This window comes from Meles meles, chromosome 1 (genome assembly GCF_922984935.1).
Source record: "Meles meles chromosome 1, mMelMel3.1 paternal haplotype, whole genome shotgun sequence".
Taxonomy (NCBI): domain Eukaryota; kingdom Metazoa; phylum Chordata; class Mammalia; order Carnivora; family Mustelidae; genus Meles; species Meles meles.
Window position 1 is genome coordinate 145,014,281 of NC_060066.1, and position 288,358 is coordinate 145,302,638.

The following is a 288,358-nucleotide window of genomic DNA, read 5'->3' on the forward strand; positions in this document are numbered from 1 at the left end:
TAACTTTCAATTGGGTGAAAATTTCCTTAGTAACTGAAACAAAAAGAAACATGACATGTCGCATTCTACTTGATTCTGGAAACACCTGAAGTGCAGTTTAGAACAATGGTGCTTATTTGAAACCAGATCTTTTGTTTGGGCTTCCTCTACTCTCTGAATGTCACAAAGAATATAGGTTTGTGCCTTTAGTTAGAGGGTGGAAACAGTCTTTTTTTTCCCCTCTCCCCAGAGATGGCAAGTCCTGTGGTTGTTATAAGTAGCTGCAGCTCTCATGAAGAGGAAAATCGTGGGGCTTTTAACCAGCACACATCGCCCTCTGAGGAGCTTCTGTTAGAAGACCAGATGAGGCGAAAACTCAAATTCTTTTTCATGAATCCTTGTGAGAAGTTCTGGGCTCGAGGCAGAAAACCATGGAAGCTTGCCATACAAATTCTAAAAATTGCAATGGTGACTATACAGGTAAGCATCTCAAATCATGAATTTAATGAGGCCTCTTTTAGTAACAGGGGAGTAAGGAAAGTGGTTTTTTCTATCTTTGAACTGTATGTATAAGGGAGAACAATAAATAAGGAAACACACAATCTTAAACCTTTCTCTTTAATATTTGTGAATGAAGCCTTTGGGGTTTTTTTTCCCCTTACTTCCCCCCCTTCTCATCTCTCATTGAATTACAATTTTAGTCACATAATAGAATCAGTTTTTAGGAAAAGAAAATTTTAATATTTGGTCTTAATAGAGAAGCTGAAGGTTTCTAAATCAGCTGTGAAAACTTGCTGTTACCCAACCAGAAGATTCTTTTCCTTCCTAGTTTCCTGGGAATTTCTCTCTCTTCAGAAACTTCAAAGGTTCTCTGTTAAGGCAAGTGCTTGGATTCTCACAATGCTGCAGGGGAAAAAAGTGGAGTTAACTTAAAAAGAGTGGCATAGGTAGTGAAATATGAGATTTCATTTTAAGGGAATTTGAATCTCATTTCCTTGACTTCTGTGGTCATTTTTTAGGGAAACTATATTTTGTAATTCTTTATATATACTGATTATGATTTGCTCTTGTGAAGATATATTTTCCTAGAGAGTAATTATCCCCATTTCAAAGATGAGAATATTGAGGCTTAGTAAGTAAAAAAAAAATCTGTCATAGTCAGGAAACATAGGAGTGGAGCTGAAAATTAATTCAGATTTTACTCTAAGACCTGTGTTCTTAATTACTCCCACATTTTTTAGGGAGCTCGTCTAACCATCCTCTGTTTCCTAGGGTGATCAAGAGGAAAAGTGACCAATGGTTTAAGATGTTAAGCCTCTTAGTAATAAGCATATAAAAGGCATTTAGGTACATTCCTAAAAGGAACTGAGGGTTTTTTTTGTTTTGTTTTGGTTTGGTTTTTTAAGATTTAATTTTTAAGTAATCTCTACACCCAACGTGGGACTTGAACTCACAACTCTGAGATCGAGAGTCGTATGCTCTTTGGCTGAGCCAGCCAGGCACTGCATCTGAAGATTTTTCTTTTATTTTCTTCTTCTTCTTTTTTTAGATTCATTTTTTAATTTGAGAGGGCGTGTGATAGAGTGTTAATAGAGAGTGTGTGTGTGAGTGAGGGAAGAGTAGGAGAGAGAGAGAGAGAGAAAGAGACTCTCAAGCAGACTCACCGCCAAGCATGAAGCCTGACAGAGGGCTCAATCCCACAACCCTGGGATCATGACCTGAGATGAAACCAAGAGTCTGTCGCTCAACCAAGTGAGCCACCCAGGTTTCCCCAAGGGTTTTTCTTAATTGTGATGTTTCCTTCATCTGTATTAGAGCAACCAAGCAAATATGACATAAAGACTTTGTAACTGAGCAAAACAAGGAGATTGGGTGACAGCCTCCCTCTTTTCAGGAGAAAGAAGGTGGACTTTCTGTTCATTTGGATTTTATGTCTGCAGCTCAAATGAAAGATGTCTCCAGTGATAGGAACCCTGCTAAATGTCCCTTTCCCCAAGGCCTGGTGCAGTTTCTGAGTTACAGGGGGTTTCTCTCTGCCATGGGTACACCCTTGAGGGCAGGGACCGTTGTTTCTGCATTGTATCTGTGGGACCCAGCTCAGTGCCGTCACGTGGAGGGGAGGTACTCATTGGTAATTGGTCCTTAGGAATTCTCTGGAGACTTTTCGGTCATCAGCTTCATCAGATGTAAATATCAAGCTGTCTTCTTCTTGGGATTTAAAGAGGACACTTGGCTTACAGAGGCTCTTCAGAAATAGAAGTCCAGTTAGCTGGAGGATGCTGGCATGTGTGGGGTGCAAGGCGTACATCACAAGGAGAGGTGAGAAAAGACAAGATTTGCATGCTCAGTTTTTCCCCAGTCGGGTTCTGCACTACTTTGTGTAGCTTGATAGGGTGGCTAGAGCTTGCATTTAGTCTGTTAGACTTGGGTTCAGATTTTGACTACACACTTGGCAGTGACGTGACTTGAAAGAATTATTTAACTTCTCTAGGCCTTTTTGTACCCATCTTTAAAATGGGTATTTAAGGATCTGTACTGTGGGATTGGTATGGAGGAAATTCCTGGTATGGCATGTAGGTGCTCAGTGTCATTTCCCTTTTCCATATAAAATACACCCTGTTTCACTCTGAGATCCAAATTGGAGTGTATGTTCTAAACTTAACAGCGTGTGTGTGTGTGTGTGTGTGTGTGTGTGTGTGTGTGTGAGACAGAGAGAGAGAGAGAGAGAGAGGGAGCAAGAGAGAAAGAGAGAGTGGGGGAGGGAGCAAAAGGAGTAAAAGAGCAAGAGATTGAGACAGTTTTGGAGGGAGGAGGAGGTGAAAGAGATGCTGGGACTCAAGTCTCAGGTGTGACTGAAAGAGCTTGTGTTAATAAGACAGCAGTGCAGTTAAACAACTTTTTGTGCACTAATAACCGAGTTTCATGTAAAACTCTGAGGTCAGTCCTGCATGAATAGTAAGGCTATATTATGTTAATATTCTTTAATTTAGAAATCAGTTGAAAAGACGTTTTTATTTTTGATCTTATTGTCACAGTTTTGGCAATTAAACTGACAACTATAGTGGTTTGATTGGAGGTTTAGATTTATTTAAGACATTTTTTTTTTCCTGAAGATTTTATTTATTTGAGAGACAGAGATCACAAGTAGGCAGAGGGACAGGCAGGGGTGCGGGGAAGCAGGCTCCCTGCTGAGCAGAGCTGGGATTCCAGGACCCTGGGATGATGACCTGAGCTGAAGGCAGAGGCTTTAACCAGCTGAGCCTCCCAGGTGCTCCAAGGCACTTCTTATATTGCATTGTACACCTGCTTCAAAACCTTGGTGTCCTGCAAAATTCATTTAAAAATCTTGTGCTTGCCTTTTAAGCCCCTACACCATCTGTCTCCAGTTTTTCTGCTGACGTTTTTTTTTTCTTGCTGTTCCTTCAGATGGATTGTGATGGGATCCTTAGCCCCCCACTCCAAGTGCTAAGTTCAACTCTACCTTCTTAGCCTTTTAGCTGTGCTCCTCAAGTATCCCCACCCAAGTTATGCACATACTTCAGGGGTTTTCTATCATTATTTCTTTCTTAAGGAAACCTTCCCATTTCTTTAGCCAGAGCAACCTTGCTTCTCTGAACTCCTAATGGAGGACTTCCCTGAAAGTGTTGTTGGGGGTGGGGGGCAATGATGTAAGTGAGATCATGCTTGAAAATGTGCAAAGCCACTTTCTTTCATTTTAAAACTGGAAGCCCATTTTATCTTTAAAGCCAAATTAATTCACAGCTACAAAAAGTTTAATTTCTATTGAATTTTGTCAAGATCTTAACTTAGGATTAATTAATATTCAGACTTGAATTGCTAAATTGATTGTTAAATGGAGACCTTTTATTTCATTGCTTTTTCAACCCCTTTTCCTTTTCTTCTTTTAAGCTGGTCTTTTTTGGGCTAAGTAACCAGATGGTTGTAGCTTTCAAGGAAGAGAACACTATAGCATTCAAACATCTCTTCTTAAAAGGATATATGGACCGAATGGATGACACGTACGCAGTGTACACACAAAGTGACGTATACCATCAGATCATCTTTGCAGTGAACCAGGTAAATCAAGTATGTGTGTTCTTACATGGGAGAAAGAACAGACTGGAAAACTATTAGCAATGTACATAACAGAAACCAACATTCCACTGTAGAAGGGTGAACATTTCTGTGATGATATGTACAAAACCGTTTTAAAATTTTTTTTTTTTAAAAAACACCATCAAACTTCCATGAAGCTAGAAATTGAGAAAAGCTTTTGTTTAATAACAGAGAGACAGAAACTTTAAAGACTTAATTAAAAGAATCAGAGCTAGGGGTTGGCACGAGTTCCTCAAAGATTTAAAATTAACCAAATTAACCATGACCCTGGTTGTAAGTAGTCATTAAGTCTTCAGAGTTTATAGGCTCAGGAGCCCTTAACAAATAATGAGAATATTAACTCTGGAGAGCATATATAGCAACTAAAACCTGAACGTTCATTTAAAAAATAAGGAAGGCCTTTATGTCAGACATGACAATGATTGTATTGTAACCTTGATTAACTGTCCAAAAAAAGTACAAATTCTTATAGTGCAGTTATGGTTCTTCATTATCTAGAGATAATCTATGCACGGTGAGGTAGTAAATTGCTAAGATGACATATGTGTTTATGGCACCAAGGCTTTCTGTTAACACTTGGATTGTGAAATTGACCAGAAATTTACAGTGAAGGAAGTAAGCTGTGTAAGTTACTAAACAGAATCATGGATCTGTGTGAAGAATTCCTCTGTCAAGGTAGAGCTGCAGAGGCAAGTGAGGACAGAGGCCCAGCCTGATTAAAGCCCTCAGAGGCCACAGCCACTTGGGGGCCCCATTGGTCAGTTCCATAGGTCACCTGCCTTCCGGCCCTAGTCTCACACAACCCATTCTTGTCCCAGAGTCCTCTGACTCAAGTTCCAGGGCTGACCTTTAGTTGGACATAGTCCTACCACTTGCCCCTGACCATCCAGCTCTTACACAGACCTCCGCAGAGTCTTATTAAGACAGCAAGGAAGTTTGGCTGGAGCATTTCTCATAATGTTAGCAGGTTACCTGCAGCCCTGAACCTTGGATCTTCTATGTTTCAAGATCCTACTAAGTTCAAGACACACACGTTTCTGTTCATCAGGAGGCTCAGATCTTTAGCTAAGTCCTGTGAGGATTGCTTCACAAATAGTGGGCACTCAGAAGGGCTATAGAACCCCATACTTGTATGACTCTACCTCATGATCCCTGCCTGTCTTTCCAACTTTGCTTCCCTTCACACACCATTGCAGGCACACTGGTCTACTTGGGACCTTATCACACTCAAGATCTTTTCATTTAATGGACAGTTTACCTCTTACACCCTCCTACCTCCAATATTAATAATACTGTATTAGTAATTATATTTATATAATTACTTATATTTAATTGACTTTAATTTATATAACACAAATTAATAATAAGTGTATTAGCAAGGCTTAACACACTTATTTCCTTGAATAGAGAAGAAAAACCTCAAAGCCGAATATCTCCACTGTTATACAATTTGCCCCCTACATGTAGGACCTAATGCTACTTAACAACTTATACAGCTTCCTTTCATTACCATAGATTTCTGGCCCCTTTCCCCAGACCCAGTGCTAACAGAGAGCTTAGTGCTGTAACTACATATCCTATTCCAGCAGTTTAGCACCTCACTGTGAATAGATTAGCTCTAGTAATGAAGACCAATGATTGTATTTTAATTTTCTTACCTTATCTTAAATTTGAGAAATATTTGAGTACCTACTCTATGCCTACTACTGTTTTAACCCGCTGAGCCACCCAGGCGCCCCTTCTACTACTGTTTTAAGTACTGGGGTTAGAGCAGTGGCCTTGATAAATTCCTTGCCCTGTGGAATTTACATTCTAATAGAGGAGATGGATTTTAGTAAGTTTAACCAAAATCATTTGGTTTCAGATAGTGATGATTGCTGTGAAGTAAAGTTAAGTAGCCTGAGAGCATTAACAGTTGCCTCAGGGTGGTCAAAAAAGGTCTCTTTGAGGATTTGAAGTCTAGGGAAGAATATTCCAGGCTGAGAGAGTAACAACAACAAAGGCTCTTGAAGCCAGAAAACGTTCAGTATGTTTGAGGAAGTATGAAGGAGGTGAGTATGGCTGGGTTAGGTCTGGTCTCTCAGGGCTTTATAGGCCCTGGAAAGAAGCTTTGAAATTTATTCTGAGAGACACTGCAAGCCATGGGAGGGCTTTCATTAGGTGAGAGACTGTAATATAATGTAATTATATTACATTAATTGCTGATATACATTCACAACGGCTAATATTTATTCCCTCAAATAGTTAACATCTGTTGTGTATCAGATACTGATTTTTTTTCTTTTTAAGATTTATTTATTGGGGCGCCTGGGTGGCTCAGTGGGTTAAAGCCTCTGCCTTCAGCTCAGGTCATGATCCCAGGGTCCTGGGATCCAGCCCTGCATCGGGCTCTCTGCTTCCCTTCCTCTCTCTCTGCCTGCCTCTCTGCCTACTTGTGATCTCTGTCTGTCAAATAAATAAATAAAAATCTTAAAAAAAAGATTTATTTATTTATTTGAGAGAGAGAGAGAGGGAGAGAGAAAGTGTGAGCAGGGGGAGGGGCATAGGGAGAGGGAGACAAGCAGACTCCCTACCGAACAGGGAGCCTAAAGCAGGGCTTAGTTCCAGGACCCCTAGATCATGACCTGAGCCGAAATTAAGAGATAGATCCTCAACCAACTGAGTCACAGTAGTGCCCCTCAAATACTGCTTTTGGTGCCTGGATACTACAGTGAACAAATGGACAAAGTTGAGGAAGTCATATTCAAAAGGGAGAAATAAGCATTAAGTAAATAAGGATACTATTTGTCAGTTGGTTATAAGTATACATAAGTATACAAATGTACACAAAAATAAAAATAAAAGAAGAAGAAGCAACAGGCGAGTGAATGAATGGAATGAATGGAGGTGGTCAGGAGAAGCCTCTCTGATAAATGACAGGTGGACAGGGCAGACCGGAGTGTGGGGAGGCAGCCATCTCTGGGAGGAGCCCTTCAGGGAGAAGGGAGGGAATGAACAGAGCATAGAATGGTTCTTGTTTTGGGTATCACTGTCCTAAGGCATTACATGCAATAATTCACTTACTCCTGTAATAGTCCTGTGAGTTCCATATGGAGACCGGACTGCGGGATATAATTTGAAAGTAATGTATGACTTTCTGATGGACCAGAAGTGGAGTGTGAGAGAAAGAGGCTAAAGGGTCATCTCTAAGTTTTGGTCTGTGCGGCTGCGTGGCTTACGGAGTCACTGACTGAGAAGGGCATTTTCGTGGAAGGAGCTGGTTTTTCTGTTTGCACATTTGTGTTTGAGATACCTCTTAGACACCAGGGAGAGGTGTCGTGCAGGCAGATTGCTCCCCAGGTGTGGAATTCAGTGGAAAGTTCAGGAGCTATAAATTTAGAAGGCATCGGCTTACGGATAGTGTCTCAACATGGGGACTGGTTGAGATCACGTATGGAGGGAATGCAGCTGAAGAAGTCGAGGGCTGAATCCAAGGTTACTCTGAGATGTAGAGGTTGGCAAGGGCAGGATTCAACAAAGGAGACTGAGTTGGAGAGCCTATGTCTCAGAAGTCAGGTGAAGGAAGTTTCCTTGCAGCACTCGGCTGCATCAGACACCGTGGGCAGGCTATGTTAAATGAGAGCTGAGAACCGTGGATCAGATCTGGTAAAATGATGCTCTTGGCAGCCTGGACAAGGCCCAGCTCAGCATCCATGCCATAGGCTCAGATTATAAAAAATGTATTTAATTTAATTTAGCATGTTTCACATGTACTGTTTGGTAGAATTATCTATCTCTGTGTCCATCCCACTAAATCATTAATTCCAAGAGATGGATACCATAGCACTATCTTTGTTCTCTAATTGTGCCAAACAGCATTGTTCATGGTAAGCTCTGAAGGACTTTATTTTCTTCTACAGAGGTCCATGCAGAGTTTAAGTCAATGATTATTTCAATAGTCCCATAAGATCCTCATTTGTAAAGTTATATTTTATTTTATTTATAGGACTCCCTAGGATGAGGGAGTATTGCTGTGAAAGTGACTAAACTGTATTCTTGCAATGATAAAGATGAAACTTTTTTTTTTTTTAAGTTTTGCAAGTTAGCTTGGAAAAGTTGTATCCCCCTTCTATACTACAGCAGCAAAGAAGAACTCTGACCTTATTGGAAATTGTTCAGGCATAAAGTTTGTATTCACACTGAATGCAAAAATCAATTCCTGAATGTAGATCTTTAAAGAAGGAAAGGTCACAGAGTTGATGCGGTGTAAGCCTTTCGTTTTGTAGACAAGGAACTGGAAGCTCAGAAAATTTGTGACGTGTTCACACTCACAGAAATGAGACTGCAGCCCAGAACTCTAATTTGGGAGTGCTTTCTGCTGGCTATTGTCCTGGCGCCCAATAGCAGGTCCTGTGCTCTGCATATCAGTGTGAACGCGAATATCTCTGCCCAGAGAGCAGGTTGGAACCTCGCATTTCACAGGCAGGGTGGGCAGGGAACCATGGCTTCATTCCTGTCTGGCTGGTGTTCCCATTTTCTGTTTCTCTTTTTGGGTGAAGTACTTGCAGCTCCGCAATACCTCGGTTGGGAATCACGCTTACGAGAAGAAGGGTACGGAGCAGTCGGCTATGGCAATTTGTCAGCGCTTCTACAGGCAAGGAAACATCTGTCCTGGAAATGATACCTTTGACATTGATCCAGAAATTGAAACTGGTGAGGTTCTTCAAAAAAACTAGAGCTTCCATTTTTTTTAAACTCCTTGATTTATTCTTAAAATCAGTAATTTCATCTCTGAAAACATCCATTTGGTCTGTGCTCTTAGGTCATAGTAAGAATCTATGTAGGAGTTATTATTACGTGTCAGGTACTGTCCCAAGCCCTTCACTGTAACTCATGATTTTTAAAAAATAGCAAGAAAAAAAAACCAATAAGGAAAGATATATTGCTATCCTCACTTTATAGAAGACTAAAGTATGGCTCAGAGAGTTAAGTGATACGGTCCAGATGGTGCGGTCCAGACGGAGCTAGTAAGAAGCAATGCTGAACTTTGACCTAGGCTCTCTGCTCTGAGCCCTATGACATTGTTAGCCTCTGTATGCCAGTTCCTCTTGTGCTGGATAAGCCAGTTACATCAGCTTACACTATCCTTGCAAAATGTTGTACTTGCGAATTCATCATGTATATAAAACTCCCTCCCCTCAACTGCACTTCTCTACTTAGTATCTTTGATGGTGGATTCAGGGAAGAACCAGAACCAGGAGTTAGAATAGAATGCCTTTTTCTCCTCCTCCTCCCTATTATTATTATTATTATTATATTTTTATTTATTTTTTTAAGTAGTCTTCATGCCCAGAGTGGAGCCCAATGCAGGGCTTCAACTCACAACCCTGAGATCAAGATCTGAGATGAAATCAAGAGTCAACTTGAACCAACTAAACCACCCAGGTGCCCTTGAGTGGCTTTTTCTTATTAGCAAAGTTCTATTTACATTGTGTACTTAAACCTTAACTTAAATCTTTGAGTTAAAAATTAAGTGTCCAGATACTTTTAACAATAGTCACTGGGACGTTTTTTGGAGAGGGAGAGGGATAGTAAAAAGGATTACAATACAGATTAGTGGAATCTTTTAAAATGCTGTCTTCCTTTTTTCTTTTTTTTTAATTTTAAAATAAAATAGAATTAAAAAAATAGATCCTTTAAATTTAGAAAATTTTATCTGAGGTACTGCAAGCACTTCACACTTATGCTTAGGATACAGAAAAGGGAGAAGGGACTCAAAGTTTAGGCTCACAAAGGCAGGAAGATAGCATTCTATAGAAGGCTAATGAGACAGAGTTCAGGTCTCCTACCTTTCACCCACTTCACATACTCCAGAAATGTAGCCACGTGTGCCCTAAAAGCAAAGGACTCATTGTAACCAAGTGATATTGATGTTTAGCTTTTAAATCTTAATTCAGAAGAGCAGTAGTATCTGAATATCTAGTCTTAAATGTATTATCCTTTCAAGACGCAGTTCACTTATTTATTTTAGGCAATAGACATAATGTGTTTTGGTTTTTGTTTTCCTTTCTATGGCAGAATGTTTCTTTGTAGAGCCAGATGAACCTTTTCACATTGGAGCACTGGAAGAAAATAAACTCAACTTAACTCTGGACTTTCATAGGTGAGGAAGCAGATGGGCGTGTACCTTGTGTGTCTCTGTGTGTATGTTTTCACTGCGCTAAAGCCTCCTCTGTTCCCTAGACTCCTAACAGTGGAGCTGCAGTTTAAACTGAAGGCCATTAATTTGCAGACCATTCGTCATCATGAACTCCCTGACTGTTATGACTTTTCTCTGACTGTAAGTGTGGGCTGGGCTAAATTTGGTCCCAGGCTAAGGAAAAAATGTTTGCTTTAGTTACGTGTTTCACCTACCCATATTAAAGCATGATCAGCTATACAGGATGTTTCCATTTGCCTGTGCCTAGGGGAAGCATTGGCATAGCTGGCTCTGTTTTGTTATGATAACTTGTTTACTTGTTAATTATCTGTCCTCTATACCTCGGTGTAAGTCCTGTGAGGGCAGGGCCTGGTTCAGTGCAGGGTCTCTAGTGCTCAGACCAGTGCCTGGCACAGGGGAGGTGTTCACAAAGGCGGCAGAGGCTTGTAGGTCCTCTCTTGTTGGCTCTTACCAGTCTGTGGCTGTCTGCTTACAGTCATTGCCAAGGGTTTGGCTTGCTGAGGCTCTTCAGTGTAGATGTGTGCAGCTGGGTTATTGCTCACAGTGCCTTCCTTGGGCTGCCTCTGGATGCTCTGGTTCCTCCCCCTTCAGCCTACCCTGCCACATCTCTGTTCTCTTTATTCCAGTGGCAAATGGAGCTCTGAATGCTCTCTAGAGAGCACAAGATGCCTCCCATGTGAGCTCCTCACCCCATGAGGCTCAAATTTAGCAATCAGTGCTGCATGGGGGCATAGGTAGAACAGCATTTGATACAACTTGCCTTCACACAGTCCAGATTGCTGTTACTTAACACCAGAGCTCTGTCCATGATTCAACTAATTGGCTATGAGAAATCAAGTTTTCAGAGGTTGAAGTTCAAAAGATCAGAATAGAGTGTAATTAATAATTATGCATATCATTTAACAGGAAAAGGCACTAATACTATAAGACTATTTTGTATTAGGCTACAAATCTTGATCCTAACACTAACTGGGAAGTCATGAATTTTCAATATTACTTGATTTTTTAAAAATTGACTGATTATCCACAGTCTTGTCTCTTCTCCCTTCTCTCCCTTACCACCGCCTGCACCACTCTCAAACAAAGAAATGGCACTTTTCAGAAGTTCTATAATCCTCAGGGCTCAGCTCAACCAACACCATCTTCCCAGACCATCTCTGTGATGCTCCAGTTAGGAACACAGTCTTTGCTCTAAACTCCAGGGTTTTATTTTTGGTTTTGGTTTTATATTTTGTATGGACTCACCCACCTTCTCTTTGGTTTTAGGATTTTCTAGGCTTTTATTGTCAATTCTGCTAGACTGAAATCTCCTTGAAGGCAGGAATCAGTTTATTAATCTTTGCATCCATCAAAGAACATAGTAGGTGACCTCAATATTTGCATAATGAAACATTTATAAAATGTAGACTCTTTCCCATGACTCGATACAGTGGCGAGAGTAACTTGGACTGTTAGCCACATGTGGATGTTCTCTTTTTCCTGTCATTGCTGATTCGACCCAAGCTATGCCTGTGCCTTGTGGATTTAGTGGTGTGACTCGCAGAACTATAGTGCAAATGATGCCCTATAGGGTGGTTTAATAGTAAATATAATTAGTGCCACTCTATGGTTATAAGTAAGCATGAGCTGGGCCCGTATATGCCTGATTGAAAATGCAGGGATTTTGGAATCAGGTAAGCCTAGAATTTAACTCCAGCTCACCAGGTAGTATCTTATAACTTTAGGCAAATTACTTAATTGGTTTCAGTTCCAGTTTTCTCATCTGTAAAAGAGAATTAATGATCACCTACCTGACAAAGTTGTTGTCAAAACATCTGCTCTGTCTGTCTGTCTATCATACTTCATATGTACGCGATATTTAAAGACCTTCTTTGGGATCTGGTTTATAGCAGTTATTTGACTCATGTGACAGCTTTTTATGAAACCTGCCTGTGTGTGCCTATAATTTGGATTTATAATGTAAAAGTAGGGCATTAACATTCATTCATGGTAAGTTAATATATTCTTGCATCACGTACTTTGAAGTTTTTTTATTAGGTGTACAAACATCTAGGATTCTTGCGTTCATTTGAGGAACTGACTTTTATCTCATTATGAAATGGTACTTTTCACCCCAATAATATTCTTTTCTCTAAAATCTACTTTGTTTGATATTAATATAACCACTCCAGCTTTCTTCTAATTAGTGTTAGGGTGGTATCTCTTTTTCCATCCTTTTGATATTAACCTGCTTGTATCTCATGTTTAAAGTTGGTTTCTTATTAGGCAGCATAGAGTTAATTCTTGCTTTTTTACCCAGCCTCATAATATGTACCTTTTAAGTGGGGTGTAGACCATTTAAATGACATGTGGTTATTAATATAGTTTCTCTCTTTTCCTGCCTGGATTGAGTATTTTTGGGGTCCTAGTTTAGCTCCTGTGTTGGTTTGTTAGCTATAACTTTTTATTGTATTATTTTAGGGTTTCCAGTACACATATTTAAATTATTACCATCTGCCTTCAAGTGATATTATGCCACTGCATGTAGAGCACAGGAATCCTATAACAATCTATTTCTGTGTCTCCTATCTTGGCTTTTATGTTGTTGTCACACAGTTTATTTCCAGATGTGTTACAAACTGTACAATGCACGGTTAGTAGTTTTTGTTTAAATAATTATCTTTTAAGCAATTTAAATAATAAGAAAAAAAAAGTATATTGGTCCATGAGGTAACCATTTCCAGCACGCTTCATTCTTTAGTGCAGCTCCAGGCTTCCATCTGGGATCGTCTTCCTTCCATCCGAAGGGCTTCCTTTGACATTTTTTATAGTGCAGGTCAGCTGAAAGGTTTTTATATGCCTAAAAAAGTATTTATTCCACCTTCATTTTAAATTCTTTTTATAACGACTTTATTTATTCATTTGAGAGAGAGCGCCTGCAAGCAGGGAGAGTGGCAGGCAGAGGCAGAGGGAGAAGCAGGCTCCCTGCTGAGGAGGCGGGACTCAGTCCCAGGACCCTGGGATCATGACCTGAGCTGAAGGCAGACACTTAACTGATGGAGCCACCCAGGCACCCCTAGAGAGCAGGCTTTTGAAAGAATGTTTTTTCTTTAGAACTTAAGAGAGAAGGCACTAAAAACAAACCGAACAAAACCACAACTGATTTCCTCGCTTTCCCTGTCTCTGCTTAAGCAAAGTGGAGAGAGCTAGTAGGGAGACAGTAGGACTATGGAAGGTGTTCTGGTGGCTTTGTCCTGCTTGGTGCCTGGTGTCTGAAATAGTGATCCTTGAAGCAAAACATGGCTGTTAACTCCTTGTCTCCCCATCCTTGCTGATACATACGGTACTAGAGCAACCAAGAAATCTAGGCCCAGAATAAAAATCAGAGAAGCTTCCCCTGAAATGTTGTAAGCCTGAGATCATGAATCTCTGTGTTCGTAAGAAGTACAGCAGCACTAACTGTCCCCGGATGAGCCCCTGGGCTGAGGGAAAGCACATTTGTACCTGCTCTTGCTCATATCAAGAGGGCATCTGGAGATACTTAGAGTGGGAAGGAGAGAGATCTCTTGCTTTATAAGGTGTACAGGGCTGGAATACTGTCCTAGAAATACAGGGTTTTAGAGACTAAAAGGTCTTGACAGAAGATCTTGTCCAGCTTTCTCATTTCACAGACAAGTAAAGGGCACTTCCCAAAGTTGAAAAGAGTTAGCATCAACTCAAAGATGAGAGTCTGGGATGAGTATCTGGGTGGATATTCTGTTACCTTGAAAGATATGAGTCCTAATTAATGCATAGAGACATCTTGGTTTCAAGAACTGTAGGTATGTTTTTGACCCTTTTCCTGTTCTTCACAGATAACATTTGACAATAAGGCCCATAGTGGAAGAATTAAGATAAGTTTAGATAATGACATTTCCATCAGAGAATGTAAAGACTGGCATGTATCTGGATCAAGTAAGTGGTGAATTTTACTAGTTTTCAAAAAATGGTTATTACATAAAATAAAAAAAATTATTAAATTACTGGGATATGTGGAACATCAAATGAAAGAATCAGATCATTCCCAAGTTCCTAACTCTCTATAAATAGATTAGCTCATTGTGGGTGTCTGGTGTTCCAGGCAATGAGTAAGTTATTAGTAATCAAAATGACTTTTGCTGACCCCTATATGTTTTTACCAAAAAATGCACAGGACCCCCCAGGAAAAAAATCACATATGCCCAAACTAATACTTATTGAGTGCTTACTGCATAAGGACTTCCACCTACATTTTAATATTTTAAAAATATCCTTGAGATAGGCAGCACCCCTATTTACACAAATGAAGAAACTAAGGCTTAGAAGTGAATCTTGGGGCCTGTGGTCGTACAGCCAGGGAGGGTCAGGTGGGATTGGACCCTGAAGCATCCTGCACTAATATATTTATATTTAGGAATGAGGATAGGGTATGGACATGAAATATGGACATGAATTCAAGTATAGACTACGTACGCTTGGAAATTTGGGGGAAATTGACTGGAAAAGAATTGATCTGTCATTTTTAGCCTCTTTGTTATGTTGTGCTGGATTAGTTCAGGGGTTCTTGGATTCTAGTGAGCAGAAGAATCACTCCAGGTCCCGCTTAGATGTAGTTTCCCCAGCTCCCTGCAAGGCAGTCGGTAGGTCTGGGTTGGGGCCTAGGAACGTGCAGGAGGCTCGTGAATCACAAATTTTATTTCAATACAAAATTATTTATTTGAAACACAGGCCTGTCTTGTCATCTGTAAACCCTACAATACTTCTCCACAAACTTTGGAATAGAAAAAATGAGAGCATATGAAAGTACGTTGGCATGGAGGCTTTCTCTCAAATGTTTGTTTCTTAGTTTTTAAATTTTCCTAAAGTAGATGCAGACATTTTGGTAACCATTAGATGCCCCTTGGCCAGTATTAATGGGATGCTTCATTATAGAACTTTGAACTATATAACTGTAGTCTTAAGTGCTTATCTTTTTATCAGTGGGGAGCAGTCTACCTTGTCAAATAAAGACAGGCTCTGTAGCAGAGCATATGAGGGCTGAGACCTCTGCTTACCGCCCTTCACCCGGCTGCACTCATGCTGGCCACAACTTTGTACTTGCCGTTCTCCAGACCCTCTGCGTGGTGGCTCTGTCTTATCACTCAGGTCTCACCTACCAACTGCTGCCCCTTACTATGCCATATAAACAAGCCTCTTCACCCCATTCCCCCCACACCAGCCTCTCTCATTTAGGGCAGTGATTCTCAACTTCAGTGCCATCTAAGAGAGCTTGTGAAAATGCAGTTTCTGATTCAGTGGGTCTAGGGCAGGCCTAGAAAGTGTGCATTTCTAACAATTCCTAAGGGATCCCAAGAACCACTCATATAGAGTGACCGATGCTGGAGACAGACTGCAGAGGTTTGAATCCTGACTCGGCCATGTACTGGCTATGTCACCTTGGACAAGTTTCCCTGACCTCTTTGTGCTGCATTTTCTCACCTGCCAAGTGGGGATAACCACGCACCCCTGATTGGGGTTGGGCTGAGGATCAAATGACTTAATACACATAAAGTGCTTAGGACTGTGTGTGGCGCAGCAGCACGAGGTAGCTCTTATGCCTATTTTCTCCATACCACTCCCTCCTGTCTGGGAGCCTTCTGTTCATTTACTTGTGTACTCCCCTACATGCCTCACTGCAGGCGGTGGAAATTCCACCAGTCGGGGGCCTATCTTGGTCACCACTTGTATCCTCAACATCCAGAGAAACACCTGACACATAATGGGATCCTAATAAGTATTTTACATCCAGATAGTATATTTTAATAGGATGTCAGGAAGGCTAACTGCTTAAGTGCAAAAGACCACAGGCTGATAATTAAAGATCTGTTATCGACGGCTATAATAATTTTTAAAAGAAGGACTTTGAACTTTCTTGCAATACTCATGTGAAGAACACTTAACCAGGGCCTTTTCACTCTGTTGTCTTTGCAGAAAAAATGTCTAAATAATCTAAATTATTCTAAAAAGCAGTGTAAAGGGTTCAGATAAAGTTTGAAAATGCTGAATTCTGAAGTATGTAGAAAGACCTGAATCGGTGGAAAGGCACATCATATTTTTTGGACAAGTGATTTTACATTATGTATATGCCAATTCTGCCTAAATTAATTTATAAATTCAGCATGATTCCCCCCCCAAAAAATTACCAGTAGGATTTTTATTGGAATTTAACAATCTGATTCTAAAGTATGTATGGAAAAATAAACAGGCAAGAGTAGCCAACACAAATTCCAGAAAAGAGTGATGAGAGGTGTTTGCCTTAGGCATTAAAATACACAAAAACTTCAAAAGGGTAAGAGATGGTTCTCGAATACATACAGTAATTTGGCAGCTGATAGAGATGGTATTTCAAATCATTGGGAATAAGATTGGCTCTTTTGATTGACAAAAATAAAGTTATTAATTTCCAACGGTGGAGAAGATGTGGAGGTATGTAAATTGGTGTGATCTTTTTGGAGGGCAATTCCTTAGGATTTCTTTTCAGAACCATGTATTTGCCTTACCCCAACAATTCCAACTCGAGATATTCATTGTCTAAAGAATCACTTGCACCTGTGCTCCAGAGAGGACAGATTACAATCAGAGTGTCCTTATAAATCTTAGACATCTATCCTGTGGTATGCAAAGCAGCAGTTCAAATACATGAGGCTAAGAATGAAAAGCAGAAAGAAAGAAGTCGCGCTCACCATACTAATGTCCCATTGCATAAGCAGGGCCCACTCTTTCTTTCCAGTTCAGAAGAACACGCACTACATGATGATCTTTGATGCCTTGGTTATTCTGACCTGCCTGGCCTCACTAATCCTGTGCCTTCGATCTGTGGTTAGAGGACTTCAGCTTCAGCAGGTAGGCCTTGCTGCTTCCTAGAAATGCTACGGACACTGATTGACAGAGAAATTCATGGTGCCTCCCCTCTTTTCCCTAAAGGAATTTGTCAATTTCTTCCGCCTCCATTATAAGAAGGAAGTTTCTGTTTCTGATCGAATGGAATTTGTCAACGGATGGTACATTATGATTATTATTAGTGACATATTGACAATTATTGGATCAATTCTGAAAATGGAAATTCAAGCTAAGGTAAATTTTTTTTCCTACTTATGCCATTATTAGTATCAGATTTGCACTCACATTTTTCCAGAATGTGAACATTTGCAGAGTAAATGGTTTCTTTCAAACGTTGTGTCAGAGAAACTTAATATCCATAGCGGTAAGGTTCTTAGATCTCATCAGGAAATCTCTTGGGCAGAGCTCTCCAAAGGTGATACACAAGTTTTAACCCTGCGAGCCCTCCCTCTTTGTTGGTGCACTTTTTCATTAGGCTCTCACTTGCCTGGTTTCCACCCTAAATCACAGGCTGGTCTTCTGACTCCCTTTGCTAGATCCTTCCATCTCTAACCGACTAAAGGGCCACTGCCTGAAGGTGCAGTGCTTGAACATGTGGTCTTTTCTGCCACTGTCTTGGTGATCTCATCCTGTGCCATGGCTTTGAATAGCAGCTTTCTGCCAGTGATTTCCAAATCTTTATCTCCAGCTTGCAATCTTGTCTGAACTCTAGTCTCAAATATCCAACTGTCAATTTCACATTTTCATTTGGATGTCTACTTGGCCTCTCAAATTTAAGATACCTAAAAGAGAGCTCCCCAAATCTCCACCTCCACAGTCCAGACCTGCTTCTCCTTTCTGACTTCAGTTAACAGCAACTCTTCTCAGTTACTGGAGACAAAAGCCATGGATGCATCCTTGACTCTTCTCTTCCACTAATGCCCTCCCCCCTCCATCTAATCCAAGAGGAAATCCTATCCATCTATCTTCAAAAACCATCTCATCGGGGTGCCTGGGTGGTTCAGTGGATTAAGCTGCTGCCTTCGGCTCAGGTCATGATCTCAGGATCCTGGGATCGAGCCCCACATCGGGCTCTCGGCTCTGCAGGGAGCCTGCTTCCTCCTCTCTCTCTGCCTGTCTCTCTGCCTACTTGTGGTCTCTCTCTCTGTCAAATAAATAAATAAAATCTTAAAAAAAAAAACAAAACAAAAACAAAAAACCATCTCATCACCTCCACCATGACCGGCCTGGTCCCAGCCACCATCAGCTCCCACCTGTATTATTGCAATAGCCTCACTCTTACGACAGTCTGTCCTTTTTTTTTTTTTTTTTAAAGATTTTATTTATTTTACAGAGAGAGAGATCACAAGTAGGCAGAGGGACAGGCAGAGAAAGAAGGGGAAGCAGGCTCCCTGCTGAGCAGAGAGCATGATGCAGGACTCAATCCCAGGACTCCATCCCAGAACTCTGGGATCTTGACCTGAGCCCAAGGCAGAGTCTTAACCCACTGAGCCACCCAGGCACCCCTGACAGTCTGTTCTTAACAATAGCAACCCAAATGGGATCATATCACTCCTGCTCAGAGCTCTCAATGCCCCCCACCGCTAGCCTATCAGAACAAAATGCAAAGTTGTTAAATTACCAACAAGACCCTAAACTACCTATCTCCTTAGCTCTATGACTCTGTGTTCTCCCCATGGCTCCCTCCCTCTGGCTGACTCACTGTCTTGCCAGGCACACTCCTGCTGTGGGACCTTTGCCCCTGCTATTCTCTGTGCCTAGAACACTCCTCTCCTAGATTTTTCCTCAGCTTGCTCCCACACAGCCCTCAGTCTTTTTGTTCGAATACCACCTTTTCAGCGAGAGCTTCCTAATCACCCCATTGAAAATGCACCCCGGATAGCCATTCTTTCTCCCCTCCCCTGAATTTTCTCCTCAGCACCACCATCAGCTAATGTACTGAGGGTTTTGTCAATGTATTTCTGTTCTCTCTCCCCCCCACACACTAGAATGCAAGCTTCACAAGGGAAGAAAATTTTGTCTCTTGGTTCATTTCCTTGTTCTTAGTGCCTAGAACAGTGCCTGAGTCGTATCACCCAAAAAGCGTTTTTTGGCCCTGCTGAATTTCCGCTAAATAATCTGCTTCCCCCACCCCTCTGTTCTAGAGTCTAACAAGTTATGACGTCTGTAGCATACTTCTTGGGACTTCCACCATGCTCGTGTGGCTTGGAGTCATCCGATACCTTGGCTTCTTTCAGAAATACAATGTAAGGATTCCGTGGATCTCCGTGCTGCTGGTACTGCTGTCTTTCCTTGGCTGAGGGACAAGTGGATTCTAACGACCTCACTTCCTTTCCCAGCTCCTCATTCTGACCCTGCAGGCAGCGCTGCCCAACGTCATCAGGTTCTGTTGCTGCGCCGCTATGATTTACTTAGGCTACTGCTTCTGTGGATGGATTGTGCTGGGGCCGTACCATGATAAGGTACTGATAAACAACTTTTTTCCTGTTACTGTTAATTCCTAAAACAGTGCCAGTAGTTCATTACCCTTTTAAAATAAGCTTCTTCCATTCTGTGATATCAGCCTGAAAACGTTGAAGGGAGAGTTATATCTAGCGCCATGTTCATAAACTGGTACAGTGTGACCAACTGGAGAGAATAATTAATTCACTCAACTACTTCACCTTCTTTTGTGGAATATATCAGATAATTACATCTTTTTTTTTTCCCACCTATGAGGTCAAAATTAGTCCATTGGATTCATCAATATATATTAGAGTAAGCTATTTAGGCAAGACTTTTGGAAGTGTGACTTTATTAAAAAGGTAGTATAGAGAGAAAGTTGAAGAAATATTTGAAAATTTTGTTACCAGAGTTATAATCTTGATTATAATGCCATGAACCTTAGTGGAGTGAGCTTTAAAGTGAGAAGTATGAGCACACATGGTTAGGACTTGGGTATCTTTACAGAGGTGTTTCTAGGATCTCTTTCTATGTAGGTAAAGCGATGGTAAGACTTGACTCAGAAAAGCACCAAGAGTGCAGGCTGGCCCCTTCTGCTTCAGTTCAGGCTATCCCATTAAGGGGAGCATCAAGAAAGAGCTGCTTGTTCCCAGGAAAATAGTAGGCGTTATACAGGTTGTATATATCACACAGCAAATGCTTGCAGTTTCGTCAGATTAAGTACATTGTTTGCAGAGGTAACTTGGGATTTCTGGTCCCATTAGTTTTAATATGCTGTCATGAACAAAATCTCCACTGGGAAGGAACATGGAATAAAGTAAACTTTCTCTTTTCTTTTTCCAGTTCCGTTCTCTGAACATGGTCTCTGAGTGCCTTTTCTCTCTGATAAATGGAGACGATATGTTTGCCACATTTGCAAAAATGCAACAAAAAAGTTACTTGGTCTGGCTGTTTAGCAGAATTTACCTATACTCATTCATCAGCCTCTTTATATATATGATTTTAAGTCTTTTCATTGCACTGATCACTGATACATATGAAACAATTAAGGTAGGTTCATCAAGAGTGGTAAGTAGCAACATTTTTCCAGAACTTGTAGAATGGCAGTAAAATATGGTACCTAAGAGAGAGGAGATTTGATAGAATGTCAGTTTTTTCAGGGTAGAAAAAAAAAAGACTTTAAATTTAGATACTGAGACACAGAAAGGAAGAATTAGAATTTGTAGAATGTTCAAGGTTTTATCCCCAAATAAGCTTTTTCAAACAAGATTTCTAAACTTTTATTAGAATTATAAAGATCAGGGGTGCCTGACTGACTCAGTCAGAAAGCATGTGACTCTTGATCTCAGGGTCATGGATTCAAGCCCACGGTGGGTATAGAGAGATTATTTTTAAAAAAAACCCGGGGTGCCTGGGTGGCTCAGTGGTTTAGGCCTCTGCCTTCAGCTCAGGTCATGATCTCAGGGTCCTGGGATCGAGCCCCGCATTGGGCTCTCTGCTCAGTGGGGAGCCTGTTTCTCCCTCTTTCTCTGCCTGCCTCTCTGCCTACTTGTGATCTCTCTCTCTCTGTCAAATAAATAAATAAAATATTTTTTTAAAAAAATGAAAAAAAAACCCAAAAATCAAAAAACAAAAACCACCTTAAAAAATACTTCTAAAATTTTGTAGGTTTTAAGTGAGCAAAACATATGACATTTCAAAATTTTATGGGGAAGTTTTAAAATCCAATTTTCATAAAGAAAACATGACCTCTTAGTTCAGAATGTGCTGTGACTGGACCCATACGCTTTGCAAAGCCCTGCCTGGAAACATCCTAGAGGCCAGTCCCCAGAAGAATGAAGGGATTTGTGTATCAAGTACTAGCCATGTATGCTTTATACATGTCGGTAATATGATTTGAAAAGCTGTTATTTATATTGTCACTCACATGGGATAATTTAAAAATAAGTTTGAGCCCTTTGAAATATGGAAAAGCAGGGTAAATATCCATGTATATTTAAATTTCGAACAACTTTTACTATTAGGTATACCATTGACATAGGCACTTCCACTTGGGGACTTTCTTTTGGGTATGAGAAGCGTAATGAAAGATGATGTCATACAAATGGTTCCACAGATAGAGCAAAGGTTAGCGGGAGTCGATGGGTTATGAGCTGATAATTATACATACCTTGTTAATGAAACCAGGGCCATGACTTCATTTTTACGGAATCAGATTTCAGGAACTGAATGTCCTCAATACTTGTGTGGCAGACGTGTCCTTAGAGTCACCAAGAGTACTGGGAAAGAGTATAGTTGTACCGGTCCAAATCCCTCCCTCTGTGCTCTAAAAATTCACTGCCTTTAGCTTTGCATGCAGAGAATTATATGCTATTTAAGGATGATATCCCAGGTCTCAAAGAGTAATAATATGAGCTGACAACTCTTGATGACACAAGTCTGAGACTCACAGTTTTGATGTTTACCTCCTTCCATGAGCTCAGAGCACCTGTCAGGTGGGCAGGTGATGGCTGATCTTCTCTGGTCAGGGCATGTTCTAGAGACCTTAGACCCCAAACTGATGCTAATACAAGGCCGTTTAACAAACCTGTCTGTCTGGAAGGGAGACTCCAAAAGGGTGTGTAGGCTGAAGTCTCTCTAAAAAGACCACTCAGACTCGACATGCCCATTTTGTGTTGAACCAGATCCACAAAAGAGCCTATGAGGACACTGCAGAATTCTAGACTCACTTTTCCTTAGCTAGATTTAAGAATGGCTCTAGAGGCTTTATCTCCTTGAAAATACTTGGAAGTGACTGAACTATTCCTCTCGAAAGATCCCCCTCCCTTGCCAAATGATCCATTTTGAATTGGAATAAAGCTGTTTTCAAGGGACTTATTGATGAGAGGTTGTTTTTTTTTTTTTCTTTCCTAATTCTTCTGTGTAGCATTACCAACAAGATGGCTTTCCAGAGACTGAACTTCGTACATTTATATCAGAATGCAAAGATCTACCCAATTCTGGAAAATACAGATTAGAAGACGACACTCCAGTATCTATATTCTGCTGTTGTAAAAAGTAGCTATCAGGCTAATCTGTGCCCTGGAGGGAAATATTATGTGTAGTTGAGTTGGGAAACTGTATGGCTATTTTAAGATCAGGTGTTGTATGTTTAAAGACTATTACTTTGAGCAAACTGATAGCTATAATTCATCAAGAACTATTTTTATTTTTAAAAGAAATATTTAATGTCTTTTGCAGCTTTGTGTTGGGTTTGTGTTTTTTTTTTTAAACTAACTTTGATGAGAGAAGCTATTGGGTTCTTGTTATTTGTTTATTTTGCCATAGCTTTAAAATGTAGTCTCCATCCCCCTCTTTAGCTCTTAACCTCTTGCTTCCAGTTCTTCTGACTGGGTTGATTGTATCATCAGGGGAGAACAATGCCTGGTCCGACTTCACACAACTCTGACTCACCCTGGTCTTGACCACTCTCTTGAGGTTCATCTCTGAGAGAGGGAATATGTTTGCTGTATATCAGTAATAATTGCATTTTAAAATCTTGTCTTAAAGGACAGAGTAAGAAAGAGATAACTGTCACCAGCAAACAGTCTAAAATTCGGTTCTGAAGGACAACTGTTATGTGATGCTGTTTTTAGTTCTGGAAAGGATCAGGTTTTCTTAGTATTCATGTATAAGTTTTTTCTCCTTCAGTGTTAAAATGCGGAGTTGAAAGAGTATCCTCTACATATATAAAAATTAAAGTGCACACCACTTAAAGTGCCTCTTCAATCCTGCAAGATTAGTTTAGTGCTTGTGTGGGCTTGTGCAAACTCTGATGTACTGTGCCCTTCACGGGCACCTTCAGTCTCACGGAAGAGAGTGTTTTAGTGTCAGGAACTGCAGTTTCAGGGGAGAGGTTCTAAAACTGACGTTAAACATATTTTGAAAAACATCCTGAAAACATAAAAATAAGTGGGAAATGTATGCCTTAAAAAGACACAGAAACAAAGTCTCCACTCCTAGTATACTGCTGATTGGAATTTCGGGGATTTTTCCAATATGCATCTTTGTTTTGTGTGCTATTTATTCAAATAGAAATGAATTCAATGATGTGCAATAAAGGTTTTCTCAAAGCAACCTTTTTTTTTGGTAAAGGAAACTGATCTGTTAATTTTTTATTTTGTTTTAAGGGTTAAATGCATACTACCTTGATATACTGAAGTCTTACTATTTAACATAACGACGATCATAATAGTGACTCCAGGTGTTGAAATGTGAGGTTTTACAATGAGTATAAGCTATTCTTCCAGGACTTATGGTCTTTAAAAAATGGAAAATCTAGGTCTCTGGATCCCCTGGTGTTTCATTTGCACATTGAAATTTGAGATACTTGGAGTTACCCGCTGCAACTATTTCTCCCTCTACAGTGTTTGATAAGACTTTACTGTTTTTTTAAAAAAATAATACCTTTATAAAAATTAAAAACAATACCTTTATACCTATCAATACTGTATGTATCACCAATTACAGGTATTTAGGTCCATGTATCTCTTCTCCACTTGGTGAAACTAAGGAAACTTCTCCAGATCAGGAAAGCCATTCAAGGGCAGTAACTGTTAATTATGTCTCTATCAGTGTGGCAGTGTGGTGAGAATAAAGGTTTTGGAAACTCAAAGACCTGAATAGAAACCTTGGATCTACTACAAATTGTGTGGGTGACCTCAGGGCAGTAACTTAAGCCTCTCCGAACCCATTTTCCTCATTTCAAAAGGAGAGGACAGGGCACAGAGTGCTGAGTGTTCTGTGAGATAACATGTAAATCAAGCTTCATAACTGGTGGGCACTCAGGGTTACTCTGGTCCCTTGAAGCACACAGCCCTTGCACATGGTGAATGTTCATAATAAATGCACTGTTAGGGGTGCGTGGGTTGGCTAAGCCTCTGCCTTTGGCTCAGGTCATGGTCTCAGGGGCCAGGGGTCGAGCCCTACATCAGGCTCTCCGCTCAGCAGGGAATCTGCTTCCCCCCTCTCTCTGCCTGCCTCTCTGCCTGTTTGTGATCTCTCTCTCTGTCAAAAAAATAAAATCTTAAAAAAAAATGCACTATTAACAATGAATTTTCTTTTTAAATACCCAATCATGAGTTATTTAGTAGGAATATGAAGTTTTAGAAAATACCTGTAATGAGAAGTTGGCTGATATAAAAAGAAGTTATCCCAGTTTACAGTCCCCTTCTAAAGGGATTGTTGTCCTTAGTGGAGTCCTAGCGTTCTGAGATTAATAGGGTGGCTCTTCAAGGTGGCTTTTCTTTCAATTAAAAAGGCTTGAAAATTCCTTAGTGTAAAAACTGTGCATATACATATACTATATACATGATATGTAATATGTGTACATATTTACACTATATATATATAAACATAGTCTGTCTTACTTTCCATATGCTTCCTCCAACACTTTCCAATCAAGCCACAGTGTCTTTTTCATGGAGTCCATACCCTCCCCACAAAACCACACTGTACCATTTTCTCTCCTCTTCCAAAAAGGAACCTAACCAAACCACCCTTGGGCCCACCTGTAGGACCAGTACTACACAAACGGGATCTTCCAAGCCTGTCCGCACCCAGTGGGACCTTTGGTGAAAAGAACTCTAAAATAAGGCACTTTTGCCTTAATAGTGACTTTCAGAAGAGGGTCGGTTATGTGTATCTTTTTACCTCATTCTGTCCAATTATGTCTACCTGCAGATGCATTTTAAAATAATTACTTTTAAATTTAATTTAAAATAATTTATTTTTTTTTATTTTTTTTTTAAAGATTTTATTTATTTATTTATTTGACAGAGAGAGATCACAAGTAGGCAGAGAGGCAGGCAGAGAGAGAGGAGGAAGCAGGCTCCCTGTGGAGCAGAGAGCCCTATGCGGGGCTGGATCCCAGGACCCTGAGATCATGACCTGAGCCGAAGGCAGCGGCTTAATCCACTGAGCCACCCAGGCGCCCCAATTTAAAATAATTTAAAATAATTACTAAAATAATTACAAAATATTCTTTGCCCTAGCTAACCCCAGAAACCTTTCATGCCCTTGCCGATCCAAATCGCCTGAACTCAGGACTTTGCTACTGCTACTACCACGGGGAAGGAAGGAATAGGACTCCCCGGAAACGAGGCCGGGTCCAAACTGCTAAGTCAACATTACCCGCAGCTGAGCATGACATTTGAGCACGTGCCCGAGAACCTCATTTCCAAGATTCCTGCCCGGTTTCCAGCAGGCCGGTGTCCTTTCCTTTGAGCTCTGGGAGGGAAGAGTAGCGGCAGCAGCAGGCGGGGGTTCGGGCTGCTGCAGTCCCCCGCTCGGGTCCTGCACGTCTGCGCGATCCCTCTGTCCCGCCCAGGGCCACGCGGACACGCGCTCCCTGCCCAGAGGGTCCGCTCCAGCTTCCCCACGCCAGCGAAGGGCGGTTCGTTTCTCTTTTTCTCGTGCGTCCGTAGCGCTTAATATCTCCGGGACATGGCCCTTGCGCCGAGTTTTGTGATCGTGTACTTAAGAATACAAACACGGTCTAACGAATGAACTTACCCGAGTGAACTTGCCAGTGGTGCACAGCCCTAGAGGAGAGGACCGTCTCTTTCTTATCCCGGTGTCCACAGTGCCCAGCATTCGGCTTGGCACTGAGTCCCGAAACTATCAAAATAGAAATGACTACAGTAGCGCGCAGAATGGTGTAGAAAACCGGAGCACAGAAAAGCAGGAGGCCTCGGAGGGCAGGCAGTGCGCGCCCCCGCCACCCGGGGGCAGTGTGGAGCTCCACCACCCGGTTCCCTTTGGACGGCGCTTCTCCCCAGCCGGAGCTCGCGACAGACTCCCGGAACGTGCGGCCCGCCGGCCGCATCTCCCAGCATCACCCGAGACCAGAAGGCGGGGGCCTCGGGCCGATTCCTCGGGGCCTAGGCAGGTGCAGCCGTCCCACCCTCGGCCTCCGCCTCCTGACTCACGGGGGCCGCACCATGCCTCCCGGCGTGGAGGCTCTGGACCTGCCCGCGTGGAACGGAGCCTCAGGCGGGTCCTGGGGGCGCCGCGGCAGGTCAGTACCCTCGAGGCGCCCGGCTCCGCCCGGCTCTCCAGCATCCCAGGTCCCTCCCCGGGGGCCCCACCACGGCCCCCTCCCCGGGCTGCTTTCCTCCCGGGGTCTTCTGGCGGCCGCCCCTCCGCTCCACCTCCCACCGCCCCCGCCGGCCTCCGCTTCGCTGCCTCCTGCCCTCGGGGCTCCGAGAGGCCCGCCGGGTTCCACGTGGGAAGAGTGCCCCAGGGCCCGAGTTGAGAAGCTCTCCACCAGCTGCCCCGTCCGCCCTGCCCCGGCGGGAGGCGACGAGGTGGAGGAGGTGGCTCGGGGGCGGGGCGGGAACGCCAGGGCCACGCTCCCCTGGGCTCCCGGCGCGCACTCGAGCCCTGCGGTCCCGCCGCCCGCGCGGTCCCCGCGGCGGCCGCCGTCCTCACCCCCGGGCCCGGGTCTGCGCGCCCCGGCGGCTGCAAGAAGGGTAAGAGACGGGAGCCCGCCTGGAAGGGCTCCCACTTTGGGGCAGGCGTGCCCGGGAAGGCCGAGATGCGTGTGCACTGAGCGAGTTTTCCTGCTCGGAACCCCGAACGAAAGCTGTGGAAAGTTTGGAAGGCGGAGGCACTGTCCCCGCAGCCTTAATCAGTTTCCCTGGGCCGGGAAGCCCGAGACAGGATCAGGTGTTTTCAGGCCAACGATCAGGTGAGGTGCCTGAGCTGTGCCTTTCAGGATGTCAGATTCTGGAGGAACTCTCCTCAAGTGGATGCCTTTACCGTTCCAAACTAGAGCTTACTTGGGGCCTTGGGAGTGCTTACATTCACTGCTTGCAGTTGGTTAAATAAGACTGGGCTTTGCCTTCCGGAACAAACAGGCCTTTTCCTCAGGTGGGAGGGTTATAGTGCGGCTAACCCCCATTCCTCTGCTTTTATGAAAAGGCGTACAGTTCAGCGGGCTGATGCTGCCAAGGGGCCCCACCTCCGTGGTCAGAGCTGCAACCACCCAACTGCGCAGCTGAGCCCGGGGGTGGGGGGTGGGGGAGGTTGAGTACAAACAGGCCTTGGCTCCCCCACCTCTGCTCACAAAACAAATATAGAGGTGGGCCGTTCAATTTTCTTAAAATAGTGTAGAGACTCTCCTGCTTTTCCTGCGTGGCATTCTCAGTATTATACACGGACTTAATGCTAGCAAGGAAAGCCAGAATTCAGGAGAAGCACTTACTTGATCTCTGCTGGCTGTCCAGATAAGTAGTTCCAAGCAAGGGTGGCATATGCTTTTCTAGCGTATGTGGAACCCATGTTCCACTCTTCGCCTGACTGTTCCTATGCAGACGTCAACATAATGGTGCCAATTTGATTTAATTAACTGCCCTTAAAAATCGGTATATCCTGATGAAATAGATGAAATATTTGAGGAGGCCCTGTTCTTTTCTCGCACGGAGGAGCATATCAAAAGTGACGTTTTTGGGGCGCCTGGGTGGCTCAGTGGGTTAAAGCCTCTGCCTTCGGCTCAGGTCATGATCTCAGGGTCCTGGGATCGAGCCCCGCATCGGGCTCTCTGCTCAGCAGGGAGCCTGCTTCTTCCTCTCTCTGCCTGCCTCTGCCTACTTGTGATTTCTCTCTCTCTCTCTGTCAAATAAATAAAATCTAAAAAAAAAAAAAAAAGTGACGTTTTTAACAACAGAGTAATAAATATAAATCTCCTAATGAAGCAAGGAGGAAGACTAGGGAGACAAATTTTGCAAGGTCAGTTTTGAATGAGAAGACATAACTTTGGTACAACTTTTTTGACAACTGGATACTGGTTAGTGTTACACCAAAAAAAGACCATCTCTTTTAATACTAGGTGTCTATCTTAATGGGGCAGATGGGCAGAAATGATACATTTCTCCCATCTGCTTTAGCTCTGAACCCCTGTTCTAAAAGGGGGAACAAATGGACTCTGGCTTTATTTATGATGTTCTGCTTGGACTGATAAACAGGCTGGTGCTTATGGTGGGTGTGGTCTATAATCTTTCTCTTTTTTTAATCTTTATGCCAGTATTTTTCTCGGCCTATTTCCTCCAGGAGTTAACCATTTGCATCCACTCCAGAGAGTATCTCCAGAAGCTCTCATTCTTTTTTTTTTTTTTTTTTTTCAATTAACATATAATGTCTTTTTTGCCCCCGGGAGTACAGGTCTGTGAATCGTCAGGTTTACACACTTCACAGCACTCACCATTGCACATACCCTCCCCAATACCCATAACCCAATCACCCTCTCCCTACCTCCCCACCCCCACAACCCTCAGTTTGTTTTGTGAGATTAAGAGTCTCTTATGGTTTGTCTCCCTCCTGATCCCATCTTGTTTCATTTTTTCCTTCCCTACCAGAGGCTCCCATTCTTACAGTGCAGAACATGTACTCAACTATACCCAGAAATAGCTTTCGAAGGGATTCAGATTTGAAATATATACGTGCGTGTGTCTGGTTGTGCGGTGCTGGTGAGAAATCGGATTGTATCATTGAGAATGGAAGAAGGGGTCATTAAGAGACAGGTGGAGAAGTTGTCTAGAACATCAGGGTAGGAATTCTGATGTTTTATGTTGAAGGGACCAGCTACCTCGTTCTCTGCAGAGGTGGGATGTGGGCTTCACACTTTCAGGAACTGCTCACCACCTCTGTGATGTGCTAACCAAATAGCCCAAGTGTGGGGGAATCCAGTAGCTTCTTCCTTTTGAGTCAGCAGTCTCAAGATTCTAGCTCATCTTCCTCTTCATACTTTGAGTCAAACTCCCATGACTGTAAACTTAGTCTTCTGTAGCAAACCTCCCCTAAACCAGGTTCTGTGGCCTGGACCCATTAAAAACACCCATGTTCCATTCTTCACCTGACTGCTCCTATGCAGAGGTCAACACAATGGTGCCAATTTTATTTAATTTCCTGCCCTTAAAAATCGGTAAATCTTGATGAAGTATTTGAGGAGGCTGTGTTCTTTTCTTGCAAGGAGGAGCATATCAAAAGTGGTGTTTTTAACAACAGAATAATAAATATAAAATGTTTTCTAATGAAGCAAGGAGGAAATGTAGGGAGACAAATTTCGAACAGAGTGGCAGAGAATAGAGAACTGAAAGTCAGGAATGATCATATTCATAAGCTGAGCTCTTCAGGCTCGGTCTCTGTCAGTGAAGTGAAACCCAGGATAAGACAAACCTCAACGCTTAGTGGGAAAACAGGTGGCTTCTTGTGGCTACAACTTTCAAAGTAAAATCAGTGGCCGAAAGAAACCCTTTTGGCCAGAAACTTAGAAGAAGGATCTTCCCTGAGGCTGGGCTGTTCTAGTTTCCCTGTGTCATTTCTGAAGAGTGAGAGCTCCCTTTAGGGAGCTCTGATATCACGTGTTGTGACATTCATAGAGAAAAGAAATTTTATTTCCAGACTTCATTCTTTCTTACTCAGGCTGCAATATTCTTCTCAGGGGCAGATGTTTAAAGCCAAGTTTTGGTTGGTTGGTTGGTTTGCTTTGGCAATCATCTGGGGGTTTTCATCCCATTTTCCTTAGCCTACCCCTAGCTGAGCTCTACTCTGTTTTGATCTTGGGTCTCTGCCGCCTTCCCTCTCCCTCCCCCCAAGTCCCAGGGTGAGAAGACAGCTTTGAGGGGGGAGAGGGATGCCAATATTCCTGTCCCCTCTGTTGGGAGATGGCTTTCTTTCTTCTTTGAAGGTGATCTCCCCTTGAATACATCTGGTATTTCAGCCTAAAGCATCTGTCAGGCAATAACTAGTGACTAGTGAAGCTAAGGGTTTGGAAATACTGTCCTTGCTATAACTCCAGGACACCCATAATTTAAGTGATGGGCTTAAAAAAATCATGTCACCTATGGTGACTAGAGGGAATTGTTAGAGATAGGGTGAATCTGGGGATTCCTCAACCGACACGGAGGTGGGCTTGTCTAAAAATAAGGTAAACTCATTCAGTGGTTTGAGGAGAAAATGATTAATTATGGCTTTGTGGCTTTTAATTTTACTTTTCCTTAGGGATAGGCATCAGCATGACCATGTTAAATTGGGCACTTATTGATATGTTAGAGAAAGCAAAATGTAAGGAATGCCATAATTCTAGTCATTTTCTCAAGCTTCAAGCCTTTTTTCCCCTTAGGCTGGCTCCGTGCCCAGCGCAGAACCTATGTGGGGCTTGATCTCAGGACCTTGAGATCATGACTTGAGCAGAGATCAAGAGTCAGAGGCTTAACTGAGCCACCCAAGCGCTCCATCTTCTCTAGCTTTAAGTGCTTTGGGAATCCTGTATTGCTGAGAATGGAGATTTGCTTTACTTATCTCTGACCTAGAGAGCTGATTGGTCGGGATGTGTTTTCAAAAGGGGTGTGCCTTGTTCAGAACAAGCACTTTTTAAAATGTGCAGACTAGTTCTGCTTTTCTGCTGCTCAGAGACAGCAAAGTGGTGATGGGAGATGATTTTATAGGAACTTAGTGACATGGTTGGTCATGTCTAGGGAAATTCCTGAAAGTTGTAGCATGCACATTCTTTATGATGGAAAAATGATGAAAAAATTCAGTCTTTCTTCCCAGTGCTTCTCAGGATTAGAATGGGCACATCATTTATGTTCGGAGAGCTATGCTTAGAGGGTAACCAAGGTTTCTTTCTTTGACTTTCTTTCCTTTTCCTTTTTTTTTTTCCCCCTCCTTGACTTCCTTTAATTAGGGCCTAACTACCCCAGAGCCTTAGCTGTCTGGATCACTTTCTTTCTCTCTCCCTTTCTTCCTCCCATCCATTCCCTCCCTCTCCCTTCCTCTCTCTCTCTCTCAGCAACTCTTCAAATCATGACAAAATCAGTTCATTGCAAGAACTGGAGTAGAAGGGGCCTCTGGGTGGCTCAGTGGGTTAAAGTCTCTGCCTTCCGGCTCAGGTTATAATCTCAGGGTCCTGGGATTGAGTCCCACATCAGGCTCTCAGCTCAGTGGGGAGCCTCTCTGCCTTCTTCCCTTCCTCTCTCTCTGTCTGCCTCTCTGCCTACTTGTGATCTCTGTCTGTCAAATAAATACATAAAATCTTAAAAAAAAAATTGGAGTAGAAGAAAAAACCCAGTGTGGTTTGTTGGGATTTTTCTAAAGTCTTCCATCTGCCAGATTGCCCTGTGACACCCCCACCCCCAGAAACACCGCAGTTCAGCCTCTGCATGACTTCCCCACTTTCTCCCTCCCCCATGAATGTTGGGCAGGGAAATACTGGATTACATGTATTATTAGAACCTTTTTGACATAGCTTATTTTAACTCATAATGGTAACTCCAGAATCTGTATGTCAGTCACCAAAAATTAAGAAAATGTGGAAAATTTGAAGAAGAAAATTAAAATTACATATAACACGACTTCACCAGATTACCAAGACTTTTTTTCCTGGTTTATGCACTTCTAGACTTTTAAGATGCCTAATTACAGATATAAATGTCAACATTTTTGGAAAGATAGAATCTCAATATATTTGTTTTGTAACTTAAAATTAACAATATGCATAGACATCTTTAGGCCAATACAAAGTTGTCAGTAGGGTTACAGTGAACATTTTTTTAGCCATGATTCTGACTGGTGCTTGTTCTGAAAAACTCACACCCCCTTTGAAAACCCATCTTGTTTTTTGTTATGCCACATTTGTGGCATAAATCCATAGAAGTTCGATTCGTAGATCCCAGTTACTGTCCCAAGTGCCCTTCAGAAATTTACATTTCCATCAATAGAGTTTTGTTCTCGTTATGATAAATAAAACTTAGATAGATTTTCACCAATTTGTCTGTTAGTCCATTTTTGTTGTTGTTAAATGTTCACTGTCCTGTTCGGATCCTTGGCCTGTGATTACACTGGGTTGTCTTTTTCTTACTAATAGCTGAGAACTCTCTACTACAGATAATAGGTCATAAGCTTTTCTGCCTGTTCATATATATTGCAGACCTTTTCTCCATTCTGTCTTTTAACTTCTTGAAATCTTAGATGTTTGTGTAAAGATCTTTCAGTCTTCATTGGCATGTAAATTTCATCATCTTTAGAAAGGCCATGTCAAATCCTATTTTAAAGATCCTATTATCATATACTCCAACCAATTTTATTTTTTTAAATGTATCTAAGATTTACTTTTGCATTTAATTTCAAGGAGGACACTCCTTTTCTCTCTCCCCCAATGTATTGTGAGTTTTCATGATAACTCATGGACTCATTCATTCTTTAGAAAGACTTTAGGAATATTAAGTGAAACAAAATAGGGTTTCTGTCAGCAAACCAAGCAACTCAATTACCTAAAACTCTCTAATGTATCTTGGCTAAGCAAACATTTAGAGTATATTTTTAATTCAAATTTTCCTACCTGTGTTTTAGACTTTGCACTCTTGTTATTGTATTGCTTTCATTATATTTGTTTCTGTGGCTGGTATTATTGTTAGTTCACTTTATCAGGTGCTGGCCAAGAAATGTTCATGTTGTTGTCTCCTTCCTCGACCTATTTCTTCCCCAAACAAACATTCACTGAACACCTCTTATGTGTTAGGGTCTCTGCTCTATGCTAGGGCATATAGTGACTAGCAAGACCGGGCCTTCATGCAGTTCTCTTGTAGGGAAGACCAATGAAGAATGTGATCTTAGTTATAAAGGAAATTCATTGATGGGAGAGGCAGTGGGGAGCCAGGCATGCAGAGAGCTGGGCAGAGCAGAAGGACGGGTGAAGCAGCAAATGCATATGTCCAGATCAGGATGTTCCAGGGCTAGGAAGGAGGCCAGCGGGGTAGTGAGGAAGGGGAAGGGTGGGTGTGGGAAGGAGGGGGGCAGGAGACTTTTAGGCAATGACGTGGTTGGGAAGGGGGGGGCTTGGATTTTAGTCTGAGAGCTGGGGAAAGCCACTACAGAGTTTTCAGCAGGGAAATGATATCTGACTTGGGCTTTTAACATTACCCCTCTGGCTAACCTGTGGGAAAGTGGAAGGCTGTTGAAGTTATCAAGTGAGAAGTGACAGGGCATGGACCAGGAAGGCTGCATTGGATAGAGAGAGAGATGGAGACTAACCCATGATGAAGGAAGGAAGGAAGGAAGGAAGACTTGATCAATTGGATGTGAGGATTGATGAAAAGGAGGATCCATCATAGGGCTCTGGAGCACAAATTCCTACACTTTCCTGCCCATTAGAATCCACCTGAAAATCTTATCAGAAATCTTGATGTTCAGCTCATACTGGGCCCCAGTTAAATCAGAATGTCTAGGAGCTGGAAGCCAGGAACTCAAACATTTTAAAAGTCCGCAGGTGCTTCTACGCAGTAGCCAAGGTGGGGAACCACTGATAGGGGAAGTGATTACAGCTGAAACATCTGGATAGATGGGTGGAGCAGATGGGTGGAGAAAGGGGTGGGAGTTGATTGAGAAATCTCTTAGACAGGCGGGTGGAGTTTCAAGGAAGAGTTTGGATAAGGGAGTCTGTTCGAGAGAGAGACTTGCTGGAGTGGCAAATGTGAAAAGTCCACATCATGTGGGTAGTATTTAAAGCCACAAGACTGGGCAAAGTCTTCTAGAAGGGAGGACAGAGGGCGGGGGCTGGAGGAGCCCTGGGATGTGTCCTGAGGCACTCTGGCAACTGAATTCAGATGAGAGAGGAGCCAGCAAAGGAGACCGGGAAATGCCCAGTGAGGTAGGCAGAAAAACCAGGGCAGTGGGGTGACCTAGAAGCAGAGAGAAGAGGTTGTCCCAGGGCATGTAGTGGTCAGCTGTGTCAAATGCTGCCGAGCCCTTACGCTGCAGCCTGAGAAGTGGCAACTGGAGCCCGCGGGAGGAGAGGGCGCACCTCCAGCAGTTCCACTGGGGCAGAACAGACGGAAACCAAGGGTTTGCTCTAGACAGTCGGAAGCCCGGAGAGACCCTGAGCAAAGTAAATGTTGGATTTGTTCCATCAGATGGCTTCACCTGTTTTTTCTTTCTCATTTTGATAACATGACCGTGTAGAAGTCTCCTGATCTTAGGGACTAGGATCCTATTGTCGGCTAAATTCCACACGTTTCTAAATAGGAGAAAGTGTATTTGAAATACTAGTTTATTTGCACATAACTGTCGGGGTCAGCCACTTGGATTCTTTGGGGGCGGGTTGCAACGTTAGGGACCCTTAGTTGTCTCATTCATAAAATAACGAGACAGAAACTGTAATCTGTCAGGTAGAGGATTTCAAACTGGGTGCACAGTAGAATAACCTGGGGAGTTTTTAAGAGCTCCCCTCACCCAGATGCCCAGGCTGCACCCCCACCAATGAGGCCAGAATCTCTGGGGGTGGAAGTTGGGCTTCCGTGGTTCTCAAGTGCCCTCAGGTGACTCTGTGTGTGGCTGAGTTGGCAAACAGTGGCCTTGTGTGGCCTAGCTCTTCTATTGAATTACCCTATTCTTGGGTGTGAATATATTCCCTACCCTCAACAAAATCAGGAAGAAGGGAGGAATGGATACTGGGCAGGCAGTTAGCAATGTCTATCAAGGGAAGGCTCAAAATTTACCTTCCAGGTTTCCTTTCACAGGCAGGGATAGATGGATACTCGCCATAAAAATGAGGGAACAAAGGAAGTCCTGGAAATGCGGAATCCAATTTGGGAAGAAGGTGAATGGAATTCCCAAATGGATGGCTCTTACTAGGGATTAGGAGCAACCAATGTGTAGGTTGGAGCAAGAGGATGTATGGGGAATGATGAGTGGAAACGAACTGACAAGTTGCCCCACTTATTTGACTATATTGGAGCTGGCAGATTCAGCCAGTTTGGTGACAGAGCCCTTGTCGGTATGCTGAAAACTGAGCAAATGGGGAAAAAGGCACTTAAACACCCAAATCTTCTTTTTACAAGAAAGAATAAAAAATAGGGTGGGGGATTGCTTGGTTGGCTCAGTCAGTAGAGCATGCCACCCTTAATCTCAGGGTTGTGAGTTCAAGCCCCATGTTGGGCATGGAACCTACTTAAGAAAAATTATATAGATAGATAGATAATTTACATTTACTTATATAAATATAATTTATATATAAATATAATATATCGATATATAAATATAATGTATTTATATATAAATGTAATTTATATATATATAAAATTACAGTGTAGTACTGGCTCAACTATGAAAAATATTTGCATATTCACTTTGTAAATTTTGAATACTAATTTATCCAAATTTTTATTAAAATTTTATTGGGACAATGAGTGGGGAGGTAAATGTGTATGTTTGCTGGTGGGGAGCAGATAGAAGAGCTAAAATCATCTTTTCCATAGGAGGATATAAATTGATAATATCTGAAAGAGTAATAAATAGTGGAACATTACTGAGAAATACTAAATAACTGAAGAGAAACGTGAAAGAAATTTCATCTAAGTAGCGAAAATCAGGGGTGAGGTTTGTTACTGTTCTTTTGAAATTATGTGCACTCTTAAGTTTGGGGGGGGGGAAAGATGACATTGGGGGGTAGGTGGGACCAGATGAAACAGCGCTCCCCAGATGTGGGTTTCTGGAAGGCTGGTGGTACTTATTGGTCCCAATAGAGAAAGCATCGATTGGGGAAGTGGTTTCCCTGCTTCTGTTTTGTCATCCTGGGACGAGTAAGAGAGTTGTGAATCAGGAAAACCATCCTGTTATAGCACCACTGCGTTGATGTAAAATCCCCAAGCAGGGATGTCTGTCAGGAGCTAGGGGAACAAACCCCAACTCCCCCCAAGCTAAGGAGTTTATAATGTCAGCAGGGACAACAGAAGAACAGCCCCCGAGGTGTGGTTGGAGCCCTGAAACACTAGAGAAGTAGTCCCAAAGATTTTTGATAATTTACCCCATCAACTAAAAGAACATCCACCCTCTGTGAATGTGTATCTGTATATTGTAAGTAGAATCATATCTACTATAAAAAAGGTGAGCATTTTTTAGAGGTGGACAGAGGAAGAGGAGAGAGAGGATCTCAAGCAGGCTCATGCCTGGAGTGGAGCCTGATAGGGCAGACACTTAACCAAGAGAACCACCCAGGCACCCCCTAAAGAGTTTTCTTGATAAATCTTGATAAATCTGTTTCTTTTTTCCAGGTCAGATCGACTTTTCATCTTTTTTAAACTCATGGCAAGCAAAATTTGCAGTAGGAGAATATTTGAGTTTCCATTTTCTTGGTGTTAATGAATGTGGGCCCTCATTCATTTCCCAGTGAGTCTCGTTTTTTTTGCCAGAACCTTTATGTCCGTTGCCCACCTTGTGAGGGTTGACTAAACAGGAAAGTATACTTCAAAAGTGCTTAAAGGGGCCACATAAGCCTTTAGTGGTAGGGTCATGCTGAAAGTCAGTGAGGCCACCACCATCAAGCCCCTACTTTGGGAAATCGCTTTCTTCCCCAGGGTGTGCTGCCTACCTGTGTGAGGCACGGGCATCCACCGTTCTGACCAAGTGAGGGCAGCTTCTGGGTGATACGCGTGATCCCTGTATTAAACCTTGTAAATCTTCACTTCTGGCTTTGCTAGGTTAGTCCACTTAGAAGCCCTAACCCTTTCTTCCCACATACCAGTATTTGGCCTTAACTCCCACTTGTGTGCATACACCCCTCTTTGGATACCACTAGAGTAGAAAATAGTATTTTCTACCTCTTTCTATGTAGGGTAAGGGTCATGCAAGCTGAGAAACTAGCAGCCTGGGCTGGTTGGCTTATTTGCTGAGCTGATTACACGAATAGGAACAAGGTGCCATCATCGAAATTGGTGTGTGCATTTTTCTGAGGCAAAGGTCAAAAGCTTTCACTGGTTCTCACAGGGGGTTATGACCCCTGTGAGATTAAGAATTGCTGGTAACTTGTTTCCTTTTATGTTTTTTAAAACTTCAAGCTTCCATGGACTTTCTTAGTTATTGATTTGTTAAAGACGGAATTGTCCTTGGTCACACGATAGCCTTAAGTGTAGCTGACGTTGCACAGTCCTGATTATCAGAGGGAAGAGTAGGTTTTCTTAGTAATAGACAGTAGCTTTGACGCGACTTCTCCCCATACTACCCAGGCTCGGGCTTCTCTCTTTCCCAAGTGCTGTTTACTTTGCCATTTAGCATCTTTGGCTTTCATTTAGCCTATCGTGTGGGTGCATTTCCATCCTGTCCCAGATCTTGTTTTTATGCTCCTCAGTCCTGGGCTTTTCCCCTCCGATACTCTGGTCTTCAACAGTTCTCTTTATTAAGCTTATATAATCCAGATCATGCATTTCCTATAGTTTAGTAAGACATAAATAATTCATGAGTCATGACTGTTCTTATTTATTTTGTGCAATTTCAGCTTCACGACTATGCTGCAGTGGATGGGTCCAATTTAGATCTTCATCGATTTCTCTTCCTTAACTCTTTTTATGGTGCAGTTTCTCTTCCCCTGAATTGTGTTATGAGTTCTCTGCCCTTTCTCAACCTGTTGGTGCATTTTCATCACTGTGATCAAACTCGCAGTGTTTCTACCGCTGACTTAATTCTTGCTTCTAAAGTTGGGATCGCAGCTTCCAGCCTCTTGTACCCAACACCCCGCTTGGTGCGTGGTGCAGGAGGGTGTTGGATGTCAGTGGGTGTCAAATGCGGGGATGTTTTAGTCCAGTGATACTCTCTTGCCTCTTTTCTTTTTTTCGTTTTCCTTCTTTTTCACTTTGCACCATTTGTTTGTTTCGCACCACTGTTATTTTTGTTCTAGGATGTCCAGTTGTACGTGGGTGTGTGTTTAATACCCTTCGCCGACCAGGGAGCTAGGGCAGATCTACAAACTGGGAAGACCAGGGCAAGAAAGAACCCTTAGAAAAGTAACGATTGGAAACCTTAACCATTTACATTACCCTTGAGATTCCAGACCTCTTGAACCAAAATATCATTACCTTTTCCTCCAAACTTTAGATGTTATTTCTTTGGTAGAAATCGACTTATTGATTTTAGAGGGAGGGGCAGAGGAGGAGGGAGAGAGAACCTCAAACAGACTCCCCGCTGAGCACAGAGCCCACTCCGGGCTCCATTTCACAACCCTGAGATCACGACTGGAGCAGAAATTGAGTCGGAACGCTCAACCAACTGAGCTACCCGGCCCCCACCCCCCAGATGTTATTTCTAAACTTAAGTTGGACTTACTAAAAACAGCCATCTCATAACTTTATTATTCACATGAATTCTTTTTTTCTGTATTTCTATTGATTGCATTCAGCTAGTGTTGTCCTTTATTTCACCAGAGGGTTCCTGTGTGCTTGAGGGGAAAGTTTTTCATGCTGGCTTTTCTGTTTTTCTTTTTATCCTTCACCATGCCAGAAGTATTACAGCTGCTCTATAAGTGAAAAACTTCTGGGTGGATAGGGTTGTGTAAATAATTCAACACAATAAACCCTGATGTTTATGATCTCTTACTTTTTGTATGTGTGTGAATTATCTTTTTTTTTTTTTAAGATTTTATGTATTTATTTGACAGAAAGAGAGAGCACAAACAGGGGGAGCAGCAGGCAGAGGGGAAGCAGGATCCCTGCTGAGCAGGGATCCCAATTCGGGGCTCCTCCCAGGACCCAAGGATCATGACCTGAGCCGAAGGCAGACACTCAACCGACTGAGCAACCAGGTGCCCCTGTGAATTATCTTCTTAATTAGGTTTCTTAGGCTGATGTTAACATCAGTTACCATTTTTTGAACATTTAGTGACCAAGTAGTCAAAGAAACCAGCAGCTGAAATAATTCTCTGAAGCAACTTGAAGCATTTGGGACACTGTTGTCTGTGGCTGGGGTGCCCAATGCACATTTCATTTACAGCATGGAACACGTTTTATTGTACATTCATGTATTCATAGCTCTCCTTTCTACTGCACTGAGCTGGAAGACAGGGGAATGTCTCTGGCAGACCCGGGCTCACAAGGCGTTCACTAAGTGTTTGCCCTAATGCTCTGTGTTTCACTCCACTGTTTTCGAGAAAACCATCTCTGTCTTCAGTATGGTGTTTCTCACACTAGAGACCAAGGCAGGAGTTTCCATGCTGTGTTCTGAGGGTTTGATTACAACTTTTCTGATGTCTTCTTCCTTTTATTAAATGGAAAGAGTACTGTGAATCATCAGGATGACTATATTAGCCACACAGGTCTGCTAAAGCGATGGTGGTTAACTCTAAATTTGGTGCTGCTCAAACATGCCCATGAAGATTTCTTCTGGCATGTTCTCAGGGGTCTGAACTCTCACCTTCAAGGATGTTGCTGTCAGGCACAGTTAAGATACCATGTTTTTCTGGGAAATGCCCCCCTCCGTGCTCCTTGTCAGGTGCTCCCAACCCCCTGTGTGTTATGAGGGGATTTCCCCTTGGGCTCTGTGAACCCCTGTGTCAGAGTTAGGCCTGTTTCCACAGTGCTTTTCACACTGGGTACAGCCCTCATGGAGCTATGTGGTAACTTGGGACTCAGGGGACTCTCTCTCTCCTCCCGGAGCCGAGCATCTGCAGTCAGGGGCGCTCTCCAGCACTGAGTCCCGAGCACCCAGCTCAGTCTCAGCACCGTGCCCAGTAAGGCGGTCTGATCCGATCCAGAGCAGACCAGAGTGGACGCAGGCAAACACATTGCAAAGGTCTCCTCCTTCTCTTGAGATGAGACTCGTGTGGTCGTTGATTTTTCATTTCTGAAAGTAGTTTTTGTTTTTCCCAAATTGGTCTTAGAGATAATTTTACCTGTTCTTATCTTCCAATACACTGAACATGATGGTCTTTCCAACCCGTGTCTGATTCCTGTAGACTTGGTCCTGGTTCTGGTCTCTGTCTCTAAGTAGACTGCTCAAGGGACCTGGTTTCCTTGTGTGCTGGGTTATATCTTACGACCTGCTGATTAACGTGTATTTTAGGTTCTGTGGCAGAGCATTAGAGAGGCCACATCCTGGTATGAACCTCTGGAGAGTTCTGTGGGAGATTGCTAGGAGACAGGACAGGCTCAGTCTGGATCCCCTGAACCGAGCAAGCTCTCATGGTTTGAAGTTCTCTGACTCCTCGGGGTGTGAGGCTCAAAGGGCTGTGTCGTGAGCATCATTTCTCAGGATGGGCCTATTTTTTAAAATTTCCTGTCTCTTTTCTCACATTGAAACTACTCTGGCCTTTTCTGTAGCCCTCTAAGTTTGGGGACAGGTAGCTGTGAGGCAAGGTATTTTTCTGAGAGGGTGGCCCTTTTGGGATCTCTGTCTCAATTTGAGGAGGGTCTCCTGTCAGATCTTGGGTGAGCTTTGGGCCTTGAGTCCTGGCTCCCTCATTCTCCTTTCCTGGGGCTGCAGACAAAACCTAAGTGGGAATGAATGGCAGTGGGCTCCCACTTCTCCAGGATCCCCCCAAGCTAGACTGGGAGTTCCTTGCTCTTAAATTGTTCAGTGTTCTTAGAAACATCTTTATTATATGTTTTTTAAATTGAAATATATTTGACGTATAACATTGTACAAATTTAAGGTATATAACTGATTTGATACATTTATATATTGTAATACAATGGCTACTGTAGCAATAGTTAGCTCCTCTCTCACCTCACAGAATTCTCATTTCTTTTTTGCTGTTAGAATAATTAAGATCTAGTCTCTTAGCAAGTTTGATGTTTATAGTACAACATTATTGTCTAGATTCACTATATTGTGCATTAGATCTCTAGGACTTACTGGTCTACATTTCACTCCTCAGTCTTTTACAGGTACTTTCTCCATCTGCCCCCCAAAAGATGTATGCATTTTACCCAGCCTGTCTTTTCTCTTTTCTTTCTTTTTCTTTTCTGACCTTCTTTCTAACCTCCCTCTTCTTCCCCCTTCCTTTCTCTTTCCTTTCCCCCTTCCTCCTCCCGTCTTCCTTCCTTTTTCCTTCTTCCCTTCTTCCTTTCCTACCTCTCTCCCTCCCTCCTTCCTTCCCTTCCTCCCTTCCTTCCTTTTTCCTACCCAGCAGGAAAATTCTAAATAACCTAGCCTACTCATTATTCTGGAAATAGGATATCTAAAAATCAATTTAAAGATAGAAAATTATTAACTGAGTATAAGTCTTTTTTTTTTTTTTTTAAGATTTTACTTATTTATTTGACAGAGATCACCAGTAGGCAGAAAGGCAGGCAGAGAGAAAGGAGGAAGCAGGCTCCCTGTGGAGCAGAGAGCCTGATGCGGGGCTTGATCCCAGGACCCTGAGATCATGACCTGAGCTGAAGGCAGAGGCTTTAACCACTGAGCCACCCAGGGCCCCAAACTGAGTATAAGTCTTAAAATAATCTTAAAATAAGCCTTAAAAACTCTTTCCTTTTTAGTCGTATTATTTATTTATTTTTTTTTTAAATTTTTGAGTAGGCTCCACACCCAACATGGGGCTTGAACTCACGACTCTGAGATCAAGTGTTGCATGCTCTACTGATGAGCCAGCCAGGCAATGCCTCCCCCACCACTCCACCTTTTAGTTTTTAAAACTTGAGGTAGATAATGTAGATCTGAAGTCAGTATACAAATAGGTCATTTAGATATTTCAGGTGAAAAGATGCCCCCAAATGACCCCCAATTATAAAAACTTCCCTAGAAATGGCTACCTTGAATGATTGCGAACTTAGTAAAATTTAATCCTTAAATTTGCCATCAAGACACTTCCTGTTGTAAGAAGCCCAAGACTAACTCAAACTAGCATAAACCCCAAAGAGTATTCATTAGCTTACATTGCAGGTCTTGGGATGAATGGCTTGGGATGAATGGCAGGTCTTGGATGAATCCAGCACAGCCGGATCCAAGGACTCAAGTGTTATCATTTGGCTTAGTGTCTGTCTCTTGTCTGTTCTGTGTTAGCTCCAATCTCTGGCCTGCTCTTCTGTGATGGCAAGGTGTCTTCCACAAACTGCAGACTCACAGCCTTTCCTTTAAATCTGTGATCTCCAGGCTTTTTGATTATGTATCCAATGATAAAAGTCAAGCACCTGTTCTCAATGTGTGTATACCTACTTATAAATTGTATGTGATTATATACTACTGTTATCCTATATGTTATATGAGTTAGTAGAGTTCAGATTTCTTTTGTTTTTTTAGATAAAGAATAAAATAGGGGCAACTGGCTGGCCTAGTCAGTAGAGCATGTTACCCTTGATCTTGGGGTAGTGAGTTTCAGCCCCCTGTTGGGCATAGAGTTGACTTAGAATAAAAAATTAAAGTATAAAATTAATTTCTAAAAAAAAAAATAAAGAATAAAACAGAAGTACTAATACTTTCTACACTGCCAGTGGATTGTTTTGCACACACAATTTGGCAAAGGTTTAGTAGGCCTCTCTCCCATCAGATACAATCAGAGTTTTGAGACCACAACTCATTCGTTCTTTTGGGCCTAGCTTGAGTCACATGCCTGTTCCTGAGGTCAAACCCTCAAAATAGTAAAAGCAAACTTTACTAATGTAAAGTGACACAAATGCCTGACAGGCATAAATAGATACTATTTTAAGTTTTTAAAGGTATTTACATTTTTGAACCTTATTATCATTAGTATATTATCAAAAAAGGGACATAATCATTTCATACCACATTTTAGAACAAAGATTCTCTATTTTCACAGCAATTTATTTCTGTTAGTCCATACTCAGTTGCTGTGATTTCATACCTGGTGTATCATGAAAGTGTCCCTTCCAGTTTTTGTTAATATTCCAGTGACAGGTGAATGCTATATGTTAAGATACAGGAATTGAAGAGTCTTGCAAATAAAACCCTATTCTTATAAATTTTGACAGTGGCCATTTTGAACAAGGTGGGTAATTGTGTGGAAAGGCAAGTGATGGAGGGTCCTGAATAATTTTCAGATTTCCGAAGAGAAGAGGAAGTCACTGGTTGAAAGGAGAATTTTGCTTGTAAGGATGGGTAAAGAACATGAACAGAAAGTATTATTCAGAAACTTTCTTTTTTTAAAAAAATATTTGAGAGAGAGAAATATAAAGAGAATGAGTGAACTAGTGGGGGGAAGGGCATAGGGGAGAGAGAAAATCTCAAGCAGACCCCATGTTGAATGTGTAACCCAATGCAGGTCTCTATCCCAGGAGCCTGAAATCATGACCTGAACTGAAACCAAGAATCAGACATTTAACTGACTGAGCTGTCCAGGTGCCCCTCAGAAACTTTCTGATGAACAAGAGGTTCTTTTTATTTAAAAATTGATCTTCTGTGACAGAAATGCAATGGCTCATCTTGATTCTGAGGTGAAAGAAGAATGTCTGAGGGAAGACCTGAAGTTTTACTTCATGAACCCTTGCGAAAAATACCGAGCCAGACACCAGATTCCTTGGAAGCTGGGATTGCAGATTTTGAAGATAGTCATGGTCACCACACAGGTAATGCATATTATCAGTTTGTTTGTTGTTTTTTTCCCCCTTATCCCCAGATGAAAACTCTTTTCATGTGTTCCACCCTTGAATTTTGTTCTGAAAAGTCCACACTCGTGTTCGTAAAACTGTGAAATTATGTTGACTCTGGAAGGTTGAAGTTCAGTTTCAATAATGACCTTCTTTTAGTAAGGGATTCTGAGGTCATCTTCCCACAGGTTCTGCAAATAGAGATAAATAGTAGGTCTATGTAATAGCAGATCGATATGGGGGTGGGCTGGGGTTCTGTCTCTGAATGAGGCACAGGAAGTTGCTCAGTCCCATGTGAGTGTATTCTTGAAATTTCTCATCTCCTTTCAAATACACTTTTGAAATCGCATTTTTGACTGTTTTGATTTGAGACTTGACAGAAGTCTGTTCCCCTTCCATCAGTAGCTACGTCGGTCAGTGAATACTTACCCTTGGGCCTGTCAGGAGAGTACAAGGTCTACCTTGGGATCTTTGGTTGAATTTCTTGTTGTTGAGACTTTATCTCCAGGATCAAAACAGCCATCAGAGTTGTCATCTAGTTTTTGAGACTGTGGTTTGGAAGCTGTTTCAGGGAGCCGCCTGTCTAGATAACTACATTTGAAATGCGTGCCCTTCGAAAAACATGATCAGCCTGGGGTATTTGGCTCCTTTGGCAAATAATCATCTTGTTATCAATGTAAAGATGTTGTTCATAAAGATGTTATTTCTGGAATACAAAAATAAAGATCTTTCTAAAAATAGCTTTGTGTAGTTTTAGAAATGAGAGGAGGTTCCTGTTGTAACTGAAGTTGCATCTTTCTTCTGTGATCATAAAGAAGTCTTTTCATTGAAAGACTATGCTTTCCATTACACGAAGTTTTAGGATAACCAAGTTGCTTTAAAAGAAACAACAAAGTTGAAAAAGAAAACCCAACAAAGTTGAGGGACCCCGTTAAATGTGTATGCTTGACTTTTTCCATTTAAAAATCTTTTCATTTTAACTCTTGGGTTTGAAATTTTAATTCTGGCATCTTCAGCATCCTATAAAGCAGGTACATTATTTGTCTTACTTGGAAGGAGAAGAAATAATGTCCCCTTTTTCATCCGGTTAATTTTAAGTGTTTCCTAATTTCTTCTCTGGCCAAATCAGCTTTCAGTTCAGCTTCTTGATCTATTAATGTTACCAAAACTCCACCTTATCTAGGCATCGAACATCCCGATCTTTGACTTACCTTCTTTGTCCTGAAGCCTACTAAATCTCATGGGTCCTTCCTTCAAAACTGTGTCTACTTATGCTTTACCATACTCACCATCTTCTCTCTCTAGCCCAGACTCTTATCTCATTAATTTACGATCTGTATGAAGCACCTCCCGTGCTGTGAGACCTGCTGGGAATACGTCACCGCTGCTGAGAGGTAACCTAACATGTGGCGTAGCATTTGCCATATGCCAGGCAAGGTGCTGTCTGCATGTTCATTCATTTCATCCTCACAGCAACCCTGTGAGGTGGGTCCATTGTTGCTCCCATCTAGTGGATGAGGAAATGGGACCGAAGAGAATAACTAATTTGCTTATGGCCATTCAGTTGGTAAGTGGTAGAGTCGGATTGGAGCCCTGTGGTGGGACACTAGGGTCTGCACTTTTACCCTCAGATTGGTTTTATTCCAGGTCTGGGTCTTGTCCTCAGTTTGCGGTCTAGGAATACAGTCAAGTTAACGAGTCTGCTTCCAGACTTTGTCTTATGCCTACCCTCCTTGTCCATACCCACACCAGTGTGTTCAATGCTAATATCAAATGAATTTTTCTTAGAATGTCTTCATTGGGTCACTCTCCTGCTCAGAATCTTTGTGGTACCTGCATTCCCACAGAAGAAAATCTTGACTGTGTACCTTGAAATTCAGATTTCCACAGTCTCCTTCGACTTGCCTTTCCAATGGGTTTTCATTTATTTGCTCCCCAATCCCAGACAGCTGGATGCACCCAGGGATTCTCATCCCTGCCCTGTTTGCTCCACCAAGTCCAGAGTGGTTCTCTTTCTCCATCATCTTGTAGGTGCCCTTGGAAGTCCCCCACTGATCTTTCCTGAACACCTCCCCGCGTGGTTTTCCTGGGGACACTGCTACCTGTTGCTCTCTATTACAATGCTTTTGCTTTAAATAGACTATTTCTGGGGGGTGCCTGTGTGGCTCAGTGGGTTAAGGCCTCAGCCTTCGGCCGGGTCATGATCCCAGGGTCCTGGGATCAAGCCCCATATCGGGCTCTCTGCTCAGTGGGGAGTCTGCTTCCCTCCCTCTCTCTCTCTGCCTACTTGTGATATCTGTCAAATAAATAAAATCTTTAAAAAGTCTAAAAAATATAGTCTAAATAATAGTCTAAAATGTAGACTAAATAATAGTCTAAAAATAGACTATTTCTGGGAAATGATAATTTGCTTTTTGTGTGAGTACACCTTGTCTTCCCTAACAAAGTTGGGAGGGGTTAGGTTCTTGTCCTGCTGGAGGACCGTTCTAATAAGTTTTCCTATGTGGATGATATCTAATTGGAGCAGATTTCTCAAATACCTTTCTTCCTTCTTTCAGATCCCACTTGTCCCTCTTCCTCTTTTTCTGTCTCTTAGCACTCCATCCTCAAATCTAATGGGATGGGTGGCATTTTATCAGGGTTGATGAGGAGGAAACTTAAAAAAAAAAAAAAAGACATTCCTATTCTGCAGTAATTTGTAATTTTGAGAGAGGTGTCCACATACTTGTTCTACTTGTTCCTTCTCATATTCTGTGAACATTATTAGAGCAGAATCTTGTTTTTCACCTGGTACAGAATATTTTCTCCTACACTGATTTCATAATAAGGTCTTACCTTCACGAAGTGCCAAAGTGCACTTAATGTATAACTATTCTGTTTTCTATCATAGTCTTGGGAAATCTTAAGATCTAGTTAGTGGGGCAAAAGTGCATTTTTCTGTCAACCATTTGACCAAAACCATCATCTTACTCCATAGGGAATATTGGGTTCTGCCATAGCAGGAAGGGGACTTATAATTTCCTCCTGAGGGTTTCTCTTCTCTACTAACAGACGCTTTGAAAATCCCAACCCTGACATGATGCTGGACCATATAGGTCTATCTTAGCTTGTTCTAGGAATGATGGAATGGAAGAAATTTCTTGTTCCTGTTGCCTGATGAAGGTGGTTCCAAGCAGAGATTACACCTTCATGTTCCCTCATTCCGAAAGTTGAGCTGATGAGGTTTGAGTTTAAATAAGATGGTAACTTAAAATATTAGCAAATAGTATGCCACTTTCTTGGTCAAGTTATCCATTCCCCATTCACATTTTTTTTGGTGTGGTTTTTTGGTTTTGTTTTGTTTTTATCAAGTGTGAATGTGGGAGGAATAGGTCAAATATCTCTGCTGCTAGAGTTAAGTTTGTAGCATCTCTGAGAGGTAATGGGGCCAAATGGTCCAGAGAAGGGATATGTAAGCCTAATAGACACCTCACTGACATTTTCTAGCTGTTCCAACCTGAATAAGTTTCCTAACTTCAGCTGCACGTGTATAAAATGGGATTATATTCATCAGTGGGCTCCACATTTGACTCTGGCATTGTGATGGGCACTATTTCAGTTCCTAAATGGGGATTGGGTTGGGGGGGATCCTGTCCTTGTGGAGCCCAGTGTAATATCCCCCTCATAGAATGTTGGCAAATTAAATTTTTTTAAAATTATAAATTTTTAGCATAGTCCCTGACACTCAGTAGGTAAGGGTTGTGATTCAACACCATGCAACTGGATCTTAGCCACATCATATAATAAGCACTCAGCAGACTTTGACTGAAGAACTCAATTCTTGTGTGTGTATACCAATTTTTCTTTTCATTTGTGTGTCAGTATTTAATAAGGCCTTGAAACAATCATGTGTGTATTGGTTTCCTGGTTTACTTTTGGTTTTCAGAAAGCGACGTGAACCTTTCTGGCATCTCCTACAGCTACCATTGACAGATGTTACCTGCTTGGAAAACCTTTGGCTTCTAGTTGTTTGATTTCTAGCCCAGTTGGATGATGTGGGGTTTCTTATCTGGTATTTTCCTTAGACTAGCTGGGGTTTAACAATTGCTCAATCCTTTGACTTGGTATTTGAGGAATGTGACCTGGTGAGGCTCAGATGCTAGAGTGTCAACTAAGTATGTTCTCAAACGGTAGTGGCCATTCTCCAAAACCTGCACCTAAATTCTTTTCTGTAAGAGTCCCAAAGGCAGATTCTTCAACAAAGGTAAATTGTATAGCACAATAGGGTGTCTCTGGAGTTAGACCTTACTTTCATTCTAGTTGCGGGACTTAAGGCAGTCCATTAAAATGGGGCTAAATCTCAGTTTCCATAAGCATAAAGTGGGGATTAACCATAGTCACATCACTTAGAGTTGGTGTTAGTAACAGAGACAGTGCTCGTAGTACAGTTCCGTAAGCACCTGGAGTATAATAGTTGCTGAAAAGCGGTAGCTATTTTTTTTTTTTTAATTATTCAGCCTTTTCAAAGAGTCAGACAAAACTTAAAAGCTAAAAAACATAAATTATTAAAAATAGTATATATTTGCATATGCAGATTCCTGTGTGTTTCATCTGAAAGGGTCACTAGTTGAGGTCCAGTTCAGTGCCGTGCAGTCTCTCATAGCCAGCGTGGAGTGACAGCACATAGCAGAAATGCCACAGTGATCTAGCTGGGCCTGCTGATTCCACACATGAAGAAACGGCCCCAAATTGCTTTGGAGACTTACCAGGATGAAGATTTAAGGGCACAATTTTTGGACTTTTATTGTCTTATGAAGTAGATGAGGAGACAAAATAGGTAGATGGGGAAGGATGTGTGGGACAGAGCTTAGAAAGGTCTGACTTATCTTCTGCCATTACGTGTGTGTGTGTGTGTGAGAGAGAGAGAGAGATTGATTGTTGGTGTGTGTATAATTTCCTGGGTTTTTTGGGTACACATTTAGTGCCTGCTAATTTTCCCCACTTACTGGATTCCAAGATGGGCAGGAAGAATACATTCCCTCCTGGTAAAGGGAGCCATTGGTGCCTGAGCTTGGACTAGGATACAGTGTAAGGCAGAGTAAGTTTTATCACAATAAGGTGGGCGCTTACTGGCAGTGAATGGTTTGAACTCAGAGTGGTAAAGCAAGCCCTGTAATTCTCTCAGGTGCTTTGATGCTATAGATCTTGGAGCGGGAACTCCTAGGTGTAAATCTTATATAAAAGTTCTTGCAGAGCTGGAATCATTGAATTCTTTTGACAACTCTTACCTCTTAGCTGGAGTAAGTATCATATAGCTCACTTTTCAAAAAGCATCCTTAGAAGCTATATATAAAACATAGTTGTGATTTTTAAAAATAATTGCAATTTCTAAATGTGAAATCAACAAAAAATGACTTATTTTATGGAGTACATCAGTTTTTAAGACCATTAATTTGAAGCTGAAGTATACAAAAAATGGATTCTGACTTCACCGATTTAGATTTCTCCTTTTTCTCCTTTATTAAAGACCAGTAGGGTTGGCAGTCACTGGGAGTGGTAATTTCCTCTAATTTTAAACTATTTTGACTTGCTGATGAGTTTGATGAGGACTTTCTTTGGGGGGACTTGTATTTGGACATAAATACAGTTAATAAACCCTGGCTGAGGTTTCCAGGTGGAGGTTGATGATAATAAGAATGCATTTGCCTGCCCTGGTAAATGGAAAATTCACATCTTCCTATTTGATTTTCTTTTCTAGCTTGTTCGTTTTGGTTTAAGTAACCAGATGGTGGTTGCTTTCAAAGAAGAGAACACTGTTGCTTTTAAGCACTTGTTTTTAAAAGGCTATTCTGGCACGGATGAAGATGACTACAGTTGCAGTATGTATACTCAAGAGGATGTCTATGAGAGCATCTTTTTTGCTCTCAGTCAGGCAAGTGTTTTGTTGTGAATGACCTACACTTTATGAATATGTTGAAACTTGGTTGTTCTTAGCAAAAAAAAAAAAAAAATTATACATGTATTAAAATATTCTAATTTAAAATTTGCCTTGTCTGCCCAAAAAAGTTCATTGCTATTTCTCTAGCTACATTTCCACACAATAGATCTTGCTTATTTATTTTATTTATCCCTTTATACCCACTACCTTTGGGAGATTACTTTCCCCCAAGTTCAAATTGCTGAGAGGGGATTTATAATCTCAGAAGTTTTGATGAATGAGATACCAAATCTATGACTCCAGCGTCTCAGCTTTGGTGTCTTAGCATTAATAAGCCTGGATCTTAAGAATATGGAGTAGGATAGGATATAGTTGTATCTAAGCAAGTATTGAGAAGCCAGATTGATAGGCCTGAAGAAAGCACTTAGGGGCGAGAAATCATTATTCTTTTTTCTTTTCTCATTCATTCAAGAAATATTTGGGTGCCTACAATACACGAGATACTGTGCTAGACACTGGGAATGCATCATGAATGGACAGGGCACCTGGGTGGCTCAATGGGTTACGCCTCTGCCTTTGGTTCAGGTCATGATCTCAGGGTCCTGGGATCGAGCCCCACATTGGGCTCCCTGCTCAGCCGGGAGCCTGCTTCCTCCTCTCTCTCTGCTCCTTTCTGCCTACTTGTGATCTCTCTCTCTCTGAAATAAATTAAAAATAAAATAAAATGGGCAAAAGCCCTGTTCTTACAGAACTTCATTGTAGAGGAGAGAACCAGACAAATGAGAGGTGAAATGGATAGCACTGAGAGCTAGCTCTCTGAAAACACCACCAGGAAAACATGTTGATAAGCAAAATGGAGCTTATTGCTTACGGAGGTGGGGGAGATGCTCCCTCCGTCCTTCTCCTTAGCGCCTTGGGTGAAGAGGGAAAAGTCCAAACACACATTCTGAAGACGATGTAGGGTGGGTCTTTCAGTGTGAGGGGAGCTCAGTTAGAATTGGGTAAAGAGAGGATGTAATAGTTTTGGATTGGTGGGCACAAGAAGGTGAGGGTTTTGGGGAGAGGGGCACGATTTCAAAAAGTCTTGGATTTATTAGACTCAATCGTCAAACTGATTATCTGCTTAAATGGATTGGTTTGGATATTCCTGAAATGAACAATAGGGTTATTTGTAACTTGTGTTTCTGGGCAGTAGTTTTCTGGTATGGGGTGCCAGGGTGGTTCTGTCGGTTAAATGTCCAGCTCTTGATTTCTCTGCAGGTCATGATCTCATCTTAGGGTCCTGAGCTCAAGCCCCAGTTGGGCTCCACTACCACGGGCAGTCGGGCAGTCGTGGAGCCTGCTTAAGATTCCACACCCTCCTCTCTCAAAAAAGAAAAAACAGATTCCAGGAATAGTAAAGTCATGTTAATGAAAGGTGGGAGCTAGGAAAGCCCTCTTAACCCTCTTAGTGCAGACTGGCGAATGGTAAAGTCAATTGATGAGAGCCACTGTAAGTTCATATAAGCCAAGGCCAGTTGTGCTAAAGTGAGCTGTGGGGAGGGGACGGCTTTGGTCTTCAGTGATGTGTCAGAAAGTGATAGTGCTGTGAAATAAAGCAGGGGAGGAGATGGGCAGTGCCTGCTGGAGCCTATGCGCTGGGGGTGGATGTTTGCTCCTTGCACAGGATGTGAAGAGAAGACCTCACCAAAGGGGTAATTTTTGACTCAAGATCTGAAGGGGTGAACCTAGCAGATAGATAACACGGGGTTTTAGGCAGGGGGAACAGCGAAGGCTCAGGCAGGAGTGTGCCTGGCAAGCTCTAAGAAATGCCTGGAGGCCAGTGTGGCTTGGGAAGGTGGGGCTTGGCGCCAGGGGACAGTACTCTGCTGTGAGGCCAGAGCACCCCGGCTTTGGCCGTCACTGTGGTCGGGGGGGGGGGGGTGGTGGCGGGGAGGGTGTCTGTCAGCATGTTTACGTTAGCTCTGAGTTCCGTGAGACAGTGTGTTTCCTGCCCAACCATGAGAAAATTACCTTGTGGTATTTTACACAGGGGAGTTCTGTTGAGGGATCTGATAGAAACAATAGCTAAAAGTGTATTCCGTATGCTGTAACTTCTGATGAAATCCTTAAAAGCCTATATTATTTTTATGTAACTATTTTTAACAGTATCATCAACTAAAGAACATATCCCTGGGGACCCTTGGTTATGGAGAAAATGAAGACAACAGAATTGGCTTAAAAGTCTGTAAGCAGCATTACAAGAAAGGGACCATGTTTCCTTCTAATGAGACACTGAATATTGACAGCGACATTGAAAAAGGTAACACACAGGGGCGCCTGGGTGGCTCAGTGGGTTAAAGCCTCTGCCTTCCGCTCAGGTCATGATCCGGGAGTCCTGGGATCGAGCCCCACATCGGGCTCTCTGCTCTGCGGGGAGCCTGCTTCCTCCTCTCTCTCTGCCTGCCTCTCTGCCTGCCTCTCTGCCTAGTTGTGATTTCTCTCTGTCAAATAAATAAAATTAAAAAATTAAAAAAAAAAAAGAAAAAGGTAACACACAGATAATTTCATTATATACCCTTATCGTCTTCTGTGGAAAGCAAACATCCCCTCATGTGCTGACAACCCAAATGGACCCATGTTGCTTTTGTGACAGCTAACTTCATTGAGGCTTGAATATATGCCTGCAAAGGGCTTTGCCTCAGGGAGCTGTGGGTCTATTGAGTTAGGACTGAGGAGCATTTGTGGAACTTCTTGTACAACTCAAGATTTTTGGGGGTTGAGGTAAATGGACAGGTGTTTCCTGTTTGTTGAGGTTTTTCCCTCACGAGGAGACGATTGGGCTTTTGAAAAAAAAAAAGAGTCTATTTATAAATAATGTATGTTAAAATGCTTGGTACTCTTGAATTATATGTTAACTACATTAATGTTCTACAAAGATGAATTGGGGTTAGCAACTCATTTTCTCTTTGAGGAGGTTGCTTTGTAAAAAGTTAATATCTAATCAAGTAGAAGTATTTTGTGCCACTCTGTTAAGAATTTAAAAACACATTATATGTAAGTGCAAAGTGGTTGACTTAAGGCTCTGGGGGTTTTGCCATTCATTCAACAAATCTCTGGTGTAGAACCTATCATGCCCAAGTCACTTCCTGTTTTATGTACTGGGGTTCTGTACTACCAAGATTCATCATTCATGACTCCTCAAGAGGCTAACAGTTCAGGAGTGGGGGGTTATAGGAGCAGTTTAAATGTGGAATAGTTTTATTAAAAAGAGAGCATCACACAGTTCATTTGACCGTACTTCCTGTAATCCCATTTTAAGATGCTTTGGTAAAATAATCAAAGAACACATCTTTCAAATAGAGGTTCTGAGTCTGTTTCCACAGGCTGCCCACTGAGAATCTCTTCATGAGTCAATGTGTCCCATGCTCTTAACCCTGAAAGAAGCAGCCCATAAGGCAACACTACCAAGGGTCCCAGGGTGCTTTGAGAGGTCACCTAGGGGTCTGCGTGTGGTTCCATGGTCAGCAGCCTTGAAGTGCCCCTTGTCCTCTTAAAAACATACTTACAACTATTTTCCAGTGATTCTTATGTCATTTTTCTCAATTGATTTTTCTTGGAAAATCGCTTAAAGAAATGTGGCCAAAGTCAGTGTCATTGGGTGGGTAGGACAGGCAGTGCCAGAGAGCAGGATTTATTACTTGACCCCTGGGTAGTGGTGTCCTTGTTTGTTTTCTTTCTATCAGAATCTGGAATAGTTTTAACCAAATGGAGAGAAGTTGATTATTAATTTGACTCTATTTTAAGAGAGATGAGCAAGTTAATTGTATTTTTGACTTAGGAAATGTAACTCATCAAAGAGAACCCTTTGACATATCTGTTGAAACGATGTAAAGAATACTATTAGAATGCCTGATACTGGATCTTAGACTTTCTTTTCTCAGATATGTTGGAGGCAGCCTGCACATGATGGGAATAGGGGTTGGTGGGGTGTTACCGTTTATGTAGGTGAACTAACAGGAGCTGTTCTAGATTACCTACGCATGAATTTTGCATCATCTTTGTTATTAAGAGTCATCCTTCGGTGTGCTAAATGCAGAGGTCACCCTCCATGCCCACTTCCTCGGCGGGTCTGTATTTAATTGCATGATGAAATGTGCCCTTCAGGCTAAGGGTTTCCCTTAAGTCATGCTGTGGGCATATCATTCTTCTAGACCTATAGCTTTACAGTTTAGCCTCAGTGGGGGGGACTGTTATAAATTTATGTTTTTAAAAATGTTTTTATGACATTTAGATGGCTATCATTTTAATACAGTAGTGCTTTGTTTTCTGTAACACAGATTTTGAATTTATGTTCTCCTTGCCACATGTTCTCAGCCTGAGACATTACGAGCATTTCATCATTTTCTCTGTTGTTGTAAGAACATGTAAACTCTACTTTCCCTTTATCTCTAAGAGCATTGTTATTTCATTTGCTGGAGTATTCTGCCCTGTAAATGAGATTCTTTGAGTGCCGAGGCTGCTACACTAATACCAGTTCCTTCTGTTTGCGGTTTGAGGTTTTACTTAAGGCTTTTGCTGTCCTTAAATAAAAACCCAAAACCCAGTGCTTCGATTTTATTGCCAAAAGGTGCTTGGTGTCCTCATTAGCAGTGACTGTAACATAAGATCAGCCAGACTTCAGAGAGTCCTGAATGTGCATTTAGAGGAATGTAACTCCATACTTAGAATTACAAAACTTGAATAACCAAATAGACTTTTACAAGGCGAATTTTATGTAAAGTATAAAATTAACTAACAAATGCTATTATATTTCTCTGAACCAAAGATGCCATTAATATTGTTAAATGTAAGTATAAATATTAAAACTCTTCTGTTTCAGAGGTATTTAAAAGTGAAAAAAAGAAATATCTTAGAATGAGTGAAATACAGGAAAAGGAGACCTGGGACAGAACGTGGCACATAGATTTTGAACATGTTCCTTTTCTTTTCAGAATCCAGCCACTTAAATCAATTTAAATGTTTTATTTTCTTTTACTTTGTCTTCCAATAAGAGTGTGAGAAGTGGAAGGACCTTAAATATCATCAGTTTGGCTTTTACTTTACATCTGACGAAACTGGTGTTCAGTCAGGCAAGGTGGCTAAGCCGAGGTCATGTCCTGTTTAGTGATGGGAAGTCATTGCTACTCCAGGCGCAGCGGGAGAAGATGCTTAAAGAATCGGCCATCAAGTCTACAAAGGTTCTCAAGAATCTCCTGGGTACTAGACACTGCCGCAGCCCTGACTTCTCCATTCCAAAGGCAGCATGAAGGGGCAGCAACAGCCTGGGCAAGAGTCGGCCAGGCTGGCTTCCCCCTGTTCTGTCTCAGGGCTTTGTGACCTTGAAAGGCATTCATCATTTCTAGACCTCCTTGCTTTCCTGCCAATGTGTTGAGATACCCAAGGACGAGACTATTTTTTTTTTTTAAGATTTATTTATTTGACAGACAGAGATCACAAATAGTCAGAGAGGCAGGCAGAGAGAGAGGAGGAAGCAGGCTCCCTGCTGAGCAGAGAGCCCGATGCGGGGCTCGATCCCAGGACCCTGAGATCATGACCTGAGCGGAAGGCAGAGGCTTTAACCCACTGAGCCACCCAGGCGCCCCGGACGAGACTATTTTTATGGGAGGCTCTTGGAATTGTTCTTTTATAGTTTACAGCTTATAACTTGCTTCTACTTGAGTAAAACGTAAGTTTCTTTCTTTTCTCTTATTTTATTTTATTTTTGGGTTTTGAAAAAGCATCAGACTTAACAGAAAGGTTGCAAAATAGCACAAAGATTTCCTGGTATACCTTTCATCTAGATTTTCCAAAGGCTAACATTTTACCACGTTTGTTTTATCATTCTTCCAATGTATAAATATTTCTCCTGAAATGTATGAGAATAAGGTGCAGACTTGATGTCTCTTTACCTCTAAATACTTCAGTGTGCATTTCCCCTAGACAAGAGCATTCTCTTACATAACTACCATACAGTGCTCAAAAGCACCAAGGAACCTGGATACAGTACTGTAATCTCCAAATCCTATTCACATATCACCCATTGTTCTGTTCTTTATAGAAAAAGAAAACTGCCTGCCCATCCCCCCAACCCCCCTCCCCCACCCCTCACCATGGGCCCTTCCCCCACCCCCTGCCACCTCCCTGGGCCAGGATCACATAATGCGTTTAGTTGTCAGGTCACTTTAGTCTCCTTTAATCTGGAGCAAAATGACATTCCTTAGCCCCCCCCCCCCTTTTTTTAATGACCTTGACATTTTAAAAGAGTAGAATGTTCCTCACCTGGGTTTTTCTATTTCTTTATGACTTGATTGAGGTTATGCATTTGGGGCGAGAATACCACACAGTACATTATTTCAGGAGGTTCATGATGTCTCTTTATCCCATTACTGGTGATGTTAACTGTGATTATGTGGTTAGGGTGTCTCTCCACGTTCTTCCCTGTCAAGTTACAGGTCTTGTTACAACGAATACGGATTTGTGGGAAGATACTTTGGAACTTTTAAGTGTCCTGCTTCTCAGCACACCTTGCCCCCCTACTTTCAGCATTTGATTGTTGCCTGAAACAATCCTTCTTGTTGTTTCATTGCTCTAGACTGTGTTCACTTAGACCTCTCCAAGTCCCCTCAGGACTGGAAGAACTCGTCATTCTTCAGACTGGAATTTTATCGGTAAATATGTTTTTAAGTCTCATTTCCCAGAAGACAGGGATGGGGAAAGCAAGAGTAGGATAGTAAGGCCATGACAATTTATACCTTGTAATATTTCTTATTCAGGCTCTTACAAGTTGAAATTTCCTTTCGCCTCAAAGGCATTGACCTACAGACGATTCATTCCCGAGAGTTACCAGACTGTTACGTCTTTCAGAACACGGCAAGTGTCTTGTCATGCTAAAGGTTTTTATTATTTTTCTCTACTCCTATTGCAGATGCCAAACCTAAGTTTCTTTCTTTTCTCTTTTTTATTTTATTTTTTGGTTTTGAAAAAGCATCAGACTAACAGAAAGGTTGCAAAATAGCATGAAGATTTCCCCCTATTATAGATGCCAAGTGGAAAACACACCAGCCTCTAAGAGATGTGTTAGGGGCAGCTGTGTTTAAAACAGCTTAATGACATTTCCTAGTGTTGTTGGTCCAGAGATCATTCCTTGGGAAAATGAACCAAACCCTTTCCAACTTTTTAAAACCAGACTTCTGGGCTAGAAAGAGGAATTTTCAAAATTGTCTTTGACCTAGTACTCCCATAATATATTAGGAAAAAAAGTTGACGACAAGTGTTTTAAGTGTCTCTGATGTGTCTCCTACTTTCAGAGGAAGTTCTTTGCAACTGTTATAGCAAATGTTTTCAAACCTCCAGGCAGAAAGTGCTCCCTCTCCCCCTTGATCTGAGGGTCAGTCTGCAAAGGATTAGTTTCTTTTATTTTGAGGGGAGGCACGTGCACGCTTCTGTGGGGAGAGTAACTGGCCCTCTCGTTCCTTGGACTTTCCCTCTTACCCTCCCTCTTTCGCTCCCATTTATAGAGGGACAAAACCAAACCCTAAGCCGACAGTTGTCTGTGACCGCCCTTTAGCAAATCAGAGGAATGCTCTGTTCAACAACAGCCAGTCAGTATGGAATGTGTCCCCTCTATGCACCAGACACGGCCATACTGTCGGGGTGCAGTGGCCCTCAGGAAACTGACAGCCTAGTGGAAGATCTCGCCTGGAAAACACGTACACAAAAAATAAAAGTAATTCTAAATCTTGACATGTGGTGAGGAAGAATGTCTCTGGCACAGAAGAGTATGAATAACCTCCCTGGGGTGTCCTACATATTATAGAACACATTGCAAAAATCCCCTAGTACTCACAGGCAGAGAGCTTGTAAAGCTACACGTGTAGGGGATCGGTAATGAAATCCACGGGTGCCCCAGCATCTCCCACCATGAGCCACACTCCATGTAATCCAAGAATATCCCTCCAACCAAACCAGAGGCTTGAGAATTAGACCTGCGGGCCCCAGTTCAGGGCCTGTGGCCTGTGAGGACACCCCCACTAACCCTGGTGCACACACAGCCTCGTCCTCCCTTGGGAAAGCCCCCCAAATACTGCTCTCAAGCCTTAAGATCTTCTGCACATTCCACTTGTAAACAACATGACTGAAACATAAGTGGAAGGTTGAGGCTGTTTGGAAATCTTAAATCCAGCCTGCAGCCTGGGAGCAATCTTTGTCACTTCTGAAAGCATTGTAGCATTTGAAGCAAACAGAAAAATAATTTCCATCCTAGTGAAGACCTAGCTTTTCATTCCCGAAGGACTAAGTTGAAGCAAATGCTTTAAAATTCCCGTCGGGAGAGTAAATGAGATCAGTGTGTCCTCTTGTCAAAGACTGGTGAATCTTGGTTTTGTTCCGAGGACCGGTGAGTTGTTACGCTCTCGGATTTCTCCGAACCCGAATGTGATTCATTAGAACTGCACGTGTTCACCTTTTGGGCCCTATTTCTTCATTAGTAACAGAAACGTGGGAAGGAATCATGTGACGAGGGCGTTTTCTTCAGTATAATTGTCCTGGAATCAGCGTGCTGTGTGAATGCCAGTGGTGTCTGAAGCAGAGTTGCTCCGTGGGCCATACCTTCTGCTGGGCGGTAACCTTGCCGTGCATTTGTGTCTCCAGATCACCTTTGACAATAAAGCTCACAGTGGCAAGATCAAGATCTACTTTGACAGTGAAGCTAAAATTGAAGAATGTAGAGACTTGAACATATCTGGCTCTAGTAAGTACGGCACCTGCTCGCTCATGAGGGATCGTGGGTGATTTTTACACATTATTTTGGGATTGGGGGTACTTAAGTGGTGATGGGAAGAAAGAACTCCAGAAAACTCTTGAGCATTCAGTCCTAGGTGGTATATCCTAGAGCTTTGCCTTTTTGTTCCGTTTCAGCAGGTGTCAGCTGCACACATCTTAGGAGAGGCCGTGTTCGACTGCCTGGTCTGGGTCTTGGTTCCAGTCACTATGCCTGTGATCTTGAACAAATTACTTAACCTCTCTATTTCTCAGTACCTTTCTCTATAAAATGAGGGTGATGATCGTACCTACCTTCCAGGATGTTGAGTATTAAATGAATTGCATCAAGGAAAGCACCAAAACCACGAGTTGGCACATAGTAATTGCTAGGCACTACGGAAAAAGAAAGGAAATGCCTCAGGGAGAGAGGTTGACGTGCCTGTGAAATCTAAGTGGTGGAGGTGGAAAGGGATGAGGACAAAGAAGCAATGGTTAACTTTGGGGCAGAGTGAGGAATAACAACCAGCAGTGGTTTTTGGAGAAGGTATGCTTTGAGCCGAGTGTTTGACAATTACTCAGTTGTTTTTCAGAAAACACCTCTTCATCCACAGGTTAAAATGGGTTATGTGGAACTCCTTAATGAGCGGGCCGTGATGGTGTTAATAATGGATCGTCAGTATTTTTTAATTTAAGTCTAATGAATTAACATAATGTATTACTAGTTTCAGAAGTCAGTTTTTTTTTTTTAAAGATTTATTTATTATTTGAAAGAGAGAGGGAGAAAGCATGAGTGAGTGGGTGGGAGGGACAGAGGAAGAGAGAGAGTCTCGGGCAGACTCCCAGCTGACCACAGAGTGGGGCTCGATCCTTCAACCCTGAAATCAGGACCTGAGTGGAAATCAAGAGTTACCTGACTGAGCCACTCAGGTGCCCCAGATTGTCAGTATCTTTTCCATTAAAAAAAAATTTTTTTTTGAATCAGAGAAAGAAAGAGAGAGTGAGCACAAGCAGGGAGAGCAGCAGGCAGAGGGAGAAGCAGACTCCCTGCTGAGCAAGGAGCCTGATGTGGGACTCTATCCAGGACCCTGCAGTCATGACCTGAGCCAAAGGCAGAATTTAGTAGGCTGAGCCACCCAGGTGTCCCTTGTCAGTATTTTTTAATGTAGCAGTTTTGTTGAAGTGAATTTGCCTTTGATCAGATTATTAGAACCAAAGAAAATGTAAAATACCTGTGGTTTTTTAACTGTTTTAGATTTATTTTAATCTAGATTTGTGTGTGTGGCCCGGGGCTGTTCGGTTATATAATATATCCTAATGATTTTGAAGGTTTGGTGTCAGTATTTCCATTAACTGACTCAAGGCTCTGATCAGCATAGACAGTTTTAGTTTCTTTCTGTTTGAAAGTGGTTCCTATTTCCCAGCAGAGACACCGCCCCCCCCACCCCAAGAAATACACAGATCACATGCATATTTGGTAAGTCCAAGTGTAGATTCAGCTATTTAATGTGAGAAAAGCTAACCTTTGTCACACATGAAATGTGGTTTGGAATAGGCATTCTGACCGAAAGAGTTAGTGGGTCAAATATGTTGCCAGAACCTGGTTTCCTTTACCCCACAGGGCTGCTAGGATGTTGGGGAGTTTTTGGTGCCTATTCTCAGAAGAGCAGAGCTCTGGCCAGTGAGGAGAAACACAAACCTCACAGACCACTGAGTAAAAACACGAACATTCATGTTTCTCCCAGACCTGTGTCCTAAGTAACCAGATTCTGTTACTAGGAGAATATGAATTTTACATGATGTGATGTGAAACCCTTAAAAGCTGACGTTTGGAAACCAGCTTAGGAAGTGGATTTTTTTTTTTTCCCTATCTATGGAAGCTGTCTGGTGGATGGATTGGAAGTGGGAGAAAGGCAACGGTGACATCTGGTGGGAACTTTGTGTTATTTCCAGAAAGTTCCGAGGCTCCTTCAAGTCCATATTCTTACCCTGAGGTTTTTCTCTTCCTCTTGTAATTACCTGTGTTATCTCAGGAAGAATGATGAAGGATTGTCCATCTTCACACACAAACCTCACGTTGACATTTATGACTTCTAATACCCATTCCCAAGTGTGCCACTCCTCTTCACTTTAACTGGATTTTATAAACATAGGAAGGTAGGTATGAGGGCCTGAAGACGGTAGGGACTGGTGGGCAAGATCCCCCACTAAGGGGTGATTTCCCAAGTGTCACAGGGAAAGAACGGTTAGCAAGCAGGGGAAACCCTGGGTTAGAGGCCCTCAAGTGGACAGTGGCAGTTAGCACAGGACTCCTCAGGACCTCCAGGAGGAGGAGCGGTGTGTAGGACTTCCCTAACCTCCAGGTTGGCAGGGACATCTCTCTGGATTTGTGTCTTATAATCAAAATTTAAGAAATGTTCCTGTGGAAGGAATATAGATTCAATGGAGTAAGAAAGCAATTGCAACATTCAGAAAATTCTTTTTTTTAGCCTACCAACCGGTCTTTTCAATAGATAAAATTAAAACGGAATATGAGAGACAGACAAACCAGGAAACGGGCTCTTTTTTAAAATTTTTTTATTTTTTAAGATTTACTTATTTGAGAGAGAGAGAGCAGGGGGGAGGGGCAGAAGAAGAAGGAGAGAGTCCTAAGCAGACGCCACGCTGAGTGTGGAGCCCAACACCGGGCTCGATCTCTTGACCCTGAGTTCATGACCTGAGTTGAAACCAAGATTTGGACAAACTGAGACGCAGACACTTAACCGAGTGTGCCACCCAGGCACCCCAAGAAGCAGACCCTTAAGTATAGAGAACAAACTGATGGTTACCAGAGGGAGGTGAAAAAGGGTGAACTAGGTGATGGGGGTTAAGGAGGACACTTGCAGTGATGGGCACCGGGTGTTGTGTAACTATGTCGTACACTTGAAACTAATATTACACAGTACGCTAACTAGAATTAAAGAAAAAAAATAAATAAAAAAGTCTGAAGCTAATATGACAACAATAATAAGAAGAACAAAGTCTGAATATGATACTGGTTTGTCTGTAAGGTTGGGTGGTTTATCCTTCTAGATATGGGCCTCCATTTCCCCATTTGTAAATAAGACCCAACACAAGTAATCATAGAGATTTTATTCTGGTTATATGCCAACAAGGAAAGTACTAGATGCTGTCCTTGTGTTTCATAAGGTTTTCAGGCCCATCTTCCCAAACACTGTACCTATTCCCTCTGTCCCAATATGGCTCCGACAGGCAGGCAGGCAGGCAGACAGACATAGATAGACAGATGGATTGGAAGGAAAGAAAGAAAGTCTTGCGTTCTGGTTACGTTATGTTGTTACATAGCCATCAGATGATATCTCAACATAACTGAAACTTCATAGTTGCAAAATGGCCATAAGTAAATGTAAGTGCTAGGTGCTAGGTGCTGTTCTAATAAGCACTTGGCGTGGATTATTTCACAAAACAGAGGAGGCTCTGTTTTGTAGTGGAGGCATCTAAAACTTCGCAAGGCTCAGTACTTCGCTCAGTCAACTACATTTACTAGCTGCCTCTGCCCATAACCCACAGGATGAGCTGTTTTGCTCTCAGACTGACTGGCCACTGTTGCTCACGCCCTTGAATTATTAAATCCATGGACACTTGGTCTCTTTGTTAAAGGCCTTTTTTGTAGAGTGCTCCGCTTTTAATCCCCCTGAGTGCCCCACTGAAGGTCGCCTGTCCTCAGTGCCATTCTCTTCTCCCTTGGCCCTTCTCAGTCTACTTCCTAACCTCAGCTCCTCCCACAATTCCCCACATTGCGGCCCCTCCTCCCGTCCCTCCTAGTCCCTGTTCCCCTCTGTGGTCTCAGTGGCCGTGTCCACACCCATGACTTTAACTGCCACCAATTTGTCCTCTCTTGTCATGAACGTCCAGACTGAGCTCAGTTCACCCAAGACAGAAAATCGGGTTGTTCTTGGATGGTCCTTTTCTCTTACTGCTTAGGTCCCTCTGGAGACCTTGGTCTCTCACAGCTCTGTGCCTTCTCTCCCTCTGCATGTAACGAGCTCAGACCTTCACGGGTTCTAACTTGGGTTATTCAGTAGTTTTCTCATGTTCTGGAGGCTCTGGATTCCCCTGTAAGCGTTCTGAAGCATCAGGAAAGCACAGACACCGTAGTGTTGAGCAAATGCATACATTCCCTGCTTCCTAGGGTCAGTCATTTGGTGGGGGAGATAGACCGACGAGTGATATCCAGTAGGAAGCACTGGAAATGCTGTTCTTCCCCTGGGGCTGTTCTAGGGGCTTTCGTCTATGAACTTACTTCATCCTCACACACAACTGCCTTGTGGAGGGTTTTTTTTTTAGCCCCTACCCTTTTTTTTTTTTTTTTTTTTTTGGTTGAGACATTGGAGGTAACTTCCCCAAAGCTTCACAGCCTCTGAGTTGCAGACCTGAGATTCAGACCCAGCTCATTAGCCTTCGAGACTGTCTTTCCTGTTCTGCCCTGTCTCTGTGCCCCTTCATGCGCCGTCTTGGAAGATGTAGTCACAGGGGCAGTGGCCGTGGAACAGAGAGGGATCAACAGAGCTGTGGGTGTGTGTATTTGTGCACAGTGCTCTGACAGAGTATAGGAGGGGGCCGATACGGGTGGGAATCTAGGGAATTCTCTTCAGAGGAGGAATATATTTCATCTGAAACCCAAAGCTGAAAAAGAAGAATTTAACTTGAGGGGTGGGAAGGGCCCTGCTCCAGGTGGAGGGATCAGCCCTTGCAAAGTCCCTGAGGCAAGAGAGCAAGGAAACCTGATAGGAGCGGGGACAGAGGAACAACCACGTGGCCTCAAGGTGGAGAGGGTGGGGAGAGAGGAGGGACAGGTGCGGAAGCTGCAGGAATGGGCAGGGGACCAGGCGTTGGGAATGTGACCATCAGGTCTCAGAGGAGCTGGGGCTCCAGGTGCATCTTCCTCCAGTATACTCCTCCGTGCTGCGGTGAATTCCACCACAAACATGTGGTCGCTGTTGTTCTTACTTCCATTCCAAGGGGCTCTTTGCTCCATGTGCAGAAGCAGCTCATTGGATTGGCACTATTTACTGGTCAAGTACACAGTAAGGCTGAGAAGCAGAAACAGGGATTCTGAGGAGTGGTGTTTTAAATTGTTCCTCATCGATGGAGAACTTGGTGTTCGTGCTTTTATGAAAAAGAACTCAAGAGTATGTCCCTTTTGCCTCTTTTGATAGAGTCCAAATGGACCACCTTCTGTGGAGTTCTAGGCCATAGAAAATATTTTTAGTACATGTATCAGAGAGTTTCTATGTTTTTAAATGTACAGTTCTTAACATCAGGGAATGTTTTACCTTATTTAAAGACTTCTGAATGAACGCCGTGTGATTTGTTTCTGATGTTCAAGCATTTATCATGTGAACTTCTCTTCAGACTACCATTCTGTTTGGAAATTATTCCCAAGTAACATGAATTTGACATTTGAATTCTGTTTTTGTTCCTCAGTTCAGAAAAATACTCAGTATGTCCTGGTGTTTGATGCATTTGTCATTGTGATTTGCTTGGCGTCTCTTATTCTGTGCACAAGATCCATTGTTCTAGCTCTCAGGTTACGCAAGGTAAGTGCGTGTTCAAGTGTTCTCTCTCCCTTCTTGGCCTCCACCCTGCTTGTCCAGACAGTGGACCCTTGATGTTGGGTCATCCTGCCCTTTCTGGAGCTCTCAACTAGATTGGATTCCTTTGAATGATTGCCCCCCCCCCCACGACATTAATCAACCTGAGGTGTGGAGGGTGAGTTAAGGGCTCCTGACATGTCGGGTGGGATCAGATAATTATCCTGCTTAAAACTGAGCTACTAGGCACAAGTGCACAGTGGTGAACTCTCACGCTTTTGAATGTTTCCAGAATAAATGAGAGACCCTTTTAAACTCAGGAGCGATCTTAAAAACAGAGTAATAGCATGTGTGGGTTTCATCTTTTGTCTTTAAATCAGAGTTCATTTTGACAGGGAGGCATGGCAAATGGGTTATAGTGAAGCATAAAATACTTTATTCTATTTTTATAAATAGTTTAAAAATTCTCTCCTGAGTTTCATTTTACCTTTTTACCCTCCAAGTTCTCTAGAATGTATACTTCAGCTTCCCACAAATCTTATTCTGGTTTGTGGCATGTGATTAAATGCAGTCTGGGGTCAGGGGAAAAAGGAAGTCATCTGTTGTGGATACCATTTGGAGCAAGAAAATAGTTTACACTCTAGTTTTCTTATCCTTGACCTTTGTTGACTTATATTGTAAATATCCACTTCTCCTGCCTGTTCCCCAAACCTCTTGACATTCTGAATCCAAGGTCAGGGTCCTGGGTCTGCCAGAGTTAGGGGCCATCCTTGGGAGTCATACTGACTCCCACCATCGGGAGCGCACATTCTAGAGCCAGGCTGCTGGGTCCAGACCGTGGCCTAGCCATTCTGTGCCTCAGTTCCCTCTTCTGGAGATAGGCCTGATTCGTGGAGTTGTCAGAATGGATGAGTAAAATATTGTAACAGGTAAGATATTGGGAATGTCCTGAGTGTTATCTGTTATGACGGGAGTCTCTTGGCGTTAGAGCATAACCCTTTGATGTGTGAGTTAACTTAGCAGGTACTGGAATGCTGGCTTATAGCTTCGGTAGGTTATGGGAGAAAGTGGGGGCCATACCACCACCCTTGAAGTGGCTCCATCCGGCTGGGAAAGGTAACGCCACATCACGTTACAGGCAAGAGCACTGTTTTGCGCCTGTCTTCTCCCTCCAGAGGGCAGGGTGGTTTCTAAGAAATGTTTTTTAAAATGTCTGCTGCAGAGATTTCTAGATTTCTTCCTGGAGAGGTACAAGCGACGAGTGTGTGACGCCGACCAGTGGGAGTTCATCAATGGATGGTATGTCCTGGTGATTATCAGCGACCTAATGACAGTAATTGGATCCATATTAAAAATGGAAATTAAAGCAAAGGTGAGGGGCAACGCATTTTAATCTTCGATTCTTTCTGTCCTTCTGGGTGACTCCAGGCGCTTTGAGATATAAAATCCTTATGGAGACTATCTGAGTCTCATGTTTTCTCTTTTTTCACATCCATATAACCGAAGCTTCCTCTGACTTCATTCCTCATCAAGGGAACATATGAAAGCCATTGTTCCGTGGAAGGTACCATTCCTACGAGTCTCCCCCCGAGACTCAGCAGCACCTTCAGAATAGGAAATGAAGTCTTGAGAAGCTTGGCAGTTTGGGTGGGCTTTATTATTTTTTTTCAAGTTGCCGAAGAAGCAGCTGGCCCATGAACCAATCATGTCAGGAGCCAGTGGTGACCCTGGACATCCAGGACAGATGGGTGCTCTGGGAGGGGAGTGAGGGCAGGAGTGTTGAGTGACCACCAAGCACCTGATGTTCTCTTGTGGTTGTTAATTGATTTGATCTCATGACTCCATCTTGCCTCCTCCTCCATCCGGCTCTTTCCCCCTGTATGCTGCCAGCCGGCAGGTCTCACCCCTTTTACCTCCTGACCACCTACCGTGCCTCCCTTCTCTCCACTCTGACTGCTCTGGCTCCCTTCAGGTTATCTTCCTTTCTGGCCTGGATGCTATAACAGTCCCCGTACTGGCTTTACTGCCTTCCACCTTCCTTGCCTCAGACCCATCCACACCACTGTCAGACTCATTTTCTCAAAGTATTGAAACCCTCTGCCTCACAGGGCCTCCCCTGGAATGCAGTGGCCTCCCTTCAGCGTGGCCTCTGGGTTCCTCATTCTCTTGCTCTGCTTCCTTTCCTGTCCTAGCTCTCCTGAACCCATCAGTATTCCTCTCCAGGACATCCTGCCCACCCTTGGCCTTGGGTCTTTGTTCAGCCTTTGTCCGTTGACCTACATGCCCCCCCACCCAGCCTGTCCTCCAGGCCCAGCTCCATTCTGGAGTTGGAAAGCCATTGTGACACCATGGAAAGCCATTGTGACAAGCCGGGTGTTGTGGCTCTCGTCGCACTTACCATATTAAGTTAGAGCTGTGCTTTTGTGTATTTGTCTCCTCAGGGAGACCTAGAAGTCCTCAAGAGCAGGCATTGGGTTAGCAAATCGTGTTGGAGCTTTCCTTCAAAAATAGCCGAGTGGTATTGTTTGGTAATTACCAAGCACTGTCACCTTATATTCTTTAATGCCTGGGTCAGTAGTCAAGGCATTTTCTCTTTCAGGATATTGTTTGAACAGAAACTCAATTCAACCAATTCTAATACAGAGAGGAAATGAGAGACACATTTGGAATTGGGCTATTTTCTTCTTCGGTGTACAGCGCTTGGTGTCACCCGAGAGAGGCAGGCAGTCCATTCTTTTCCAAGACCATTCTTTTCGATTTAAAGTGAGACTACCAAGCTAAGTGGAGTGGAATGTCTTGCTCACGTCTATTTTTTTTTTCATGCCTTAGAACCTCACCAATTACGATCTGTGCAGCATTTTGCTCGGGACGTCTACGCTTTTTGTCTGGGTTGGCGTCATCAGATACCTGGGGTACTTCCAAGCGTATAACGTAAGCAGGTGGCCTTGGGTAGGGCACGGGGACTGAGACTCATTTCTTCCTTGGGTCCTGGTAAGCCACTGTTTAATTCCCTTATTCTGTTGATTTTTATTTCAGGTGCTCATTTTAACGATGCAAGCCTCACTGCCCAAAGTTCTTCGCTTCTGCGCTTGCGCTGGTATGATCTACCTGGGCTACACGTTCTGTGGCTGGATTGTCTTAGGACCGTATCACGACAAGGTGTGTAGCCCCGATTCTTCCTACTGCACGTTAGGCACTCAGAGCCCTTCCAGGAGGGCTCCCCATGCTGCCCTGCTTCCCACTTAGCACCAGCAGGTACCCTCGAAGTCAGTAAGACGTATGTTCGCATCGGTTTTCTTTGCCTTTTCGGGACATTGCAGTGACTTCGGGATATCAAAACAAGAACTGTAGAGCTGTAACGAGAGGATACATTTCCTCGTTGTCAGGGACCAGCTTCAGGGGGCGCATGGCAACCCAGCCGATCACCAGCTGAGAACTGTTTGGACACGAGATCGCTGTATTGAAAATGAAAATTAAGGAAAATTATTATGGTAGTCTTCTCACCTAAAGTATTAGGGTTCTCATCCACATTAATTGAGAGAATGAAGGTAGACAAAGACTGCCCAAAAGGACCATCTTAGTTCTAGGATTACAATGATAACACACGTCTTTGCAGGTGGTTTTGATTACAGTGTCATCTTCGTGCCTTATTAAAGATCAGTATCTGAATTCTAGACTATCCTTGGGCTTCGCATCTCAGGGACATCAAAGTTACATTCAGATGTTCTAGTTTTTTTGTTTTGTTTTTTTAAAGATTTTATTTATTTATTTGACAGACAGAGATCACAAGTAGGCAGAGAGGCAGGCAGAGAGAGAGGGGGAAGCAGGCTCCCTGCCGAGCAGAGAGCCTGAGGCCTGGCTTGATCCCAGGACCCTGGGATCATGACCTGAGCCGAAGGCAGAGGCTTTAACCCACTGAGCCACCAAGGCACCCCCAGATGTTCTCATTTTAAAATGATAAATTTGATTGATAGATGCCTTGGGAAATGAAATTCAGTAGGCCTTGCTTTCAAACCAAAAAAAAGTAAAAGGAATTACTACATCTTATCATTTTCTTCCATGGGCCTCAGACTGCTGAAACAACAGAAACAACACAATGACCAATGATAACTGGTAACAGCGGTTACCAGATGCCTGTATGTTGGGTACTATGCTAAGCATGGCTCTTATTTAATCTCTGCAGCCCAGGGACTGGGCTTGCCTTAGGTTCTCGGCAAGGAGAAAAGAGGTAAACACAGAGCGGGTGGTGTTGAAGCTTATAGAACAGCTCACCCTTAAGTTTTGAGCTTGATGGTTGCACTAAACAAAACATAATATCAAATCTTGTTTGCAAACTACACACAGAAAGTGAGTAGTCCATAAGGTTCCAGCTTTCTGTGTTCTCATACTAAAATAAATCCTAGTACCTTGACACACAGGCAGGTTTTCTCCTCTGTAAGTGTTACATTTAACGTGTCCAAAGAGAATGACTGTTTTCCTATTTGAGCAACTGTATAATTAACAAAGTGACAAGCCCTGGGTTAATAGTAAGTATTGATAATCTTATTGCTCTTCCATTTCCATGCCCCTGCTCTAAAGGTGACTCATGAGTAAAAATTGTGCTTTGATATAATCTTTCTGATCTGGAGAACTTACTGTCTTAGTGCCTAGGAAAATTTACATTTTTTCTTCTTTACCTGCCTCCCACTCTGAATGCTTGTCCACATTTTTGCCACTAGAGGGCAGTGTTGCACCGTGTGGCATGAACACTGAGCCTGAGACTTGCTTCTCCAATTCACTGGCTCCAAGGCCTCAGGTTGAGTGCTTCGGTCTCCTTTGCCCTCCATCTCCCCTACCCTACCATTATTCTGGAAGGTGATTAGGTAATGTTGCTTGCATTTTACTAAGAGAGCTACCATTCTTGAACATTATATGCTAATAGATACAGTGCCCAAGTTCTCTGCCTCTTGCTATGTCAACCCTCCCAGCAGCTCTGTGGGGAGATATTATATTTCTTTTACCGAAAATAGGGTTCTTACTATGTTAGTTTACCTGAGGTTATACAGCTAGTAAACGGCAGAGATAGGATTTACACACAGGTTTGTCTGACCCTGATACACGTGCTTTGATCAATACCCTGCAGGGGTTTTCTTGGTATTGTCTAAAACAGATCCTTACAAAAGGGCATTTCATTTCATCTGTGAGAGGAGAGCTGTGTAATCAGTCCTATTTCCCTCAGTGTGTCGACCTTGAAGAAAACCATGTTATTCGCTGTGCGGGTCTGAGTGTGTTTTCATACGTTGGCTCTGTCCTTTTCAGAATCCAGGCGAGACTGGGGTGCTCTGGACAGCTCTGCAGTAAAGATACGAGAGCTCCAGAGGAGAGCCACAGCTGTCCTTTCACATTCTCTAGGAGCCACTTTAAGAAACGAAACCGACGAAGTGACTGAAGTTATATATTTAATTAATCCAATGTATCCAAAATATTAGTGTGTTACTTTATCAAGAGACTCCCCATTCCCCCCGTTTCTCAGTGCTTGGGAATCTGGTGTGTATCTTCTCCTGAGAGCAGCTCTCAGCCTGGACCAGCTGCTATCGATCAGGCACTCGGTCATCACATGGAGCTAGTGGATGCCGTTTTGTAGGGCTTCTCCTGAGTTGTCGCTCCTACTCAGTGCCAGCCCTCTGATTCTCCCAGAGGAGCAGAGCGATAAGGGCTGCGTGGCAGGTCTGTCAATGGCATCTATCTTTCATCTCTAGCCAGACCGAAATATGGGGGCAATGCACAGTTGAATTAATGCAGCCGATGCCTTAGTGGAAGCAGAAGACCTTCAGTCTGGTTCTGGACTTCGGTGCTTTTCTTCTCTAGTTTGCTGCTTCTTCTTCTTGGACTCTGAAGTTTAAAATGTTGATGGCCCCCTGCACCGCTCTCCCTGCAAATTAATCCAAACTGTCTGAATTTTTAGATTTTGTCAGCATCTGTTGAATCAGAAGACCTTTTGAATGACCCGAGGTCTTGAAAAGCAGGGCACCATGGCAAGCATTTTCTAGGATTTCTAAAATATAGCAACCTTGGATGTGGAAGCGAACTCTTCCTTTAAACCAAGCACTCTAAGGGGAGGTATCGGGAAAACTAGGTTCACATGGCAATTTGATTGGCAGCAGGCCTCCCATATTTCAACTTCCTGTTTTCCCGTCAGACATTGGATTTTGGTCTTTCCCATCAGACATTGGATTTTGGTGGTTCAGCTGAAAGGGAGTAAAGGGACCAGTGTCCTGCCAACACTGATCCCAGCACTAATGGACTTTGGCATGGCGCCCTTTCAAAATGTCTGGGCACGGATGACTAGAGACTGTTGGTGTTTAATAATTCAAGATGAGGGTTGGAAGAACATTATTTTAATGTGGCTCTTACATTTCCAGAGGACTTTTTCACTGTGAAGAATAAATCAGTCTTACCTCGTCCTCATTTACAGATGACAAGACCAAGCCGTTGAAAAATCGTTGGACTTAGCTGATGGCCCGGGTAGAAGTTGGGTAGAATCTACATGACATCCTCATGCCTTTAAGACTTCTCTTTGTAAACCAAGCTCCTCTCTTATTCAGAACAACAGTTAGCCAGTTAAAATATTTCACCCTAATGTTGCATGAGGTTCTCAGGACCAGCTCTCAAAGCAAATTTTTCTGTCATTCTCCATATTCTCCACACTGTAGGTAAAGTGTTCATTCAAATGAAAGTTCTTTGTGGCTCAGTCACAAAGCGTGGAACAAATGCTCAAGTACTCACTCTGGTCCCATGGAACCTAGGGGAACTCTTTACGGAAAGAACCATTTAATATTTACTAAGCGTACACCAAGTCTTGTCGGATTCTTCTAGATTGAGTTCCCTGAGTGACAATGGCTCCTTGCTTTTTGCATTCCCCATGTCCAGCATGGCGTGTAGAATGTGGTAGAGGCTCAGCAAGTTTTTTAAGGAACAAAGAACAGAGAGATAATAGCACCTGCTTTTTAGGGGCTTACAACTTCATAAGAACCAATGCAATTGCCTCTGAATGTAGTATTTCTAGACTGGAAGCCCACAAGTCTCTTCTTCTCCTTACCTTGGGTATTATTAAAGTTCACTCCTGCTGTGGATTTTGTTCACCAAAACTGACTGTGTGGTTCACAACCACTTCTTGTAGAAAATGACAGGCTGTGTACCACTCAACTTTATTGGGTCTCTTTTAAATTTCTGGTGGGTTAAATAAGTCTCATGTGCATAGAGGAGAGGGAGTTACACTGGTTGTGAATAACATTAACATTGTGGCAGGTGTCTAGGCTGATACACATAACTGCAGGGGAGACTGAGGAATGAATTTGATACGGACTCACCAACTGCCCATTTGCCCTTTTGGAACCGGAAGCACAGACTGTTACGGGTTCTTGAAACTAAAGAAAGGACTTGACCAGAGTCCAAAAGAATTATTAATGGTGCCGGCAGAGTTGTAATTCACATCATAGAAACCAGCTTTGATTTCATTGTCTTAAGGCTGGTAGAGATGGAAAATATTTACTCTGAGAACTGCCCATCTTACTGTTAAATAATCTGCATATTGTTAAGTGGTCACTCCCGTGGATGTTACCTCCAAATCTCTGGGGAGACCAACTTCAGAGCTTCTCAGAGTTGTTGCTGATGTGCTAAAGGCATGGACATGATCTCTGTTTGGGCTACATTTGTGTACTCTCCCTTGGTTACAGGCTTTACCCTGTGGCTTCAGTCATGGAGCAGGGAGGTTAGGACGTGGTGAGCATTATCTAGTTGGGGTATGGAGAAGCATATAAACCAATTAGAAGACAAACGAGTGGTTTCCTCGGTGGTTCTTATTGATCCAGGGAAGGGACTAGAGCCACCAGGGTGGTCTGGCTTGAAGTGGACTTTGAAGTAGCCTTTTAGTGTTGGCGTAATGGAATACACAGACGGGTGGGAGAGGAGGAGGGGAAGGAGGGCATCCCAGCAGGTGAAGAGAACACATCCACGAGGAAAAGAGAAGGAAGTGGACCTGTGTGTGGGCATAGACAGGAGCAGGACGCTATTGACAGTGAGGAGAGGGGAAGAGGCCACATGAAGAGGAAATACATCCCAGCCTTCTTGGTTGGGATTTTCACTTTGTTTCCTAGCTTTGTGTATTCTTAAGCAAGAGAAATGACCTGAATGAAGGCTATGTTCAGTGAAGTTTAGATTTTCCTGAAGTTTGGACTGCAGAATCAAGAGGTTGGAGTAAAGACTTACTTGAAGGTTTCTGTAATAATCAGCATGGGTGTAAGTGCTGTGTCGGAGCAGATCAGACATCCTAGGAGCAGACAGACCTTAGAAGACGGAAGACTAGAGAAGACTGATCAGTTTGATTACTCAATCATTTTGGAGTAAATGTTTCTTTGATAGGAGACAGAAGTCACTAATAGAAATAGGGAATTAGAGGGAAAGGCCAGTTTCCCGGTCAGGGGTGGGAGGTTTTGCCTTGCGACATGTGAAATAACACCACCACCTCTGAGTGGTGGCGCCCTGTAGACATTCGTCAGGGTCGGGGCTATCCCCAGAGCCACATGGACCCTGTGGACATGTGCGTCTCTTGCTCAGAACAGAACCAGGTTCAAAACTCTACATGAACATGTCCCATCTGTGTTTGAAAACTTCACTGTCTTTGGCCTCTGAGGTTGTTATTGTTCCTTAGAATCTTTTACATTCCGCCAATGTTTAACCCTCTGGCCCTGGAGACGTCCCGTTATTAAGCACCTGCTGTTTGTTGGTAGTTGCTGTAGCAATAGTTTGTCAACCACTTCGAGCCAGGATGGCTGCCTGTGGGGTTCCGGTGGGATTCCCTACTGCGTACACTCAGCTCCCGAACCTCCCACTCACCTCCCTATAGTAGCATTTCTCCCTGGCACCTCGGACTTGCCGCATGGAAAACAGAGTTCCCTAGGTGTGTCTTTCCTTTCCCAGACTTATGTTCATCTACCTTCCTCTTCCTCCCAGTCTCTCCCAGATTCCTTGCAACCCGGGGCACCCGCACACCCCTGTCGCTGGCCTCCTTGCCCCTAGGCTTTGCGCATTCTAGATCTTCCAAGTGCCATGGTTACCTTCAAGGAACACAGATCAGATCATGTCACTGCGGCATGAAGCATTTTCCTGGTTTCAAGTGATGGCCTGTATTCGCTTGAAGTGTGGAAAAGACCACAGGGGCCCTTCAGCATGGCATAGACATGCCTCTCCAGCTGCTGTCCAGGCTGAGCACTTTATTTCTCCCGTGTTTACTGAGTAAATCCTGACCTTTCTCCTCTCACAGGTGAATGACCCAGCCTTCAGGCCCTGGTTCTGAGGGTCACTTTCCTTCCACAACACCCCCTAGCTGTACACAGGGTACTACATGTCTAGGTTAGGTCCTGTCCGCTGTTAGCGGGGAGTCCCACGAAGGCACAAACCATGATCCCTCATCTTTTGACACTTTCCCACCCTTGGAAATCTTTAGTTTTTAATGTGCTAAAATTACTCGGACCGACAGTTGGAAAGGCGAATGTAAAACCCTCCATGTAGCAAAACTTTCTTGAACCTGTGCTATGTCCGAGATACTTCCCTCTCAGCTGGTTGCAGAACACAGCAGCCACTGTTCTTCCAAAAAGCAGTTTGGCAGATGAGACTCAATAACAGGAAAAAACACTGTGCTGAGAAATGTTTATTACGTTGTCCTTGATTATATTGTGAACATTATCGGGATGTCTAGCTAGAGGGAAATAGTTAAGTTTGACATCTAAGAAATGATCTGTTATATTAAAAAAAGACTTTCTAAGTGTGAGTAACATAAGAAAATGTTCAGTAGAAAAAAAAAATCAGGATCCCAAACTGTTAGATGATATGACCAACAATATACACAAAGTGCAAAGGAAAAAAACTGAAGAAAATATCAAGAGATTATAAGCACGGAGGAGAGTTCTTTTAAAAAAAAAATAGGTTTATTTATTTATTTGAAACAGTGTAAGCAGAGGGAGAAGCAGAGGGATAGGGAGATAAGCAGACTCCCCGCTGAGCAAGAAGCCTGTCAAGGGTCAGGACCCTGAGATCAAGACCTAAGCCAAAATCATGTCAGGTGCTTAACTGAATGAGCCACCTAGGTGCCCCAGGAGAGTTTTGAATAATGTTATCTTATCGTGGTATATTCTATGTTTATATGTTTTATTTATTTATTTTTAAAGATTTTATTTATTTATTCGAGAGAGTGCACGAGTAGGGGGAGGAGCAGAGGGAGAAGCAGGCTCCCCACTGAGCGGGGAGTCTGATGCGGGGCTCCATCCCAGGACCCCAAGATCATGACCTGAGCCAAAAGCAGATGCTTAACCAAGGGAGCCACTCAGGCCCCCCTAAAATTCGTTTTAAAGCATCTAGAAAAGGGATGCCTGGGTGGCTCAGTCATTAAGCATCTGCCTTCGACTCAGGTCATGATTCCGGGGTCCAGGGATCAAGCCCTGCACCGGGCTCCCTGCTCAGTGGGGAGCGTGCTTCTCCCTCTGCTCCTCACCCTACTCGTGTTCTCTCTCTCAGATAAATAAATAAAATCTTTAAAAAAATAAAATGAAGGCACCTGGGTGGCTCAGTGGGTTAAGCCTCTGCCTTCAGCTCAGGTCATGATCTCAGGGTCCTGGGATCAAGCCCTGCATCAGGCTCTCTGATCAGCAGGGAGCCTGCTTCCTCCTCTCTCTGTCTACCTCTCTGTCTACTTGTGATCTCTCTCTCTCTCTGTCAAATAAATAAATAAAATAAAATAATAATAAAAATGAGTATTAATAATAGAGACAACAACAAAATAAGTTAACTAGATACTTTCCTGCTTTTTGAGACCATACCTCTTAAAAACTAATTTCGGTTTTCCCCCTACAGTTTGAAGATCTGAACACAGTTGCCGAGTGTCTGTTTTCTCTGGTCAACGGCGATGACATGTTTGCGACCTTTGCTCAAATCCAGCAGAAGAGCATCTTGGTGTGGCTGTTCAGTCGCCTGTACTTGTACTCCTTCATCAGTCTTTTCATATATATGATCCTCAGCCTGTTCATTGCACTGATTACAGATTCCTATGACACCATTAAGGTCAGTCACATTTCCTGCCAAAAAACGACAACAAATTCTGTATGGGTTGGCACATTGGAAAATGCTATGCTTTTTTTTTTTTTTTTAACTTAAAATAGTACTCTTTTACTTGGATTTTGAGATTTTTCTAGAAAAGAAACTTCATAGGTGCTGGTGGTGAATTTCAGATATGCATTTCGGGCATTGTCCCTGTCACCCAGACCAAGGCAGACTGGTTTGGAGGTGTGTTGGAAAAGAGAAAGGATGTGGGTCCCAATGGGCTGAGTGTGGTCATTCAGGGAGCTGGGCTGTCAGTCTCCACAGTGGCAGTGTTCCTGCCTATCTTGGAACTTAAGCTTGGAATAATAAGCTTCAGCGATAAGGGATGATGGTCACCTTGACAGCCTGTCCAGATGCAGGCACACCTGGACAGTGCAAGACACGGCCATCTGCATGGTGCAGGTTTCCTTGAGATGATGAAGGCTTAGGCTTTCGTGGCTGCCTCGCCTCTTGCCTCCCTCAGCTTCCCTGTGTCCTGCGTGCTTTCAGACTGATCTGCATCGTTGCTCTGTAGCTCACAGGAAGCCCTGTGCCCCCTCGTGGGATGCCCCCTCCACAGCAGAGGGTCGTGCTTGGAAAATCCCATTTCGAAAATCCCATTTCGGGACCTGCATCTGAACACACAGAGGTGTTATGTCAACGCCTTGGGGTTTTGCCCTCTTCTTAAACTCAAACTAAGTCAGAAGAAGACCATCCATTAAGGGGCACCTGTGTGGCTCAGTTGGTTAAGCATCTGCCTTCAGCTCAGGTCATGATCTCAAGGTCCTGGGATTGAGCCCTCGTTGGGCTCCCTGCTCAGTAAGGGAGCCTGCTTCTCCCTCTCCCTCTGCCTGCTGTTCCCCCTGCTTGTGCTCTCACTCTCTCTGACAAATAAGTAAAATCTTAAAAAAAAAAAAAAAAGAGAGAGAGAGAGAGAAGAAGACAACGACGATGACAATGACCACCATCCACTGGAAATGCTCCCGAGTGCGTTGTCGATGGGGAGACAAGTGCTCACATGGGGATGGGTGGTTGGCGCTAGTAGCAGGGCTGGGCATGGAGATGGGAACTGCACACTCTTGCCCTGGGGGTTCCTGTCTTTGAGGAGGCCGTGGCCCTGGGAGTGGGTCAAGCCTCGGTGCCCTCAGTAAGCATGGGGCAAGCGGGGTCTCAGGCAGGGTCTTTTTGTCTACTGGGAAGAACTTGCTGCCTTCTGCCCCACTGAGTGACCAACTTCTATAAAAGTAGAGGAAACAGGCCTTACTCCTCTCTAGACTCTACACTGGCAGTGAGAGAAAGGGGAGATCTTATCTGATCTTATAATTAGCATTAAAATTTTAGACTTTTGACTATTTCCTTCATCCCCCTTATTAACCCACCCCTCCCCTGCCCAGCCATGGCTTTCTTTCTGGGACTTTTGGATTGTTTCTGTTCCCATGGTGGCCCTGGCTTGGCTTTCAGGACTGACAGATTGATGCATGACTGTTAGTATCAGTTCTTGGATCTGAGCTAGCAATGTGGGAGAGTTTTATTTTAGCCAAGGTGGGTTTGATGTGTTGACCAAGGGAGCAGTTTCTCATGCTCTATAAATAAGGTAACAACACTGTGTACTTTTTACAGAAATACCAACAGAATGGGTTTCCTGAAACGGATCTTCAGGAATTCCTGAAGGAATGTAGTAGCAAAGAGAAGTATCAGAAAGAGTCCTCAGCCTTCTTGTCGTGTGTCTGCTGCCTGAGGAGGTCAGTATGGTGTTTAATCAGGTCTCCATGCTCCTACGATGAGTTTCTCCATGGCCTTAACAGAGAGTTCTTCCAAGGTTTACTCTGCACTCAGAAATCAGCTCATTGTAGGAAATGATTTGTCTTTCATTTTCTTTCCTCCCACTGAAACTGGCTTCAGAAATGAATTGTTTCTTTTAGAACAGGGTAGAAAGCCACATGACATGGTTGAAATCTCTTGGGGCTATTATGAGACTCTAATGGGAAGTCATGAATTATGTCCCTAAAGTCAAGAAGGTGAACTCTGAGGTGCCCACATAAGAGGTCCAAACTCTTATTTTTGGAGGTCGAGCTCTGGGAATGTCAAAGGCCTTTTCCCTTGCTGCAATATTGGGTACAAGTAACCTTTCTTGAGCAGAGTGGGAAACCTGCTTGAGAGGAGGCCTTGGCTGGGAGCCCATCAGTAGCTCTACCTTGACCAGCTTGGCTTGTGTCAGCAGGACACTCAAGCAAATGGTCTACACCTCGACGGCAAAGCGTCCACATGGTGTTTTGGGGGCTAGAATGGAGGTCAGATGAGGATAGTTTGCTTGATTGTGCCCTTGTTTGTTTTCATATGAAGTCAGAGGTGGGGTTGTTAACTAAAAATACCCCCTACCCATGTTTTCTGAGAAGAATTCTCTGAACCAAATTCCTGAAGGCAGACGGAAGAACATAATTGCTACTTAAAACCACAAGATGTATTTTCTGTTAATCAATTCATACTGCATCTTGGGGTTTTGAAATGATATGATTGAGCATTTCCAAAGAATGTCTGATAAATATGAAATGAGGTCTTCTGAGAGAAGTGATGTTTTTAAAAATCACATTTCTTCTTCTCAGAGCATTAAATTGTTGCCATAGGAGCTGAGATAAAGGGAAATTAACTTTCCTAATAGACAGCTGCTGCCCAAGAGGTACCTTGTATAAGAAAAGTCTTGCAAAGTTCCTCCTTCTCATGTGTATTTAACAGTAAAGAAAAAATATTCATCAGAGAAAGTAATTGTGAATTCTGGAAAGTAACCAGTTAGTCTTCGGTGTTTGGTTTTTGGACCTTGGTGTGCATCACAAAAAGCCACAGGTGATTTTTTAAATGTTTTCTCGTGCAGCTATATGGAACGAGTGAAAGGTTTAAGGGGTAGAGGAGAAAAGTTCTTGATCAGATTGGGTCTGAGGGCTGAGAAGAAGTAGCAGTATCAGCAGACTGTCCTCTGTATGCTGTGCTAGGGGCCGTCGAGAAGATGTTGGTTCAGAGGAGGGTCTACTGGTCATGATGAATGAAAGAATTAAATGGAATGAAGGCATCTACCAAGGAAGTCAACTGAAGAACTAAAATGTTGAAAGTTTTGAGCAAAGGGATCTCAAAAATGAAAACAGTAGTGTCTGTTACTAAAGACAGTCATGGGTCAAGTCAGCTAGAGCAGTTTGACTTGACTCATCAGATCAAGGCGTGGATCCTGGGCAGATTTGGGTGGACCCTGATGAGAGTAAATGAAGGTTATGGGACTGAGGCAGAAAATGGATTGTGCTGAGAATAAGTGATGGCTTTGCCTCCATCAAAAACTCAGCACCCCTGCGTGTGTTTAAAGGCTACAAATCTAAGAATGGTTTAATTGAGGGAAGCCATAAATGGAGAGTAAATATTGGAGAAGGACCTCACTGAGGGAACCTGGGGATTGAGGGCATCACAAATGTTGGTTCTAGACCCCCAACTGGTGCCTGTGACTGACAGCCCCAGCTCTCACAGCTCTGCCTCCTGCAGAGCACAGACGGGGTCACTCTCTTTTAATCAAGCAGCCTGGTGACCACCACAGACTGATTCGCCTTCAAATTATTGCCAGAGCCTCTATCCTGATCCTCAGAAGACCTGGGTTTCTGTTTTGGACCCTACCAGTTACTGAATGTGTCCCCTGTCCTCCTTAACTTCCTGATCTTTCCAGTGCCACCAGACTGTGACATACGACCTCTGAAATGTCTTCCAGTTCTAATGTGATGTAATTCTTTGGAAAGATCTACTGGGATGGACAGATGCAGAGCTGAGCTTTTCCCTTCTCCATGGCAGTAAAGGGGAAAATCTGTTGCAGCCGTTGAGTGAGGCTTTGTCAATATAAGGAGATGCAGGGTCCCAGGACAGGAACAGCTCCTCAGATGTGCCAAAGGCATCCACTCAAACCAAAAATAATGTGCATTGTCCTTCTTAGCCTTTCTTCCTCTTCCATGTGACACTCAGCAGCTCTAGAACATAAAGTGTTCCTATTCCGTTGCCAAGATTTTGAAATCATTGTTTTCTCTTTCTTCGTCTTCCTTTCTGATACAGGAAAGGAAGTGAGGACCACTTGATACCTGTCAACTAAAGTCCTCTGCTAAAGATAACCAAGTTTCAGGCCTAACTTTACCGAGTGACAATGCAGAGGGACCCTGAACAGCTTGGACCAGTACTCCCCCAAAATACTGACTTATTTATTGGTGGAGCAGGAAAGAGGACTGAGTTGGTTGAACACAACTGAAGTTCCAAAGTTCCTTTTATGAACTTGGATGACGAAGCATAGACCGCAGTCAACTACTGGGCATAAGTGCAATAGAGCCGTGATAATGACATTCCGCTTTGGACTTTAATTTATGACGTCACAGTGGTGGGATGGAAAAAAGTATCAATTTCAGAGTGCGCAAAAACAATGGCACTTGAAGCCGTGTGTTGAAAGATGCGTGTTTATCATCCAATAAGTGTTTGTTTTAAAAGTGATAATTGGATTTGAAGACATTTGTTAATTCATGGTGTGCACAGCAATGAGGTTGGTTGTGATACTAAATTAAAAATTCCAAGCTGGAGGACTAGTAAGCCTTTTAAAGAGCACACCTACATCAACAAAAAGACCGCTTGTAGTGGACATGTCTGGGCCTATTTTCGTGTGTGTGTGTGTGTGTGTGTGTGTGTGTGTGTGAGCATGACAGGAAGCAACTGTTGGCATGGTCAGTGGGATAAACTGGAAACAGCCATTTGGAGACCTTGTCACTTGTGCTGAGTGTTGACTGTACACATGACATGTGGAGCTGAACTGTAGCAGTGCTCACCCATTGTAACAGTTGAACTCTACTACGGTGGTGATTTGCCCTTGTCAAGCAAATAAAGATGGTATTTTTTTCCCCCCAAATAAATTTATTTTTATCACAACAAAAGGAGCCACTGCTATTTTTTTTAATGTAGTATTTAATATCCACTGAGTGCAAAATTCAAATCATATCTCTTTTAACTATCTGGTCTCCAAATAGGATTTCTCACTTTCTTAAAGGCAGTGAAGGAAGGGTTAATGTATAGAAGTTATTCAATAAATATTTATGATAATGACTTGAGTTTAAGATCACTTCATGCATGGATTTATCTCATACTGGCACTATCTTTTAGGGGTCAGCTATTTTAAATTTCTTAGAGAAGAACAGAATTTGAATTAAGCAGGGCACTCATCCCAAGGTGCTCCCTCTTTTTTCCCTGCTCCTTCCTGCCAAGCTCCTTTCAGATTCCCTTTCCCATACCCCACCCTTTGCCCCCCACCCCCCACTCTCACCAAGTCTAGGCCAAGAAAATCATTCACTTAATACCATTAAAATTAATAAGTAACTCATGTCTACACACAAGATATTTTGCTAAAATGATCATTTTAGTTAACTTTATTTTTAAAAAAAAGATTTTATTTATTTGAGAGAGAGAACATGAGTGGAGCGGGGGCGGGGCTAAGGGAGAGGGAGAAGCCAACTTCACGCTGAGCAGAGAGCCCAGTTTGGGGCTCGATCCCAGGACCCTGAGACCATGACCGAAGCTGAAAGCAGACGCTTAATCAACTGAGCCACCCAGGTGCCACATTTTAGTTAACTTCTTACTGAAAAATGTTGAGTTATAGTCAACTTTTAAACTAAGGGACTATTTAACTGGTGGTTCTGGGGTCATTCCCAAGACTCCAGAATCAGGTATGTGATTGGATCACTCGCTCACTTCTGAGTACACCCTCAGTGTTTAGTCTCTGAATAGAACTACTATTAAAGCCTTCTGTAGTCTGCAGCTGTGTGACGGCCATTTGAATAGAAGATGAATGATGGTCTTCTGTGCTCATGTTTTTCATTTATTGGCTTTCATGTTTCCTTTTCTCTCTTCTCCCTCTAGCTAAACAAAACCCTTTCAGGAAGAAAACTCTTTTTCAAGGTTACCCTCTAACCATGGAAGCCTTGTTTTCTCTCTTTTTAGTAATTTTAAATGATTGCCATTTTACCAATGGTATTATCCGTTTGAGTTTTATTGAACAATGTTGCTTTCACAGTTCTGCTCATAGACACATCTGGGGCAAGCCATTTTCTCTCCCACCCAGGCCCCTGCTTGGACAGTTCATCATGGAAGGTGGGAGATGTGTTCTCCTTGGCTCTGTTGGTTTCCTCCCGGGATCTCCAACCCTTGAGGATGACCCTCCCAGCCAGACACTACTCCCTGGAGCTTGCTGACTGGGGGTGGGGGGAAAGAGTCTGGGCATGGGAGCCATCCGGACTGACTCGAGTGAAAGTCCAAGCTTCCTCTGGAGCTCTGTCCTTCTAAATGATGGTGATAAACCTCAACAGACTGTATGATTTGCATGTCAGAAAACTTGGGCAAATCCGGCACTGAAATTGAAACCTGAGCCATTCTTTCCTTCTGATTCTTCTGCCATGTTTGTAAGTAGGTTCCACAGTATCAGACAAGAGTGAAGACGTTAAGATGTTTAGTCTGCATCCCTTCTTCCTAGGCTCCTGTCTTCTTCCTACTGAATCTCCTTGGACAGATCCCCCAGGGCCTCAGTTTCCTTATCTGTACATTGGGGACCATGAGGATTAAATGAGTCAAACATGAAGTGCCTAGAACTGGGCATGGCTCCGGAGTGCCTGGTGAATGTTATGTCTTGAGAAGCTTTTTTAGCATAGTGTACAAGTGTGCAGATCTATTCACCTCAGCTGGCCAGGAAGATCTTTATTTTGTTGTGAGCATACCACCCACTTTTGGTGGACTCTGTTCGAGTTAGGACATCCAGTCCTGTGGGGAGTAGGCTCTGTGAACTGCTGCTGTAGTCTTGACCATGGATTGCTCCTGCCACTGCAAAGATCCATGGTATGTAAAGATAACGAGTGCCATCATCTGAAGGATTCCCCTGTAGCCACCACTTATTTCGGTAACTTTGGATGACTAGATCACGCTTTACTCTTAACCATGTTCACCTTTGTTTTCATGTAACTCGAGCAAATTTTATTTTGCTACTTACTCCTCATTTCAAGTTTGAACATCCCAGCCATAATGTTAACGGAGTCTCTCTACAAAATCCAGAATAACATTACTTGTGAGACACATAAGAAGGAGATCTTGTGGGACAGTAAGACCGAGGAACACCAGAGGAACCCCTGAGCATGGTGTTCAGATCGGAGGCACTTGAGGAAGGACCGTGAGCTCTAGACACGGGAGGGAAAATGTGACGGGCTGAGTTGGAGCGAGGGCAGAACATGTCTGCTTTCCTGTCCCTTCTATTTGAGATGCTTGATTTTGATGCCACGCAGCTTTGTGGCCCTGTGACCTATGCATTCCCAAAGGACCCCACATGGGGTTTAATGCTTTGCCTGCACAGCCTTGCAATTCTTAATATTTTTTGAGCAAGAGGGCCCACAAGTCATGTAGCAAATTCTTATGTTAGGACAGTATAACTCAGTGATGACCTCAATGATTAAAGTGTGGTCCTTTAGGAAAAAGCTAGGAATCCAGCATTGTACTTTGTCTTCAAACCAATGGAAATTTAATGAAAGGAAAGAGAGAACCTGAGTACATTGGCAGGTTGGACGCTGGGTTGCTCACCTTTCCCCTCATGCCTCATTTGCCTACTTTCTATTCCGTGTGTTTCCCTTGACAGAGAGACAGCTGGGGGCAGTTCATCCTCTAAACTCTAGCATGTTCACCCAGGCACCATATGACCTCTGACCTGGCTCAGCAAAGTCTTGTGGGACCTGCTCCCCAGGACAGTGGGACACTCTCTCCAAGCTCTCTGCAGCCATTTGCTGTTAGAATGAAGGGCCTGTCTTGAATGGGGAGATGTAGAATTGCTAAACACGCTGTGTGTTGGAGAAAAGAACATATTAGCACTGGAAAGACATCAAGATGAACCAAATCTCAAAACAGACATTCAAGTTGTTAGGGAAAACAATACAATTCAAGGCTGTCCTACCATGGGCTCCTTTCCAGCAAATGCTGCTGCAAACCAGTGGGTGAAAATGGTGGCAAATGTCTCTCCTGCCATCTGTCTCTGCCGGAGACCTGGGGAGTGAATGAGAAGCTAAATGAGTCACATACAACATTTCCACACCATCTTGTATAACAAGGACAGCACAACTCTGACTTCTTAAAGACCCCTGGGAGCTATTGGCTGTGGTGAATGGGAAAGACAATTTATTAGGGTGATGTATGTTTCTTAGTTTCTAATGATACATGAATTATCCCATGAGCCATGATACATATGGTTTAAAGAGAATTTTAAATGAAAGCAATTTTTTTTTTTTCCCAGCAACACTAATTGCCTAGCAGCAGTAAATTACTCATCCCCCGCTGCCTGTGGGCTGTGGTCATTATTCTCTCCTTGAGGTTGTGCAGATGTCCCCCAAGAGGAATGTTTGCTTTGACAAAGTGAATTTACATCTTCACTTGTGTGTCTGCCATGCTGGGTCTACCAGAGGAGAGAGTATTAATAGCACCATTTGGACCTAGCCCCGTGGGTTGCACCAGCCTGTGTGTGTTATCCATGATAGTCGAACAATGAGTTGGTCTTAGCTCTTGGTTGCCTTTGGGGGAAAATCAGGGAGCTGTTATCAATATTTAATTTTCTCCAGCTGGAAGTTTTGAGAGGTAGACTTGGCTAATAAGCATGGACGTTTCCTAGATGACAGGTTGGGCAAGGGAAGTGATAAGCACTGCTAATTTGGGGATACACTAGGTAACCACATGATGTATCGATGGAAAAAGGAGATGCTATTAAAGACCATTAATTCAATGCATATTTGTTGATTTCCAATACTGTAATAGGTACTAAGGATGCAAGGAATGAATGCCATGATCTCTGGCCCCAAGAATTTTGGAGTCTAGTGGGGAAGACAACAATGTACAAAGCAAGGATAAGACAGGGACACCCAAAGTGCCGTGTGAGAGCAGAATGGGCATAGCTCCTGCTTGTCTGAAGTATAAATTAAGGCTTCTTATGGAGAACTGGACACGGTTGGAAATGAGACTTGAATAATAAATTGTGCTTGGCCAGATGGCCATTGTGTGGGGTCAGGGTGGAGCTTTCTGGAGGAAAGCAATGGTAGGCCAAAGGCATGGATATATGAAAGAGAACCCAACCAGTTACAAAAACTGTTTTGGGGTAGTTAGAATGCAGGTTATGTATGGAGGAAAGTAGTAGAAGACAAGACCAGAGAAGTGGCAGGCAGGGCCATAGGGACCATAAGAACCAGGGGAGCTACACGGCCAGAAAAGACAGCACCATGAAGGACGGATTAGGTTTGGGTGAGATGAGCAGGAAAATTAGTTACAAAGCTGCTGCCATCATCCAGATTAAAACAGCAACACAGTGATGCCATTTCCCTGTAATTAAGCACAATAACAAACACAAGGAGAAATATGCCTGGAAACTGTCTCTAGGGAATATACCAGATCTCATGTATATGTTTTATCTACCTGTATACATATTTTTTTCTTTCTCAGAAGAATTTTCTGCTAAATACCCTGTCATTTTCTTGGGAGTTCATGCTTTTGGACTATACATTTAGAGAGGAAGTTCTGTTTTCCTAACTCCTGTTATGGAGAAATACACTTATTAGGAGGAATGGCTTGAATGCATATTTCTATTGCATGGGCATTTCTCCTTCCCATACACTTAAAAGAAGCTTATCCAAGACTTGCTGTTTCTGCAGCATCCGGCCACACCTGCCCTACATGCACACATGCACGCACGTACACACACGCATGCATGCAAGCACGTACACACACATGTACGCACGCACATGCACTCTGTAGTACCAGACCTTAAGGCCAGCTACCGTTGGCATCTGTAAAGGTGACAATGTGTGTATGTGTGTAACCGCCATTAAAGCCAGCCTGACATCCATTGTCTGAAGCTTACAGATGGCACAGAGACTCTATGAAGAAGTCCCTTTTCCTCACCGCTCCCCCATGGCTGCTATCAAGATTCAGGTGTGGGATCACAAAGGTTCAGAACTAAGTGGGGCTCCCTGAGAAAGGGGGGGGTGTTCCAGGTAAATGCTAGGAGGTGCTTCCCATTTATGCCTCCCTTAGGCAGGGGCCGTGAGTGGGGAGGGCGAGGATTAGGGGATGGGGGGGCGAACTGACTGAGGGACTCAGAGGATTGTCTTCTGCTCACCCCCACTGCCTCGATTTTGGGGATGGCAATGAATGAGGTCATGTTAGAGGAGTATTGCTGAGCCCGGTGGCCCAAGATGGGGGTGCATGTGCCTGGGGGCCAGGGCAAAGAGGGTGACGTGGCCCCCACCTCACAAATGAAGAAGACATGGGGTTGTCCACGTGCCTGAGTGCACATGGAGCTGATCTGCCTCTTTCTTTACAGAGCCCAACAGAGAAGGGCAGCGGTTTGTGCCAAGACCAACCCCAGTGATACCTGTTTGCAAGCTCTTTCTGACTCTGGTAAAACAACTCTGTGAGTACGGTGGGTGGTAAACTCTTAACACTTCCTTAACATGTGGAATGTGTGGGGCAGCAGGGTGCTAGGAAACCCCATCAGGAGCTTCCGTACTTTCCAGAGCAGGAGTTCAGAGGAGCCCGGCTGGGCATTGGTGGGGAGCGAGAATGCTCAAAGCTCTGCGGGCTGACCATGGAGCAGGGAGGTGATGCGGTCCCTCAGGGGCGCCGTGGGCAGCTGGCTCAGGCTGCATGCTCAAAGGACCAAACCATGGCCTTAGCAGGATCCATATGGCACTGTGACACTGGCTGAGCAGCAAGACACGCCATGGGGAAATTCCATGGCCACACTCACTCTTGGCCGGTGAGGCCACCCAGCCCAAGTCCGACCTCTGGGAAGGTGCATCTGAGCTGCCAGCCAGACTAACACAGAGACTGCTGCCCACATGCTTTCTTGAGTAGATCACATTCTAGAACAGCTTTTAAGGACCCAGAGTAACAGACTGAGGAAGGGTTACGTGATGATTCTACTAGAATTTTCTTTCCCTCTCACAAAAGCTTCCATAGTGCATCTGGAAAAGATGACCATAAGATGACAGGCAGTTGAGGGAAGCTTTAGTGTGAGTGTCTGTGGCTAATACAGTGATGACGTGACTCTCACGGTTTTCTCTAGACTTAGCGTGCCTCTGACCTTTAAACCTCGTATAAAATAGTCTGTTTAAGTTTCCACATTTATATGACTGAGGCAAAAGCAACAAAATGGGATAAAACCCATCGATATACATTTTCCCTTTTAGCCTTTTTCAAAGAATGGCAGTTCTCGTTTACGGCAGACAACCCAGAGGGGAAGTTATGGAACAGAAATGGGTACAAACCAAATGAGCTGCCAGTATCATAAACCAGTATTACCAGGAATGTGTCTTAAAAAGATGACCCTTCAGCACCTTAGCACCACGGAGCCAAACAAATTCCGAGCGGATTAAAGATTTAAGTGTGAAGAACAGTCTGTGACAGAACTAGAAACAAATAGAGATGAACACTGATCTGACACGACAAGTAGAGAGAGGCTTTCTGCGTTTAAGTCTATCAGTAAACCATAACAGAAAAATCATTTGGATTTCCTCCACAAAAGTGAAAAATGTCAGAGAATGAAGAATGTAAACAAAAGGGGCACCTGGGTGGCTCAGTCAGTGGAGAGTCTGACTCTCGGTTTTGGCTCAGGGCTCAGATCATGATGTCAGGGTTGAGGTGGAGCCCCACCTCCCATCCCCGCTCAGCAAGGAGTCTGCTTGAACATTCATCCCTCTGCCCCGCCCCCACCCCTCTCCACAATACATAACGAAATCTTCAAAAAAGAAGAATGTAAACAAAATTTAAAAAGCATACTCAGGAAAAAAAAAAAAAAAAAGAACAACTGCGGCATATACGACTGGCTTAGAATCCTTGCTCAATGAGGAAGCACTAAAAATTCCTGAAGGGTGAGCCCCTGATGGCAAGGACTACATTTTCTGTGTCTCCATATTTCACGTGCATAGCAGGGTTCCTGGTGAGTAGCAAGTGCTTAAAAAATAGTATATATTTAAAAAGGTATTTGGGTTGAATGCCTACTATGTACATGTAGTATTGCTACCCATCACAACATCAAATTTTCATTTTACCAAAGAGAAAACTGAGCACAGAGTAGGTGGCAGAGGCTGGTTTCATGTTCGAAGCTTCTGGCTCCCACACCCTCCCCCATCTCCCCCTGCTTCCTGCCTTCTAAATACCACTTGCTGAATTGAAGTGAAAAGCAGAAAATGAAGTGTCACCTGCTTAATGAGAAATGTGACTTTTATTTTTGAACAACACCTTGTTCAAAGGAAACAAGGAAACAAGTTTCCCTGAAGTCACACAACGCTGGTGCTAATGGAAAACAAATCTCTGTCTTTGTAGGGGAGCCGAGAAAGCTCCACAGGAGCTCCCAGCCATAACACGGAATTGCCAAGCGATTTAGACAACTCGCTGATCTGCCCCAAGCCTCAGAGTCCTTATCTGTAATGCAGAGATAATAAAATCGAGAACACAGGAAGGCAAAGGAGCTTTCCAACGTCACACCACAACAGACACCAGAGCTGGGACACAAGACCGAGGGAGAACATCTTTAGAGCTGAGTCGTTCACAAAGTAGACATCATGTCTAGGAGATAATGGACGTAAGTAGCTTTGAAAAGGATAAACCGGATACACTGGTGAGTGGAGGTAAAACTTAAGGTTATAAGCCTGCGTGTGTGTGTGTGTGTGTGTGTGTGTGTGTGTGTGTGTGTTTATGTGTGTGTGAGAATCGTGAAAATCAAAGCTTGATGGGGACATTGCAAATGTCTGGGTATGTGTTTCTCGACCTATAATCTATCTTTCAATGGACATGGCTGGAAATGTCTGCTGACAGACTGGCCATCCCCTCCTTGCACCCCTTTTATGTAAAGCAGAGTGGTAATACTGACTAATGGATCAAAGTCAGTATGCCCACATTTAGAATCTTATCTAATAGCATCCTTGTTTTATTTTTTTAATTTTTTTTAGCCTCCTTGTTTTAAAAAATATTTTATTTATTTGAGAGAGAGTGAGTTAGTGAGAGAGCGAGAGAGGGAGTATGCGCATAAGCAAGGAGGAGAGGGAGAAATAGGTTCCCCCCTGAGCAAGGAGGCTAATGTGGGGCTTGATCCCAGGGCTCAGGGATCATGACCTGACCTGAAGGCAGACACTTAACTGACTGAGTGACCCAGGTGCCCCTAACAGTCTCCTTTTAAAAAAAGAAAAGAAAATGAAAGTAAAGCATAATTACAGACAGTGGGGTGGAGTTTCTGGCAAGTGCAATAATGAATCACCACATAGTTGTGACTGAATAAAAAAACCCCATAAAACTTCGACTCAGCATGTCTTTCATCTCACTGGCCAGAAGCCAAGACAGCCAGTGTTAGTAACGTGTTTTAATATCGCTCATGTACTTTTCATGTCTCAGTGCAGTGTTTAACCATTGATGAAGTCAGCAGTGGTACACGCAACTCAATGCATCTACCTTTCAGAAAGTGTCCTTCATATTCTCTGTATCTCTAATTTATAGAATTTATTTTTCTGAATCATTTGAGGGAAGGTTGCATATACTATGCCTCTTTATGCCTAAATACATCAGAATGTATTTCCTATCAAGAATGGCTTCTTGGGGGCGCCTGGGTGGCTCAGTGGTTTAGGCCGCTGCCTTCGGCTCAGGTCATGATCTCAGGGTTCTGGGACCAAGTCCCACGTCTGGCTCTCTGCTCTGAAGGGAGCCTGCTTCCCTCTCACTCTCTCTGCCTGCCTCTCTGCCTACTTGTGATCTCTCTCTGTCAAATAAATAAATAGAATCTTTAAAAAAAAAAAAAGAATGGCTTCTTGGATGGATAAAAGACCTCAACGTGAGACAGGAATCCATCAGAATCCTAGAGGAGAACATAGGCAGTAACCTCTTCGATATCAGCCACAGCAACTTCTTTCAAGATATGTCTCCAAAGGCCAAGGAAACAAAAGCGAAAATGAACTTTTGGGACTTCATCAAGATCAAAAGCTTCTGCACAGCAAAGGAAACAGTCAACAAAACAAAAAGGCAACCCACGGAATGGGAGAAGATATTTGCAAATGACAGTACAGACAAAAGGTTGATATCCAGGATCTATAAAGAACTCCTCAAACTCAACACACACAAAACAGATAATCATATCAAAAAATGGGCAGAAGATATGAACAGACATTTCTCCAATGAAGACATACAAATGGCTATCAGACACATGAAAAAATGGTCATCATCACTAGCCATCAGGGAGATTCAAATTAAAACAACATTGAGATACCACCTGACACCAGTTAGAATGGCCAAAATTAGCAAGACAGGAAACAACGTGTGTTGGAGAGGATGTGGAGAAAGGGGAACCCTCTTACACTGTTGGTGGGAATGCAAGTTAGTGCAGCCACTTTGGAGAACAGTGTGGAGATTCCTGAAGAAATTAAGAATAGAGCTTCCCTATGACCCTGCAATTGCACTGCTGGCTATTTACCCCAAAGATACAGATGGAGTGAAAAGAAGGGCCATGTGTACCCCAATGTTTATTGCAGCAATGGCCATGGTCGCCAAACTGTGGAAAGAACCAAGATGCCCTTCAACGGATGAATGGATAAGGAAGATGTGGTCCATATACACAATGGAGTATTATGCCTCCATGAGAAAGGATGAATACCCAACTTTTGTAGCAACATGGACGGGACTGGAAGAGATTATGCTGAGCGAAATAAGTCAAGCAGAGAGAGTCAAGTATCATACGGTCTCACTTATTTGTGGAGCATAACAAAGAACACAGAGGACATGGGGAGATGGAGAGGAGAGGGAGTTGAGGGAAACTGGAAGGGGAGATGAACCATGAGAGACTATGGACTCTGAAAAACAACCAGAGGGTTTTGAAGGGGCCGCGGGGTGGGAGGTTGAGGAACCAGGTGGTGGGTAATGGGGAGGGCGAGTAGCATGGAGCACTGGGTGTGGTGCAAAAACAATGAACACTGTTACGCTGAAAATAAACAAACAAACAAAAAAAAGAATGGCTTCTTGGGGCACCTGGGTGGCTCAGTGGGTTAAGCCTCTGCCTTTGGCTCAGGTCATGATCACAGGGTCCTGAGATCGAGCCCCGCATCGGGCTCTCTGCTCAGCAGGGATCCTGCATCCCCCCCTCTCTCTGCCTGCCTACTTGTGATCTCTCTTTGTGTGTCAAATAAATAAATGAAATCTTTATAAAAAAAAAAAAGAGTGACTTCCGATAGAGCCACAGTCTGGTGATCAAACTCAGGAAATTGAGCATTACTACAACACCTTCATCAAATCTTACAGCACTTAATCCAATTGCATCCGTTGTCCCAGTAGTATTCTTGATGCCATTCTTTCCCCTCCGGCATGGGACCCAATCCAGGGTCACTGCTGAGTTTAGCCGTCACGTCTTCTTACTTTCCTTTCATCTGGAAAACCTCCCCAGCCTTTCTTTGTCTTCCACAGCACTGAGATTTTTGAAAACTACTGGTCATTATTTGCATGTAGCCCCTTAACATGGATTTGTCCACACTTCCTCGTGATTAGATTCAGGCTACGCATGTTTGGACAGACCACAGAAGCACTGGGGTGTCTTCCTCTGCATATCGTATCAGAGTTATGTGATATTGGTCTGCCCCTCACGGGTGATACTCATTTTGATCGCCCTATAAGGTGTGATCACCTTACTGTGGCCATGAAAATTCAAGGCCTGGCTCTCCTGCTTTGAGGAGGCCCCTGGCGGCTGCATCTGCTGCCGGGCTCTGTTCTGAATCTGTCTGCACCTGCCTGGAGTTGAGTTGGCCAGTGAGGGGATGCAACAGTGGTCCTAAAGCAGGCTCGTTTCTGGTACACAGGGAACCCTCTGGTGGCCTCCCTATTAGCTTGGCTGGATCCCTCTCAGAACTGGGCTACTTCTAAGACTTTCCTACTTGGCACTCCCCCTCTTCCTCTGTCCGTCTTGGGGTCAGACCCACACTGCAGCCTCACAACCCTCCTGGCCTCCACTGGCTTGCTCCCCTTTTTCCCTTGCAGGAGCTGGCCCACAAATCCTCTTGCGTTTCTAGTCCTATATTGGCACTCTGCCTCTTGGAGGGTCTGAAGTAACACATCGTGGTCCTGAAAAAGATGGTTGAAATGATGTGTAAGACAGAGATCTGAGCCTAGTTTATTCACCCCTCTAGGTGAAGAGGGTGGGGCAAAGAGAGTCCCTAATACAAGCCAGTGGCTCAGTTGCCAAGGCTTTCCCTGGTGGTGTCCTGGGAAAGCGTCTTGGTCGTGGGGCCTGTTATAACAGCTGCAGTGATTTGGAATGATTCTGGCATTTAGAAGACACGGTGAAAGGGATGCTTACAAAGACAGTTGAGTTGTTTTCATCACTTCTAAGTTAATTGACACTCTGCAGAGAGATGAGAAACTGTAGGCTGAGATCAAGTAGTTAAGGCCAAGTAGGAGAGCAGAGGTCTTGGTGGAAGCCTACATAGAGACCCTGATTTCCTGTGGTAGAAGAGCACATAGGCTGGGCAGCAGACCGAGCACCCTGTTTCGTAGACTTCCTCATCCCTGCTTGATATGTTGGTAGATTTCCTTGCCCCTATTTTAAAATGGAGGCTTGAAGAGACGATGTAACTCGCCTTTCTTCATCCACATTTCTGACAATTCTGCCTGCCTCCACAGCACTTAACTCTTTCTGCAGATGCCTTTGTGTGGACCCACAGATTCTACAGGAGAAGAAGGAGGGCACCTGGGTGGCTCAGTGGGTTAAAGCCTCTGCCTTCAGCTCAGGTCATGATCTCGGGGTTCTGGGATCGAGCCCCGCACCAGGCTCTCTGCTCAGCGGGAAGCCTGCTTCCCCCCCTCTCTCTCTCTGCCTGCCTCTCTGCCTGCTGTGATCTCTGTCAAGTAAATAAATAAAATCCTAAAAAAAAAAAAAAAAAAAAGAAGAAGGAGAAGAAGGCCATGGCCTCTGGAGGGAATGCTGCTATCTCATATCTACTGTCTATTCAGCCTCATCCCCTCTTCCCTACAATTTTGACTGCAATTTTTTTCCTTACCAGATTCACATTATTTACCTCAAGAATTCAGTGTTATCTATGTAAGAGTAGTGAGTCAAGCCATAAGAAGGCATTGCAAGATATTCTAGCCCTATTTACAAGAGCCACAGAACCCATTATTAAGGAAAAAATTTTCACACTAAATACTGAAGCAAGTTTTCCTTGTCCTTGAGTGGACCTGTAGCTGTGTGGTGTGTGTGTCCAGCAAGAGAAAGGTGAGCAGCTGTTTTATTTGTGTAAATATTTGTGTAAATATGTAGTATTTGTATAATATTACATGTTTTATTTGTGTGAATAATATTTGTGTAAATATATAAGTGGGAGTAGTTTTACTCTTCAAGATTAGATAAAACTCAGCCACAGAAAATTGAAATTTTACAGACATGTTCAAGGAAGGGTAGGTAAGGTATCTTAATATGAACATTCCATCCCAGGACCATGGATTCATAATGATCTCTTACGTTACACCTTGCTGAAAGGTTTGCAAAGGGCTTTCCCATGTATTATTTAGTTTTATCCTCACAATAACCCTGTACCAAGTAGAGCAAGTTTTATTACTCTTCGTTTTCATATGGGGAAGTTGTATTCTTTCACAAACAAAAAAACTGAATGAAGAAAATTAATTGAAATGCCCATGCGTCATGGGAAATGTATTTGAAACCTGGCATAAGAGGAACTCAGCTTTTGAAACTACTCACTGTTTTGCCTAGAAACTTTAATTTATTTCAGAACATTTAATATTTAATATAATTGCTAATACACTGGAGTCAGTGTTTCCAACCTGCAGAGAACCCTCACGAAAATCTATAATTCCTTTTGCTGCTTATTGCACTAAGGATTTAATAAATAAAGTAACAGGAGTGCTCAACATGAATCCTTTTCCTTCAACATTGCTGAAAAATTTAAGTGACTTTAATCCTTTTAGATTGCCATGGGCTTAATTAAAAAGGAGAGAGAAAAGAACCAAACTCGGTCATTTAGATCTGATTTATTTTGGAGGTTAATAGGAAGGTGTTATTATTTTTTCCCAGTAGGAATACTTCTATAAAAGTTGCAATGGAAGTGGTGAGAATACAGTTTTAGGACAGAACTTTGCTTTTTAACAAAGTAGCTCCTTGGAGAATTATTACTTTTTTTTTTTTTTTTTTTGAGAATTATTACTTTTATATAGGTGGCAATTCTCTTTATCCCAATAACACTTTTTGCCTTCAGGTCTCTTTTGTTTGAAATTAACAGTTAAACAGGGTTTCTTTTGGTTAGTATTCGCCTACTCTGTATTTCCTGTCATCACAACTTAAATAGATGTCATTCATACAGCATGTAGCTGGATTCCTTGGTTCCATCACAATCTTTCTATGTTAACTGAGTTGTTTGTTTTGCTTACATTGTTATGATAATGGATATATTTGGACTTCTTTCTATAATCCTAGTTTGTGTTTTCCATGAATTATACTCTTTTCTTTCTTGTTTCTCTCCTCCACTGCCCACCCCCCCATCTTTCCTTTTTTTGGATTAATGGAACTTTCCTTGATTCACCTCCACTTCTTTTCTTTTAGTATGTATTCTTAACTTGTCAACTTCTCACCTGACTTAGAAAACTCTAAAGCTATTCTAAATATCTCCGCCACTCTTCAATAATGTAAGAACCTTGGGTCTTTCCCCTAGATCGTCTTCACTCTCTGTTTTCCTTGTCTGGTATGTTAGTTCCCTTTTCCATTTTTCTTCCCTTGTTATTTTTACTTAGTGTCTGGTACAGACAATATTTCCTCAGATTCACTCATGTTTTTACCACTTACCGTAGTAAAAATGATTTCTGCAGACCACTTCTTCTTTCTGAGTCCAATTTCCTTCTTTCTTTGGTAGTTTTTTGGTTTATTGAGGCTCAGTCTTCGTCTGAAAAACATTTTCATTTCACCCTCGTTTTTCAGTAATTCTTTAGTTGGACATTAAATCCTAGGTTGCCCCTCTTTTCCCTCAACATGTTGGTAATGGAATTCCATTTTCTCCTGGTCTTTATTGTTGTTGAGAAGTGGTATCAGTCCAAGGAATCTGACTGTTCTCTTGGAATGCTTTTAAGACTTATTCATCTTTGATACTTCATTGTGTGTGCGTATGTGTTTTAAAATTTAATTGTTCAAGATAATTGTGGTTTTTGAATAAAAAAAATTCATGTCATTCCTCAATTCTGAAAACTACTGAGTCATTAATTTTTTGCTCTGTGTTTTTTACTATTGTTTCCGTCTTTCCGTTGCCTCTTGTGCTTTCTGACTCTCTGATTAGAAACAAGTTGAGGGGCACCTGGGTGGGTCAGTCAGTGGAGCATGCAACTCTTGATCTCGGAGTTGTAACTCTCAGAGTTGTAAGTTTGAGCCCCACGTTGAGTGTACAGATTACTTTAAAAAATAGAATTTTTAAAAAAGAAAAGAAAAACATTGTGAACATTCTCGTTTGTTCCTTCTCATTCCTCATCTCTTAATCTCTTTCATATTTTCGATTCCTTTTCTCTTTCTGCTATAGTCTAATGAGTTTCTTTAGAGATATTTTTTGGTTCATTAATTCTCCCTTTAGCTGCTTTTAAGTTTTTGTTTAATTGGTTCATTGAGGGTTCTCTGTTTTGTTTTTGGCACATAAGCAACACACATTTATTTCTTGTAATTCTGGAAGCTGGAAAGTTCAAGATCAAGGTGCTGGCAGATTCAGTGTCTGGGAAGGGCCCACTTCCTGCTTCATAGACAGCCATCTTCTTGTTATAACCTTACTCGATAAAAGAGTCAAGGGAGTCCTCTGGCACCTCTTTTTAAAAGGGCTTCATCTCATAACCTAATCACATCTTAAAAGCCCCACCTCCAAATATCATCACATTGGAAATTAGGTTTCAATATATGAATTTGGGAGGTGGGGGGACACAAATTTTCAGTTTGTAATACTCCCCATTATCTGCTTCCTTTTCCCCATCAGCCCTATAGACAACCACTTTACTTTCTGTATTTATACATTTGCCTATTGTGGACATTTAATTCATTGAGTTTTTTTTTTTTTTTAATTATTATTACAAGGCTCAGTTTTTCATTTCTAGGAGTTCTTTTGGTTTTCTTTTCCATTTTTTAAGGACTGATTTATTTATTGAGAGGGAGAGAGAGAAAGAACATGGGCAGGGGGAAGGAGCAGAGGGAAAGGGAGAATCAGATTCCCCATATATCAGGGAGCCCAAAGTGGGGCTCAATCCCAGGACCCCAGGAAATGACCTGAGCTGATGGCAGATGCTTAAGTGACTGAGCCACCCAGGTGCTCCTCTATTTTCAATTTCTTGTGTGAGCTGGACTCAGTAAGATATGAACAGAACATAAATTTAATCTTTCCCCAGCCACCCATTTAAACCCAATATATATCCATGCTCCTGGATTGGAAGAACAAATATTGTGAAAATGTCTATGCTACTTAAACCTAATATATAATCTGGCCTTTTTCTTGTCTTTTGGGTGAAATTTTAGGCAAGTCTCATAAATGTTCTAGTTATTATTAGATAATCAGGCATCCTGGGATTACTTTTAGAAGAAAGAATAGCCTCATTTCAATAATCGTGATGTCCTATCTGGTATAATAATTAAATTTCTGAATTTTATTTAAAGTTAAAATTTCTCTCCTTCTAAGGCTTGTGTTTTTCCAGCTGGAAAACCTGAAGTAGGAGAAGGAATCCTGGTTGTCTTTGGTCTTCTTTTTCCTTCCTGTATCCCTCTACCCAATTGTCTTAGTTTCTAATCTCACAGGAGCTAGCCAGGAGGAATACAAGCAAGGAGACATTCGTATATGGCTGATGCTATCTTGTCTGGATTTGGGACTCTCTGGATAGAAAATATTCAATAGTGGTTTCTTTCTCTCACAGGACTTGTCTGGCTTTCTCAGAGATGACTCACTTCCCCAAACCCCCAGCCTCCCAAAACGCTTAGGAAAAGATAGCTGCAATTTCCATGAGTGGGCAAAGTCTTACTTGTAGCCAACTGCTCACTTTCCCAGTCTTGGTCCGGGAGCTCTCATCGTACACCCCCAAGGGACTACTTTGCTCAAGCAAATCCCCTTCAAACCAAACTGACAGCACATTGCGTGGATCTTGTTTGATTCACAGAAACACCAACAACTCTGTGCTGCCTTGGGTGAGAGTGCATTGGGATCCCAGTGCGGCCCTCTTTCCGCCTCTGTGCTACCCGCAGGGTGACTTGGACACAGTTCCTCATTCCAGTCCAGATGCTCACCCAAAATCTAAGATAGTGTCTCTCAACATTTAATGCACATACCAGTCCACTGGAGAATACTGTTAAAATGCAGATTCTGGCTCAGTGAGTCTGGGTTAGGGTTGAGATCTGCATTTCTCACAAGCTCCCAGGTGATGTCCATGATAATGATCTGTGGACCACAGTTTGAGGGTCTAGGGCATATATGTCAAGTTCACTGACTGGTGTTCTTATTTGCTTGGGATGGGGAGGAAGCACCTTGGTCCTTTACCTGAAGTCAGGGAACAAAAAACATCCCAGTAGCTCAGTAACATTTTCCAAAGAAACCCCCTTGTTTGACCTCTTCTACTTTCACCCTCTTGTAGGTTGTAGGGGACAGACTGCCCATGTTGGAAGAAACAGTCTTACAGTCATTTATATGTTGTGCAGCTGGAGTCTAGCATGTCATCTTAGACTACAAGGTCCTGCTGTCTATTTTGTTTTGGGCACTTGAGGCTTCAGTCAAATCTGAAAAGGAGAGAAAGCCATTAAAGCAACTTATTAGAATCATTATATATTTTATTAGCTTAAAATTTATGCTATGGAAATTTAAAAATATATCCAAATATATAGAGAGTCATAATTTGGTACAGATTTTCAGTGTGAAGATCACTGGTTTTTGAGAAACCAGGATATAGAATGTTTTACCCCCAGAAGTTCTCTTGAGCTCCTTTCCAATGAATCCTGTGACTCTGATTTCTATCACCATACCTTGGTTTTGTTTGTTAAACTTCATATAATTGGAATCATATTCCATGTCTGAAATCTTTCATGCAACCTGATGCTTTTCATATTCTTCTCAGTTGTTGCTATGTCAATAGTTCATTATTATTTTTATTGTCAAGTAGAATTCCATTGTATAGTTATATAAAAATGTGTTCCTTCATCTGTCCAGAGACATTTGTGTTATTTCTAGTTTTTAGCTCTTACAAATAAAACTGCTTTGAGTACTACTATAAAAGTCTTTTGGTAGACATACGTTCTTATTTTTCTTGAGTAAATAATTACAGCTGGAATTGCTGAGTCATAGAGCAGGTGTATGTTTAAACGTATACGAAACAGTCAAACAAGTTTTCAAAATGGTCGTGCATTTTATAGTCCAATTGGCAATATACAAGACTCCCAGTTGTCTCACTTTTTGCCATATTTGGTGTTCTTAATCTTTTTACATTAGTCATTGTGTGTGTGCAATGATAAATCCTGGCAGTTTTAATTTGTGTTTTGCTGTTGACTTTTAATTATCTTTTCATGTGCTTATTACCTATTTCACTTATATTCTTCTGTGAAGTATCTATTCTAATAGTGTATGCATTTAACAATTTTTTTGTTATTGATTTTTAGGAGATCTTTGTGTATTTCAGATGCAAGTCCTTTGTCAAATTCTTGTGAAACAACCATTTTTTCCCAGTCTATAGATTATACTATATTTTCATTTTCTTAATGATGTCTTTTGAGAAGAAGTTATAATTCTGAAGTCTAATTTTTTTTTCTTTTCTGTTAGTGCTCTTTGTTTCCTGGCTAATAAATGTTTACCTCTATCAGTATAGTTTCCTATAGTTTCTTCTAGAAGCTTTATAATTTTAACTTTTTTGGATAGGTCTGTGATTCATTTTGAAATAATTTTTTGGCATTAGATTAAGGTTGAAGTCCATTTTCTTTCCACATAGATGTCTAGCTGTTCTGGGGCCATTTGTTGAAAGACTGTGCTTTCTCCACTGAATTACCCTGACTCTAGTTGAAAATCAATTCGCTGTGTGTGTTGTGACCTGCTTCTGGGCTCTATTCTATCCCACTGACTTACTACTTATCCAACCCTGCATCATTGTCATACTATCTTAATTACTGTAATTTTATATTCTTGAAATCAAATAATGTAAGTCCTCCAACTTTGATCTTTTTGGAAATTGTTTTGGTCATTTTAGGTCCCTTGCTATCTCATATAAATTAAGAATCAGCTTTTCAATGTCTATCAAAAAAGCCTAGTAGGATTCTAATTGGGATAGCATTGATTATAAAGATTAAATAGGGGAAAATTAAAATCTTAACCCATCAGCATGGTATAGCACTTCACGTATTTCCAATACGGATGGGCTTTTATTTTGTTTAATTACCTTTTTGCACAGTTAGAGTTTCCTGTAGCATTTTGAATAGAAGTGGTAAAAATGAATATTCTTGCTTTATTCCCAGTCTAAGAGTCAAAGTTTTCAACATTTTGCCATTAAGTATGATGTCAGGAGTAGGTTTTTCACAGATGACCTTTATTACAGTGGGAAAATTCTATTTTATTTCTAGTTTGCTGAGTACTTTTTAATCATAAATGGATATTAAATTTTTCAAATGCATTTTCTGCATTAATTGAAATGATCATGTTTTTTCTTCCTATTCTGTTAATATGGGAAATTACTTTGATTTTTCAAAGGCTGAATCAACCTTATATTCATGAGGTAAATTTCACTTGGTGGTATTGTGTTATCTGTATTTTTTGCTAGATTTGATTTACTAATTATTTTTGAGGATTTCTTTTATATATTCATAAATGACATTGGTCCTTCACTTTCCTTGTAGTCTTTTTGTCAGGTTTTGCTCTTAAAACTATTCAGGCTTTACACAATAAGTAAGGAGGTTCTTTTTCCTCCTCTATTTTCTCAGAAAGTTTTTTCTATAAAATCAATACTATTTTCTTCTTAAATATTTGATAAATTGACCAGTGAAATTATCTGAACCTGCTGTTTTCTATGCGAGAAGGCTTTTATTTATATTTTCAATTTCTCTGCTAGGCATAATGCTACCGATTTTCTATGGCCTTTTCTGTCAGTTTGGTAAGTCCTGTTTCCTAAGGGATTCTTCCTTCTTATAAGTTGTCAAATTTGTCAGCATAAAGTTGTTCTCATATTATTTTATTATCTTTTTGTTATGTGTACAATTGAGAGTGAGGTCCCTCTTTCATTCTTGATATTGTTAATTTGTGGCTGTCTTCTTCCTTACCTAGACCAATCTAGTATAGGCTTATCAGTTATATTAATATTTTCAACTGCTCAGTTTTTAGTTTCCTTTATTTTCTCTGGTTTTGTTTTCTATGTCATTATTTCCATTTTTAAAAAATTATTTCCTTTCTCTACTTTATGTTTAATTTTCTCTTCTTTTTCTAGCTTCTTAGAATGTTAATTTTTAAACTCCATTTCTTTCAAAAAGAAGCATTAGAAGCTATAAACATCCCTCTAACTATTGCTTTGGCCAATAGCCCCTAAATTTTGATATGTAATGTTTTCATTATCATTCGATTCAAAATATTTTCTAAATTCTCTTGAGATTTCTTCTTTATTTTATTTTTTTAAGTTTTTTTTAAGGATTTTATTTATTTATTTGACAGACAGAGGTCACAAGTAGGCAGAGAGGCAGACAGAGAGAGAGGAGGAAGCAGGCTCCCTGCTGAGCAGAGAGCCTGATGCAGGGCTCGATCCCAGGACCCTGGGATCATGACCTGAACCAAAGGCAGAGGCTTTAACCCACTGAGCCACTCAGGTGCCCTGAGATTTCTTCTTTAATTCATAGGTTATTTTTAGGTATGTTTCTTAGTCTTCAGATATTTGGGGGTTTTTTGGTTTTGGCTTCTAATTTATTACTCTTTTGGCCAGAGAATAATTTGAGTTCTCTTAGATTTACTGAAACTTGTTTTATGATTCAGAATATGGCCTATCTCCTGATGTTACATGTATACTTTAAAAATATGTATTTTACAGTGCTATTATATAGCATTATACCCATAATGCTTCATAAATGCCAATTAAGTCAAGGTCAAGTTGGTTGATAGTGTTGTTCAAATCATCTATAACCTGATTTTTAATATTTTACATTATTTTATAAATAGAAAAAGTACAGTATTTATTTTCTATAAATAGAAAAAGTCCAACTATGACTGTGGATTTGTCTGTTGCTTTTGGATTTGTCAATTGTGGATATTGTCTATTGCTCCTTTTAGTTATGTTAATTTTTATTTTATTTATTTTGAAGGTCTGTTATATGATGACACTTTCATTATCATGAAATAACTATTTTTTCCCTAAAAATAAACTCATCTTAAAAATTGCTCCAATATACTATTTTTTTTAATTCTCACTACATTTGGAGGTAATTAACTTTGTTGCATTTATAGCTGTAGACACTGAGTGAAACTGGGCAAGACTGTCTAACTAATAACTATGGTGGAGCATACTGAAGTTTTTGAACTTGACAGCAAGTCTTAGAAGTTATAGATACTTTAATTAATACAATCTTCTATGACAAAGTTCTATAACATGTCTTATTTTTATTCTTTTGGTTTTCAGTACTTTAAAAAATGTTTTTTAAAAGATTTTATTTATTTATTTGACAGAGAGAGACACAGTGAGAGAAGGAACACAAGCAGGGGGAGTAGGAGAGGGAGAAAGAAGAAGTGCCTCCTGTTGACCAGGGAGCCCCATGTGGGGCTTGATCCCTGGACCCTGGGATCATGACCTGAGCCAAAGGCAGATGCTTAACCAACTGAGCCACCCAGGCACCCTTGTGTTAGTACTTTTTAATTGATGTTTATTCCTACATACATGAGTCATCATTATCCATACTAATATTTGTACTTCCCTCTCATTGTTATTTGGCTCCACTATATCCATTCCTAGTATAACACAATATATTCCTAGTATAATACAATATAATGAAAGTAAATCATACCACAGTAATAAAAAAATTAAGATTTTGAATCTTCTAAAAAATCTTCTTTTACAGCAAAATAATTTATCGTGATATTTTCTTGTTTGTAAGTAAAATATTTAATGATTGAAAAGCCAAGTATAAAATTAATTGATACAATTGTTATAAAGTGTTTCTTTTGTAAAATTACAAAATCCCATTTAATTTATACTGTATTTTATATTGTATTTCTAGTTTCAAACTTAATCACATTAAAAAGAAGACTCAAAACTTCTTAGCTCTTGATCTTTCATTTTAAACGAGTCAATCCTCTATTTTAAATGGGCTAAAGGTTAACAGCTCAAATTGTTTTTATAGTGCATTCATGTCCAAATCAATTGTATTATTCAAATTACACAAGAACATTAAATATTAATCTGGCCAGTATTTATCAAATCCAATTGAATAAATCAATCTCAGATATAAGAATGTTAATGTCATATTACAGCTTTCTTTTGCAAAACAAGGGAAAAAGTTTAGTGCATAGAATGCAGAAAATTCTAACAAATTATTTACAACTCTCTCCTTTTTCTCTATCAGGTTTACCAGAATAAATATTTGTGCAGATGAAAGTGTTGCTAATAGCAGATTCTTGGAGCCTGACTCAGGTAAGGCAGATATCTAGTCAATAGCTTGAGCACCAGGTTTGGGAGAAGTTAGCCTACTATACAAGGGGTTACCATTGCCCACACATGGCTTCATCCTTGTCTGAGTGGACCCTCAGCATTTCACATTGTGGAATATATGCAACCTCCATGATGCCCTTTTAGAGTATCCTGGTGTAGTGTACACAAATTTCTCAGGCTGCAAACTTTGCAGGAAAACATACAACTGTTTTTCTAGAAGTGCATCTAAACTCTATCTTGTACCTCCTATTTCTATCACTGACAGAATTGAATGTTACTGTTACTGTAATGTCCTGTTACTTTCCAGGTAAACTCGGGTCAATTCAGTGGCCTTGGTCATTGAAGTTTATCTATCCTTAGGCTTCTGTCCCTCCCATTTCTTTCCCTGTTGTGGGATCTAAGTTCCGAATGGACTTTGCAGTGTTCAGGAGCGGGGATGAAGCGGGTAGGTAATGAGAACGTGCTTCACTACATCCTTTTGAGAAACGATCCCCTCTCCTAATCATACTGACGTCTGTCCCTGTTGCATCTGCTGCCAGTATTTCCCTTTACGTACTTTTCTGTGAGGCACGAACGTCAGTGCCGTTCTGCCTCACTCTGGGACCCACAGAGAACTCAGAGAGAGTGGATTCAGTTCCTCTTGTGTTAAGCTATGCCATGTCACCACTTTGGTATCGCTGCTCCCCTCTCACAGTGACATGGAGCACGCATGTATGAATGCTTCCTATCCAAGTCTCAGATGGACGGCAGGGCATAGGACTCTGTGCTTGTGTTGGTCAGGACAGGCTAGGTTATGCTGCGGTGATGAATGCCCCCCCCCCCCCCCAATCTCAGCTGCTTAGAAGGACAAAGGTCTACTTCTTCCCTGGATGTCATGCAGGTCAGCCATGGTGCTGCTCCATGACCTCCTCCCTCCTGGATCCAGGCTGATGGAGCTGCCTCTCTCTAGGACACCGCTGATGCCAGGGCAGGGGAAAAGAGAACACAGAGAACTTTCTGTTGGATAGTACAGCTCACACTTTGTTGGCCAAAGCAAGTCATATGGATAAGCAGAGAGGTATAATTCTCCTTCAGGGAGGGGCAGCTTTTATTTTTAATTAATACAATCTACCATATTATCGCTGGGTTGCTAACTCAAGGGAGCACCTATTTTGCTCTGACAACTTCGCCTGAGGAGGGGTGAGGGGTCGGAAACCTCCGCCCAGAGCTATCAGTGTTGCTTCTCCTCCAGCTCAAATTCTTCTCCCCAGGCAGGAAACCTTATCTCGTCTTCAGGGAGGGTGGTCTGGTTCTCCCATCTGTTTTCTTCTAGTTGACTGTTTCTAGGGGGAAAAGAAAAAAAAGTTTATATTAAGCTTCTTTCAGCATGTAGGGCTTTGAAACTCAAGAGAACCCATTTTTTACAAAGCACAAACTTTGGTGTTTATTTTGTGCATGTGTGTGCTATGAGTTTAAGGAAATCTGTTTAGGAACCCAGGAGCTGAGAACTGATTTCTTTTATTCTTTCAGGTTTTTTTTTCTCTGAAAGACATGTTGTTTTGTGTTCTCCTTTATTAAATGCTCCAAAGAACAATGAATGATCAGGAGTCAGAGGGGCAATAAGGAAAAGCAGTCAAAGAAAACCTCAATTGTTATCTCTAAATGCAATTTCATCATAATTGTAAAGAAAGTGAAGTGGTTGTGAAAATGAAGTCTGCTTGGGGGAAGGGAGATTTGGGACATTGTTATCTTGAGTGAAAAAAGCTCATTTTTCCCTGGTGATGGTGGATGACCGTTTCCCATGCCTTGGTCTCCAAGGCTCATTGTAAAGGATTTTGGTAAAGGACTTACAATTGCAATGCTAGCCTCCTAGATTTTGCTTAGGACCTTTCCTTTGAGAAGTGCTGTGTTTGCCTGTGGTAGCTCACTAGCCAAGCTCACAGGTATGAGAAATCAGTATTCCAGTGAATCCCCACTAAAAGGAGTCAAGCAGAAAATGCATAAAACAAGAAATTAATCTTTCCCCCTTAGAATCTGGTTTCTTGGACCATATAAAATTGAACAAACCCTCCCATCACAATTTGATGATATGCTTTCCTTATTCATAGTTATCTATATTTGAAAAGGTATGTGATCCACAGGACTATTTATTTATAAGAATTTACCACTTAAAATATTATTTGTAAAACATTTGGGCTACAAAAGTTATACATGCTCATGGCATAACATTTTGAAAATACAGCAAAATATGTAAAAAATAAAAATGTACATAATCTGGCCTGCCCTTTATATCTACAGTTAACATATAGGGATAGCTTTTCTTTTATGTAGGCAAGCGTGTTTTCAAGAGAAAACAGATTTAGTTAAATAGTTTCATTTTCTACTTTTTATAAAAATTTAATATGAAATACAGTGGGTATGTGGTTTCCTTTTAGGGTGACAGGCATGCTTGGGGACATAGAAGCACTATGAATGTACCAAATGCCACTGAATTATTTATTCACTTTAAAATGCTTCATTTCGTGTTATGCAAATTTTGCTTAAATAAAACAAAAATAAGAAAATTCAAATAAAATAGACACATTGACAAAATTTAATATGCAATGAGGAATATCTTCCTAACTCATTATATATTCTTTGAGAACATCATTATTAAGGCTAGATACCATTCAGTCCTATGAATGTATGCTAATTTATTTGATAATTTCTTATTGAGATTTCAGGTTAGACTTTTAGGTTGTTTTTAACATTTCAGTTGTATAAATAATACTGAAATATTTATATTTGTACTAAAATTTCTGCATGCCTCTGTCTTTTGGATAACTTTCCAGATATGAATTTGCTGGATCAAACAATATGAACAAATGGTATGGGTTCTTAATATATCATAGTGCATCATACCCAAAGTCTCATAAATTGTGACGTGCACTGTTATTTTATGTGATACCAAAAAGGAAGATGATGCCAATTAAACACAGTGCTTTCTTAACACTATACCTTTTATTTTATAATTATTGAAAGAGCTCTCTCTTTCAATAATTGAAATAATTCTTTATTGAAATTGTATTTCAAAATACAATTAGCTTATATTTTATTGTTTTTTTTTTTAAGATTTTATTTATTTGATAGAGAGAGAGCAGTAGGAAGAGCGTCAGGCAGAGGGAGAGGGAGAAGCGGGCTCTCTGCTGAGCAGGGAGCCCGAAGTGAGGCTCAACCCTAGGACCCTGGGATAGTGAGCTGAGCCGAAGGCAGATGCTTAACGGACTGAGGCACCTTGCAGGGGGGACAGCTTGTCTTTTATTCTTTTGTACCCAGAAAGAAGAAGCAAAAACCTTGGCTAAGGTATTCATTCCTGAACTTCCTCATTCTTTGAAATCACTTTTTGACCCAGTGTGGTCCTCGGCCTGAATGCTTTGGAAGCATTTTGATGCAGCATATATTAAAAATGTTTTCCACTCTTTGCTCCAGGATTCCATCCAACAGCTGACATCCAGTCTTCAAAACCTGGTGCACAGAGGCAGCCGGTGGTAACTAACTCACAAGCCCTGCCTGGCTGACAGGGATCATAAAACACATCTCAATTTAGAGACACTAAAATGTGAAAAACAACTGTGTTCCTGAGAATGAATGGAAGACACTCGATTGCAAATTGTCCACCAGAAAAGTTTTCCTAATTTGAATTCCTACCCACACCACAAGAAGTCACCCTTTTCCCTTATACCTTAGCTCGTATTGGCAATCTCTGTAATCAAAAACCTTTGCCATCAGATAGGTGAAAAGTAGTCTCCCATTTTCATTTCCACTTGTCTTACTATTAGAGTGGCTGAAATTTATCTTCATATATTTTTGGTCATGTGTATTTCTTCTTTTCCAGTTGCCCATATACTTGCCTTATTTTTGTTTTGATGTTAATCTTTTCATTTTCTACATGATTCTCAATAACTAAGGTAGGAAGGGTGTTAATCTTTCATCTATCACATGTGGCAAATGGTCTTTCCCCGAGTTTGTAGTTTGATTTCTAAAATTTAAATTTACAGGACTATTTTTATTATGTGTAGGAACATCTAATTTGCATGCAATCAGCTTAGTTAATAATTTCTTCTGTGATTTTTTCCCTTCCTCTTATATTTAAAAAAGTTCATCACAGGGACACCTGGGTGGCTCAGTTGGTTAAGCATCTGACTTTAGCTCAGGTCATGATCCCAGCGTCCTGGGATCAAGTCCCACATCAGGCTCCTTGCTTGGTGGGGAGCCTGCTTCTCCCTCTGCCTGATGCTCCCCCAACCTGTTCTCTCTCTCTGACAAATAAATAAATAAAATCTTTTTTAATAAAAAGTTCATCACAATTTTTTTTTATTTTTTACAAACTTTAAATCAAATAAATATTAATCTTTGCTTCTGCTTGTTTTATGGTTCTTTCTCCTTTTAAACAAACTAACACTTTCATGCATATGAGAGTTGTTCTTATAAGTGTTTAACCTTATTTCTCCCCAAAGGTCAATGAATTATAGCAGGGCAATTGACTGAATAGGCCTTCCCTTCCCTACTGATTTAGGATGTCAGCTTCTTCTATACTTACTATGATTTGTATATGGGATGGATAGGTATTCTGGTCTAATGTTTTGTCCTCTCTAGCTTTGTACCACTGTCATATTGTTTTAATTATTAATTAAATTCACCATCTAATCTAATCAACCAAACCAGGCTGCTTTTGCAAGTGAATTATGCTTGCATGACAGGCTCAAATCTGAGTCCAGGGGCACCTACTCGTGATGCTTTTATAATGTATTTTCATTTTTGCTACAGCAAGATTCTCATCATGACTTTTGTTTTCAAAATTGGTTACTCTTATCTAAAGCATAAAAATATGCAGAAATTAAGAAGTGATAAGATGTGTATCTAAGAAGAATTTTTGAATGACTTACATACATCATACGAGACGGTTTGCTCAATTTAAATGAGCTTGAGTGGATTTTTTATTTTTTTTGGTATTTGTTGAATATTTCTGTGACTTTGTTCCTTTCCACTTCGAGCTACATGCAGTTGAGAGGTACTCTATGGGGCCATCATCTTGCTTATGCCATCTCTCTTTTCCTGTGGGTTCTACAGAGTTACCTTTTTGCTTCAGTCTATCCTCAGCATCTTCTAGCTGTTATTTCAGATGCCACTTACATCCCTCGTGCCCTTCTACTTTCTCCCACTATTCATCTGCCGTAGGCATCTTCATTGCCAATTAGTACAGAGGAGCAAAAATTTAACAGTTTCAGCTCAGACTTCCCAAAGCTGAGAATGATAAGTCTATGAATTTCTGCTCATGCAATCAGAGGTCCAAAACAAGTAGGGGGCAGAGGAACATGAGTCTCTTACCATAAATCCTGAGAGGGAGAGATGACGTGCCTGAGTCCTGTGTTGCCGCTCACTGTAATACGTGTCAGACTGGGTTTTAGTTTTATTTGTTTACATATTTATTTTGCAGCATTTATTCTTTGCTAAGTAGATGTTGGTGGACAAAGGTTCTCCAAGGCTAAAATTGCTCCTTCAGCCATCACAATTCCTTTCATCAAGCCCTGTGAAATGTCCCTTTCTTGCCCTTATAGAAACAATGTTATAAATTTTTGTATCTCCAGGAACACAAAACACAACACTCAGGACATAGGAACCTCATCAGCAAATGTTTGTTGAAAAAGTTTTGGATGAGTTTCCAGCCAATGATCTCTAAATCTAAGTATACCCTCAACCATGGCATTTGTCATTTTTCATGCCAACTTTAGTTTTACTAATAAAAACATTTTGGTAGAGAAGTGAGACACCACAGAACCTATAAGGACTTAAGGAAGGTTCCGGTGGATACTCCCACCAGAAGCTTCTTTTCAAACATGAGAATTTGGGGCCACATCTTTCTTTTTACTTTTGCTTTGCCTCTTGTCCCTTTGTCCTCTCCTGCCCATAAGTCTATAAGCTGGGTGTTCTCCCTGCCTCTTTCCCTCGCATTTCTTTTCTGGCTAACTTTCTTGCTTTTCCCTCACTTCTGACCCACATTAGTTAAAAAAATCATCTAGCTGGAATGTCTGTTTCCTTTTGTAACCCAGTTCACCACATTCCCTTCTCCTTTCTCCTTTGTTCAGGACTCCTATATTAAAGGTAATCACATTTGGCTTTACAGAATCCCTGTTCTCTTTTGCAATGCTCAAGTTCAGGAAGTTCCCAAGTTACAACACAATAATGTTTCCCCAGTGCCTTTGCTAGTAAGTTGTTTGGAACCTGGAAAAAATTTCCAGCAAAAGAAGGCTTTAACCGTTGTTTACAGTTGCCCGTTTACAGTTACAAGAACTTACTCAACATACTACACATTAGCAGTGTCTGAGTGCTGGTGGTTGCGAATTTCTCAGCACTGTAGCTGTTGGAGTTGAGCTGTTCACTCCCCTCACCTTCTTCTCATATATCATCTGCCACGTTTTGCCTTGTTCCAGTAAACATGCTCTTTCTTTAGCACTAGCTCTGCAAATTGTAGCACTCCCTATACCATTCATCTGTAGGACACCATAGGAATTTTCTGAACCCCCAGGTGGACCAACGAAAATTTGCACATGTCACTCAAGATTTAGCCATATCCCTGTGAAAGCTGGAGGTATAGCAGGATGTCATGCTCTCTGGGATGAGGTCCATCACGTAAGGAATAAAACATTACAATAGTATCTTCAGAGAAAGCACCATTTCTTGGATGGTAGGGGGCAGGTTACCATACAGTCCATGTCCTGGCATATGGTTCTTAGTTGACAGGAGGTCCTATTGTCAACATCGAATGAGCAAGGAACGAATGAATGGCCAAGGGCTACAGCCAGACCTCTGGGCACAGGCTCTTGGCCTTTCCTGAGGTTTTGAAGTGTGAGTAAGAAGGATCTCACTTCACTGTATTTTTCTCTGTGAGGTTATCAGAAAGTCCCAGCTTTTAGCATGTCTGTGACTTCATTTTGCTTTGCAGAGTTCAGAGAGAACAAAGTCTTGAGAACAGACATTGTTTCCCTTTGCATTTTTCTTTACCAAAGGTGGGTCAACGGAGGCTTTCTATTTCAGCTTTGAAAAACAAAGTATCCGGAACTATTTACCCCAGGAGGTTAAGCAGCCTCTCTCAAGAACTTGTAAGGGTGTTGTTGTTGTTTGTTTGTTTTTTAATATCTTGTTTCAACAAAAAGATGCCCAAGGAAGGCTCCAGGTCAGAAGCACATGAATATGCTTGCCCTGTGGGGGCTGCCTGCACCCTGGGGTAGCTTTAGGGTTTAGCAAGCATTCAGCCTGGCAGTGAGCCTGCCTCCCCTGGAAGGGTTGGGCCGCACTTACCCGCAGCCACTTCACATCCCTCCCAGGAGAGTGAGAGAGGGACAGCGCTTTAATACCGCGCTCCTAGGTATGGCTCTGTGAGCCCCGTGGGTGCTCACGGTCCTTTAGTGGGTGCCATCTCCTGCTCCGGGCCTGCCACCCTCGTGGGGACCAGTTCCAGACAGGCCAGCACCCACGGGAGCGCCCGGGCGCACGGATCCGTGCCTCGCCGGTGGGGGGCGCTCTCCTGTGGGAACGCTCGGACGCCAGGAGCAGGGCGGGGCAGGGCGGGGATGCGGCCCCTCCGCCCCCTCGGCGCCACCCCTAGCTCCGCCAAACTTTCCTTGGGCTCCGGGCGTGTCACAAGCCGCTGGATAGGAGGCGCGCCGCTGCCCGTCCGCCTTGTCCTCCACTGCCCCGTGCGCCCGGCCGGAGCCCGGCTCCCGGTCGCCTCGTCGCGCTCGGCCTGAGGGCATGCGGCAGCCGCAGGGGCCCCCGCTCCCGGGCTCGGCGGGGGGCGAGCGTGAGCGGTGAGTGCGGGCGCCAGGCGCGGGGAGGGTTCCCGGAGCCCGGGCGGGCCGGGGCGCGCTTGGGGAGAGGCTGGGGCGCACCTCTGCTGGGCGGGACCCGCGGCTCTCCAGAGTTGCCTGGCGGCCCGGCGGACGCCAAACCCACTCTGAGCACCTGGACGAGACTCTCTGGGGGGCGCATGTTGCCCTCCCCCCACTGTTTTCCTTGGCGCGAGAAGCCACCGGGATGCCAGATCGGCGCTGCTCCGCGCGTGCTGTGTGGTGGGCAGGGCGCCGGGAGCGCGGCGCAGGCTCCCTCCGCTTTCGCCCAGGTGCTGCTTTTCCGAGCTCGGCCTTAACACCTGTCGGCGGTTAACTGAGATTCTCCGGCGGAGCCCAGGGATGTCACATTTTTCAGCCTCCATTTACGCCCGGTGCGGTGGTGTATCCGGGAAAAAGATGGAAGTGTGCAAGGCATAAAGATTCCGGAAATAGAGATTATTAACCAACTGGTAACACTGTGGGGGGTGGTGCTTTGTGAGTGAGCGAATGTGCCCGCGATCCCCCTCACCAGCGACAGACAAAAGTGCTTTGTTCTGTAGCATTGTTACTTTATTGCATTCCCGCAGCAAGTTGCGACGACCCAGAATTGCTTAGAAGTTTCTCAACTTGTAATTTGAGTAGTGACGGTGAATATTGGAAACAATTTAGTCTTATTAAGGTAATCATTAAAATGGCCCTCAAAAGCGATTTTTAACTGAGTAATTTCCACGAAACGTGTCTCTGTAATTTGTTATTGTCTTTGCAAGGCATTTCTCCCTCCTCACCCCTTTGCTGCCCAGAGTATTACCTGGTCTTGGAATGTCACTTTAGAAATTCAGGTTCGCTTAGCTTCTCACGGTTCCTACGTGTGGGTGTTTAAGTCGGAGAATATAGTAAATGGCAGTTACAGACAGATGACCCCTTCTTTACCAATAGGTTATCCGTCCATATACTGCGTGACATGTCATCAGTGCATGGACTTTTCTGTAGCTAAGGAGAGAGGTTGTAGTTCCCAGTGAAGAATCCCTAGTTGCTAACCCCTAAGACATTTGTGTGGTCTGAGTCCAGTAAATAGAATTTTCCTTTTTTTTTTCAATTGGAAGTCATAATTAGAAACACACAACCTTGGTTCTGTTAACCTCATGCTTGTCTAAACAAACTAGACCATTCTAAAAAGAGTGGCAAACAATCCTACCAGCAAGGTTGATGTACTTGAGATAAGCCTCCAGAGTTGTCTCCTGTGCCTTGAGACTGTATGGACCTAGATCATGTACTAGACATGTCCGATCTAGCCATTTAACCATCTGGACATAACTGATACTGATTGTCACTACCATGTGACTAGGAAAGTAGATCATTTGGGCACATTCTTCTTAATTTCTTTTTTATCATTAGCGTTCCAAATTTCTGGCTTTGATTTAACTATAAATGACACATCTTCTTCCCTAAATCTGGCAAATGTGTAAACTGACACCAGCCTCTTTATATTAAATCAGATCTATTTTAGGTATCTGGTTGTTTTACAGGAGGTTTGATAGAACAGATCTGCATATGTTTCCTGTAAATGAAGACTGAAATGAAAACAGTTAAGACATGTGATTGCTTTTTGGGGGTATGTTCCTCTGAACCTATTTGAGAGTCTACAACGTGCTCATGCTTTCTCTCATCTTTCCAAAACACACACACTTAGGGGGACAGATGCACACACAGCATTGTAGCCAGGCAGCAACCAAGACACACCCTCTCCAAGTCATATATACAGACCCAGGGTGGGCTGCTTCTCCCTCAAGTTCTCCGTCTTTTTGATGCCGGGCAGAAATGTACCATAACTTAAGGCCAACATCTTATTTCTTTGGGCTGGGGCAGGGGAATCCTTGTAACTCAAATGGGAATTACTATAACTCAAATTACCTATTAGCCATTCCCCTTGGAGGATACATTATTTCAGAATGCTTTCTTGTCTGTGATTAGACCCAACAGAGTGGTTAAGCCTGATTGCAAGCTTCTAAATGGCAGAGCCCAGGCTCAGGGCATTATTAATGCAGTATAAGGAAAAGAGCAGGGCTTCACAGTCAGGCTAGCCTTTGTTCCAGGCCAGGCTTTGTGACCTTGCTTCATTTCTCTAAGCCTTAATTTCCTTGTCTGTAAAAATGAAGCTTATATCCACCTCCCAAGATTAGAACAGAAAGCACTTAGCAGAGTCTCTGATATACAGGAAGTATTCATTAAATGCTGGTTGCCATCTTTTCCTCCAAGATAAACTTCAAAATATTGGTATTTCTGTAAACATGGGTGCAAATGTACGTTGTTCTGGCAAGGTGCAAATGTAGATCCCTAAGGTGTAGGTGAGGTGACTTAGAGGTGTTGCCCATCCCTGGCTTGCTTGCTCTCCCCCGTTTCCTGGCCCTTTTGCTCTTCCCTCCGTCATCCCCCCTGCAGGGACTGAGCCTCCTCTTCTTTGGCCTTGCTAGTCCTTTGTTGCTTATCCTGGATTCTGCATGGCCGTGGAGGAGTCCCCCGGGACTTAGTCCCACCGTGGATGAGGAAGGTAGAGGAGAGGGGTGTGGCCCTGTCCACAGAAGCCCTGAGACCTTGTGCTTTTATAATGCTGAGTTAGAGAGGCCCTTGGAGTACAGCGGTCTGGGTTCTAGCCCCAGCCCTGCCTTTGTGAGTTCTTGTGACCTTGAATAAACCACTTGTTGTCCTTGAATCCATTTTCCCATTTATACGGCAGGGATAGTAATTCCTTTTCTACCTACATGCGCGTGTTGTGGGGTTCCATGAAATCATCTGTGTGAAAGAGCTTTGCACCCAGCGAGGACTACATAACATTGTGAGACACCCCAGGCAGGCTGCATGGGGGTGGTCGGGTGTCCGTGTGGGTGTTGGGTGGGCTAAACTGCCATCCCTCCACACCTCTCTCTCCTGCCCTCTCATGTTGAAGCGGACTTCAGGGAGGAAATCCTCCCTGAGGTTGCGAAACTGCCCTATGTGGAATGCACAAGGAACAGAAGTTTCAGGACTGAGATGACCTAACCCTGTGTGATTGGAGGCACAGGGCAGAGTTCCAAAGAGACTGTAATTCCCTCGTAGAATCACCTGTACTGTTTGCTCATCTCATTGCTTAGTGGACAAAAACACAGCCGGCTCACCAGCCAGTGAGTCAGAAGAGCGTGGTTGTGCAGTTGCTGGACATTGAATAGGACTGCCTGATGCCACCCTCCCTGGCCTGTGCCTTCTTGCTAACTTGGGTCTTTAAGGCCCACCCTGCAAAGCACTAAACCAACATGGTGCATTTCCCTGCTGTAAACAATTAAGCTAATTATTTAATTTGAGTCTGAAAGATGTGTTGCTCTCCTGGTGAGCCAGGAGAGTAGTGCCCAGTGAGAGGAAGGTTTTGGTTTCCCGGGTGGCACCTATCTCTCTTCATTCCCCAGGCTGATGTCCTTCTCCTTATTCCTCATCCATCTTTATCTGCTGACCCTTCCTGTGCGGTACCTGACCCCTGTCCTCCGGTCCTGTCTGCCTCTTGCCTTGAACTCCTCCCTTGCCTTGACCCCTGACATCACCAGCTATCACAGACCTTGCCTCCCCTCCTCAGATGCGAATCATTCATACATCTTAGGCTGGGCTAGACTGGGTGTCACTCTGAAAACAACCTTCCCTGTACAGCCTGCTTCAGCCCTTCCTAAAGGTGTTAGTCAGCCCCCTACTTACTCATCTGTTAGCCGGGTGACTTTATTATTCTCTGGGACATGAGGCTGGAGGTGGTGTTAGCTCTGGCCTTACCTTTGCCCCATGCAGATTCTGTGGTCTTCTCAGGGATGGCTTGGCAGGTGGCAGGGCTGTGTTGGAGGGCAGTTGAGCCCCTCCATAAACGCCACCAATTTATCCAAAGGCCCTCTGAACAAACGTGCTGTCTGAACGAAAGCAGTGGGCTTGCTTTGTAAATAAAGCTTTAAGGTTTCCCTGGTCTCCCCTCACAGATAGGTGGCTCCAAAGCTCTTCCTCTACAGAAAGGGGTGCCTGGGTGGCTCAGTCAGTTAAGCATCTGTCTTTGGCTCAAGTCATGATCCTGGGATGGAGCCCCGCGTCAGGCTCCCTGCTCAGTGCGGAGTCTGCTATTTCCTCTTCCTCTGCCCCTCCTCCCCGCTTGTGCTCTCTATCTCAAATAAATACATAAAAATCTTTAAACGACGGGGGCACCTGTGTGGCTCAGTGGGTTAAAGCCTCTGCCTTCAGCTCAGGTCATGATCTCAGGATCCTGGGATCGAGCCCCACATCGGGCTGTCTGCTCAGCGGGGAGCCTGCTTCCTCCTCTCTCTGCCTGCCTCTCTGCTCACTTGTGATCTCTCTCTGTCAAATAAATAAATAAAATCTTTAAAAAAATCTTTAAACGACAAAAAAAGAAATTCTGGAGCTGCCCCCAGATAGAGTCAGACCATATAAGTCAAAGGTGGGCAGGGGAGTCAGTCAGAGGCATTTGATCCCCAAAGAGAGCTAAAGAAATCCAAAGTTAAGATCATGGGGGTAACTAGTTGTTGAAGGCCAAAACAAGAGTTCAGATGTAGAACTCACTGACACATTTGCCTCCTGCCCTGGTTGATGTTTAATAGGTTAGTCCTTTGAATGGGGGCCTTTTCCCTAGACTAAACTGAAAATAAGTATGAGACCTTTTTCTATATCCCCATTGCATTTTGATTCGTCAGGGTTCTCCAAAGAAACAGAACCAAGAGGATATATATAGAGAGAAATGTGTGAAGATGCTTATTAAAGGAGTTGGCTCATAGGGTCATGGAGGCTGGGAAGCCCCTTAATGTGCCACCTGTAAGCTGGAGAACCGGGAAAGAAGGTCATGTCATTCAGTCTGTCTGAAGGTCTGAGAACTGGAAGCGCTGATGTCCAAGGACAGGACGTGTGTCTCCCAGTTCAAGCGACAGGGCAAATTCGACCTTCTTCCTCTTTTTTGTTCTACTCAGGCTCTCAGTAGAAGATGCACCCACTCACATCGGTGAGGGCGATCTTCTTTAGTTAGTTCATCAGTTCAAGTGCTAATCTCTTCTGGAAACACCCTCAGGGACACACCCAGAGAATATTTTACCAGCTGCCTGTGCACCCCTTAACCCAGTTATGTTGACACACAAAATCGATCATTGTGCCACCAAATCAGGAAACAGACCGTGGTACAACTCTCTACCATCCAGGCTACAGAACCCCTTCTGAATTCATCAGTCATTCCCCCGATGCTCAATGTCTCTTCTCTTGTTTTATCTAGGATCCGAGTTACATTTTTTTGTCATATCCCTCTGGAATAGTTCCTCTGACTTACTCTGTTCCGGAGGTCCTTGCAGCGGTTCCGGGGTCTTACACTCTGTAGGTGGATTCCCCATCTGGGTCTGGCAGGTGTTTCTTTAGAACCAGACTCAGGTGCTGTGTCTTTGCAGGTCCCCTGCTCTCTTGGGCACAGCACATTAGAAGGGGCTCCATGTCAGACTGTCCTACCACTGGAATGTTGGCCTTGTGCACCTGGGTATGTTGGTGTCATCCAGATCCCCTCCCCTTAAATCTGCCATTTTTCCCTCTGAAATTTGTGTGTTTGTGGGGAAGCACTCTGAGGTTGTATTAATAGCCTGTTCCTCCTTAAACCTCCACCTGCCACCTTTACCATTCCTTGGAGGACTTCTGCCTGTATTACCCACCTCTCTGAATGTTGCCACCTGATGCTTCTTTATTTCCATCACTCCGGCTGTGTTTACTCATTAGCATTATACTCTGAGGAAGAACTTTCTCCCTTGTGTATTTATTCATTTCTATTCACATGTATTCATGGATTCCTTTTGTATTCAAAATGTTGACATCTGTTACTGTTATTATTTATTTTGATGCTCACTTGTCCTCATTTGGCCAGTGGAAGTCCCTCTAAGCTGGCTCCTATGTCCTTTTGATATTCCCATTATTCTTCGAACATTTAAAATGTGTTTTTTTTTTAATTTCAATTAATTATTTGAGAGAGAGAGAAAATGAGAGAGAGCACACAAGAAGGGGTAGGGGCAGGCAGAGGGAGAAGCAGGCTCCCCACTGAGCAGGGAGCCCAATGCCATGCGGGGCTCAACCCCAGGCCCCTGGGATCATGACTTGAGCTGAAGGCGACACTGAACCAACTGAACCACGCAGGTGCTTCTCACTGAGCATTTAAAAATTTTCTGACACCACAAGATATTCCAGGCTTCTGTTCTACATTCCCTGACCTGGTCGGTCTCCCTTCTGGTAAAGAATGATATTATAAAGATATGGAAGGTTGATGTGCCCATTGTTTCTGGAGTGTCATTGCTTTAGACCTCTCAGGGGACAGGGGTGGAAATACACGTATATATGTATGTACATGTGAATGTTTATAAATCTTTCCACGGTAAGCCATGTATTATAAAATCATGAATTCATAACAAATGTCTCCAACTCCAACCCAACGCCCCGAGATCTTTCTATTCTCATCCCTTTATATCTTTGTACATACCTTCTCTGGCAGTAGGAAGCTTGTGGCCCATTATTCTCAATCTTTTTACTTTTATTTTACCTTTTTTTCCCTGTTCCACTCATGCTAGCCTGTCTTGCAACCAGAGAGGCTATCTGGCCTCCCCTGTACCTGGTTCTGTCACGCTGCCTCTTCTCCTCGGCTGCCCGGCCTGCCCCCCTGGGCCTCTCTGCGCCTTCCTGAGAGGCCTGCGCTCTCCATGGCTTCCGGCCACAGCCCAGGCTTTCATGCCTCTCCCACCCTGCCTCCCATCATACCAGCTTCTCATCCGCGAGCTGACCCTGGGGAAGGAAGAGAAGAGGAGGCAGAGGAAGAGAGGGGAAGATGGGAATGGAAAGAAAACAAAGATGGAAATAGTATATATACATTTTTAAAGCTCTTAACGCGTGTCGACCCATGGCTCCCCCCACAGGCTATATCCCTCCACGTTCTCACCCATGAGGTCTGCAGATGCCATTTTCCCTGGACCCTTGCCAGCACTGTTTCTGTCACCCGTTTACCCACCCATCTGCTAGCACCTCACTTTTGTCTCTCTGCTAGCTCACACCATAGTCACCCTGCCGCACTGTGACACTTCGAGTTGTCATCTTGACCCTACAGATCTGGCTTTCTCAAGCTTGGCACCGCTGACATCTCGGGCTGCATAATTCTCGGTGGTGGGGGCCGCCCTGTGCCTCATAGTAGCACCCCTGGCCTGCACCCACAGGATGCCCATAGCACCCCTCACTGGGTCTAACACATGTGTCTCCAGGTACTGTGAGATGTCCTGGGGCTGGGGTGTGTGGAGGATGAGCCCTGGTTGAGCGCCTACTGCTCTAGATGATGAGCTTCCCGGGGCATTTTCCATCTTTGAAATGTTTGCACATCTCTTGTCTCTCTCTCCTGCATAGAATGAACACTGAAGAAATGTTAGCTGGACAGGGATGAGAGGGGTCCACGGTGGAGTAGCGCTCCCCAGGACAGGACCAGTGGAACTCACCCATCATGTAGTTGGAACTCGTCACATAGGCAAATTCCATGAATACCCAACAGAGGGAAAAGAAAAGGAATGTCAGCAAGGCTAGGTCATTACTCGTCTTTCTTAGTTAATTTCCAGTCTAATTTCTTATAAGTCAGGTAATTCAGTTCGTGGTCTAATTCAACTGGTGGACTGTGGTGTTGATGGGGAAAGCAAAATGCATTAGGAGAAGGCCTTTCTTCAGTTAGATTGTTCAGGGCAGTAGAGGTCAGCCCAGTTGCATCTTGCTCTGAATTTTCTCTGAAGCAGGCAAACTGAGTCATCACTGCTATTTTTTGTTATGTATTTAGAGTTTTATTCTGTTGTTTTCATTGGATTATATGGACTTTTTCCCATAAACTTTTGTTGAAACTTCTAAGTGGGGATACACTTACAAATTTTATTGACATTTACCATAATTACATTATATTTCTTCTGGAATCAGTAAATGCTTGCAAAAGGCATTAATGTTGTTATAGAGAATAGATCTCCATTATTTCATATCTCGTCGGGGCATAGAATTAAATACGGGAAAAGTGTTCCAGTGGTCACTGTGGCCTGAGAGTCTGGGAGCCAGAAGGATGAGGGCTGGTGAGAGTGAATCAGGCTGTCCCAGTTTTAGTTTTCTTCTCTGTAACGTGGTGAAGGCTACACTGTCCTCTCATGGTGGGATCAAATGGGAAAAGAGATGGGAACTTACTTTGACCACTGTTCAGTGGTATGTCAGTGAATGTGTTTTGATGGATTATTCTAAGACCCAGACAGAGTGGCCTAGAGCAAGCATGGTAGTATAATTAGAATGTTTCAACCCAGCTGGCTAAGCTCCTCTTACACGTATTCATCTAAGTGTTTTCAGTGGTTGTGAAAAACACCAGTTCGTGACTTTGGACAGGGTGGTGGAGGAGAGACAGCCTTGGCTTTGGGGTTGTTATGTTGGTGACCCACCCATTCTGAGGGAGGGGTATCCTCTTCTGGTCTCCCTTCCTAGAAGTCTCTGTTGAGACCCCCACTTCCTGTCCTATTGGGAACAAGGCAATTTACTGGACTCTTCTGACTCCTCTGGACTTGGAAGTGGGCTGAGGTCTTTACATTGGTTACTTCATTCATTTTGTCCTAATTACCCAATAACCTAACAATTTAGAACTTGTCTCCTTTTTACAGCAGAGAAAATTAAAGCTCAAAGAGGATAAGTAGCTTTCCCAAGACTCTATTGATAATGACTGTAAAGGAATGTCAGATTTAAATCTGCCAACAGCTTTAGGAAGAAGATACTGTTATTATTCCTGTCTTAAAGATGAGGAAATTAAGACTCAGAGAGATTCACTAACTTGCTGGTAAGCAAGGCTTCTGACCTAGGCTATGTAGCTCCAGAGGTCATGCTTCTTTGCATGGGGATGCCGAGTTTCCCCAAGACTATTTGTGGAAGAGACTATCTTTACCCCACTCTGTCTTCTGGCACCCTTGTTGAAGACCAGTGGACCGTGTATGCATGGATTTGTTTCTGGGCTCTCCATTCTGTTCTTTTGGTTTCTATGTATGTCTTTTTGCCAGTACCGTACTGTTTTAATTACTGTAGCTTTGTAATATGTTTTAAAATAAGGAACTATGTAGCCTCCAAATTTGTTCTTCTTTCTCAAGATTGTTTCAGCTGTTGGAATCCTTTGCATCCTATATGCATTTTAGACTTTTTTTAAACGTGCCATTGGGGACGCCTGGTAGCTCAGTGGGTTAAGCCTCTGCCTTCAGCTCAGGTCATGATCTCAGGGTCCTGGGATAGAGTCCCGCATCGGGCTCTCTGCTCAGCGGGGAGCCTGCTTCTTCCCTCTCTCTCTCCCTGCCTCTCTGCCTACTTGTGATCTCTCTCTCTCTGTCAAAAAAATAAATAAAGTCTTAAAAAAAAAAGTGCCATTGAGATTTTGATAGGGCTAGTTCTGAATCTTTAAATCACTTTGACTAGTATGGACATTTTAACAGAATTGGGGCTTCCTGCCCACTAACATAGCATGTCTTTCTATTTATTTGTGTCTCCTTTAATTTCTTTCATTGATGTCTTGTAGTTTTCAGTGTCTAAGTCTTTTGCCTCTTTGGTTAAGTTTATTTCTCAGTATTTTACTCTTTCTGATGTTATTGTCCATAGATTGGTTCTTAACTTCCCTTTTGAATGGTTCATTGTTAGTGTGTAGAAGTGCAATTGATTTTTGTATGTTTAAGGTACTTTGAATTTTTTATTTATTTCTTATTTTTTTTTTATAAACATATAATATATTTTTATCCCCAGGGGTACAGGTCTGTGAATCGCCAGGTTTACACACTTCACAGCACTCACCATAGCACATACCCTCCCCAATGTCCATAACTCCCCACCCCCTCTCCCAACACCACCTCCCCGCAGCAACCCTCAGTTTGTTTTGTGAGATTAAGAGTCACTTATGGTTTGTCTCCCTCCCAATCCCATCTTGTTTCATTTATTCTTCTCCTATCCCCCTAAGCCCCCATGTTGCATCTCCACGTCCTCATATCAGGGAGATCATATGATAGTTGTCTTTCTCCGACTGACTTATTTCACTAAGCATGATACCCTCTAGTTCCATCCACGTCGTCGCAAATGGCAAGATTTCATTTCTTTTGATGGCTGCATAGTATTCCATTGTGAATATATACCACATCTTCTTTATCCATTCATCTGTTGATGGACATCTAGGTTCTTTCCATAGTTTGCTATTGTAGACATTGCTGCTATAAACATTCGGGTGCATGTGCCCCTTCGGATCACTACATTTGTATCTTTAGGGTAAATACCCAGTAGTGCAATTGCTGGGTCATAGGGTAGTTCTATTTTCAACATTTTGAGGAACCTCCATGCTGTTTTCCAGAGTGGTTGCACCAGCTTGCATTCCCACCAACAGTGTAAGAGGGTTCCCCCTTCTCCGCATCCTTGCCAGCATCTCTCATTCCCTGACTTGTTAATTTTAGCCATTCTGACTGGTGTGAGGTGATATCTCATTGTGGTTTTGGTTTGTATTTCCCTGATGCCGATTGATGTGGAGCATTTTTTCATGTGTCTGTTGGCCATCTGGATGTCTTCTTTGCAGAAATGTCTGTTCATGTCTTCTGCCCATTTCTTGATTGGGTTGTTTGTTCTTTGGGTGTTGAGTTTGCTAAGTTCCTTATAGATTTTGGATACTAGCCCTTTATCTGATACGTCGTTTGCAAATATCTTCTCCCATTCTGTCAGTTGTCTTTTGGTTTTGTTAACTGTTTCCTTTGCTGTGCAAAAGCTTTTGATCTTGCTGAAATCCCAGTAGTTCATTTTTGCCCTTGCTTCCCTTGCCTTTGCCGTTGTGCCTAGGAAGATGTTGCTGCGGCTGAGGTCGAAGAGGTTGCTGCCTGCGTTCTCCTCAAGAATTTTGATGGATTCCTTTCTCACATTGAGGTCCTTCATCCATTTTGAGTCTATTTTGGTGTGTGGTGTAAGGAAGTGGTCCAATTTCATTTTTTGCATGTGGCTGTCCAATTTTCCCAGCACCGTTTATTGAAGAGGCTGTCTTTTTTCCATTGGACATTCTTTCCTGCTTTGTCGAAGATTAGTTGACCATAGAGTTGAGGGTCTATTTCTGGGCTCTCTATTCTGTTCCATTGATCTATGTGTCTCTTTTTGTGCCAGTACCATGCTGTCTTGATGATGACAGCTTTGTAATAGAGCTTGAAGTCCAGAATTGTGATGCCACCAACTTTGACTTTCTTTTACAATATTCCTTTGGCTATTCGAGGTCTTTTCTGGTTCCATATAAATTTTAGGATTATTTGTTCCATTTCTTTGAAAAAAAAAAGGATGGTATTTTGATAGGGATTGCATTAAATGTGTAGATTGCTTTAGGTAGCATAGACATTTTCACAATATTTATTCTTCCAATCCAGGAGCATGGAGCATTTTTCCATTTCTTTGTGTCTTCCTCAATTTCTTTCATGAGTACTTTATAGTTTTCTGCATATAGATTCTTAGCCTCTTTTGTTAGGTTTATTCCTAGGTATCTTATAGTTTTGGGTGCAATTGTAAATGGGATTGACTCCTTAATTTCTCTTTCTTCTGCCTTGTTGTTGGTGTAGAGAAATGCAACTGATTTCTGTGCGTTGATTTTATATCCTGACACTTTGCTGAATTCCTGTACAAGTTCTAGCACTTTTGGAGTGGAGTCTTTGGGTTTTCCACATATAGTATCATATCATCTGCGAAGAGTGATAGTTTGACTTCTTCTTTGCCGATTTGGATGCCTTTAATTTCCTTTTGTTGTCTGATTGCTGAGGCTAGGACTTCTAGTACCATGTTGAATAGCAGTGGTGATAATGGACATCCCTGCCGTGTTCCTGACCTTAGCGGAAAAGCTTTCAGTTTTTCTCCATTGAGAATGATATTTGCGGTGGGTTTTTCATAGATGGCTTTGATAATATTGAGGTATGTGCCCTCTATCCCTACACTTTGAAGAATTTTGATCAGGAAGGGATGCTGTACTTTGTCAAATGCTTTTTCAGCATCTATTGAGAGTATCATATGGTTCTTGTTCTTTCTTTTATTAATGTGTTGTATTACATTGATTTGTGGATGTTGAACCAACCTTGCAGCCCTGGAATAAATCCCACTTGGTCGTGGTGAGTAATCCTTTTAATGTACTGTTGAATCCTATTGGCTAGTATTTTGGTGAGAATTTTTGCATCTGTGTTCATCAAGGATATTGGTCTGTAGTTCTCTTTTTTGGTGGGATCCTTGTCTGGTTTTGGGATCAAGGTGATGCTGGCCTCATAAAATGAGTTTGGAAGTTTTCCTTCCATTTCTATTTTTTGGAACAGTTTCAGGAGAATAGGAATGAGTTCTTCTTTAAATGTTTGGTAGAATTCCCCTGGGAAGCCGTCTGGCCCTGGGCTTTTGTTTATTTGGAGATTTTTGATGACTGTTTCAGTCTCCTTACTGGTTATGGGCCTGTTCAGGTTTTCTATTTCTTCCCGGTTCAGTTGTGGTAGTTTATATGTCTCTAGGAATGCATCCACTTCTTCCAGATTGTCAAATTTGTTGGCGTAGAGTTGCTCATAGTATGTTCTTATAATTGTCTGTATTTCTTTGGTGTTAGTTGTGATCTCTCCTCTTTCATTCATGATATTATTTATTTGGGTCCTTTTTCTTTTCTTTTTGATAAGTCTGGCCAGGGGGTTATCAATCTTATTGATTCTTTCAAAGAACCAGCTCCTAGTTTCATTGATTTTTCCTATTGTTTTTTTTTTGGTTTCTATTTCATTGATTTCTGCTCTGATCTTTATGATTTCTCCTCTCCTGCTGGGTTTAGGGTTTCTTTCTTGTTCTTTCTCCAGCTCCTTTACGTGTAGGGTTAGGTTGTGTACTTGAGACCTTTCTTGTTTCTTGAGAAAGGCTTGTACTGCTATATATTTTCCTCTCAGGACTGCCTTTGTTGTGTCCCACAGATTTTGAACCGTTGTGTTTTCATTATCCTTTGTTTCCATGAATTTTTTCAATTCTTCTTTAATTTTCTGGTTGACCCATTCATTCTTTAGAACGATGCTGTTTAGTCTCCATGTATTTGGGTTCTTTTCAGCTTTCCTCTTGTGATTGAGTTCTAGCTTCAGAGCATTGTGGTCTGAAAATATGCAGGGAATGATCCTAATCTTTTGATACTGGTTGAGACCTGATTTGTGACCCAGGATGTGATCTCTTCTGGAGAACGTTCCATGTGCACTAGAAAAGAATGTGTATTCTGTTGTTTTGGGATGAAATGTTCTGAATATATCTGTGATGTCCATCTGGTCCAGTGTGTCATTTAAGGCCTTTATTTCCTTGTTGATCTTTGCTTGGATGATCTGTCCATTTCAGTGAGGGGAGTGTTAAAGTCCCCTACTATTATTGTATTATTATTGATGTGTTTCTTTGATTTTGTTATTAATTGGTTTATATAGTTGGCTGCTCCCATGTTAGGGGCATAGATATTTAAAATTGTTAGATCTTGGGGCGCCTGGGTGGCTCAGTGGGTTAAGCCTTTGCCTTCAGCTCAGGTCATGATCCCAGGGTCCTGGGATCGAGCCCCACATTGGGCTGTCTGCTCCGCGGGGAGCCTGCTTCCTCCTCTCTCTCTGCCTGCCTCTCTGCCTACTTGTGATCTCTGTCTATCAAATAAATAAATAAAAATCTTTAAAAAAAAAAATTGTTAGATCTTCTTGTTGGACAGACCCTTTGAGTAGGATATAGTGTCCTTCCTCATCTCTTATTATAGTCTTTGGCTTAAAATCTAATTGATCTGATATAAGGATTGCCACCCCAGCTTTCTTCTGATGCCCATTAGCATGGTAAATTGTTTTCCACCCGCTCACTTTAAATCTGGAGGTGTCTTCGTGTCTAAAATGGGTTTCTTGTAGGCAACATATTTGATGGGTTTTGTTTTTTTATCCATTCTGATACCCTGTGTCTTTTGATTGGGGCATTTAGCCCATTAACATTCAGGGTAACTATTGAGAGATATGAATTTAGTGCCATTATTAGCCTGTAAGGTGACTGTTACTGTATATTGTCTCTGTACCTTTCTGATCTACTACTTTTAGGCTCTCTCTTTGCTTAGAGGACCCCTTTCAGTATTTCCTGTAGAGCTGGTTTGGTGTTTGCAAATTCTTTCAGTTTTTGTTTGTCCTGGAAGCTTTTTATCTCTCCTTCTATTTTCAATGATAGTCTAGCTGGATATAGTATTCTTGGCTGCATGTTTTTCTCATTTAGTGCTCTGAATATATCATGCCAGCTCTTTCTGGCCTGCCAGGTCTCTGTGGATAAGTCTGCTGCCAATCCAATATTTTTACCATTGTATTTTACAGACTTCTGTAGCTGTTTGTCCTTCTTTTGCTCAGCTTCTTTATTCTCTGTCATTTGGTCTTCTATACACTAATTCTTTCTTCTGCCTCATTTATCCTAGCAGCGAGAGCCTCCATTTTTTATTGCACCTCATTAATAGCTTTCTTGATTTCAACTTGGTTAGATTTTAGTTCTTTAATTTCTCCAGAAAGGGCTTTTATATCTCCAGAGAGGGTTTCTGTAATATCTTCCATGCCTTTTTCGAGCCCGGCTAGAACCTTCAGAATTGTCATTCTGAACTCTAGATCTGACATATTACCAATGTCTGTGTTGATTAGGTCCCTAGCCTTCGGTACTGCCTCTTGTTCTTTTGTTTGTGGTGATTTTTTCCGCCTTGTCATTTTGTCCAGATAAGAGGATATGAAGGATCAAATAAAATACTAAAAGGGTGGCAAAGACCCCAGAAAAATGCGCTGTGACCAAATCAGAAGAGACCCCAAATTGTGGGGGGGAGAAAGGGAATAAAAAGAGGTTCAGAAAAAGAAAAAGAAAAAAATTAAAAAAAAAACAAAGAAAAAATATAAAAAAGAAAGAAAAAATATATATTTTAGATAAACTAGTCAAAAAACGTTAAAAAAGAAAAGGGTAAAAGTTTTTAAAAATTTAGCAGAAGAAGAAAAAAGAAAGAAAAAAAATTGAAAAAAAAATTGAATTAACCACAAGACTAAAGAATCATGGGGAGAAAGCCATGAGTTCCGTGCTTTGCTTTCTCCTCCTCTGGAATTCCGTTGCTGTCCTAGGTATTGAACCTGCTTTCCTTGATATATGAACTTCATCCTGGCTGGATATTTTGTTGATCTTCTGGGGGAAGGGCCTGTTGTAGTGACTCTCAAGTGTCTTTGCCCGAGGTGGAATTGCACCGCCCTTACCGCGGGCCAGACTAAGTAATCCGCTCGGGTTCGCTTTGGGGAGCTTCTGTTCCCTGAACGCTTTCCATAGAGTTCCGGAGGATGTGCATGAAAATGGTGGCCTCCCAGTCTACGGCCCAGAGGAGCGGAGAGCCCCAGGCCCCGCTCCTCAGTGCACCCCCAGAGGACAGCACCCAATCACTCCCATATCCCCAGCCTCCAGCCGTGCTCCGAGCTCACCCAGCCTGCGACCGGTTCAAGGTAACCCTGAGCTGAGAGTTCAGTCCTCGGCTCTGTCTCTGTAGCCGGCTTCTCCATTCTAACACCTGCGAGCTCTGCGACACTCCGACACCCCGATCCTTCTGTGACCCTGCGGGACCTGGGGCCACGCTGACCCTGCATGGGCTTCACCCCGGTTTAGCCTCTGGAGCAATGTCCCTCAGTGGAACAGACTTTAAAAAGTCCTGATTTTGTGCTCCGTTGCTCCGTGGCTTGCCGGGAGCCGGCCCCTCCCCCCCTCGGTCTATCTTCCCGTCATTTTGGATTCACTTCTCCGCCAGTCCTACCTTTCAGAAAGTGGTTGATTTTCTGTTTCTAGAATTGCTGTTCTTCTCTTCGATCTCCTGTTGGATTTGTAGGTGTTTGCAATGTTTAGATAAGCTATCGAGCTGATCTCCTGCTACCTGATGTAGTCTCAGCCTGCTACTTCTCCGCCATCGATTTTTGTATGTTTATTTTATATCCTGCATCTTTACTGAATTCACTTATTAGATTTTTGTGCAGCCTTTAGGATTTTTCTCTATATAAGATTATGTTACCTGTGAACACACAATTCTACTACTCCTTTTCCCATGTGGATCCCTTTTCACTCTTTGTCTTGCCTAATTACCCTGGTTGGAACTTGCAGTACTGTGATGAACAAAAGTGGCCAGAGTGGGCATCCTTGCCCTGTTCCTGATCCTAGAGGAAAAACTCTTAGTTTCTGACTGCTGAGTCTGGTGTTTATGTGGGAACCATGCTCTTTTTTTTTTTTTTAAGATTTTATTTATTTATTTATTTGTCAGGGGTGGGGGTAGAGAGTGCACACAAGCAGCCTGAGTGGGAGGCAGAGGTGGAGAGAACGAAGCAGCCTCCCCACCCAGCAAGGAGTCTGATTCCTGGGATCATAACCTGAGCCAAAGGCAGTGGTTTAACCGACTAAGACACCCAGGCGTCCCAGGGAGCCGTGTTCTTTTTTTTTTTTTTTTTTTAAAGATTTTTTTTTTTATTTATGTATTTGACAGAGAGAGATCACAAGTAGGCAGAGAGGCAGGCAGAGAGAGAGTGAGAGGGAAGCAAGCTCCCTGTGGAGCAGAGAGCCCGAAGCGGGACTCGATCCCAGGCCCCTGAGATCATGACCTGAGCCGAAGGCAGCGGCTTAAACCACTGAGCCACCCAGGCACCCCGGGAGCCATGTTCTTTAACTGCTCTGCTCACCTGCTTATCTGTTTGTGTTTGAAGCCAGACCCCGAGGTCTGTGTTCTTCCCCACCATGCTCTCACCGCTCTCTTTCTTCCACCCCGTTCTCCATCCCTGCCTCTCTGCTTGGTTTCAAGCAGCAGCAGAAGGAAATGGTAGTGCCTTCAGCTTAGTCACTGTGGCCCTGGGCCCATTCTCAGGCAGGGAGAAACTTGTTCCAGCTGAAGTTATTTTAGTATTTTAGTCATCCAGAGTATGAATTTGTCATCACTTCTTGTTAGATGAAGGTGTCAGAGCATGAACAGTTAAACTTCCAGAATTCCAGTTGTATATTCCACTGACTTTATTTTTTTTTAAGATTTTATTTGTTTATTTATTTGAGAAAGAGAGAGAGAGAGAGAGCATGAGAGGGAAGAGGTCAGAGGGAGAAGCAGACTCCCCACAGAGCAGGGATCCTGATGTGGGACTTGATCCTAGGACTCCAGGATCATGACCTGAGCTGAAGACAGTTGCCCAACCAACTGAGCCACCCAACTACCCTCCACTGACTTTTTAAAAGAAGTTTTGAGTTACCTAAGTTTCTTAGAAAGTACTATTTGCCATTTACTACTTCCTATGTGCCAGACATCTTGCTAATCGCTTTACAAACACTGTTTTAATTTAATCCTTCAACACTCCCAGTCATTGTAGTCATGGTGCCATTTTTATGGAGAAAAGGAAAGGCTCTGGCTGGATCTGCAGGTGTGCCAGGTCAAAGCCCTTGCTGAGTGTGACGAGCCTCCCTCTGACTCAGGGCCAGCTGATGCCAAAACTTCTGCTCTTTGCCCCGGGTTCCCTTGCCTGCCTGGGTGTCATGGCCTGCCATGCTTGCCTTGAGAGGGTTTAGTTTACCAGACTTCACAGGGGTAGCCTTTTCCTCTCTAACCTCTGTTTTCTCTGCCAATGCTGAAGTGTTCCTTTCTTTCTTTGTTCTGACTGGCTGGCATCTGCTATCTCATAGAAGAGGAGAAATGAGAAAACCACATAAAAAACCTCTCCCTCTGAAACAAATAATACATCATATATTTATTTTAAAAATAATAAAATAAAACACACCAATATAAAAAAATAAAATGAAACAAATTCCCATTCAGAGGAACAGGAGACTGGTAGCAGTCACAGGCGCCTAGAAATAATAAAGCCTGCTGGGCAGGAATGAGAACCTCTCGGCCCCGGCAGCGGAGGCATTCTGTGGCTGGTTCCTGCTTCTGCTCTCCGGGAGAGGCCTCACGAGGACCCTGACCTTGACTTTGTTTCCTGTGAAGTTCTTCCTGTCCATTCCCCTCTGCAGCCATATCTGAAATGGGTGTGGGAGAGGGTGTGCTCCTTGGGGGAGAGTGAGCAGGGGCCTTTCCAGGCCCAGCTGTGGCTTCCTTGGCAACATAATAACCTTAAGAAGTTCCCAGTCTTTCCCATCTGTTTGGTTCTAGTCAGTCCCACTCAACAGTCACCACATTCACATTTCATTCTGGACCAAGTTCTTAAGCTTGTCTGACTTCCCAGCGTCTGTGCTTGGCCCACCTCTGTCGTCCCTCTTCTTCGATCCCCACCTTGAGGGCCTCCAAGACATGGACTTGGGCAGGAAGGTGCACCTCTCTGTGGATCTTTACTCTAAGCCTGTGGTCCTTGGCTTCTCTGCAACGTCTTCTTTTTTTTTTTTTTTTTTTTTTTTTTTTTTTTTAAAGATTTTATTTATTTACTTGACAGAAAGAGGTCACAAGCAGGCAGAGAGGCAGGCAGAGAGAGAGAGAGGGAAGCAGGCCCCCTGCTGAGCAGAGAGCCCGATGCGGGACTCGATCCCAGAACCCTGAGATCATGACCTGAGCCGAAGGCAGCGGCTTAACCCACTGAGCCACCCAGGCGCCCCTCTGCAACGTCTTCTTGAGAGGCCTTCAAGAAAGGCTGTGAGTGATGATACTATCTTCTGTTCTTTGGGGTCCCAGCAGTTAACATCTCTCATCTCCAGTCTCCAGATGCTGTCTGTTCCTTTGCCTCTTTGCTTACAAACTTACAACAGTTCTTCCCTGAGCTCATCTCTTTCTTGTAAGGCTTTGCTGAGAGCTGCAAGGAAGGAGCAGCCAGTGCAGGTTCCCATTCTGTTTCCTTCCAGCACCTTCACCTACGGCTGCAGGGTTCTTGGGCAGAGTTCCCAAAACACAGTGGCTTGACTAAGACAGAAGTTTATTTCTGTTTCTTGCTCACAGTCCCGAGGTGAGTGGTTCGGGTTTGAAGGGTCCCTTTCATCTCGTTTTTCCACCATCCGCTAGGGCAGTGCTTCTCAAACTCTCTTTGATTAGAGACTGATTTTCTTTATTTCCAGTACAGCAAAGACCAGTAGCTGTGGTTTATACTTCACTGATCATGCACTTTGTCTTTCACAGTAATGTCAAAGTGCTGTAAACATTTCTAGGTGTTTATTTGCAATTTTGGTGCTTATCTCCTCATTGATAGAAACTTGTCCATGAACGACGTGGAATCGTGCTCCTCTAGGGCTTTGCCCTGGTCTAAATGCTGAATGTGGAATCACAGGCCCGCCCTACTCCAACTTGCAGGAAAGTGAAGAGCGTGGAGGGGCACACACAATGTGTTTTAGGGTTAACCTTTTAGGGTTAACCTGAAAGTAGCAATCGTGTATGTTCACATTCACTGCAGAAACTTAGCCTCAAGGAGGCTAGGGAATGGAGTTTGTTACAAATGGAAAACAATTTGGTACTCTGTGCCATAGAACAGAAAGCTAAATATAGATACAAAAAAATAATCCCGAGAGAAGTGGCAGGGCAATATACAATTATGGGCCAATGAGTTAGCAGAATGAGTTCAGTGTCGTACCCGGCAGAACAGGACTTCTGAGAAACGGAGTCAAAGGTCCTGCTAGCCCTTCTTTGCGGTCTGAAGATCAGAGGCCTGCTGCATGGTATGGTTAACAAGGGGGAGTTCACTTGAGAAGAGGCTAAGAACCATTCTCGGGGGGAAACCCAGCAAGGATATAGTCAGGTTTGGAGCTGAGTTAGAATCCCCAAGAGCTTATCCAGAGGTCTGGAGCAGGAGCAGATTGAGAGCCCAGAACATTATAGCAGTGAGCAGTTGGTGGAGCATCAGGGAGAGGGGCTCTACTAGTCTCCCTGGGCCTAAGCCAGACACCCAAGGCCCTGGCCAGCAGGGGGACAAAGGCCATCCCATTCCAAACCTCTCTGCTAACTTCAGAATGCTGGACTACAAGCAAGGTGTGAGGACTGACACCATCATTCTACCTCCCTACCTTGAAAACTTGGTGTTTAAACCTATAACTTTATTCTTTTAAAATATTTTATTTATTTCTTTAGCCAAGAGAGAGAGCACATGCAGGGGAAATGGCAGGCAGAGGGAGAAGCAGGCTCCCTGCTGAGCAGAGATCCCAGGACCCTGGGATCATGACTTGAGCTGAAAGCAGTCGCTTAACTGACTGAGCCACCCAGGCATCCTGAAACCTCCAACTTCATTTTTTATTGTGGTCTCATTATCTCCAAGGGCCGAAAGGAGGGGTGTTGCGAGTTCTAACCTACATGTACACTGTGTTTAGGGTGACTTTCTTCTCGTTTATCTTGAAGGCAGTCTGGGAGCTTAGCCTGGGGGGGGGGTGTGAGAGATGTTGGGGCTTGAGATAGTCATTCAGGAGTCATCCACAGAGAGGAAATAATGTAAGCAGTCATAGTGCTGGAGGAGGGAAGTTTAAAGGGAAGAAAAGAGGAGGCTGAGGACCAGTCTGGGAATGTGTACATGGCAGGGCTGTGGGAGAACAGGGGACAGAGACACGGAGGACAGCTGGAAGACACTAGGAAAGGGTAGAGCCCCCGAGGCTCAGGTGGGGAGTTTCAAGAAGGGAATGACTATTTGTCAGCCTCCACAGTGAGCCAAAGGAAAAGAGGACTGGAAACAGAGGATTTGGGGATTAATAGAAGAGGAACGCATTTTTATTTTGTGCTGATTACAAGCAAGTATTTGTTTGTGTTTCAAAGGACAGGGAGACAGGATACCAGCTGTGTATCAGGTTTGGAGCCAACGTCAAGACGAACATGTAGTCAAGCATGCTGAATGCCATAGAAGAGGCACCAAGCTTTTCTCAGCCACGTTTCTTGAAAGAATAGCCTGTGCTTTCTTTTTACTCCTGTTATTATTTCAGCATGATGGGACGGAGTTTCCACTGCCTTTACTCCCCACCAGCTAACTGAAACTAACCAGCACAGGAACCAAACATTTATTGGATACCCGCTCGGTGCTCCTCTGTTGGTCATCGGGTGCACACATGTCAGTAAGAAACCGTCCCAGCCTTTGAGAAGCTCACAGTCTGGGGAGAAAGTTGGACTCTGGGTGGAAGATGCTCCTCCCGGGCACACTCAGGGGCGTTCTCCCCAACGGTGGCGAGAGCAGAGTCTGAACCTAGTGCATAAAGAGTCAGTTAGGGCAAGTCAGGGTATACGTATAGGAAACTGAGATTTGTCTGAGCTCCAGAGTCACGGATGACCTCTGATCTCTCCCGACCCTGTTTGTATTTGTACTGGAGGGAGCAGGTGGAGGAGCAGGGGTGAAGAACGCTAGCGTACGATGGAGCTACTATTGGGATAAGGACGAACTTATTCCTGAAACACCCCCTATCCCCCAGTGCTTTGAGCTCCCCAGCTTCTTGGCTTCTTCAGGGACTCTATCAGGCTCGTGTCCTCAGAGTCTAAAGATTGTCTACCTTTGTAGCATCCCCAGAGCATCTGAGAGAGCAGCACCGATGCGGGATTGCCCCCCAGCCGGCTGTGCCACCAGTCCTGCCAGGGAAGGTTGGCTCGGTGGTGCCCCCACACGTAGCCCTTGTGGGATGTCTGCACGGCTTTTACCTCGCGTTAGGCTGCACCGCCTGCCCAGTTCAGGTAGTCATTACCCCTGCCCCCACCCCGCCCTGCCCTCCTCACAGGCATTATAAGGAAAAGACTACTAATTCCTTCACCATACCATTGGGTTTCAAACCTGGCTAACCCTTAGGCGGAACTTAACACTTAAGTCGGTGTCATTTATCTCCATGGTATCTAAGACCAGCAACACGGGCGGAGCTGGGACCCATCCAGGATGACACAGAAGGACATCAATGATGTAGACTCCAGTGTGCTGGGATCTGGTGGAATCTAGCGGCATCAACTGGATTTTATAGAACCCCTCTTACTTTGGGTAAATCACCCATTGAGTAAATCACTCACCACATGTAGACAAATTCAGTAGATTCCGGTGCAGGTAGGGGGACACTGAGGACATCAAAGGAATGATGATACTTATCCATGCCTTCAGGAGTATGATTTATTCCTCTTTCCTCCTCTAGGAGTTGTTATATTCACACCCAAGAAATGTTACAGTGTAAATATAACTAAAAGATTTAAGAAAACCCATAACATATTAAAACCTTGAAAATACCACTTTTTGTTGTATTACAGTGCACTGGAAATGGTATCTGTACTATCAGTGTTCCCCAAGAAACACAAGATACAATCAAACTGTAATTGTTGCGGGGTGGGGGGGGCAGGGACGATAACTTGGTCCCTGGGGGGAGGGCAGAGTTCACGGAAGCCAACTAGAGATGGCACAGTGTCGACCAAGAGCTGGGAACAGCAAGGAGCAGTTAGCATTCCTCAACCTGAAAGCCAGGGGCGGGGGAGGCGAGGCCGCCTGCATGGGGAGGCCAGCTCACAGGGGCTAACCTGGGCAATCCAGAGGAGCCTACAGGGAGGGAGCAAGGAAAATCAGTGTCCCAGCCTGGGCCTCCTGCCTCCTGATCTCTTGCTGTCCCTCTTGTTGGCAGGAGCTGGAGGACAAGGCCCGCTGATGCAGTCCTGAAGGGTAGGGAGCGCAGGGAGAAGGGTGAAGAGGGGAGTTGGAGGGCGAAGGGGCCAGTGGTTGAGGTCAGGCCCAGCACTCAGATGCCTTTATTCGCATTTCCATGACCTGGCCACCTTGACTCAGACACAAGGTGAGAGTTGGGGGCAGGCTGGGGAGGGCTGTGAGCCTCCCACTTTCCTGATGAATCCTGCTTCCTGACCAAGGTCTAGAACTCCTGCCGGGGGCCCTGTGACTTGTTCCTTTTAGCTGTAGCGGTGCTCTCTCCTGCAGAATCTCAGAAGCCTTGTTTACAACAGTGGTTTCCTATTGAAGCCACATGCTTTGAAAATATGATTTCCCTTTCTCTGCACTTGTAGGGTTTAGTCACGCACTGACCTGGGCTGCTGTGGTCTCCAGAATCATGGAGCTGTCACTGCAGATCACCGTCGACCCATCGCTGCTAATAGTGTGGGATTGTTTGGAACACATGGTGTTGAGCAAGAGGCTCTTGAATATCCTTTTTAGGACTGGAGGCAGGGGACAGGGTCATGAAATGGAATGAGCAAGGGAATGCAGTACTATGGTTAGGTTAGGACGAAGGGTTGGAACCAAAATTTTATCTGTTGTGGATTTTACATCTAAAGACACCTAATTTTCTTTTCATGGAAAGTCCTTGCCGTAAGTAGGAACTCTGTGAAGTTTCTCAAAATACATTTTCACAATGACCAAGTTCTTCCTACAGGAAGAATATCTTCTTCAGCTATAAATGTCCACGTTTTAAATTTTGGCAGTTTCCTCCTTCAGAGAGTAAAGCCTGTGACTGCATAATGGTCTCAAGTTTATTAGCTATGCAGTAGAACATTTATAGTCATGTTCTGTGTAAATATCAATTTCAAGCATTGTGATTAGCATCTCTACTTTTGAGAGGGTCAAAAGACAAAGTATATCTGTCGTCTTTCTAGCCTCCTGAGTTAGATGAGATTAAAATTTTATAATAGATTAAACAAACACTTAAATATTTACATTATATTCAGATAAGTTATGTCAGGGAATCTGCTGATCGTATAAAACCTGTGTTTCCTTCAGTTTGGTTCTGGATGTTTTCCGGTAGGCTTTCCTGTTTAGTCAAGAGGTTTAAGACAGACTTCAGTCATCGGTGACATCTGGGGAACAATATGTTTGTCCACGGTTGTTTATTAAACAAGTCCTCCCTCCCCACAGGCCTCCTCCACACGCAGTAGCATGGTGACCCGTTTATTGTGCGGAGCTCCAGCTGCCGGGCTCCCCCGTGGGTCACCACCTCGGGGCCGAGGAGGACTGGAGGCCCGGATGTTTGTCATTTCCCAGATGCACCTCGAGGGTGCCTGCCCCTCCCCTGTGTGGCCACTTCCCAGGAGGCACTGGCTGTGTCGTGGAGACAGAGGGTCTCCATCTGTATGCCTGACTTCACCATCCCTCCTTAAGAGACAGAGTGGCATCCCGTTAGCAAAGTTGAGTTTAGCTTTCTTGAGAGAACTGATCTGGGGGTACGGAGACAGGATATCAGATTTGTGCACTTAACAGCACCCCTAAGTCAACATATTAGCCTTACCCGATGACAACAGAGGCTTTCCGCCCTCTGTCCCAGACAGTCTCCACTTACACTGAGCCCCAAACAAATCGCCTCTCGTCTGTGTATTTTACCCTAACCAAGGATAGGGATGGTTTAGGAAACACGCGAGCTCTGTTATCTTAAAATGACTGGATTATCGTGAAGTTCATAAGCTCTCCTCCTCTCTCTTTTAAATCTATTTTAGTATTTATTTATAGAGCAGTTTTATATTGACAGAAAAATTGAGCAGATAGTCTGGAGTTTCTATGTTACACTTCCGTTCCTGCACACAGTATCTCCTATTATTTACGTTTTCATCAGTGTAGTACATTTGTTATCATTAGCGAATGGATATGGAGACAGTATTATTAGCTAAAGTCCATATTTTATTCAGATTTTCCTAGTTTTTACCTAATGTCTCTTTTTTGTTCTAGGATCCAGGATACACATTGTATTTACAAGTTGTATCTCCATCGGTTTCTCTTAGCTGTGACAGTTTCTCAGGTTCTCCTTGGTTTCCATAACCTTGACAGTTTTTGAGGAGTCCTGGTCAGGAATTTTGCAGAATGCCACCCAGTTGGGAATTGTCTGAGGTTTTTCTCATGCTGAGCCTGTGGTTTTGTGTTTGGGGAAGAAAGATCATAGAGTAAAGTGCCATTCTTAATGTATGTCAAGATTACAGATTGGCAACATGACTTATGACCACTGTTGTTGTTGACCTTGATCACCTCGCTAAAGTCATTTGTTGGGTTTCTCCACTGAAACTTGACAAATGATTCTCTACCGCTAACCCCCACCCCCTGCCTTTTCCCTACTGCCCTCTGGTAGAAATCTTGTTCCCTTCTTTTAGAGCAGAATGTCTATATAATTTATTTGGAATTCTTCTGCATGGGAGATTTATCTCCTCTTTCTCATTTGTTATTTTATTTCATCATTTATTTACATCAGTATGCAGTAAGGATGTTTAGTTTATACATTGGCTTATAGTCCAGTGCTATTTTATTTTGTTGCTCAAATTGTTCTAGCGTTGGCCATTGGGTTCTGTTCTCTTTTGAGAGTTATGTTTAAAAAGGAGCAATGGTTTCTAATGTCCCTACACACAAGAGAGAGGTCTCTACTATGCACTTTACTGTGACCGCCCTCCAGACCACCCTGTTCAAGGGTGGCAAACTCCTCACACCTCTTGGCCAGCTGGGCTTGGGGCCAGCTCTGTGGAGGGAATGAAAGAGTTGTGAGATCCAAATTGGAGAGTTCACCAAAGAAGAAAGCAATAATGCTCAGTTTGGGTAAACAGTGAGGGGCATGCAGGCATGTGTGCACAAGGACTTGCTTTTGTTCTGCAGCTAACAAGTGTTTACTGAGTGTCTACTATGTGCTGGACATTGTTCCAGGTACTGGGGAGGCCCCATAACGACACAGCGTCCCTGGCTTCCTAATGCATAAAACCAGACCCTAAGCTCAGTAGAGAGATTCAGGTATCGAGAAATGTTGCGGAGAAAGACCAGTCAGGACAGAGAGTGGAATCTCAGCAAGGTGGTGTGAGGTGTACTTTTAGAGAATGGCGGAGGGATCTCTGATGCGGTGACATCTGAGCAGGAATGATGTGGGGAAATGGGCCGATGGCTGTCTGGGGGAGGAGCCTTCTGGATACAGGGCATAGCAGGCCTAAAGACTTTAAAACTCATGGCTAAAATGAACCTCAGGGATTGTTATGTGGATTTAAATCTCCTATGCTATCCTGATTTCACCATTAACGTGAATTACTGAAAAGAAGTCAGTGAGCAGATGTGATTGCTTATGCAGGAGTGGTCTCTTCCCTGGCTGTGGACACATTAGCTGACCAAACCTCTAACTTCCATCTGGCTGGGTTTTCAGAGAGGAGAGAACTGTTCTACCTTTGCAGGCCCTCAGAGAAGAAAATATGCACAGTGCCCACTGACCTCGTTTAGGATGACCCCGCTTCATCCTAGGAGGCAGAGGGGAGTGTTCCCAAAAGCCAGCTAAAAAGCCAGCAGCACCAGGTCCTGTAAGAGGTAGCTAGAAATAAAAGCTGCTTGAGTGGTTTTCAAATGTCTTAATTTTCATAATTGTTTCCACATTATGGGCTGGCTGAACATTTTTTCAGAGAATCAAGTTTGGGAGAATCTAAATGAGAGCTTTGCTCATGAAGTTTTCATTTGGATGCCACATATAGACTTTCTAAACCATCATTTTATGAAGTCTCAAATTACTGAAGTTTGAAGTTGTGGTAATAACTCCAAAGTTTAACATCTTTTGTTTTGGGGTCACAACTAGCCAAATCCTCTAAACCTTTGGTATAAAAAAAGAAGAAGAAGAAAAGAAAGGGGAAAAAACAGTTCAGGATTTGGTGGAATTAAAGTTTAGCAACATTAATCTTGAAATTGAACGTACCGTGGGTCTACTTACCATAAAATTTGAAAACATATTTTCAGAAAAATGCCTCTTCTGTGCTTCTCAGGGCTATTCAAAGAGAACAAAGAAATCCTAGGGACACCTGAGTGCTCAGTCAGTTAAGTACCAGACTCTTGGCTCTGACTTAAGCCCTGCATCTGGCTCTGTGCTCAGTGGGGAGTCTGCTTGAGATTCCCTCTCTCTCTCTCTCTCCCTCTGCCTCTCCCCATCTTGTGTCTGTGTGTACGCTCTCTCATATGAAAAAAATCTTAACAAAAAGGCTATGAAAATCCTAAAGGCTATTTATAATGCCCCCTCCCCCTGCCACCGCCTTTTTCTTGTAGTGCAAGACAGTCTTTGAATGTGTTTTGATTGGCTCATTCTGTTTTGGTGACACTACAGTTATTATAAGTATGAATATAGTTCTTGGTCTGTCTGGTGTTTTATTTGCCCGTGGAGAGAAAGTCTGATGTTATCCATAAGCACACAAGTCAAGGAGCACGACTTCCCCAGCATAATCCAGGGTCCTCTTTTCCTGCTTGTATGACCGTCGGGAAGGGCACTTCAGTTTCCTCATCAGCAAAGTGGGTTTGATAATCATCAAACTACATCACTGTTGGGAGGATTAGATGAGACGACCAGGCACAAAGCAATCCCTCAAATACTAGCAGTTAAGAATAGTAATTATGAAGTGGAGATATTCAGTAACTAACCCAAGAGCACAGTTAAATGAAGCTGTTCACTAACTGACCTACTTAGTGGGCGATGTGTATGTAAGTCTGCAAAGATGTTTAATTGAACTTGGCATTTTAGTGGGGGAAGAGGCAGTGTAGGATGGAGATTCACTCATCCCATCCACAAATGCTCATGCTAGGGATGTGATCTTTTTTTTTTTTTTTTTAAAGATTTTATTTATTTATTTGAGAGAGAATGAGAGAGAGCCTGAGCAGGGTGAGAGGCAGAGAGAGAAGCAGACTCTACCTGCTGAGCATGATCTTAGGACTTTGGGATCATGACCTGAGCGGAAGGCAGACGCTTAACTGACTGAACCACCCAAGCACCCCTATAGATGGACGTGATCTTAAGAGGCAGGGTTCCTGCTGTACTGAGCAGAATAGTCTAGCAGTGGGGGATGGGCATAAAAACAAGAAAAAATTCATAACAAATGATAGGTGCTCTGTGAAGATAAACAGGCCTCTAGTGTTACTTTGGATAGATTGGAGAAGGTCTCTCCATGGAGGAGATGTTGAAGCTGGGATCCCAGAATCATATTTTAAGATTTGAGAGAGTTCAAGAGATGATACATTGATTATTTGTTAGAAGCTCCCTGAAGTTTTGGTAATTTCCCACTACGAAAATATGGTGATCTGTCATTAGTATATCCCGGGGACGATCAACAAGCTTGGCAGCATATGGCAGGGAAGGAAAAAAAAAAAAAAAGATCAAAAACACTAATTCACAAAACTGCCAGTTATTCATTCATTTTTGGAGCTCTGGGATGATTGCATTAGGAAATGTTTTACAGGAGAGTTGGGTAAGTGACGTCCTGATTTCATTATAGTTGTCAACACGTAAGGTTTTACAGCTACATGAAATTTTAAATAGAAAACCATTTTATTTTCATTATCACTGAAAAACTCTAAAGTGTGCTGTGCTGGTGAGAGTAGTAATAATGAACATAGTGAATCCTTGAGGCTTTTCCTTTGAACATCAATTTTGATTTTTTTGGAGCTGTATTTGTCAAAGAAAGGTTGAATACATTAAGTAGAATGCATGCTCCCAAGACAGAATTTTAAACTAGCATTTAAAAGTCTATTTATTTACTGGGGCACCTGCATGGCTTAGTTGGTTGAGCATCTGCCTTCAGGTCAGGTCATGATCTCAGGGTTCTGGGTTCAAGCTCCTCATCTGGTGTCCCTGCTCAGGGGGGAGTCTGCTTCTCCCTCTCCTTCTGCCACTCCCCCTCACCATGCTCCTGTGCTCTCTTTCTCTCAAATAAAATCTTTTTTAGAAAAAAGTACAATAACATTTAAAAAAAAAGTCTAGTTATTTATTACAGAAAATGTGGAACAGAGAAAAAACCGGAATTGTTTTAAATGATCCCTAATTCCACTTAATGAAGTACTTACACTTTTAAGATTTTTTCGTTATTTTTTCTATATTTTTAAACGATTGTCAAGAAATATGTGTATGTATATATTTTTATATTTATAAAATTTGTGTGTATATGTATACATACATATATGATTATTTATAATTAAAATAATGGCATGTGCTGCTTCTCATATTACCACAGCTTCATGGTAAATATGATTTTCGGTGGCTGTATAATATTCCGTCCTGTGGACTGTTTTTCAGTTTCCCCATATGAACTTTATTTGCTCTCATTGTGTTTCTCCTGAAAGTATGATTTGAGGCTGTGAGATAGGGAGCTGCTTGGTAGGAGTTCTGGTTAATTATGTTTTCTTCTGGGGCACCTGGGTGGCTCAGTCGGTTAAGCGTCTGCCTTCACCTCAGGTCATGATCTCGGTGTCCTGGGATAGAGCCCCACATCAGGGCTCCCCACTCGGTGGGAAGCCTGCTTCTCCCTCTCTCTCTGCCTACTGCTCCCTCTGCTTGTGCTCTCTCTCTGTCAAATAAAATCTTTTTTTAAAAATTATGGTTTTTTCTGTGTCTTCTCAACTTTGGAAGACAAAACTTCTTCTCAGTCTCAGGATGATTTTTTGTCTAAATATGTCTAAGAATGTGCCGCTTGGGTTTTGATGGGGGGGTTGAATATGAAGATAGTTATAAAATATGAAGATATTTATATCTTCATATAAAATATGAAAATATATAAAATATATATTCATATAAAATATGAATATATAAAATATGAATTATATATAATGTGAATATATATTCATATAAAATATGAAGATCAATATAAAAATCATTAAGGTTTTCTGATATCATATAATTACAAATTTCTCCAAGTTTGTGAACCAAAACTAAAATGTTAAGACCCCTTCCAAAGGAAATTAGGAAATTATAAAATTTTTTGGTAGTATCTTCATACCAACATCTTTCTGACATCTTAATTGATATTACTGATGAGTTAGTCAAGGATAACATAACTTTTAAATTAGAAATGCGTTTCTCTTAGCTATTGAGACCATCTAGCAAAATAAAATACATGAAATATTTTTTATTAGTGAAAGGACGCACCATAATTGCACCATGAAAATTTCTCTTGGGTTATTTGTCTTGAATTTCTATATACTTCCAACACTATTGAACGCTGAATTTTCTCCTTGAATATTTAAATTGAATTTCACTAGATTAGTATCTCCTGTTCAATTCTCATATGCTGCTGGTGGGATTAGAAATATGATTTGTCTTAGGGACAGTTCAACAGTCTGTATCAAAAGTCTTTAAATAAGTTTATATTCTTTACTTCAACTTGAAATGTATGGATTAATCCTAAGCAAATAATTGGCCAAGTATGTAGAGATTAATGCACAAGAAAACAGCCTTGCTTATAGAGGGTAATATTGGAGACAATTGAAATATCCAACATTTAGGGATTAGTTAGGTAAAGCATGTTATGATCATTACTGGAACATTGTGAAGCTATTAAAATTATATATCTGTATTTTTTAAAAGATTTTATTTATTTATTTGACAGAAAGAGAGAGATCACAAGTAGGCAGAGAGACAGAGAGAGAGTGGGAAGCAGGCTCCCCACTGAGCAGAGAGCCCAATGCGGGGCTCAATCCCAGGACCCTGAGATCATGACCTGAGCCAAAGGCGGAGGCTTAACCCATTGAGCCACCCAGGTGCCACATATATCTGTATTTTTAATTTGGGAAAATGACCATGATGTAGCATAGGTGTATTGGCCTACTGTATGGAATTCGTTGCTATTGGCAGTTGAACGTTGGTGAATGTCTGCCAAAGAGTAATTTTTGTTTTGTCATTAAAATCAAGTCCCCTTCCTTGTAATTGAGCCTCTAGAGCCATTTGTCTCTTGAGACCACTCCCAGTTTGCTTATTGTAAGCTTATTAAATGGTATTTTACCTTCCATTTGCTAAGGCAGAGAAGTATGTATCTAATTCATTTAAAAGTATCCTTATACCATTAAAATATAAATTAAAAAGAACACTCCCTAAGATATATTTGTATTTTGTGCTACTTCAAATTGCTCTCTGATCTGCTTATTCTGATTCTTGGATATGGTATAGGACAGCAGAATTTATGAGAATCTTCAAAGCTAGGCATTTCTATTAAGCTTTTGCTGTTAGAGCCACTTCATTCCCATCAGTGGATTGCTCAGTGCCTGGGCCTACTGGATCTCTGGTTCTCCAGTGAACAAATCACCACCTTGCTCCTTGAAAGGGAGCCCACAGGCATTGTCACGCTAAATTTCCCAGCTTTCAACTCCAGTCTCCTTCGACTGGACCCTTCATAGCTGTGGCCAGACCACTGTGAGGCAGAACGCCTGGTCTTTCCACCAAGGTAGTTGGAGAGACATCCTTAGCGCCCCTCCCAATCCTTCCTTGGCCAGAATCCCTTAGTTTTGGTGTCCAAGAGATCTTGTCCTGAGATGAGTGTCTTCTCTCTGCCTGATACCCCGGTTTGGGATCTACTTTCAGACATACGTCCCAAGGACTTGCCCTCACTTGGCAGGTATGTTCTCACGTTCTTCCATGTCTGCCCAAACTCCAGAGCTCCGTCTTGTCCCTGGAGCCAGGCTCTTCTACCACCTGCTGTGTTGAAAGCCCAGGGAAGGAACCTGACTTAAAGTGGTTGGGTTGGAAAATCCAGTAAGCACATTCACCACCGGTACAATTTGGATTAGGACAATAAGGAAAAAGTGAACAAAAAATGAAGGAGGAGTACTGAGAACACAGTCTTCAGTCCTGTGTCACATGCTCAAAAAGTGAGCCTTGTCATTATAGCTGGATACCAAAAGATGGCGGAAGGAAGCTCAGGAGTGGAATCAGAAGTGGTAGAAAATTGATCTCTTGGGGAATCCATTTGGTTATGTGAAGAGTAACTCAGCACTCAGTTATCTTGGTGACAGTGTGTGCCTGGCATTACCAACTTGCCCTTGCCTAGTGAACAGAGCCCATATATAAGGAATGAGCTGGAAGCTACCACGAGAAAGCATTAATGTGCTATGTCGTAATTATTACTGATGCAGAGTGGTATTGCAGGACTCAGAATTATTTGATCTATTGCCGATCCACAATCAGTCAGTCAGTTAGCCAGCCATTTGTCAAATACCTGTCATGAGGCAGACAGGGCAGTTGGGTCTTCGGATTAAATGGCAACCAAAAGAGACATAGACCCTCCCTCCCTGAGCTTGCACCTAGCCTGGGAAAGAGACAACAGTTACTGATGCAGGATCAATGCTGTAATAAGAGGTCAGGGGCTAGAATCCTGGAGCAAGGGACATTTATGTTGGGATCCGAAGGATTAATGGACGTTGGCCGGAACTGGGGCTTAGTGGGGGCAATTGGTGGTTTAGTGACTGAATTTGCAAAGAGTGATGTTTGTTTCTTCTTTAAATTTCTTCCTAGGATGTTCAGTCCTTCTCCACAATGAATGAGTGTTACTATGACAAGCGGATGGACTTTTTTTACAACAGGAGCAACACAGACACTGCTGATGAGTGGACAGGAACAAAGCTTGTGATCGTGTTGTGTGTCGGAACATTTTTCTGCCTGTTTATTTTTTTTTCTAATTCTCTAGTTATCGCCGCGGTGATCAAAAACAGAAAGTTTCACTTCCCCTTCTACTACCTGTTGGCTAACCTAGCCGCTGCGGATTTCTTTGCTGGAATTGCCTACGTATTCCTGATGTTTAACACCGGCCCCGTGTCAAAAACTTTGACTGTCAACCGCTGGTTTCTCCGCCAGGGGCTCCTGGACACCAGCTTGACCGCCTCTCTGACCAATCTGTTGGTGATTGCTGTGGAGAGGCACATGTCAATCATGAGGATGAGGATCCACAGCAACCTGACGAAAAAGAGGGTGACGCTGCTCATTTTGTGTATCTGGGCCATCGCCATCTTTATGGGGGCTGTCCCCACCCTGGGCTGGAATTGCCTCTGTGACATCTCTGCCTGCTCTTCCCTGGCCCCCATTTATAGCAGGAGTTACCTCATTTTCTGGACCGTGTCCAACCTTGTGGCCTTTTTCATCATGGTTGTGGTGTACCTGCGGATCTACATGTATGTCAAGAGGAAAACCAATGTTTTGTCTCCACATACGAGTGGGTCCATCAGCCGCCGGAAGACACCCATGAAGCTGATGAAGACAGTGATGACTGTCTTAGGTAAGGAGGAAGCAAGTGAGCCATTATTCCCATTCATTCAGCAAACATTTACTGATTACCTAGAGTACGCAAGGTGTTTACTAGGTAATAGCAATGTGGTAGTGAGTAAGGACAGTCATAAATCCCCAACCTACTTGGAGTTTCTACTCCAGTAGGGGAAGACAACATAAGTATTTTATAGATAAACAAAATAATTTCATAGTGCATTTTAATATACTTATAAGATAAGGAAGCTAAGCAGGTCTATGTTGCAATTCTAGCTTCAGCTAGAAGATGACTTTTGAGCAGATGTGAAGATGGTGAGGAAGCGAGCCGTGTGTGTCTGGGGAAGGTCACCAGGCAGGAGACGCAGTAAGCATAGGAGGCCGGAACAGCAAGGCGGCCCATGTGGCTGGAGTAGAGCAAGCTGGGAGAGTGGGAAGATACGAGGTCAGAGGGCTGTTGGGAGGTACTCAGATTATGTAGATCTATGTAGTTATCATAAGGACTTTTGCTTTCCCAAGTGAGAGGAGACGCCGTGGGAAGGTTTTGAACAAGGAAGTAACGTGATGGAACCTGCATTTTAATGATATTTCTTTCGCTGCCATTTTGTGAGGGGAACGGGCAAAGGCAAGAAAATTGCTAAAGAGGGTATTTCAGTACTCAGAATGGTGATAGTGACTGGGACCAGAGGGCAATTGGGAGGTAATGCCATGTGATTAGATTCTGGATGTTTTTTAAAGGTCAGGGTGATAGGATTTGCTGACGGGTAAGGTATGAAGCAAGGTGAGAGGAGGAGGGAGAGTGGGGAGTATCATTCATGGAGATGGGGAGGCTGAAGAGGTTTGTGGGGAAGATCAGGAGTTTGCTCCTGGACAAACTAGGTTTAGAATTGTATTAGACATCCAAGTGAGTTATTGAATCAGGAGTTCAAGAAATAAATCTGGATTGGAGATTCACTGAGAGTCATTAAGGGAAGAAATGGTCTTTTAAACCTCAAGACTGGATAGGCTCACCATGGTAGGGTGAATGTGGATGGAGAACATGGGGAAGAGACCGAAGAACAGACCTTGGGATGCTCTGGTGTGAGGAGGGTGGGAAGGCAAGGAACAACCCGCAAAAGAGCCCTCCCAGGAGTAGCTGGAAAACCCAGGAGAATATGGTGGCCTAGAAGCTGCGAGAAGAGAGCCATCAAGGAAAGGGAGTATCAGCAATGTTAATACTCTTTTGGGAGGTGGAGTTTAATGAGGTCATACTGGGCTTAGCTTAGCAAACAAGTAGTTTTTAGGTGACTTTGAGGAGATCAAATCTGGTATAGCCAAGAGCCTGATCAGAACAAAATGAAGAAAGGGAGGAGAGGCCTTAGGATAGAACGTTTGAACAGCTCTGAGGACTTTCGCTTTGCACAGCCAGCCCTGTCCCTGGAAGACGTATTTGGTGCAAGAAATGTTCCCTCTGTTTTATTTTCTCTCTGGTAGGCTGCCCCCAATTCCAGTCCAGTTTATAGTTAGAATTGGTGCTGCGAGGGCTCACAGGCCTTGTCTTTTGTGTCAGAGAGGCCATTTCTTAGCATGTGCGATGGCCACAGCAGTGGGGACTGTTCCCGAGAGAGGTTCTGGAGCATGTCCTGTCCAGCCCTGATGTGAAGGAATTCTTGGGCAGCAATTCATGGTCCAGGACGCAGGGACTATGTGGTGTGGGACGGGAGCCATCAGGATATCTCCAGGTCCTGAACTTGCCAGTATGGTATGGAAGTCAGCAGACACACAGCATGATGGTTAAAATGATTTCAAACTGAGAGTTTATTTTAGTTAACAGGTAGTTATATAGTCCTTACTAGGTGTCAGGCATTGTCCTATGTGTTTTTAGATGATAATCGATCCCATCCTCATGCCAATCTTGTGATGTAGGTGCTACCATTAGCCTCATTGACCAGATGAAGAAACTGAGCAGAGCAGCCTGCCCAGGGCCCTCAGTGATGCATGCATAAGGGCGCTAGTGTCCCTGGGCCATTGGCCTTTGGAACCTATGTGTTTAACACCGTATTCTGCAGCCAGTTTTGATTCCTGGCTTTTGGACTTTTACTGACTTCCTTGGTTTCCTCTTTGTCCCATCTTCTGGTTTGGCCATGTCATTCTTCATTTAGCCTCTTGACAAGAATGTAGGCTAAGAGTAAGAAAAGGAGGGGGGTGTTCACATTGATCAGTTTTTACACCCTTGACTAGGCAGGATACGGATGTTTTTGGCAAAGGTAACTAACATTCAGTACTTATTGGTATCGTCCATGAATTTGCTATTTTCCCTTCTTGACTTGCAAGCCTCATTGTTTGGCCATGTGTCTTAAAGGCCATGTGTCCAGAAGGTAATGACCTTCTTGATTAAAGAGAAAGAGTTCTTTCTCTCTCTCTCTCTCTTTTTAAAGCATTTTATGTATCATATACAGGGTGAGATAGAAAAGGTGTAATCTTAGGTGGGGAGAACAGGACTCCATAGGACAGTCTTGGTCCCGGAATGTAACTGGAGGGTTACAGAGGGGAAAATAGAAGAGCAGTGTGGTTTGGGCAGGTTTGGTTGGATAAGGGGGGGGAAAAATGGAATAAAGAGTGAAATTGCTAAGTAAGATGAGAGAAGTTGTGGTGCTGAGATGGAACAGTGTGGAGGAATTGGTTCACGGCGGGAAGACGGTTTGATGGCGAGGACCTGGGGAAGTTCCTTAGCGGTGAGACAGAGGGATCTGGTGGAAGACGAGAAGTCTGGAGACAGAGGAAGTGAAACTGAAGGGCTGGATGGTATGAGGTTTTTGGGCTTCTAGATCCTGATTTCTTTAGATTATAGAAGGTATGGTTTTAGCCTCAAATCTGTCATTTTCTGTAGGGGGGATCTGAAGTATATTATTAGCTCACCTTTTCCTGATGAAATTTCATCCTTGAGGTGGAATAGATAATCTTTAAATTCTTTCCAAGGAATAAAATCCAATGATCCTGTAATAACAGTAAGTAACCAAAGTCAACACAGAGTTCAGTATGTTGACTGTGTTTCAAAGCAGAGTCTTTTTCCATGAAAGCATCTCCAGCAGCAACTCCTCAGGGACGAGGCCCCTCAGTTGCTCACTGGGATGCATGTAAGAATTCCGTTGCCTAACACGAGTGTCTCCCAGATGATAGTATCTTTGAAAATCAGCAGTGCTGGCTCTTCCATCCTTGTAGTTACTGGTTCTAAGTATGTGTATTTGTATGAATAGCTTAATATTGATTTCTGTAATGATTATCTGATTTAATCATTTAAACCTTTTTTTGCTCACATTGATATGTATGTTGTAGAAAAGGTTAAGATGGAAGCTTCCTAAAAATATGCCTTCTTTTAAATATTAGAAAGTCATTCCGTAAATATACATTAACCGTCTCTTAAACAGCATCTAACAGGCAGAGATACATGAATTCAGGGAGCTGAATCTCAGTTCAGAGAAGGAAGCTGGGATGGACAGGTGCTGTTTTCCCTTCTTGACTTGCAAGCATCATTGTTTGGCCATGTGAGGACAGCTTCCTGGAGGGCTTGGGATGTGATCTGGAAGGATGGGTGGGATTTGAATGGGCAGAGGGGGAAGGTATTTTAAGTCAGAGAAACGGCAGAATCAAAAGTGACAGTAGAAACACCTAAACTTGGGTTGTACCACAGGGAAAGCCCGTGCAGATGCATTCGTGGTACAACAGGAAATAGCTCAGTTGTGCAGCACATAGACTAAAACTGGAACAATATAGAGATGATGAGCATGGCCCCTAGGCAAGGAAGACACGCAAATTCATCAACTGTCCGATATTTTTTTAGCCATCAAAACAAAAAAAATGAAATCTTGCCATTTGCAACGACATAGATGGAACTAGAGGGTGTTATGTTAAGTGAAATAAGTCTATCCGACAAAGACAGTTATCATATGATCTTACTCATATGTGGAATTTAAGAAACAAAACAGAGGATCATGGGAGAAGAGATGGAAATCTAAAACAAGATGACATCAGAGAGGGGGATAAACCATAGGAGACTCTTTTTTTTCTTTCTTTTTTTTTCTTTTATTAATTTAAAAAAATTTTTTATAAACGTATAATGTATTTTTATCCCCAGGGGTACAGGTCTGTGAATCGCCAGGTTTACACACTTCACAGCACTCACCATAGCACATACCCTCCCCGATGTCCATAACCCCACTCCCCCTCTCCCAACCCCCCCTCCCCCCAGCAACCCTCAGTTTGTTTTGTGAGATTAAGAGTCACTTATGGTTTGTCTCCCTCCCGATCGATCCCATCTTATTTCATTTATTCTTTTCCTACCCCCCTAACCCACCATGTTGCATCTCCACTTCCTCATATCAGGGAGATCATTTGACAGTTGTCTTTCTCTGATTGACTTATTTCACTAAGCATGATACCCTCTAGTTCCATCCACGAGAGACTCTTAATCAGAGGAAATAAACTGAAGGTTGCTGGAGGGGAGAGAGATTGGGTAAATGGTGGATAGACACTGAGGAAGACTCATGATGTAATGAGTGCTGGATATTGTATAGACTGATGAATCACTGACCTTCACCTCTGAAACAAATAGTACAATCTATGTAAGTTAATTTAACTTAAATTTTTTAAAAAAGGAAATAGCTCAGTTGTGAGCCAGGAAAGTTTAGTTGGCCATCCTCTTTGGAAGGAAAGAGGGAGACCAGATGACCTTCGTGTTTCTTTCCAGCGTTAGTGTTTTGGTTGCCCACAGAGTTTACAGAGCTGGAGGGGGGCAGACGTTTTCCTTGTTGAGGGAGGTGGTAGTAGAGATAATGGTGGCATGAATCTTGAATCTGTCTATGAGTGGAAAGGCATCTAGGCATTGTGTTCCCATTTTAGCAGCCCTGAGGCAGAGGCTTGCTCATTTCTGAGTCACGATGACATGAAAGAAGTTGCTTATTGAATGTCCCTATGGAAAAGACATTGTGGACATCTGATCCTGTTTTCTATAGGGCACCATGGCCCTGCCTAAGAGAGAGTCGTGAATTTTGAAATCCTACCTGTTAACAAGGCTAATCAGCCTTAGCAACCAAACAGGAAGCCTTCTCCATGGAAGAACTTCTATTGTCAGATAACACACCCTGTGAGCTGTGCACACGAGGATGCTCCGTTTCTGGGAAATGGACTGGATTTTCTTCTATTTTGCAGTGTCTTGAAAGGCAAAAGGAAAGAAGGCTGAGGGGATTTGTGAACCGTACTCTTGAAATCTTCCACCAAAAAAAAAAAAAAAAAACCTTCCATAAACCTTCTTGTCTCTCAGGGTGGTGCTTTTTCAAACCTCAGGTGGTGACCCACTGGCAAGTCATGAAATCTGTGAGGAGACTGTAACTGACACTTTCTACGTGTGCACAGGATTGTGATATAAAATGTATTTCTTAACATGGGTTATGGCCAAATATGTTTGAAAAGTCATGGTTTGGGGGTCAAGGTCTCCTTTCTGGCCGATAATGACTGAAATCTTTTAAATTACGAGAAGCATTATGGTTAAGGGACCTTGAAAAACTTTGTGGTAATTGAAACAAAGAGCTAGATGTTTCTCTTGTCCATTCTCCCTCCCACCCCTGCACTTAGATCAGTGCTAAAGCCCTCCTTGCTTTCTCTCAGTGGAGAAACAGTCCTGGGAGTGCTCACACTGGAAGGAAATGGGTGAAAATCAAGTCCATCACGAACCTTGCTAGAGTACTAATAATGAGCATACATGATATTTCTGTAGCACTTTTTCAGTGTTTTAATATGTGTTCCCATTCTGTCTCGGAAATCCTGCAAGGTAAGTGGGAAAGGTATTATTATTCTTTCCTGCTGCTCCCTTAGATGGGCCCTGCACTCAGCTGTAATTGCTTATCATTTTTGTGTTTGGCGTCTCTAAGCCTCGCACATGGTGGAGCACCTTCCCCATTGTTCTGTCTGGGAAACTTCCATTGGTGGAGCATCTTCCCCACAGTTCTGTCTGGGAAACTTCCATTCATCTCGTAAGACTCAGCTCAAGGGCCTATCTCCTGTGACTCTTTCCTTGCCCTACCTGGTAGATCTGCTTACAGCATCCTTTGGTCCTCCCATCTCTTTTGTTCATACTTCATCCCCTTAATGGTTACCTGCCTTCATCTTGAACTGGAGTGTGCGTGCTTTGAAGTCAGAGATGGTCCCTTGTTTCTCTCTCTTTGCATGTCTATCATAGAGCACTCTGTCTGGAACATATGTGTTGAGATTATAATAGAATGACTGAATGAATGAGGAAATGGTGGTTTAGGGAAGTTAAGTGGCTTTTTGAAAGCTGGAACTGAAAGTAGAAACCGGGTTTCCTCACATCCAGCCTGGCCTTTGGCAGGATCTGGCTGTGACAGGCCTGTGAGGTGGATGGTGACCAGGGAATGGGTGTGTCTCCCATTTTATAGTGTGGGAAACTGAGGCCTTAGAAGGGTGAGTGGTAGTGCTGTCTTGGGAAGAGGAAAACAAATGAACATTTTTTTGAGGGCCTACCAGTAGGAAGTCTGCAAGTTACATGTTACGCAGATCTGTTCTGTGGAAAAGGAAGTTTGGGTGGACTTAAGCGTCTTTCCCACAGACCCACAGTAGCAAAAATAACTACAGTATCTACTCTGTGCTATACATAGTTCTGAGCACCTGGCATGTTCATTTAATCTCCATGACAGGTCTTTAAGGCAAGTTCTGTTATTATTGCCAGATGAGGAAACTGAGGCCCGGAGAGGTTCATTGTCTTGCCTAAGATTAGTAGCCAAGCTGAGCTCTGAGTCCAAGCAGATTGGCTCCAGGACCCCACACTTCAAAGTTAATGAGCAGCTTCACCTAAGTGGTAAGGATAGAACAACAGCAACCCTAGTAATGAGGTTTATAACTTGTATCTCCCTCGATTTCTAGTTATTTCTGTGAAGTCACTTGGACTCTCAACATTGCGTTTGCCATTGGTTTGTGCTGAAGATTTTTGCCGTATGGTGGTGACCGTTGTGAAGACACCTCTTCGGCAATGACAGCTGCGCACTCCTGAAACTTTATGCAAGATGTAGACAGAGGGAGCAGGTGCTTGGGAAGAGGGAGGGAACCAGATTTCAGTCCTGGCTTTGCCGCTTCCAGGTTGTGTGACCCTGAGCGATTTACCCGACATTCTGTGACTTAGTTTCTTACACGTGGGGTTAATATCAGTTCCTCTGGCATGGCAAGCTTTTGAGGACGCAATGAGAGAATACGCATTGCAAGAACCTAGTGTAGTGCCTGGCACATAGTATGTGCTAAGTAAACATGGCTACTCTTCTGAGGCCTTAGTTTGACTCTGAAGAGCCTGGCCCTGCCTTTGGGCAGAGTGCCCTTTTATTCCCAGTGATGTTACAGGTCCTGTGGAGAGGGAGGCCTGGAGCCTACCGTTGGTACCCTCACAACGGCCGGTTTTGTAATGTGGACAGATGGTTGGGAGGAAGTTGCCTGGGTGGGCCGCCTGACCTCTAGTGACAGCACCCATTCAGTTCCGGAGAACCAGGCCGACCTGAACACATGGGCACCACGGAACTAAAAAGCTCCACGTTTGCCTGACTAGACCCGGTACACACCAACCCCAGCCCTGAAATGCTGTTACTGATTCCTGTCTCTGACAGATGATCTTTGCATTTATAATTCATTTCACTTTTGCAACATTTATGAATAAAACATTATATAAGCGAGACCCTCACCACTAAGTGTTGGCTTACTAAGAATCCCGTAATACAGCATCATCTTGTGTGTCGTCTAGAAGACATTCTTCCTAAGAAACGGTCCTGTCTCGCTAATGAATCCCACCAGGATGCCTTGTTAGTCGAGTGCGGTTACCACCTTTCCCAGGGTTGGGAAGTTGGCTCTGTCTGAAAACAGCTGAGAATGGAACCTAGGCCTTTTCATATTATGTATGGGTTTCCTCAATGAGGTGTCCTTTTTCCAGTTAAAAAAAAGTGGACACACACACATACACATACACAAACACACACACAGAGAAACCAGGAGTCGAGAAATGCTAAGAGAGTGCCAGGAAAGCCCATGTTTGTTTTCAGCGTTGGGAGTCTCGGAGTAGCGTCTGCAGGGCAGGAGCCTACCTTCAGTGTTTGCTGCCTTGCATGCCTGAGTTATCACATACAGGCTTCAGAAAAAAAGTGAAAGCTTTGCCTTAAGAAATGCTGAAACGATCAGGTCGTTAGTTGGCACGGAGGAGCTCTCTTGTTGCTGGGCAGTCCGATCAGGCCGAGAATGTCTAATTGTTTTCAGAGTTAAACCATCCAGGCACCAGGACTTACTCCACTGAGTCCAGGGCTGTTCAGACTTCTGTTCCGAAACAGCTTATCCAAGGAGCACCTTTGCTGCAGAGCCGTTCTGTGTGTGCTTCTTGGCATCGCCACGGGCGCCTTCCAGCAAGGACGCACTGGCTTGCAGGGTGAGCTGAGAGTGCTCGCGTGGCCCGCCTGTGTTGTGGCCTCCCACACTACCCTTTGACATGCGCCCTCTGTCCTCAGGGGGACGTGGTGATGGAGAAGACCTCACCGTCTGATGTTACAAGGAGGTCAGGTTCAAGGTCAACCCCACCCTTGTCTGTCCCTCCATCCCACCTTTTCTAGTTGCCGTCGCTTCTTCACAGCTTGCCCACCCAGACGTGTTTGGAAATCTGGGCCTCCCTGCTGTCTCTGCCTAGGTGGCTGTTTGCGTCTATCCACCTCGGTTCTTTTCTCCCCCTTCCGCTTCACTCCTTCACATGCCTCCCTCTGCAGTCAGATCTAAGGTCGTTTTTCCAACTCATCATTCTCAGTTCCCATTTGATCCCTGCCGTACCTTCTTTCCTCCATTTCTTACACACAGCCCTTCCGTTCTGTCACACTAAACACGACCCAGCTTCTTCTATCCCCCAGCACCCTTCCTCCTTCAGAAGAGTTTTTCTGGCTGTTTTTCTTTTTAAAGAAACCTGAAACCTTCTTCAGCTGGAGCGAACAATTATTGGCTATTTCCCAAGTGTGAGGTACAGAAACACTTCTCAAATTCTACCTTTGTGTTTTCCTCCAACTTTTTGAAGAATAATTGACAAACATGGCTGGGTATATTTAAAGTATCTGACAGGATGATGTGATTTACATATATGTTGTGGAATAATTACTAAGATCGAGATAATTGCCAAGATAATTACCAAGATACATTAATCTGACCTTCCCTCCCCGCTCTACCCTGCCTGCCTCCCTTCCTTCCTTCCTTCCCCCTCCCTGCCTGCCTCCTTCCTTCCTTCCCCACCTCCTTCTTTCCTTCCCCCTCCCCCTTCCTTACTCCCTTCCTTCCTTCTTTCCCCACCTCCTTCCTTCCTTCCTCCCATCCCCCTTTCCTTCTTTCCTTCCTTTTTTGCAGTCAGAATGCTTAAGATCTATTCTCAGCGGATTTCAAGTACACAATCCTGTATTATTAACTGTGGTCATTGTGCTGTACCTTAGGTCCTCAGAACTTACAGTTCTTATAACTAAATATTTGTACCTTTTGGCCTACACCCCTCCATTCCCTTTCCCCTGGCCACCATCATTCTATTCTCTGTTTCTATAAAATTGGCTTTTTTCCTTCTCTTTTCCCCCCTCTTTTTTCCCCCTCGCGATTCCACATATAAGTGATACCATACAGTGTTTGTCTTACTCTGTCTCACTTATTTCACTTAGCAGAGATGTCCCATTACCCAACTACGTCCAGTCCTCCTGCCAGCACCCAGCCAGCCTCCTAGAAGGGTCAGATTTCCAGAACTCAGTAAAGCCTTCTCTTAGGGCCTCAATTTCTGGCAAGGGGGAATGTGGCTATTGTCTGTTACCCAGGTGTCACACCACTGGGCTCATACATGGCATAGCATGGTATGTGCTGACCCAAGTCCGTGCTAACATTGTTTGTATTTTTAGACTTTCAGCTGGGGACTGCTGCACTGTGTGTAGCTAAAGCAAACAGATTGGGTGGGAATTGGGAGTAAAGTTGTTTTCTGCAATCATGCCTGGTCAGACCTAGGAATCAACGTAGAAGCTGGGATAGAGGGCAGATGAACCAGAAGTATGGGCTGGGGGTCACCATTGGTGAGCAGCCTTCACCCCACTCTGACAGTGTCCCCCTACTCCAGCCACCCACTCTCCCTCACAGCCAGATTGTTGGTATAACTGCAGCATGTGGGAAGGAAGGATCCAGTTACCTCTAAGAATCAGTATCTTTTGAGAGGTTTGTCCAAGTTCACCTTGTAAGTCATTGCTGGTGTTGAGGCCAGAGCTTTGGATTTCCAAGTTCCTGCTTCTTCTAATGGGTCTCTCTTCTTGCTCTGGTAAAATATGCCTGTCCTTGGATGGCCAAGTGACCATGATATATACCAAGAGTTGTTTGTTTTTGTCAAGTCAGAGAGTTCACAGCCCAACCCTGAGCCTGTTTTATCCTTTCAGTTTTCTGAATATGGAGAGATTTCTGGCTTTTATATTTTTCTCATCATAAACATGTATTGGGTACCTCTGCCCTAAAGGTGCTATGAATCTGGGCTTGCTGTGATGTTTTATGGTTGTCAGGAGGCGACCAATCTTCATGAATCAATCGTTGGGTCATGTGGGAGGTAGATTACACAAAAGCAGGTCTGCTCTGTTGGTTTTTTGTATGTAAGATTTAAAGGGAGCCCTGCTTATAGGCTGGTCGGGGAAAATAAGAAGGTTACCAAAAAAAAAAAAAAAAAGGAGGATAACTGAAGGAACAAATAAATATATAGAAGGGCCAAGTGAGGGTGCCCAGGCAGAAAACGCTGTGCGTTTGAATGGTCTGCGGAGGCTTCCTTGAGAGGCATACTAAGGCTGATCTTAGTATAACAGGTAGAGAAGAGAGGGCAAAGCCTTGCAGACAGGTGGAATGGCAGGATGGAAGACAGGCATACAGAGAGCCAGGGAGACCATACTTGGGCCGAGAGTGGGAAGGGGAACAGGATAGACTGATTTCTGGAATAATGGGTTTGCAGAGTAATGACAGTCTGGTTTGAGAAGCATACTAGAATCCCAAGATAGCGTGGACTTCATGGTCAAATGTCTACAGAGGCTGGGCAGATGACACGGGTGCCTGGGTTGGCCTTGGACTTATAAGGCAACAGGGTAGGATGATACCTGTCGCTGCCTGCACAGATTCAACTTTTGTTCAAAGACTCTGTAGGTCTGGGACCACAGCTCAATGCCTCATCTGGCAATGGAGAGCCCTGTGGGGTCTGGAGAACACTGATGGGTTGAGAGGAAGGTAGGAGTTGCTAAATGCAGAATTTTAGAATGATAGGGGATGGTTGAAGAAGGAGAGATCATTTAGGAGATGGCTGGAATTGGCCCAAGGCTCTGTGGGCACTAGGGAGTCCAGATGCCACAGAGAAGGCAGAGCTGGCCCCTTCCAGAGCAGGAAGGTAGAGCTGTCAGCACAGGCCAAGCCTGCATGGGCCAGGAGGAGCAGCCAGGGACGCCCAGCAGGGGAGTGGAAGAAGAGCAGGCCAGTGGAGCACAAGCTTGCAGAAATCTAGCAAGAGGCAGAGATCGAATAAGCAGAAGGCCAAGGGCAGAGAAGCTTGGAAGCAGGAAGCAGAGACCCATCCTGGAAACTAAGATTCAAGGGCAGGAATTCATCCTGGAAACTAAAATTTCTTAAAGCCTCTGAGCTTTGCCCCTTCTCAACCCATAGCTGACCTTATCTTCCTCGCTTGCTTCTAACCAAGAAGATAGAAATCTAATGTGAATGTTCCTATTGCCGTTCCCTCTACCGTCTTAGCTAATCCACAAAGGCCTCATATTTACCTTCTAGCTTTCTATGAGAGCCCATTACTTCCAGCCTTCCCAGGAGCCTATTCTCGTTATTCTTGCTCTGCTGTGTATTTGGCCTTAAAATATATAGCCTCTGACCCTACATCCCCTTTCTAACTCCTGTTCTGTCTCTCTTTTTCATTTCTTACCCTATTTTCTTAGTACCCCAAACCATAGTAAGCTAGCTCTGCCCCTATTATAAGATTGTGCTGATGAAGCCCCCATTGCCCTCCTAACTGCCCGCTCCGGTGATCTGACGTGAGCTCTCTGTTGCCCAGCTGCCTGCTTCATGCCACCCTCTGATGCTTTCTTCCCCCTTTAGTTCCTTCTCTGTCTCTTGTCCAGTCCCTGCCATCTCTGGGCATCTGGAAATGACCTTTGTTCCTGTCCTCTGTGGCTGCCCATGTTCTCTTAAGATGACCTTCCTCTTAAGGCTTGGACAAATGCCTCTCTGTGAATGCTACTCAAAGACCTATCTCCATCCTTGACCTCTCTTCCGAGATCCAGAGATCTATTTCCAGCTGTGGGTGGCGCACACACAGTCAGATACCCCAAGGTCCGGCAGACTTCCTACATACCGCCAGCCGAGCCCCATCCTAAAGAACACAAGGAACTCTGTCTCATCTTTTCTGGGCCCTTCTTGCATTCTAGGTAAAGTCCAAATTATTGAGTGAGCTGGAATTAGGAGGCCATTTTCACAGTTCTGGTCCCAACCTTCTTCTCTAAACATCCCGCCTTCCACACAGCCCAGGCTTCTAGGGTGCTGAGCTTCTCCCCATTTCTGCTGTTGTGCGGGCTGTGGGTCTGCGTAATGCTCCTCTTGGGTAATCCTTTTTTTTTTTCTTTTTTAGTTTTTTTTTTATTATTATTCTGTGTAAAAAAATTTTTTAAAGTAATCTCTACAGTCAACATGGGGCTTGAACCCATGACCCTGGGATCAAGCATTGCATGCTTTACCAACTGAGCCAGCCAGGTGCCCGTCTGAGTATTCTCAGTATGACAACTCTCTAATTATCTTTTAAGATCCTTCTCTGTAATAGTTTCTGACTCTCCTGAAGTTAATTATCCAGAGCTTCTATAGCATACTATTTATATGTATAAAAGTATTTATTTACCCCATTTTATTATAATTTATTTGCTAAGTGCCTGTATCTCTTACTAGACTGAGCTTGTCAAGGACAGCACTGTGTCTGTCTTCATTTCTGCAGTGCCTGGCACACAGTAGTTACTCAACAAACGTTCACTGTTTATATAATGATCTAACAAACATATTAACCGGATGGGTCCTGGGACAGGCACTGGGCAGCTGCCCCAATCTCCGTCCTTGGCTTGGTCATAATCACAGGGAAGGTCCTATGGCTGTTTGGGATCCTTCTTACCCTGTGATGTCATAACATGATTTGCTCTCTGGAATGCCACCCCCGATGTCCTGATCTTGCCAATGGTCTTTTTGAGCTGGGGAGAGTTTGAAGTGGATAAACCTTAAGTGAGTGACTCTAAGGTGTATGGGATCAGAGGGAATGGGATCAGAGGCGGAGAAATCACCAGAGAATACAAGGCTATTGTGTCTTTAATTCCCTCCTTCGAGCATGAGCTGATTACTTGGGAGGCTGTTATACAGAGCTACAGACCGCACTGGCTACACACTTCATGGGCCCCATATAAGAAAGGCAGGGAAAAAAAGTGCGGCCAAAGGTATTAAGATCTAAAACTCCTTCCTTTCTTCCGGACATCTCTGCTTACATTCATCCCCTGTTGTCCCGCCAAACATCGCTTACCAACCCTAAGTTCAAAGATAAACATACTGCGGATTTCAAGATGGAGACCGCAGATCTTGAAGTGGAGCTCAGGGTGCTGGTGAGCGTGGGCCATGTGTGACCGTGCGGACCCCAAGCCCAGGAGACTGGCCTGGCCACTGAGTATAACCTCCCGGCCTTAACTAGCCCGCAAGCACATGCAGAGACTCCACTCTCATTGAATTTATCCTCCCCCAGGATTGCAAGGGCCAACTGTGTATGTTGTCTCACGATCCATCTCCTCCATTGTCAGAAGTATTGTCTTAGAAGCTTCCTTGTCTTCTTCAGGGAAGGCTCCTTATCACCAGTCCTGAGCACAGATGGGGGTACATGGGGCCTGTGCGGCTGAGCCCTGTATCTGTTCTCAGTCTTCCTAGCTGGGCCCAAGACAAATCTTGTCAGTGCTCTATCCAGAACAGTCCCCCTCATGACTGGGCTCACCAAAAAACACCACAACTGGGCCTCATATGAAAGGGCAGAACTTTTTGCATGACTTAAACTGTTCCTCCTTGGAATATCACCATTATCCTTCCCAGGATGCGTTCCAAGCTCCTGGGACTCCCTGGAATTAGGCCTGATGTTCCCTTGAAGGCTCTGGGCTCTGGAGGAGTTACACCGAGTTTGCTTAGATTGAGAAAACTGTAGCAAAGTTCCCTGGATCAACATGGCCACTTGGATGTCTGCTTTCACACCAGGTACACACAGCAGACTTGTGAAGCCCTCTGAGTAGAGTTCCGCGCTGTCCACAGTGGCTGAGGCTCATCCTCGGGATCCCGTGTTGGCCTCGCAGACGCAAGTGGTTGTGGGCTCTGCAGCTTAGAAGCTGAAACTCTGTCCCTTCAGTAGCATGGGATGGACCCTCAGAAGGACAAAGAAGTGGTCCTTCAAGAGGTTTGTGCTCATTCATGGGTTACTACTAGATTCTCTTCCGTTTACTCTGACTTGGAAGGGAAATATTGTTCCTTTGCTCTAGGCAGCTTGCATTTTAGAGTGTCATGAGCCTTGAGAGTCTTTAGGCTTCCTGATTCTTCTTTCCTGGCCTCTGTATAATAAGGGATCACGTAGAGTCTTCTGACAGGGAGAGTCTCTTTATATGTGGTCAGAGAGGGACAAAGCCTAGATTCTGAAACTGTCATTTGGGGTGAGGGGCAGTGCTACACTGGGGATCCTGCAGGGGCAGTCTGGAAGTTCTTAAGTTGAGGGCTTTCTGGAATTCCTTTAAGTTTAGGAAGGGCAGGTAACATAGGAGAGTTCACTGGGTCATTGGGCTCAGTTGGGCTCCTCAGCCTGAAGACTCTCAGTGATTGTGGGGTAGAGGGGCTGTAACTTTTGGGATCTACGCAGAAAGATGGGGCTCTCTGCTCTGAGGAGTTCTCTGGAACTTGGCTCTGCAGCCCCTCTGAAGCACCTTGGGCTAGCCTCTGGGGACCTCAAGAGGCTTTAGGGTCTCAGGAGAAAGCAGCCATCTTGGATCATTCGGAGGCTGGTGTGACCAGGTACCAGACATTCAGAGAACACAGCTGAGCCAGGGGCAGCCTTGGACAATAGAAAAGAGGGTATATTAGGGTCTGAGGGTTCTGTAAGAACATCATTCACTTACAGTCCCTTGAAGATATATTGGAATATATTAATGCATGTTCTGTCGTTATCAGTCAGAGGACAGGAGGCTGAGACAACCCATTATCCACTGAATAGGAAAGGCTTGATGCAAAGCTCATAGCACTTAAGTCTCCATTGGAGATGAAGGTCTCTAGCAGCCCCGGGGTCCTCTTGAGTTTTCTAGAGAGCTCTCTAGGCATTCACTTGGCATGGGAAATAGACGGACATCTGGAGACCTGAGGGGACATTTGGCCCCCTGGGTGGAGCTTCTCCTATACCTCCAGACCAGGTGATGACAGAAAGGGGTACAGGTGGGAGCTGCCACATTTGGATGGAACGCATTGGTTCCCTTCAGGCTGCCACTGTCCACACTCTGTGGCAGGTATAAGGTAGAGGTGGCTGCGAGGGTGGGGCTAGGGCTGTGGGATGGTGCTGTGGAGCAGGGAGCTGGCTGGATGTGGGCAGGCTCACAGAGGCCCGTGCCTGCTGTGTAAGGCAGTGCTGAGGGAGCATTGCACACAGATGAGGGGAAAGTGGCTGGTCCTCGAGGCCAGCACAGTAGCACAAGCCCTGGAATAGTACCAAAAGCTAGCAAGGAAGGCTGGGGACAATAGATACCACTTCCACCAACCACCAGGTGCAGAAAGCTACCTCAAAATCAGTAGCTGGACGTCGGGGAAGCTTGACTGCAGGTAAGGGGAACCTGGTCATTGACCTGAGCCAAGCTGGGCATGAGGGTGGGTGGAGGCCTCTCCCTGAGAGACGGGCAGGAGTCAGGGAGAGGCCCAGTCTCAGCAGACCTGGTACCAGTCAGGTTACCATGGAGACCTAATTAGCAGGACTAGAGTACAAAGCAGAGACCGGGAATGTGGCTGAACTGAGGCTTCAGGCTCTTCGGAGTCTTCCTGATTGGAGGTGGGCTCTGACTGGCAGCCAGTGCTCGGCTGTGAGGGCTGCAGGAAGAGTGCCCAGACAGTTGGTTCCAGAAGTGAGGCTTCAGGCGATGGGATGGGCCATCGTATCAGGATCACACACGGACAAGCTCTCCTTCCCCTAAGGCACACACACTACCACTTTCCACTTCAGCGGTCTGCTGGTAGAGCCCTGACCTGCACGTTTTGAAGAAACTACCCAGTCCCATGCAGAAACACTTCACAGGAAAAAGAGTTACTGTGATGGCAGTGAGAAAACAGGAAACATAGACCCAAAAGGCATTAAAAGGACAGCTGCCTCAGGAAGGGGACACATGCCATGCACGAAGGGAGCGGCAAAAGGATGAACCCAGCTTCAGAGCTTTGAGTTTGGATGACAGAAAGAACAACAACAAAAAAATGCTTTGTAAATGGAAGTTCAATGAAATAGACCCAAAGTAGAATCTCTGATATTCTTAGAGAACATACAATATCGTATTTTTAAAACATGTGGAAAATACCCCCTAACCCCAGCCTCTAGGAGAATAAAAGTCCCTCAGAAGTTCCAGGTAGCACACCGAAGCTGCATCATCTGCTCTGAGGCGACCCTCTGTTCAGTACATTTCTTCTCTCCTGCCTATGTATCATCAAGAGACCTAACAAATTTTTGTCATTGTCTTGTTCTTTTAGTTATCAGGAGCGAACTATTTTGTTAGGTTGAAATTAGCCAGTTTGCATTTGTATCAGGTCTCATTTGCTCTGACACAAACAGTCCCTTCGTGGGTAATGAAAACAATTTAATGGTGTGGTCTGAAGGAGAGAACAGTATCACTCAAGCTATTAACACCAGGGGACTTCTCGCTGACCTCTTACAATGACCTGCAAACTGTGCTTCCAATATTATTGCCCTCCTGAGGAAGGAGGGAATGAAATCTTGCCCAGAATGTTTCAGAGAGCTCTTCATGTGAGAAAGTCATGAAAGAAAGAAGGAAGGAAGGAAGATGGGTAGTTAGGAGGAAGGGGGTAGGGGCCAAGACAGAGAAGTAGCTACAAGGAGAGGGGAGGCAGGACTTCTAACATTAACCTGATGACAAGGTTGACTAGTTCGAGCAGCATGTCTTCAATATCAGGGCTGGAATTGGGCACAGGAAGCTGTTGGAGTAGTATCTTGAAAATAAAAATTGTGTGGGGTTCATATTGTATTTTGAGATTCTCTAATAGATCCGGAACTTTCAAAGAATTGTAAATTAGGTGTAGCTTTTCCAACCTTAATTCTCTGTGCTAGGTGGCCCTCTTTGGGGCAAGGACCGCTGCATCTTATTTGCATAGCGCACTGCACATAGTAGGACTCAAGCAATAAGCAAAGGTGTCTTCAAGAAGACAGTCTTTTATTGCTATGAAACATCTCTGGATGACACTCCCAAGGAAGAGAGAATAATTATTATTATTTAAAAAATAATATCTAGGAGCAATGTAATCAGTAGTTATGTAGTTGAAACATCTTTAAAATGCCTCTCTTTTTTAAATATTTTATTTATTTGACAGAGAGAAATCACAACTAGGCAGAGAGGCAGGCAGAGAGAGAGGAGGAAGCAGGCTCCCCGCAGAGCAGAGAGCCCGATGTGGAGCTCGATCCCAGGACCCTGGGATCATGACCTGAGCCGAAGGCAGAGGCTTTAACCCACTGAGCCACCCAGGCGCCCCAAAATGCCTTTTTTTTTTAAAACAGGAAAATTTAACTTGGAATCCTTTTTGATGATCTTTGAGATCAGTGAACCTACTATCTTGAATTTGTTTATTCTATTACTAGACCCAGGCTGGTGCCTGGGAATTGACAGAATGGTGTGATGTTGAGATAAAACTTGATTGCCAGTGGCTGAGGGCTTTGGAACCCACCCACCTTCTTTAGAAGTGAGCTCTCTTACTTGAAGTCTTGGCAAAAGCAGTAACCTTTCCGATCATGACTGTGTGGGACTAGTAGAACACATCATCCTGCCCTCTTGTTTGTATATAACGGTAGCATTGCCATAACAAGCAAACCTTTACAAACTTTCCAGTGGATGAAGTATCCCTTTCCTCAGTTTAGTGGAATGACCGCCCCTGCTTTTTTCTAAAAGTTGTATTTTCCCTCCAAGTAAAAGCATGTTTGTTTTGGCAAAGGCCACGTTTTCTTTTCATCTTTTTAAAAATCTTGACGATTTATTCTGAAGAGGTTTTCCTAAGCTCTTACAGTTTGGGGTGCATAAAAGCATTATCTGAACATAATTAGAGGGATTAATTGGCCGTGGACCAACACAATTGCAGGATAAGAAGCTACAGTTTTTTCACTGCATTTCACTGCATTCATTTCATTTTATGGTTCTAAGGGTGCCTGGTCCTGCTCCTGACTGTGCCTGGTATCTTCCATCTGGGAGGGACCATGCTCCTCAAGGCCTATTCCTCTACCTTCTCTCTGGGTAACAACTGAAGTGGAACGATGGTTTAAAGTCGGCCTTGGATTCTAATTCTGCTGTCTGAGGGAGAAGCTTCATTTATCTCCACCCGTTTCCTCACCTGTAAAACACAACACAAATCCCTCTGAGTGTATTCTAAGGAGCAAATGAAATTTAATGCTAACAAGAAGTTTCAACAATAGTGTGATAATATACATAATGGCTTCTTGAAATGACTTAGTACTTTCAGAATGTTTTCAGACCTCACCCTGTGAGTTTGCTTTAGCTGCCCAATAACCCCAAGCAGCAGACAGGACAGAAATTCCTAGCCTCATCTTATGGCTCAGGAGTAAATAAAGCCTAGAGAGTGAAAAAACCCATGAATCTGGACATCGAGGTTAGAGCTCTGAAGGTAAATAATTTTATAAATATGCAAGTGCTTTGGCTCCAGATTTTAAATATATTTGAAGCCGTAATTATTTTTGTTATTATGAATGTAGTCCTTGCTGGTTGCCAACATTTATATTACGGAAGCTTATGATTTAGAAAGTGGAAGTCACCCTTGGTCCTCTCTTCAGAAAGATCAGAACCACTATTAACAGTTTGATGTGTTGTCTTGTAGACCCTTTCCTTGCAAATAACGTGTGTGTGTGTGTGTGTGTGTGTGTGTGTGTGCGTGTACTCCTCACACACACATAATAATGATTTTTGCATAGAAATGTGTTGTTGGGATGCCTGGGTGTCTCAGTCCATACTCTCACAAACAGTGTGGTGTCTCCTTCTGCTTTCTGTCAACACCGGGTTTTTATAACTCACATACCTTTATGTGAAGCATTTCTGCTTTAGCACAAAACGTTGGAGAGGGTGGAGCTCTGCATGTGTCAGCCCTCGTCAGCAAACCATGCACAGAAAGCATAGAGGAGTAAATGAAAGCTGACAGGGAGATGAGCATCTGTTAGGCGAGAAATTGAGCTATATGCCTTCCATTCCTATTTATTCATTCAAATAGCGTCGCCGAGGGCTGTTATGGGCCAGGCCCTGTTTAGGTTCCGGGAATTGAGTGATGAACAAGATGAAGCTCTTGCCTTCGTGAGCTTATATTCTCCTGTGGGTGAGTCAGAAACATAAATCAGAATACGACGTCAAGTAGTGTTAAGATCTCAGATGAAAAATAAGGCAGGGGAAGTGATAAATAGTGGTGGGGCAGAGACGGGGGAAAGGAAGGCTACTTTAGGTCAGGTGGTCATAGAAGTTTCTCTGCTGACAGGACAACTGCAGAGAAACCCAAATGTGACGAGGGCTGAGCCCTGGCAGGCCCGGCAACAGCCAGAGCAGAAGCCTTGAAAGAGGAACGATTTGGCAGGTTCTCTGACCTCAAAGTCTCGCTGACTTTTCATCTGACACAAGAGGACCATCGGGCTACTTAATTTCTTTGTAAAAGGCCACGTTCAAGTGAATGAACAGGTGAAAGGCTAACATTTCTTCAGGAGGGTGATGCTCTTAGTTATAATTATTGACGAGATTTTAACCCCTGAAAGCCTTTGAGGCCTCTGCCAATGGCCAGCAGATGGGGAGCTGCCCACAGCCTCTCCCCTCGCAAGAAGACCATTTATATGAAACTGATAAAAATGTGAACTAGGCCCACTGACCCTCCAGTGTGGAGAAGGTCAGGCCTACACACTCATGATCAGGTCCTTCCTACTTCCTTGCCTCCTAAGAACCCAGTTCACTATTACATGTGTTTTAACACAACTGAAGGGAAAAATAATAATTTAAAATGAGGTTTGGGGGTGCCTGGGTGGCTCAGTGGGTTGGGCCTCTGCCTTCAGCTCAGGTCATGATCTCAGCGTCCTAGGATCGAGCCCCGCATAAGGCTCTCTATTCAGCAGGGAGCCTGTTTCTCCTTCTCTCTCTTCCTCCCTTTCTGCCTACTTGTTATCTCTCTCTATGTCAAATAAATAAATAAATAAAACATTTAAAAATAAAAAAATGAGGTTTGTTGGAAGGTAGTCACCGGAGAAGCTGCCACACACCAGGTCTGGGAAGTTACTCCTGTGTCTAAGGATGAATCACCACCCATCTTCCCTCCCAACTCAGATACCCCAGCACTGGCTGAGAGGTGCTACCAGGGGCTTGAGGAATAGCTGTGTTTGGGGGTGGGAGGGAGAGGACATGATGAAAGAAAGGAGACAGTTTTAAGTGTGAGGATGGAGACAGGAGTTAGAATTTTCTGCAAGCTGGAGCCGCTTCTATAGGCCCTGAACTTTGGGCTCAGCCCTGTCTCCCACCAGGCTTGACTTGATCTCTGTAGTGTAAAGACCAAGATGGGAGTTTCCTTTCTCCTCAGCACTTGATCCCCTTTTTTTGACCTCATCTTTTTTGGAAAGGGTAAAATTGCTTTGCTATTCAGCTTAAAGAGGCTGAAGCATTGCTTCTGGGGTGTTTTACACTAATTTCTTCATGTCTCGACACGTAGCGAATCTTTTTTTCTTTGCTCTCCTCCAAGAGCCTTATGCAAGAGGACTCAAACAAGAAAAACCTCCTTGTGAACAAAACAGCACCCCTGGAAGACTTTGAAATCCATGCCAAATGTGATATTGAACTTGAAATTCAAACATAGGACTGTTATTATTATCTTCTGCTTCTAAAAGAAACTCCCCAATCTATCCTCACTTACCTACATAAAGGAAAAATGTGCTGACTCATAAGTACTTTCACAGCTCATTTTCTTTTTAAATGACAATTCTTAAGAGGGCTATGAATAACCGGACTGATGAAGTTTATAACCTGCATGAATATTTCATCAAAAAGAAAACTAATCTACTTAAGTGTATTTCTTCAATATATCTCTTTAAAGCTCTAACTCACAAAGCTAAAGGAAATGTAAAGAAGATGATTTCTACTAATTCCTTTACATCATTAAGAGCACTTGTGTAGCCCATCCATTATAGTTGTTTTTTTTTTTTCTTTAAAGTCTCTGGGAACTTTTTGGCTTTGGACCATGGACTGAAATTCTGTTGTCTAAGACTCTAAAATTATAGGGACACCTGGGTGGCTCAGTCGGTTAAACTGCTGCCTTCAGCTCAGGTCATGATCCCAGGGTCCTGGGATCGAGTCCCACATGGGGTTCCTTGCTCGGCAGGGAGCCTGCTTCTCTCTCTGCCTCTGCCTGCCACTCTGCCTGCTTGTGCGCTCTCTGTCTCTCTCTCACAAATAAATAAATAAAATCTTTAAAATTACAGCAAAAGATTGATCTGATAGTGGTAGATATGACGTAACTGAAAGAAACCATATATTTCAGTTTGGGGCCCTATACCCAAATTTGGAGTTCTATTCATGTATTAACTACCCTTTGGATTAGAAAACCAGGAACCAACTCTTGTTACTTAGGTGAAAAAGAAGAACAAAAATGTCTTAGAACCCAAAGGTGTGTAGATCATCATGCCTAAGGAACAGCCTGGAACCAGAGGAAGGAAAGCCCTGTGTTATCCAGGAAAGATTATTCATTTTTTTCATCTTAGTTTCTCCCATGTGCTTGTTTTATTCTTACCTGAAACTGAAAATCTGAATCCAAAATCTGCTTTTCTTCCCGCTGCTAACCCCTCAACCCCTGCTGCTTCCGTTCCTATTGTATAAAACATGGCAGCCAGTAGTTCCTACCTCTATATATCAAGGTCTCTGTCTTTCTTGCATTTATAAATTTTCTGGGAAGGGACTCACCTGGCCCAGCCTGGAGTCAGATGCCAACCCTTAGACCATTCACATCCGACCAGAAGCTGCAGACTAGGAAGGGGATTTTAACTGGTTCATTATGGATCTGGTGCTTCAAAGGAACTAATTTTGGTCCGGAGTGGAATCAGGCCAGGAGCTTCACCTGTATAGCCGTGTGGCTGGAGGGTGCATGTTTATGGCAGAGAGACAGACAAAGAGAAACAGAGACAGAGTTAGAGACAAGGAATGTGATACTTAAATACTGAGAGAGAAACCAAGGCAGAGATATTAATTGAGGGGGTGTGCGGCTAGAAGCAGTCACCAGAAAAGAGGGAATTTGACTTGGTGTCCATTTTAATCTCGAAACATAAAGACATGCGTATCAAATGACATCAAAGTGTAGGGTATAAACTTGGAGAATGACAGAGCCTTTGAGAATTTTCCAGACTCTCATGGTGGCTCCATCTATTTTTCTTTTCCACAAAAGGACCAATTCCTCTTCAGCAAAATCCAGGGTTTCTCATATTTTTAGTCATAATGGGGTTTTGTTGTTTCAAAATTTTTAAAAATTAAATTAATGAATAAAACATTATTTGTCATGAGGTGCCATTGTTTGTTTTGGCAAACCTCTCAGGCAGATAAAAATTTTAATGATTTTGCTGTTTTTTAAGTAGGGTTTAATTTCTATCACAAAAATGGGAAATGGAGTTTCAGGAATTCATTTTTTAAAATTTTATTTATTTGAGAGAGAGAGAGAGAGTGAAAGAGAGAACACGAGCAGGGTGAGGGGCAGAGGGGGAAGCAGGTTCCCTGATGAGCAGGGAGTCCGATGTGGGACTTGATCCTGGAACCCCAGGATCATGACCTGAGCTGAAGGCAGATGCTTAACTGACCGAGCCACCCAGGCACCCAGGAATTCATTTTTACATGTGGTTTAGAAAGGAAAGATATGAACCTCAATGAATACTTTATTATTTTCATTGCTAGTCATTGCTAAACAATGGATTACTGCTGAGAACCAAGGGATATTGTTAGAGTAAAAGTTCTGGTTGCTGTTTCTTTACCAGAAAATTCCCATGAACATTTAAATGGGTTACAGACGTGAGGACCAAGCCTTTGGATTGCTCAGCAAAGGGTCAACTCTGAATAAAACTTTCCTGTGTGTTTTGGTGAAAACTCGCCACTGTTTTCAGCCACTGGGGTCTTGGTTTCAGTAACCTGAGCAAAGACAATGTGCATAACAAGGAATGCAGTACTTAATACCATGAAACCCTGTCTCAATGTTTACTCCTTCGGTTACATCTTTTCATAGACAACATTCTTACTTTGAAAAGACATCTGCTTTGCTTTTAAGAGCACACAACTAAATCCCCTGTCAAGGTCTGAGGATGCAAGTTTTTTCACTGTCGGGGAGTAGTTTGTTCAGGGAATCTTCTCTATAAAACGGAGCTTCTTTTGTCCTAAACATTCCAACAAATCCAAGATGGTCCTGTTGGTCTTAGGAAATATTTCCTTGTAACCTTCTTCTAAATTTGGCCCCCACATGTAGCAATATATCCTTTATACAAGTAATTGGTGTGTTCTGAAACCTCTAGATCATTTCCTCTTTGGAGTCGGTCAGGAGCCACTCATTCATCCGCTGTTGTCTTTGTTGTTGCTGTTTTTAAAAAGTCTACTGATGGGATCTTTTATAAGACATCCTTCAGCCATGTCTCTGATTCCTTGTAACAATTCTTTGGATGACGATACTTAATTTTAGAACCGGCATAGGCTTGAGGATCGTCACTTGATCTTCATCAGCTCCTCTTGCCAGTAAAATTGAGCTTATGGTATTTATTCCGTTTCACGAGTGGTTTTAGTTCCTTCACTAACATGAATGCTAATAGTAGCAAACACTTATATAATCATTATATATGCTGGGAACTCCTCGAAACACTCTACAGATACTAACTTACTTAACTCTAATATGAAGTTATGTTATCATTATCCCCTTTCTAGGTAGAGGGGTTAAATGACTTGCTCAAGGTCATACAGTTAGTAATCAGAAGAGCTGAGATTTGGATGCAAGCAAGTGGGTTCTAGAATGTGCCCCGAACCTGTATCCCATATAGTTGAGCACTGTCATCCCTTATTAGTTCAGCAGACGTTGAGTGAGCTTCATCTAGGAGATCTGTAAAAACCAGATGTGTCTTTTTCCTTTAGGACCTATAGTTTATAGTACAGAAAATTGGGGAGTTGTATAATAATATGTTTTATGGTAAATGCAGGGGGTTCTGGGAGCACTTAGAAGCATATAACCCAACTTTGAGAGATCGTGGCAGCTTGTTTTTAAAAGGGGAACATGGTAATACTTAACTCAAAGGGCTGATGTGAGGATTAAATAACTTAATGCATAAAAATGCTTGGAACAGAACCCCTCACACTGAGTGTCAGCTACAACTTTTATTAAGCCAGCACTGGGAGCTGTGGAGTCATGTGAAGAATTGGGGTGTGGATCTGTAAAGCATGTGGAAAGCAGACAAAGACCCAGGACAAAGCGACAAAGACCCAGGAATGAAAGGCAGCATGACCCGCTCAGGGCATTGCAGATAACACAGAGCACGGAGGAACAAGGAGGCTGGAGGGTCAGGTATGCTGATGTCATGAAGGTCCTGTCTGTCAGGCTGTGGACTTTGGGCTTGTCCTGAAGACTTTCTAGCAGGGAACTAGCTTCACCAGACTTTCTTTATATACAGATTGCTGACCCCATTTTGGAGAATGAATTAGAGGGTGTAAAGACTGAAGGCAGGAAGTCCATTTGGAGGGCTTTTAAATTAATCCAAGATGATGGTAATCTGATGTAAGGGATGGGTAGGCTGGATGGAAAGAAATGAACAGATTGGGGTGATATTGATAAAGTAGAATTGATAACACTTGGTGAGTGTTGCCACGTGTCCCATGAGGGGGACATCAAGGATGACACCCACATTTCTGGTTTGGACAACTGAGAGGAAAAAGATCTGATGCCTGTGACTCAGAGAGCATATAACTGTTTACATGAAAGCAGATCCTGGAATCATCGAGAATGGGACCGCGAGAGATGGTAGAGTCTATAATGAAAGAAGGTGATCTATGAAGGAATTCATGGTGGATCCAGCATCAACCCTGGCTGGCACGGGTTTCTTAGCATTCAGGCAGAGAGGCTAATGACCAGACTATTGGCACAGGTCTGCTGGTAATAGTGATCCCCACCCCCAGATACCTTTTGCTCCAAGAACCCCACCCCACCCCTATCTCCTAGCCTCCAGGGTCTGCCCCAGTGAGAGGTGAGTAGCAACTTGTTTCTCCATGAGTTGGCCTGGAGTTCTTCCTGCCCCCAGATATGTGTTTTTCAGAGCTGTGGTGTTCTAGGGAGATTTCTCGAAGTCCATCCTATTACACCAGCTGGGACCTTGGAGGCCATCCAGGGCAACCATCCAGGACAGTATTTCACAAGACATGATAGGACCAAATTATGTGTATTGTAAGGATACCATTTCTGAATCATTTTTCTTCTAGTTCCAAATAATAGTTTTCACCCCAATTCTTGTGCAAACAAGAATGTAAGTTTCTACCCTTTGATTTTACTGTGGCCCAGCAAAGAGGTGCTATGTAAAGCCTCACTGCCCTCCTGTTTCCATATCTCGTTACCACTGGGAGTATTTCAGCCTTCCTTCTCTGTGGCAATATACTAATAGTAGCATGTGCGCGTACACGCGTGTGTGTGAGAGAGAGAGAGAGAGAGATGCAATAAAGACTTTACTAATGGACTGTATTTCCATGTTTTATGATGAGAAACTCCTGCCTAAGTTTGGCATTTCGTATACCTTCTGTTGACTCCATTAGAGTTAATGTCACCTTGTTTTTTTTTTTTCTAGAATGGGAAAGAACCTCAGATTCTCTTTACTGGCCCCAAACTAACTCAGAATCTGCAGGGAGCACAAGGTGCTGACTTTATGGAATCGGCCTAGCGGAGTTTTCTGTCTTTCTTGAAATAACTGAAGTGCTGTGTTCATAGAAAGTGAATTTTTAGAATTAATAACGGATAGAGTAAGTGTTTCTCTTTCAGTGGTGGGATTACCTTTTTCTTAAGAATATAGGTATTTTAATTTGCATGGTGGATCAGCTTTAATTGTATTATTTGCTAATGAGATTTACTTAACCTATCTGTGTCTCAGTTTTCTCATCTATAAAATGATGCCATGAGGGCAACCCTCTCAGGTCCCCTTCCTCTTAAGGACCTTTGTACTATCACTTTACTATTCCTCAGTAAACTTTGTTTTGGGGCGCCTGGGTAGCTCAGATGGTTAAGTGCCTATTTTCAGCTCAGGTCATGATCCCAGGGTCCTGGGATTGAGCCCCACATTTGGCTCCCTGCTCAGCGGGAAGCCTGCTTCCCCCTCTCCCTCTGCTGCTACCCCTGCTTGTGCTCCCTCACTCTCTCTCTCTGTCAAATAAATAAATAAAATATTTTTTAATAAATAAAATGAGGCCACTAGGAAGCACAGAAATGGCTAATTTTGAGACAGGTGGTTTTAAGGTTTTGTTCTAATTTCCTATAAAGTACCATGTAAGCTATTATGGTGATTGAAAATGAAATATTATTATTCTTTCCCAGGACACGTGTATATGTGAAAAGAAAAAGAATACAACTTCTGTGAACTTTAATTTTCAAAACCATGTTTGGAGATTTTAAAAAATATTTTATAAATGTGAGCGGTTTGTATAAGGTCAGAAAATAAGCCCTGAATTTATACTATTTAACTATTTGTATGTTTTATGAAGACTCATATGCTCAGCAAATTGTGGAATGGATTTTTAATTGGGAAAAAAAAGTGGGGTTCCAAAGATACCACAGAAATTGAATAACAAATTAACTTGGTTTACATTTTGTGATAACGTTGAGGGGTGAGTAGATAATGGGAATGCTGTGGATGGTATGTATGTGGCTGTCCACAAGGACTTTGGTAACTGGACATACTATTCTGGTTACCAAGAACTGTGGGCAGCGTGATAGAGCAGTCAGGAGTTTCACCAGTAGCTCACAATTCCATCCCAAGCCTGGTGATAAAAGACAGGATTGATATCACCCTGTCAAGAATCTCAGGGGCTGCCAGGATTCTTGCCCTCGGTCTATATTTCCCCAGCAAAATAGCAATGACTTAGAGAAGATATAAAAAAAACATTGCTCGCGTTCATGGCAAAAGGAGGCAGGAATAGCTAATCTGTTAGGGAAGAGAGTCCAGATTTAAACAGCTGTTCTCAGAGCAGAAGGATATGCCAAAGCAAGCAAGAATAGCATTTTATAAGAATAGACCTGGTCATTAGGTTTATATAAAACATACCCATGCACACGTTGCAACTACACAACCACAAAGGTAAGGTAGACCTCCTTTAAAAACAGTGCATGTTTGGACCAAAGAAGAGAAAGATCCAAGGGTTTTTCCTGACCAGCTGTGCTGTTGTGTAGAAGCTATCATGCTGTGTGGTTGCGCAAAGAGGAATGTGGTCCTAGACATACTAACCGAACATGAAAAATCCAGTTAGAGAAGTTGTCCTGTTTTCTCTGGATACAAGTTCAGTCATGGAGGCACCGTGAGGCCCGTTATGGACCTTTGGAAGGGAATATTGTCAGTGTGGTCAGCATCTGGGCTTTCGAAGGATCCAGAACAGATAAAGGAATTGGGGAAGTGTCACTAAAAAAAAGGAGAGGGGGACGTAACAGTCATGTTAAAACATTTTAAGAATTGTTACCTGGAAAGGAAATTACATTTCAGAGATTTGGCAGTTAAAACTAGGGTCAAGGATAAAAATTACAGAAAGGATATTTGAACTCATTATTAGAAGAGTTTTATAAAGATTCAAGCTATTCTTCAGTGGAGCTGGCTGTCTAGGGCAGTAAGGCAAGTTCCCGCTTGTTGGAAGTGTTACATAGGTGTTAAGTGCCTCTCGTGTCTAGTGTTACTTAAGGATTCTTCCACTGCATAGGAGAGATAGACCAATTTTAAGAATTCTTGCAAGTCTCAGTTTGTGACTCTACAAAATATTTTTATTAGATTTACCTACTTGATAAGATTTTTTCATAAGTATGGAAAGATATTTGATCTCATTTGAAAGGCACAAGTATTAACTACTTTAATTGCATGGGTGTGTATCATTTGCAAAGAACAAAACCATCTTGCCAAAGTCCCTGTGCAATCCATTAGCTCAGGATGGGCTAATTAGAACTGATAACCAAACAAGATGATTCATAATAAGAGCTCCATATAGTAAAAAACTAGGAATTGTGAAATTGAGGTTCCAGGTTATAGGAATGTTACTCCTGTTCATTTCTCTTCTTCCTTGCTGTTGGCTTGGTCCTAGTGATCTCAAGGGTCAAATTTGGCTCTGTTAGTGTTAAAAAGTCTTCTTTAGGGGCGCCTTCCTGGCTTAGTGGTCAAGTGTTTGCCTTCAGCTCAGGTCATGATCCCAGAGTCCTGGGATCAAGCCCTGAGTCAGGCTCCCTGTTCAGCGGGGAGTTTGCATCTCCACTGCCTCTCGCTCTTGTGCTCTCCATCTCTTTGTCTCTCTCCCTCTCAAATAAATAAATAAATTCTTAAAAAAAAAAAAAAAGTCTTCCTGAGGAAGCTCCATACTCTTTTCCATAGTGGCTGCACCAACTTACATTCCCACCAGCAGTGCACAAGGGTTCCCTTCTCTCCACATCCTCACCAACACTTGTTACTTCTTGTCTTTGATTTTGGAATGACTATGTTGTACACATGAAACTAATGTAACATTTTGTCAACTGTACCCAAGTCAAAAAAATTTAAAAGAATAAAAGGTCTTCTTGCACTTGGACACATACCTACATGTATCTGTAGACCCTTCTTGTATTCACTTATCTGACCATTCACTCATTGCTAAACATTAAGTGCCCACTGTATACATTATGCTAAGAACTGGGGATACAAAAGTAAATTGGCTGAATACAGTTCTAGTCCTTGAAGTCTGTTTGGTCTAGTGGAGAAAATGGGCATGAAAATGAAAACAAATATTTGCAGAATATAGAATAGAATAGAAATATGTGGACTAGATAGGACTCAGCGGGCTACTCCTGCCACTCATGTCTTTTTTGCTTGGTTTCTTCTGTACAGCTCTGTTCTAAAATACTCCCTTTACTTTAAAATGCTCTGGGATTCCTTGGGGAAGAACAGGACATTCCTGCATCTCATGTAACTCTGGAACCTTAGTATTTTTTCACCCTTTTGAAGACTCTTGACTTTGATTCTGTCTTTAAACCTGGAGAGCAGAATCAGCACAGGAATGGCTAACACGTAAGGTCATCTTCTGTGTCAAGCACTGATCTGTATACTTTATGAATAATCAGTCATCTGGCTCTTACAGCAACCTCAGGAAGGGGTATGGGGGTAGTATTCTTATTGTCTCTATGTTATGGGTAAGGGAGAGACATAAGGTACAGGTGCGTTAAAAAGATTTCACAGATAGTGCCCAAGGGAACCCAAAAGCAAGTGGTGGGTCTTGGATTTGAACCCAGCCGTCTGGCTCTTGAGACCAAGCTGAGAAAACACTATACCATACTTCCTTTCTCACCAGTGCCATGGTAGGTTTTCCAAATATGAGATCACAAAAGGTCTTTCCTGGAGCAATCCTAAGAGATGATGATCTTGACAATGACCTTGTTCTAAATGCTGTAGTGAAGGCCTTGTATTCCTTCTTTTACTTGGGCCTCACCAGCTCGGGGATGGGATGGGATTTTATTGCCTCTGTTTTACAGGTGAGGAAGTGAGGCTTAAGAGTTTAACTATCCAAGTTTACCTAACTAGTAAATCCTTCTGTATATGTATGTCATTAGGTAAAAATACCAAGTAGTCATTGTACACAATAATAAACACACTTGTTTCAGGAAAATAAAAGGGTATATGTTGAAAGAGGAAGGATTTAATGTTTTTCCTGGGGATGGCTAAAGGAATAAGAAGATGGGCCTTTTGTTATCTATCATGATGTCTTTAGTTCCACCATTTGAGTGAGATAGTATCCCAGACTTTTTTATTTGCCCTTTATTGAATTGAGGGTGTTCGGTTTGTTAAGAGACGGTCTAATTCAAGGAGTCCTTTAAACTTTGAACGATCTTTCTTAGCCTCTGTATTAATGTGATTTGGATGTTTCTTCTTCCCTTGTTAATGATTTACAAATTACTTGCTTTTTACACATTCTGATTTACTCATCTCATTCGATTACTGGGGTGGTAAAAATGACTTTTTAAACACAAGGTTCTTTCAAACAATGATGCAGTGTGACTTGTATGAGTTTGATGAACCCAAATGTGGAAAAGCATGGACTGTAAGAAGAGCCATAGATTCTTTGTTCTAGATTGTAATAAACCATCCCCAATTCCGAAGAGGAGTCCTTGGCTTCCCAGGTACCTGTGATACCATGGTTTACAAATCCTTGGGTGAGCTGTGCACTGGGAGTTGTCTCAGCTTCCTGCACAAGGTATGGTGCCTGATCTCAAAGGGGCTGGGTATATTCCTATGCTAGACATCTACGCGGTAGGTGGGGGAACAAAACGAGAGTGTTCTTCCTCTCTAGTAATTCCTGTGTTTCCTTCATGATCCCCCTCAAACTCTGTGTTCTCCATCAAGCCTTCAGTCACCCCATCCTGTGGAGATTTCTTCTCTGAGTTCCTATATTACTCCCCCATTCCATTCATTGGCTATGTGTCATTTACTGCCTTAATGGTAATTTATTTTTATGTGCATGCCCTTTCTGCCCCCCTAGTGAGCAAACACTTTAAGGGCAGGAACAACGTCTTATTTGCCCAACACTGAGATTAATAAATGTGTTAACAGTTACCGGAAGACACAAGAAAGGCAAAAGGACATTAGCATTTTGCATAGGAGTCCTTCAGCGGGGAGGTAGACTATGATTGGCAGCACAGATTGGAACCATGATCATCTTGCCCATAGGGGAAATGTGCTGGTTGGTTAGGTAATATCGCTCTGTTAGCACAGACAGTCCTCACATTGAAGCTGGCTGCTTGCTTTCCAGGATAAAGGGATATAAACTGAGTTCAATTTGATTTTCTGTAGAAACAATGTCTTAAAAGGGAACTGTGTTCCCACCCAAGGGCCTGGAATGTTCAGTCTTTCTCTAGAGGAGATTTTAACCAATACTTGATTTTATCAACTCTGGATTAAATACTTGTATATAACATAAAGCGAGTGTATTTATTAAAAGTATGCTTGTATATGCATATGTGTGTGTCCCTGCGTTATGCAGGGTAAATAGAGTAAGCTGTTTTGTGTTTTCAGGTTTAATTGAGTTTATTTTCAAATACAGAGCTGTAAGAGACATATGAAAAGGACTGGGGGTTCTTGAAGAACTAACCAGAGGAGAGGGGCGCCTCTATTGCTCTTTGCAAGAACTGCCAGGGCCTTAGGCCAGGCGAGCCTTCCAGTTTGGGTGGAGACTACTGGAAGTTCTTGCACACATTAGCAAGGGCAAAAAGGGTCTGACAGGTCAAGGATGAATCAGTGAAACACCGTTGCAAATCAACTTACAGTTAGCCTAGAACTGCCCATAAAGTAACCAACGATGTATGGGTGACGTTGGCTTTTTTGAGTAACTCAAAGCCATGTATATCAGTTGTGTTCATGACAAAGTTTATTTTGGATTCCAGCCAACCAACTTGCTCCATTTGGGAACAAGCCATTGAATAAATTCATAAGGTGGGTCTCCCGGGGTGCCTTACACTTCCCTTGATGGCACAGAAATGTGACCAGGGCTGATTGCCTGGGAAATGTTGTGTCTAGAACCAGTACCTGGGGATGTATCGTTCTAGTGAACCCAGCAGAGAGATGATTTAATTTTCTCCTATGACACCTCTGTTTCCTCTCTGTGACATTCCAGCTTTCCTTGCTTTCTACTAAGCATCCAGTTCCGGTCGGGTGTTGGGAACCCAAGGTGACTGTGGCAGCATTTCTGCCCTTCAGGTGCTCTCAGTCTAGCTGGCCGTGGAGGGACAAGCCTCTCATGGCATCTGGTTTGACAGTAAGCCTCTGGAGAGTACCATGGAAACGTGGAATGGGGACCCTCTGACTCGGCCCGGGGTGGTGTCTGGGGAAAGCTACGAAGGGCAGGTGACAAATGAACTGAACTTGAGAGAATAAGGAGGAGGTAACCAGGCAGTAGAGGTGACAGAGGCAAGAATGTGAACAAAGTGTAGGTGTCACTTCTCACTTGCTTCCTTCCTTCCTCCCTTTGGCCTGCCCTCTCTTAATTACCAAGGGGTTCAGATACTCAATACCTGGCAAGTCCAGTTACAATCAGAGGTTGCCTTTTGTGCTGAATCAGAACATTACAGACCTCCCAGCCACACAGACTGACCTTGGCTGAGAACTTTTCTCCCTGGGAGTTGTATAAGGTACTTCTGGACATCCTTGGCTCCAGGGACATTCTTTCTCCTAAGACGTTATCGCCTTCAGTCAGATTTCAGTAAAGCTGTTGCAGATCCGAGAATCTCTTTAAGTGACTCGGGTCTAGGGCTTAACTCAAAGAGCAAGCTTTTCTCTCCCATTTCCTGGTTCTCACAGGATCGCTTACTGGCAGCTCCACGTGTGTCCCGCAGTGGCCGTCTTTCCTTCCATCTGTACCTGGTACACATACTCTATTTATGTCCTCCAACCTTACTTTGCTGTATACATAAGCCACCCATTTCCTCATACTTCTCCCATCAAGCTTCACAGATTTGCTTAATGCAACTAGAAATATGTTTCCAAATTTGTTCTTTTCTTGAGTAGAAGCCTGACCAATAATGGTTTTCATAAGCTCCTATTAGGAGCTAATCCAATCCCGTTAATGGGCAGATGAAGAAATTGGTAGCAGAGAAACAGAATGACCTTTTAAAAAGCATAGTCTAGGGTCTGGATTTGAATTGAGATCCCTTCATTTAAGAAGCTTTTATTAAGTACCTACTATGCGTAGGGTGCTTGGCTAAGCACTTGGTATCTCAAGTTGGATAAGATACAAAAGGGGTCTTCCTGAGGATGTTAGCCTAGCAGGGCAGCCAAATGCATGCAGAATTAAGACCAAGTGTAATAAATGGTGTGTGTGTGTGTGTGTGTGTGTGTGTGTGCACATGTGGGTACACAACAGCAGATAAAACATCCTACTGGATGTGTGTATGCATTGTCTTAGGAATCACAGCAGGGGAAATAACCAACACTCTCTCTCTGGGCAGTCAGAACTAACATTTTCTGTGTTGGACACGCCATGCAGTATCTCATTAGATTCTTACTAAAATTCTGTCTGGTCAGTATCATCATGCTCACACCATAGCTTAGAAAATGGTGGGAGGCCTAACAAGGTGAATGGATTTGCACATGGTCCACTCAGTGTCAGCTTGATCTCCAGCCCATGCTCTTTTTACTATAACAGGGATGGCTTAAGTGGGTTTCATCCCAAGGGCAAATTCCATCTGATTGCTAGAGGCTGCTTGGAGCTGTGCTATGAAGAATTCAAGGCCATATGTGGATTCAGACACAGGTAGTGTGGTGGATTAATAATGGCGGCCAGGGGCATGGGATGGGGGGAGTCATAGCTCTTGTGTCAAGACATAGTAGTTCCTAAATTATAGCATGCTCTTGCTCCTCCAGGTCCAACTTTCTCTAAGGCAAGTCCTGCTCCTTCTAATTCCTATTCCCTTCTTCTGAGCTCTGAATCGTGTTTCATGCCATCTGGGTGGCCAAAATCTTGTATTCTATTCAAGCCAACTTTCCTATGCAGTGTCCCATACTATAGCCTTTTTGAAAAATTTCAACCCCATCAAATATACCCCTTTCCCATCTCCTCAGAACCCTGCTCTGTGCCAGTGACCGTTTATGTGATAAAATATTATATTCCTATAGCTTACTATGTTTACATTTTCAGGTAGGGTGCAGCAGAAGCCTTCCTAACCCAAAAGAGTGACTCCAGCAAGAATTTCAAATCCTTGGACTAGTTGGGCTCTGTCTTTAAAATTGTACCCAACAAGGGTGCCTGGGTGGCTCAGTGGGTTAAGCCTCTGCCTTTGGCTCAGGTCATAATCTCAGGGTCCTGGGATCGAGCCCTGCATCTGGCTCTCTGCTCAGCAGGGAGCCTGCTTCCCCCTCTCTCTGCCTGTCTCTCTGCCTACATGTGATTTCTCTCTCTGTCAAATAAATAAATAAATTTTTTTAAAAAAATTTACCCAACAAAGACCTGTTACTTTGCCAATGCACGCAGCTGACCTCACACCTTTTCTTAGATGCTGGAGAGCCCTTTTTGTAATAGTTAGTAAGGTACTGAGGTATTATTAGTCCATACATATTATGCTTAAAGAGGAATCTGGAGGTGGAGATGGTGTTCTCTTCCTTATTCGGTTTATGATTTCCAGCTGTTGCCCAGAGTTAAACACTAGAATTAGGTCTAGGCTGTGGTTCTAGCTGCTTATATGCCTCTCCTTTAAATTTTATCTCGTAACCCCTTGGCACTGAGATTTTCAATTTCCTAGAGCTGGCCGCAAACTTAAAACAAGTGTCTAAAACCAGTTGTTAGAGTCAAAAAGACCCGACCGAAGTGACAATACTGTTAAATGAATCATTTGTGGAATGCTTCACTGCTCATCTTCTATTTGAAGTGTCTCCGTGTTTTCTTGCTTTCTGTAGTAAAAATAAGTTAGGTTTACTAAAAGTATATATTTTCATTCCTTTCTCATATGTGACAGTCTATTTTCTGAATTATTGGATTTCTGAAACACTGTGGGTAAACGAATACGAATTTAAGTGCAAACCACATCTGGAAGTGTTATTTTGAAATTATTGAACAAATTCTTCACTATCCTGAGAGCATTTCCACTTAAATACTCTGTAAGTGTGTGGCTTGTGCATTATAACACTTCTGATCAAGGACAGCTTTTCACTTTAAAATTTTACTTTGAACTTAAGTTTCTTTTCAAATAAGAAGGGAGCTTCCCTTGGATGAAGTTGACAACCTAATTTTTATGTAGAGTTGTAATTTTCTATTTTAGTAAATCAGACAGCCCTGTGGCTTTCTAGGTTAGCATTATTGCCTGTGCCCTGCCACTCTTTCCTGGACTAAAAACAAAGAATAACAGAGTGAACATATTTAAAATATATCCTCCTGTTTGATGAAATGAGTAGTCTATGTGCCAGAGTGTGACTATTCTGTGTGAGTGATTGCTTTTATTGTTACAGACGTTTTATTTGTGGGGCTCTCACATGTCAGGATTTTTTTTTAATTGCATGTGTGAATTTTAAACTGATGAAAATATGGGTACAAGTCGGACTAGTGGAACAGAAAAAAAAAAAAAGTATGAGTTTTGAAGAACAGGTTTCATGCACCTTGAGGTCTTCAACTTTTGCCCGTCCTGTTACCAAAACCCCAAGAACTCTGAACTATCTTAATTACATTCCTAGGAGAGGCCCTTCTTCCAGAGGGGCTGCTGTTCTTCTTTCCGACTTCCTATATATCATGGAAGTGAAGTATTAACCAGAGGATTTTTTTTTTTTTGGAGATATTTTGAAAACTGCCAAATAAGAGAAGAGGTCTGTTATAGATTCTCTAACATGATATTGATAAAGGACTTGGAAAGAACTTTGATTTCATTCGTCACCAATATTTTCATTTGTAATTCTATCTTCTGAAGTATTAGACATTCCTTAATTTGATATTTCTGATTACCTTAAATTACAGTCATTAAATATCATTTCAGCACTGTAATTGCATATTCTAGTATATGATTCACTGTGCTTTAAAAATTAACATTGAACTCAAGGTACTGGCTTTTGAGCCTAGCACTGAAACTAGTTTGTTTAATTACCAGAGGAAAGCTCATTTATAGTGTAATTGGACAATTAGTGAGTCTCTAAAACAGGTACTGAAAGAACATAGTGCCTCATTAGAAGAAAACCTTATTGCTTCCTGTCAATGTAACTGACCTGTCACTTGGCAATAGAAGGAAATTAGATTTGTTGTCCAAATGTAATCATCATGGGAATATTCACTCTTAGTAGCTGGCACAGGGTGGGCGGTTGCTTAATAAATACTTAGTAAGGACATATGGCCGAAGTGCCCGCCTACGGCTGATGACTCCCAAGTCAACATTTCGGTTTGGAGCCGTCAGAATGCGGACTGTCTTCTACACGTCTCTGCCTTGAGGAGCCACAAGTGCTCCACTTAACTACCCGATGCCTAAAACTGAACACTGTCTCCTCCTTCTAAACCTGTCCCTCCTCTGCCTCTATGCTTGGTCATCAGAACCACATGCAACCCAGTCACTCTCCCTCAGTCCCCACAGCCAGTTCTTATCAAGTCCTCCCGTTTCTTCCTCCTTACCATCTGCTTATAACCATTTGCTTCTGTCCATCCCCTCCAGCGCTGCTCTTCCCATCCTTGTCATTCTCACTGGAATTTCAGCCCATTTTCAGGTGAGTCTACCTGTCTAGGCTGGTGGTGCTCACGCTCTGCTATACGAAAGCATTCCCTAGGGTGCTGGCTCAACCTGGAGATGTCCAGATTGTACTCTCATCAGTTTCTCACTCAGCAGGTCTGGGTAGGGCCCAGAAATCTGAATTTTAAAGAGCGCCCTCATCCCCCTCCGCCCCGGGGTTCTGAGGCAGGTAGTGTTGAATAAGCTGAATAAGCAGACTTCGAGCTCCCTGACCGTTAGTCCATCCTGAGCGCTGAAAGCTTTGCTCTAAAAGACTTATATGTGTTCCGTAGTTTTCAGAGTACAGATCCTTTTTGTCTTCGCCTCTTCGGATAGGTTTATTCCTAGGTATCTTAGTTTGTGGCGCAATTGTAAGTGGGATTGATTCCTTGATTTCTCCTTCTTCTGCTTCATTGTTAGTGTACAGAAATGCAGGTGACTTCTGTGCATGGATTTTATATCCTGCAGCTTCACTGAATTCCTGTATGTTTTGAGCAATTTTTTGGTGAAGTCATCTTTTTTTTTTTTTTGAGAGAGAAAGAAAGAAAAAGCCTGAGCAGGAGGGAGAGAGGGAGAAGCAGACTGTCTACTGAGCAAAGAGCCCGATATGGGGTTTGATCCCAGGACCCAAAGATCATGACCTGAGCTGGAGGCAGATGCTTAACCAACTGAGCCACCCAGACACCCCTGTGGAGTCTTTTGGATTTTTTTACAGAGTATCTTATTGTCTGTGAAGAGTAAAAGTTTGACTTCTTTGCCAATTTGGATGCCTTTAATTTCTTTTTGCTGTCTGTTTACTGAGGCTGGGACTTCCAGGACTATGTTGAACAACAGTGATGAGAGTGGACATCCCTGCCATGTTCTTGGGAGAAGATATTTACAAATGACATTCAGATAAAGAGCTAGTATCCAAAATCTGTAAAGAACTTACCAAACTCAACACCCAAAACCCACAAAGTCCGGTCAAGAAATGAGAAGAAGACATGAACAGATATTTTTCCAAAGATGACATACCAATGGCTAACAGACACATGAAAACAGGCTCCACGTCACTCGGCAGCAGGGAAATACATATCAAAACCACAGTGAGACACCACCTCACACTGGTCAGAATGGCTAAAATTAACAAGTTAGGAAACAGCAGAGGTTGGCAAGGATGTAGAGAAAAGGGAATCCTCTTACACTGTTGGTGGGAATGCAGGCTGGTGCGGCGAGTCTGGAAAACAGTATGGAGGTTCCTCACAAAGTTAAAAATAGAACTACACTATGACCTAGCAAAGGCACTACTTAGTATTTATCCAAAAGATACAAATATAGTGATTCAAAGGGGCACATGTACCCTAGTGTTTATAGCAGCAATGTGTACAATAGCCAACATCTGGAAAGAGCCCAGATGTCCATTAACAGATGAATGGATAAAGAAGATGTGTGAAAGAGAAAGAGAGAGAGATAATGGAATCTTACTCAGCTGTCAGAAAGAATGAAATCTTGCCATTTGCAATGATGTATATGGAACAGAGTGTATTATGCTAAGCAAAATAAGTCAGTCAGAGAAAGTTAAACACCATAGGAGTTCACTCATATGTGGAATTTAAGAAAAAGACAGAGGATCATAGGGGAAGGGAAGGAAAAAGAAAATAAGATGAGAACAGAGAGGGAGGCAAACCATAAGAGACTCTTAACTCCAGAGAGCAAACAGAGTTGCTGGAGGGACATAAGTGGGGGATGGTGTAACTGGGTGAACAGTGGCCAGTGGTGTTTCAAGTGAGCCTCAGTGTTTGTACACGTGTGGAGTCGGGGGGTTGTAGTGTGAAGAGGAGTGAGGACTCTGCCGTCAAGGGCCTTACTCAACTCCTCCTCTGCTCCTTATCTCTCTCCTTAGAGAATCTTGGATTTTGAATTTTTTTTTCTTTTAAAGATTTTATTTATTTATTTGACAGAGAGAGAGATCACAAGTAGGCAGAGAAGCAGGCAGAGAGAGGAGGAAGCAGACTCCCCGCTGAGCAAAGAGCCCGATGCGGGGCTCAATCCCAGGACACTGGGATCATGACCTGAGCCGAAGGCAGAGGCTTTAACCCACTGAGCCACTCAGGCGCTCGGATTTTGAACTTTTAACAAGAGATTTCCTTTGGGAAATGTTTCTCTACTTTTTAAAAAACTGATTTGAAAAACCACTGATCTATAGAAGTGGCTTATACCTTTTCTTTTTTTTACGTCAGGACTCACAAGAAATAGTGTACATTTGATAGCATGGCCCAGTGTACATACACCTTTTTGTGTGTAACTGAAACAAGTTTCATGAAATGTACTCTTACATACTTGATGTGCTCTGATGTTTTCTGTTCTGTTCTATTTCATCTTTCAGAAAATTGCTGGTTGCAACCCACTAAATTGATTTCCCAGCTCACTAATGAGTTGCAATTGAGCCTGAAAAAACTCTGGTCTAGCCTTTCTCAATGGGATTCTTTGATGAACCATGGAATATAGGAATATTTCTTCATCTTCCTAAGCATGCTGTATGACTCCTGCCATTCTAATTGCTTGGAAGAGAAGCTAATTCATTACATACAATGGGCACCGAAGGGCAAAGGCTATGGGGTCTGATATCTTCACAATAAATCCAACTCTTGAGTGTTGCACACAGGGCCTTTGCTCAGAGGTGCTTGGGTGTGGGTGTGTGTATGGGGGCGGGGGTGTCGTATGAAGGTGACCGGGAATAGGCAACATGGGTCTGCCCCAGGTCGTCTCGCAGACTTCACCATCCTTCCTCAGTCACCTCTCTGACTTCAGACCATCCTGAACTCTTTGGAATTCCCCCAGTGCCTGATGCTGTGTCTCACCTCTGCACAGCTGGACTTAACCATTAACACTCTGCTTGCTCAACCGGCTGTTGCTTCACCTGAGCCTTTTCTTGACCATAGTCAGAATTGTCACACGTCGCATCCAGGTTCAGACCAGACGCCATTCACAACGCAGCAGCTGGTGCAGGACCTCGCCCCATGAGGCCTCTTGTGAGATCTCACTTACCTTCAGCTGCCTCATCTCTGCTGAGTGGGAGGCTCCATACTTAGTTCTGAAGATACAGACTGGTGATGAGGCACAGCCCACATGCTGAGGCAGCTTATAATAGGCCTGAGAAAGAGGATAGATGTATTAAAAACGACCTCCAGTTTAGTCCAGTGCCCAAGAGTTTGATGGGGGAGTCCAACCTGGGTTCAAATTATGACTCTTCTCTTTGTTGACTTCTAGACCCAAGACAAATTCTTCAGCTACTTCTACACTTCAAATCAGTGTCTGTAAGACTGGGCTAATAGTAGGAGCGGCAGCCTCACTGGGCTGGGAGTTTTAAATGCCCAGTGCATGTAACGCCCTGAGCACACTGGCTGGCCCAGAGCTCTCAGGAGAGGTGAGAGAGAGAGCAAGCAGGGGACATGCTCAGCGCCACGTGGCTGTTGTAGAGGGAAAGGGCCCCACGAGTTAAGAGAAAGCAATGATCACCGTGGGTGGGACAATGGGAGAGGTCCGGTGGAGGAGGCAGAATTTGAGCTAAGCTTGGAAAGAAAAGTAGACCTTAGATTAGGAGGTGGGAAGGCATTCTTGGCAGGGCAAACCAGAGAGCCGACAGGGGCCCAAGGAGGATGTGCGTGTCTTGCCTGTGGTCTAGTTGTGCTGCTGGTGTTCGTACATTTATTCATAAATGTGATGTGCTCAAACATTTCTCCAAATGGAAGCTGAAGGTACTGATCTCTTGAGTTGCTTATATGCTTATTTTAAAGAATTCTGCCACCTCTCTCTTTTCCATGACTCTTTGCTAGGCCTCTACAGAGTCTACAATGTTGCTAACAGGGTCAGCTTGAATAAACTGGTTTTGGGGGGTTTTTTTCTTTAAATATTTATTTATTTATTTGACAGACAGAGATCACAAGTAGGCAGAGAAGCAGGCAGAGAGAGAGAGAGGGAAGCAGGCTCCCCGTGGAGCAGAGAGCCTGATGTGGGGCTCCATCCCAGGACTCTGGGATCATGACCTGAGCTGAAGGCAGAGGCTTTAACCCACTGAGCCACCCAGGCGCCCTGAATAAACCGCTTTGAGTCAGCTTAGAAAAATGGTTCTGTAAGAACTGGCCATGCGTCTTTACCAACCAGGGAGCTCTTTCATCCTACAGATTTCTGCATCGCACCGCAGAGGTTCTAACGATTGGGTCTGATATGGGAACGGGGAATTTGAATAATTTTTAAAAATTTTTTTATTTATTGGGGCGCCTGGGTGGCTCAGTCATGAAGTGTCCATTTTCAGCTCAGGTCATGATCCCAGAATCTTGGGATCGAACCCCACATGTTGACCTTCTGGAATGGCCTGGGAAAAGTCTCCGTGTCTTCTTTCTATCTGATGGCCTTTCAGGCTTTTGAGGCAGTTAGCACATCATGTCTTTCTTAAGCCCTTTCTTCTCCAAGGGGAACATACTTGATTTTTTCCACTGGTTCCCAAATGGACACCTTGGATCCACTCCTATTTGTGAATGCCTGATTTAAAAAAAAAAAAAAAAAAAGTGATTAGGACTTGTCATGACCTCTCTTTGAAACCTCTGCTTATTCCCAGCTGGTATGGTCTGAGCATCGAGTCTAAATACTCACAAAACATTTCCATTAGTTTTTTCTTCCAAAACTTCTTAGAACTTGATAGGGGACTGATCTATATTTCCCAGGATCTATCCTCTGTTCCCTTTGTACGAAATGAGCGAATTGCCCATCTGTTTGTTTATGGTATCCCCTGCATTTTCTAAGAATTTCTCTGAGATTGCAGATTCCCAAGGCCAAAACCATTCCCAATATGTTCTCCTCCTCTCATTTTGGGGGCCTCATATCTAGCTGCTGACTAGCTGCTGACATACAGTAACCCCCCTCCCCCCAAAGAATGAAGTGTTAGATGAACCTCGCATCTCTACTGAGATGTGTTTGGTGCAGGAAGTTGGCTGTTGGGTGGAGGAATCTGGGAGCGGCGTCTTTCCCAGGGTTCATGCCCCGTGTGCGGCCATCACCTCAGACAACATGCCGCAGCTCAGGGTCTCTGGCAGCGGAGGGTGTCTGGGCTGCTCTGTCAAAGAAGATTTGCCTCTGTTGTTCTTGGAAACAGTAGAAAGGAAAGGTCAGCAGATTTTTGTTTCTTCTTACTCCTACGGCCAGCCTATATTTTTGTTGGAATTCTTTCTCCCTTCTTTCCTCCCCTCCTTTCCTCCCTTCCTTCCTTCCAGACAGAAAATCTTTATGCTAGCAAACCAAAGCATGACTTAATTTTTATATATGAGCTTCACAGTCAGAAGGGACATACACTAGATGGGACTCTAAGAGCCAGAAGTGCCCTTCTCCCTCCCCCATCACTCTCTTTAGTAAACAGACTCTCTGTCCATTGCTGAACAGGCATGCATGTGGACAGGAGCACAGGCCCTGGTGCCAGGCTGCCTGGGTTCAAATCCTGGCTCTTCTGTTTATCAGCTCTATGCCTTTGACCATATTACCTCGCTTCTCTATACTCCATCTTCCTCAGGTTTAAAAAGAGAGTAGCATTAGTATTTTATTAGGGCGTGTTCATAATATTTCTAGGGCTGACATGATGATTAAATGGTTAATGCATATAAAATTCTTAAAGCAATGCCTGGCATATATAATCATTGCTCAAGGTGAAGCTTGTCAAGTGTTGATTGAATGAATTATTGTATGTAATGCAATGCAAAGGGGAAATATACATGAATTACTGCATTGTGACAAACAAGACATCAGTTTGGAGATTTTATTTAGAGTGTTTAGGTACCCTGACTAATCGAAACTAGAATTTTATTCTGAGGGAGAAAAAAGCTTTTATGATTTAAAAACAAAATTGATTTAAGAAACAGTTTTTAGGAAAGCATATTGGCAATTTACTTTTGTAAACGTGTATGTGTGTATGCGTATGTGTATGTGCTAAATAGATCATTCAAACAAAATTATAAACGACCTATGTATTGTATAAAGAATAGCACTTAAAGGAATTAAAAAAAAAAACTTTAAAAATGCCTATGTAGGGGCGCCTGGGTGGCTCAGTCTTTAAGCGTCTGCCTTCAGCTCAGGTCATGGTCCCAGGGTCCTGGAATCAAGCCCCACATCAGGCTCTCTGCTCAACAGGGAGCCTGCTTCTCCCTCTCCCACTTCCCCTGCTTGTGTTCCCTCTCTTGCTGTGCCTCTCTCTGTCAAATAAATAAATAAAATCTTTTAAAAAAAATACCTATGTACCTGCCAGCCAGTATAATAGAACCTTTCCAATATCTTCAGCATTGCCTATGTGGATCTGCCCTAGTGACCACCCCCTTATAGAGAAATAACCGTATTATAAATTTCCTGTTAATCATCTTGCTTTTCAGTATGGTTTTTACCACATATGGATATAATGGTAGACATCAAATTGTTTAGATTCACCTGTTTCCTAAAAAGCAATACCACAATTAACATTGAGCTTGACTGTCAGTATATTTGGATTCATTTCCAGTATCTTCTTTCATTCTTTCTTTGTCCCACTTTTCTATGTTTGACTTTCTGCCCCTCCTCCTTTTCTTATGTTGAGATCTTGTTTTTTTTCCTTTGCTCTGTCCTTCCTCTTCCATTGGTTTGGAAGTTAAATACTTTATTAAATGTTGACATGCATATTTAACAAAGTATAAAGTTAATCAGTATTTTTCCCTCTTTCCTATTAACACAAGGACATGAGAATTCTCCCACTGGGATTTCTTTGGAATTATGCAGTTTCACACAGAAAGGAGTCTTCACATCAAAACTGGCAGCAACAGCTTTTGATGTCTGGTTTGTTTAGTTCTTGCCTTTTGACAATATAGTAACCCTCTCTCAGGAAGAGCAGAGAACAAAAGTGTTACTGTTAGGGGAAATACAGACCATTGGAGCTGGAGGGGCCTTCAAGATTACCTAAACTAGTGTTTTCCAAAATTTTTGACAAAGCCCAACAGTAAGAAATAATAGTTTACTTCATAACCAATATTCATATAAACATAGTATATAAAACTGAAATGAAAGTTGCATGAAACAAAACTTCCCTTGTTCTGTGCAATATACTCTGAGTGATTCCAATCCATTCTTGAATTTAAATATCCTCCAACTTGGGGCGCCTGGGTGGTTCAGTGGGTTGGGGCCTCTGCCTTCAGCTCAGGTCATGATCCCAGGGTCCTGGGATCGAGCCCCACATCAGGCTCTCTGCTCGGCAGGGAGTCTGCTTCCTCCTCTCTCTCTCTCTCTGCCTACTTGTGATCTCTGTCTGTCAAATAAAGGAATAGAATCTTAAAAAAAATAAAAATCCTTCAACTTGTCCAAACCCGTTAAAGTGACCACATACCCACTAAAGTGCCCTGGCCCCAAATTGGAAAGCCCAGAACTTGCCTAAAGTTCTCGATTTGTAGTTTAGGAAGCCAAACCCCAGACAGATGACATGGGTGTCCCAGGGTTGTACAGTAAGGGAAGGATAGGACCCAGTCTCTGATCTCTTTCTCCAAGTTCGTTATTCACATATGTCAGTCAGAGCAAAAATAATACAGAAAGGAGTGAAAAGGGAACCATTTGTGAGCTGTAATTATGAAATGGGGAATTAAACCCTCCTGATAACTCCTAAACATCTAATTTTGGCCAACGGCTTTGACAAAGCATCTCATAACAACCACCACTTAGGGAACCCAGCTCAGTGTTGGGCACCACTCGCCATGACTTCTGACCCCTCCCAACCACCCACACAGTCAGGATTGTTATTCTTATTTTATAAATGAGGGACTAGGAGGCCTCTTGGGTGGCTTGGTTGAGCTTCTGACTTTGGCTCAGATCCTGATCGCAGGGTCCTGGGATTTGGCCCCCTGTCTGGCTCCCTGCTCAGCAGGGAGTCTGCTTCTCCCTCCCCCGCTGCTCCTCCCCCACTCATGCTCAAGCTCTCTTTCTGTCTCTCTCTCAAGTGAGTAAATAAAATCTAAAAAACAATAAAAAATGAGAGAACGGGTGGTCAGAAAAATACAGTGATTTGCCTCATTTGCGCAGCTCATAAAGTGAGGAGCTGGGCACACCTGTCTGACCCCGAGGCCCGTGACATTTTATGGCCTCACACAGCCGGTTTATGGCTCTTGACTTACTAGTGTATCTCTCAGAACGAAGATAAAGCGGCAAGAGGAGCACCGTGCAGGACTCATTCTAACCAGTCAGAATAACCAGTTGGTGATGTGATTTATAGACTTGCTTGTTTATTCTGTCTCCCCGTTAGCACTTTAGCTCCTGGAATACATAGTCTTTGTCTCGTTTACTGTCTCGTGCAGGTCCCGACACACTAAGCTCACAGGGAATGTTTGTGGAATGGAAAACCAAGGGTGTTTAGAAATGATAAGGACTTTGGGGGAGAAAACCATATCACAGTACGGAGACAGGTCACATACACACTGGCCGAGAGCACAGCCTATGGAGAAAAACTGCGGACATTCAAAATCAGATGTCCCTTCCAAACTGTTTGATGGTGAGCAAGTTACTTAGCTTTCCTTGCACCTCCCTTCTCCTGGGGACGATAACAAGGCCTACCTCACAGTGTGGTTCTACGAGTTAGTAAAGGAAAACATTCACACCAGCCCCGGCTCATAGTAAGCATTGTGTAGAGTTGAGCTCTCGCTGATACCCAAGGTGATGGCGACAAAGGAGGGGAATAATTGAACCTTGGTCTTATATTTTAAGGAAACCGTGTCCGAAGCTTTAGTGGTTAGCCAAGTATGATCAGATGTCTAGGGAGTCAGAAGACACTCCCCTCCATGTGCAGCTGGTGCTAAAATTGTGCTAAATCAATCAATCTGCTACAAGCACATCTCTACCTCATCATGAAACAGAAAGATTTATTTCTGACAACAACCAACGAGAACAAAAAACTGAACCCAGAGCAGAGAATTAAACAGATGGCCCATGAATCTGTCAAAAAGAATACAGTGCTTACTCAGCACCAACATGGATTTATAAAGAATAGCATTCGAGAGCAGGGGACTTAGGAAGAGACGAGGAGAATGCCACAGATGCGGTGTGTCTTCTTGTCAGGAAAGCATTTAGAACATCTGAGTTAGAGAACAGCAGAGCATCGTACTGAAGGTGTGAGGCCTTCCCACATATACTCCTGGCATCTGGCTTTGGTTTTCTCACCTGCAAAGCAGGGATGATGACCACAGCACCCTCCTAGTGTGGTTCAGAGAGCTGACGGAGATAAGGTCTGTAGAGTGCTTAGTAAGCGGGAGGCAGCTGTGAGCCCCTTGGGACGAGCCCTGGGTAAACAGCTAAGGAGTTGAAATAGAACATGGTGGACAGTCAAGGGGACGCCCGACTGTTGGTGTCTAATAAGCCCAGGTCTCAAGCACTCAGATGAAAGGTGGAAGTTTAGTTTTTTTGTTTTTTTGGTTTTTTTTTTTAAGATTTTATTTATTTATTTGACAGAGAGAGATCACAAGTAGACAGAGAGGCAGGCAGAGAGAGAGAGAGGGAAGCAGGCTCCCTGCTGAGCAGAGAGCCCGATGCGGGACTCGATCCCAGGACCCTGAGATCGTGACCTGAGCCGAAGGCAGCGGCTTAACCCACTGAGCCACCCAGGCGCCCGGAAGTTTAGTTTTTAGCTTTGCATTTGTCAAAACAGATCCTTAAGGTCCCTTGGTGCCACTGACTGAAAGCTGGGCCAGAAGAAACCTCAGTAAGCAGCCCGCTTCCTTTTGTCTCCCCGCAGGGGCCTTTGTCGTGTGCTGGACCCCAGGCCTGGTGGTTCTGCTGCTCGATGGCCTGAACTGCACGCAGTGTGGCGTGCAGCACGTCAAAAGGTGGTTCCTGCTGCTGGCGCTGCTGAACTCCGTCATGAACCCCATCATCTACTCCTACAAGGACGAAGACATGTACAGCACCATGAAGAAGATGATCTGCTGCTTCTCTCAGGAGAGAAACCTGGACAGACGTCCCTCCCGCCTCCCCTCCACCATCCTCAGCAGGAGCGACACGGGCAGCCAGTATAAGGAAGACAGTAGCAGCCAAGGCACGGTTTGCAACAAGAACAGTTCCTAAGCTGTGGGTGTCCCCGCGCCCACAAGGGCCTCCTCTGAGAGGGGAGCTGTGAAGAATGGCTGCCTGTCTCTAACAACGCCCACCTACAGTGTTAGTTCAGGTCTCAATCACTGGTGGATTTTTTGAAAAATTATTTTACATAGTTTCAAAGCATGGGCAGCAAAGAGGGGACACGATGCATTGGAGAAAATGCACAAAAGAGGGAAGACAGTGCAGTGGAAACCTCAGTGATGTCCTTGGAACCGCTCAGAGCACCATTCCGGGCCCTGCCGCCACCTTGTAGCCATTCTCTTTGTGTTTTAAAAGGATGTTGTTGATAGAGGGCTTAAGCCAAGATAAATAATAATGTTACTTGAGCCACTTGATGTAGCTGCTTGGAAAGCCTATGTAGTTCTTTCTGCATGCATTTAAAATTTTGAAAACGCTTCATCTATGATATTTGTTTCCTCAAAGAAACCATGGCCCATAGTTCCATGTTCAGGCATCTCAGAGTCAGTCACAAATCAGTAAGGGCTCCGGATTAGACTTGATTTTTAACAAAAAGAACATCCTGAGGAAGAAGATTTAGTTACTAACAAAAAAAGGTAAATGTTAGAAACTTTTCTTGAAGCAGGAAAAAAGGCCTTGATGTGGTCATCTAAGTGTGCATGGGTGTGTGCACACACCTGTATGTTTAAACATTTCTGATTTGTATTTAAAGACCTCAAGGACCGTAATGGTGAAAGAAAGTCACTGGCCATCCAGACTGTTCAGTCTAGGACTATAGCTGTAAAAATGACCTGTTGTGCTCTAAAAGAAAAGAGAAAGAGGTGATTCATTTGCAAACAGACATACAGACATACAGCAGGGTAAAAGGTGATATTGATAAATGGGCTGAATTCCATTCATATAGGATAAAATATGAGGTTGACTTGAGCCTTTATCTTCAGTTACCTCCATACCACTGACGGCTTGTCAGACTTAGTATATGGAATAATTTTCTTGTTTCATATTTTGCCCACACTTACCGGCATATATTTCTGGTACTTGTCTTACTTATGGACTGAATTTTGATCCGTGTTCAATTTTAAAATATTCTTCAAAGAACCAAGTAAGCAACATGAAAGGCTAGTCAGTTAAAAAAAAAAAAGTGTCATACACATAGGCTACTGACCAAAGGTTTTTATATAAAGAATTTAGAATATATTCAGATTTTAAAATAAGAATAACTTCAAGGCAGTTATAGTATTTATGTAGTTTGCAAAAGAAGTTTACATTTTTTTTTTTTTTTTTTTTGGCTATTGTGATGTAACATTTACGTGCAAGAACTACTTGGAATAAAGGGATTTGAGAAGTTGAGCTTTTTAGATGTAATGGCCTAAAATAGAGAGTATTATGATTTGAAGGTGTAGATTTCACAAACTCCATGTAGTAAGTGGGTCTATCTGAAGCTTATATCAAAGCTACCGATAAAATAAAATAAAATAATTTGTTCTCTCTTGTTGAGGTGCGTTATTGCTTTGGGTATTTTCTAAGTAAAAATACAGTCTGTGGTGACTATAACATCCATTTCTATTGCAGAAGAAAAATCAGATTTGCCCTGAAGTACATACCCTCCGTGTTTTGTGGAAGCATTTTGAATCTACAGCTGACCAAAGGGTGGAGGATTGAAATTGAACTCCAGTCCCTGAATAGCTACTAAGGGACCTTTAAAGGTTTTATTTTGAGGAAAGCACCATTTTTAGTACTCTGCAGCAGAATGTCATATTCAGAATAGTGTCTGGAGGGGATCCAAGCGTAGAAGTTCATGATGGAAATATACAGCTTTTGTTTTTATATGCACACACATACCTCCGAGATGGTGCAAGAATCGAGAAGTTGTGTGTGTTTGGGAATGACAAGTGGCAACAAGGCTCACCCAGAGCGTGGCAAGCCTATCTCTTAGCTGGAGAAAAAAATGAAGAAAGAACATTTTTCCTCAAATCCGAGGACCCCACGCTTACCTGCAAGTCATTGAGAAGATGGTTCTAAAAATTCAGTCTAGACCTTTTCAGACCAACCCTTGACACAAAGCACGGGCTACTCCCTAGCCAAACAAGATTTAATTTTCTTAGATTTGTAGCAGTGCCCAATGTGTTCTTATATATCTGTGTTGGTGAAATTTGGTTCTTTGTGAGGATTGCCTACTTGGAAAGAAAGAATTTTCACAAATAAGTTGTTGAAGATTTTTGGTGAAATTTGTTTTAAGTGAATGGTGGACTTTGGGCCATAATGTGACCTTCAGAAACATTAAGCACTGAAATAATTATGGCCCACATTTGTGTAATTCCAAATGCAAACAATAATAAACCATAGAATAAATGTAAGCCTCTAACAGAGCTCTACTTGCCCTCACTATCAGCTAGCCCTTTGATGCTTTTTTATAAATACTGACGATCAAAATTTAGAAATTTCACTGCCCTTATTTTACTGGGCCCACTAAGCACATGCATAGCCAGGATCCAGGACTGGGTGACGTCAGCAGCATCAGCAGGTGGCAGGCGGGGGGAGGGGAGAGACATGGGAGCAGGTGGTCTAGCTCTGTTCATCTGCTGATGCCACCCTTCAGACTATAGGGCATGCCATGTCCCGGGTCCGTAGACTCATTTCATGAGGTTGAAAGTGTTTTGTGCTTATTAGCTCATTAATCCTTTAATCATTCGGGGCGGGGGAGAAGAATACTTAGCCCTCTTTTAATTAACTGAATAGCCATAATGAAGGTAAGCCTGTGGAGACATCCATGAAGGTGACTTGGCGACAACCTCAAGCCCTATTAGAACCCGGAGTAAAAATAACCAGTGTCATTCTACACAATGATCCATTTCACTGTGTACTAAAAAGAATTTAAAACTTGCAAGCACAGATCTGATTCCTGGGATACCTACCAAAGGATTCTCTCCCCTTGGTGGACTAGTAAGTGTAATACTGAATTGGAAAGCCCTAGGGCTCTTTCCAGTTTACACAGTCTTTCAGGCAGGGGTTAGAATCACTTGAAGAAATGAAAAAATTTTAAAGTAAGGGAAGCTGCATTTTGTGTGTGCGATGCTCTCTTGAAACATGACTTAATTTAACATACTCATCATTTAAGATCTGTTTTCACAGAAGAAGAATGTTGGGATGGAAGATGCTGTTGCTGTGGGGGTTGGGTTTTGGGGGTCCTAATGCTGTATTCTATTTTTACATCACTCTCCCTGGTACTTTTCAGAGTGTGCTCCCTCCAAAATAAGACTGCAGAGTGTTTTATCATCTATAACTTCTGAGCTAAAGGTTTGTAATGCAAATGGCAGTACAGTGGTCACCACAATCACATGTGGAGGTTCCAACGGACATCAGTAAGAACATGGGTCACACTGCGCCGCGGATACAATGCAATACCCTTGCATCCCAGTCCACAAACGTGGTTTGCAATTCCCTGGGTCAGCTGGCCTTGGAATGCACAGTGCTTGCCAGCTTTGTAGGGAGTTGCAGTTTTGTACAGCAAAAGTTTATAAAATTTTTCTATATCAGCCTCTTCAAGTTTGAACAATTCAAATTTCCATAAACCATCTGTGTTGTATTTGTTACTGAGATTAGAGCCTAGCACATTCTGTATTAGATGGTTATATCAAAAAAGTGGGGAGGGGAGAGGCTGCCTGTCACAAGCCCAGGTTACATGTTTGTGCATATTAGAAAATGCTAGCCCTTCCTCAAGATACTCAGCTTGGGTCTACTGGAAAATCATCTATACTAATTTTGTTAGCAATTTACTACTGTGTATCAAAAAACTGTACTAATATATAAGCATGTCCACAACATGATTGGCATCCTTAAGAGTTGTTCATTTCACCACTCATACACATGTCCATGACAACCATCTTAAAGCAGTAGATTGGGGGCACCTGGGTGGCTCAGTGGGTTAAGCCTCTGCCTTCTGCTCAGGTCATGATCTTGGGGTCCTGGGATCGAGCCCCGCATCGGGCTCTCTGCTCAGTGGGGAGCCTGCTTCTCCCTCTCTCTCCGCCTGCCTCTCTGCCTACTTGTGATCTTTCTGTCTGTCAAATAAATAAAATCTTTAAAAAAAAAAAAACAGTAGATTGAAATTCAGAATACCAGGATTCCAATTTTTGTTCTGCCCTAAACTATCAATGAAACTCTGGGTATGATTGCTGGCCTACTAAATGAGAAGGTTAAATGAGAGGCTTAAATGATCTGTAAGAACATTTTTAGCTCCAAAATTCTGTGATTCTATACATTGCCTCCCATATATGAATCACGTAAAGAATGCTAAGTCTTTGATTCTTGCGATTTCACTCCTTGTGGACGTTTGAAAGAGAAGGAGCTCTGTTTTTGCTTATTATAATGATTCTCAGGTTGGGGGCGCCTGGATGGCTCAGTCAGTTAACAATCAGCCTTCAGCTCAGGTCATGATCTCAGGATCCTGGAATTGAGCTCCATGTTAGGCTTCCTGCTCAGCGGGGAGCCTGTTTCTTCTCCCTCTGCTCCTACCCCCACTTGTGCACTCTCTTTCTCTCAAATAAATCTTTAAAAAAATGGTTCTCAAGCTTTAGTGTACACTAGAATCACCCAGGGAGACTGTCTAAAATTTATGAGGGCCTCCGGGGTGGCCCAATCTGTTATGCATTTGACTGTTGATTTTTGCTCAGGTTTGTGATCTCAGGGTCTTGGGATCGAGACCCACATCCAGCTCCCCACTCAGTGGAGAGTCCGTTTGAGATTCTATCTCTCCCTCTTCTTCTGTCCTCCCCCCATGCACATGCTCTCTCTCTCTCTCTCTCTCTCTCTCTCAAATAAAATCTTAAAAAAAAAAATCTATGAGATTAAGGTAGATGTAAAATGTGTGGTTATAAATCCATCATCAATACAGGGGAAAGGATTTCTGGAATAAAATTAAATTGTTCATCAAAATAGAGAACCTAAGAGACCTGACAGCCTGCTTATCTGTGCTAAAGTGAACTTAAATGTGAAACATGTAAACCACTGTTTGCTCCAAGGTAAATAGAAACCCACACATTTATTTTGACATTTAGCAAAATCTTCGAACATTCCCTAGGTGCTAGGGAACAAATAAAGAGTCCTACCCAGGGGTGCCTGGGTGGCTCAGACGGTTAGGCATCTGCCTTCGGCTCACGTATGATCCCAGGATACTGGGATCTAACCCCACATTGGGCTCCCTGCTTGGCAAGGAGCCTGCTTCTTCCTCTTTCTCTCCACTGTCCACCCTGCTTGTGCTCTCTTGCTCTCTCTGTCAAATAAATAAAATCTCAAAAAAAAAAAAAAAAAAGTCCTACCCTTAGGGGTGCCTGGGTAGCTCAGTTGGTTGAGCCTCTGACTCTTGGTTTTGGATCAGGTCATGATCTCAAGATTGTGAGATCTAGCCCCGTGTTGGGCTCCACACTCAGCATGCAATCTGCCTGAGATTCTCTCTCCCTCTCACTCCCCCTCTGCTCCTACACCCCCTGGGCGCTCGCTCGCTCTCTCTCTCTTTCAAGTAAATAAATAAAATCTTTCTTTAAAAGTCCTGCCCTTAAAAGAATTAACCAAATCATAAATCAAATACATGTATATAGAGAAAATCCAAGGGACATAAAATGAAAAGGAGCTGAAGATACTAAAGAGGGACAGGAATGGATATAGCCATCCTCCAGGTACCACTTTGGAACATTGGTGATACGGGGTTATGTTTTTTAGATCTGTCCTCTGTGGTGTAATTCTTGATATAGAATTCCCAAGACTGGACAGAAGAAAAGGAAATCACATAAGGGGGTGACTTTTGGGGTTAAAATTAGTTTACAGTTTATGGGTTAGGGATCTGTTACTGGTAATCTAAATTAGATTTGTGTTTCTCTTAGGTGAAAGCGTGATCACAGGTTTATGTAAATTTGGAGATAGAACACATCAACCAGGCTTCGGTTGGGAAAACAGAAACCATTCTGGGTACTTGAAGCAAGAAAGTATTTAAAATAGGCAACTAGGCACTTACAAAACAGTTGGCAAAGTTAGAGGAGCAAAGGGAAGGGAAGCCCATGACCAGTTCTCAAGATTTGCAGGTAACTTTCTGGGATATGTTGCCACACTGGTCAGGAACTTTTGGAAACTGCCTCCTGCGGCAGGTTATTTGTGAAAGGACACCCAGAGACCACTACGAAATCCCACATCCGTTGCTAGAGGAAGAATATGGCTTCGGCTTCCCCTCTGCCTCCCTCATCTCTCATAACTGTCTGGCACTGACAGCATCAGGACTGGGATGTTTGCTGGCTTTGTGTTCCGGGAAATATGGTTCCCACACTTCCAGACTTTCAGATTCAGGGGCAATAGAAAAGATTAGCAACACAGCCATACAGCTGACGGCAAACAGCTAATCCAGCACATGGAGAAAGAAAAAAGGGAGAGGGGACTTCTTGGCTTCTGAGAATTTCCCCTTTCTGAAATATGTGTCCTTTAGTTTGTGTGTGTGTGTGTGTGTGTGTGTGTGTGTGTGTGTTTTAACTGAGGGGTAAAAGGTATAGTTAGTTCTGCAATTAGGGGTGAAAATTCTCTAAAAAATAATGTGTTGGTACATTTAATTTACAGGTTCCACACACATTTTGGTGTATGTAACTTCCAAAGGCTGAATGGGAATAAGACAAGAAAGAACATAAAGGCAGAGTTCACTTATTATTGACTATTCATTATCCAAACCTATGATATCAAAGTTAAGATTAGAACATGAGAAATAAAATATTTTTGTCACATACAACCATGACAAATATAGCTTATTCAATCTTTCCTAAAGGTTTAGATACTCAAAGAGGATCTTGAAACAATAAGGAATGAGCCAACATAGATGTAAAACTCAGATTTGCCAGGTCATTTAAAGTCAGAACTCGAGTTTCATGGTCTTAAAAGATGCAAAGCATCAACCCCTTCCTGAGTAGAACAGTCATAGATCTAAGTTTCAGAGTTTGTGGTTTGCTTGGGCGGAAAGTAACACTAAAGTTTTTTCTTTTGACAGTAATTAGGACCTGATAAATGCATCTTTGTGAGGAAGTTGTAATGTTGCGATTATCTTGAATTTACAAATACGGAAACTGAAGACCACAAGATTGAATAAGTATGTCAGATTCACAGTGACTAAATCAAGGGTCAAACTTAGCTATTTCAACTTCTTCTCTAGATTTTCTTCTCTTTTCAGAGAACAGTCCTTAATAACCGTAGATGACCTTGGATTTCAAAAAGCCAATGTTAAATCATAATAGGTTAGCCATTTTAAGGATTAAGAATGCTCATGCTCTTTGAGCTATTCAACTTCTGAGAATGGTTCTAAATTAGGAAAAGGCTTTGTACCCAAAGGTGGTCAAAACAACATCTCTAACACTGGAAACTTCTGAACAATGTAATTATTCAAGCACCATGATAAACAAATGTAGAGCACTGTAAGCAAGCACGTGGACTCTGGAACCCTACTGCCTAGGTATCTCAGCTTTTTCACTCGCTGGCTCCGCGACTCTGGGCTAGTTCCTCTTCCGGCAATTCCACCTATCATAGGCTAATGGAGATTAAATAAATTATGCCAAGTGTTTAACATGATGCTGGGGCACTCTGCATGTGTCTTTATTGTTATGGATGGAACGCTGTTCAGCAATTTTAAATTAAGGGCATGGTTAATGTAATAATATTGAAAAACACGTATGATGAAGGATTTGCTGATAGATTGGATATGATAGCGAGAGATGTGTCTTAAAGAGACTTTTAGGGTTTGGGTTTGAATTTCTTTTCTTTTTCCATTTTTTTTTTTTTTTTTTTTTTTTTTTTAGATCAACAGCTTTACTGAATGTGGAGAGCAGAGCTCCCTTCCTCCTGCAGTGCCAGCGGCCTGGGCCTCAGGGTCAGGGCATCTGGGGCATCTGGCAGGCAGACCACAGGTCAAAGGTCAGAGGCCAGAGGCCAGAGGTCAGAGCCCACCTATGCCCAGTGGGGCCCCAGAGTGGCCGCACGTGTGGGGGTGTGGCTTTCACCTCCCTACCCCAAAGTGGGCTGTGATCTGGGGTCCCGGGCACCGCTGGGGTGTCCTCTTTCACTGGGAACCACAGCCAGAGCCACAAGTGGCCAATGCCAATGCTAACCTCCCAGCTATCACCCCATGAAGCCCTTGGGAGGTTGAGGGAGTACGGGCAGCCACCAAAAGTAGAATTTCTTCTCTCTTATATGGAGAATTTGGTTGGAGCTGGAGATTTGGAGGGGTGGGGGGTAGGAATCAGGAATTCAGTTGTAGTGTGACCTTCCACGTACAGAGACAAAACCAGGTGGAGGTGTCAGGAAGGCAGCTGGATAAACAAATCTGTCCGGGCAGGAGAGGTTCATCTGGGAGTCACAGTATATGAACGGCTTTTAAAGCCATGGGGTTCGACTAAATCACATAGACAGTGAGTGTAGATAGAGATAATAAAAGGTCTGAGAACTGACTCCTGGGCATTTGCAGTGTTTGAGGTCAGAGAAGAGTCTGTTAAGAAGACAGAAGGGGCAGCCAATGATGCAGGAAGAGAACCAGTGAAGACCCAGAGTGATCCACTGTGTCAAACGCTGCAATGGGAGGCTTGAGAATTGACGTTGATTTGGCCTTGGAGGTTTCGGTGGCCTTGACAAAGCTGTTTCAGGGCAGTGGTGGGGACGAAGGCCTGACTGCAGGGGCTTTAAGGGACACTGGGAGGAAAGGACCAGGGACAAGTAAGGACTAGCTAGTTTTAAATTGCTGTTTTCTTTTCCTAAAAAGGGACCCACAAGGTGGGAGAGTAGTTAGAGGGGTGTGTGCAGTAATGGGTGGCTTTTTTTTTTTTTTTTACAGATTTTATTTATTCATTTGACAGACAGATCACAAATAGGCAGAGAGGCAGGCAGAGAGAGAGGAGGAAGCAGGTTCCCCACCCAGCAGAGGGCCCAATGCGGGGCTCTATCCCAGGACCCTGAGATCATGACCTGAGCAAAGGGCAGAGGCTTAACCCACTGAGCCACCCAGGTGCCCCGGGGGGCTGGGAATTATTATAGCATGTAGTCACTGGTGAGAATGGTCCAGTAGAGAGGGATTAAGTGACGATTCAGGAGAGTTGTGGTGATGATTGCTGGAAAGGGTGAGCTTCAGGGTTTAAGAGAGGATCTGGTCTGTCACAGCAACAGGGACATTCCGTTCACAGTAAGAGGAGAGAAAGCAGGGTATGCACGCAGGGAGCCTGGAGATGTGCTGATGTGGTATGCTCGGGGCTTTCTTCCCGTCTTATCGGTGAGTGCCGCAGACGCAGCCGGTTAGCAGAGGGTCATGATAAGGCAGGAGGCGTTCAGGAGTTGAGGGGAGAAGAGGAAGTGAGAAGTCACACCCAGGAGAGCAGGACAGTGAGTGGACGAGGAACTCAATAGGGCTGCTGCACCAAGGCCCACCTAGTGAGGCTAGTGGGACAGATTTAAGACCATTCAGAAAGTTCCTGTATTTCCCTCCAGCCTGTCTAGCTGCTTGGCTGCAGCCATGATGTGGACAGAGAGCTGAATTATCTGTCAAGTAACGTCTGGGCTCTGTCCCAACCAATTAAATCAGAATCTCTGATTTAATACAACCATGGTGTATATCTGAAGGGATTGCCATGTGCAGTCAGGCTTCAGAACCATGGATTAAAGCAAGAAGGTGAAGGGAAGGTTCAGAGAAGAGCCTATGATCCAGAACACCCTGCTGTGAAAAATTCAGTGTCTGTTTAATTACTAAGTGGGGACTGAAATTTTAACTGAGCAAAGGAGCCCAAGAGGGGAAACTAACATTAAGTGAGTGCCTACTAGGGTTAGAAATTGTGCTGTGTGCTTCACATGCTTGGTCTAACATAAGATAATAATTAGGTAAGACTCTTAGAGGTAAGAATTTTTAACCTCTGCTTTGCGGTAAAGAACCTGAAACTCAGACAGGTGATGTGAGTGGTCCTTGGCAACCCGGCTAATAAGTAGTAAAGCCAGGACTTGGATCCGGACCAATTTTCTCTAAAGGTTTTGCTTAAGAGTTCATGAAAGATGTGAGACTACAGCTGTTGTGTTCAAGGAGGAAGTGGATTTTGATTTTGGACATGTAAGAGGGCTTCTCAGCCGGAGGGATAGTCAGAAAAAAGGCCTGGAGGCAAGAAAGAACAGGACAAATATAAGGAATGTTCAGGGAGAAGGACGCCTCCTGTGGCCAGGTGTGTTGAGGTGAATAAGAGAACACATGATCCGACCAGACCAGCCGGCAAAATAGATGAGTTGGGGGAGTGGCTGTCCTCGGCGGCCAGATCGCCGGGCAGCCTGCCAAGGTACTTGGGGCTCAAGGAAGCTGCATTGCGGAAGTGCTAAGCAAATGTTCCCTACATTGTTTGTACAATTCATTATTTTTAAAAAATGATAGCTGTTGGGCTCCATTGAGATAAAAGATGGCCTCTGAGTATAATCTCATTATCATCTGTCACCATGGCTGGGGAGCTTTATGTGTCCACAGAATCTCAGAATCTATATTTCTCTAGCTTTAATCTCAGGGTCGATATCCCAACACAGCTCTGCTCATAATAAATAGCTCATAGTAAATGATAAAGTAGGCTACTGTGTTTTATTTTATTTGGCTTTCAAGCCAATCAATTTTATAGCTGTCTGTTTGAGTGCTGAAAAAAAATTCTGGAGACAGCAAAGAATCTGATGAAAAACTAGAACACGCTGACAAAATGAATCTTTAACTCCCCGGCTTCTCCCATGGAAAGAGGCCCTAGGTAGACTGTTGATTACGTATCTAATAAGGCGGCTGCTCATGGAAATGATCCTTTTGATTGGTTTGCAGACGAGCTCTATTTTATGCCCCTTTGGCCAGTGATAAAGCTTCTCATATGCACTGGTACAATATATTCAGTAATGACATTGGTTTGCTTGCCTTCTGTCAGTGACTTTTTTTTTACTTTGAGAATATGGAAAATCGTAATTCCTGAAATGATAGCAAAAGTGAGAGAGGGAAAGAGATGAAAAATAGAAATAGCATCTGTCCTCAATAGTACTGCTGATTAAAAATCTACTCTCTTTCTGCCTAGTATTCTTCCTGGAAATATACGTGGTTCAAATAAGGTGGAAGGTGTCTTCCCTGTCCTGGGGTAGAAAGTCTACACTTCAGAGGTTTTTTTTTTTGTTGTTGTTGTTGTTGTTGTTTTATGTTACATGGGGAAAAGAAAAAGGAAGTATAAATGATCTGATCAAAAACGATGCCATGAATTTAACAACAAAGGCAACTTCTAGGTGTAATTGTTAGTCTTGTCTGTGTTTCAAGTTTCGGACCTAGGAAGTCTGTTTGGTTTGAGCCATTCTTCAAGACAGCAGGCACTATTCATTCATTCCCTGAGCAAACTTGACGTTAGACAGTACCTCCCATGAGCCAGACAGTGTGCTCAGTATTGAGAAAAATCCCAAAGGAAATAAGATAGACTCTGAGTTCAAAACCAGCTTACACTAGCGACTAAGGGTCTTCCAGTCGATATTCATGGGACAAGAAAGGGACTGATAGTTACAGGTTGCACCAGCTGTTCAGAATGCATGACCAAAGTTGTGGCTATTCAGAGTGCGATTTGGATTGCCTTTGTCCGGCTTGTAGGGTATAGTATAAAGGCCACGATTGCTGTGGGATCAACAGAAATCTTCCTAAGGACAAGTGTCTGCGAGGGCATTTGCGTGTGATGTGTATATTTTATGTAAATTATGTGAATGAGTTGTAGGCATACTTTTAAAAAATCATCGTGGCTATCCTGAAGTGCATTTCTTGATTTTTATTTCCTTTATTATTTTTTAATTATTAAAATCCATTCGATTCCCTTATGGAAGTCATGCAGAAAGGTAAAAGATGTTTCACTGGAGAGGAAGAGTCAGGGGAAATTGGGACGGCTACAGCCGATGTAACCCAAAAGGGCTCGCTGTCAGCACATGGAGGACATTCTCAGAGTTAGCTGCAGACTCTGGCGCCATGGAGAACACAGCTCCTTGGCTTCCAAGGCCGCACATTCTCTTCATTGTCCCTTCTCCATCTCTTTTGCTGGTTTCACTCTTCTGCTTCACGTCTTAATCCTGGTGGGGGCCACCACTGGTCCCTCTCTCTTTTCCTTCTACCTTCACTCTTGGTCACATCATTAATTCGCTTGGCTCTGAAGGCCATCTATATGCTGACCACCCTCCAATGTCTATCTCTACCCAGGACCTCTCTCTTTCTGTCTCTTCCAAACTCTAAACTCAGGTAGAAAAGTCCCTTTCAGTGTCTAGTGGTCATTCCCTCCCACCCCAAATTTGCTCTCCTCACAGCCCTCCCCATCTCAGTTGACGGCAGTACAGTCCTTCAGGTTGCTCAGGTCAAAAATCTTAGCGTCTTCCCTCACCTCTCTTTTCCTCACCCCCACATCCTATATATCAACAAATAGTACTTTTCAGCATAAAAGAAAATCCAACCACTTCTCACCACTTCTAGTACTATGTTCTGGTGTGAGCTACCTTGTCTCTTGTTTGGATTCCTACATACCCTCTGCTTGGTCTCCCTGCTTCTCCCCTGCCCTCCTACTATCTATTCACACTGTGGCCAGAGTGATTCTTTGAAAATTCAGGTCCGATCCTGTCATCCCTCTGCTCTTGGCCTTGTGATGGTCTCCTGTCTTATTAAAGTGGTGCCAGTGACCTTCATTGTCTAGGCCTGTCATCTCTCTACCTTTTCCCCCCTATTCTCCCCTGTCTCACAGCACTCAAGTTATGCGGTTGTCTTGCTTGCCCTTGAACATGTCAGAGATGCTCCCACTTCAAGGCATTTGCACTGTTGCTTCCTCTGCCTGAAAAGCTGTCTCACATGTATCTGTATATGGCTTACTCCCTCAGCCCCTTCAAGTCTTTACTCCAGTGTCCCCTTCTCCATAAGATCTTCCCTGACCATCCTATCTAGATTTCAACCTGCCCCACTCCAGGCATTCCCCTGTCCCCTTCCCCTGCTCCATTCTTTCTATAGTACTTTTCACCTTCTGGAAGCCTCCCCCTGCCTCATCCCTCCATAAAACAGGGATGATTGCTTGTTTTGTTCAGTCATCATCCCATGCACTTAGAACAGTGCCCAGCAAATAGTAGGTGCTCAATAAATATTTGAATATACATAAAAATGAATGAATATATGATATGCAGGAAGGAACCTCCTTTTAAGGAACATTTCTACCTATACCAAATTTGTGTTCAAATAGTCCCTAAGGATCGCTTCTCAGCCTTTTGGCTAAGATCAAGTGTAGTATCTGTTCTGATCAGTTTAATATCTGATACGTCCTCTATCCGAGGACAATATATTAAATGGATTTTTGAAGTAGGGAGTTGGAATAGGAGCTTACTCCGTCCACTCCACGCATCAACCTGGTATTGCAGTACCTCCAGGAACGGTGCCCTCTCCCCACTAAAGTAGTAAATAAAAGATTTGTTTAGGAAAAAAAATGGTCCCTAAGGAAACATGGAAACATTCTTCTGAAATTCTAGTGTTCTAATCACTAACACTTTTTGTGTGCTTCTTATAAACTGGGCACTGAGAAAAGTACTATATGTGCACCATCTCTCTTAGTCCTCACAACCCAATGAAGTAACTTGAAATGATGTTACCAACACCTTATATACAGGCAAACACCAGCTCAAAAAGACTAGGGAGTTTTCCCAAGCCACCAGCTTATATGTAGAGTTTCTTTACCACTCTACAATGCCATCTCCTTTAAGTAAAGACCTACTATTGAATTGGTTCACCGAGACTCTTTTTCAACAGCTTGTTCAAAGTCCTAAGAGAATTCCTAACCAATCGCTTGCACCTGGCAATGGAAAGACCTTAGAAGTATGACCGACTAGCCAGGCAGAACCATAAGAGAGATACAGAAATTCAATTGGATACTCTTTTAGTAACCCTAGATATTGATGATTTTAACTGATTGGAAGGATATGAAAAGAATCCAGGATTCTGTCAAGTACAAATGTCTTTAGAGATAACCATACAATATATTTATATACGTTAAGAGTCAATAAATGCAAAACCTAATTGAATAAAGTGTGTAGTCCAGGTGGGAGGAAGTTAGTGCAGAAGTCTGTGAGGAGATAAAGTAATCCAGTAAGACAGAATGGGAACTCAGAGCCGTGAACTTGAACAAGCTCATCTGAAAGGCACTGATGCTGTAAACAGAACTAGGAAGTCCACAAGTGTTACTGCCAGAAAGGCACTCAGATGCCACCTCTGGGCAGCACCATGATTCACTGGAATAACAAGTCCCCTTGTGGGTAGAGAGGGTTAAACAGTGGTGGCTCATGGCCCCCCCCCCCCAATATCTCCACATCTAAATCCCTGGGACCTGTATATGTTCCCTTCTTTGGAAAAAGGATCTTTGCAGATGTAATAAAAGTAAAGATTTTGAAATAAGAGCTGTGGTCCAGTGACAAATGTCCTTAGAGGAGACAGAAGAGGAGGCACACAGACAAGGCAGTGTGAGGCTAGAGACAGAGACTGGCGTGATTTGGCTTCCACAAGACAAGAAAGACAAGGAATGCCCAGAGCCACCCAAGCTGGAAGGGGCAAGGAGGGATGCTCCTCTCAGCCCTCCCGAGGGAGCAGGGGCTTGCCGGCACCTTGATTTCAGACTTCCAGCCTCCAGACTGAGAGAGCAGAAACTTTTGTTGTTTCAAACCGCCCCGTTTGTGGTCATTTGTCACACAGCCCTAGGGAGCCACAGCACCTAAGAATCACTCAACCCCAGGCCGCTTTAGGTTTAAGTACGGACGCGTTTAAGGAAATCAACCTGTTGTATATTAATATTATGTGTGAGGGAGAAGCTTATATTTAGTGTTTCATGTACCTGTAATGTTTAAGACAATTTGACCTAATATTAAAATGAATAGGATTTAAACTCCATTTTATAATGTATGAATAATTGCTTTAGATTTTTAAGATATGCTTTTATTAAGTTTATATATACAGTATTATAATATTTAAAAGGTTAGCCCTCCTTACAAGTTTGACTTATTAGTGTTCTTTGTTAGCTGGGTACTCGGGAAGTACTAGTTCAATCAAAGCATTGAAGTAATAAAAAAAAAAAAACAGAACGCATTGAGTTATAAATGCAATTTAAAATGCTTGAAGGTATTAGCTTATAGAAATAGGATCACATTTAAAGGCCTTTACCATAATTTAAGAATATATAATAGGCTATATACATAATAGACAAGGAACAGTAAGATTTGATGCAGAACTTAAAAGCTTCAGGAAAAATTAGTTTTTTAATCTGCAACTTTAAGAAATTGAATATTAATTTTTAAAAACAATGTGAACCTCTGAGTCATTTTTATTGCCTCAGAACCACTCGAGGGCACCAAAAAACTCACATTTAATAGAAGCAACATAAAAGAAACTTTCTAACTATGTCATCCTTCAGGAAGAGGGCCAGGGGAGGCAGACAGCAGGAGTGAAATCAGTGTCTGGACAGTGTGAAGGTGATCTGTGCTCTGGTGGGAACAGCAGAAGGCCGTGAACTTCGCTGGTGGGTGCCTTTGTTCTGAGTCAAAGCGTTCCTTGGCACACGGAGGAACATCAGGTCCAAAGGCCTCTAGTGACTGAACAGATAACGTGAATTCCATCAAAGCTCAGCTCCGCTCATCCCTGCCTCTCCCCTCCCCCCAAGACGGAGCAGTGAGTGTGACGTTCAGGCAAACATTTTGATGTTCTCTTTCTTTATTAGTTTAATTTGAGGAACCAACTCTGTCCCCACGGAGAAAACCTTAGAATGATCATTTTGAAATGGTAGCCACTAATGGTTTTAGCACTTAAATTCTTATTCACTGCTGCATGTGTCGCTGATTTCCTTACATGCGGCTGCTGGTCCTAATTTCCATTTGCTTCCGCATTGGGCTGTTGGTTGGGTCCGAAGGGCAGAGCCCCGGGCAGGTGCTTTCATGACCTGGAATACAGGGTGTTAGTCTTCACGTTACTATAATGAGAAGTCAGAATCATCACAGTGGATGACTGAAGACCTGTAATGGGGCAACCATAAAGAAACAGAAATGATTTCATATGAAGAAGATGAAAGGGGACTTGATAATGATCTTAAATTATAACCAGTTTTAAGGCTGTCCGTAGTTCTGGCCACTTTCACCTTATGTTGACTTCCTAGCTCCTGGGGTGCCCTAGGGGCTTGTAGAGGACAGTGGGGGAAGCAGGGTGGAGGGGAGGAGCATGTGGCCGGCATTGCCCTACAGAGAGGCATTCCCTAGTGCTGGATGCCGTCTGACTCCGACTGCAGAAAGCTTAGCACTCTTTCTCTGCTCTGGGCTCTACCCGCCAGTTCCAGAAAAATAGGAACCATTCCACTGGCTACCTCCCACTACCGTATGATAAGAACAAGAACACTGGTGTGTAGTGGGTTGAACCAGCAGGGTATTTTTGTTTTTCCCTCCATGGGTATTACTCAGGAGGAAAGCAAAGCCCAGCAAACCAAGATTTTCATTATATTTCACTGGAGATTGTTCCCGAAGTTCTTTAAAGAAGTTCAGTATCCAGGGGCACCTGGGTGGCTCAGGGGGTTAAAGTCTCTGCCTTTAGCTCAGGTCATGATCCCAGAGTCCTGGGATCGAGCCCTGCATCGGGCTCTCTTCTCAGTGGGGGCCTGCTTCCTCCTTTCTCTCTGCCTGCCTTTCTGCCTACTTGTGATCTCTGCCTGTCAAATAAATAAATAAAAATCTTAAAAAAAAAAAAGTGTTCAGTGTCCAGCTGAGTGATGAGGGAGAGCACGCATGCGCCTTCCCTGCAAATTCTTCCTGGTGCCTCCTGCTGGCTCCCCAAGAAAGCTGGTTCTGCTGCCATCTTTCTTCCATTTATCTGACTAACCCTTTTTGGCACTTGCTGTCCTGGAGATATAAAAAGAAAAGTCTTAGTCTTGGACTTCAGGGAGCTTTTAGTATAGCGAAGAGAGAGAAAAAGAAACAGTCATCCCGCAGTGTTATAAACACTAATGGAAGTGGCAGGACAGCTGCGTCTCGTTATGCCAGTGGTGTAGCTCACCACGCTGGGTGGGGGCGGGGTGCCTCCCCGACGGCAGGCTGGTGAATGCGCAGCCACTTGGGGCAGCTGTGGGAGGCCCAGATGCAGATTGCAGGGGCAGCTCGTCTGGGCTGATGAAAAAGATCAGAAGGCGGACATACTCTACAGCGCTTCCCATCCTCCCATCTCCTGCATTCACATCCCTCTGTGATCCCTTCCGACCAGAGTGTGGCCAGACCCGCGACTTCACTTTAACTCCTATAAGTCAGCGAAGACGAGAGGATGTCCCTTCTGGATTGTTACAGAAGAGGGTAATGCCCCTCTTGCCGGGAGTGCCCCTCCTTTGCTGGCTTTGGAGAAGCAGGCTGCATGTCCTGAGCATCCCCCTGGAGAGGGGGACTGGCATGCAGTCGTGGGCAGCTGCTGGCTAGTGGCCAGCAAAAAACTGAGACCCTGAATCTGACAGCCCACAGGAGCCAAACACTGTCAGCGACTACAGGAGTTTGCAGGTCTTCTGATGAGAAGCCAGCCCTTGCTGATGGCTCCGTGGTACACTACTGAGAGACTTGGAAACAGAGGAGCCGCTACCCCATGCCTGGACCCTGATTCCAGGGCTGTGAGAAAATATATGGGTGTTGTTTAAAGCTGCTAATGGGGTAGTGACATCGTTATGCAGCAAGAGATAGCATCTCAGATCACATACACACTCTGTTCCCATGGCACTTTGGAAAATCCTTGGAATGATGGATCATAAACGTCTGATTTCTCTCTCAAAGCCATAGACCATGTCTTATTCCCAAGTTTCCCCATCTGTAAAATAGGATAACAATAATACTTACCACTTAGGGTTGCAAGTTAGCTAATTTAAACAATGTTCTTAACACTGTGCCTTCCTTAGTAAGCGCTCACTGAATCCTACCTCTAAATCTCCAAGACTTAGTACGGCACCTGGTGCATGCTTTATAAATGATCAGTGCATGCATGGCTGGATGCAAGAACTGATGGAGAAGGTCGGCGTGTCGGTGCCTTACGGCAATAGGGCAAGTATCAGAAGCTTGGCCATCATTCCTGAGGGTGAGCCGGAAGGAACCAAAGAGGTATGAGACAGGTGTCAGGGTGACTAAGCACACCCAACCCGGAGCGGGCCCAGTTAAGGTGGCGCTGGTTAGGAGCTGCTTTGTGGTTCTGCCTACCGTGGACACCAGCTTCTCAACTGGAATAGATACGTGACTTTCAATCAGGAGTTCGTTTTTTTTTTTTTTTTTTTTTTTTCAGGTTTTATGAATCCACTCTTCATACTGGGAGCTGTAAACAGTTTACTCACCCACATACAGGCATATCTCGTTTTATGGTGCTTTGCTTTATGGCACTTTGCAGATACTGCTGGGGGTTTTTTGTTTACAAATTGAATGAAGGCTTGTTGACAACGCTGGGTTGAGCAAGTCTACCAGCACTGTTTTTCCAACCACATTTGCTCACGTCATGAGTGCTTAGCGTCACATTTCAGGAATTCTCATGCTATTTCCAATGTTTTCATCATTCTTTCTTTGTTATGGTGGTCTGTGATCAGTGACCATGACTCACCAAAAGCTCAGATGCTGGTCAGCATTTTTTGTTTTTGTTTTTGTTTTTTTAGCAAAAAAGTATTTTTTAATGAAGACATGCATATTATTGTTTTAGACGTAATACTATTGCACACTTAATAGACTATGGTAGAGTGTAAACATAACATTTGTATGCATTTATCTGACTTGCTTTATTGCAATCTTTGCTTTATTGCTGGGGTCTGGAGCCAGACCTGCAATATCTCTGAGGTGTGCCTATTCGAGAAACACAGGAGAATCAGCAGATTCTGCTGTGAGTCTTTAATTCCTCCTTTCTATGGATCTGATAATAATCTTTATACTCCGCTTGCAACTTCTTTCATGCATTATACATTCATGTATTCCACCCACAAACATGTATTGAGGACAACTCTGTGCCAGTCTTTGGGGAATACAGTGGCTCCCAGTCCTAGGGCTCATGAGTGTCACGTCTGGTCAGAATCTCTTCTGTATGTCTTGAGCACCAACCCCCGCCCCAACTCTCCACACCTTGCTTTGTGTTGGGCTGGAATGTTCTACTCTTGTTTTGGGGGTCTTTAGAATTCTTTGCAGTCTGTACCCTTTACTTAAGCACTTCCTTCAAGAAGAGTCTTTATATATTGAGTCTTCATCAATTAAATTCTGGGGAAGTTTCTTCTCCCTCCAGTAAGCTTTCCCCATGGGACTAGGAAAGTGATTTTGCAACTAATAGCCTCTTTAATCTGGATATTCTTTGTGATCTCTTTTCTGATATTTTCTCTGAGGAACTGGGGAGATAAGAAGGCTCTTTGATGGTTAAAAAAGCCTTTATTACTTGGAACATGAGCTTTAAGTGGGTCGTGCATTGCATAATACCCCACACTTACAGACATTATGGAAGGAAGATGGTGGGATACCCTACCAAACTGTGGCGAACAGCTCTAGTTGTGGGATGGGGAGAAGTCATCACCAACAGGAGCATGGGGAGCAGTAAGGAGAGAGCCCAGCACAGGAAATATGACGCATCCGCTGGTGGTCACAGACGACCAGCACCTGACACCTCAGTCTCGCTGTTGCTGGTTTTTTAGCAAAAGCTGTGGATCCACCAAATAGAATTGTAAACAGGGGCAGACTTGCGTTCAAGTTGGTTGTGTGCTTTTTAAAAAACAAACAACAAAATGTGCAGACAACTTACGAAACTACCACACAACCTAAGAAATGGTACGTTATAAATATCGTCACTGAGTAGGATTGTCAGATTTAGCCCCAAACAAGCAACAACAAAATATTCCCTTTTAATTTTAAATTTCAGATAAACAATAAATAAATTTTAGTATAAGTATGTCCCATGCAATAGCTGGGATATAGTTGTATTAAAAACATGATTCATATTTATATTTGAAGTTACCTGACCCCTCCCCATTTTTATCTGGCAATACTGTCTTGCCAATCACAGACCTATGGTGCCTCCTTGATAGATAACCATTGTTTTTAAATTTGGTTTTATCATCCCTTTGCTATAGTTTATATTTTACCATATATATATACACATATATATGTATATATGTATATCCCTAAACAAAATATGGCTTTGCTTATTTTCCAAGTTTACTAAAATATCATATTTCATGTATTCCTTTCCTCTCAACATTCCATGCCTGAAATTCAGTTATATAACTCATTTGTTTTTACTGTTACAGCCATTTTATGAATATACCTCAATTGATTCGTCTCTTCTCCTGTTGAGTTGTGTTCCATTTTTTTGCTAATAGAAATAGTGCTGCCTCAGACATATTGCCTGGTGCTCATGTGGAGAAGCTCTTCTAAGGATATTCCTGGGAGTCAGAGGAGACATGTTGTCTCAGCTACACTAGACATGTCAGAAGTGATTTCCAAAGTGATTATATCACCCGTTGCAAGTGTGTAGGAGACCTCACTGTACTGCTTAAAATGGTCAGGTTTTATATTTGTACCAATTGGTAGGTGTATAAATATCTCATTGTCATTTCACTTTGCTTTTCCTGATTACTAATGAAATTAAGGTACATTTTGTATATTGATTGGCCGTTCATGTTTCCGCTTCTGTGAAAAGCTTTTCATTCCTATTGCTCATTTTCTATTGGGTTCTTTTTGTTTTCTCACTGATTTTTAGGTGTTCTTCATGGATTCTATATACTAATTTTTAGTTAATGATGTGCATGATTAATATGCCCTCTCAGGTTTTGGCTTGTCTTTTTACTCTCTTTACAGCGTCTTTTGATAAAAAGAAATTCATAATTTGAATTTCTGTCATTTACCAATCTTTTCCTTATGGTTTGTATTTTCTGGGTCTTATTTAGAAAATACTTCCTTACCAAAAGTCGAAACTATTTTTCTATATTGACACAAAAGTTTTTCTTTTCACATTTAAATCTTTGTTTCAGCTGGACTTTATTTTGTATATGACGCAAGGGAGGAAGCCAGTATCATTTTTATTCAATATGGATAAACTCTTGGTCGCACACTATTGCACAGTTCACTTCCCACCATCCCCGCTACACCTGCCGACTATGCTAGAGCGCCGGCAGCTCAGTCATCAGATATTCATAGACCCATGTTTGGGCTCACCATCCTTTGCTTTGGTCTATTTGTCCGTCCCTGTGCCAATATCATATTGCTTTATTTAAATAGATTTAGCAATCTTGATATTTGACAGGGCCACCTCATCTTACACACACACACACACACACACACACCTTGTTCTTATTCCTCAAGAGTATCTAAGTATCTTGACTATTCCAGGGCCTTTGCTCTTCCAGGTAAATTTTGGAACCAGATTAATAAGGCCTATGACCAACCATTGAGAAACTGATTTTAATTGCATTGAATTTGGGGAGAGTCGACATAATCATATTGAGTCTCTCTACCTATGAACATGGTGTACCTATTTGTTAGTTTTGGTCTTCTTTATTGTTTTTCAATAAAGTTTTTCTCCATAAAGGTCTTGCCTTTATTTTATTATAGTTTTGATTCTATTGTAATGGTATCTTTAAAAAATTCTATTACTATGATTTTTATGGCTGCTGTATGGAAATGCAATTGGTTTTATATACTTATCCACTTTGCTAAATTATCTTCTCAATTCTAATAATTTGACTATAGATTCTATTGAATATTCTCTTTGGGCATCATATCAATCTGCTAATAATGATTATTTTATTCCTTCTTTTCCAATTTGCATACCTTTTATTTCTTTTTTATATTTTACTCATGCAGCTTGAATAATGTTGACTATAACAATGACATTGGGCATCCTCAGCTTGTTCCTGATTTTAAAGGGAAGGCTTATAAGTTTTACCGGGAAGAATGATATTTGCCATAAGTGGGGTCTTTTTGGCTTTTATCTTGTTGAAATTTACCTTCTTAATTATAATCTTCAGAATTTTTGTCACAAATTAGGTTGCTTTTACTCAGATGTTTTTTCTGCATCTACTGAGATCATCAAATGGTTTTCTTCATCCAATCTGTTAATGCAATGAATTAAATTAATCATCTTTATAATGTTAGCCTAACATTGCATTCCCAGGATAAACCCAATTTAGTATGATGGGTTATCTTTTTCATACTCTGCTGGATTGGTAATTGTTTAGAATAGTTTGAGGGGTTTTTTGTGTGTGTTTTTGTTTGTTTGTTTTTGCAATTTCGCTTATGAGTAAGATTAGCCTGTAATTTTCCTTTCTAGTTCTGTTTTGATTTTAGGATCAGAGTTATACTAATCTCATAAGATGAACTGGAAGAATTTAAGATTGCTACAAGAAGATGTTCAATCAAGTTTCAATTGGCGTACCAAGATTTAAGATATAAACTTCCAAAGTGAGATGATAGGCCAAGATAGTCTTTTCAAAAGACAGATCTAGGAATCAGTTCCTTGACATTAACAATGCCTCATCCTTTCAAGCGTGTCAGTGGCTTGACAGAGGGAGTGTGATGGAAATTTTGAAAGTCGATTTCTTTGGCAAACATGGCTGCTATGAACTAAGACAGCCAAGGAGGGATTCAGTGGTTCCCCTTACCCCTCTGCAACAGGCAGGCCTAGTGGACTTGTGTCTGGCACAAGTCTGAAACACAAAAGGCAACAACAAGGTTGGCTAGCTGCTCTGGTGATGGAGTGAAAGAAAGGCGCTCCTGGGCTTGAGTGAGTCTGCATTCCCCAAATTTGCCTGGGCAAGGAATCCACAAGTGTTCCTTTGGCTCAGTTACAGCCAGATGCACACAAAGAACTGGCACGGGGTCATCTTATATTGTCTCAAATAGAGTTGGCTCAGTTGGAGAAGTAAATAGGTTTCATTACCGCAGAAGCTGGACACTGCTTATTTGGCCATTAAATGGAGGTTAATAAGCAACTCCCAGAATACAGTGCATTCATTTAGATCAAAGGAAATCAGCAGTGATGGGGTAAGAAAATAGGTTTGCCAGAGTTCACATGAAAGCCTTCCATGAGAAAGAATCAGCTTCAAATACCCAGCAGGTCCAGAGAGAGCAAAGCATTCTAATCATAGAACTAGTTAAGTAAGGGCTTTCTGTTCCCTTCCTTCTCTATCTCCCCAAGCTGGAGAGGATCAGAAAACTGGTGAGTGAATGGGGGTCTGTCATTTATTAAAAGTCCACCTTTTTTCCCTCTGCTCTGTGATGCTAGGGCCACCCTCCTGAAAACCACATGCCCGATTTGCCAGCTCTTCCCTGTTGGGCTCTGGCAGTCAAGGAGCTGGATGGGAACTGGGAGGCTGGAGGCGTGGAAGGGGTGCGCTCCTCCCTTCTTCCTTCCTGCCTGGTCCCTGTGAGTGTCCCGTTAGCACAGCTTCTTCACCCCATCAGAGACGATTCCTTCCACAGCAGCAGCCAGTCCCATTTACAGTTTCAACAAGACACGTAAGGCCAGACTCATCATATCCGCCCCTTCATCCTAAGACAGGACTACATCCTCTTCAGACTTTGGGTCCAGCCTCATGAGCTCCCTCCTCTGAGCTCAGGCACACCAGCCTCCAGAGTTTCAGCTCTGTAGGGTCCTTTGTCTGTGGTTTGAAGTTTCAAGAATTTTAACATCTTTCTTTTCTTCCCTCAGCCCCAGGAATGGTAGTTTCTGCTTGAAATTGCTACACTTATGATACCTTAGAATTTTCTTCTTGTCTCATTAGTCTCATCTGGTTAGTGACTTCAATTTAATTAATGATTTTTCACATTAATTTTGTTCTTAATCACTGGCATAATTTCAGTTTCTTGATTGAACCCTGACTTATAAATGGGGGCAGTCGTGGGGGTGGGATGGGGGTTGGGGAGTGATCGGAAAGGTGAGAGAGAAAAAGCGAAGAGGCTGACTCCATTTCTTTTCCCCAAAACAGGTGGTCAGTGTGCCATAGCCCTGAGTTGAGGAAAGAGAAGTCTTAACTTTTAAACTGAAAGCCTATCTTATATTGTACTGGACATTTTAAGTTACTAATTTGAGTTTGGGTTTATGTCTATAGGGTAACACAGGCATTTCTGTGACTCGATAATAACCTTAAAAGTCAAGGGGCTTGCCTGAGTTTTCATCCAACGGCAGAGAAAGCATTACCTTCACTGAGAAGATTTAAAGGGATAGTAGGAGACAGCAGTGTAGTAATGGTCTTGATTACATCCCATGAATCCTGCTCATTTAGCATACTGGTTATAATCTGAGGCTGTAATTGAAATATCTCCTAGATCGTTTCTCGGCCTTTTGGCTAAGATCAAGTGAAATATCTCCTAGAACTCCTAAATAAAACCCTCAAAGCATAGGATTTCTTTCATAGCAAGATTTTTACTGCTGATTATGCTGGCTCTCTATTTCTTTTTTAGTCAGTTTTGGTAACTATATTTTTCTAGGGCTTTTTCCCTTTAAAATGTAAGCTCCCCTGTTATCTTTCTATAAGAGACCAACCTTAAAGGCCCTCGTTGGCAACCCTGTCAGGACCCCTGTCACTCTTGAGAGCTTTCCCTGTATCTTCACTTAATAAACTTCTATCATGTTACTCAAAAAATCAATCAATCAAATGTACATTTTCAAACTTTTTGGCACAAGATTTTTCCATCTTGTATTTCTGTTACATTTGCGATCTTTTGTATTCTTTTTTATTCCTAATACCATGTGTGTCTTCTATTTCTTAGATTTCCTTATTCAGTCTTAGGAGTTTGTCTATTCAGAGATCCAGTCTTTGGCTTTGATGATCATCATTATTATCTCTGATATCTGTTTCTTTAAGGTTGTTATTCCCTTCTTTTTAACTTTCTTTGGGAATATTCTGTTGCCTTTTTCTCCCTTCTTACATTTGATGGCCCTCTTATTAATTTTAAACTTTTCTTCCTTTTCCAAAGAAACATTGAAAGCTGGACATTTTCCTTTATGGGTACTTTGGACAACTCTTCATCCTCCTCTGTTGCAACTTATTTCCCCTTGATCTGAATGAGTTCACCACATACCGTAAAGAGTGTAGTGTCACGCAGTTCTCATTTTTCGTACTTCACGATTTCTTTTAGTTGATATGTTTTTTATTTTTAAGCTCTTTGTTGAAGCATAATATAGAAAATATAAGATATATACATAAAACAAAGAAAAATGCACGTCATACGTGTATGGCTTGAAAAAGTTTCACAAACCGTACACACCCATGTATCCACAGATGAGGATTTCAACACAGAGTTAGAATGAGCACTCTTTTTCATTCAGGTGGAAATTCATATAAAGTTTACCAGATTGAGGTATACAATTCACAGAAGGTTAACCAGATGGACGTGCACTCACAATGTTGTACAACCACCCCCTCTGTCTAGTTCCAGCACATTCTCATTACCTCCAGAGAAAGCCGCAGACCCATTACATAGTCACACCCCCTTCCTCTCTCCTCCCAGCCCCCCACAACCACAATCTGCTTTCTGTCTCTGGATTTTAATTATGCTCTGAAATTTCTAAATGTATAGAGGTTTCAAGGTATAAGTTTTATGGATTTCTAACTTAATTGTGATGCAGTCTTATGATACTGATTCTTTGAAATTTGTTGAGATTTGATATTCGCTTTATGTCCTAATTCATCATCAGTTTTCATAAATGTAATATGTGATCTGGGAAAGGAAGCGTTTTCTCCAGTGGTTGAGCGCAGTGCTCTATATAAGTCCTTCACATCAAACTTGTTAATCATGTTGTTCAAAATCTTTATAACTTTACTGAATATTTTTGGCTGTTTGATCTATCAGTTACTAAGAAATATGCGTTAAATCACTCACTCTAATCAAGGAATTGTCAGTTATTCCTTGAAGTACTGTCAGTTCTGGCTTTCATGGTAGACTTTTCAGATAACACAGAGAGGCACGGATCAAAGCAGAAACTTCAAATGTGCTACATTTGCAAAAAGGCTATCAGCTGTCTCAGTCTTTTCTACCATATTAACCCAATTTGGTCAAAGTCTTCCCAGAACAAGGTAGCCCTACCGTCACTCGTCTCCCACCCCCTCTTTTCCTTCCTTCCATTTTAGAAACGCGTATATTTAAAATCAAAAGAATGGTCAAAGATGATGTTGAATAAAAAATACTGTAGATCCTTGGGATTTCCTTATTTCGTTTCAGCAATAGAGTGACAAACATCCGCAAATTATTGTTTCACTAACCACCGCACAAACTCGTAGCTTGCCGTCGCACACAAGGGTCTGTGTGCAGCCGGTAGTGTTAGATCAGGAGTGGAGCGGGCACTGTTGGCTTCCCCTGTCCGTGTATCCTCCAGGGTTGTGCTGCCCCTTTATCAGGCAGCAGATGATGAATACTGAGTCAGTCCACACTGGGGGATGCCTCTGTCATCCCACAGCTGAATTCACTCTGTTCCTTTGCTACCTTAGGACAGGAGAAAGCACATGTAATGAATGAATCGTTGGGCTGGGTCCAGCCTCTTTATTCCTCATTACCTTCTACACAGAATACAATTGCTAATTGAAATAATTACTGTCTTTACCTGGTAGCTGCAGTCTATTTTGCTTATTAGACAGGCTGACTGATGGGCTTTGAAAAAGCAGCAAAACCTTTCTCTGAGCTTGGATTCATTTCCCTTAGCAGATGATTTCAATAACTTCACATCATTTTTCATCTGGCAAGTCAAGGGAAGCCAAGTTTTGAGAGAAATAAAGCTTGTTTCTTGGAGTGGAACAATGCCAGGGAAGGGGAAACAACTTCATTTTCCACACAGACATGTGGGCCCTTCTAGTTTTTGCACAGAGAGCTGCCTGGATTTGCTCAAATCAACTTGTGGTGCTCATACTAATTGGTTGTTTGAAACGGGCTGGCCAGCTGGCAGCTGTCTGGGACGCTCAAATGGCCCTGGGGGTGCTGATTCATTTCTTTCTCTCAGACTGAATGGCCCATTATTTGAAAGTGAGGATAGAGCCAGTCCGGTTTGCCCCAGCTTGCTGTGGGTGACCTAGGAAGCAGGCCGCTTCTCCGGGGTTTCTCCTGAAATTGGAAGAAGTCGTTTGCACCTTAGGACAATAAACCAGTGCCACATCTGGTCACATTTGAACCTGGAGGTCAAAGACAACCAGGAATCTGCCAGGACAGTGTATAGTGTGAGGAAGAGTTACAATGATACCCTGAGGTGTGTAAACCGGTCCGCTGAAGGAGTTTCCAGTATTTTGGATTTGTTCCTCCCCCCAGGATTAACCTCCTCCTACTCATTTTCCTGAACTGAGAAGCAGTGGCAAAGGAGAGGACCACGGAGCAGGTGATGCCAGCGAGCGTGGTAATTAACACTCTCATATGCATTTACACAGCCACAGGCATCTAGCCAATCAATGAATGCATCTAGATATAGTTACTGAACCTCTGCTATATGCAGGGAAGGTGCTAGGTGCTGTGAGGGAAATAAAATAAAAATCTAAGAAGACCACTGCCCTCAGACTCCTTTTAGTCTAATTAGGAAGCCCAGATATAAACACAAAACATTAAAGAACAACACAAGGGTTCAGAGAGACCAAAGTAATATACATCAAGACAATGCCGAACTCATTCCTCTCAGTAGATCACTTTCTAGCCACCTCCAGAGGTGGGAGTGACTGGAATCTTCAACAGAACTATTCCTGAACTATTACTATTACTATTACTAGTAATGAACATAGGCGACATTACTGAGGGCTTCCTGGAGGTCGAGTATTTGTAAGCACTTTACCCATTATTTTATTTCACTTTTAGAACAATCATTAAAATGTAGCAGAAATCTTTTTGTTTTTAAGATTTTATTTATTTATTTGGCAGAGAGAGATCACAAGTAGGCAGAGAGGCAGGCAGCGAGAGAGGGAGAAGCAGGCTCCCTGCTGAGCAAAGAGCCCGATTCGGGGCTCAATCCCAGGACCCTGGGATCATGACCCGAGCCGAAGGCAGAGGTTTTAACCCACTGAGCCACCAGGCACCCCTAAAATGTAGCAGAAATCTTTTTTTTTTTTTTTTAGATTTTATTTATTTGACAGAAAGAGATCACAAGTAGGCAGAAAGGCAGGCAGAGAGAGAGAGAGAGGAGGAGGCAGGCTCCCTGCCGAGCAGAGAGCCCGATGCGGGACTCAATCCCAGGACCCTGAGATCATGACCTGAGCCGAAGGCAGAGGCTTAAACCACTGAGCCACCCAGGCACCCCAATGTAGCAGAAATCTTAAAGAGTGAAACATGGTTCAGGTTTAACACTAGATGTGACAATAAACACTTTGAACTTCAGTCTTGGCCTAGTTTGTGTCAAAGCCTGGAACTAAGATTCTTCTTTATCGTATAACATGACGCCTGTTGCATCCGAGAAGCTGATTCAAGTCTAGGCCATGATTGTGACATAGACCCGTAAGTATGTGAATAGGAGCATGTACTCCAACGTGCTGGGGCATGTTCCCAGTTGGGACACTGCATTGTAGGGTGTTAAGGGCGGGTGGCAGCCACAAACCCTTGTGAATAGGAAAGTTTCATGAAAGATAAAGCATTTCAAAGACAAGTCAAAAGCTCTATTTACAGATTAGGAACTAAGAGGTTGAAACTTTCACCCTATAAACTTTCAACCCAGTATCTAAAGATTAGATATCCATTATCAAATTAGTATTTTTTAGAGATTTATTTATTTGAGGGAGAGTGTGTGTGAGAGAGCATGAGCAAGAGGTGAGGGGTGCGGGGCTGGGGCAGAGGCAGAGGCGGAAGCTGACTCCCTGCTGAGCAGGGAGTCCAATGTGGTGCGACTCAGGGCTTGATCCCTGGATCCTGGGACCATGACCTGAGCCGAAGACAGACCTTAAACCAAATGAGCCACCCACGAACCCTCCTCACCATTATCATATTAGTCCAACAAAGGAGCAACTTGGATCCAATATGGCTCATTTATACTCCTTGGAAGGCCTCTTTAGAGCTTGACTGGCTGGTGTTCTCAAGAGGCTTCCTCTGGGGTAGTACAGTAAGGAGCAAATAAGGCATAAAACTGAGCACATCGCCCGTTTGCTTCCGACTCTTGTCCTCAAAGGTTAGGACAGGCCCCAGCTCCTCTAGGAAGGCAGGGTTCAGTTCCATGCCCTCCTCTGTCCTTCCATTTATTTCGGTTGTGTTTCTGGGTGTGACTTAATCCCTAGACTCTGTTCCCTAAGGGTAGAGACGTGTCTTACCTATTTTGTATCCCTGGCACTTGGCATAGAGCTTGACACATAGTAGGTGCTCAATCCTATGTTGAACTGAACTGAGGAGGAAAGGTGGGTTGGGTCCCATTTGGGGGTTTTGTTGTCAGGGTCCCCTGGGAGAGCGGGGGTAGGGTAGCGTGGGGCCATACGTGTGTCAAGCGACTGGATGTTTGTTTTCCCCCGGGAGGAGTGTGCTGTGTCACAGATTGCAGCCACCTCTGCCTTCCGTGGACTAACCTCCGTGCTCACTGGGGCCATGCCCTACTCGAGAGAGGGTGGGTAGACCCAGGCCCGGCCCTCTCCCCTGCAGTGGAGGAGGGTAAAAAGGAGCATAGGTGTTACTGACTGAAGTGGATCGCACATGAGGATGGGGAAAGAAAGAAGGAGGGAGGCCAAGTCACAGTGCAAGACGCTGTGGCGGGTGACCACCTGTACAGCAATTATCATCAGGAAGCCAGGTGTGGAAAACTAGAGGGACAGAAGCCCCGAGAACCTGTGGCCCACACGCTGCCAGCAGTTACTAAGAATCACAATGAGAGTAATAAACACTCACAGTGGTGTTGCTCTAAGCTCATTTATTTAATGGGAATAGCCAGGGAAGAAGAGGTCCGGGTCCATGAGAGGGGTCCACGGAATCCTGCTCACATCTGCACCGTTTCAAACATCTCCTCAGGGGAGATCAAGGTTAGAGTGAAGGGGGTGCACGTAACCCTGAGGTGGGCCTTGAAGAATTCTGTGCCCCAAGCCTGACCCAGCAGCCAAGCCTCCAACGGGCAGGGGCTTGGGGACGCTCTCGGCTGCACATCCACATCCCCAGGAGCTCAGGGCAGCTCCTTTGCGGGCACAGTGGCAGGCCCTGGCCCCCTGGAATCTGCCTGTCAGGATTAAGCACCCTGCTGGGGAGAGTATCCATATGGATAGAGCGTGGTGTCTTTAAACATTGTACAAGAGCAGAGGGACAACAAGGTCCAAACGATAATATTTTGAAAAGCCACAGGGAACCTCTGCCGCTGTTGAGTTAGAATTGCTCCTCTTTCATGTGATTAAAGAAGCCCTTGTGGGGGTTTTTTTTCTTCTCCTTAGAGACAGGAGCAGGGTTCCCCCCTCCTACTACAGCACTGAATGATTTCTAAGGTTTCTAAGTACACCGCATTTACATTTACCACTCGTTGGCTCTCTAAATGAAAGGCAGCCTGAAACACATTAATGAGTCTTCTGATTACTGCAGCCCTTGAGAAATTAATTAACGACAATGCAGCACACACTTAACATCCCTCCCACTCCCTGTGACTGGAACGGCACAGAGCGTCACTTTCCTCCCCACCCACCCGAGAGTCACCGCGTCTCTTCAGAGCTGAGGAGCTGCTTCTCCCAGGGAAAGCCAGTCCCTGGATACTTAAGCGGCAGCATATTTCTCATGACCTGGAATCCCCCCGCCTCCGAACCTGGTCCCTTCCTTATACTAACAGCCAACACTTAAATGTTGTTTAATTTGTCAGGGACTGTGTGTGTGTGTGTGTGTGTGTGTACACATTTGCTTATTAAATTTTATGACAATCCTGGGGTAGGGGTTACTATTATCAATCTGACATTTTTCATCTTTTATCTTTACGTGCATGTCTTTCACAAAGGGTGAACTAAAGGTTCCGAGATGGCAGGTAAGTTAAGTCACTTAAGGTCACACTGCTAGTAAGCGGTAGAGCCATGATCTAAACTCAAAGAGATTGGCTCAAAATCCATCCCTTAAGCACTAATCACATCTGCAGCTACCCAGAGGTGTATTTGTTTTTGGGGTTCCTTTGGGGCTTCTTAAATCCAAAATGCGTATGTGCAGATGGTTTCACAGTCCACTTCACTCTCTGTGCTATTTCTCCCTGGAGGGATAGCCTTCATTGACCTTGATTTGCCTCCCCAGGACAGCAGAAGAACCAACACACAGAGCTACCATTTGGGCCTGGGTAAGTTCCAGAGCGATTTCATAGCCTCCAGGCTTCTCACATCTAGGAGACAGGAACTGAACTCTGCACCCAGGCTCTTCGTTTGTTAAGGTGTTTCCTCTTCTCTTCTGGGGAGGGACAAAGGAGGTCTTTACAAGACACATATTGTCTTGTGGATATTCTCTTGTCAATGCTGAAAAGACTGGAAAGAAGTTGGCATGATTATTCCCGTTTTGGAGATGAGGACTGGGAGGCTCCAAGAGGAGTATTAACTAATCTGCTCAGAATCGTGTAGGTTTTTGTTTGTTTGTTTGGCCTGACTCTCTAAAATTGCAAAACTACTGATTTCAAATTGCTGTCCATTCTACCTAAATGCACTGTGTCCCTATGGTTCTGCTGGATCAACTGTTCACCGAGATGGCTATCCTTTCATAATCACTTCTGATTTCAGGGCTACCATAAGAATGAAGCAGACTGGGGCACCTGGGTGGCTCAGTGGATTAAGCCGCTGCCTTCGGCTCAGGTCATGATCTCAGGGTCCTGGGATCGAGCCCCGCATCAGGCTCTCTGCTCCGCAGGGAGCCTGCTTCCTCCTCTCTCTCTGCCTGCCTCTCTGTCTGCTTGTGATCTCTCTCTCTGTCAAATAAATAAATAAAATCTTTAAAAAAAAAAAAAGAATGAGGCAGACTTACACATGAGGGTCCCACACGTCAGGCTCTTGAAAGAAGGGTGCAACTTTGGGGCGCCTCTAAGACGCCCTGAAAGAAAGCTAATCAGAATGACATTCGTGGGCATCCTGATAGCAACCACCTTTAGCTTGTAAGAGAAGCAGCAAAGACTCAGGAGGCCACCCAAAAAAGCAACTTTGGTTGAATATATTTATTTAAGATTTTATTAATTTGGCCGCCTGGGTGGCTCAATCATTGAGCATCTGCTTTCGGTGCAGGTCATGATCCTGGAGCCCTGGGATCAAGCCCCGCATCCGGCTCCCTGCTCAGTCGGAGGAAGCCTGCTTCTCCCTCTCCCACTTCCCCTGCTTGTACTCCTTCTCTCGCTGTCTTTCTCTGTCCGATAAATAATTTTATTTATTTGAGAGAGAGAGAGAGAGCACAGTTTGGGGGTGGGAGGCAGAGGGAGAGGGAGAAGCAGATTCCCCGTTGAGCAGTAAACCCAATGCAGGGCTCAATCCCAGGACTCCAGGTTCATGACCTGAGCCAAAAGCAGATGCTTAACCCGCTGGGCCACCCAGGTGCCCTGAACAATATTTCTAAGTAAGAGAGAAAACAGTCTTATAAGAAAGAAGTTTGCATGTGAGCAAAGCACCTTCCAGGCAACATACAGCTTCAAAAACATTCTTTCCTCCACACTGAGCCCCGAGGGTCTGGGGGTGCCCTCCAATACAGCAGCATGGAACATGAGCTCTTAGAGGTTAGGGACGTGAGTGTTTGGACTGAGATTAGACCCAAGCTCCAGCCTCAATGTCATGTCCTAAGTATGTGAGCTTAGGCCAGTTAGGTCATCCTTCAGCTTCAGGTGACTGCTTCATCACCTATAAAATGGGAGAATCATTGTACCCATGTCAAAGGACGCTTGTGACCACTAATTGAGATGGTGCATATAAGAAGTGCACGAGGTGTACAAAGTGCTTGATTACACGCATAGTAAGCACTTTGTAACAGCAGCTGTTTTCAGTGTCCACCATGCCCTTTGCCAGATTCTGCCTTCTACCGAGCACCTGCTGTTCCCTCTGACATGCTCTCCATTCAGGACTCCCTGCTCTCAGGCCACCCCACCCAGAGCCGCTCAGATCCTCCCGCCTTGCTTTATGCTCTCCGTGCCACAGATCACGGACAGATGCTGTATCCTCCCCTAACATGTTTATCTGTCCCTTGTCCGTCTCTTCCATAAGAATGCCGGCCCCATGATGAAGGCAACTGGGTTCACTACTGAGGTCCCTCTGCTGAGAGCAGCATCTCCCTCGTGGAGGGGACCAAGGGCGTGATGAAGGCAGGTGAGTACGACGCAGCTCTTCTGAATCCTTTGTGATTCTCTACTATGGTGCAACTTAAAACCCGACGTCAGGCCCCAAAGCGGTGGTGTATATCAGGGACCAGCCTCCAGCAGAATGCCTGAGAAAGCCTGGCCCACGGAGGCCCTGAGCTGTGCTCCAGTGAGCCCCGCAGGCCTGAAGTGTGAAGCAATCACCCAGGTAGCCTGGAGGGGATGGGGACTGGCTTAGCTGTACTCTTTGCTCGGAGAGTTATAGCCAGGAGTGACTGCCCTGGGAGCTCCCTTCCCTGGTATGCATCCCGTCCTTCTCCCGCCCACCCTCCCTCCCGGAATCCTTCCTGGCTGCTGCAACGTCCCTAAGGACAGACAGAATGTCTTAAAAGTCACCTGTAGCAACAGGTAGTTTGCTCCTTTTAAACTCACGGGTTATTTTTTAATGGCAGCATGTGGCTCAGATCCCGTGATTTTCAATAAGTAAAAAGCAGAAGTGGGTTCTGCTTCTGGCTCTACCTGGCTGTGACTGGGGGGCAGCGACCTGTGCTCCTGATGTCAGGGTCCCATGGCTGGCACCTGGAGGGAAGAGGTAAGAGCGGCCTCCCTCCAGCTGCCGTCTGGGGAAGACCAGAGGAACCGAGGGCCGGCAAGCATTAAACATGAGGTTTCCCCCTCCCACTAAGATCCAGGTTAGAGCAAACTGGACCTAACAAGGCACCTCAGAACCACTAGTGGAGACGAACTGAGAGCCTCCTCAAAAGGGCATGGAGGTTTCCTAAAGCGCAAGCCTTGTAAATTCTAAGCACTTTAATTTACAATAAATACATTGTAAAGAGATTGCAATAAACAGATGTGTTTCCCAAGCCTACACAGAGCTGAGACCTCAAATGAGGGAAGAATAAATTAAATAAAATAACAAAGCAAAAAGGAGAGCATGCTCCACGAACTCCAAGTTGACCTTATAATGCCCATACTTTGTCTTAGAATTGAGTTTCTCTGGACGTGCAGCAGTGAGATTGGCAACATAAGGATTCTAGAAGTTGTCTTCGGTCCTTAACTGTGAGTTATTGTCTGTGCCGTAGACAGTTTTTCCATGTTAATGTATATGCTCTATAATGAAACTATATACAGTAACTACTGGATAGGGCATATGAATCAATGCAATCATTAAGAACACTATTACCCTGGGCTCCTGGGTGGTGCGGTCAGTTAATGGTCTTACTTGTCATTTGGCTCAGGTTGTGATCGCAGGGTCATGGCATCCAGCCTGGCATTGAGCTCCACACTCAGTGCAGAGTCTGCTTGAGACTCTCTTTCCCTCTGCCTTTCCCCCAGTTCTCTCTCTCTCTCTCTCTTTAAAATTAATTAATTAATTAAAAAAATAACTATATTACCCTGCATCATGCAGGGAGAACGCAGACTGTCGTGCTGATGTGCGATGGCCCAGCAGGGTGCTGTGCAAGTGTTTTCCCCTAGTCCGTTCCTGTCACATCACACGCCTGTGGCCCACCAGGCAAAGCCAGCTGAATTTCTTGGGCAGTGTTCAGGTCTCTGTGCGTGGGCTGCTTCTTCGTTTTCTTTCCCTGATTTATTGTAGCCCCAACTTGGAGCATTTCCTCAATAAACATAGCTCTTATTGAAGAAAACATCTATTTGGGATTTCCTGGGCAAGACCGTGCCAGAGGAGTGGTCTTTCTTTAGATGGCTACACTCGTATGGACAAATAATGCAGAAATTAGGATCATTGTGGAAAATTAGAATGCTGGGAATCTGTTGTCCTGGCCATCTCCCTGGAGCTTGAAGAATGAGATTCACGGCCCAGATGCTGGTTCCCAGCAGACTGGACAGGCAGACATCCGTGACCATGAGGACAGAAGCCTGACAAGCAGGTGTAAGAGTATCTGGAGGAGCTTCAGGTTGTAACTTTCATTCCCAAAACATCTGCAGGTGGGGGGAAGCTCTCCTACCCTCCTTGCTCCATCTCCTTCCCCACAGAGGAAATAGGGGCTCCTGCTTTGTGCCCCCACTGAATCTGATAGTTTACTTCTGACACGTCACCTGTAACATTTTGTACTGATTTCCACCCCTACCCCATCTAAAGTCCTCCCGAGGACCCGCAGGGTGCGCTGAGCCCGGTGCAGGGGCTGAAGCAAAGTACTCATAAAAGCTCGTTCCCGTATTTGTCTGCGGACCCTTCCCTCCTCCTGAGGAGGGTGGCCAAGAGTATTTATATGCACGGGATAGCCTCTGCCTTACAGCAAAATGCCTTGGCAAAATGCCAAGAAATGCAAGCTAGAAGGCCAGGTGTATGAAGAAATCTGACATGGTCACTTAAATCAGAAATCCTCACAGAAATTTCCTTATCCAATCCCAAGGGTAAGGATGGCTCAAGTAGCCGGGGTTCTCTTTAGCCTGAACAATGGAGTGTTGGCTCCTCTCCTACAAGGCCCTCCGTGGAATCCTTGGAGACAGAAATTTAGTTCCCCATCTCAGCTGATTGATAACAAGTTCACCTCTGATGCTGATTTAAAGTCTGTAAAGTGGGGGGCACCTGGGTGGCTCAGTCAGTGAACGTCTGCCTTTGGCTCAGGTCATGATCCCAGGGTCCTGGGATGGAGCCCCATGCGGGAAGTGGGAAGCCTGCTTCTCCCTCTCCCACTCCCCCTGCTTGTGCTCTCACTGTCACTCTCTTTCTGTCTCTCTCTGTCAAATAAATAAAATCTTCAAAAAAAAACACAAAAGTCCCTCAGGACCCAAATTATCTTTGGTGGCTAACCCTGTAAGGATGGTCCTCTCAAGTGTTGCAAGCTTCTGGCCTCCTGGGGATTCCGTGATTGAGGAATGTATGCTAATGGTGGCAGAAAAAGGAATGGTCTTGCAGAAGGAAGACAAGGAAGCTTGGAGCATGAGTAGCTGCTGGATTTCTTTTGTCATTGGACTTCTTGGCGGGTCAGCCTCAGGGCCTGTGAAGGCTGTTCTGTTGTTAGATCAGAGGTCCTGCATTTGAACCAAGGGGATAGTAGGAGAAGGAAAGGCCTTGCCCAGAGGCACTGAAGGCAAGACAGAATGCTCCAAAAAGCCCCTGCCTTCCCTACACCTGAAGCCAGGATCCAGGGTCCCTGTCTAATGGCTCCGAGACATGGATGTTGTTACTTCTCACTGAGGAGTTGCCTGCCTGCAAAGAGAGGGCTGTGTATGGGGGGAATCCCATCCACCCTCTGAGCCAGGTCCAGGCCCTCCCTGGAGACAGCTCATGGCCCGCAGAGCTCGGGGAATTCCTCCCTAACAACACGTCAACTGCGTCCTCCTCACCTGGGATTTTGGCAACATGGATGTTTTTTTAAAGGGTAGGTTGAGGGGCGCCTGGGTGGCTCAGTGGATTAAGCCGCTGCCTTCGGCTCAGGTCATGATCTCAGGGTCCTGGGATCGAGCCCCGCATCGGGCTCTCTGCTCTGCAGGGAGCCTGCTTCCTCCTCTCTCTCTGCCTGCCTCTCTGCCTACTTGTGACCTCTCTCTCTGTCAAATAAATAAATAAAATCTTTAAAAAAAAAATAAAAAAATAAAGGGTAGGTTGATTTCTTGGCAAACAAAAGGGCATTCGGGCTCCAGGACCCTGGATGGGCCCCACAAGTCTCCTCCTATGCCCAGAGCCGGGCCACCTCCCAGGCATCATCCTCACTCCTGGGCCCCGTGGGAAGGCTCCCCGCACCGCTCAGGACAACAGCGCTGCCTCCCGCCTGAGCGGGATGGGTAGAACGCCGCAGGCAAGGGTGCTCTGTGGGAACAGAAGGCCCGGGCATGTGCTCGGGGCAGAAGCTCCAGGGTGGCCCGTGAGGAAGCCGCCAGGGCCCTGGGTGTGCAGTCAGGGGAGGCTGGTAGGCTGCGCGCTCGCTGCCAGCCAAGAAACACAGAATGTTCCTTCACAGTACAGCAGGTCCCTCTGGGCGGGGGAGCCCTGGAAAAGCCAGCCAGAGCCATGCCTTGGCCACTTGGAAGGCCACAAGCCATCAGTGTTTGTTGAGATGCCCCTCTGTGAGGCCGAGAAGGCTGGCCCCATTGCCTCCCTGCCCTCGGCTCCTCTCCACTCCCCACCCCCGCAGACTGGGATCTCCTCTCTGCCTCCTACCTGTTACTTAAGAAGGTACAACCTTTAGGAGTCTCTCTTGGGACTGGCCAGGAGGAGAAAGGCCTATTTTAAAGAGCACATGAAGCTTTGGAGCATTTATTAAAGTCATCTGGCCAGTGTCCTGTCAGGTGTTAAGGTTTCTGTCCTGCAGAAAGGAAGAAACACATCTGTGGAGTGTGTAGGATTGCTCGGGCAGAGAGCCTGCTGCCACAGTACCGTTAACCTCCCCGTCACCATCATCATCACCAAAAAGCATCTTCCAAGCCCTTGATTGCCATGACAACCAATAAGGAGGGAGGCTCCGGTGGGACATAGTTGAACTTAAAGGGAGGAGACCTGGATTCTCATCCCAGCCCTGCCCCCTCTGCCTGTGAGCATGGCATGGGTTCCCTTGCCCCTCTCAAATTCTTCCGTAGGCCTCCACATTTCCCCAGCCTGTGCCCACTGCAGACATGGCTAATCAATCACCATCCCACAGAACCTCAGAACATAGGCTTAGAAACCTCGACAGAACTCCCAACAGCCATTGCTCACGGACTTGTTGAAGAGCAGTCAGGATGAAACCGATTTGCCTTCGCTGCCCTGTTGGAATTTATAACCTGGGAATGGAATTCTGCACTAAAAACAGGCCAGGTCCCTCAGAAACAAACAAAAACAAAACCCAGCCTTATCAATAAAGCAATAAATTTACCTGAACACGGCCAAGTGAATGATACTTAGTTTCTAGGCAAAGATAACTTTACTGAATTGTTTTATCCGGGTAGACCCAGGGCTAAAGATATTGAAGCATGCCCCAAATCAGAAATGCTCCTCTTTATTGCACAGCGGAGGAAATGAAAGCCTGTGGTTGTGACTTCCCTGGCCCCCCCAGCCTGACAGTGGCCCTGTCAAAAACCCAACTGTCCTGGTTTCCAGCCCAACGGTCTCTCTATCTACTGACTACGTTGTCTTGTGTGGCACACACACACACACACACACACACACACACAACTACTTCAGGTACAGGCAGCTAATGGTTCTCAATAGTGTTTGTGGTGAAAATTAATGAAGCAGTGGCCCCTCCTTGAGACCATAAAAAAAAAAAATTTCCCAACCCTGCATAACTGAACGGTGAGTCAGAACTCCTTCCTTTTATTGTAACTCCGCCATTCCCTGTTTGCATACGTGGGGGGAGTCACGTAACCCATTTTCATCCTTGGTTTTCTTGCCTGTACAATGGACAGCAGTCACGCTGCCTGTACTTGCCTCAGCAGGATGGAGAAGCTAAAAGCAAGAGATGGGGCACAGCCAGTTAAGCAGCAGTTAGCATGAGAGGAGTGACGAGCAGTCAGGCTGTCATCCTGGTTGACGGCAACATTTGGCAAAGGCCCCGGCGTGTGGGATAAATACACCGCAGCCCAGGATGGCTCAGGTGATTCCAGCTGGGGTCGGGCAGGCTTCAGAAGCCATCTTTATTTGGATGAGCGTGTCAGGAAAACGGAAAATCCAGAGGGGTGTACCAAATGACGAAGGATGGTTCAGATCATCAGCGGGAGACCCAAGAGGTCCTTCCCTCCTCTCTCTGCTGCAGATGTCTGGAGGAGGGCTCTGACAGCAGGGCGAAGGCTCAGGATGGAGGCCCGACATGCATGCTTAATGAGTGTTACCTGGGGAGCAGCTGAACGCGGAAGGACCAGCGTGTAACAGAGTAGCACACAGAGAGTCACCCAAACACACCTCCTCCGGGTTGCATTTATCAGGGTGCCGCACTGGGGGTTACTGACATCTAAAGAGCCTGTCTTGCAAGCACCTGCCCACCACACCAAAGCCTCTGCCGTAGGAAGTAGTGTGTTTGCACAAAATATCTTCCTAGGACATGAATTAAACATGTGTTTCTCCCAAATCTGGCAATTTGCTGCACTCCTGCAACGGGTTGAACCTGCTTTGTTCTTTTGCTTGGACTGAAAGGAGACCTGAGAGCAGAAGGCATTTTAGGGGGAAAGAAAAGGTTCTCTAGATTGGCCACTAGATGGCACCAGAGTCCTACCAATGAGACTGAGGATGGCCCAAGGCCCTTTTAAGGAATTTCTGAAAGGAATTTTTAGCTTCCAAGAACTTCAAAGCAGGAAGGGACGTTAGAGGTCATCTAGTCTGACCCTATCATTTTAAGGCCAGGTATGAGGAGCTCAGAGAGATAAAAGATCTTGCTTGGTGTAAACAGCCAGTTAGTGCAAATCTGGGCTGAGAAATCAGATCTCCTGCCTCTGGATGGATCTCATTCAGTCAAATCACAATGTTTTCTTTTCTCTACTTATGCCGTCCTGGATTTTTTAGCCACTGGTGAACCAGGAAGACATTTCAGCATTGAAGATTAAACACAGGAGGAGCAGGAAGTGGAGTTGCTAGGTCTCTTCCCAGTGGTGTGAACAGGCCTCTCAGATGCCCCCAGGGCCTGGGTCACAGGTACGGAGAATTCTTCTGTGGTCCTGCCCACACAGGCTCACGGTCTGGGGATGTTGTCGTCCTGCCCTGGTCAGATCATGAGAGTCGAAGGCAGGTGGGAACCAGCCTGGAGACCTCAATTCTTGCTAAATTCTGCTCACCACTTGCCAGACTCGGGTCACTGTTCCCAAACCTTGGTTTCCTGGCACTTAAGCAACATGGCAAAGGGAGGGTAAACCTCACCATCAGGTTTCCGTCCAAGGCTATGGGGATCCAGAAAGCGAAGCTGTCATCGTATTTTCTCCGTATGTTCTTTATTACTTCACATAAGCCCTACCATGTTCCAGAAAGGAATTAAAGCATAATGAACAATAGAACATTTCACGGACGCCAAGACATAGTCGATGTTAATGACGATTCGTTCAACAAAAATCAATCCAAAAATACTTATTGGATGCCAAGTTTGTTTTTATATATAAAATCTACTTTATATGCCATTCCATCCAGCAGAAATCACATTTATTGGGCACATCTGTGCTTTTGCTTCTAAATAGTAATGCATAGTTATAATAAATGGGGCACTGCACTCACGGAGAGGCTCAGAATGCAGGATCTGCCCTGGTGTGAACTTTTCTGCCACTTCTGCACTGTGTCACATGGTGAATCATGTAACCTCACTAATCCCTACACTTCTCATCTCTAAAATTGGAATCATATTTTGATCTAAATTATCTTATAATGATAGAGAGTGCCTCCTAGCATCCCGATCTCGTTTTCTAAAAACCGTTCTCCAATAAAAGGAGTCAGGGCTCCTTTGGAAGAGTGGTTGGTTGTAGGACTGAGGTAGGGAAAATCCAGTGTGAGTCTGGAGCACTTTGGTGTGCCAGAAGGTAAGGAAGTGTCGGCCAAAGGACAACAGCATGTCAAAAGGGCATAGGAGCTAGCGTGAAAGAGCTTCCAGCAGCCAGAGCTGGAACAAACTGAGCCGCAAAATAAACAATGCTAGTGCTGGATTATAACTCATAGAATGAAGTAACTACGAGTCAGCCCAGATCGGAATAGAGAGATGAACAAATCACTAAATGGGGAAGGGACACATCTTCTTTGCAGAAAAATTACAACTGGTAAGTGAAGGAATGAGGGACTTATGACATATGACTTTGAAACCCCACAGGCAAGTCCCATAGATGGGTGTTCAAATTACGTGCAGACGTTTGAAGGGAATCATGTTATTTGAATAGTCTCCAAGATTCTCTGCCAAGACACTTATCCATTACAAGGAGGAAACAATGGCTTTACAGTGGAGAAATCCAGGCGACATCACCTTTCCCAAAGGATCGTGGTCAGCATTACTAGTGATGACGCACCAGCATCCCGTGCCCCCTGATATGAGCAACCGAGGACACATCGCTTCTAAGGCATTCTTGATAAAAACCCCTAATGTCAGACTAATCATAAGAAAACATCAAGTAAATGCAATCTGAAAGACACTCTGCAAAAATAACTCACCAGTCCTCTCTGAAGTGTCAAGGTCATGGGAGACGAAGGCAGACCGAGGAGCTGTCACAGACAGGAGCAGCCTGAAGAGACAGGCCAACTGAATGCTCTGTGGATCTTGGATTAGAGCCTGAAACAGAAAAAGGACATTCATGATCCAGGCAGAGAGGACAGCATGAGGAAAGGCCACGGGCTAGACAAGACATGGACCCTTCAACCTCTGGTTGGAGGGGGTCTCGATCAGCCTCTGTTACCCTATGCTGTACAAATATTATTATTTTTTTTTACATGTGCCACTATGACCAGGAAGTTTGGCAGCACTGAGGTTGAGGACCAGATAGTGGTGAACATTCCCCTCCCCTCCTGCTTCCACCATGCACCCTGGCCAAGGGCCAAGAGCAGACTCTGAAATCAAGCTGGGGCTGGTGTGCTCCGGGCAGACCCCTCAAACTCCTCACACCCACACCTTCTGGGCCTGCTTTCATTTGGGGGAGACAATACAGAAGTTGCTTAAATATACAGCAGGAAAGGCTTTGGGATACAGCACATCTGTGTTTAAATTGTCCTCAGTTTCATGATCTTGCATACCTTAACCTCTTCGATCCTTGATGTCTTCATCTGTAAAATGAATGTTAATAATCACACTTGCCTCTGGGGGCTGTTCACTGGAAGGATTGAAAGGGATGGGGGAGGCTCAATTAATAGGTTGTTTGCCTCTTTCTATACCTGTGTCTTTGATGGTATTGGCAATAATGGCAGGTTACCCTGGAGACATTAGGCTTCTGTTTATTTTATTTATTTTTTTAAGATTTTATAGATTTATTTGACAGAAAGAGAAGACAACACAAGCAGGGGAAGTGGGAGAGGGAGAGGCAGGCCTCCCTCTGAGCAGGGAGCCCCATGCTGGGCTCAATCCCAGGACCCTGGGATCATGACCTGAGCTGAAGGCAGATGCTTAACAACTGAGCCACCCAGGCGTCCCTAGGCTTCTGTTTAAAGAGAGACTACCGGGGCGCCTGGGTGACTCAGTGGGTTAAGCCGCTGCCTTCGGCTCAGGTCATGATCTCAGGGTCTTGGGATCGAGTCCCGCGTTGGGCTCTCTGCTCGGCGGCGAGCCTGCTTCCCTCTCTCTCTCTCTCTCTCTCTCTGCCTGCCTCTCTGTCTACTTTTGGTCTCTCTCTGTCAAATAAATAATTTTTTTTTTAAATCTTTAAAAAAAAAAAGTCTTTCTGTAAGAGAGACTACCACCTGGCTGTCTGGAGTAGCTCAGTCTGTTTTGGTTGAACTACATCACTAAAAACACCACAAGTGACCTCTTTTATATAGAGAGTAGGTAATGAACATTAAAAGCTAAACACTGATTTAAGGAGAACTGAAACCCGAAACAGATCAGAGGTCAGGACTCAGATCTTGGGAGTGAAGGAACACAAGCAGAGTAAAGATGGGATGAGACACGTACTGACTGTTTCTGTTCTACATACATCCTCCCCTACTTTCCTAGTAATGAGCTCAAGGTGTATGCATGGTGCCAACACACCAGCCAAAAGACTACATTTCCCAGCTTCCCTTGCAGACGGTGATATCCACATGACTGACTTCTGCCAATAAAGTATAAATAGGCACTACTAGGTGGAACTGCCAGGAAGATTCCTTAAGGAGGAAAAGTAGTTGAAATGTACTCTTTTTTTCTTTCTTTCTTCCTTCTGCTTCTTATCTGGAAGGGCTTAATGGTTGGAGCCATTGTGACCAAACTTGAAACAGGAGGCAGCGCCAAAGGGTTAACCAGAAAGATACAAGAACTTCGGTTCCTGCTGACAGTGCAGAACCACCAGACCAGGCATACACCACCTACCTCCGAACAACATACTTATTCAATGCTATTTCCTGTCTGTTGTCAGCAGCCAAGAGAAATCCCTAACTGATACAGGAGTATGGAAAGACATGAGCTAGAGCAAAGTGCGGTGATTGGTGCTGGCCATCACAAGGTAGAAAATGAACTCACTTTGGTGGTCTTCCCCTGCAGAATTTCAATGCATAAGGAAGAATGCTTGAAGGTAAGAATGGACTAAAAGCACACGAATGCACATACACACACATCCTGACCCATTTCCATAGATGAGTGATTTCTGGCAATACAGGATAACAGGTGATGTTGTCCGGGCTAATGATCAGAGGTATGGCATGAGTGTTTTGCATTGTTCCTCAATCCTTGCTTCAAAATCTGTTTCCAAATTAGCAATCTATTTAGCAAATGAGACAGTAACTATAGCCCTAGACTTCAGATTATCTTGGCTACTAGAAGCCCCAACAGATGATTATTGTGAACACTTTGTGGGGGAGGGAAGGGTGGCAGTCCTGTGAGTATAATAAAGATCATTTTTTTTCTTTGCAAGAAGCAATTTTCTTAAAACTCCTCTGTGCAAGTCATCTCTTTCCTCTTGGGGGAAAAAAAACAGATTACATAATGGCCTTTCAGCATATTTAGATGTTCCATCAAAGCAAAAGACAGCTTGGCTCATGCCGGGCTGTAAGACTACTCATTGTATTCTCAACTCAGGTAGAAACCTTCCTGAGTAGACTGTAAAACATCATTCGTTAGGATTTTAAAGTAAAAAAAATGCCAGATTTCCATAAGAGTCTGATTCTGATGCTTAGGTTTTGATGTTATACAGACAAAAGGCTACCAGGCCTAATGATGGATAAGAAGGTATTCTACAAAGACTCTGGGGTTACCACCTGTCCATCTGTCTCCCCATCCATCTATCCATCCATCCATCCATCCACCTAACATCTGCTTACGGGAGCCTGTGTGCCAAGCATGGAGCTCACTGGTGAATAAGACACAACCCCCTGCCCTAGAGGAGCTCCTACTCCAGGAGCCCAACTAAGAACATAAACCATTCAACAAATGCAGTAGAGCCTTTGAGACCTCACTTTATTTCTCAGCATAAGCACCAGTTGGGGAGTTGGTGATAACTGAAAAGTAGGAAGCTAAAAAGCAAATAACTGCTGATCCTTGTTTTCCGCATGTATGAATTATTATAGGTTACGATTTACGAAGTGATAGCTTTGTGCCAGGCACTTGACATGCACAATCTCAGTAAATTCTTACAACGATCTCCCTGAAACAGACATTTGTATCAGAACATCTTAAGTCACAAGAACCTGAATACTGGGCTCTCACTGGCCCAAATCTTAGAGTCATTTAATCATCTCCTCAGCAGGGAGGAGGGAAGCTCCAGGGTTGTGGGGCAGCTCGACGGTGCCAGGTATCTCCGTGTTCTCCCCACCCTCCCTAGCGACATGCTTATGGCAGCCCTAAATATCACATTCTCCTATGACAGCCTCCAGAGGAGAAAGAGAGGAAAGTAAGAGAAAAAGGAATCTTTTCCATGTCTTTTATTATAGAGAAAACTATTTCCCCAAGAGATTTCTACTGTCAGCCCTTTGGCCAGATCTGTGTCAACTCCAGCTGTGAAAAGGGATGAGAAGACACGGAACCATTACACTCTGCTTCTGATGGGAGGGAGGCAAGGAAGACGGATGGGGCTGGGCATGGGCTATCCTTATAGGATAGCACTAGGAACCAGAGACATGGGGAGTTTTTACTTATACTTGTCCCAGCCATGCAGCTGGAAGTGTCAGCATTGGGATTAAAATCCAGGAGGGTCTCATCTGGAGCCTGGACTCAATCACCACTGGATACTTTCCTCACCTGCCGTCCAAGACTGCACCGAGTTTAACAACTTTGCCCATCAGTGGTATTTCCCTGCTCTTCCCGTCCGACTTCCCTGGAGCTCTGATGTTGTAAATCCTTTGTAGAAGGCAAGAGACACGTGCAGTGTCTCACCAGCAATAGTGATGGAATGGAAGTGACTGTTGAAATAATGAACATCCCAAGAAGGGAGCCATAGAGCAGCGCGGTAGTGGAGGCCTGTGTGTGGACCACGCGGGGCAGCGGCTGGAAAACCACCACACAGGCAGGGAGGGCTGGTAAACGTCTGCTGTTCGACTGAAGTTTTGCCACTGAAATGAAGTTAAAGATGAAGGGCAGATCTTGCCCTGCTCCCCCAGACTGGTTTAGCATGAGCTGTGTCTTGCGCACAGCACAATTTCAGTCATTTGCCCCCTATGAATTTTTTTTCTTTTTAAGATTTTATTTATTTATTTGACAGAGATCACAGGTAGGCAGAGAGGCAGGCAGAGAGAGAGGGAGAGAGAGGAGGGAGCAGGCTTCCTCCTCAGCAGTGGGCCGATGCGGGCCTCGATCCCAGGAATCTGGGATCATGACTCTAGCCGAAGGCAGAAGCTTTAACCCAGATCCATGCAGGCGCCCCTGTCCCCCATGACTTTTAATGCTGCTTTCATTGAAAAGTGCATTCTAGGGCGCCTGGGTGGCTCAGTGGTTTAAGCCGCTGCCTTCGGCTCAGGTCATGATCTCAGGGTCCTGGGATCGAGTCCCACATCGGGCTTTCTGCTCGGCAGGGAGCCTGCTTCCTCCTCTCTCTCTGCCTGCCTCTCTGCCTACTTGTGATCTCTCTCTGTCACATAAATAAATAAAATCTTAAAAAAAAATTTAAAAAAAAAAAGAAAAGTGCATTCTAATTTCCTACAAGGTATGCCAGGACTCAAATGCCCCGTAGGTGTCATGGTGAGTCAAGGGCTTCTTCTAGCAAGTGGGTGAGGAAACATAAAGAAATACTCTCCCTCTGCCAAGCCCCAGGGGAGGGGCCAAGATGGAATGCGAAACGCCTCAGGAGGTCCGGGTTCAGGGGTGCAGGCAGAGGGTCCGAGCTTCCTGTGAATTTTCTACCTGGAAGTTGGCAGACGTGCCAGGCTGTTCCAGAATGTGCAGTTCAGGACTCAGGGGACCGCGAGCCGGATGGGATGCGGGGAACATGCTGGACTCCAGAGCTGCTTGTGTGGCAGTGTTCCCCGCTGGTCCGGGGACGGCCAGCTCTGCCATCTCCCCCTGTGCCATCGGGCTCACCTTCACCTCGGCACTTAGGCCGTCCTGACTGCTGAGGTGAGACTGGAGGGGAATGTGGCAGACAGAATGATAGCTCCCCAGACATATCCAGTCCTAACCCCGGGAACCTGTGCTATGCTCCCTCGCTGACCAAAGGACTTGACCGATGGGATTACGGTAAGGATCTAAAGATGGGGGAGATTAACTTGGATGAGTCAGGTGGGTTCACTCTACTCACCAGGGGCCTTATAAGGGAAAAGTGTATGTGTGTGTGGCCAGGTGGGGAGGTTAGGGTGGGGGTAGGAAGGAGGTTCAGAGAGAGATTTGAAGATGGAAGAAGCAGCCATGAGACGAGGAATGGAGGCAGCTTCCAGAAGCTGAAAGACACAGAAATGGATTCTCCTGAGCCTTGCTGACACCTTGATTTTAGCCCCATAAGACCGGTCTGGGACTTCTGAGCTCCGGAACTGTAAGAGAACAAATATGCTTTATTTTAAGCCACTCAGTCTGTTTAGGTGGTTACGACAGCCATAGGAAACCACCACAGGGGCAAAGGGGGACGCAGGTGCCTAGCTGAGTGCCTCTGGACAAGGAGGGGATGGTCAAAGCCCCGTGGATGCAGACGGTGGGGCGAGGGGGGGGATTGAGGGGTGGTGCTGTGTGAGGACATGGCCTCAGCTGCCCTGTGGCCTCTGTGCCCCCCTCCACTGCTGTCCACACTTGTCAACTATCCTCCCCATCCCGGACCCTCTCCCAAAGGGTGTGGGAGACCCCTGTTTGGAGCCAAGAACCCGCCTCTCCTCTCTGAGCTAGAAATACACAAAATGACTTTCTTTCAGAGCTAAAGGGCTGATGACTGGGCCCTTGATTTAGGGGCTCCTGCCCACTTCCTGGGTCACACTGAAGTGCCCCAGTGTGTCTCTCTTCCAAAGTGTTTTCTCTGCTCTAGTTTTAAGCGATTCAGCTGATGGGCCTGCTGGCTCCCTCCTCTCTCCCTCAGGCTTCCTGGGAGTCTTGGTTCATTACACCCATTAGCACTTCCCTGCTTCTCCCCAGCAGGAGATTTTCAAAGCATTAGTTCACATGGCAGCCGCCTCCCCTGCAGCAGTGTGTGGGCCTCCTGGCTCTGTTCTGGTTCCCTCCCCTGTCCCTTGGCAGTGGAGACATCCCAGGTGGCCTCTGTTTTGTGAGACCTGTTTCTGGTTCGAGAAAGCCCTGTGCCCTTGGGCTTTACAAGGATTGCATTCCTTTGCAGTGGCCCTTCCCTGCTTGGGAAGATATGACTTTCAGATCCGATGGAGAAAGTGGGGGGTGGGGGGAGACCCAGGGTGCATGAAACCTGCTTTCAGCCTACATTCTGGAGTTTTCCTTGTTTTACCTGAGTTGACTGTGATCACAGGGCACGGCATGGGCTGTCTGACTCAGGTTAGCCGCCTCATTAGAGAGCGTCTGAACAAAGACGGGGGACTTTTCTCCAGCTCCTGGCACAAACGCCCCTGCTGTGGGCCCCTTGTCAGATAAGGCTGGGAAAAGGTGTATCTGGTTTATGGCAAGAGTGTCTTGCTCTCTGAATTGTTGGGTGGAAATTGTTGGGTGGAAATCGGTCTGTGCTTCACTGGGAAGCATCCAGAAGACATGATTAATTGAATGTAGAAGACAGCATTAGGCAGGATTAGCTCTGCAGATAACCTGCAGCATTTAAGGCTCAGAACATAGAACACTACAATTTCAAATAGTAAGAATGCCGTCCCAAGTCCAAATGTTAATGGAAGGTGTTTAATCCAGCTGCATATTTTTTTAAAGATCCTTTTCTCATTATTTAGGCAGAGCTATGGCTGATAGGAACTTTTTTTTTTAATTTTTATTAACATATAATGTCTTATTAGCCCCGGGGTACAGGTCTGTGAATTGTCAGGTTTACACACTTCACAGCACTCACCATAGCACATACCCTCCTGAAAGGAACTTTTATACAAGCAAAAGCCTCTGCAAATCTATGGTCTAAATGTAGATGAGGTCAGTTGGATGGGCAAAGGCTAAGAAATGGGCTCCTAACAACCAAGAACATATTATATTGACAAAAAAATTATGAGCAATTGGGACTATGTTATATTAACAACAACGAAAGTACATGCCCTTTGGAAGCTTCTGGTGAAATAATTTTTTTAAACGGCATGCGTGCTGACACCCTATTCCCACGACAGTGGCAGACATTAGTAATCGACCACCATACTTTCCCTGCTAGACCAAAATGTTGCACCAGAATCCTTCTCTGCACAGCTAAGACACAAGGTTTTCCATGCAAGATGAAACTCTGGTCTACACATTAGTCCCCCCATCAGGAACTTCCTTCAAAATCTCTTCAGATTTTGAGGATTTAGCTCCACAGGATGTCTACATATCTAGAGCAGTGAGCTAGGCACTGGGACAAAAGGGATATAAGGGAGGTTTTGTTGAGCTAACGGCAATTTGTAAGATAGGGGAAATCCTCCCAGGAGAGACAGTATTTCAGTTGGCCTGTTAAAGGGAAAGAGGGACTCGAGACCAAAGAGAGGGCCAAGAGCGTGAACAGCCAAGATGATTAAAAAAAAAAAAAATGCTCCTGGCATCTCCAGGTCACATAATGATGGGGTAGGAGATATGGCTAGGAAAATAGGCTGAAGTCCTTGGGAGAAGGGCCTTGAATGCTGTACTAGGGGTTTCCTGCAGCAAATGGAGAGCTGGTGAATGTTTGTGAAGAGTGACCCAGAGCCTTCTATGTTTTAGAAAGGTAACTCTTCCTGCAACATATGGAAGCTTTTGGTACACCCAGAGAAGGGAATCAAATATCTTAAAGGAAAGGATGTAATCCCTCCATTTCCCTTCTGACAGCACAAAGCCTTACAGTCAGCTCATTTCTGGACTGATGACATTGATCCAGATGTCTCTTCTTGCATCATGGGAGAGCCTCTCCTGCTCCCGTTCTCCCCCTGCTGGCGGCCTCTAGTGACCTGTTCTACTCTAGGCTGGCCCACTAGACTGGACTCTCCCTGAGGACAGGGGCCTGGAGAAGTCCCCTGTCATGCCAGTACCAGCCTATTCCCTATCCACAGAAGAGGCCCCATAGATGTTTGTGGAACTAATTCCCTGTGGGAGGTTCCTCTTTTTATGACCTGCACCCCTACCACATACTCTTCCCCCCCGAGCAGATCTCCCCATTTTATAAGGAGGAAAGGCTCTTTCCAGGCTCCACTCTGTGACCCCCTTCCACCTGAGCGGAAGGTGTCTTTCCTTCATTCCCCCAAGCCCAGTCTACACGTCTCCCTCCTAAGAAGTCTATTCTGAGTAACACGTAGACATCAGTCTAGAGCCTGGGCCTTCTGAATCCATGGGATGTACACTCCTTCCATGCCCCTGCCTCCTGGGAAGGCCTTGTTGCCCCCTTTGCTTCCAGAGTCTTAGTTAGCTCAGGCTCGGAAAAGGGTAGAACTAGCAGCAGCTGTCCCCAGCCCCCTCTGCTGTGGTATGGTGGAGAACTGAAGCCCTCCTGTCCCCAGTTCGTGAGTGGCAGAGTCAGAATTAACTTGGTCTCCTGACCTCTCTACCGTCTATAAAAACTTGCAGCTGTCTCTCCTGTTCACAGAGTACATGATCCATGAACTTTCTGCAAATAAGTTGCTCACAGAGGTGACAAGCACGTATAGATTACTGACTCTGAAAGAAACATTTTTTCCCCCCAAATAAAATCCATTTTACACCACAGTGGCATGGAACGTGGTTTTTAGGGGGTGATCATGCTTCAGAAGGCTCTCCATGGTCTTGTCTCCTGGTGTTTGCATAAATCCCAGTTGCTGTCACTGCATTGGCAATGGGGTCAAAACGAATTAGCACTGCAGGCGGGAGAGTGAGTAGACAGGGCTCCAGAAGGAGGGAACCGTGATCAAACCCACGCCACAGGCCTGGCCAGGACTCGTTACTTTGTTGTTACTGTCCTTGGTGTTTCTTCCTGTTTCGAGATGCTGCAGCTCAGGTCTGAGATTGCTCCATTATCCCTGAAGGACCTAGGAGACACCCAGGGTAGGGGGACAGGACTGGCGGTTGACTTCACATATTCAGTTCCAGCTCAGGGTCACGGACAACGCCAGCTTCCATATCTTGTTGATTCCTCGCACGCCCAGCAAGGCAGGCATGGGCTGTGATCCGGGTGGACTTCGTTACCGCACTGGTAACGTCAGGGTCCAGTTGTCAGCTACGCACTACTGTCCGGGAAGAGATACAAATTGTACGTTGTGTTCATTTGTTTATCTTTGCATTATGCATCCTGTTTTAGAACATAAATAATTTGCACTGATGGGTTTCCTTTCCGTAAAAGGGTTAATAATAGCTCTTACTTACGAGTGCGGTCATGAGAACGATAGAGGTGATGTATGTAATCTAATCAGAACAGTGTCAGGCACGTGGCACCCACTAAAAGTCTTTTTTAATTGTAGTTACTATGCTGATGATGGTTGACACTGTTTGTGTTTGTTTGGTATGATATGTTTTCTTTCCTTTCAACATGAAGCTAATTCTTTTTCTAAGAACAAAAGTGACACAAGGAAAACAACATGGAGACTAGCAATGAACCATATTAAACACTTTTAATACCTTGGCTAGATTATTTTAGCTCCTTTCTGTATACATATGCACATACATACATATAAAATGTATTTCCAGGGGAACCTGACTGACTCAGTTGGAAAAGCATATGACGTTTGATCTCTGGTCATGAGTTTGAGTCCCACGTTGGGGGTAGAGAGAACTAAAAAAACTTTAAAAAAAAATGTATTTCCGAAACATTTTAAGTTACCAAGAATTTAATCCATGAAGTGTCATTGGTTTAGCCACTTACTTAAGCAACAGATATTGTTGAGAAATGGTTCGCCCAGCACTGCTTGGAGAAGGTGTTGAGCGAGGCTGTACTGCCTTCTCAGAACTTTGAGACACTGGCTTGAAATGAGTGACTTTGGGAAGCTTATAGGATTTCTGTAAGAGAAACAAATTTGGCTTGCTGACACCAGAATAGTCCTGTAGACTCCTTCATTTGAGCCTCCTCAAGAGCCTTAAGGACATCTGCCCCTACCCCCAATGCACTCCCATCTCAGCCCTCCCCTCCTCCCCAGACCCCATGCCCTCACCCCTCCTACCCCCTTACCCCCACACCTCAGCCCTTCCTTTCCTCCACTCCACACATGCCCTCACACATCAGACCTCCCCTCCCCCCCACCCCATGTCCCTATTCCTCAGCCCTCCCCTTCCTCCATCCCCCATGCCCTTATAACTCAGACCTCCCCTCCCCCCTCCCCCTTTTCCCCACACCTCAGACCTTCCCATCCTCCATCCCCCCCATGCCCTCACATGTCAGCCCTCTCCTCCTCCCCACCCCTCTAAGCACTTAGACCTTCCCTCCTCCCTCCCCTGGCCTGCCCTCACACCTCTCTCCCCTCTCCCCAACACACACTTTGGTCAAGGTGGTGGGGATGGCCATTGTTCCAGCTGACCTTCTGAGAAGATTCTTGGGTTGTGTGAAAATCACGATGTTAATTTTTATAGGGAAATGTGATTGCCTCAGCAAAAAGCTCATCCACTGATTAAATATAGGAAGGGCACCAGGAGGACTAGTTGCTGTTGGCAGTTAATCAGACTTCATCCATCCAGTGGTAAAGGCCGGCCCTCGCACCCCGCCGTGTTCAAGGAGCCGGTTAAGCACTGGGAGCCACTGTGAAGACTGCCAGTAAGCCCTGGCCAGATTGCCAGAGAAGGAGTAGTGGGTGTGTATTATTTATGTTCCCCTTTCAAAACAAGCCCAACAAAAGAACAAAGCTTTCCTTCTGCTGGCAATGTTAGCAGCTCCGGCATATGGCGCTCCCTGGCTCTCTCTGCTGAGGGGTGGGCGTCCAGGCTGCTGAAGGTACTGCCCGTAGCCATCTGCCAAGTGCCACCTCTTCCCTCCGAGCTGAAACCTGACTGTGAAGCAGGACCTCGAGGGAGGGAGGGAGGCGGGCGGAGGAGAGCGGCTTGGAGAGAGGACAGGATCTGGTGACACAGGAAATGTGCTCATCCAGATTGCCGCTCATCGCCTGGGTGGTCCAAGTCCCATCTCCAGGAGAGGCGTGAGATGATGCGTGTGAGAGAAACGAAAATGAAGGTCCGGGGCAGGAAGAGAAGGGAAAAGGGGGGAACAGGGAAGCTTAGGCATGTGAGGGAAGCTATTTGTAGGTTCCTGACCACAATTTCTTTCTCCAAGATATTTTGTTATTTCTAGCCTCTCTCGCAGATGCTTATGAAAACAGTCACAATGAAACCACCGACAGGGGGTGAAAACTCTGTTTGCAGAATTGACTTGGGCCACAAAATTAATGGGTGGTTCAATGTGGCATAACAATAATCCTTTTGTGCTCAGAGGTTCTGTATTGAAAGACGGGGTGGGGGGTGGGGGTGGTGGGGAGTGGTGGAAATGCAGGCAGGGCTTGTGGCATCAGTCTGGCCCTTTTTTGTGCAATAAACTTGACTTCTGTGTCCCCGTAATCAGACATGCAGCACAGGAGGAGTGGTAGAAGTCCCAGAGCGCTGAGCTTGGGGCGGGGCGGGGGCGGGGCGGGGGCCGGACGGGGTACGTGGGTGCACATGTGCAATTGCTTGAGGCAATTAAAAATACTTTCCATGTGTGATTTTGAACGTCACAGACTGCGTGCTGTTGGGCACGGAGGGACTCGCCATTGTCTAGGCACACTGATGCTAAGGAACCTGCACAGATGCACGCACATTTGTCCCTGGAGCTGATAAAATCCCCTGAAGACGGATGTTTTCTTGGCTCAAACTCTGAGCTGTGGAATTTATTACCTTAAGCTAAGATGGACTGGGCTGGGTCAGATTTTCTTCCCCTTTGTTTCTCCTCCTCCCAGAGACCCAGGGTTCTTACGGACTTCCTGAAATGGCAGCCTCTCACCTGTGAGAGTCACAAGAGGAGCCCTTATCTTCTTGCCCCCAGTGTGCCTGGAGACCAGAGCCTTTCAAGGGTTGCTAATCCCTCAGCAAAGAGACAGGCATCTCTTTAAGTTTAAAAAAAAAAAATAAATGGGGGAAAAATTAGAGAAATTTGAGCACTTTCATTTTCTAAAGGTTATTTCTGTTCTAGGATAAAAATAACATGATGTTCCCTGACCTTTGCCTCTCCATCCTTCCCTGGAGGAACCCTTTGGGGTATTCCAAGGACCTTTGGCCCTTGTAGGTGGGATGCCCTGGAGAATATCCCATTGGTGCTGATGTCAGGCAAAATCTAGGATCTGTTACTACTATTTCTGATGCGTCCTGTTCCTGATGTTTGCCTCATGGAGCTCTTTGCGTTGCCTTTCTTCCCAGCCAACAAATAAAATCTGAAAATATCAAATTTAATTTGTAAGAAAGAGGAGAGGAGGAGAAAATGCAGTACTTGCTAGTTTGAACAGGCATTCCTTAATACTAGCTCCAGGTTTGGTCTTGGCAGTGCTCTGTCTCCTGCAGGGACCCTCTGCTCCACAGTGAGCGAGTTTTGCCATGAGCCACTTGGATCGAAGCCACGTCAGAAAACGAGGCGTGCTTTGGATCCCAGCCTCCCACAACGGGGGAAACTGCAATCCCTGAGAGCTGGGCTCAGCACATTCTTCCTGTAGAGGACCTGATAGTAAGCACTTTAGGCTTGACAAGCCAAGAAGCAAAATTTAGCAACCGTTCTCACTGCAAAGCTAGCAGACCTTTGGACATTTTACAATTTACATTTTCAAATGTAAAGACCATTTTTAGCTCTCGGGCTCTACAGAAGGTACAGAAGGCCAACACATGCTGCCCCTTGGCAGGCTCCCCAGAAGTGGCTGTGCTTACCTCCGAGCCAGAGGACACCCCTCGCCTCTCAGAGTCCCCGGATCGTTTGAAGGCCACAAAAGTTTTGAGAGAACCTGTCTTTAGGTTGAACTACGCTTTGCCCTCCTGTAGTTATTCCTGAAGAATTACTTTAAGAACTGGTTTTAATCCTTTTAAGAGCTGATTTAAGTGTCTAGAAGTCTTTTCTGGTGGAAATGCTCCTCTATTGCTCATTCCCCTTCTTCGCAGCCACAATGGAACTGTCTGTGAACGTGCTGGAGTCCTAACGGGAATAAACGCTTGTGTTGTGCTGTGAGGTGAAGAAACGGTGAGGAGTCCCTGGGGTTTGTCGGGGCTCTTGGCCCTACACGAAGTGTCCCTGCGCGGCACTGTCCATGAATTCCTCTTTCTTCTTCCATGTTTTTAGCCCAATCCCTTTTCCCATGCCGGTTCTCCTTGTTGTCTGCCCACCTGCTGAACCAGTTCACCCTTCTCTTGGAATTCAATGCTTCTGATCTTCCAGTGGGCAAGAACGCAGACCCCAGGAGCCTGGGGTCGGTTGGGGGGGGGGGGGACTTTGGTATTTGACTCAGGTACTTTCTTCAATGACATATTTAAACCGCTCAGAGGCAGATTCTCCCTCTTTCTCTCTCCCTCTCTCCTTGCCTCCCACTCCCTCCTAAAAACCAGCTAGGTTTTTGAGGAATCATGAATGCGTGCCAGGAGTGTGGCTTATCATTTGTGTCATTTACCGATTATAAAGTCCTCAAGGGCAGTGACTTTCTTAACATCTTAGCCTTAGATCCTGGTCCAGTGCTTTCCTGGTAGTAAGGTTAAGATGCATAGATCATAGGGTTTAGTGACCAAAGCAATCAAGCCTTAGGGATATGACCGAGGGAGCCAACTTCCCGTATGCTGCCCATTTCCACAGATCAGTCACTGGCTGTCAAGTAACCCGGACGTCCATGGTTTATGTAAATGTGAACAGGCTGTGTTCGTCCTGTTGCTCAGGTACGTGTGGGGCTCCAGGCTTGGCGGTGTGGACGTGGTCTCTGTTTGTAGCTCCAGATTCTGGGAGGTAACCATGAGCTTTAACTAATTATACCCTACATCACCCCCAGGAGGTAGGTAATGATTATAGATGTGCTAGGCTGAAGTAACTCAGAATGTCTTAATAATCACTTAATAGAATCTTATCATGAGAAGCAAATTGCATTAAATGGGCAAATGAAGTTGACTGTGAGAAGCAGAGTTAGGAAATAAAATGCTATGGGGGGTTTTATATGGGAAAAATCCAATTAACACCTTTTTAAAAGAGTTGGCCCCATGGCTTTTTCATATCCCTCGCAGTGCCTATCACAGGGTTATGCCCTGAATGAATACTTTCTCAATCAATGTGAAGGAAATTATGGGTAAAGGGGGGGGGAGTGCCTGTGAAGGGTACATGGGGGATGGGGAGGCAGGTGCAAAAGCCATCTGAGATCACAATTCCACTTAGCAGCAAATGGCAAAATGATTTGATTGTGAAGCCACTGGGGCAAGTTTTACAAGGAAGACCCAATTTTTCCCCTCATTTTATTCTTAAGCAAAATGGCTGGTATGCAAAATGCCAACCAGGTATTGTGTATACTCAATGGATGGGCACTCCGTTCATCCAAATCTGGGGAACCATGGTGTTGAAAGAGCCAAGCCTGGATGTTAAGGCAGCAAGATAACAGTTGGTGAGAAGAGAGGTCAGGTGGTGTAGGGTCAATATAAACACCTTAGGGACGATAGCTGGAATTTTGTGTCAGCTGGGAAGACAGGGAGACATCATGGAAGCTGTTATGAGACTCTTACAACTCTGAAGACACAGAGGCAGGTGAACTGTCCTCCACTGAATGATTCTGGGGAGCATAGCGGTCAGTAATGGAGCTGGGCGTCAAAAAACACAAAAAACAACATGGAAGGTGGTGGAAAGGCATGCACAGAATTGAGAGAGCATGTCCAAGATCCACGGGTCCAGCACGATATGCAGGGTGATCAGCGTAAAGTGGCAGACCAAAGCAGCACCCAAAGATGGATGCCTGTGCCTGAGACTCAAACTGGACCCCAGTTAGAGCAACAAGAAAAATTGTGCTCCAGAAATAGCACACAGGATCAATGGGTCCTACAGCTGAATCCCACAGCCAGAACACATACATATACGTACATATGTATATATACATTCATACATATGGAAAACTCCCAACTAGCCCAAGAGGACCCCCTAAGGAGAGCTGAGTAGAAAGGGGAGAAGAAGAGTGAGCCTTCACTTTTTCCACATATAAAAAGGAAGAAATCCTTTTTATAAGGAACATGCATCCAGGTAAAACAACTACTACATAGTATGTTAAAAAATAAAATGGGAAGGTAGAAGTGCATATCACTTAAGAGAAAAGACACTGGAACTTTGGTGTTTGCGGAGAGAAATTGCCTCCCTTGTTACTTGAAAGACAAGATGGACCCTAACGTTGTTTCATAATGTTTGAGGGGGTGCTGGGATTTATTTTCTCACAACGGAAAAAAAAATTCTCTTTGTCTTCCTTCTGAACGGAGCCTTTTTGTGACCACTGTTTGCCTGCATTTCCTTTACTTAGCACCTCACGTGCTTGTTGCAGCAATGCCCTCCTGCACTGCGTGGGGTCCCTAAATCCGCCTCATTTCCCTGGTCCTGAGACCGAGGCACCGCTCTGGCCATTACTGCCTAATGGCATGTTCTGTTGCTTATGTTTGTCTCATATCTGTGATGGGCAGACCTCGGGGATGCATTTTCACGTCATTCTAATTGAGCACGGAACATTCTGTTTTTCTGCCCTGTCGAGGTGACTAATGAGAGAAAACAAGCAGGTGCAATGAGCGGTTAGGGTCATTTTCCTCCCGTGGAAGACCAGCAGCAGCAGAGAGCACAGCAGCAGAGGTGCCGATGGGCACAGGAAAGGAGGAGGTGACGCACACTTGTCTAGCATCACCCCAAAACTTGAGTTGCCTGCTGCGGCTTCCTGGACCGGGCTGGTTCTCCCCACAACATCTCCGCATTAATAACCTAATGGATTCTACAAACCGTGCTCAGACGTGCATCGCCGATGCTTCCAGAATGCAGTTAGGTCTCTCAGCAGAACAGATTTCTGCTGACTCCTTGGGGAATTTTAATAACATGTCATTTAGCAAATTAGAAGGTGAGGCAAATTAAATACAGTAAATCAAAGCAAAGCTGGAAAAACAAAGTAGATGCAAGCAGATCTTTTAAAAGCATGCAGATTTGAAAATGTAAGGTTTCCAAAGAATTAACAAAAAAGGGGAAAAGTTACCATAGCAACTCCCAAAGTCCTCCTTGCTAGCTAGCCTCCACAAGGCTTCAAATGCTCTGCCCCATCCAGGGGGAGAAGTGGGACATGTTTAAGGAAGGTTTAGGGTTGGGTTTGTTTGTTTGTTTGTCTGTCTGTCTGTTTGTTTGTTTGTTTTCAATAAGGGAGATAAAGAAACAAGCATGCCTGTAGGGGATTACAATTCACCTTTAAATGCCATGAGCAGCCCTCTAATGCAGATTGCAGGAAAAGAACAGAAATGCCTCCAGTAATGACGACTGATCACTAGGTGGCGCTGTTGTTCTACTGCTCGGTGCTGCCGGGGCTTTCCCCCTCGCTAGAGAAGCACTCCTCCGTTCCCAAGCAGGTGCTCTTCCCTGGGCCGCCCTAACATTCATGTGTTCAAAAAAGTATCTATAATGTATCTACCAAGTGGTAGAAACCATGTGGGTTTCTCCACTAAACGGGTGAACAAAACAGTCTGTGGAGCTCCTAGAGCAAAAGAGACAAGTGATCAAATGCAATAATTACACGATGTGGTCAGATCAGAAAACAAAGGTGGGCAACTGCCTTTATACAAACTGGTCAGGAAGACCTTTCTGCTGAGTTTTTAGGCTTCACTCCACCATCTCCCACACACAAAGAGATGGAGGAAGAGGACCAAGCAAAGGGAGGGTGGGGGTCACCCTGACCGGAGCACAGCAAGGAAAAGAGGAGTGTAGGGAAGGATAAGCAGAGAAGGGCCGGATCGTACAGAAACTTGAAGTCATGGGAAGGCCTGAGGTCAGCTTTTGTTCTTAGGGCCAAGGGAAGCCTATGGAGAGTCTCAGTAGTAAAGTGAGGTTATTCAACTGAAATAGTTTGCTTTTCACACTGTTGTAATTCCTGTTTTATCACCTTTACTTTAGATCTGTGGGAACACTTAGGAAAAAACATATTCAGGAGAACAATTTCACATTTTTATGCAGTTATGTGTTGTTTTTTATAGTTATAAACTATAGGATGTAAAGCTTAAAATTTTGCTGGTGGGGAAGAGTTTAAGAAGTTGGAGAGAAGCAGGCAAAATATTCAGTGAGAGAATACTAGGTTTTGATAAGTCAGAAAGCTGAATTTGGCAGCCCCTCCTCCTAGCACTTCTCATACTGCGTTGTCATTACTTTCTACCTTGTCTCCTGCCCCCACTAGACTCTGGGCTTGGAGGCAATAAACACGCTTTAGAGATAAGGACTCTCTTGTCCTTCTGAGTAACAAATGATTAGCATAGGAAAACATTAGACTCAAATGTTGGAGGGTTGCATGGATGGTTGGAAGAATGGATGGATGGAGGGATGGATAGATGGAGGGAAGAATGGAGATGGTTGGAGGACTGGATGGATGGAGGAATGGAGGAATGGATGGGCAGGCAAAAGGTAAGAGGTGCCACAGCTGGATAAGTGAGACTGACTTCAGCATTTTAGTGACACTTTCTCAAAGATAAATCATTTTCAACTTCCAGGTGTAAGACAAAACATTTCTCTGGCCTGCTTGCATATGTATCAAATATCAATTGAGCACCCACTGTGTATTATATCAAGTATACAAATATCAGTAAAACATTGTAACAATCTTCAAGCTACTTAAGGTCAATAAAGGATTATGAGACCAAGCATAACTGATCCACAGTTTTGTTTTGGTTTTTTTTTTGAGATTTTATTTATTTGAGAGAGAGTGAGAACTGGAGAGAGAGAGAGCAAGAGCATACATACATAGAAGGAGAAGGAGAGAGAGAAGCAGATTCCCCGCCAAGCAGGGAGCCTGATGTGGGGCTCGATCCCAGGACCCTGGAATGATGACCTGAGCAGAAGGCAGATGCTTAACCAACTGAGCCACCCACGTGCCCCAATCCACAGTTTAGAAAGTGTTATGCACACAAAACGAGGTGTGCAGTAGGTGTTGAGAAGAGGAAAACTTTCATAAAAGTAACATGTGAGTTCCATCTCAAAGGAGGGGAGCTTTCCTTCTGGGATGACAGAGTCCTGAGCCTCCACTAAGAGCTAGGAGTGGCGGCTTCTTCCTGAACAGGCCACGCCTACAGGAAAAGAAATGCAAAACCTTCCTCTACCCTCTCCCCATTTTGCGAGTCCAGGGTGCTTCCATGTCCCAGGGCATCTAGACAGCCCAGCTTCCCAGACCAGAAGCTGTAGGCCACCATTGAGTATGTTCTGGGAGAATGTTCTGGACCACAATATTCCCAAACCTCCTCAGCAGTCTTTGTGGCTTTCTGTTAGAGTCTTTAGCTTGAGGACACTTTTATGTTTTTATTTTGGCATTTTTTCATTCACAGATCACACTCCCTTAGTGGGTCAGGTAATCAATACAGTGGTTATCAGTATACAAAGTGACCAGCATTTAAAAACATGGGCTAGAAGGACGCCTGGTTGGATCAGTCAGTAGAACATGTGACTCTTCATCTTGGGCTCATGAGTTGGAGCCCCACACTGGGTGCAGAGTTTACTAAAAAACATTAAATAAACCTTTTTTTTTTTTTTTTAATGGGATGGGATAAAAAGAACTATTAAGGTACATTGCATAGTAAGCAAAGTACCATTTTGTGAAGTCCTTTTTTCAGTTAAATGTAAGTAATGAATTGTGGCATCCCTGCTAAGGGATCATTTTCTTAGAGGCTCCAGGGGATAAACTTCTTGCCAGAGCATTGGTACCCCACTTTTAACCTTTCACAGAATTGAGGGGAACCTTCCCAATTTAAATTTAGATCTCTCCCAGTGGCCCTGGATGTGTCTCATCATGCCATAATTTAGTAGAATCAGAACATTTTTGTGCTAAACATAAACATTTTTTGAAAACAGATGCCTTTTTGGGAGGACCACTAAAATATTCTCAGTTCCCCATCCTGTGTGTTGTACACAAAACGCGTCCTCCCGGGACTGGCAAAAGACACTTTCTGTCAACACTCTGAGCAACGTCCCTCATCAGGTAGGAAAATACAAGTCAAAATACAACAAAATGTTTGGCTCAGGGAATCAGCCAGAGCTTCGCAAAGCCATGGAGCCTTTTAAAGGGCCTCCATTTTGTTAGACTTATTTACAAACATGTGATTTCTACCAATAATAGATTTTAGTCCGATTCTGTTTTCTACCTTATTGATGGCTCATGGAAGATTTCAAATGCAGGTTTTGAAATCTGTAAAATTCCATGTGGATGGAACCAAGCGGTGTATAGCTTGTCATCTAGAGCTCTCGTCGCACTGAGAACTCCGCAGGGTTTCCTTTTTAGGATGGGACTGTGGAGAATAACACATTGAGAACAAAGAATGAAACTCCTCCTTTCTGAACCGAAGGAAGGCATTTTAATGATTGCATCCCAGCCACAGCAGGGCAGGTAAAAAGCGATTGCTCCTCCTTTATAGAAGATCCGAACCAGCCTCAAAAATGAACCAAAATACCCTGTGTGCTGTGTGAAACACAGTAGAGAATCTGGAATGTAGGTGAGCCCCGGCAAGTGTGCACAGAAATGGCAAATCGTCCCTCTCCCTACGGTTCTGACATTGTTTCCGCAAATTGCAGGCACCTCGCACCCAGTAAGATTCCAAAGGAAAGAGTGGAGATTTTGTCTGTCCGCCGTCAGTGCCAGTGGTCAGGGACAGCAAGAAACAAGCTGGTGAAGTGGGTTCAAATGCACATTCGATCACTTCTTCACATGCTCAGATTTCCTAGATATGTTATTAACTCCAGGTACACCAGCACTTCTGGACACTGCCACCCCAGCCGAGCAGCCTGTCCTACAGAAGGGGAAGTGTGTGGCGTCATGTAGCTGTAGGTACAGCAGCCGCAAGGATTAGCTTAGAACCCCTCGCAGTCGGTCAGGTCAGGGCTGGAGGCTGGGGTGAAGCCATAGCTGCTAGGCCATGTCAACCCACCTGGAAGACTGTCCTCCACCAGCAGCCAAGGCCACCTCTGTTCCAAGATCCCTGAGACTTTCTGTAGGAGATTCAGGGAATATTTGAGTCTAAACCCTTGGGTCTTAGCGAACACCAGCACCACTTGGCTTCATCACAGAGGACCTCTGGCTCGCCTGCTTACGACTCACCATCCCCAGAATTCTCAGGAGCATAGCTGACCTCGAGATAATCCATTCTTGGGCCATGGCCATAAATCTACATCTGGATCTATTCATGGGGGGAGGGGGTTGGAAGCCCACTGGGCTCAGCAGGTAAGGCAACCTGACTCATTCTAGGCTATCTTGCATCCAAGAGCCTTGGGAAAGTGAGTGTGAGCAGTGGAGAAGTCCATGTTCTTCCTCCTGCTTCACATAAGAAAGTGTTTGCTTGTCCTTCATGAGTAGGATTGCCTATGTAAATATCCAGAAATGAAACCACAGGTAACCTAGCAGTGCTGACCTGCCTGCCGGCAGCCTCCTCCAGGCTGCCTTCGGCTCAGGTCATGATCTCAGGGTCCTGGGATTGAGTCCCGCATCGGGCTCTCTGCTCGGCAGGGAGCCTGCTTCCCTCTCACTCTCTCTGCCTGCTTCTCTGCCTACTTGTGATCTCTCTCTGTCAAATAAATAAATAAAATCTTAAAAAAAAAAGTTTTAAAATTTTATTTATTTATTTTTATTTTTTTTTAAAGATTTATTTATTTGACAGAGAGAGATTACAAGTAGGCAGAGAGAGAGAGAGAGAGGAGGAAGCAGGCTCCCCGCTAAGCAGAGAGCCCGATGCGGGGCTCAATCCCAGGACCCTGGGATCATGACCCGAGCCGAAGGCAGAGGCTTTAACCCGCTGAGCCACCCAGGTGCCCCTTTATTTTTAAGTAATTCTACAACCAGTGTGGGGCTTGAACTTACAACCCTGAGATGAAGGGTCCCACACTGTTACTGATGGAGCCAGCCAGGTGCTCCCAAGTTAAAACAATTTTGTTACAAAACTTAAGCTGAGTAAATAAAAACTGGATAAACGGAAGCTGACTGAATGGAAACAAGGGTTGTTGGACATGTGCATGGGTGTTCCCCTGTGGATTCTCCTGTAACTCCTCTTTGAAATCGACCATTGAAATTGAACATGTGAATATGTCACAGCAGGATGCCTGACTGGGGGGCGGGCAGGAAGGGGGTAGTTCCTAAAGGCCTGATTAGCTTTTATCCCGGAGTGAGAAAGGAGGGCCATGTTCAGTACATGGTCACCGGCATAAATTCATGCTTTTCCCTCACTCCTTCACATTGTCAGCATGCTCCAGATTGGTGCTTGCAGACAACCGGGGGCCTTTTTTTGCGGTGGGGGAGGGGGCACTAGGCAGGAGTCTCTTCCCAGGATTTCTGCTTCTTAGGACAGTGTCCTGGCCTCAGCTGCTGGGCCATGGGTGGGGCCAGATGCTTCCAGATGGCAGCTACTGTCTGCACCCCAAAGCGGGTGGCAGGGGGCTGCCTCAGACTTGCTGGAGCTCAGGTTAGTCCAGAAGTTCCCGGATTCACAGAATCCAACAATAGGTTTATGTAGGGTTCTATTATAACACAATTTCTTCAATATCTCCATAGTTACTACCCAGAAAATATTTACTGAGCTAATTTTGACTAAATACCAGGCATGGTGCCAGGCAACAAGTACAAAATCAGCAAGACAGATCTCAGCCCTAAGGAGAATGGAGAATGTAGATAAGTAAATAAATAATAAGATAAATAAAAAGATATTAGCCCTGATGAAAATATTGGTATTAGAGGTGAAGGAGTTATTCATCAGTGCCTGTCTGAATTGGCCAATTTGAGCTCCGTTTTGAAGGGTGAGTAGGAGTTTTCCAGGTGACTCCAAAGCAGGGAAATGAGAGTGTGGATGAGTAGGTCACCCTTGGAAAACTAGGTGCATTTTTTTCTATTCCTGCTTTTAAAAATTACCCTAAACTCAGCATCATAAAACCACACAGATTTATTACTGTAGAGCTCTGGAGGTCAGAAGTCCAACATGAGCTAAAATCAAGGTGTTGCGTTCCTTTCTGGAAGCTCTAGGGAAGGGTCTGTTTCTTTGCCTTTTGTAGCTTCTAGCCGCTGCCACGTTCTTTAGCTCATGGACCCTTATTCCATCTACAAAGCCAACAATTATAGTTTAAGTCTTCCTTATGTCCTCTTTTCTCCTTATTATGTCTCTCTCTGACCACAGCCAGAAAAATTTCTCTGGTTTTAATGATTCATGAAATTAGGTTGAGCCCACGTGAATAATCTAGGATAATCTCCCCATCTCCAGGTCCAAAACTTCAATCACATGTGCTAAGTCCCCTCTACCATTTAAGGCAACATATTCACAAATTCTGGGGATTGGGGGGCACACATCTCTGGGGGGCCATACTTCTGCCTCTCATACCGTGCATCAGTTTACCAAGTGACTTGGAAGGGCCAGCATGATTAGAAAGTATAAGTTGGAGCCCGATCATAAAAAGCCCTTATATGTTGGTTTAAAGAGTACCCCGTTTATCCTTTTGGGGATCAAGAGCCACTGAAGGTTGTAAGCTGGGGGTTTCCCTCTGAGAGATCTCTTTGCTGTACTGGCTGGTCATAGGAATCAATGGGGGGATTGCTTGTTAGTTAAGACCGATATGCAGACTTGAGATTCTCATTGAGTAGGTCCAAGGTGAGGGTACAGGGACTGGTTTTTTTTTTTTTTTTTTTAAAGATTTATTTATTTGACAGATAGAGATTACAAGTAGGCAGAGAGGCAGGCAGAGAGAGAGAGAGGAGGAAGCAGGCTCCCCGCTAAGCAGAGAGCCCGATGCGGGGCTCGATCCCAGGACCCTGGGATCATGACCTGAGCTGAAGGCAGAGGCTTTAACCCGCTGAGCCACCCAGGCGCCCCCAGGGACTGGTTTTTGACCAGTCGGCTTTCCAATGCATGACTAGAGAAGTTAGTTGAGAATATGGCAAGACTGGAGGTGAGAGACCAGTGAGGAGGCTGTGTTGTGGGTCCCGGCGAGAACTAATGAACGCCTAAACTAACATAGCAAACAGTCCTGCAGATGGAAACAAGTAGGCAGATTTCGGAACATTTAACAGGGAATTTTGGCAGAACTCTTGGTGATCTATTGGATGCAGCTCTGGCAATGGAAAAATGCATGTTGTAGAATCAGACAGATGTGAGTTCAAATCCTGGCCCCGGCCACCACCTATTGGCGAGTGGACTTTGCTGAAATAATAATCTCTGAATTCTAGGATCTTTGACTATTGCATGAGGACAATAGTATGAAATTTACAGAATTTATATGGATTAGCAAAAATCTATCTGAGGTGCCTAAAATATAATAGGCACTCAGAACTGGCTGCCACTCTTTTTTTTTTTTTTTTTTTTTTTTTTTTGACAGAGATCACAAGTAGGCAGAGAGAGAAAAGCGGGCTCCCCGCTGAGCAGAGAGCCCACGGCAGGGGCAGGGCTTGATCCTAGGACCCTGGGATCACAAACTGAGCCGAAGACAGAGGCTTTAACCCACTGAGCCACCCAGGCGCCCCACGGCTGCCACTCTTATTATTGTTATGGTGGTGACTGATGTTGTTTTATGGTTATAAAAGGCAGTGGTGGCTGACAGAGAGGCTAAAGATAACTCTCCGAGTGCTGGGCTTGGACGGCCAGGGGACTGGAAGGGCCACTCACCCAGATGGAAAATCAAGGAGGGGGAGCAAGCTGGGGGTGCAAGGCGATGAGTTTCGGTCTTGAACGAGCTGAGCGTGAGGTGCAGTGGGATTCCGGGCGGAGAGTCCAGAATGGAGGAAGGTATACAGGTTTGGAGTCAGAAAAAAAGAAAATCTGGGTAAAAGCTACGGTGGTTTCTCCATGGATCCGAAACTTTTAAAAGATATCTTTGAACATGAGCCGCAAAACTGAAGGAATCAAAAGAACTACTAATTCATCAAAGCCTTTTTACCGCTTAAATCACTTAGTGTTTTATAATAATGCAAGAGTAATTACCATGTTCCTGTTAACGTAATAATACCCTGACAACCGAAAGGCGTGCTTAGACAACCACAAGGCCCTAAACATTCATTCTGAGCCCTCACAGAGCTGTTTGGTTTATGGTTTTACAAGTTTGCTGGAATCGGGGTCACGAGGAGGTTAATAGGAGGAGCTGGGATTCCCCTGGGAGCTTGGCGGCAGCCCAAGTGCGGGTCTCTGCAGCACCTGGCTTTGTTAACCCAACCCTGGACCACCCCCCTCCTCCGCCCCCTCCTGTGGAAGGCCTGCCTGAATCATGAGTGTGCCCACTTTGGGCTCTGCTAATTTGACTCTCCTTCCTGCTAGAGCTTTAAGGCGTCCATTCCTTCTGTCCGTGGACTTGGGAAGAAGTCCAATTCCTGTTTCTCAGTGGTAACTGAGGAGCCGAGGGTGAGGCCCAGCTGCCTCGGGGTCCCCTGAGTCTCTAAGACATAATGATCCTTGCGACTTGGGGTTCATCTCTAGAACCTTCCTTTCAGAGTCAAAGATTTGGTAGTCCATAGCTAACATCACTTGGCAGATAGCCTCATCTAGGTCCCCTTCCATTCCCTCTAACCCACAAGCAGAAAAGCTCAGGACTGGGAGTCAGGATTTCTAGGACAGAGTGCTGGGCTCCCCATCTTCCAGCTGGGTGACCTGGAACCAGACACATAACCTCTCACTATAGCAAGATGTGCCCATTCCATGTTTTCATTTTATTTTAAATACAGATCCCTTGTTCGAATGATATCTGAAGTAGAAGCCAAAAATAGGAAGCAGGGAACGAGGCACAGTGCTGTAGAGGTATGAGGATGGCAGTCCCAGTGTACGTTCACTTGCCCCCCAACCCAGCGGAGCCCCTGAGGCAGCCCTGGGCATTTTACACAGTACGCTGCAAGAGGTCCCTTAATGTTGTCATGGTCTCCCGTCAGAATTTCTCATTCCATCTCCTTACTGGAACCCGTCATTGGCTACCCAGGGGTCCAGAGGTCCTGTCTATACTCAATCTTTCATTTCGGGCTCCCCACCGCCTGACTTGGACTGACCCTTCTGACTTCAAATTCTATTACGTCCACCACTGCGACCCTCTGGTCTCATGACGGTCTCCGAATCATGCTTACGTTGTCCTGCCTTTTGACTCAACTCCTCTCCCTGGCTTACACCCTGCATTAGTTTCTGTGGCTGCTGTCCCACATGGCCATATCTCAGTGGCTTAAAAATATACATTATTATCTTACAGTTTGAGGTCCGAGGTCAGACATTTGTCTCTCAGGGATAAGTGCCGGTGTTGATGCGGGCTCCTTTCTCTTCCGGAGTCCAGTGGAGAACCTGGTTCCTGGCCTTTTCCAGCTCCTGGTGTTGGCCCTTTCTCCATCTTCAAAGCCAGCCATGTTGGCATCTCTCTGGGCTTTTGTTCTGTAATCACACCTGCCTCTGCCTCCCCTTTTCTCCCTCCCTCTTCTACTTCTGTGGATCTTTGTGGTTACAGTGGGCCACCCAGATAATCCAGAATAATCACCCCACCTCAAGACCCTTAATCACATCTGTAGAGCTCTCTGATGTAATCACAGTTTCCACAGCCTTGAACAGTTTTGAGGGCCACGGTTCTGCCCACCACACAGCCCAGTAGCCATCCAAGCCATCCATCCTTGCCCTGTGTGAGCAGCAGACTTGACTGGGGAGTGAGGAAGATCTCAGGGATAAATGAATGCTCCATTACAGCCACCCAAACTACTGCAAAGAAACTCCCAGCCATTATCCCGTGGGCCTTCCCACCTCTGAGGGTGGTTCTCTGGCCATTTCCCACACAGAACATGGTCACCTCATTCTGTACCTCCCACTGCCTCTGTCCCCTCCCCCTTTTGCTTCTCCACTCTCTTCCTCTCCCCATGGATTGACACTGAGAATTCTACGTTCTTCTCACTGTTACACAAAACACTTAAATTTCCTCCAGCCCCAGCTTCCAACCTCGGCACCCTTGAAAGGACTCAGCTGAACAAAATGGCCTCCGTCTAATGAGAGTTACCACCTCAGAACGTGATTAGTGTTGTGAGTCCCAATTTGTCCCTCATGGCGGTGACACGATAACATGGTGACTTGTCCACAAACATGGTGCCACTACCCACGTCAGAGCCACATTTATACATTTTCTCTTTTTTAGATGACGATACCTCAGGAAAATGTTTTAGGAGTTATTGCCGGGTGGGGCGAAAGAATGGAAACTGGAGTTCATACTTTCCCTTCTCATGAAAGGAGAGACTGTTGACATGAGTTATGACTCTAAATAAAAATGTGGACTTTTCAAAGACTGGTTAAAAACTGTAACCCTCCATGGTACTCCAGGATGAACCCTGTCTGGACTGTTAGAACTTATGGTTGGAAACCATATTTTATTCGCTGTCATGTCCCCAGCAGCCCAGTGTAGTACTGCATGTAACTGATCCTGAATGCATCTTAATCGATATAATTAATAGATGCAGTGTAAAAATCTATTATTTATTAACACTAATAAATAACTCCCCCCCACCCCTGCACATATGGAGTCCTGTTTTTTAACTCAGAAAGGAGATCGCCTTCTCTTTATGTTCTGGGATATAGAGGGTGGGCTGTGTTTCCCACCACCAAGTGAGAATTGGTGTAAAGGGAGGTGAGTAAAAAAACAGATATACCCTTTCACCCGGGATGTTGGAACAGAGCATTGGCATAATGGATGGAGTGTTTTAAAGCCACACATTAGTATTAACATCTGTGCAAAAACAAGCTTTCAAACTGTGAACCAACAGGATTTACAGCAGACTATTAATTCTCATTCTGCTGCTGAGTTGGATGTGTATTCTCAACAGTGAGTCACTCACAGACCCGAGTTCCAAGAAACAGCAATGTGCAGACCCTCACCCCCAAGAAACACAGCGGAGACATCTGAAAATTAATTCTCACCCTTGTAACTAATGACAGATCTTCCTCCTTTACAAAGGGGTTACCAATAAACCCACCATAAGTTGAAAATACTGTATGTTGACAATAAATTTAATACACTTAACCAACCAAACAAACATCATAGCTTAGCCTAGCCTACCTTAATGCTCAGGCCACTTAGCTCACAGTTGAGCAAAATCATCTCACACAACACCTATTTTATAATAAAGTATTGAACATTCCATACACTTTATTGCATATTACACTGAAAGTGAAAAACAGAATGGCCATATGAATATAGAACAGTTGTAAGCATATTGGTTATTTATCCCTGTGATCTCGGGCTGTCTGGGGGCTGTGGCTGCTGCCCAGCATCACAAAAGAATATTATGTGTGAATCACCAGGGAAAAGATCAAAAGTCAAAATTTAGAATTTGAAGTACAGATTCTACTGGAATACAAATCACTTTCCCATGGTCCCAAAGCCGAAAAGTTCGTAAGTCTAACCATCATAAGTTGGGGACTGTCCGTATAATAGATTATGTTTTGTTTCCTATGGTTGGCAAATAGAGCCCTTTTTCTATATACAGTTTGTAAACAAAATTTGAAACTTTCCTTTATATAGTGGGGACTACCAGGAGAGGCCGTCTGTGGGAATGTGAGAGTATTGTATACCTTTTCCAGTAAGACACGCAGTGATTAGGAGGTCCCTGCTCATTGTGGTCAGGATATAGTGGAGAAACATGGAGAACAACAAAAGCTTTCACTTCCAAAGGAGTACAGCTAACTCATCACTATTTGTGAAGACAGAGAAAGGGTTAAGTCTCTCAATTTCAGGGTGCCCGGGTGACTCAGTCTGTTAAGCATCTGACTCTTGATCCCAGCTCAAGTCATGATGTCAGTGTCATGGGACTGAGCCCTGTGTCAGGCTCCACACTCAGTGGGGAGTCTGCTTCTCTCTCTCTCTCTTTCTCTCCCTCTCTCCCCCTCTGCTGCCCCCTCTACCCTGTTCATGAGCATTTGCTCTCTGTCTCAAATAAATGAAAAAAATCTTAAGAAAAAAGATCTCCCAACTTCAAGAAGTGAACCAGTTTTATACCTTTATCACTTCTGCCCACCCAAGCAAAATGAGTATCACCCATGCAACTTTGAATATCACCTTCATCCCTCAATAATTAGCTAGTCATTCATTCATCGGGCAAATACTCTTCAGGCACCTGCTGCCATTGTGGTTGGTGCAGTGACGGAGATACGTACTTGGCAAGGAGTACATAGTTCAGGCCAGAGGGCAGCAAGGGGAGGCATTAGCTCAGGGCAGTGGCTATAGAGCTGGGCCTCAGCGGGGAGTGGGGAAGCATTGGAAAGCAGGGGGGTGATTCCATACAGCAGGAGAAGGAGACAATGGAAGGGGAGAGGTAGAAGGTGCAGGGGAGAAAGAGCAATGACAGATAGAATTAGATCAGGAGAAGGCAGGGGAAATTTGAGGTCAAGGACATAGGACGATTGATTAATAATGAATGAAAGAAAATATTTTTTCTTAATCCTTTGACTTTGTATAAAGATACCAAAAAGCAATGTAATAACCAAAATGAAGGAGGGAACTGAGCAGAAGGATGGAAGAACCTCAGGAACTCCTGGGTCCCTGACAGAAGCAATCTGGGGATGTGGCGACAGGAGTTGGAGGAACACTTTGATAGAACCAGGCACCCAGCCTATAAAGAAAGGGATGGCTTAGCTAGCAAATCAGAGCACAAAATGTAGGGCTGGTTTGGGAACCCCTGGACTGAATACTGTCCAGCTGGGGATATGGAGCTGGGGAAGCCAGGCACATTATCTGGAAATCTGCCAGTCCTAGTATCTCCAGGTCTTAGGTTCCCACACCTCCTCTCTGCTTAACCTCTTGGGAATTCCAGCAACTGTCTTCTCCACCCCTACCCCAGTGATCTGGAGCACAAGGACTCCAGCAAGGGGGTCTGGTGACCTCAGTTCTGGTCCCAGCCTCTGACTTTCCTGTCATAGACTAGAGTCAGGTTCTGAAGACTCTTCTTGCCCCAGACTCTATCAGTCTCCTGTCCAGGACACCTCAGCTCCAAGATGGAGCTAAATCTCTCGAGGAGAATGTTCCAGCATGAGGATACATCTGAATTTATAGACCAGTGCATCCACTGAAGCATCCTGTGCTCCCCTGAGGGAACCATGATGAAGCCCCATGGCGACCATGTATGTCCGAGAGACTCATCTGTGGTGTTGTGTAAAGCTGTGGATAGTTCTTTTTCATTCCTGCTTCGTGTCCCACAGTGTGTATCTACCAGAATTCACCCATTCTTCGGGCGATGGGTATACAGTTGCGTTGTTTCTATTTGGGGCTATTACAAATAATGCTGCTGTGAGAATTTTTGCATCTGCCATTGAACTTACTTGCATCACAGTCTGTGGTGTGTCGGTAGTGGAGTCGCTGGCTCACAGGGCATGTGTACATTAAGCTCTGGTAGATTCATACCATCAGAGATGATTGTCAAGTGATTTCACCAATTTTACACTTTCATGAAAATACACTAGGGCTTCTGTACCTTCAACCAACATGCAGTATTGAGAGACTTAAATTTTTGCCCATCTGGTGACCTTGTGGTTTTCATTTTCATTTCCCAAATGAATTGATGCCCATCAGTTGCTTATTGGCACTCAGGACTTCCTCTTATGTGAAGTGACCATTCAAGTCTTGCCCATTTTTCTAATTAATTTGTATGAATTCTTTATATATTTTAGATACTAGTCATTTGTGTATTTTTTTTAAATTTATTTCTCTGAGACAGAGAGGAGAGCATGAGCAGGGGAAGAGGAGAGGGAGAGGGAGAAGCAGGCTCCCCGCCGAGCCAGGATCCCAATGCAAGACTCCATCCCAGGACCCTGGGATCATGACCAGAGCTGGAGGCAGACACTCAACCATCTGAGCCACCCAGGCGCCCCTCCTTTGTGTATTTGATATTGCAAATACTTCCTCCCATTCTGTTGCTTGTCTTTTCACTTTTTATGATGCCTTTTAATGAATGGAATTTTAAAATTTTGATGTGGTCTATATTTCAGGTCTTCTCAAATATCTGTGGCAGACACATTTTGGGGGATGGGGGGACTTTAATTTCCAATCAGTCACAGACTGATGTTTCTATGAAATACAATACAAATCATCTAATATAAAACTTAAATAGAAAACACAGACATTAAAATATTTATTTCTTTTATAAATATAAAAGGGGGGTGAGAGAATTAAGGGATGTGAAAGTTCCAAAGCCAAGTGAGCAGTTTCAAGCTCCTTCATAATTACCTTTGTCTACACACAAACCCTAAGATCCATGGGTACACTCTTCCCTGGTCTGGCAGCCACAGAGGTTGGGCCAGATCACAACCAGTCAGGGGGTGAGTAGCCCATGAAGGCTCTTGCCCCCTCCTACCCTGGTTTAGTTCTACCGCTGGACTTTCCACACCAACAACTCAGTCTCTGCCTCAGATATCCATGGACCTTGCCATGTAGCATCACTCAAACCTTCTTGCTAAGGCTCCCCTTTATTTGAGCCAAAAGAAATTGCCCAACTTTGAATTGCATGCCAGTTCTTTTTCTTTATTTAATTTTTTTAAGTGGGGGTGGCTGGAGGAACAGAAGGAGAGAGAGGGAGAGAGGGAGAGAGAGAGAATCTTAAGCAGACTCCACACTGAGCGCAGAGCCCAACACGGGGTTCGATCTCACAACACTGAGATTATGACCTGAGCCAAAATCAAGAGTTGAGCACTTAACTGACAGAGCCATCCACACACCCGGAATCCCATGCCAGTTCTCAGCAAATCTTGCCTGTGTGATGATCACAGTCTTAAGCAGGATAGTGGTTTTAAACATATACAACATATACCCTCCCAGGAAAGAGAAAGAACGAGGAGGTGTTACTGCCTCAGAGGATCACGCCTTTACAGCTTCCTCCTCTTTTTTTGATGGGCTTCTGGTGAGAAAGTATATTTCTCAGGCAGTTGTAAAGAGAAAATGGAGGTATAGAGACAATTACTGTCGAAATTAAGCCAGTCCTTTCTGCTTTCTTCACTCCCCAAACAGGATTTAAGTACTGGCTTGGAGGACTATAGTGTATGCAGTCATTTCCCATAACCATGACAAATAACTACTATAAGGTCAACATTATTTGGGTTGTAAAGTAAAATTCCAGAGTGAGCATGAAACTTTATCTTCATAGCCCAGGCAAAGAAGCTAAAGCCCCGGAGGTTTAAATAATGTCATTCAATCAACAGTAATTTTTTATAACTTTTTTATTGTGAAATAAAACAAAAATACAGAAAACCACACAAAACAAATATATAGCTTAGTAAAGTATCACCAGCCAAACCCTTGTAATCACCAGCCGGTTGAAGAAATAGAACTTTGCCAACACTCTAAAGATCCTTCCATGTGCTCTGACTTTAGTAAAGTTATAACTTCCTACATTTCTTCAAAAGTAAACATGCTGTTGATTTGTACAAATAATGAATATCTTTATGGTTCTTTACGGTTGCACACCCAAATGCAGGTCCTTAGTGTAACTTAGTCTCACTCATTTGAAAGGTTTTGATATATCTCTCTTAATCGATAGCTTCTTTTTTCCTTTTCTTTTCCTTACACTTCCATTAAAGAACCCTGGCCATCTGACTTAGAGCATTGATTCTCAAACATAAACCTGCATCAGAATCACCTGGAGAGCTCATTAAAATACAGATTGCTGAACCTCCCTTCAAGAATTTCTGATTCAGGAGCACCTGAGTGGCTCAGTGGATTAAGCCTCTGTCTTCCGCTCAGGTCATAATCTCAAGGTCCTGGGATTGAGTCCCGCATCAGGCTCTCTGCTCGGCAGGGAGCCTGCTTCATCCTCTCTCTGTCTCTACCTGCCTCTCCGCCTATTTGTGATCTCTCTCTGTCAAATAAATAAATAAAATCTTAAAAAAAGAATTTCTGATTCAGTAGTTCAGGTTGGGGCTTGAGAATTTGCTTTTCTAGCAAGTTCCCAAGTGATGTAAGTGTGGCTGGTCTGGGACCACACACTGAGAATCACTGACCTATGGAATTTTTCACAGTTATGGTTATGTGGATTGCATCCTTAAGATGCATTCAATATGTCCCACTGTCCTCTGATTGGGAGCTGGATTCAGAGGCTTGACAAGATTCAAGTTCTCTTCCTTTGGAGAGAATAGATATCATGTGTTCTTTCATCAGGAGGCCCAGAATGTGTGGATAGCTCTTTTTTATGATATTAGCAGCGATGGATGTTCACTAGATACATTAATTCACTGTAGTTGCAAATTAGTGACATCCAAATGATACAATTTCGTTTTCATTTATTAGCTGGAATAATTTTATAAAGTGATGCTCTCCTTTTCTACTCTTTGGTTACACAGTGGTGAAGTTCACATAGGAAAGGCAGAATGAATGTTTGATTCTTTCCATTTATTTATCAGTTTTCAAGATAATAATAGTTTCCCTATTATCCTCCAAAGTTGACTTATTTTTATACTTTATATTATTTTTATACTTATTTTTATACTTTAAAAATATAATATTATGAACTCATCAATTCAAGTATATTTTATGTGTTGCATTCATGGTAGTTATTGGCATTTACCAACCTCAAATTACTCCATCTTTGACCAAGGGAAACCTCTTCGAGATGGCCCTTGAGTTTTTTTAAGATTTTATTTATTTGTTTGAGAGAGAGAGAGAGAGTGCATGCACAAGCAGGGGAAGCCACAGAGGGAGAGGAAGAAGCAGGTCCCCACTGAGAAGAGAGCCAAATGTAGACGTCAATCCCAGGACCTTGTGATCATGACCTGAGCTGAAGGTAGATACTTAACTGACTGAGCCACCGAGGCGCCCTGGCCCTGAGTCTTTTTGACACAACGTTGTAGTTTTTGACAGTTTCCTTACCATCTGGGATAACAGGATGTTCCAGGATCATTTTGTCTATTTCTTGCCCCATACCTGAAATCAGCCGGTTCTCCAAAAACAAGAAGTCTTGGTTTCTTGAAATAGTGTTTCAAGATGATGGTCTGAACATTAGGGGTATTCATAGGTACCTGGGTTTGTCCCTGTTTCTAGAGCTTTTCCGTGAAGACATATAGATGTACATACACCCACACACATGCACACACACACACACACACCACATACTTGTTTTTTAAAGATTTTATTTATTTATTTGATAGATAGAGATCACAAGTAGGCAGAGAGAGAGAGAGAGGAAGAAGCGGGCTCCCTGCTGAGCAAAGAGGCCGATGCGGAGCTCGATCGCAGGGATTGAGCCTGAGGGGATCGAGCAGGGATCATGACCTGAGCTGAAGACAGAGGCTTTAACCCACTGAGCCACCCAGGCGCCCCATACTTGTTTTTTAAATACTTCATGTGTTCATGCTGACATTTCCATTCACATATCAAAACTATAAATTTCAAGACTCTTTTCTTTCATATAAGAGCTCTGGTTCTCAGGGAACCTGCACAGCTCAGTTGTTAAGCATCTGACTTGGGTCAGGTCATGCTCACAGGGTCCTGGGATGGAGCGTTGGGTTCCCGGCTCAGCAGGGAGCCTGCTTCTCCCTCTCCTTTTGCCCACCCCATTCTCCCTGTTCATGCTCTCTCTCTCCCTCTCATTCTCAAATAAATAAGATCTTAAAAAAAAGGGGGGGGGCTGATTCTCAAGAACACAGTGGGTGATAGGATTAGAATATCTCATCAGTATTCGCTTGCTTTATCCCACATTAAAGTCTCAGAATAACAAGACTGACGCTATCATCATGAATTATGATTACTGAAAATAGCTACCCATTTTTAGCAATGTTATCCTTATTCTCCTTCTCGGTTCTTGGTTTTTTTTGTTTTTTGTTTTTTGTTTTTTAAGTATAACTGCTTTACATCTACGTTGTCAACACCATATCACCCTGACATGTGGTGCTCTCTTCCTATCAGCTGGCAATCAGTCTCAATTCAACAACGAACAACATCTTCAGTCCTCACCACCAGCCAATACTTCAAAGTCCCTGGAATCATTTTGGCTGTCTCAGGAAGGGGTCAGGGGGACAAATATTCTCTGCCTTCTTGCATGCTGATAACAGGTTGTGCTTTTTATACTGGAAAGTCATTTTGTGGGATATAATGTTCTTGACTCATTTTCTTTCTCCGAACATCTAAAATATGTCATTATTCAAATTTCTACGGCATGGAGTGTTGCTGTTGAAAAGTCTGAAGACATTCTATTTTCATTCCTTTATGAAGCACTTGCTCTTTTTGCGTAGATGTCCAAAGGCTATTTTTCTTTTCCTTTAAAATCCAGTAATTTTATATACCATATTGGTCATCTTGGGTTACTAGTGTCAGTTAAATGGTACCCTCTTTCATGATACACCTTCAAATCTTTTTTTTCCCCAAGGCTTTTTTTCCCTTGAATTACAGTTTTAAGTATTTTTTCTCTGGCTTTTTTCCCCCCTTCAGTGGCTCTTAATATCTGTACACATCTTTTTGCATGTTTTAAGTATTTATACTTCCTCTCAATATCTTTTTGATTTTTAACATGTTTCTTTTTCACCATCAGCTTCTCTTAAGACATATTTATTGTGTTTATTTCCTTCTGTGTTCTTCGTAGCCAGATATCATATAGAAGATAACTTTTTCTTTCATTCTTCAAACTGAGTTCTTGAGTTTTGTCATCTCATTCCTGTGTTTTATCAAATCTAATTTATGCTGTTTTCTCATGTATCTTCTTTTCTGGATGTATTTTAGCTTGTTTTGAAATAATAGGCTACCAATTTATTTTAAAGGCACTGTCTTTCTTGTGTGCTTGATTGACTGCAAGGTATAATTCTGTCCCTTATTCTCTTCGTAATTGTGACAACTTTCTTTGGGATTTGATCTTGATTCCTTTCTGTGGCTCATTTTTATTTAATATTCATTCAAGATAGCTTTTCTAACACCACAGAGCTCCCCCTTCTGTTTCCTTGGTTTTTGTGTGTGCGTAGGTTTGGAAAATGTGAAGGTTTGTTTTCTAAGATCTGGCGATTTCCTCCCACGACTTTTATGTGTACCTCTCTTTCCTTTCTCTCTCTTGTCTGTGTCCTGCTCAACTTTTTGACTCCACTTCTGGAAGTGTGTCCTCAGTTTGAGTCCCAAGCCTAGGAAACCACTGAAAAGTTTGGAGCAAAAAAAGTAACACAATCTAACTTGGGTTTTACAAGGATCCCTCTGGCTGTTCTGTGAACGGAGACAGCAGGGAGAAAGCCAGAGGTAAACAGGGAGACCTGTTAGGAAGCCATCGTACTACCAGAATTGACAAATTTTATGCCTGAGGAAGCGAGACGCAGATGGTTACAAGGTTTCCTCTGCTCTCCCGGGGTACCACGTTCCTACCTTCCCTATGCCAAAATGGCACAGAGTGCAGAAGCTATTACCTTCGTTTATATGGAAAAATTTTTTAATTGTTCCCAGACCCCAAAACTAACCTCTCTTAGGCTTTTCTGATACTTCAGGACATATCTTGCTAACAGATGCACGAAAAAAATTGAAATAAAGCACAGAGGCTCGAAGACACAGTTCACAGCTGTGGGCTCCCCGCTGAGCTCCTGAGTGTAGTTCCCAGTTACCGGGAAGGGGTTTAGTGGCCCTGCTCTGCTTCAGGGGCTGGGAGGAGAGGGGGAGTTGGCGGGGGGGGGGGGGGGCGGAGGGGACACGCTGCCTCTGGGACAGCCCGCTGTGACCTCCCCACTTCATGCTGCTTTCACTTTTCACTTTGTGGTTGTAACTTAACACGAAAATACTCTTCTGCTCTCTTTCAGTTAGCAGAAGCAGGTGCTAATGTAGGGCTTTCCTAAAAGCAAAGTGGTGTAATGTGAACTTTCAAAAAGCAGGGGATGCCCCTGTAACTTTCCTGAGCCTCACAGCTGGCAAGCGGCGGACTTCAGAATCTGTAGTAGACAGCTGCCACCTGAGGCTGCCCCCCATGTTTCAGACCTCCTCTATACATTTTTGTAGTTTTCCACATTATAAGCCCCAAAGCAGCATTTCCCAGATTCCTTGGGGCTACAGAGCAGAGGCCTGTAACTTGGGTTTCCCTCATCAGATGCACCCGGATTTAGCAAATACTGCAGGATGGTGCCTAGTTAAATTTTTCATTTGTTATTTTTTTTATTGTGATGTAATTCACGTACCATAAAATTCACCCCTGTAAAGTACAGTAGTGCTTTACAATGCAGTAGTTTTCAGTGTATTCGTCATGTATGTGGCCACCACCAATATCTAATTTTAGAATATTTTCATCACCTCCAAAAGAAAACCCATGCCCACTACCAGTCATGTTCCATTCTTCCCTTCCTCCCATCCCTGGCAGCACTCAACTCCTTTCTCTCTTCCTGGATTTGTCAATTTGGACATTTCATGTTAATTACATAATATGTGGCCTTTTGTATCTGGCTTCTTTCATCTTAGCAGAATGTTCTTAAGGTGCGTTCATGTTACAGCATGAATCAGGCTTCATTCCTTTTTATGACTGATAATATTCCATTGTATGGATGTACCAAATTTTGTTTATCCACTCATCTATTGATAGATAATCAGGTTGTTTTTACTGTTTGACTGTTAAGAATAATGGTTCTAAGAGGGATGCTTGGATGGTTCAATCAGTTAAGCACCTGCCTTCAGCTTAGGTCCTGATCCCAGGATCCTGGGATTGAGTTCCCCATTGGGCTCAGTGCTCCACCGGGAGCCTGCTCCTCCCTCTGCCTGATGCTCCCCCTGCTTGTACTCTGTCTGTATCTCTCTGGCAAATGAATAAATAAAATCTTAAAAAAAAAGAAGAATTTACTATGGACATTCATGGGCAAGTTTTTGTATATTCACATGATTTTGACTCTCTTAAGTTACATTTGAATTTCAGATAAATAATGAAAAATATTTTAATACAATTATACCTTAAATATTCATGTGGCAAACCTTTATTTTAAAACTATTTGCTGTTTCTCTAAAATTCAATTTTTTAAAAATATTTTATTTGTTTGACAGAGAGAAATCACAAATAGGCAGAGAGGCAGGCAGAGAGAGAGGAGGAAGCAGGCTCCCCGCGGAGCAGAGAGCCCGATGTGGGGCTCGATCCCAGGACCCTGAGATCATGACCTGAGCCGAAGGCAGAGGCTTTAACCCACTGAGCCACCCAGGCGCCCCTCTCTAAAATTCAGTTTTAACCTGGGATTCCATATCTTATCTGTCAACCTTACCAAAGGGAGTCTTGGGTAAAGAAATGAGAAATGCAAAACAATGCTAACAGTGAATTCCATCAAATAATTAAGAAAGAAATGATACTAACTGTACATGATATCTTCTAGATAATCGAAGAGGGGGTGCACTTCCCAACTCGTTTTCTAAGGCCAGCAGCATTCAGACAAAGACATTATGAGCAAAGAAAACTCTGGGCCTGTATCTCTCATAAGCATAGATGCAAAAGTTCTCTGCAAAAAATATTTGCAAACTGAATCCAAAAATACATTCAGAGGATAGTAGATCAGAACAAGCCCTTGGATTCCTCAGTCTCAGCTTGCTCCTCCCACCACCCCCCATGAGGATAGCTCTAGAAGCACTCTCTGGAATTCAAGAGTATCCAGGATGGATGGTACAAAAATCATTATTCTAGAGTTCACGTTCTGCCCATAGATCAAGCTACAGAGAGTGACATACTGAAATGAATTATTTTGTTCCTGTGTAGAACTCTTTCTTTGTTTTTCAGAATTAGTATTTTAAGATTCCCTATCATAAATGGTGGTATGAAAATCATACATGTTCATAGGATGTACACATTTCAGTAGGAATATTATCAAGGGTCTTATCCATGACATTTCATGTTTATAGGAGACTCAGAATCAAGGAAGACTATATTCTTCTCTGGAATATTAAGTTTTCCTTTTACTTTATCTTATGGAACATTCTAAATCCTGTAATCAATTGGATTTCTCACTTCCTTTACCACTAGAAATACTAAAGCCAGATTTGTGACTCATCTCCAACAAACAGAAAAGGACATTGTTAACATTTTGTGTGCTAATCTTACCTTTGGCTTTGCTATCCTCTTAACCTTAAGAGTGTCCTATTAAATTTTTTTTTCAAAAGACATAATCTGTAACATATGTATGTTAGGTGTTCCAAATTCCTTGTAGAACACGTGGTTCTGTTTCTGTGGGTAGACCAGCCAGGGTTTCTTTCCAGGGTATGCTGATGACAGCAACTAGCAGGATCCTTGACAGCCTAGATGCAGAAAACTATATGATATTTTAAATTACTATTTTGAGGGGGAGGAAAGATGTGTGTTGTGATTGAATTCCAGAATTAGAATGTCAGGCTTATAGCACAGAATTAAATCCTGGAGCTCTCTGCTCGATTTCAAAGTAGGTACCCTTTCTCTTGGTTAATTAGAATTTAATGGCAAATTCTGGTCCCTCTGGAATTTGCCATTTGAGCACATTTGGGGGGGGAGGGTTTGAGAATTTCAATAAGTACAATTTTCCTGGAACTTCCATGTATCTCTGTTAACTTTTCCTTAAAGCCAGGAGTGATATGATTATTGTGAAGAGGTAGCTATCGTTTGTACCTTGTTTATATTTTTAAGGAGAAAAAAAAAATAACCCCAGGGATTTGGCAAAGCCACAGATGCACATCCCATTTTTTCCAGAGTCAGTCTGCTTTAAAAAATAAACAAAAAATATAAACCCCGTGATGGTTAAAACTATATGTCAACATGGAGGATGTTTTTGGGTGGGATTCAAGTTTAAACTGGTGAACTTTTGAAAGCAGATTGCCCTTCTTAATAGGGTAGGACCTCATCTAATCAGTTGAAGGGCTGACTAAAACAAAAGACCAAGAACCACCTGAAGCAAGAGGGAGTTCTCCAGGCAGCCAGCCTCTGGACTTCAACGACGCATTGGCTCTCCCAGAACCGCCAGCCCACACCGCAGATTTCGGGCTCGCTGGCCTCCGTTATTACATGAGTCAATTCCTTGTAATAAATCTCCTTCTCAACATATACACATATCTTATTTGTTCTCTTTCTCTGGATACCTTGAATAAGACAAACCCACAAACCAACCAATCAAAGTCATGTTCCTACTTCAGAAATAAGGAGTTATAAATTCTACTTTATGTCTATAAAACTGTGAGATACAGCACATTCAGATCTCTTTTTCACTTTAAGAGAAGAGAAAAATAAATTCAACATGCTTGCAAGACTCCACATGCTTTCAGAATAATCTCACAGAAATATTACTTAAATGCCACTGCAAGGAAAACAGGCAAGTTTTGTTTAAATAGCATGTCAGGGATCGTATTTGGTTGTAAGTCATCAAAACCTCTAAAAACAGTGGCTGGAGCCTATACAAAGGATGGAGAAGGCCACCAGGGACCTGGGCTCCTCTGGGCCTCAGCACACGCCACTTTCAGTATGCGACTGTCATGCTCATGAAGACGATGATACTTTCACAAGCTTCATACTAGAGAATGGGTAAGGTGAAGGGTTAAAACTGCCTAAACCACTTCCTTTTAAGAGCTTTCTAGGGACGGTGGCTCAGTCAGTTAAATGTCTGACTCTTGATTTTTGGCTCAGGTCTTGATCTTAGGGTCATGAGATCCAGCCCCACAATGGGCTCCAAGCTCCGTGGGGTGTCTGCTTCAAATTCTCTCTTTCTCCCTCTCCTCCTGCCTTTCTCCCAGCTTATGCATGTGCACTCTCTCTCAAATAAAGATAATCTTAAATAAAAAGAGTTTTCTAGAAACCCTGTCCAGCAATTCTGCTTACAACTCTAGCCTAAGGCTAAAACCAGGTCTCTTCATCACTGTTAGTCACACAGAAAATGCAGTTGGGCTCGTTGTCACCTTGAACACAATTGGGAATCTCTTGGTCAAAAAGAAGGGGAGAATTGATGCTAGGTAGGCAGTAGGAGTATCTGCTGCTCATAATTATGCTCAGGAACTATGAAGTCATTCCTGGCATTTGAACTGTTTGGGTGTCCCTGTGCCCTCAGAGTGCCCCGCAGAAAATTAGCTAAGAAAAAAGTTCAGCTTTTGTCAATTTCCTGGTTACCTTCCTGTGGACGTAACAGTCCTGAGTGCACTGGTTAAGAAAACCGAAAGGTCACTCTAAACCATCAGAGAATCAGTGTTCTGTGCCTTGCTTTGGGGTGCTCTGGCAGGAGGTGGCTAGGCGTGAGATGATGTGGGGTGAGGTGAGGTCCGCTTCTTCAACATAGCTGTGGGATCCAGCTTGGCGGGCCAATAGATATATTCTGGAACATTTCTGAACTCTCTAATTTTTTTCTGTTCTCATCTTAGTGATCCAAGAAGAAATTCTTTTGTATATTATATCAATGAAATGTCTATGATAATATATACTTGAACATTTAATTTTTTTTAAGATTTTATTTATTTATTTGACAGAAATCACAAGTAGGTAGAGAGGCAGATGGGGGGGGCGGGAAGCAGGCTCCCTGCTGAGCAGAGAGTCCGATGCGGGCCTCAATCCCAGGACCCTGAGATCATGACCTGAGCCAAAGGCAGAGGCTTTAACCCACTGAGCCACCAGGCGCCCTACTTGAACATTTTAATAGAATCAGACATTACTTAAAGAAGCATTTCTCAGCTTGGAGTTTGCAGACACATTCTTAGGGGCTGTAGTGCTGTTTTCCTTCAAGATTCTGGTCAGTACTCAAGTTTGAGCAACCTGCTCCAGTGGCTTTGAGCAAAGGCTTTTAAAGAGGGACCAACCTGGCATCGCTAATGTCCACTGGCAGCTTAATGCAAACAGTTTCCTTGGAGGTGATGCTGAGACATTCGGTCCTGGCACTAAGGATCACGCCCTTCACACAAGGCTGAGCCAACAGGTACTTTGAGAGAATACCACGTAGGGAGAGGGTGATTGGGTTATGGACATTGGGGAGGGTATGTGCTATGGTGAGTGCTGTAAAGTGTGTAAACCTGGCGATTCACAGACCTGTACCCCTGGGGCTAATAATACATTATGTGTTAAAATTTTTTGAAAAAAAAAAAAAAAAACCAACTATGCCTCAATTTAAAAGGAAAAAGAAAAAGAGAGAGAGAGAGAGAACTACCACGGATGGCAGCAGGTTGTACAGGACATTAGGGGGAGCTCCTCCTGTTAGCAGAGGTTGCTGCCTGGGACATCTTCGGCTCCTTGTGTCCGCTCTTGCTGAAGGGAGCCGCCAGGGGGCGCAACCTTGCTAACAGGAACAAACCAACCCGCGAGCGGCGGATAAAAAGGCAGGCTGTCTGGGAGAGGAACCCATGGCGAGGTTACCCAGGGCAAGGACCACGCTCTGTCTTATTAATTGCTGAAATACCAATACTAGGCCACTGACCTGGTACACGTTATTGACTTAATAGTTTAAAGAATGAAAGCATACAGGATGAATAAATGAATGGTGACCAGACAAAAATGATTAATATCTGGATTCACAATCGTTTACTATCCCCTTTCCTGAGGATTCGGTTTCTGCCTGCTTAGCTTCTCTGCCTCCCTTTCCACCTTCTGAGTAGACTTCTGTCTTCGATAAACTTGTTCTTTGGGCTTTCATGATGAAAAATAGGGAGACAGACGGGTGGGGGGTGGAGTTTTGCTTTCTGGTGCACTGTCTCTGAGCCATTCTCTCTTTCTCCATGGATCCTCCCACTTCCCCCATCAGAACCCACAGGGATGATCACTAACACAGAATTCTAAGGCTGAACAAGGATTTCTTTGGCGGTTGTCCTCTATCCCCCCAGATATGTATCTGTGTAGTAATAAATAGGAGACACTAGGTCAAGAGCTAAAATAATCTAAATGATGTGGTATTGGCAGGTAGAGGAGTTCTGAGGGCAAGTTTGAGGAGAGAACCACGAGGGTTATGGCAGGGTGTGGGAAGGGCTAGAAAAGGTGGGGATTTGAACAAGTGTCAACATATGTTAGGATCCCATTTAACGTTCTTTCAGAGATTTTCTCTTTTCAGAGATTTTTTTCACCTCCCAGAAAGCTGATAGAATTCGCTTTGGCTGTGCTTCTTGAATGTTAAGACTGCTATGATACTAAAGCATACCAATCTCTGGGTTTAGAAGGATTGCAGAGTAAATAAATGAAGAAACGAAAGGACAAATGAAGAATGATAATGTCTCTTCTTCTGTCTCACATTCTAGTGTGAGTCATCCTTGACCTAAGGAGGAAAATGGAGATTGTTAGCTTTTCCTATGGAGACAGGGTAAGTTTCTACCAGGTCACTGAGCTCCGGGAGCCCAAAGAAACTCTGGGAGAGATGCAAACCAGGTGTGGCAATCTTGAGTCACAACTTGGACATTTTTTCCCAAGGAAAACTAGCCAGAATGTATTCTGTTGCTTTTACTAAGAATGTTATTTAATTCAGGATAGATAAATACACACAGATTATATCTGTATCTATAAATACACGAATAGGCATCTTTAGAGCTAAATAAGTTAAAAAGAAAACCTCGATATAATAAACATGACTTACCACCTGAAAATATGTTCCTCTCAGTCATCCATTTTCCTCTCTTGTTCTTAACATAGCTAACTTCTAGAAATATCAATGGGGGCACCTGGGTGGCTCAGTGGATTAAAGCCTCTGCCTTCCGCTCAGGTCATGATCCTGGGGTCCTGGGATCGAGCCCCACATGGGGCTCTCTGCTCAGCGGGGACCCTCCTTCCCCCTCTCTCTCTGCCTGTCTCTCTGCCTACTTGTGATCTCTCTCTGTCAAATAAATAAAATTTAAAAATAAATATAAAAATAAAAATATCAATGAAGGGTGCCTGAGTGGCTCAGTCATTAAGCATCTGCCTTTGGCTCAGAATATGATCCCAGGGTCCTGGGATCCAGTCCCGCATCTGGCTCCCTGCTCGGCGGGAAGCCTGCTTCTCCCTCTCCCACTGCCCCTGCTTGTGTTTCCTCTCTAGCTGTCTCTCTGTCTGTCAAATGAATAAATAAATAAATAAATCTTAAAAATATCAATGAATGATATTTGAATAAGAAGATGAAGCAGTGAACTTTATAAATTAAAAAGTTTGTGGGTTTGTTTGTTTTTAGTTTAAGTTAGTTTTAGGCTCATCAAGAAAGGGCATGGCCAAGGCAGTGGCTTATCCCTCCTGCCCCTGCCTGACATCCTGGCCACAGCCTGTCCATCAGGTTCAGGTCGGGGCTATAAGGTCTGCTTCAGAATTCTCAGCTAGGCCTTTGAGTTAGGGTAGAATGTGGGTGGGAAGGCAAGCCCTGAGACATTTAAACTGCTCCCTAAAGCAAGTGATTATTCACTGAGAAAGGGTTGTCTTGGCGTAGTCAGTCATGAGTTCCAGAAGCCTAGCATGGAATAAAGAGGGAGAAGGAAAGAAGGAAAGTCATTGCCAAGGCACTGTTGGCCAGGAGGAAAGCCAGAGAGGATTCACTTGTTGCTCTGACGCCCACCTTCCCCCTCAGGATCCAGCCAAGCCCATCTTGGCAAGGGCAGCTTGGACAGCAACCACCAAACACATCTTTGGCCTTCCTTCAACTCCGCTAGCATTTACAGTTGTGTTAGAGGTGACCACTTAGTCCCCATTGCTTATGTGCCCATAGAGGGAAAAGAATTTCCATTCTACTGTCCAGAAGAAAAGAACACAATCAACTTCCTTCTGCCCCTTCGCCACCTCTTCCTCAGGGAATGAGGAGGACTTACCAAACCCATGAACTTGGTAATGGAACTGAGCATACCTGATTTGCACTCTCTCTCTTTTCTTCTGAGCTGTCAGCCTCCAAAGGCTATGTCTGTCAGCTCCCCTATACGTCATACGTTACAGGGTCTGTTCCTGTTGTGGAAAGGTCGCGTGTCCGAGACAGTCCCTTGGTGGATAAACTTTTAGAAGAGGGAGAATTGGGCAAATTCTAGGAATCTAAAGCCACAAATCTAAAGCCATTTTTGTGTCTTCTGTTTCTTATTTCTTAATTCATTTGAGCTTCGGCAGGACCTAATACAGTGACAGATGGGAGGATGGGAGGAACAATAATAATTATACCACCCTCAGCAATGGCTCAACTTGGCCGACTCAATATCTCTTAACCCATGCTGTTTAGACTAATAAAGAAGAGACCAGGTGGCATACGGTGGCTTGCCAGTGTTCGTGAAAAATGGGGGTATCTGATTACTTCCTCACAGATGAGAAAGGAGTCTAGTGTTAACCTTTGAGTGGCCAGAATCTCTAACTCCAGTCAGAGAACATGGCTTCCTGCACATCATCAACTCTAAGGCAGTAGGACAAAAACACCAGCCAACCACACCAAGAAGATCTAGAAACCATGGATGGCTACTTAGGGCCATATTTGTCATCAGCGGAATATAAACCTAGATTTTAGTGGTCCATCAGTTCACAGAGTTTAGGAAAGATGTCCACGGTGCACATGTTGGAAAACCAGGCTGCCAGGTCTTTTCTGGCCCTATAAAGAGATTCAATAGGAAGAAGAAGGGCATAAAGTCTAATCCTTCTCCAGTTAAGCCTGGGAAGATTAAAAGAGGAATTCCCAGCTATGAATTTAAACTCTGAAAGATCACTGTCATTAGAATTTCATATTTGCTAGTCAGAAATATGAAGAGGATGAAGCTGGAGGCAGATTTCTTGCCTTTTCAGGGAAAGAAGGGCCAACTGGCAAAAATGGAAGAAAGCCATAAATCTGGGCACTGGCCTAATTGAAAAAGTAGAAAACAAAATAACCTATTGCAGTTTAGTCTCTGGAGGGAAGGCTCTGATGATATCACAGTGTGTATTACCAACACTCTGTAAGAGAGTCACGTGAGAGTGACCCAGTTTGACCTGTAGTGGAACCCTAGACTTGGTGGAGAGGGAACCAATACAGGGCGGGGGACGGGGGAGGCATGCGCAGAGAAGATGCTGAGTCAGCAATTACACACACACACACACACACACACACACACACACACACACACACCCCCACCCACCCGCCTGCCATCAGGCATTCTGTGGTTCCACCTATGCAGGCTGGGACACAGTTCCCTAATAACTTGCAAAGACCACGGAGAGGCAGTTTATGGCTCTTAGTCGCTTCTTTCCTCAGTTATACTTTTTCCTAGGCAGAGGGGAATGGACACAGTTTTCATCTCAAATGAGATTTGAATAGAGTGTGTCTGTAAAACAGCAGCAATCCTGATAGTACCGACTAGGTATTTGACAAGAGGTATTTCTTGCTTTTGTTTTATATATTGAATACTCAAAATTGCTAATCCCCACAAGAAACCTCACTTGAATATCCACTTTGTTTAAATTTCATGTGGAAAGACCTTTGACCCTTAACTATTAGAACATTTGGCCGTAGCAAAACAAACAAAAAACACCTATAATTTCTATAAGAGGACCTTTCTTTTTAACCAATGACCTGATTCAACTAGCTGTAAACCCCATAATTATCACAAATTCATAGAAATCTGACAAAGAAAGTTTCAGCTTTTCAGGTTGGTGGGGAACATGGTGATCCGTTAAGGGGAGAAAATAACATTATTCTTTACTTTCAGGGAGCTAGAAATTCTGGGAATATGTGAGATTGTGAAGTTAGGGAAATATGTGCCCTTTTGGTCCCTTAGCTGTTAGAATACAATGAGTTCTTTTTCTCTTGGTCTTTAACTTGGGTTAAGAACTATAGGTTCAGGGGCGCCTGGGTGGCTCAGTCATTAAGCATCTGCCTTTGGCGGGCTCAGGTCATGATCCCAGGGTCCTGGGATCAAGAGCCCACACTGGGCTTGCTGCTCAGCAGGAAGCCTGCTTCTCCCTCTCCCACACCCCCTGCTTGTGTTCCCTCTCTCGCTGTCTCTCTGTGTCAAATAAATAAATAAAATCTTAAGAAAAAAAGAAGGAACTATAGGTTCAAAGAGATGTTTGTCTTGAGGAGGGAGTCTCTAATGGGTCCAGTCTGCGTGTATGCTGGTTTAGAAAGTGCCATGGTAGTGGTAATGTTTTCAGCTGCGGCAGCAAAATTTCCTTATCTTTGCTGTTCACCGGATTTGCGTTAGAATGACACTTTGAAAATTCATTAGACCGGTGATAGCACAATGGCATTTAACCTGATACTCAGAGGGCCCAATGCCTTCATGGCCCTGCTCTGTTCACACAGTTAGACACCAATAAAGGGCCTTTTCATTCTATTCTTTGCCTGGTCCCTGAAAGCCACTGTTAAGGGTTGGTTTTTGTTTTTGTTTTTTTTAGTCTCACGTCTCCTAACAACACATTTTTTTAGCCCATAATAACTGATGTTCTGGCCAGAATCCTGGTTTAATGGTTTTCAAAGTTCATATGCATAGACTGGTCAGGTTGGATTAGGAGACAGCACAGCACGGATTGCTCGCTCCTGCTTGTGCCTGAGCTCCTAGTACAGGGCCTGGCACATAGATACTCACAGGCATGAAGGCATCAGTCGGTAAAGCCACCAGCACGGTGGGATCGCCAAACCTATAGCAGGAGGAGATGACTCAGAACTAAAAGCACAAAATTTACTTTTACTAGCTTCTGTTCAGTCTTTCAAAAAAAGGCCTCCCTTGAAACTTGCACCTCTACCTAAAAATTCAAAGTATGCCAATCGGTGAATGCTATCTGCTTACATGTCTCCTGGTCTGCACTTACTTGCTCTCACTGGTTCTGTTGGAAGAGGTTTTATGTCTTTGTGGAACCTAATGAGGCAGAAATCTTTGTACCTGCAGGTCCACACTGAAGGGTCCATCATTCCTTTGGGGGCTGAGTTAAAGGCAAACATTCAATATGACCATCATTCTGGATGTTCTGAAACCTGACCAAGGCTGTCTTAAAGCTAATTATGAGAATCTGTGAAGGTTAAATCACTCAGCTATGTCTGTGTTCCATTCATTCCTCATTAGAATGGAAGCAAAAATAATTGAAACACTTATGGACATATTCCCCTTCATGCCCTTCCCCCTCCACTTTCTTTTTTTTTTTTTTTTTAAAGATTTTTATTTATTTATTTGACAGAGAGACATCACAAGTAGATAGAGAGGCAGGCAGAGAGAGAGAGAGGGAAGCAGGCTCCCTGCTGAGCAGAGAGCCCGATGCGGGACTCGATCCCAGGACCCTGAGATCATGACCTGAGCCGAAGGCAGCGGCTTAACCCACTGAGCCACCCAGGCGCCCCCCCCTCCACTTTCATCAGCTACTCTTTCTCTATCTTCTCAGAGAAGGAATATGATAGGAGGAAACAAAGAAGAGGGTACTTTTTCCAGTATGTGAGTTGTAAAAGTGCACAGAAGAATATGGGAGGGACTATAGTTCAGGAAGAGCAAGGGATCCCCAGGTTGCAAGAGAAAGCAGTGTTGAAAATGATAGCTCCTTGGGAAGTTGTCTTGGTAGGTCTTGGAGAAAGGAGGCCCTGCACCAGCTCCTGGGCTCAGCCTGGACTGGGGAGTAGTGGAGAAGGACGAAGCTGGACAAACTACGATTGTGAGGTGCAGAAGATATTAGTCTTTGCTCTCCCAGGGAGAACCTCAGAAAGTAGGGAAAGTAGAGAAATCCCAGCACAAAATGGCCTTGGAGAAGCTCACAGATGGCCCACTGGGATGGGCACAGCAGTGTGCATTCCAAGAACCTAAGGACTGACCTAGAGGTAGGTTAGTGACCCACCCAACCTGAAGACAGGAAAGAGAGAGAACACAAAGATGAGTGCGTCAAATGGGATGACGGATGTCTCAGCAGATGGTAAGTGTGAACAGAAGACTCGAGAATCAGATAGACTGCCCCCACCCAAACCCCCAACTCCAACACTTGGATTTCTAGACACCTCTGCAATTTAGATGCACCTACAGGGAAAAGTTTGAGAGTATCTTAGAACTGACAGGTTTTTCTATTGTCTTGCTAGAAAGCCATGTTAAAAGAGACATTAAAGAGGGCACGTGATGTAATGAGCACTGGGTATTATATAAGACTGATGAATCACTGAACTCTATTTCTGAAGCCGGTAATACACTATATGTTAATTAGTTGAATTTAAAATTTTTAAAAAGTATTTTAAAAAGAGACATTATGTTTAGTTATAGAAAAACAAAGCTGGGGGCACCTGAGTGACTCAGCTGTTAAGCGTCTGCCTTCGGCTCAGGTCATGATCCCAGCGTCCTGGGATTCAGCCCCACTTAGGGCTCCCTGCTCAGCGGGAAGCCTGCTTTCCCTTCCACTCCCCCTGCTCTTGTTCCTGCTCTCACTGTCTCTCACTGTCAAATAGATAAATGGAAAAAAAAAAAGCTGGTTTTTTTATACACTTGTATTTGTAGGCCAAGATTTAGACCCACAATATTTAAGAAAATTAGAATTGGCTAACATTTATGAACACTCATCAACTGATGTACCTGGCATCGTCTTAAGTGCTTTATGTGTGCTCATTCATTTAGAAGAGAGCTCCTTTGTTTATCAAATTTGATTTGATTTTTACAATGCCCTTATATAAGAACACTTTAAAAAATACTATTGTGTCGGGGCACCTAGGTGCCACAGTCAGTTAAACACCCAACTCTTGAGCCCAGCTCAAGTCTTGATCTAAGGGTTGTGATTTCAAGCTCCATGCTGGGCATGAAGTCCACTTTAAAAAAAATACTACAGTGCATTTCCTTTTTAAAAAATTTTATTATTTGGGGCGCCTGGGTGGCTCAGTGGGTTAAAGCCTCTGCCTTCGGCTCAGGTCATGATCCCAGGGTCCTGGGATCGAGCCCCTCATCAGGCTCTCTGCTCAGCAGGGAGCGTGCTTCCCTCTCTCTCTCTCTCTGCCTTCCTCTCTGCCTACTTCCGATCTCTGTCTGTCAAATAAATAAACAAAATCTTTAAAAAAAAATTATTATTTATTTGTTTATTTATTTAAGTAGTCTCCACACCCAAACTGGGGCTCAAACTCAAACTTGCATGAGTCAGCCAGGCACTGAGCAATAGTGTATTTCTAACAAGAATCATTTCCATTTTACTATTTAGAACTGGATCATCTAAAAAGAGGTTTTTATTATGGGTAAATTCTAACAAATACAAAAGTAGAGAGGATAATATTACAGAACCCATGTATCCACCTCCCAAGTTTTAGAATTATTAACCATGAGTAACCAATCACATTTCATATCTTGAACCAAATCTTAGAAATCGTTTCATTTTCTCTCTATATATTCAGTATGTATCTCTAAAACATGAGGCTTCATTTCATGAAATATCCAGTGTTTGAATATCCCCAATTGTGTCAAGACTTTCTTTCAACATCATTAAAGTCAAGATCAAACAAAGTCCACACATGGCCCTTGGTTGATAGGTCTCCTGTCTCTTTTATTCTTTAGGCTTCCCTCTCCTCTTTTATTTCTAACCTTGTATCTTATTTTTTGGAAAATCCATGTCACCTGTCTTGTAGATTTTTCCACATTGTGGGTTTTGCTGATCTCCGCTTCATCATTTAGCATATTCCCACGGCTGTTGATTCCTGCAGTGGTTGCTAATCTTGCTAATTTTTCTGACTCTTTACTCCATCCTTCCATCCTGCAATATAACAGAACCCTGACTAAAAACAAAACCCAAAACAACAGAGGTTTGATCGGGGGAGGACGTCATCTTCACTTTTAAAGATGCTGAAGCTTTCACCTGTGAGGTCTAAATCTCTCATGTTTTGCTGAATGACAAATCCCCACTTCCACCCAATTCCGTAGTCTAAAGGACAATGATTTGCAGATGACTCACCCCTTGTCTCCGAAATCTACATTTAAACAAAGATAAACATTAACACACATAAAGCATTAATTTGTCTTGGCTTTTGTGTCATACTCCTGTGTTTCTAATTTCATTTTGTTTACCAGACAATGTCTGGTGCCCTGGGATCTGTGATATGCAAATCTGCTCCCCATTCACTGTGGGATTGAGGTCATCCCTCCGGGAACAGGCTTTCATCTGATTAGACATATTGAATGGCTGATTTATTTCCATTCTGGCCTCTGTAGAGCAGACAGACAGCGGGCTCTCCCTTGGGAGGAGGTGGGCCTGGTTCTAGACAGCATTTGATGTACTCACAGCTGAGAACTCCGGAAAACAAAGTGGGGCTGGGGGAGGCAGGAGGATGTGTTGTCTTCAGAGCAGGTAGTTGGCAATTTGCTGATGAGAGAAGCCGTCTGGAGGTTGACATACTATAGTTGACATGTGTGAACGCTGAAAAGGTACTATTATTATTTTAGCTTTGACCTTGTGGGTGATAATAGCGTTGACTTACAGCCACTCAGCTGGCCTCAGAGCTCTGCTGTCGCTAATGCTCTTTAAAGGCTAACTGACCTGTTAGGTAAGGCATACAGGTGCTACGCAGCTAACCACATCCTTATCTTAACTTTGTTATAAATAATTCCCGCTTGCATATTGCTTCCAGTCTATTTTATGTCTGGGGTGAGTACAGTTATTTTTAATGCATCTGAGTTCCAGTTTATAACAAGTGAATTTGCAAGCAGAAAAAAAGCTTAGAGAAATGAAAACCCAGAACCATATTACTGGAGAAAGCACCTCTTGTGTTTGAATGTTCTCTTTTGAAGAAAGATATGGGTGCACTCAGGAGCAGAAACTGGTGAACACTGCTGGACCCACTAGGCCGGGAGGGATATCAGAAGCTCGTGAGTCCCCCTAAAACCATGGTAAAAATGCTTTTAAAGATTGGAGAGAATGAAAAGCAGGCTGCTTGGGAGGTGGGGAATAATGCTTAACTTTACAGGCTTGGCAGTTTACAAAACGCTCTGTCTTACATTTTCTCATTTGAACTTCATGACAGCCTCGGGGAGTGGGATACTATGCCCATTTTTAAGAAAATAAGTGAGGTAAAGGGAGAGTAAATGGATCACAGAGTCAATAAGTAGCGGCATATGAAAGGAGGTCTTTGGAGCCCCTCTGCACACCCCCACACTACAAGGCCTCTGCACTTCATGGGCTCAGCCTCCTTCCCCTACCCCTGCCCTTCTCCTTGCTTCCCAGTGGGCTCTGAGCTGCCTCTTCTGGTTTCTGTAAGGATGACAGAAAGCGGTTTCCTGTCCTCATTTCCTCTCGAAATACTGCTTGATATCAGTCTGTTAACGTTACAGGGTCTGCTTGGGCAATTGTTTCTCCTCACTGGGCTTCATTTCCTTAATCCTTAAGATTTCATTGTTAAATGCTTTATGTTTTTAAAGGAAATCTTAAAGCTTAAAGCAAATGATAATATAGCTGCTATTCCTTGAGCACTATTTGGAATTAGGGACTGCACCGAATCTCTTACAGGTGTTGTTGCTAACCCAGAAAAGCCCTGCCATATTGCTCATGGCTGCTCTCCCCAAATCCAAACACCCCCATCATCCCTCTCCTGAAGCATCGCAGTAGCTTCTTAATTGGTCTTTCTTCCTTTCCCATCCTTCTTAGTCAACCGAAGCTCAAACTCTCAACCACTTTCTTCCTCCAGACTCTCTGAAGTCAGAATAATGCCCCTTGCCCTGGAAATGCCTATATTCTAATTCCTGGATTCTGTGAAATTGTTACCTTACACGGCAAAAGGGACTTTGTGGGGTTGATTAAATTAAAGAACTTGAGGTGGGGAATGGCCTTTTGGCTGATTACCCTGGATTATCTGAGTAGTCACAATGGTCCTTATAAGGAAAAGAAGGTCGCGTGGTGAGGGTGGGGTGGGAGACAAGGAGAGGTCATGGAGGGATATGAAGATGCTAGGCTGCTGGCTTTGAGCAGGAGGAAGGAGCCACAGCCAAGAAATGCTGGCAGTCTCTAGAAGCTAGAAGAGGCAAGGAAATAGTCTCACTAAAGTTTACGGAGGACCTATGGCCCTGTTGACACCCTGCTTCTAGCTCCCTGAACCCATGTTGGATTTCTGACTTCCATAATTATAAGATAATAAGTGTTTATTGTTGAAAGTCGCTAAGACTCTAGCAATTTGTTACAGCAGCAGTAGGAAACTAATACATACTCTACATACTAATACATACGAACACACCAAGCTTGTTCTGAGTTTAGGGCCTTTGCATTTGTTCCCTCTGCCTGGAGTACTCTGCCCTAAGATTTTACAATGACCATTCCACCTGAAGTATCCTGCCTGCCTGTCACTCTCTGTCACATACTTTATTTTTGTCGTATTATTAATACCATCTGAAGTTACCTTCTTGACTAATTTCTTTTTGTTTCACCCAACAGCAAGTATAAGGTCCATGAGAGAAGTGTCTTATCTGGCACCCTTTTGTTGCTATGTCCCTGATGTTGGGGACAGTGTTACACAGTGTCACTCTGTCTCACTATAGGCAGACAGTAAGCAATTTCGGAGGAAGGTTAGGAAAAGAAGTAGCAGAACATGTACACAGACTCGGGTCAGTTAATTTCTAAATATTTATAAGATGGATCTCTTTCTAAGCCACCTCCTCTCACTCTGGAAGGTTTCTTCTGGAACCTTGCCGGATTTGGAAATGAGTGAGAAGTGAAAATATCTCACCATGCCTTTCTCTTCATGGTTACCATTTTGTTAGTTTCCAAGTGAGGAAAAGAATGGATCCATTTTAGAGGTCCTTGTTGACTATGGCACTCTAAGACCTTTACAATACCTGGGACATTTTTACTGTATACAGAGTAAATTCAATGTATATATTCTATTTTTGTAATTAGAAAACTCGAATGTCCATTTAGCTCCTTTCCAAGGGGCCAAATCTAAAGAATAATGAAATTTGAGTGATTCCTTACGAATAGAGATTTCTCTCCTCCCCCTACTTGTAGGAGTATTAACAGAAACCGTAATGCCATGCATTTGCATGGGGTAACATGGATCTTCTGGAACATGTCTTTTGGCATTTGTCAGGGAAATATGGGTATCAGTCTTTCATAGATGTCAATGAATTGTCCTAGGGTATCTCAAAGAGCTAGGAAATGTTAACAAGTGGAAGGGTTGCTGAGCTCTGAGGGTCTAGGCAGAAGTCTGCAAAGGCATTCCCCAATCTCAGCATCATAGTGGTTGATCTAAGTGAGAGGTGGGGAGGTGCAGAAGAAAAGGGGAAATGACCCCAGGCATACCAGGCATATAGCACTCCCCACGGATAGCTTCCCAGGGACAGGAGTACTGTCTCTTTCTGAGTCTCTCCATCCAGAATCCCATGCATGGATCTCACTGGGTTCTATGCCTGTCCCTTAACCAACTGCTGTGGCCAGAGGGCATAGTACTCTGTACTTGAGAGTACTGTGGAAGTCGGGAGCAAGGCATTCTGAAGGGAAACAGGATGTTGTTACCAGAAAAAGAAATAGATGCCGGGCAGGCAAAAGCAACATATGTCCTCTACCTTCCCCGATTGCTGAAGGTGGAGTTTCAGGCACCAGGACTTGGATAAGGGAGATATTTCTGAAGTGCTTTTTTTGGGTCCTCAGATAACACCATGTTACCACCAACCTACTTAAAAAGCATTAAAGAGCCATCTGGCCTGGGCTTGACTATTCTATCCATATTGCTTGCAGTTATAGCTTAAATCCCTTGGCTTGTAAATCAGGTAGCAGCATTGAAATATGCTGAATTCTGAAAATGTTGAGATTATAAATAGTTTATCCTATTTTATAAATGCAAACAGCAATTCTGAGAACTCTAGCATCTCAAAACCTCCAGCAGGGTTTCTGGGTGTCCCTGCCTTATTGTGTTTGTATTATATAGTTTAAAAAAGAGGATATTTTATTATCATATTATTTTTTTAAAGATTTTATTTATTTAATTGACAGACACAGATCACAAGTAGGCAGAGAGGCAGGCAGAGAGAGAGGGAGAAGCAGGCTCCCCTGCTGAACAGAGAGCCCGATGTGGGGCTCGATCCCAGGACCCTGGGATCATGACCTGAGCCAAAGGCAGAGGCTTTAACCCACTGAGCCACCCAGGCGCCCCTCAAAAATTATTCTTACACTAAGCAAACCCTATAGCAAAACTTTCTGGACAAGTAAAAACTTTTATTTTGGTTCCTTTCTGGTTTTTTACAGTAATCTCCACATCAAAGATGGGGCCCCAACACATGACCCCAACCAGCCAAGCACCCCTGCTCATTTTTGTTTCTTTCTTTTCTTTTCTTTTTTTAAGATGTTATTTATTTATTTCACAGAGATCACAAGTAGGCAGAGAGGCAGGCAGAGAGAAAGAGAGGGAAGCAGACTCCCTGATGAGCAGAGAGCCCAACTCGGGACTCGATCCCAGGATCCTGAGATCATGACCTGAGCTGAAGCAGAGGACTTAACCCACTGAGCCACCCAGGCACCCTTATTTTTGTTTCTTAAGACTATGTTCACTTGAATATTTCAGAACCATACTCATGGGTTTTGGTGTTTTTTTTTTTTACTGCCTCTACTAGTTTGGTGGAAAGTGTGTTAAATTTAAAGTAAGTTAAATTTAAAGCGTTTTTTTCTTAAGCAAATGAAAAGTGAAGGGTATTGATTGTATTGCTCTGATAGTGTCTCCTGTGTTGATGATTTGCAACATATAGATTAGATTCCTCTTACCTTTTTCTAAATTTTACCTTACAGAACCCTTGCTTAATATTATTTTATAATATTTTATTTCTCATTACTTATATTTTATACTTCATAGATGATTGGATGAGGTATTGAAATTTATTTTACAGACTCTGGTGATGGAATAAATTTGTAATTTAAATATATTACAATCATGTCTTCTATGATTTGTCTGCCACCCACTTTTCCCAGTTCCTATTCCACCTTAAGAACTATATTACAGGTATCTATTGTTTTCATTTATCCTGCATCCCTTTTTCTTTGGTAAGAGCACCAGCCAGTTTCACTGCTCCTCCTTTATTCCACATGGTTCTGGGGGGACTGCTAATTGTGGTAACATTGACTCTGGTGGAGGATTTTAGTAGTGGTCCAGGCTGGCCTGGTTGACCACGGTCCTTAAGACATAGCGATTGGTCCAAGGTGGGCACATCACCTAAGCTGAAACAACCAAAATCTCTTTCCAGAATTTTCTGGAATAGATACCATTCTCACCTCTTTTTGGTGGCAAGCAATAAGGAAGTGCCCAAGAGCTACCAATATCCATGTTCTCTACCTCATGGAGAAATCTCATCTGCAGTAGAATAGAATGTGGTCAAATGTGCCGAGGGAGGAAGAGGTGAGAGAAGGAGACAGAGAATGCAGGCAAATATTTTTTCAGGACAATATGATGGAAGCAATAAAAGGCCAGGAGAGGTGAGAGTATAGTTATTTTTTAAAAGAGTTTATTTATTTATTTGAGAGAATGAGAGAGCAGGGGAGGAACAGAGGGAGAGGGACAAGTAGATTGTGCATTGAGCATGGAGCCTGATGCAGGGATCGATCCCATGACCCCGAGATCATGACCTGAGCCAAAATCAAGAGTGGATTGACTCAGCCACCCAGGCGCCCAGAGAGTATACATGAAGAAGTGCTTATAATGCAAGACCATGGACTCTAAGCTACGTAAGGAAGGAATAAGAATCTGAGGAATGGAGACAAACAGAGCGAGAGGACAGTAGGGTCAAATGAACTATGTGCCTAGAGGAGTAGAAGAATGGTTTGAGCTGAGGTATAAGAAGGCAAGTGCAGGAAATATAGAAGTAATACACTTGAAACTGAGATAACTGAGGAGTACAGTTGTTAGTGACAGGGTCTAAGGATAACTGGGTTGGTGGCTGAAATGGTGTGACAGAGGAAATGACCACTGCAAATAGAGAGGCTGAGGAATGGAGAGGCCATGAGATTGGATGGGCCATTCAGGTAGGAAAATGGAAGAGAGAAAGAGAGCATACCTAGTGTTGAAATGTCGAAGAACTGTGGGAGTGTCCTGGAGGATGGGAGAGGGCCACTGCAAGAGGGTCTAAAGGGAGGTGCAGTCTGATGGCATCAAATTCAAGGCAGCTCATGGGTGAGATCAAGGAAGAGACCATAGTTTGGAAGTGGCAGGGAGAAGAAAGAAGAGGATCTGTACCACCTTCTGGCCCGGTTGGTACATGGTGTGAGAAAGGAAATGGCTGCCATGATGAGGGCTGCTGGGAATTCAGCATCCTCGGGAAAAGCCAGGTTTCCCTCTGAGCCAGAAGGTGAAGGGCCTGGTCAGAAAAGAGTGTGGGTATAGGGCACTTTTCTGATGACAGAGCCATGACAGGTTATGATTTGAGCGGTAAATTTGACTTGGGAAACTTGGGCTTCTTGAGGTCACCAAGATAAACATCTAGACAAGATGGGGTGCCCTGGTGGCAGCTTAAAGTGAGGGGATAATTAATTCTAATTATCCTTAGAACTTGACTCAGGCAACTCTTAGATGAGGAGAAAAGAAGAATTAAATTCATTGGAATCCAGATGATCCAATAAGCTGTCCATCCTTCTTCCTTAACAGCTGGAATTGGGCCCCTTCTTATCCCCACTGATTCTGTCCTGACTTAGGTCCTCATTACTTCTTTCCTGGGTTATTATAGTTGCCTCCTAATGGGTTTCTCTTGCTGACCTTGCCTCTCTCTAGTCCATTCTCTACCACCTCTGCCAGAGTGTTCTAAGTCACTCATTTAATCAGTCACTTTCTCTGTTCTAACCCCACTGAGGGCTGCTCTAAAGGCTTCAAGATAAGATCCGAACTTCTTGAGGGGAATGGCCTTCAGTGAGCTGACCCTTGTTCTGTCCTGCAGCATCATGGAGCCCAACTCTCCCACGGGCTCAGGCTGTTCTCTTTGTCTGCAATGTTCAGCCCCCTCCCTGTTCACTTGATTACCTTTATATTCATTCTTTTAAAATAGAATTCAAATCTTTCAAAGAGTATACAAGAAAACAGCCATCCTAGTTATTCTGAGGAGGGAAACTGGGCATCCTGGTGGGGTGGGGATAAGAAGTACGGGGGAACCTTTCATAACATGCCCCTTTGCACATCTTGGATTTTATGCCATATGAATGCATTGCCTCATCTTTAAAAGTAATGAAATGTAAGAAAAAATTTAAAGCATCAAATGGACCAAAAAAAAAAAAAAAAGATATATTTAACTGTTTCCTCCTCTCTCAAATCTTCCCCAACTAGAGACTTCCTTCCATTGAGCTATCACTGTGCTTTCTATGTTCCTCTAGCACAGCGTTTATCAGCCCATATTGTAATAATTGCAAACAAGTAAGCAGACTTCATACTATCATAGCCTAGAAGCTCCTGGAGGAAAGGGACCCAGTCTTAATCATTTTTGACTCTCTGGCACCTTACCTCCAAGCTTTGGTACATAACAGGTGCTTGGTAAAAGTTTGTGAAATTAATGAATGAATAGAATTTCTGTGCAAAAGGGAATAAGTGATGTGGAAATA

At 43.6% G+C, this 288,358-nt stretch overlaps 3 protein-coding genes, 2 long non-coding RNA genes, 1 other non-coding gene and 1 pseudogene across 14 annotated transcripts; 6 read left to right on the forward strand and 1 right to left on the reverse strand.

Moving 5' to 3' along the window:
* Window positions 1-231: 231 nt before the first annotated feature.
* Window positions 232-24,110, forward strand: MCOLN3 (mucolipin TRP cation channel 3). The gene is made up of 12 exons (XM_046014831.1): window positions 232-459; window positions 3,889-4,056; window positions 8,634-8,787; window positions 10,153-10,237; window positions 10,318-10,414; window positions 14,128-14,227; window positions 17,061-17,173; window positions 17,255-17,404; window positions 19,315-19,416; window positions 19,510-19,632; window positions 20,456-20,662; window positions 22,539-24,110. Exons 1-12 carry the CDS (start codon window positions 232-234, stop codon window positions 22,671-22,673), a joined length of 1,662 nt encoding a protein of 553 aa, XP_045870787.1. The 3' UTR covers window positions 22,674-24,110.
* Window positions 24,111-26,437: 2,327 nt separating this feature from the next.
* Window positions 26,438-80,294, forward strand: MCOLN2 (mucolipin TRP cation channel 2). Of its 6 annotated transcripts, none has more exons than XM_046011747.1 (14): window positions 26,438-26,669; window positions 43,776-43,935; window positions 49,694-49,867; window positions 52,022-52,175; window positions 56,487-56,562; window positions 56,668-56,764; window positions 58,544-58,643; window positions 64,139-64,251; window positions 65,468-65,617; window positions 67,075-67,176; window positions 67,282-67,404; window positions 75,133-75,339; window positions 76,978-77,099; window positions 79,435-80,294. In XM_046011747.1, exons 1-14 carry the CDS (start codon window positions 26,593-26,595, stop codon window positions 79,469-79,471), a joined length of 1,692 nt encoding a protein of 563 aa, XP_045867703.1. In that variant the 5' UTR covers window positions 26,438-26,592; the 3' UTR covers window positions 79,472-80,294. The 6 variants fall into 6 exon arrangements, with proteins under 6 accessions (XP_045867703.1, XP_045867718.1, XP_045867737.1 ...); XM_046011762.1 differs by lacking the exon at window positions 26,438-26,669 and adding an exon at window positions 27,000-27,123; XM_046011781.1 differs by lacking the exon at window positions 26,438-26,669 and adding an exon at window positions 27,141-27,341.
* Window positions 80,295-85,748: 5,454 nt separating this feature from the next.
* Window positions 85,749-191,256, forward strand: LPAR3 (lysophosphatidic acid receptor 3). Of its 4 annotated transcripts, none has more exons than XM_045989732.1 (5): window positions 85,749-85,840; window positions 87,754-88,012; window positions 101,990-102,057; window positions 142,098-142,854; window positions 189,364-191,256. In XM_045989732.1, the coding sequence occupies exons 3-5, from the start codon at window positions 102,016-102,018 to the stop codon at window positions 189,690-189,692; spliced, it is 1,128 nt and encodes a 375-aa protein (XP_045845688.1). In that variant the 5' UTR covers window positions 85,749-85,840; window positions 87,754-88,012; window positions 101,990-102,015; the 3' UTR covers window positions 189,693-191,256. The 4 variants fall into 4 exon arrangements, with proteins under 4 accessions (XP_045845688.1, XP_045845609.1, XP_045845779.1 ...); XM_045989653.1 differs by lacking the exon at window positions 85,749-85,840 and adding an exon at window positions 87,240-87,367; XM_045989823.1 differs by lacking the exons at window positions 85,749-85,840; window positions 87,754-88,012 and adding an exon at window positions 101,223-101,268.
* On the forward strand, window positions 146,558-146,654 carry LOC123928307 (annotated as a pseudogene).
* An 11,686-nt stretch (window positions 191,257-202,942) lies between the features above and the next one.
* LOC123927647 lies at window positions 202,943-203,133 on the forward strand. The gene has a single exon (XR_006815500.1). It is a non-coding gene; the product is annotated as a U2 spliceosomal RNA (small nuclear RNA).
* A 2,102-nt stretch (window positions 203,134-205,235) lies between these two features.
* On the reverse strand, window positions 205,236-231,046 carry LOC123937204. The gene is made up of 3 exons (XR_006817436.1): window positions 230,975-231,046; window positions 205,576-205,739; window positions 205,236-205,322 (listed from the first exon to the last, which is right to left on the reverse strand). It is a non-coding gene; the product is annotated as an uncharacterized LOC123937204 (long non-coding RNA).
* Window positions 231,047-235,159: 4,113 nt separating this feature from the next.
* LOC123939107 lies at window positions 235,160-236,998 on the forward strand. Its single transcript, XR_006817812.1, has 3 exons — window positions 235,160-235,300; window positions 235,747-235,749; window positions 236,988-236,998. It is a non-coding gene; the product is annotated as an uncharacterized LOC123939107 (long non-coding RNA).
* Window positions 236,999-288,358: the final 51,360 nt, after the last annotated feature.

What these genes read in the sequence shown, in the direction of transcription:
- MCOLN3 (XM_046014831.1), top strand. Translation starts at nt 232, where the DNA reads ATGGCAAGTCCTGTGGTTGTTATAAGTAGCTGCAGCTCTCATGAAGAG. An exon ending in TTGCAATGGTGACTATACAG is followed by an intron (nt 460 to 3,888) that starts GTAAGCATCTCA and finishes TCTTCTTTTAAG; the next exon opens with CTGGTCTTTTTTGGGCTAAG. An exon ending in CTGGCATGTATCTGGATCAA is followed by an intron (nt 14,228 to 17,060) that starts GTAAGTGGTGAA and finishes CTTTCTTTCCAG; the next exon opens with TTCAGAAGAACACGCACTAC.
- MCOLN2 (XM_046011747.1), top strand. Translation starts at nt 26,593, where the DNA reads ATGCCTCCCGGCGTGGAGGCTCTGGACCTGCCCGCGTGGAACGGAGCC. An exon ending in TCCTGGGGGCGCCGCGGCAG is followed by an intron (nt 26,670 to 43,775) that starts GTCAGTACCCTC and finishes CTTCTGTGACAG; the next exon opens with AAATGCAATGGCTCATCTTG. An exon ending in GGTACTTCCAAGCGTATAAC is followed by an intron (nt 67,177 to 67,281) that starts GTAAGCAGGTGG and finishes TTTTTATTTCAG; the next exon opens with GTGCTCATTTTAACGATGCA.
- LPAR3 (XM_045989732.1), top strand. Translation starts at nt 102,016, where the DNA reads ATGAAAGTGTTGCTAATAGCAGATTCTTGGAGCCTGACTCAG. An exon ending in ATTCTTGGAGCCTGACTCAG is followed by an intron (nt 102,058 to 142,097) that starts GTAAGGCAGATA and finishes ATTTCTTCCTAG; the next exon opens with GATGTTCAGTCCTTCTCCAC. An exon ending in GACAGTGATGACTGTCTTAG is followed by an intron (nt 142,855 to 189,363) that starts GTAAGGAGGAAG and finishes GTCTCCCCGCAG; the next exon opens with GGGCCTTTGTCGTGTGCTGG.